The following is a 288,358-nucleotide window of genomic DNA, read 5'->3' on the forward strand; positions in this document are numbered from 1 at the left end:
GTTTTCTTTGTGATCCCGAACACCTCAAAGTTAGATTTGTCTGTCCATAACACTTTTATCCAATCTTCCTCTGTCCAGTGTCTGTGTTCTTTTGCCCATCTTAATCTTTTCTTTTTATTGCAAGTCTGAGACATGGCTTTTTCTTTGCAACTCTGCCTAGAAGGCCAGCATCCCGAAGTCGCCTCTTCACTGTTGACTTTGAGACTGGTGTTTTGTGGGTACTATTTAATGAAGATGCCAGTTGAGGGCTTGTGAGGTGTCTGTTTCTCAAACTAGACACTCTAATGTACTGTACTTGTCCTCTTGCTCAGTTGTGCACCGTGGCCTCCCACTCCTCTTTCTATTCTTGTTAGAGCCAGTTTGCACTGTTCAGTGAAGGGAGTGGTACACAGCGTTGTACGAGATGTTCTGTTTCTTGGCAATTTCTCGCACAGAATAGCCTTAATTTCTCAGAACAAGAAAAGACTGATGAGTTTCAGAAGAAGGTTCTTTGTTGCTGGCCAATTTGAGCCTGTAATCGAACCCACAAATGCTGATGCTCCAGATTGTCAACTAGTTTAAAGAAGGCCAGTTTTATTGCTTCTTTAATCAGGACAACAGTTTTCAACTGTGCTAACATAATTTCAAAAGGGTTTTATAATGATCAAATAGCCTTTTAAAATTATAAACTTGGATTAGCTAACACAATGTACCATTGGAACTCAGGAGTAATGGTTGCTGATAATGGGCCTCTGTACGCCTATGTAGATATTCCATAAAAAATCTGCCGTTTCCAGCTACAATAGTCATTTACAACATTAATAATGTCTACACTGTATTTCTGATCAATTTGATGTTATTTTAATGGACAAAAAATCTGCTTTTCTTTAAAAAACATGGACATTTCTAAGTGACCCCAAACTTTTGAACGGTAGTGTACATACTGTATATATATGCAGTCTATCCCCCCTCCCAGCCGCCCACTCCACCCATTGTTTTGCAGATAATGATCTGTACTAAACCCCAGAGAGAATCTGCACCTCGGGGTCTCCACTTATTTATAGACGCCTCTCTCACCTGGACCCCTCACTCTATCGCTCTCTCTCTCTGTATGTCTTTCTTTTTCTTTCAATCTCTCTTTCTCCATCTCGTTCTCTTCCTTTCTCTTCCTCCATCTCAAACCTCTCTCTCTCTCTCCCTCTCTCCCGCTTTCTCTCCTCCCTGCTTGTGGGGCCTGTGGTCTGGCCGTGGGGGCCTCCCCCACACCTCTCCTCCTGCCAACACTCCTGTGTGTGACTTATCTGTGGCCACAACCTGGTCTCAGAGCATTTCTTATGATTATCTACAGTATGTAAATCCGATATACTCCATTTAGTATGACATGTTACATTTCGTATGGTATGTATTAATTTGTGTATGTCCATCAACCATTGCTAACTGCACTATATGCTACGAATTCTAGCTAGGTGGCTAATGTTAGCTAGGCCATGGGTTAGGGTTAAGGTTAGGAGTTAAGTTAAAGGGTTAAGGTTAGGGTTAGGGTTAAGTTTAGGAGTTAAGTTAAAGGGTTAAGGTTAAGGTTAGGGTTAAGGTTAGGGGAAGGGTTAAGGTTATAGTTAGGGGAATGGTTAGCTAAAAGGGTTAGGGTTAGGGGAATGATTAGCTAAAATGGTTAGGGGAATGGTTAGCTAAAAGGGTTAGGGTTAGGGTTAGGGGAATGGTTAGCTATAAGGGTTAGGGTTAGGGGAATGGTTAGCTATAAGGGTTAGGGTTTGAGTTAGGGTTAGGGTTAGGGGAATGGTTAGCTATAAGGGTTAGGGTTAGGGGAATGGTTAGCTATAAGGGTTAGGGTTTGAGTTAGGGTTAGGGGAATGGTTAGCTATAAGGGTTAGGGTTAGGGGAATGGTTAGCTAAAAGGGTTAAGGGAATGGTTAGCTATAAGGGTTAGGGTTAGGGTTAGAGGAATGGTTAACTAACATGCAAAGGAGTTGAAAAGTTGCTAAAAAGTAATGAGTTGAAAAGTTGCTAAAATGCTAACGTTGCCTGTGATGAGATTAGAACTCACAAACTTTGAGTTGCTAGACTTTCACATTATACGGCCACCCTTCCACCCTACTTTTGTTTTTGCCTTGAGTAACCATCTGCCTCATGTAACCATTCCAAACGTAACATACACTGGGGAGAACAAGCATTTGACACACTGCCGATTTTGCAGGTTTTTCTACTTACAAAGCATGTAGAGGTCTGTAATTTTTTATCATAGGTACACTTCAACTGTGAGAGACGGAATCTAAAACAAAAATCCAGAAAATCACATTGTATGATTTTTAAGTAATTAATTTGCATTTTATTGCATGACATAAGTATTTGATACATCAGAAAAGCAGAATTTAATATTTGGTACAGAAACCTTTGTTTGCAATTACAGAGATCATACGTTTCCTGTAGTTCTTGACCAGGTTTGCAAACACTGTAGCAGGGATTTTGGCCCACTCCTCCATACAGACCTTCTCCAGATCCTTCAGGTTTTGGGACTGTCGCTGGGCAAAAGGGACTTTCAGCTCCCTCCAAAGATTTTCTATTGGGTTCAGGTCTGAGACTGGCTAGGCCACTCCAGGACCTTGAGATGCTTCTTACGGAGCCACTCATTAGTTGCCCTGGCTGTGTGTTTCGGGTCGTTGTCATGCTGGAAGACCCAGCCACGACCCATCTTCAATGTTCTTACTGAGGGAAGGAGGTTGTTGGCCAAGATCTCGCAATACATGGCCCCATCCATCCTCCCCTCAATACGGTGCAGTCATCCTGTCCCCTTTGCAAAAAAGCATCCCCAAAGAATGATGTTTCCACCTCCATGCTTCACAGTTGGGATGGTGTTCTTGGGGTTGTACTCATCCTTCTTCTACCCTCAAACACGGCGAGTGGAGTTTAGAACAAAAAGCTCAATTTTTGTCTCATCAGACCACATGACCTTCTCCCATTCCTCCTCTGGATCATCCAGATGGTCATTGGCAAACTTCAGACGGGCCTGGACATGTGCTGGCTTGAGCAGGGGGACCTTGCGTGCGCTGCAGGTTTTTAATCAATGATGGCGTAGTGTGTTACTAATGGTTTTCTTTGAGACTGTGGTCCCAGCTCTCTTCAGGTCATTGACCAGGTCCTTCCGTGCAGTTCTGGGCTTATCCCTCACCTTCCTCATGATCATTGATGCTCCACGTGGTGAGATCTTGCATGGAGCCCCAGACCGAGGGTGTTCGACCGCCATCTTGAACTTTTTCCATTTTCTAATAATTGCGCCAAAAGTTGTTGCCTTCTCACCAAGCTGCTTGCCTATTGCCTGTAGCCCATCCCAGCCTTGTGCAGGTCTACAATTTTATCCCTGATGTCCTTACACAGCTCTCTGGTCTTGGCCATTGTGGAGAGGTTGGAGTCTGTTTGATTGAGTGTGTGGACAGGTGTCTTTTATACAGGTAACGAGTTCAAACAGGTGCAATTAATACAGGTAATGAGTGGAGAACAGGAGAGCTTCTTAAAGAAAAACTAACTAGGTCTGTGAGTGCCGGAATTATTACTGGTTGGTAGGTGATCAAATACTTATGTCATGCAATAAAATGTAAATTAAATTCTTAGAAATCATACAATGTGATTTTCTGGATTTTTGTTTTAGATTCCGTCTCTCACAGTTGAAGTGTACCTATGATAAAAAATTACAGACCTCTACATGCTTTGTGAGTAGGAAAACCTGCAAAATCGGCAATGTATCAAATACTTGTTCTCCCCACTGTATCATACTAATTTAAGTGTCACGGATTACTTTTACAATGTTACGTCTAGTTTATGAGACCAGGCTGGTAGCCAAGGAGCCCGGCAGACACAGCACACACCACACAGAGCCCCAGCAGACAGTCCATCTTCATTCTGGCCAATTTCCTCAATCTCCACAGTGAGTGTCACTAATGCCATTTGTGGCAGAATCCCCCTTCCTCTTCCTCCTCATGTCATCCTATCTTTCTATTTCATCCCTTCATCTCGATCACCCTGTCAAGTGAGGATCTCACCCACAAATCGCTTACAAGGATGTCTCCCCAAGGCACGCCATGCAAACTCACGCAATCTAATGGCACACACACACACATACACGCGTGTGCACACATACAGGCGCACACACACACTCAAACCATGACAGACAAAGGCCACACGAGACAAACACAAGCTATTGACTGGTGACAATGGCAATAATTACCTACACTAATCCATTTAGTGCCTTTGTTGTTTGGCTCTATTGTGGAAAAGGATTGAGCTGAATCAAGCTGAGGTTTCAAACGTGCTTGATTCTTACCGGAGAAGAAACATGTGTTTGTGTCGGCATCTGAAACCTGATAATCTAGAGAGGGATTGATCAGATTACTTCCGGTGCCGACAGAGATGGCCGCCTCCTAGAAAACTATGCAGTATTTAGTTTTTTTACGTGTTGTTTCTTACATTTTTTACCCCAGGTAATCTTAGGTTTCATTACAAACAGTCGGGAGGAACTACTGAATATAAGAGCAACATCAACTCACCATCATTACGACCAGGAATATGACTCTCCGAAGCGGATCCTGTGTTTTGCCTTCCACCCAGGACAATGGATCGGATCCCAGCCGGCGACCCTAAACAACGACGCTGCAAAAGGGGCAAACGAAGCGGTCTTCTGGTCAGGCTCCGGAGACGGGCACATCGCGCACCACTCCCTAGCATACTACTCGCCAATGTCCAGTCTCTTGACAACAAGGTTGATGAAATCCAAGCAAGGATAGCATTCCAGAGAGACATCAGAGACTGTAACGTTCTTTGCTTCACGGAATCATGGATCACTCGAGAGACGCTAATGGAGTCGGTGCAGCCAGCTGGTTTCTTCACGCATTGCGCCGACAGAAACAAGCATCTTTCTGGTAAGAAGAGGGGCGGGGGGGTATGCCTTATGATTAACGAGACGTGGTGTGATCATAACAACATACAGGAACTCAAGTCCTTCTGTTCACCTGACTTAGAATTCCTCACAATCAAATGTCGACCGCATTATCTACCAAGGGAATTCTCTTCGATTATAATCACAGCCGTATATATTCCTCCCCAAGCAGACACATCGATGGCACTGAACAAACTTTATTTGACTCTATGTAAACTGAAACCACATATCCTGAGGCTGCATTCATTGTAGCTGGGGATTTTAACAAGGCTAATCTGAAAACAAGACTCCATATATTCTATCAGCATATCGATTGTGCTACCAAGGCTAGTAAAACCCTGGATCATTGTTATTCCAACTTCCGCGACGCATATAAGGCCCTCCCCTGCCCTCTTTTCGGAAAAGCTGACCACGACTCCATTTTGTTGCTTCCAGCCTACAGACAGAAACTAAAACAAGAAGCTCCCGCGCTCAGGTCTGTTCAACGCTGGTCCGACCAATCTGATTCCACGCTTCAAGACTGCTTCGATCACGTGGATTGGGATATGTTCCGCATTGCGTCCAACAACAACATCGACAAATGCGCTGATTCGGTGAGCGAGTTCATTAGAAAGTGCATCCGCGATGCTATACCCACAGCAACGATTAAAACATTCCCAAACCAGAAACCGTGGATTGATGGCAGCATTCGAGCGAAACTGAATGCGCAAACTACTGCTTTTAACCAGGGCAAGGTGACTGGAAACATGACCGAATACAAACAGTGTAGCTATTCCCTCAGCAAGGCAATCAAACAAGCTAAGTGTCAGTATAGAGACAAAGTAGAGTCGCAATTCAACGGCTCAGACACAAGAGGTAAGTGGCAGGGTCTACAGTCAATCACGGATTACAAAAAGAAAACCAGCCCCGTCGCGGACCAGGATGTCTTGCTCCCAGACAGACTAAATAACTTTTTTGCTCGCTTTGAGGACACTACAGTTCCACGGACACGGCCCGCTACCAAAACCTGCGGGCTCTCCTTCACTGCAGCCGACGTGAGTAAAACACTTAAACGTGTTAACCCTCCTAAGGCTGCAGGCCCAGACGGCATCCCCAGCCGCGTCCTCAGAGCATGCGCAGACCAGCTGGCTGGTGTGTTTACGGACATATTCAATCAATCCTTATCCCAGTCTGCTGTTCCCACATGCTTCAAGAGGGCCACCGTTGTTCCTGTTCCCAAGAAAGCTAAGGTAACTGAGCTAAACGACTACCGCCCCGTAGCACTCACTTCCGTCATCATGAAGTGCTTTGAGAGACTAGTCAAGGACCATATCACCTCCACCCTAACTGACACCCTATACCCACTCCAATTTGCTTACCGCCCCAATAGGTCCACAAATCAAATCAAATGTATTTATATAGCCCTTCGTACATCAGCTGATATCTCAAAGCGCTGAACAGAAACTCAGCCTAAAACCCCAAACAGCAAGCAATGCAGGTGTAGAAGCACGGTGGCTAGGAAAAACTCCCTCGAAAGGCCAAAACCTAGGAAGAAACCTAGAGAGGAACCAGGCTATGTGGGGTGGCCAGTCCTCTTCTGGCTGTGCCGGGTGGAGATTATAACAGAACATGGCAAAGATGTTCAAATGTTCATAAATGACAAGCATGGTCAAATAATAATAATCACAGGCAGAACAGTTGAAACTGGAGCAACAGCATGGCCAAGTGGACTGGGGACAGCAAGGAGTCATCATACCAGGTAGTCCTGAGGCATGGTCCTAGGGCTCAGGTCCTCCGAGACAGAGAAAGAAAGAAAGAGAGAAAGAAAGAGAGAATTAGAGAGAGCATACTTAAATTCACAGAGGACACCGGATAGGACAGGAGAAGTACTCCAGATATAACAAACTGACCCCAGCCCCCCGACACAAACTACTGCAGCATAAATACTGGAGGCTGAGACAGGAGGGGTCAGGAGACACTGTGGCCCCATCCGATGACAACCCCGGACAGGGCCAAACAGGAAGGATGTAACCCCACCCACTTTGCCAAAGCACAACCCCCACAACACTAGAGGGATATCTTCAACCACCAACTTACCATCCTGAGACAAGGCCGAGTATAGCCCAAAAAGATCTCCGCCATGGGACAACCCAAGGGGGGGGGGGCGCCAACCCAGACAGGAAGATCACATCAGTGACTCAACCCACTCAAGTGACGCACCCCTCACCATGGGATGGCATGAAAGAGCACCAGTAAGCCAGTGACTCAGCCCCTGTAATAGGGTTAGAGGCAGAGAATCCCAGTGGAAAGAGGGGAACCGGCCAGGCAGAGACAGCAAGGGAGGTTCGTTACTCCAGAGCCTTTCCGTTCACCTTCACACTCCTGGGCCAGACTACACTCAATCATATGACCCACTGAAGAGATGAGTCTTCAGTAAAGACTTAAAGGTTGAGACCGAGTTTGTGTCTCTCACATGGGTAGGCAGACCATTCCATAAAAATGGAGCTCTATAGGAGAAAGCCCTGCCTCCAGCTGTTTGCTTAGAAATTCTAGGGACAATTAGGAGGCCTGCGTCTTGTGACCTTAGCGTACGTGTAGGTATGTACGGCAGGACCAAATCAGAGAGATAGGTAGGAGCAAGCCCATGTAATGCTTTGTAGGTTAGCAGTAAAACCTTGAAATCAGCCCTTGCCTTGACAGGAAGCCAGTGTAGGGAGGCTAGCACTGGAGTAATATGATAAAATTTTGGGCTTCTAGTCAGGATTCTAGCAGCTGTATTTAGCACTAACTGAAGTTTATTTAATGCTTTATCCGGGTAGCCGGAAAGTAGAGCATTGCAGTAGTCTAACCTAGAAGTAACAAAAGCATGGATACATTTTTCTGCATCATTTTTGGACAAAAAGTTTATTGTCCGTGTAGACCAATTTGGGTTTCCAATCTCTCCAAAAGAATGTGGTGATCGATGGTATCAAAAGCAGCACTAAGGTCTAGGAGCACAAGGACAGATGCAGAGCCTCGGTCTGATGCCATTAAAAGGTAATTTACCACCTTCACAAGTGAAGTCTCAGTGCTATGATGGGGTCTAAAACCAGACAGAAGCATTTTGTATACATTGTTTGTCTTCAGGAAGGCAGTGAGTTCTAACAAGAGCCTTTTCTAACATTTTTGAGAGGAATGGAAGATTCGATACAGGCCGATAGTTTTTTATATTTTCTGGGTCAAGGTTTGGCTCTTTCAAGAGAGGCTTTATTAGTGCCACTTTTAGTGAGTTTGGTACACATCCGGTGGATAGAGAGCCGTTTATTATGTTCAACATAGGAGGGCCAAGCACAAGAAGCAGCTCTTTCAGTAGTTTAGTTGGAATAATGTCCAGTATGCAGCTTGAAGGTTTAGAGGCCATGATTATTTTCATCATTGTGTCAAGAGATATAGTACTAAAACAATTGAGTGTCTCTCTTGATACTAGGTCCTGGCAGAGTTGTGCAGACTCAGGACAACTGAGCTTTGAAGGAATACGCAGATTTAAAGAGGAGTCTGTCATTTGCTTTCTAATGATCATGATCTTTTCCTCAAAGAAGTTCATGAATTTATTACTGCTGAAGTGAAAGCCATCCTCTCTTGGGGAATGCTGCTTTTTAGGTAGCTTTGCTACAGTATCAAAAAGGAATTTCGGATTGTTCTTATTTTCCTCAATTAAGGAAAAATAGGATGATCGAGCAGCAATAAGGGCTCTTCGATACTGCACGGTATTGTCTTTCCAAGCTAGTCGGAAGACTTCCAGTTTGGTGTGGCGCCATATCCATTCCAATTTTCTGGAAGCTTGCTTCAGAGCTCGGGTATTTTCTGTATACCAGGGAGCTAGTTTCTTATGAGAAATGTTTTTAATTTTTAGGGGTGCAACTGCATCTAGGGTATTGTGCAAGGTTAAATTGAGTTCCTCAGTTAGGTGGTTAACTGATTTTTGTCCTCTGACATCCTTGGGTAGACAGAGGGAGTCTGGAAGGACATCAAGGAATCTTTGTGTTGTCTGTGAATTTATAGCACGACTTTTGATGTTCCTTGGTTGGGGTCTGAGCAGATTATTTGTTGCAATTGCAAACGTAATAAAATGGTGGTCTGATAGTCCAGGATTATGATGAAAAACATTAAGATCCACAACATGTATTCCATGGGACAAAACTAGGTCCAGAGTATGACTGTGACAGTGAGTAGGGCCAGAGACATGTTGAACAAAACCCACTGAGTCGATGATGGCTCCGAAAGCCTTTTGGAGTGGGTCTATGGATTTTTCCATGTGAATATTAAAGTCACCAAAGATTAGAATATTATCTTGGCTTTTCAGAGGGTAGTGACGTATGCACAACGCATCACCGGGGGCAAACTACCTGCCCTCTAGGACACCTACACCACCCGATGTCACAGGAAGGCCATAAAGATCATCAAGGACAACAACCACCCGAGCCACTGCCTGTTCACCCCGCTATCATCCAGAAGGCGAGGTCAGTACAGGTGCATCAAAGCTGGGACCGAGAGACTGAAAAACAGCTTCTATCTCAAGGCCATCAGACTGTTAAACAGCCACAACTAACATTGAGTGGCTGCTGCCAACATACTGACTCAACTCCACCCACTTTAATAATGGGAATTGATGGAAATTGATGTAAAAATGTATCACTAGCCACTTTAAACAATGCCACTTAATATAATGTTTACATACCCTACATTACTCATCTCATATGTATATGTATATACTGTACTGTATCATCTACTGCATCTTGCCATCTGTATGTAATACATGTATCACTAGCCACTTTAAACTATACCACTTTATGTTTATATACCCCACATTACTCATCGCATATGTACATGTATATACTGCACTCTATCCCATCTACTGGATCTTGCCTATGCCGTTCTGTACCATAACTCATTCTTATATCTTTATGTACATATTCTTTATCCCTTTACACGTGTGTGTATATAAGGTAGTAGTTGTGGAATTGTTAGGTTAGATTACTCGTTGGTTATTACTGCATTGTCGGAACTAGAAGCACAAGCATTTCACTACACTCGCATTAACATCTGCTAACCATGTGTATGTGACAAATAAAATTTGATTTGATTTGATATATCACTACAAAAGGTGCGGTAGATGGAGTGAGAGAGCGGTTGGCATGGGTAAAACCGCCACTGTGACCCTACGGAATCAACTTTACCCTTCAAATCAAATCATGTGCCTGTGTCACTGTGGAGTCAGTCCAACAATCTAAACCCAAACACAAGGACATCGGGACATGCTTTCAAAACCGTCCACTAGGGGCAACGGTGAGCATTGTTACCATCAAGTAGGCTTGCTATGGTGTTGTGAATGCGGATGGTGGATAGGCTTACGCCGCGAGCTCTGGCTCTGAGGGTTGTGTGTTCAGTCCCAGTGCTAGTCACTCGTTTGAAAGTATGGGTTTAAACCCTATTCCTTACCTTAACCATTCGGAATTAACGCTTCAACTTAACCCCCGAAATGTGATGTTTATCTCCCCCTTGGATAAATGTCAAATCCTGAAGTGAAACAGTGTAAAAAAAGCATGAGATCTTGTTGGGGTTTCATAGCACGACCCTCTCTCTGTTTCTGCATTAACGATTGGCTCTCGCCACCTTGCTGCCCTCGTGTACTCGGTGCACGTTATGGAAGCATGGTCAATAGAGTACCACCGGCTTTGTATCCATCCACAAATAACTATGCAAATACAAATCAATAGCAAAGCTACAGGAAGTCACTGGTTCACCAATTAAAGCCTACTGCGGAGCTGGATCACAGCTTAAAAGGTTGCGTTCGCTGCATTCAAATGGTGGCACGTCCCATGTGGAAAAGGAATACGTTTGCACAACTTCGGTTAATTATTTAATAACCAAGGAAATTGTCACTATGATTATAATCGGTAATAGCATGGTTATTAGATCTCTCTTCGATGCTTTCAACTCCATTGGCACTTGACATCCCTTGTTATGACACGGAGAGCATTAAAGGGATTCAGTAGACTAGGTGCGATACTACCGGTGGTTGGTTTACATGAGATGTGTTTCATCTTCTGTATGCAGACATTTAACTTGTCATTATAGTCTACACTATTGGTCAAAAGTTTTAGAACACCTACTCATTCAATGGCTTTTCTTTATTTTTATTTTTTTATACATTGTAGAATAATAGTGAAGACATCAAAACTATGAAATAACACATATGGAATCATGTAGTAACCAAAAACTAGATTTGAGATTTGAGATTCTTCAAAGAGCCATCCTTTGCCATGATGACAGCATTGGACACTCTTGGTATTCTCTCAACCAGCTTCATAAAGTAGTCACCTGGAATGTATTTCAATTAACAGGTGTGACTTCTTAAAGGTTAATTTGTGGAATTTATCCCACAGGAATGGAAGACCCAGAGTTACTTGTTCTGCAGAGAATAAGTAACCAACAACTATATTTTATATTTGAGATTCTTCAAATAACCACTCTTTGCCTTGATGACATCTTTGCACACTCTTGGTATTGTCTCAACCAGCTTCACCTGGAATGCTTTTCCAACAGTCTTGAAGGAGTTCCCACATATGCTGAGCACTGTATTTCCTCCACTCTGTGGTCTGACTCATCTCAAACCATCTCAATTTGGTTGAGGTGGGGGATAGTGGAGGCCTGGTCATCTGATGCAGCACTCCATCACTCTCCTTCTTGGTCAATTAGCCCTTACACAGCCTGGAGGTGTGTTGGGTCATTGTCCTGTTGAAACATAAATGATAGTCCCACTAAGCCCAAACCAGATGGGATGGCATATCGCTGCAGAACGATGTGGTAGCCATGCTGGTTAAGTGTGCCTTGAATTCTAAATAAATCACAGACGCTGTCACCAGTAAAGCACCCCCACATCATAACACCTCCTCCTCCATGCTTTACGGTGGGAAATACACATGCAGAGATCATCCGTTCACCTACACCACATCTCACAAAGACGCGTCGGTTGGAACCAAAAATCTCCAATTTGAACTCCAGACCAAAGGACAAATTTCCACCGGTCTAATGTCCATTGCTCGTGTTTCTTGGCCCAAGCAAGTCTCTTCTTCTTATTGGTGTCCTTTGGTAGTGGTTTCTTTGCAGCAAATCGACCATGAAGGCATGATTCACACAGTCTCCTCTGAGCAGTTGATGTTGAGATGTGTCTGTTACTTGAACACTGTGAAGCATTTATTTGGGCTGCAATGTCTAAGGCTGGTAACTCTAACGAACTTATCCTCTGCAGAACAGGTAACTCTGGGTCTTCCATTCCTGTGGGAGCCAGTTTCAGAAAATAAATTCCACAAATGTACTTTTAAGAAGTCCCACCTGCTAATTGAAAAGCATTCCAGGTGACTACTTTATGAAGCTGGTTGAGAGAATATCAAGAGTGTCCAAAGCTGTCATCATGGCAAAGGGTGGCTATTTGAAGAATCTCAAATATAAAATATCGTTTTTGGTTACTACATGATTCCATATGTGTTGTTTCATAGTTTTGATGTCTTCACTATTATTCTACAATGTAGAAATTAATACAAATAAAGAAAAACTTTTGACCGGTAGTGTACTATAAACATACAAACAGCAGTATACATTTGAAAATGTCTGGAACCCTGTGGTTTCAGGGATGTTTGGATGAAAAGCACATGCAACACACACACACACACACACACACACACACACACACAATCAAGTTGTTGCCGTAGCAACTGAATGAAAAATGGCCACCAATGCATTGATAGCTGAGTGCTGCCATACCAAGACTGATGAGAGATCTGTTATGACAGAAAGACTGCAATGACAAATCGTCCACTTAGGTCTGGCCACATCCATAAACCTGAAATGCCATCTTTTTTAATGGAACTGTAAAAAAGGATAAATTCGGCCATAAAATGTTCTCTATCCTAGAAATAATGGTACATTTTTTAAACTTAATGGGATATATACATTTTTTTTTTGCTTCTGTGAAAAATAATTTTAGGTTGAGCTCATAGACACATGATGTACTTTAACACCTAGCATCTGGAGCTGAGGATGTGTCACCTGCTGCTGCTACCTCCATCATCCGTTTCTCACCGTCGATTACGCGCAAACAACGAGGTGTTACTGTACCTGGGACATTACACACTGCCGAACCCATTCCCACTTCCAGTATCATCACCCTTCAGTGGGAATCAAATTAGAGCTTAGGTGGATAGAATACTGTTATGTGATGCATGTACTGTAATCTTTATTTACATGGTTCTTCATAACCTGCTTGCAGTCTACATACTCGTTAATGGTTCAATGGTTTCTATTCAATCCATAGAATGAAATAAAACACTATAATATCACATTAAATGTGTGTATCTCAATGGGACTGTCATTCTAAAGGTTCTTAAACACCTAGAAGAAAGTCAGCAACAGTCAGGGTTGGGAACGTTTTAAAGACAGGAATGATATGTAAGATACCAGGAGCCTGTGGTGCCAAAGATTGAAATGGCGTCTGATATGCTGAGTCCCGGTATGTGTCACACAGAGGTCTCAGTGACGGGACACCAGGAGAGACCTGGTCCTCCCTTCAGCATTAATCACAGTTAAGACCTGGGCAGGTGCTCTGGCTTGGGTTGCTCTGGGTCTGCTCTTAGCACCAGAGATGGAGAAAAAGAGAGGATGTGTGAGTGAATGAGAGGGAGAGTGAGATGGAGAGAGATATATAGAGAGAGAGAGAGAAGGGGAAGACAAACGTAGAGGAAAGAGGGGGAAGGGGAAGACAAACGAAGAGGAAAGAGGGGGAAGGGGAAGACAAACGTAGAGGGGAAGGGGAAGACAAACGTAGAGGAAAGAGGGGAAGGGGAAGACAAACGTAGAGGAAAGAGGGGAAGGGGTAGACAAACGTAGAGGAATGAGGGGAAGGGGCAGACAAACGTAGAGGAAAGAGGGGAAGGGGAAGACAAACGTAGAGGAAAGAGGGGGAAGGGGAAGACAAACGTAGAGGAAAGAGGGGAAGGGGAAGACAAACGTAGAGGAAAGATCGGGAAGGGAAGACAAACGTAGAGCAAAGATCGGGAAGGGGAAGACAAACGTAGAGGAAAGAGGGGGAAGGGGAAGACAAACGTAGAGGAAAGAGGGGGAAGGGGAAGACAAACGTAGAGGAAAGAGGGGAAGGGGAAGACAAACGTAGAGGAAAGAGTGGGAAGGGGAAGACAAACGTAGAGGAAAGAGGGGAAGGGGAAGACGAATGTAGAGGAAAGAGGGGGAAGGGGTAGACGAACGTAGAGGAAAGATCGGGAAGGGGAAGACAAACGTAGAGGAAAGAGGGGGAAGGGAAAGACAAACGTAGAGGAATGAGGGGGAAGGGGAAGACAAATGTAGAGGAATGAGGGGGAAGGGGAAGACAAACGTAGAGGAAAGAGGGGGAAGGGGAAGACAAACGTAGAGGAAAGAGGGGGAAGGGGAAGACAAACGTAGAGGAAAGAGGGGGAAGGGGAAGACAAACGTAGAGGAAAGAGGGGGAAGGGGAAGACAAACGTAGAGGAAAGAGGGGAAGGGGAAGACAAACGTAGAGGAAAGAGGGGGAAGGGGAAGACAAACGTAGAGGGAAGAGGAGGAAGGGGAAGTGTGTGTGTTTGTGTTTGAGAGAGAGAGAGAGTGAAAGTGTCAGATCAAGAGTGTATATACCTGTACGTCGAGAGAGAGAAATAAGGAGTTTGAAGTGTGTGTGGTGTGGCCCTGCTGGGCTGGCCCTTATGCTGCAGGTCATATTTAATGGCTTTAATGAACAGACCCACTGCTGACATGTCCCTGCTCTCGAGGAGAGATATATAATCATGTCTGCATAATAATTGTCCTACATCAGTGTTCCCTCATTGTAGTACTGTACAATGCACCCTCTCCCCTCCTTCCTCCCTCACATCCCTGGAGAAGGAGAGGAGGAACGAGAGCACAAAGCGAGCTGATCATCTCCCTGGGGAGCTCGCTGTGGAATAGAGTCATTATGGTGAAATGAGTTTCAGATGTCAAGGCCAAACGGGGCCATGCTTAAGTAAAGAATCTCCACTTTTCACTTTCAAAAGCCAGGCGCCTGGCGCCTACATTAGCATTGAAGACAAAACCACTGAGCTTACACACATACTGACAGGCAGATGCTTATACACACGCACACACTCTCAGGCTCTATTTCGCTCACACAAGTTTCAAGTTTCATGTTGTCACATGCAGTACAGGGAAACGCTTAACTTGGAAGCCCTAACCAACACTGAAGTATTCAATATCAAAATCTTATAACTAATAAAAAACAAACAATAACATGAGAAATAAGACAAAAGACAGGGGAAAAAAACACGAAAAGCAGAAGAATGTACAAGGTCAGTGCCAGTACTAAATGTACAATGTGCAGGCATACTGGAGTATTTGCAGCAGATACGTACATGCAGGCAGTGTATGTGTGTGGGTGTGTGTGTGTGTGTGTGTGAAAGCTTGTCAACAACAAAAAGTGACTGGTAGCAGGAATATATAAATATGTTTTGTAATATACTGAATGAATGAATGAATGGGTTGCCAATTGGGATTTAATTGACACATAAACAAACCTTACAATAATTCACTGTGGTAATTAAATGATAATTCTTCTTCCGGTGTTCTCTGTATTGGGCATCGCATAAAGAGTGAAAAAGTAGTATGGTAAAAATCTATACTTAATAGTAAATTAGGTTATACAAACAATAGTTACATCCCTAAAGCAGTAAAATAATACATACATACATACATACATACATACATACATACACACACACACACACACACACACACACACACACACACACACACACACACACACACATACATACGTCAGCAGTTGATGTTATTCTTCAATATCACAGACCCCAAAGCAAATCAAGGGGAGAAAAATGGAGGAGAACAAATCATAGTTGTTATGCTGGAAGGTAGATGGTCATTCTTCACTTGTCCTCAATGTCTTCTCTACTGAACAAAGAGACAGGATGTAGTTTGTAACCCAAACCTTGCCTGTGGTTGACCAATTAGAATTCCTTGCAGTAAAATAGAGCCAATGGCCAAATAACAAGTAACCCGTTTCAGGCTCGAAGTATAAAGACAATTCGAACCAATGAGAACTTGCCACATATAGCTATAAGTCCTGGACTGAAATTCCCATTACAGAAAAGCAACTATTTCCATTGATCATTAATTCCCTCTTGACCTTTAGTCCTCTGCATTGTGTATTTATCGTCAAATAATCGTACACATACACACATACATACAAAACATATACCGGGAAATACAGAAAAAAAGAAACACAAGTCACTTGAACCCAATCTGGCACAAAGAGAAGATTCATATGGGATATACACTGCTCAAAAATAACAAATCCTAGATCTGAATGAATGAAATATTCTTATTAAATACTTTTTTCTTTACATAGTTGAATGTGCTGACAACAAAATCACACAAAAATGATCAATGGAAATCAAATTTACCGACCCATGGAGGTCTGGATTTGGAGTCACACTCAAAATTAAAGTGGAAAGCCACACTACAGGCTGATCCAACTTTGATGTAATGTCCTTAAAACAAGTCAAAATGAGGCTCAGTAGTGTGTGTGGCCTCCATGTGCCTGTATGACCTCCCTACAACGCCTGGGCATGCTCCTGATGAGGTGGTGGATGGTCTCCTGAGGGATCTCCTCCAAGACCTGGACTAAAGCATCCGCCAACTCCTGGACAGTCTGTGGTGCAACGTGGCGTTGGTGGATGGAGCGAAACATGATATCCCAGATGTGTTCAATTGGATTCAGGTCTGGGGAATGGGTGGGCAAGTCCATAGCATCAATGCCTTCCTCTTGCAGGAACTGCTGACACACTCCTGCCACATGAGGTCTAGCATTGTCTTGCATTAGGAGGAACCCAGGGCCAACCGCACCAGCATATGGTCTCACAGGGGGTCTGAGGATCTCATCTCGGTACCTAATGGCAGTCAGGCTACCTCTGGCGAGCACATGGAGGGCTGTGCGGCCCCCCAAAGAAATGCCACCCCACACCATGACTGACCCACCGCCAAACCGGTCATGCTGGAGGATGTTGCAGGCAGCAGAACGTTCTCCAAGGCGTCTCCAGACTGTCACGTCTGTCACATGTGCTCAGTGTGAACCTGCTTTCATCTGTGGAGAGCACAGGGCGCCAGTGGTGAAATTGCCAATCTTGGTGTTCTCTGGCAAATGAAAAACTTCCTGCACGGTGTTGGGCTGTAAGCACAACCCCCACCTGTGGACATCGGGCCCTCATACCACCCTCATGGAGTCTGTTTCTGACTGTTTGAGCAGACACATGCACATCTGTGGCATGCTGGAGTTCATTTTGCAGGTCTCTGGCAGTGCTCCTCCTGCTCCTCCTTGCACAAAGGCAGAGGTAGAGGTTCTGCTGCTGGGTTGTTGCACTCCTACGGCCTCCTCCACGTCTCCTGATGTACTGGCCTGTCTCCTGGTAGCGCCTTCATGCTCTGGACACTACGCTGACAGACACAGCAAACCTTCTTGCCACAGCTCGCATTGATGTTCCATCCTGGATGAGCTGCACTACCTGAGCCACTTGTGTGGGTTGTAGACTCCGTCTCATGCTACCACTAGAGTGAAAGCACCGCCAGCATTCAAAAGTGACCAAAACATCAGCCAGGAAGCATAGGAACTGAGAAGTGGTCTGTGGTCTGTGGTCCCCACCTGCAGAACCACTCCTTTATTGGGGGTGTCTTGCTAATTGCCTATAATTTCCACCTGTTGTCTATTCCATTTGCACAACAGCATGTGACATGTATTGTCAATCATTGTTGCTTCCTAAGTGGACAGTTTGATTTCACAGAAGTGTGATTGACTTGGAGTTACATTGTGTTGTTTAAGTGTTCCCTTTATTTTTTTGAGCAGTGTATATATGTAAACAGGAGTAATAGTGACCAGTAGCAGGATAAATAGATACTAATGGTAATGGCAATCAATAACCAATGAACAGCAGTAATGGTAGTGACACATACACATATCATCAGTAATCACACACATACACACAGTATTCAAGCATCCACTCTGCTGCAGACGATCAGGCCCAAAATAGGAGCCCAGGTGTTTTCAGAGAACAGCTACGTGACTAAATTACCATAGGTTATATATACAGCTGCCACATTTATACACAAGATAAATGTAGCTGTCAGATAGAAGCATTTGGAATAATAAAATGCTCCCATGAGGACAATGGACCTGGTTTTAGCGTTCTCTTTCTTTTCATAAATTTGTACCTTCATGGCTGATAAACACGCCCCATTAAAGCGACTTAGGGTTATAAAAAAAGAAAACGAATCCTTGGTTCTCCTGTGATTTGAAAATCCCTTTTCTGCAAAAGAATCAAGCATGGGCCTTGGCGATGACAACTGATGAAACAGCTGATTGGCTGCTTTTTAGGCAATTGAGAAATAAATGGACCAGAGGAATAAAAAAAGGCTACATCTAGGTGACAGAGTCTGACAGAGTCACTATATTCTGGAAAACTGCTAACTCACTTAAACCAGGAAACTCCTGGACTTCCCTGCCGAAGCAAATTACATCGGAATCTGGGATCATCAGTGACCGAACTGAAATTTGAGATGTTTTGAAAGAAAAAATGGCCAACATGATCCTGACCGGTCTATTGTTTCAGCCCCTCGGCCTTCAGCTGATGTGGAAAACAGTAAGCCGGTTTTTCATTTTCAAAAAGTCACAGAAGATGAGGTCTTATCTGCACCATCTGCTATAGATTCTAAGAAATCATTAGACGCTGACAATCTGGATCCATATTTACTCAAGTGTGCGCCACCTATTATTTCTAGTGCAGTGACGCATATCTTTAATCAAACATCCGTCGAAGGAAAGATCCCTAAAGCTTGGAAAGCAGCTTTTGTTCTACCACTCCTCAAGGGAGGTGATGGTGGTGAATTGGATAATTATCGGCCCATCTCTAAGCTCTCCTGTTTGGCTAAAATTCTAGAGTCACTGGTGAATAGGCAACTACAATCTTCTTTAACTGTTAACAATACTCTTTCTCGTAATCAATCTGGCTTCAGACCTAAACACAGTGCTGTTACGGCCACTGTACTTATTGTAAATGATATTACTAATGCCCTAGATAATAGAAAGTACTGTGCTGCCTTGTTCATAGATTGGTCTAAAGCTTTTGACACTGTAGAACATGCAAAAATGTGTGGGTAAACTGTCGTCAATAGGACTGGGATTGGATGCCTGTCGTTGGTTTCATGACTATCTAAAGGATAGAAGCCAGGCTCTTAGAGTCGACGGAATCCAGTCGGAGCCATTGGAGTTGGTTAAAGGGGTCCCACAAGGTTCTATACTTGGTCCATTACTGTTCACTCTCTACATAAACAATGTCGGTGATGAGATCAAGTGTCAAATTAATTTATATGCTGATGACACTGTCATGTACTCTATCGCCTCAATGGCTGACCAAGCATTCTCACTATTGGAGACCGATTTTAAGACATTACAAGGGTCTTTTATACAGCTGAAGCTTGTTTTAAATGCAAAGAAAACACATTTTTAAGAGGCTAAAAAAGTTGGTTGAAAATACACTTGCACTTACGAGCTTAGATGGTTCTCGAATTAACCAGGTCTCTGCATATACATACATAGGGATATGGTTGGATGATGAACTGTCTTTTAAAATGCATATTGACGAACTTTGTAAACAGCTCAAAATCAAGCTAGGCTTCCTCTATAGAAACAGGACATGCTTGTCCTCTACAAATAGAAGACAAATTGTGCAAGCTACTTTTATGTCCGTTATAGATTATGGGGATATTATCTGCATGCATGCTAGGGCATCAGCACTTAAATCGCTGGATGCTACTTATCATTGCAAACTTAGGTTGATTCCGGGTGCTAGCTGCAGAACCCACCACTGTGTTTTATATCAAAATGTGTGTTGGACTTCGCTGTCCATTAGACGAGAACAACACGCTCTCGTGTTTGTCTATAAAGCACATCTGAATAAACTACCTTCTTATTTATCATCACTCATCAATATTAGAATTAGAATTCCTAAAACCAGGTCTCAAGCATGGATTACACTTGGGGCCCATGCGATTTCCACAGAGTTGGGTATGGCTGCCTTTTCCTGTTACGCTCCTTGCCTATGGAACGGAAAGGCTCTGGAGCAACGAACCGCCCTTGCTGTCTCTGCCTGGCCGGTTCCCCTCTCTCCACTCGGATTCTCTGTCTCTAACCCTATTACAGGGGCTGAGTCACTGGCTTACTGGTGCTCTTCCATGCCGTCCCTAGGAGGGGTGCGTCACTTGAATGGGTTGAGTCACTGACGTGATCTTCCTGTCTGGGTTGCCCCCCCCCCCCCTCTTCTAGTGGTGTGGGGGCTGTGCTTTGGCAAAGTGTGTGGGGTTATATCCTGCCTGTTTGGCCCTGTCTGGGGTTATCATCAGATGGGGCCACAGTGTCTCCTAACCCCTCCTGTCTCAGCCTCCAGTATTTATGCTGCAGTAGTTTATGTGTCGGGGGACTAGGGTCAGTCTGTTATATCTGGAGTACTTCTCCTGTCTTATCCGGTGTCCTGTGTGAATTTAAGTATGATCTCTCTAATTCTCTCTTTCTTTCTTTCTCTGTCTCGGAGCCCAAGGACCATGCCTCAGGACTACCTGGCATGATGACTCCTTGCTGTCTCCAGTCCACCTGGCCGTGCTGCTGCTCCAGTTTCAACTGTTCTGCCTGCGTCTATGGAACCCTGACCTGTTCACCGGACTTGCTACCTGTCCCAGACCTGCTGTTTTCAACTCTCTAGAGACAGCAGGAGCGGTAGAGATACTCTTAATGATCGGCTATGGAAAGCAAACTGACATTTACTCCTGAGGTGTTGACTTGTTGCACCCTCGAAAACTACTGTGATTGTTATTATTTGACCATGCTGGTCATTTATGAACATTTGAACATCTTGTCCATGTTCTGTTATAATCTCCACCCGACACAGCCAGAAGAGGACTGGCCATCCCTCATAGCCTGGTTCCTCTCTAGGTTTCTTCCTAGGTTTTGGCCTTTCAAGGGAGTTTTTCCTAGCCACTGTGCTTCTACACCTGCATTGCTTGCTGTTTGGGGTTTTAGGCTGGGTTTCTCTACAGCACTTTGAGATATCAGCTGATGTACGAAGGGCTATATAAATACATTTGATTTGATTTGATTTGGAATCGCCTGCAGACTAAACTTAAAACTTGAGACTCTTGTCCCCCTGTTGCCCATTTTAAACATATATTGGAGGATCTTTATTTTTGTATTGCTTGTAACTGTTTCGGGTAAATCAAGTTATTGTGCTCTTAGGGGAATAACCTGTTAGGGGAATAACCTCTGTGTAAATGTAACAATCTGCTGCTGTATTTGTGTATTTTCTGTGATCGTTTTGTTTGTCTTGTGTAGTTTCTTAATCATTGTACCTACACTGTATGTGTAAACATGTATACGCAGGGCCCAGCTGTAAAAGAGACCTTGGTCTCAGTCTGTGTTCCTTGTTGAAGTTAAGGTAGAATAATAACGGCATAGCAACCATTTCACTCCTTTCTGATCACTACCACGACCTATTACCGATCCGTGGTGAAGGTGTTCTTGTATTTTAAATGAGGAGATGAGGAGTTTAACTATACACCTTAAGATCTCATTTAAAAACTGCTCAGACTTACAATAAAACTCCACAACAGCAAAGCTCTCGCTATTACTCATTCAGACGTAACAGAGCAAATCGCCAACAATTTAAACTAGCTGCTCCATATGATCATTTGGAGTATCGTGCATATATTCAAACATGGGTCCTCGTGAAATTATTATCCATTGCAGGGACTAATGCATCGTTTTGGGACTAGATGGCTCATTTATTTCTACATAGTACAGTTTAGTCATTTCTCTCCTGACTTGGGCTCCAAACGTTCCCTCTCGATTCACTAACAGCAGCAGAAGAGCAAAGTACAGGTATCTGTGAGGATGAGGAGGGGAGAGAAATGGGAAGTGCTCAGGTAACACACTTACACAACCCAGTCAGAATTCTTTAGAAGGCATAGCACATTCCGCCCAACATAGTCAAACCACTCCATTAAGTGAGCATAAACCTCTATGCTGTTCACTGAATGATGCACAGTGTGTGCGTGACACAGCAACTGACTACAAGCACTTCAAATGATATGAAATATAAAAGAATACCTGTGGGCCTTGGTACAGCCAACTGAGGCTACATCATAGCCCGAGCAACACTCCATTGTTATATTCAAACGGCTTTGCTTCAATAGCCGTATATTCCCTATACTCAATTCCGCCTTCATTTTCCCTCCTTCCCTGCAGGTTTTTGTTCTTCTGGACTTGAATCATAGTGGAGATTTAGTTCCCTATGGATTTGAAAAGGCAGTGTTGTCCCTGGTGTGCTTCTCTTTTGAAGAGCATCCACAATGTAAGGGTCTTAAAGTGGCCAAGGATACGGGAGACTATCCATCATATCGGGAGAACATTCCTCTGAACCCACTGTGGGTCATTGCCAGTATGTGGAGTGTGTGCTTGTGTTGCTGCGTGGATTAACCAAATGCGGTTCAACCACATGCTCTCATTTCATAAAACATGGACTGACTACAAAACTGGAATTGGATTTTGAGAGAATCTGGCCAACTCGTGAAAGAGTAAGACTGATTACATTTGCTTGCTTAAAACCTTTTGGTAAAACTACTGCTCAAAATATACTACTGTAGATCTCTTGCTCTGTGATATAGAAATCTTGCACAGCACAGAATTGTCACTGGCTCCCGGATGAAATGTATGGTTTAAGTGCTATACATTGTGCCAGTCACCTGACGAGGTACCTCTCAGTTGTGACACATGCTTATACCTGTCACTTGTTATTGCTAGCTCAAGCACAGCTCACCTTGAGCCTATATTTGTCCCTACCGTGCGGTTCCACCAACACACACATTCATATGGAACCCAATATGCAGTGGCAGACAGCCGGCTACAGTAAATGCAAGGGGGAAGATATTTAAAGTGACACAAGGTAAAGCTTTATTTTGAAATACATTGGGACTTGACTAGCTACAAATTGTCAGAGAATAACGCTCTGGATGCATTGCCCTCCATGAAGACTCGGAACTTAACCAGAAATTGAAATACAGCAGAAAGCAAGGGAATGTTGTTTGGTAGTGACTGAGAATGGTGTAATGCTGTTTGAAGGCAGGCCTCGACTGGAGAACGATGGGACACAGGCAGCTTGAGGGCTGGTGATCTGTCTTCTTCACTGCCGGTTTATAAATACCTCAAATGCGACTGGAGGTGATCCTCTAGCCACTGCTGCCTAACCACCTACAGAGTGTGTAACCACAGACAGATAGGGAACAGACAAACACACACTATAAAACTTTGAGATACATTTTTTCAGGGCGAACATTTCAAAACACTGAAAATTGACTGATCAAGTCATTGAACACAAACGCCTGTCTTTGAGTCCTCTCCATGGAGATCACTCTAAAAGTCTCTCAGCCACATGCAAAACTGACGAAATATCGTCATTTTTCTCTTAATTAGGCAAGCCACACTGTGCACAGCTAGATAGATAGCTAAGCTAGCCAACTTCATACACTAGGTGCCAGTTAGCCGAAAGAGAAATCAACTTTGTATCCACAGCTTTCCAGAACAACTCTGACAGAGAGAAAGGCATAAAACACACACAAACTCGCTAGTTTAGTAAAAAATGCAGACAACAGACAAGCTTCTAATGAGTATTCAGCTATCTAGCCGGCTAATATATTAGCGCCCACTAGCCGAGAGTGAAGCTAATAGGTAGTTGGGCCTAACTTTCTCAAAGTAGCAAAATTGACATTTCTCAACCAAACATGTTAAACGCCAATGCTATTGGACGGACTAAACAGCTGTAAGCATTTTACCACACTTCTCAGTCAAACATGATATCAAATTCCAAGGATAGTGGTTGGGGAAAAGGACATAGCTTCAAGAAGTGTGCTTCAGGAGGTGTCTAATCTTAGCAAAGCCCTTCTCTTTATTAAGGGATTACAGTGTTGACTGTGCACGCATACATCTTAATGTGTGTCCCCTTCATATCAAACAACCAGGGTCCTCTGGCCAACCATCACAGGCACGTGCACATGCACACACACGCAGGCTAAATCAACATGTCTGTGGCTGGAGGGACAGCGTTTGCTGTGTGCCACTGAGGATAGGATATGGGGCTCAACATGGTGCACCTCTGCATGGAGATAAGCATAATCACTTCAGACATGTGGCAGGGTGGCCACTGAACAAACTCTGACCGAGGAGAAATACTGACCAGTGGAGTTTTACAGAAGTGGGATAAGTTGAGCGCTATGTCAATAGCTCTGTTGGTTATTTCAAACACAAATAGCTGTAAGAAGTTTGAGCTGAGTATAATTGTTAGCATGCCACTGATGTGTGTGTGGGTTGCTGTCCAAGGTCCTGATTCCATTTAGATTCAATTCAATTTCAAACATGAATAAATGTCCTGAGTTAAAGCTGAGTAGAGTTGTTGGACGATACCACTGATGTGTATGCACAGCTGTTCAAGGCCCGAATGTGTAGGTAGCTGTCCAAGGTCCTGATGCAATTATCCAACCTTTGTGGTGTACTGTATAAAGTATGTGCCTTTTTCTAATACATCTCTGGGGGCTGACTTCTGTATACAAAGAAAGCACTGTGGGGCACAGTATGTGTTAATGTATGATACATTCCATTGAATCTGGACCCTGTTCTATCCTGTAAACCACAATCCTGGATAATTCATCGACTTTAAGGTATTCTGGAAACTACACTAAAACGTAGATTTGACTTTTTTTTATCTGAAGGTTTCTGAATATTTACTTTCAGCGTGGCCCCAATGTGTCAAATGTGTAGCTAGCCTGACTGCTATGTCTGCGTATCAATGCCTGTTATACCAAGCAGTGAGGATTCTATGTTACAGTAGTTCCCTTCTCACAGTATTTGCTCTGACAGACATGCCAAATTGCTGTTTGATGTTTCATTCCTTAGATTTGTATTCCTATAATTAAATGCTACACCGGCCTATCCTCCCCTACCGTGTTAAAACCACCCCTAGGCATGTTGACAGACATGGCATTTCACTGATAACACTGCTGTAAACTAGAAATATTACCAAAGATCATTGAACTAACTTACATGTAAAGCACAGACATACAGTGGGGTCTGAAATTATTGACACCCTTGACAAAGATGGGCAATAACGACTGTATAAAATAAAACATTCAAATACTGAGCTATATTGACTGCTCAAAACCACAGAGAATAATGATGAGTGAGAAAGTCACAGAGGGTCAAATAACAGGTGAGGTTAGCATGTCTTGGACATATGATCTTTGACCCTCTGTAACTTTCTCACTCATCATTTTTCACAATTCATTCAGGATTATCCGTAATCATGGTAGCATCCACATTATTGTCGAAGTGTTTAGAAACATATTCTATTCTTATTTACAATAAAAGTGACTCCAAAATGATACAGTACATGACTTATCATTCAATTCCATTGGGCACAAAGTACTCTGAAACACAACTGAAATGGACTGCAAATGAATGAGCGTAACGTAATCATTGCATGCGAGGAATGTGGGACCAAATACTAAACTTTTGACTACTTTATTTATAAGAATCTTTAGGGGTGTCAATTAATTTTGACCCTTACCTTTAAAAAATATTTTTTCAACAAAATCTCTTTCTCTGAGCAATTGCATTATTATAAAAGGGTATCATTTCCCCATTATTTTGAGCATAAATGTAGCTCAGTACTTGAATTATTTATTTTATACAGTCATTACTGCTAATCTTCGAGGGTGTCAATAATTTCAAACCCCACTGCATGTCTCCGCACAGTAAATCAATCAAAAGACACCACCTTCACCTTTTGTTTTCGGGTGAGAGAGCTGATCTGTAATGTTTCATCAACAATAACCACCGTGTTGATTGATGTGCATGTCATGGAGATGTGTGTGTGTGTGTGGGGGGGGCATCCATATTCCCTCAAGAATCAGAGGGGTGCAAGGTAAAATCCTGCTTAAAGTGAGGACATTTGCTTAATTTCACACATTAATGCTGGTCTTGTCTCGGCTCAGCCCATTGACTGACTCATAACCCCACAGTGTTTTAAAAGAGGAGGCGTTTGGAAGAGAAGAAGAGAAGAAGTGCAAACCTCTCATGGGGCGGTTTAATTAGCACAATCATGGAGTTAAAGATTTACTGGAAATGAGTTCCGGAGCTCCGTATCCACCATGTATGAGAAGTAGCACTGCTGTAGGATCTAAAGAACTGAAGGACCCACTTCCACCCTGCCATGATCCCCTTTAATATGCATGGTTTATTCTGCTCAAGGCGGGGCCGGGATCCGGACTTTACCATTCGCCCCTGTCTCTCAGACGGAAGAACAAAACAACCTCAGGTTCTCCATTCCAGTCGTTCCGTTGGTATTTTCAGAAGCTGCTAGGCTGGGCCCTTTGCCCCTCGTCCTTTCTCTTATGAATAAAATATACAGCAACACGGGCAATAAAGCCTGGCCGACAACATATTAATAGCACATTTACATTCAGCTACGACTTGGCCCTCCCCTATTGTGCATTCGGCAATTCACGCTCTAAATGAACACTTCTGAAAAATAAGCGCCATTCGCCATAAAACGACCAGGGAATAAAATGATGGCGACCCCACAGCAACACCTAGCAATCAATATTTATGATGTGCCCTTTGGAAGCCGGCAGGTTTCCTGAACGGGAGAGAGTAACTGGGTGTAATATTTCACACTGAGTGGTAATTGGTGGAGCACTAGAGGTGTGTTATGGGAATTCTAAAAGGTCAAGGTTCAAACCAATAACTTCTCTCCCTATGTCCGAGTAAAGTATTTAGGACAGAAACAGCAACATAAACGCTCACTAGCCTGGATAGACTGTGGTAATCATAGAGCAACGTACTATGGCAATACAGTTTAAGTCGGAAGTTTACATACACCTTAGCCAAATACATTTAAACTCAGTTTTTCACAATTCCTGACATTTAATCCTCGTAAAAGATCCCTGTTTTAGGTCAGTTAGGATCACCACTTTATTTTAAGAATGTGAAATGTCAAAATAATAGTAAAGAGAATGATTTATTTCAGAATTTCTTTCTTTCATCACATTCCCAGTGAGTCAGAAGTTTACATACACTCAATTAGTATTTGATAGCATTGCCTTTAAATTGTTTCACTTGGGTCAAACGTCTCGGATAGCCTTCCACAAGCTTCCCACAATAAGTTGGGTGAATTTTGGCCCATTCCTCCTTCAGAGCTGAGTCAGGTTTGTAGGCCTCCTTGCTCGCACACGCTTTTTCAGTTCTGTCCACAAATTTTGAGGATTTGAGGATTGAGGTCAAGGCTTTGTGATGGCCAATCCAATACCTTGACTTTGTTGTCCTTGAGCCATTTTGCCACAACTTTGGAAGTATGCTTGGGGTCATGGTCCATTTGGAAGACCAAGCTTTAACTTCCTGACTGATGTCTTGAGATGTTACTTCAATATAACCACATAATTTTCCTACCTCATGATGCCATCTCTTTTGTGAAGTGCACCAGTCCCTTCTGCAGCAAAGCACCCGCACAACATGATGCTGCCATCCCCATGCTTCATGGTTGGGATGGTGTTCTTCAGCTTGCAAGCCTCCCCTTTTTTCCTCCAAACATAATGATGGTCATTATGGCCAAACAGTTCTATTTTGTTTCATCAGACCAGAGAACATTTCTCTAAAAAGTACGATCTTTGTCCCCGTGTGCAGTTGCAAACCGTAGTCTGGCTTTTTATGACGGTTTTGGAGCAGTGGCTTCTTCCTTGCTGAACGGCCTTTCAGGTTATGTCGATATAAGACTTGTTTTACCATATATAGATACTTTTATACCTGTTTCCTCCAGCATCTTCACAAGTTCCTTTGCTGTAGTTCTGGGATTGATTTGCACTTTTCGCACCAAAGTACATTAATCTCTAGGCGACAGAACACATCTCCTTCCTGAGCAGTATGACGGCTGTGTGGTCCCATGGTGTTTATACTTGCACACTATTGTTTGTACAGATGAACGTGGTGAAAGAGGCACTGAGGTTGAAGGTAAAGCCTTGAAATACATCCACAGGTACACCTCCAATTGACTAAAATGATGTCAATTAGCCTACCAGAAGCTTCTAAAGCCATGACATCCTCTTCTGGAATTTTCCAAGCTGTTCAAAGGCACAGTCAACTTAGAGTATGTACACTTCTGACCCACTGGAATTGTGATACATTGAATTATAAGTGAAATAATATGTCTGTTAACAATTGTTGGAAAAATGACTTGTGTCATGCAGAAAGTAGATGTCCTAACCAACTTGCCAAAACTGTAGTTTGTTAACAAGAAATGTGTGGAGTGGTTGAAAAACGTATTTTAATGACTCCAACCTAAGTGTATGTAAACTTCCGACTTCAACTGTACATTTCAAGGGAAGTGTATTGTACTGTACATTAGATCTATAAACAGCAAAATATATTGTTATTTATTCAGCCATAGAAATGATGGAGAATCTTCATGGGCATTGCAATCTAAATGAGAGGATTTGAGAGACCCAAAGGTTGTAGTATATACTGTATGTAGATAATACAAGGAGAAGATCTCTCTCAGTACGTCTTTTTTGGCAATGGTCAGTAAGTGATAGACTGTTCCAGAGTGGAATTCATTTTCTTTCTCAATAATAGGCCAACCTTCCATTTAACCTTGTATTGAACTGGCACAGCGGGAACCTGTACAGGTATCACTAGCGTATACACGCACTCGCAAGGTATTCATAAGCTAGTATCTACGGCGAGAATGACCCTCTAAGGAATTCAAAACGTCTGTCAGCTTTAGCTAAAAACCTAGCGTATCCCGTCAACGCGTTCCTGTGTTTGACAGGGACTCGGACTACAAGCCCAGCATATGATCCGTAATTACTCAAGGCAGATGTCATTGCTTTCGCTTAACAGATAACTGATCATGAGGACGAGTAGTGTGCTGAGTATTATGATTTGCACATACATATTCCAGCACCAAAAAAGTCATAAATATTTAAATTTTCTGCTCCGGCGCAAGCAAATAGATCAAATGGTAGAGCGATTCAACAGAACACGAGTTCGTCCACTCATATCATGAACACCCTACAAATAAAATGTACGCAATATTTAAGTCCCTGTATGCAGATTTGTCTTTATTTAAAATGACCACATAATTATTCATATATGAGAGTGAATAAATATGAATTAAGGTCTATCGAATACTTAGCATGTGGGCTAGTTGACGTAATGTGCATAGCTGACGTAAGACTGTACAGTACAGTAATGAATAGGAAGTATGAACCAGGAGCATCGTCCTAGACGTTGGGTTTAGTTTGGCTACTTTATAATGACCTAGAATATCAAATCTCATCGCCATTCATCATCATTTTCTTAACACTCGTGTCCAGAATAAAGGCACTACCCCCCCCCCCCAAACACAGACACTACCAGGGAATCATTGTTCATTAGAGGGAACACCACCATGCCACACCACCACCAGGTGTCTCCCACCTGGGACCAATTTTCCCAATCTGCCCAGTCAAGAACCGGTTTATTACCAGTAGCTGAGGGAACAATACTCTGGATCCAGCCACGACTCACTATGAAGCCTTCCCTCCTCTCCTGCTGCCACACCATACAGCTCTCTGCTTGCGTCCCGGAATGCTCAGAAGCCTCCCAAAAGCTGCCTAAAACCTTTTCTGTCATGTTTCCGAGGCCGAGAATAAGCCAAAACGCCTCAGTTTTAGTATCGCTTGGCGTGGCGTTGGAACTCAGCAGTGGCATTAGAAGGAGGAGGGAGGAAGCAGAGTGGAAAAAACTTTGAGATAAAGCACGTCCATTACACGTCAGCTAATGAGTCTCAGACTGAGACAGGCTGGTTTGACACTCATTACATTTCTATAGGAAGGAAGGGAATTCAAGGAATAACTTTTACTTGATGCCCAATGTTTTTTTTTGTTGTCGCTTTTAGGAAGTGCAAAAGCATGGTTGTTTACTGTTTTCCAAAATTTGACAAACATTCCCCAAAATAAATACAAAATATATATTTTTTTCCCTTTTCGCTGTCATTTCATACTAGAAAATACACCTGTCATTCCATATCAGAATATAAAACGGTATAAAGTATGTGGTAACAGCTATGGGCAACGGGAAAGGGCTAGCTAGGCTAAGTGAGAGGCTAATGTGACGTCGCCGTACTCATTCATTGGGTAAAAACATGCAGCAAACAATAGAGCAATGTGGAAATTGACACATCACTTCCCATTTCTGCCGGCATTTATTCCTATCCGGTGGAATATAGTCTATATGATATACAGTATGTCCATCAGATTGAAAGTAATGCTTTGCAGAAATCAGTTTTCAGGCAGCAAGCAGATGAGGATGCTCACAGCAGCATGTAGAATAAATCGAGTTTATAATGGCTTCCACTGAAAGCATGACAAAAGCGCACAAAAAAAGAGCGTCGACCCGAATCTCAAATGGAGACCAACGGAAGAAACCAATGACAGTACGCTTTTCAGCTTTTCTCTATCAAACATGGGCTGGGGAAAACATGAACAAATTAAGAAGGCTCTTCTATAAATAAAATATGTTCCCTTGAACTATTTGCTTTCAAAAATGAATATCAATTATGTGTGGGAATTAGGCATCACCAGAAGAATACAAACATCACATTTGAAATTGAAATACCAGATAAGACTCGTTCTCACAGAAAACCCAGGGAAGAAACAAGCTTTTCATTTTTGGAGGAAATCCCTGGTGTTTATAACTGTCAATACAGTTCCTATTCATGTTGTTGGTGTATTAATTATTGGCAAAGACACCCACATTTAGATTTTTATCCTCATGGCAAGTGGGTGTGTTGAATATTTAATATTTAAATGGGTTTTCTGATACAACGTGTTTCTCGACACGGGTATGCTGGCAACGTGCGTAGAGGTTACTGGGTCACGGACAGATGACTATCAATAAGAAATGGCATCGACAGCGTTGTCGTAGGAGGACTTTCTGGTCAAATGAAACAGCAGAGCATCTCTAAAGCCTTTCAACTTGAATCTCAAATTCCATGCAAGTGCTTTTCAAATGAGCAAGCGAGCAAAGTGTGTACATAACAAAATGTGTACGTGTGTGTGTGTGTGTGTGTGTGTCTTTGTGCATCCCTGTGTACGTCTGAATGTGTGATCCTTGTGTCTCTCTCTAGCCATAAATCCACTTCTCAAGCAGCAAACAAGAGGGAGATAAACACTATCCACAGTCCATATTGGCTGTTGTTGGTTTGGGTTGTTTTCGCCTCTGCCAAATGAATGCAATTGTGTTGAATAGTGAGAACGGCGAGAAACACATACAAATCGGATAGATTAGTATTCGCCTGTGGCGCCCTGCACACTTTGTCAGGCAGAGCTCCCTAATGGGGGATAAATGTCCCGGTTCTCTGACCTGCACATCGCTGACTAGTGCCTAGCCTACACATCACCCTGCAGGGAGACACTGCCATCTTTGGGCTATAATGGATGAGGTGAGGAGTATAGCTCATAGACAATTTACTATAGTTCACTTATATAGACGTATTAATACATTCTTTATAACAGGTATTTGAGAGATTATAACATCTGTCATAGGCTGTCATTATCATTATGAACAACATGCACTTCAGAATTAGAATGCTGAATGCGGATAGACCTCTTGGCCCAACACAGTTTGGGAAATAGAAAAATGCCAAAACATTATATTGCCACCCAGTCTGTTAATCTTCTGCTGCCATGGTTCAGCACACCAAAGAGAAACACAATATACCCCATTTTATAATTCTGAAAGCAACGAGAGCTTGGGAACCGTCAGTTCATTAGTGTTTATCTATTTAAAAAGAGACTAACCAGATGTGTGAGTGCTGGGTAGTGCTGGGTAGGGGTTCTACATGGGACGACAGAGCCCATTTCTTACACAGCAGACACATTTGGCTCTACACAGGGCTTCTAAACAAAGAGTCAGAGTCAGCCGCAGCGAGACAGAGTCAGCCGCAGTGAGACAGAGTCACCACAGCGAGACAGAGTCACCACAGCGAGACAGAGTCAGCCACAGTGAGACAGAGTCTGTCGCAGTGTGAAAGTTATTCTAATAAGGAACCTGGTAGGAAATCAAAGCCACACACTGCATTGTGCCACTGTGTCAAACAGCCAGGACTGACTGTCACTGCAACAAGATTCAATAGGTAGCTCTAAAGAAAGAAGGATTCCAAGTCAACACTCCCCCCCCCCCCCCCCACACACACACACACACAGAACACATAATTTTTCAGAATAAACATCCACTTCACCTTCAGTTTGATTGGTGAGAGAGTGAGTTTCATGGCATGGCAGAGTAACAAAGCAGATCCTATTGTGTTGAAAGCATTGTAGTGTAAGAGGAAAGACAGCGAGAGCTTCTGTTCTCCGGGGCCTCTGATCTGAGCGGCACGACTAAACAAATTAAACTTGGAAGCCGTCGGCCTCGCATGAAGAATAAGAAATCAGCATGTTGACAGGGAGTACAAAGGTGGGATCTAGTGCACTCCATTCTCTTTCATGTCACGTTGTAAAACACAGAGAGAAATATGATTCACTGTCTACGGTCTTCTTGGATCTTTCTTACTTGATTTCTGAGAAAGGCGAACATTGTCTATGGAAGCATTAGTATATGTGTAGGTACAATTCATTCAGCCGCGTGCAATGATTGTGTGGTGGTGTGTTGTGTGTGTGTGTGTGTGTGTGTGTGTGTTTTGCATGAGTGATTGTGAGTTTGCTTGTAGCATGGGTCTGTTTACATACAGTGTGTGCGTGTTTGTGTGCGAGTCCGCTTAAGCGCGTGTCTGCGTGTGTGTCAGTCTGTTCACTGACCCAGCGCTCATCCCCAACTGAACTACCCATAGCTCGATACATGTCAGCCCAGCGGCTTTGTGTGTGTGTGTGTGTGTGTGTGTTGTGTCCATCCTCTATGGGGGACTGGAGGAAGAATTCATTTGAGGAGACAGATGTGAGGAGACAGCAAGAGTGGTCACACACCCTGAGGCTCGACAGGGCAACAGGCCGACACACAGACTCTCTCAGGATGGGGAATCCTTGTACACGGAACGGCTGGCATGGATAAGACAGTCCGTCCAAATGAATCACTACTTCCACTCAAACTATAGTTATAGTACCTTCTTCCACTTGTTATATTTGCCAAGTATCACGTAGAAAGGAACCACAGCACATCCCTAGTGTTGGATGCCTGTGTCTTACCCGTCTCACCACAGTCCCCTTGAGATACAGTCTCATGCACACAGAACCCTGAACAGTGGAGCTCAGTGTGCAAAGCAAGTTAAACAGACACTATAATCCCTACGGTTACCACACACATCCTAAGAGCGAAACCAGAGGTCAGGGACCCTCGTACTTTAAAAGTGTTGCTCAATTTGTGACAGACTAATCATCCTGCAGCTGGTAGGCGGCCAGTCAGTTTCCCTCCTGAGAGGGTCCTAGGTAGTGGCACAGCTCTTATCTCCAGAGACTGGGCCACTAGAACATGCTAATCAAATCTCCAGGTCTGACTCTCTTCTCTTTCTCTCGTTCTCTCTCTCCTTTGCTTTAGTTCCCTCTCTCACTCTCTCTCTCACTCTCCCTTCTCTTTCGCCATCCTTTGGCTGAAGTAGTTTGGCCATTGCACACACTCACTGAATCTGTCATTTTACTGACTGTGCAGTCAAGCTTGATAGAATTTGGGGGCCTTCAAAAAATAAAAACAGCAGCCTTGATTGAACACAGCTCAAATACGTTTCTCTTCTTACAAACTTTTTTGTTTTTGGTAAAAGGATAAAGAACAAACAAAAAAGGAAAAAGGAAAACCTTGGGGGGTAATTTGCTCTTTTGGGTATTTCCGACAAGAGCAATGTATTTGCTGTGAAACAATCCAGGGCTGAGATTTTCAAAAAAACATCGCAACAGGAAGTAACACCTATCAGTGTTGAAGTAACACCTATCAGTCAATCGCACCATGCAGGCGACGACAATATTTTCTCTTCTCCTTCCCCATAGATGACCTCTCTCTCTCTCTCTCTCTCTCTCTTCCATCCATCCATCGCTCTCTTTCTCTCGCCATCCATCCCTTCCACTCCTTCTCATCTTCTCATGCTGGTCTGAGGATCAGTGTGAGACCTAGACAGGCCTATTTTTGGGGCTGCTATCAGGCTCACCCTGGGGCTTTACTCTGTCTGTCTGAGGAAAGTGAGCGATGGAGTCATCCTGAAGGAGAGGAGAGGACTGCTAGAACCTCACACGCACAGACAGGCAGCCAGCGCAGAGAACACACACACAAACACACAGGGAGAGACTAAACAACAACACATAAATGGGTCACAACAACATCTAATGGCCATCAGGAAGGACAGATCCAAGCATTAGTGACGTTCAACTATTGACACTGACACATAGGAAAGAAAATAGGATAGAACATATGATAGAAAATATAGGACACATAGGACAGAACATTGATTATCTCTCTTCTCTCTCTCTACTATAGTCTAGAGGGCAAACTGTTCACTCACTCTTTCTCCTTCTGTGTCTCTCTCTCTTTCATGCCGACCTGTCTCTCTTTCTTCCTCTTCTCAATCTTTCTCCCTCCCTCATCTCTCTCTCTCTCTCTCTCTCGCTGTCTGTTTCACCCTTCCTTTCATCCTCTATCCAGAAAGTCCCAGGACCTCAGAAACTGAGCAGATTTTACTCAGACTATTGAAAGGCAAGTAGGTTTCAAACCTCTCCCTCTCTCGCAGAGACACACACAGGCACGCATAATCGCACACTCTTATCTTGTGACTTCTGAAACCTTTTAGAATTCTACAAAGAGCGGCAGTAGAAGATCGCACCATTTAACACTGACTGACTGTTTTCTTTACAGCACAGTGTATCTTTTTAAACATTCTCCAACAGTCAACCGGGAGCGAAATTGAATTATATTATTTTTTAATTTGTTCAAACTCTTTTCAGTTGGCTGCAGCTAGCAACGGGAGTGAGCTGCAACAAACACTTTATCTCAATCTCTTCATTCAAAGACTCAATCATGGACACCCTTACTGACAGTTGTGGCTGCTTAGTGTGATGTATTGTCGCCTCTACCTTCTTGCCCTTTGTGCTGTTCTGTGTGCCCAATAATGTTTGTACCATGTTTTGTGCTGCTACCTTGTTGTGTTGCTACCATATTGTTGTTGTCATGTGTTGCTGCCTTGCTATGTTGTTCTCTTAGGTCTCTCTTTTTATGTAGCGTTGTGTTGTCTCTCTTGTCGTAATGTGTGTGTTTTGTCCTATATTTATATTTTATTTTTAATCCCAGCCCCTAGTCCCTGCAGGAGGCCTTTTGCCTGCTGGTAGGCCGTCATTGTAAATAAGAATTTGTTCTTAACTAAATTGCCTAGTTAAATGAAGGTTAAATAAACAAAACAAAAAAAGAAAACACCTGTTAAAGCATTTGATTGTTTTCAGATCATTGTCACATAGTCCAATTGTTTCATGTCTGTGCAAGGTGATAACTAATGATTATGTACACTGATTCAATGCTTGTAGATGAATCATATTACAACATGGTTACCAAGCCCCAAAACAGGCCATTCCCTTGACATTTCCTCACAAAATATGTTAATTAGGGTCCAGCCATTGAAACCAATTAATAGTCAGTGAGGAAATGTCCTTCTCTTCCAGCCACCAAATTCAATCAGAAGAGAGATAAAGTTCATTCTTCCTCGAATTACACATTACATATTACATATAAGTTAAAACTACCTTGATATGAATGCAAGCATCTCCATCCAACCTCAAATTGCACCCAAGGGGTTCCTCTTTTTCCCTCGTTTGTTTTCCAAATAGCATCCTATTCCGTATATAGTGCACTACTTTTGACCAGAGCCCTACGGTCCCTGGTCAAAAGTTGCTACTATATAGGGAATAGAGTGTGATTTGGGAAATACCCTTGTCTAAACCAATTAGAACAAAAAGCCAGCCTTTGAGATGGGGTCACGGTATTCTCCAGTTGTTCTGAGCAGAAAACAAGATGCCTCCCGATTGTGGTGTGAACGTTATTAAAAAGAGCATATTCTCTTTAATCGCTGGCTGCTCCTCTGGGCAAACCCATTTATATAACGAGACAGTGATCTGAATCTTAACGCTTTTGCAGTACATTTTACATAGAAGTAAGAGGAGGAGGGTGGCGGTAGTTCACACGTTTGAACACCGGTACAGAGACCCTGACTGTAGAGCAGGTCTCTCCAGCCCTGTTCCTGGAGATCTTACCGTCCTGTAGGTTCTCACTCCTGCCCTGTTCCTGGAGATCTACCGTCCTGTAGGTTCTCACTCCAGCCCTGTTGCTGGAGATCTACCGTCCTGTAGGTTCTCACTCCAGCCCTGTTCCTGGAGATCTACCGTCCTGTAGGTTCTCACTCCAGCCCTGTTCCTGGAGATCTACCGTCCTGTAGGTTCTCACTCCAGCCCTGTTGCTGGAGATCTACCGTCCTGTAGGTTCTCACTCCAGCCCTGTTCCTGGAGATCTACCGTCCTATAGGTTCTCACTCCAGCCCTGTTGCTGGAGATCTACCGTCCTGTAGGTTCTCACTGCAACTCTGTTCCTGGAAAGCTACCGTCCTGTAGGTTTTCACTCCAGCCCTAATCTAGTACACCTGATTCTAATAATTAGCTTGTGGATAAGCGAAATCAGATTAGTTACAACTGGGATTGAAAAGAACAGTGTTGGATCGCCAGGAAAATGATGCATGAAAAGATATATGAAACAAATATGCTCAACAAAGATCAATATGACATATACAGGTAACTGCCAAAATAAAGGAAAGTAGAATACCTAGTCAGTTGTACAACTAAAACGTGTCTTCCACATTTAACAAACCCCTCTGAATCAGAGAGGTGCAGGGGGCTGCCTTAATCGACATAATCGGTGGCCGGGGAGCAGTTGTTGGGGGCAGAGCGACAGATGTTTACCTTGTTGCCTCTGGGATTCGATCCAGCAATCTTTTAATTACTGGCTCAATGCTCCTACCTGCCAGGCTACCTGCCGCAAGGACACACAAACATACACTGCACTCTGTAGTTATTAGGACAGTGACACATTCTTTGTTGTTTTGGCTTTGTGCTCCAGCACTTTGGATTTGCAATTACACAATGACTATGAGGTTAAAGGACAGACTTTCAGCTTTAATTTGAGGGTATGTTAATCTATATCAGGTGAACCGTTTAGAGATTAAAGCACTTTTTGTACATAGTCCCCACCATGTTAGGGGACAAAACGTATTGGGACAAAAAATTCTATAATATTAACGTCCCAGTAATTACGGAGGGCACTGTAAAGTGTCTTAATAGGGTGTTGGGCCACCACGAGCCAGAACAGCTTCAGTGCACCTTGGCATAGATTCTAAAGTTGTCTGGACCTCTATTGGAGGGATGCGACAGCATTCTTCCATGGGAAATTCCATCATTTGGTGTTTTGTTGATGGTGGTGGGAAACTCTATCTCAGGTACCACTCCAGAATCTCAATTGGGTTGAGATCTGGTGACTGAGACGGACATGGTATATGATTTACATTGTTTTCCTGCTCATCAAACCATTCAGTGACCACTCACTCATGCCCTGTGGATGGGGGCATTGTCATCTTATGGGGGCATAGCCATGGTAGACAAAACAATGGCCTGCCCAACATGGTTATACATGACCCTAAGCATGATGGGATGTTAATTGCTTAATTGACACAGGAGCCACACCTGTGTGGAAGCACCGGCTTTCAATACACTTCGTATCCCTCATGTACTCTAGTTTGTCCATTATGTTGGCGGTTACCTGTATGTCTAATGGTTGGAGGGTCTGTGACATCACACAATCAATTCTCGTTCTCTGGGTCTGTGAGGAGCTGGTAGAGGTTGCACACACAAACACATACGGCTGCACACACACATACTTCCAATAAATCTTCTAGACTGACAAGTCATTGGTTCATTCTGATCGCACCAAATACCAACAGACAGGAAAACAAGGAAAGACAGCCCAATCATTAGCTCAAGATGGCCGCTGAAATCTATTTTTCATTGAAGGGAGCTGAACAGAAGGAAAGAAGCAACACTAACAAAAAAAACGAAACGTCTCCCCCAGCAGGATATGGCGGCATAATATAACATTTATTCTCCGCAGTGCTTTGAGAATCAAATTTGAGAGAAAAATGAGTGGAGCACTTGAGGACCCGCTGGCAGCCACATGCCTTCCAGATACATACAGGCTGTACACACACACACACACACACACACACACACACACACACACACACACACACACACACACACACACACACACACACGCACGCACACACACACACACACGCACTGGTTCTAAGCAGACTGCATGCTGCTTTAAGTAGCATTGTGATGCCTTTCTCCTGAAACAGGCACATTAAATCTCTAAACTAGAGAGGAGAGGGGGAAAGGGGAGGGAGAGAGAGAGGGGGGGTTGGAAGAGGAGACAGGGTGAGTGAGAGGGAGGAACAGATGAAGAGAGAGATAGAGAGAGAAAGAGACAAATAGAGGAAGAGACTGTATGTATAACACTGTATGTATAAGACTGTACATAGCCATAATATGACATTTGAAATGTCTCTATTCCTTTGAAACTTGTGAGTGGGATGTTTACTGTTCATTTTTGATTATTCAGTTCACGTTTGTTTATCTATTTCACTTGCTTTGGCAATGTAAACAAATGTTTCCCATGCCAATAAAGCCCCTTGAATAGAATTGAATTGAGCGAGAGTAGAGTTTAATTGACTTCTTTAGGATCCCCATTAGCTACTGCACATACATTAAGCTACTCTTCCTGGGGTCCACATAAAACGTACAAATACATGACACTTATGTAGGAAAGACACCAAGAGACAACAACAATACTATTTACACACTATTCATACAGTGTATACATATTCGTATATACAGTACGGTTAAATTAGACATTTAGAAAGAGGAGAGGTGCTGTGATACAATATGTTTTTTTATCTGTTTTTTCAAAGCTACAGAGAGGGGAGATGGAGAGAGAGAAAGAATGTGTGAGAGAGAGAGAGAGAGAGAGAGAGAGAGAGAGAATGAAGAGAGAGAGAGAGAGAGAGAGAGAGAGAGAGAGAGAGAGAGAGAGAGAGCAAGTGAGGAAGAGGGGGAATAGAATAGAGAGAGAAATAGGATATGAAGAGACAGATAGCAAGAGAGTAGAGAGGGGGAGATAGAGATGAAGGGAGAGAGCGCATGAGAGCGAGAGAGAAAGAGAGATTTCAACTGGTTTTCTCCATCCCCTTCTCTCTTTCATATCGGCATGTACTTCTCTTGACTTGACTCCCGTGCAACATACATCACAGTTGTCACATTTGAAGGGGCACTACCTTCGGTTGAAGAGCTACAGTATCCAGGCTGAGCCCTTCCCTTGATGAATGCAGAGTCAAAATTACAATTTTAAAGGTTATAGTGTCCATGGAGATAGATAACTTAAGCAGGCCATATGTTAGTTTGTCTTTCGGAGGCCTCACAATTCAAGTCCTGTTTTTGTGTAGCACATGGGGACGTGTGAACCGTACTCCTCAGCCTGGAGGGACGTGTGAAACTTACTCCTCAGCCTGGAGGGACGCTTGAAACGTACTCCTCAGCCTGAAGGGACGTGTGAAACGTACTCCTCAGCCTGGAGGGACGTGTGAAACGTACTCCTCAGCCTGGAGGGACGCGTGAAACGTACTCCTCAGCCTGGAGGGACGCGTGAAACGTACTCCTCAGCCTGGAGGGATGTGTGAAACGTACTCCTCAGCCTGAAGGGACGTGTGAAACGTACTCCTCAGCCTGGAGGGACGCGTGAAACGTACTCCTCAGCCTGGAGGGATGTGTGAAACGTACTCCTCAGCCTGGAGGGAAGTGTGAAACGTACTCCTCAGCCTGGAGGGATGTGTGAAACGTACTCCTCAGACTGAAGGGACGTGTGAAACGTACTCCTCAGCCTGGAGGGACGTGTGAAACGTACTCCTCAGCCTGGAGGGATGTGTGAAACGTACTCCTCAGCCTGAAGGGACGTGTGAAACGTACTCCTCAGACTGGAGGGACGTGTGAAACGTACTCCTCAGACTGAAGGGACGTGTGAAACGTACTCCTCAGCCTGGAGGGACGTGTGAAACGTACTCCTCAGACTGAAGGGACGTGTGAAATGTACTCCTCAGCCTGGAGGGACGTGTGAAACGTACTCCTCAGACTGAAGGGACGTGTGAAACGTACTCCTCAGCCTGGAGGGACGTGTGAAACGTACTCCTCAGACTGAAGGGACGTGTGAAACGTACTCCTCAGCCTGGACTGTCACCACTTGCGCTCCAAATTGTAAATTTTTCGGTGCCGTTGACTGGTAAAACACTTCTGGAGGGTGCAAGGCAGAGATCCTGGGTTTGAGCCTCGGTGTGAGCCGAATCAGGTGGAAGTGATACTTGATAAGCAAGCAAAGTGATATAATTTACCCCGCTTAAAAGGCTATTGAGCCCCACAGTGGAGGTGTCATAATACCCATAATACCTAGCGGTCAAACAGGGTAATGGTTCCAATCATAGTTCCACCATTCATTTTTCCCAAAGGGGATTTTTGAAACACTTAAAATCAGGGCTGTGTTTGGTGTAGGCTTACCCTGGTGTAACGTTTTGGTAACTGTGTAAATCTCTTCTAGGACAAGGTGGGGCAGCAGGTAGCCTAGTGGTTAGTGTTGGGCCAGTAACCGAAAGTTTTCTGGATCGATTCCCTGAGCTGACAAGGTAAAAATCTGTCATTCTGCCCCTGAACAAGGCAGTTAACCCACTGTTCCCCGGTAGGCTGTCATTGTAAATAAGAATTTGTTCTTAAACTGACTTGCCTAGTTAAATAAAGGTAACACAAAAGTGACTTTTATCAATATATTCAGCTCTGTCAATTCTGTTTCATAAAATGCTAATTAGCATCACAGTAGACATCATGCAAGACTACAAATCCCTGCAAGCTCATGCACGTAATTTCTAGCTGACACCTTTGCTAACAGGTATTGTGTCAATTTAACGCACAAGACCGTTCAAAGAATTCTCAATTTAAAGAAATGTAGCCAATTCATTCATCACTATATTTAGCTAACATTAGATAGTTCATCCAGAAATTCTTACCTTGCAGTCTCGTCCAGATCATCATGGCGTTTGTTGCAGCTAATTGCAGCATCATGGCGTTTCCTTTTGGGGGGATGAATACAGGCGAATTGATAAAAGTCACCTTATCCTAGAGAGATTTACAGAGTTATCAAACTGTCATGCCAGGGTAAGCCTACACAAAACACAACCCGCATTTTAAGTGTTTCTAAAAATCCCCTATGGGAAAACTGAACGTTGGAAAAAACGATTGGAACCATTTCCCTGTTTGACTACTAGGTTTTATGGGTATTATGAATCATACTGTGGTACTCTATGGATGAGTCAATATAAGAGGAGACATAGTTTAAGGTTCTGGGGATAATCCCATCAAGCTGTAGAACGAGATTAAGAGAAAATTATGAAAATGGACAGTAAAGACTTAAAACAAAATAATGTGTCTTTGAACGTTACATTCTAGGTGAGGAGCCGGCGTTGGCGTAAAGGCGGAGGAATCGCTGGAAGGAGTGTGAGTAATGAAAAGGCTGTGCAACGCCTCAAGCCTCACCTGGATCTGATTGCCTATTATTGCCTTTTCATTTTCCAACAGATCAATTCAGGCGATATCATAAACAAAGCTGGGGCTCCAACAGATGCAGCGACCGTCCAAATCTAACACAATTAGCCTTTGTCACAGAAGCCGTCGTCATGAAGCCTCGGAGAAAGAGAAGAGAAAATAACAAGAAAACAGTGGAGAAAAGTAACATCCACATTGTTCCATGCCTCTCCTATTAGAATTGGAGAACAGGGCCTCTCGAGTGGCGCAGCAGTCGAAAGCACTGCGTCGCATTGCTTGAGGCGTCACTAGAGACCCGGGTTCGATCCCAGGCTGTGTCACAACCGGCCGTGACCGGGAGTCCCGTAGGGCGGCGCACAATAGGCGCAGCTGGCTTCCGGGTTAAGCGGGTGGATGTTAAGGAGCGCGGTTTGGCGGGTTATGTTTCGGAGGACCTCATTACTCGACCTTCGCCTCTCCTGAGCCCGTTGGGAAGTTGCAGTGATGAGACAAAAATGTAATTGGATATCACAAAAAAAGAGGGCAAAATACACGCACAAAAAAATAACTGGAGATCAAACGCAGACGGAGAAACTTTTATTCTCATTCAGGGCCAGGCAGGGATGCCAGGAGGAGTGGCTAGTGGATGAAGGGCCTGTTCGGTTCGTAGTCAATGCCACCACTCCTGTACCCTGACCTAAGCCTGCTCTGTTAGATACTGAGCTCATGATTCAGTGTAGTCTGCCCCAGAGTCCCTGCGCCCATTCTGCTTTAAGAACACTATGAAAGAGATGCCCCAGGCTGGTGTGTGTGTGTGTGTTCTAACTTTATTCACTGTAGTTTTCATACTGCATTACAGTATTTATCTCTCATTCATCCTTCCCACTGTCTTTTCCCTCCCTTCTTCCTCTTTCCTCCTGCAGCGGTAACATGTGGATAACTAGACCGGAGGCATCACAGGTAGTTGAACAGATGAGCTTCTGAGAGTGAGACTGGTCCCAAAGGCTCTCTCTTGAGAATGGATTCCTCTTACACGCCTGCACACGCACACATACACATACACACACACACACACACACACACACACGCCTTCATTGGCTCTGACTCAACCCCACCCGCGGGGGATCATGCTATGCATTGTGGGATGAAAAGCAGTTTGCCACTGGGCCCAGACATCTTCTTTTATTGGCCTGCCAGCACATGTAATTGTATCATCACTATCAATTGTCCCTGCCGATCGTCCTCGCATGACGCCGTTTATTGTGGCGTGACAACTCCACTTCAGTGCATTACTGTAACTTCCTCTCTGATGGGAAATAGAAACGCTCCCGCATACGAAAGAATACATCCTTTCCTGGACTGTAGGCCTGGTTGGCGACACACCATAATGATATAGGACAGGGTTTCCCTTGCTAGGGCAAGAACCAAAATGTGCACCTGGGGGGAGGCACGGCCAAATTTGGGAAACACTGATATAGGACATACAATCAGGCAATGGCATATAAAACAACCCACACTGTAGCAGCTCTAAACTATCATTGCAGGTAGAATGATGCTGTTATTGTACATACAGTAGTCCATACTTTCTTTGGGTGGCAAAACATTTTGATTGTTAATGGTGTTATTGTAATTATGATAATCATATTTGCTCCGCTCCAGTCGAACGAGAAATAGAATCTACTCTACATTCTGACATTCTACGGTTCCCTTGAGGGTTTCGGTGTGTGCACGTGTGCTCACATGGGTGCATTCCTGCTCATGTACAGTACAGGGAGGAAATCAAAAAGGTTCAATCAATGGCCCACTAATGGAAACCATGGAAACCCCTGTGCCCTGGCACAGGAAGCGTCCAATCATTTAACAGGCCACATGACCTCACTCAATAGAGCTGAAAGGCGAGGCCCAATATACAAGTATTATGTACATTAATTAGCTCTATGTTCCAGCCATGCAGAGAAACCAGGCTTTCACAAATCAATGTGTCACTGTGCCCTATACTCCACAGGATCACACAAAGTCCGTCACTGTCCATTTCAACACTGCTTATTCATCTAGATATATTTACTGTTAACAGTGTGCTTGTGGGTTTTGGTTTGTACATGTAAATTTGGTGTCATTAAAACGCATTTGTCAACCACTCCACAAATTTCTTGTTTACAAACTATAGTTTTGGCAAGTTGGTTAGGACAACTACTTTGTGCATGACAAGTATTTTTTACAACAATTGTTTACAGACAGATTATTTCACTTGTAATTCACTGTATCACAATTCCAGTGGGTCAGAAGTTTACATACACTAAGTTGAATGTGCCTTTAATTTTTTAGGGGTAGGGGGCAGTATTTGGAAGTTTGGATGACTGAGGTGCCCAAGGTAAACTGCCTGTTACTCAAGCCCAGAAGCTAGGATATGCATATGCATAGTATAGGATAGAAAATTATGTCATGGCTTTAGAAGCTTCTGATAGGCTAATTGACATCATTTGAGTCCATTGGAGGTGTACCTGTGGATGTATTTCAAGGCCTACCTTCAAACTCAGTGCCTCTTTGCTTGACATCATGGGAAAATCAGAAGAAATCAGCCAAGACCTCAGAAGAAAAATTGTAGACCACAAGTCTGGTTCATCCTTGGGAGCAATTCCTGAAGGTACGCCTGAAGGTACCAAGTTCATCTGTACAAACAATAGTACGCAAGTATAAACACCATGGGACCATGCAGCCGTCATACCGCTCAGGAAGGAGACGTGTATTGTCTCCTAGAGATGAATGTACTTTGGTGCGAAAAGTGCAAATCAATCCCAGAACAACAGCAAAGGACCTTGTGAAGATGCTGGTGGAAACCGGAACAAAAGTATCTATATCCACAGTAAAATTAGTCCAATATCGACATAACTTGAAAGGCCGCTCAGCAACGAAGAAGCCACTGCTCCAAAACCGCCATAAAAAAGCCAGACTATGGTTTTCAACTGCACATGGGGACAAAGATTGTCGTTTTTGGAGAAATGTCCTCTGGTCTGACGAAACAAAAATAAAACTGTTTGGCCATAATGACCATTATATTTGGAGTCTTGCAAGCCGAAGAACACCATCCCAACCGTGAAGCACGGGGAGGGGGACAGCATCATGTTGTGGGGGTGCTTTGCTGCAGAAGGGACTGATTCACTTCACAAAATAGATGTCATCATGAGGATGTAAAAGCATGTGGATATATTGAAGCAACATCTCAAGACATCAGTCAGGAAGATAAAGCTTGGTCGCAAATGGGACTTCCAAATGGACAATGACCCCAAGCATACTTCCAAAGTTGTGTCAAAATGGCTTAAGGACAATAAAGTTGAGGTATTGGAGTGGCCATCACAAAGCCCTGATCTCAATCCTATAGAAAATGTGTAGGCAGAACTGAAGAAGGTTGTGCGAGCAAGGAGGCCTACATACCTGACTCAGTTATACCAGCTCTGTCAGGGGAAATGGGTCAAAATTCACCCAACTTATTGTGGGAAGCTTGTGGAAAGCTACCCAAAACGTTTGACCCAAGTTTAAATGTATTTGGCTAAGGTGTATGTAAACTGAGTTTAAATGTAAGGTGTACTTCCGACTTCAACTGTAGCAGGCTAGCAGCTTATCGTCGCAACATTTGGACTGGAGCGAGATTCAATTTAGTGATGCGGAGCAGGGGGAAGTTTTGATTTCAGAACATACTCTGGTGCCAGGGAGGGAGGGGGGGATAGGATGGAGAAATTGACTTTGTACATTCTCCCAACCAATTGTGAATTTTTTTTTTTTTTTTTTACTTAATGTGTACATAATATTGCTGCTACTGTCTCTTATGGCCGAAAATAATTTCTGGACATCAGAAAAGCGATTACTCACTGCGGACTGGAAGAAACTTTTTCCTTTAACGAGTCTGACGAGAAGGATATCCTGCTTTCACTGGAACAGGCACAGATCCACACCTTTTACGTGAAGAAAAGGAGCCGGAAAAAGGGACGCAGAACGGGGATCCTTCTGAGAAGCCGTAGGTGAGCGAGTAAACTCCCAATGCTTTCCAATTCTCCTTGCTAATGTGCAATCGCTAGAAAATAAAATTGATGACCTACTACAAAGATTATCCTACCAACGGGACATTAAAAACTGTAACATCTTATGTTTCACCGAGACGTGGCTGAATGAAGAAACGGACAATATAGCGGGATTTTCCATGCACCAGCAGAACAGAGACGCTACCTCTGGTAAGATGAGGGGTCGGGTGTGTGTCTTTTTGTCAATAACAGCTGGTGCTCGATGTCTAATATTAAAGAAGTCTCGAGGTATTGCTTGCCTGAGGTAGAGTACCTTAAAGTACCTTATGATATGTTGTCGACCACACTATCTATCAAGAGAGTTCTCATCTGTATTATTTGTTGCCGTCTATTTTCCACTACAAAACAGCACTGGCACTAAGACCGCTCTCAACCAACTCTATAAGGCCATAAGGAAAGAAGAAAATGCTCACCGAGAAGCGACGCTCCTAGTTGCCAGGTATTTTAATGCAGGCAAACTTAAATCAGTTTAACCAATTTTTTTCCAGCATGTTACATGTGTAATCAGGTGGAAAAAATCCTAGACCACCTTTTCTCCACACACAAAGATGCATACAAAGCTCTCCCCCACCCTCCATTTGCCAAACCTGCCCACAATTCTATCCTCCTGATTCCTGTAACAAGCAAAAACTAAAGCAGGAAGTACCAGTGACTCGCTCAATTCAAAAGTGGTCAGATGACGTGAATGCTACACTACAGGACTGTTTTGCTAGCACACACTAGAATATGTTCCTGGGATTCATCCAATGACATTGAGGAATACACCACCTCAGTCATTGGCGTCATCAATAAATGCACCGATGACGTCGTCCCCTCAGTGAATGTACGTAAATATCCCAACCAGAAGCCATGGATTACAGGCAACATCCGCATCAAGCTAAAGGCTAGAGCTGCCGCTTTCAAGCTGTGGGAGACTAATCCGAAAGCTTATAAGAAATCCCGCTATGCCCTCAGATGAACCATCAAACAAGCAAAGCATCAATACAGGACTAAGATTGAACCCTACTACACCAGCTCTGATGCTCGTGGGACGTGGCAGGGCTTGAAAACTATTACTGACTACAAAGGGAAACCCAGACGTGAGCTGCCCAGTGACACGATCCTACCAGACGAGCTAAATGCCTTTAATGCTCACTTCAAGGTGAGCAACACTGAAGCATGCACGAGAGCACCAGCTGTTCTGGATAACTGTGTGATAACACTCTCGGTAGCCGATGTGAACAAAACCTTTAAGCAGGTCAACATTCACAAAGCCGCTGGGCCAGAGGAATTACCAGGACGTGTACTCAAAGCATGCGCGGACCAGCTGTCAAGTGTCTTCACTTCAATTTCAACCTCTCCCAGACCAAGTCTGTAATACCTACATGTTTCAAGCAGACCATCATAGTCCCTGTGCCCAAGGAAGTGAAGGTAACCAGCCTAACCAACCAGCCTTCATCCGTAGCTATGAAGTGCTTTGAAAGGCTGGTCATGGATCTCATCAGCAGTATCCTCCCGGACACCCTAGACCCACTCCAATTCGCATACCGCCCCAACAGATCCACAGATGACGCAATCTCAATCGCACTCCACACCGCCCATTCTCACCTGGACAAAAGGAACACCTATGTGAGAATGCTGTTCATCGACTGCAGCTCAGCGTTCAACACCATAGAGCCCACGAAGTTCATCACTAAGCTAAGGACTCTGGGACTAAACACCTCCCTCTGCAACTGGATCCTGGACTTCCTGACGGACCGCCCCCAGGTGGTAAGAGTAGGCAACACTGATCCTTAACACTGGAGCCCCTCAGGGGTGTGTACTTAGTCCCCTCCTGCATTCCCTGTTCACCACGACTGCATGGCCAAACACAACGCCAACACCATCATTAAGTTTGATGACAACACAACAGCCTGATCACCGATAACGATGAGACGGCCTATAAGGTGGAGGTCAGAGAACTGGCAGTGTGGTGCCAGGACAACAACCTCTCCCTCAATGTGAGCAAGACAAAGGAGCTGATCGTGGACTACTGGAAAATGCGGGCCAAACAGGCCCCCATCAACAACGATGGGACTGTAGCGGAGCGGGTCGAGAGTTTCAACTTCCTTGGTGTCCACATCACCAACAAACTAACATGGTCCAAACAAATCAAGACAGTCGTGAAGCGGGCATGACAAAACATATTCCCCCTCAGAAGATTGAAAAGATTTGGCATGGGCCCCCAGATCCTCAAAAGGTAATACAGCTGCACCATCGAGAGCATCCTGACCGTTTGCATCACCGCCTGGTATGGCAACTGCTCAGCATCTAACAGTAAGGCGCTACAAAGGGTAATGCGAACGGCCCAGTACATCACTTTTGCCAAGCATCCTGCCATCCAGGACCTACATAATAGGCAGTGTCAGAGGAAAGCCCATAAAATTGTCAGACTCCAGTCATCCAAGTCATAGACTGTTTTCTCTGCTACGGCACGGCAAGCGGTACCGGAGCGTCAAGTCTAGGACCAAAAGGGTCCTCAACAGCTTCTACCCCCAAGCCATTAGACAGCTAAACAATTCAGAAAAATCGCAATTTACATTGACCTATGCATAGTCACTTCTCCCCCACCTACAGCTGCACCATCAAGAGCATCCTGACCGGTTGCATCACCGCCTGGTCTGGCAACTGCTCGGTGTCGGACCGTAAGGCGCTACAGTGAGTAATGCGTACAGCCCAGTACATCTCTACCCCCAAGCCATAAGACTGCTGAACAATCAAACGGCCAACGGACTATTTACATTGACACCCCCATTTGTTTTGTACACTGCTGCTACTCGCTGTTTATTATCTATGCATAGTCACTTCACTCCCACCTACATGTACAAATGACCTCTACTAACCTGTACCTCCGCACACTGACTCTGTACCAGTACCCCCTGTATATAGCCTCATTTCTTATTCTTATTGTGTTACTTTTTATTTTAGCCTACTTGGTAAATATTTTCTTCTTCTTGAACTGCACTGTTGAATATAATCTATTCATTATATGTCTATGCGCTATGCCATGTCCCAATCACCTCACACAAATGAAGCCGAAAAGTCATTTCCACCAAAGGCAGAAAAGTAAACAAACTTGAGTGCAACAACTAACCAGGGTTGTTCTTTATTTACCTCCCTGACTCCTCATAACAGGATGAGGAGGCCAGAGTGAGAGAGAGAGAAGAGGAGGAGGGAGGAAGAGAGAGGGATGCCCCAAAAATTTATCTGAGATGAAAATTAGTTTTCCATCAAAACACGCTAGCTGCCTCCAGTGTAAATATTTCAGGGCCCACAGTTGGTGGGAATCAGTGTGAAAAGCAGCTAGCAGCTGGTGCTTAGCAGGACCTTCCCTGCTGGTCTGGCCGGGCAGCCTCTAACACACACACACAATCACACACACCCCACTGGGTACACACTGGTTGAATTAACACTGTTTCCACACGAAACTAGAACAAAACAATACTATGACTTGGGGCATTTTCACAAAATGTAATCAATAGAAGGGTCCTTTGAAAGAAGGATTGTTGACATATTTGACATTTGTATAGTATAATTTATAAATAATTACTTGAAGTTGGAATACTTTTGACATTTTGGCCTCACCCAGGCCTTCTAGAAGACTCAATGTTTCATATATAGGTTTTACAAAGAAAAAACTGGTCTCATATAAAACTTTACCACTTGCTCTGTAATATGAATAGTATTTTGATTTCAATAACAAATTTCTTACAAAAATGTATGAATATTGAAAACGATTAATATTAATGATTATAATGATTTGGCAAGTGTTTTTATATATTATTAAACACAACAGAGTGGGATCTCTGCTGCTTTTAAGAGTTATGATCCAATTTGTAAGTATTACCAACATAGTGAATGTGAAAATGGATTCAAAATGGTCGCCCTCTGCTGGACATTTGCAGGATGTGCAATTAAAATAAGGGCTGGTTGCTATGCCTACTATGCCAATTTATCTGTATACGTTTAAAACTAGCAGACATCCCACTCTCAAACCTTATGACCAGTATGGTTACATATAAAAACGGAGTATTTTCAATATGCATGTTTATGTATTTTTTTATATTCATAGAAGTAAGACATTTTTATTTTACCCCCTTTTCTCCCCAATTCCGTGGTATTCAATTGTTAGTAATTACTATCTTGTCTCATCCTGCCAACTCCCATACGGCCTCGGGAGAGCCTCCGAAACACAACCCAACCAAGCCGCACTGCTTCTTTAATACAGCGTGCATCCAACCCGGAAGCCATCCGCACCAATGTGTCGGTGGAAACTCTGTGCATCTGGCGACCTGGTTAGGACGCACTGCGCTGGTGCGCGATGAGACAAGGACATCCCTACCAGCCAAACCCTCCCTAACCCGGGCGACGCTAGGCCAATTGTGCATCGCCCCACAGACCTCCCGGTCGCGACCGGCTGCGACAGAGCCTGGGCGCGAACCCAGAGTCTCTGGTGGCACAGTGCCCTAGACCACTGTGCCACCCGGGAGGCCCTGAATGTAAGACATTTTTAAATGATATCAAAATACCTCTCATATTACAGAGCAAACGGTGAAGCTTCATATGACACCAACTTTTGCTTTCGTTTTTGCTTTGGAGATAAAACCCTTTGAGGTCTTAACGGAGGCCATAATGTTACGATATTCCAACATCAATAAATCATTGCTCAACTATGCTTTAAGATAGAAATCTCAAATATATGTCCTTCCTTCCTCCAAAAGCACCCTTCTATGGACTACAGTAATTAAAAATCCCCCAAATCATGTTTTTTTTACATTTTTTATTCTAGTTCCATGAGGAATCACTCAAAGTTTGTTCAAAAGAAGTCCAACGAAATCCATTCAGTCTAGAAGGCCAATGGGTTATGCCAAGCCTGCCAGTCTGCCACCGTGGCTAATGTGCACCGCGTGATATTCTAATCAGCTCAGAAACCACCAAAATGTGGAGCTGTAATCGACCGAGACAAACTCTGAAATCACATGAAGTATCTCCTCTAAAGCATTGCCGTATGCTATCCAAGCAGAAAGACCCTGGGTTTAAATCTCCAATACATTGTACAATCACTCCACTACACCACACATTGAAATCCACACCACACACAGAGTGAACAATACAACCCCCATCAGCATGCAAACCCTGTGTTGGACAAACGAGGGGGAGCTGAGGCTTGGAAGTTCTTGGGGGGGGGATACCTTATTGATCAGCTAGTCTGGGTGCGTACCTGGAGCACTTGATTTAGCCTGATGAGAGCTTCATTAACACAGCATTACGGGTGATTCTGTTAAATTTGGTAAATTACCGGTAGGGTGGGTGGCTACCAGTAGTGTCCCATATAATACACTGTACCGGAGTGCTACAATGTTACTGTGGTGTTTTCAAATATTTTTACTGCCTTTAGACCCATCGAAACAGGATAGAAAGTTAATAGAGGAGAACTGTAGAGAGAAGAATGAGAAACAGTCGTCATGATTCCCACCACATACAATCTTACGACACAACCAGAAAGAAAATCCATAAGAATGCTTTGTGAAGGCCCCCCCTGAGCCTTGTGAAGGACAAAATAATCACTCATGGAAAAGCTCACCGAAGCCCTCAGAGCAGTCAAGTCATTTTCACACTAAAAATCAAACCATGTGTACCCAAGCAGTATGTCACTCCCACCAGAGCCTTTCAAATATCCTGGTCCACAGCAGCCATCCCTCCCTACTCAAACAACACATGCCTCTGCCACTGCTGGTGCATCTTCAATCAAAATGCAATATCAGAAGTGAGATGGAGTTGGGAAAAATGAGAAAGCGTTTCTCTTCTGCATCCTGCTTTTGACGACACACAGTTTGTTTGCGTTCATCCGGCCTTTGAAATATTGTTTTTCAAGCTTTCAGTCACTTCACTAAAGCATTTAGTCCCTACTATAACTCTAACTTCAGTCTAAACCATAAACTTGTATTCAATGTCTAAACCATCCTCCTGTAAATGATTGGTTAAGTTAATGAGTGTTTGACTTGTATCTCTCTAATGGTTGATTGTTAAGTTAATGAGTGTGTGACGTTTTGACTCTGTGCTCTAACTTTATATTTCTAATCCTGATTGGTTAGTATGGTGTTTTAAGCTAGTGACTCTGTGCTCTACACCTTATTATACAGTGTCTGATTGGTTAAGTTAATGAGTGTCTGACAGCTCCTCCTGTAAATGATTGGTTAAGTTAATGAGTGTGTGACGTTACAGCTAGTGACTCTGTGCTCTACACTTTATTATACAACGGGTGGATCTAATCCTGATTGGTTAAGTTAATGAGTGTGTGACGTTACAGCTAGTGACTCTGTGCTCTACACTTTATTATACAACGGGTGGGTCTAATCCTGATTGGTTAAGTTAATGAGTGTGTGACGTTACAGCTAGTGACTCTGTGCTCTACACCTTATTATACAACGGGTGGGTCTAATCCTGATTGGTTAAGTTAATGAGTGTGTGATGTTACAGCTAGTGACTCTGTGCTCTACACTTTATTAGTGTTTAGGTGGAGGTGCCGTATGCGTACCTTTGTAATCCCCGACCGGGCTTCATCGGGCTCATGTTTATTCATCTGCGCATCGCTGTAGCAAGGTCACTCAGGCAGAACTAAGGTGATCATCAGAGAAAGAGCGAGAGAAGAGAGAGATGTGTTTTGGCAGTGTTGAGCTCCAGATAAAGGGGTCCCTCTGGAGCGGCTCAGCAGCACAGGGGGTGGAGCTGGTGTCAAGAGGGCCAGAGAGGTGGGTCCTCTGTGGGTATTGGAGCAGGGTAAACAGGGCCTCTAGTCTGGTGACCTTGGACAATGAGTAAGTGATGAGGATGGGGAGTGAGACAAAAGTACAAGTTCAAGTGCCCGGTGGAGAGTGCGACACCTCTCACCATGCAGTAGTGATGAGCATTGCACATCCAGGGCTGTTAACCTCTGTACTATAATCTACCTCAAGCCACTTCTCTGTCTGTGTCGGTCCTTTGGTAACAAATAGCAGTGTCTGAATAATACAAGAGAGCGATGGCATGATCCCATCTGTAGTGAACTGAAGACGTAAACACTCCTCGGCCCACACCTTGCTATTGATCTTGCACAAAATGCTCAAATAATCAACCATGCAGGAAGGAAACTCAAAGGCATGCTAAGAAACTAGTCCCGACCAGTACAGACCGAGGTAGTTAACAGTGCCCTTCAACACGTGTCCTTTTCCCAAGACGACCATTCCTTTGGGCTGTTTTTACTGGTCATTTACCAATCAAAGTCCATTTAGCGTAGTCCTTGTGCTGTACGAAGCACTGCACGGGATTCCCATCGGATTCCCATGGTTGCCGATTCTGTATGATCTAATCAAAGACCTTAGTTCTCCAGGACTACGGTGTGGACTCTTTAGCAGGCGTGTTGGTATTGTGTACTCAATATCGACAAGTAATGCCTTTATAATTGCATTGGCCATTTCAGCGAAGCCCCTCTATGCACAAACAACTTTTATCTGGATGAGTAAGTCACAAACTGATAGTCCCCTCTCTCTCTCTCACACACACACACACACACACACGTCCTTAACAGCCGAACCCTTTGAAACTGCCAGGTAAATCCCTACATAGTGGAGACAATACTCTTCCACTGAGAACAACACACACTAAAAATGTAACTTCACTCATTCTGTAATGAAAAAAAAAGAGAGAGCACTTGAAGCTGTCAGGTAAATCCCCATAAGCCAGGAGCACAGCAAAGTTGATATAGAAAATAAGACGGATAAAAAGCAGATCAATTATTCAGAGGTTCTTTTGAAAATTCCCTCCTCTCTGAAACGCCGGATCTCAGTGCACCGTCGAATTGCTCCAGCTTTCTTATCCCAGGGAGATTTAGCACAGAGAGAAAAACACCAAGGGCTTCTCTCGAGTTGTGTGCTATTCAAAATGTGCCCGAGGCAAGGTTAAATTAAAACCTGCCTTCCCTCGCTAATTCATTTTTAGCACCCATGGAACACTTTTCAATGTCGCATGTTTAGCATCCAAATAACGAGGCTAAACTGTTCTGCAGAGTTAGACCACAGTTTGAATGATGTATTGTTCAAATGTATGGGTGTTATGTTAACATTTAAATATAATTTACAGTCTTGCCTTCGAGCTATTAGCTCAGTTAGAATGAAGCTATTTTCACTTATACACAGGATGTCTAGTTTTTGCATCCGCAAAAAAGGTTTTGTACATAATGATTAAACCCTTCCCCCGACCCTGCTGAGACAGTTTTTCAGTCCATGAATGAAACACAGCTTCCTTCCTGCTAGTGAAAGCTGAATGTGAGGATGATTGACAAGCCCATTGAGGGTTGGACTGACAACCCATTCTCCTGGGTTCCAGAACGGAGGCACGTTAATCGCTCCTCCGGTACCCCGATACGTGTTCTCTCTTCCGAGAAGTCTTCAGGATTAGAGGAAATTCATTTCTGACACGATTAAACACTGTCAAATTACCAGCCTCAGACACAATTACTGTATTACTGCGTCTATCTGATCCGGTGGAGGGTACTCCTCTTGGCGGTGATGTGACGTTATGAAGAGTGCCATCATCCCGGCCCACCCCACCCCACCTAGCAGACTAAAGAGGAGACATTCATTAGATGTGTTCGGTTTTAAAGGAATATTTCCCCCATGCGCCGCACATCGTCTTACCTGATCACGCACCAGTTCCTCATAAACAATTACATCATCATGAGCGCCCACAGTAGGTGACTATCGTTGAATTTGTGTGGGAATGACTTTGATGACACGAAGCTGATCCTGAATCATGTAACGTTAGAGTACACAGAAGATCACTATAACAACTGAGCAAACATGGCTGGACACATGTACTGTACAGTGCAACTATTATAGAAGGACCTATCGATGGATTGTTTTTAAACAGGTTAGAGCTGGGAATGATTTAAAGGTATGTTTTATTACACAGGGCAGTTTATTGAGCATGTAAATGTTTTACCGTAGGTGTAGATATGCATTACTCATTATTACATTATTACTTATTAGACTTCTACACTCACTAAAACACCATTTTTTGTGACATTTATAACAATAATTTGCTGTTCCAACATTCAAAGCTGTAAATGTGTATTAGCTACATTTTGTTAAAAACACAATATTTACAATAATAGTAATACACAAAGGTAGTATATTTGGCATACGTACAACAATCTCATCATTATATAATTTACAATTTCTCAAGTACTGATTCATGTGAACATTTGATGGAGAATTTTTTTTGCAACAAATTAAAAAGTAAATTAACCATAGAAAAGTGAAACATACCCAAGTTAATTGTGAAAACCGTTGTACTGAATTAAGTGATCAATATTTCGTGCAATTAAAAAAAAGAAGCTTTTTATTACAAAAACAGTGTTGTCTTCTCTTCATAAAACACTGACAGGAAACCACCTGACGTGAAGACTGCCTAGACATCGTAGGACTCGATACCAGTACACTCTGTCCACCATGTACTGTATGTCAAACACAGAGAGAACACCTCAAACTAACTCGGCTGTACTGTACAAGCGTGACTATACAATGAAAAGTTGAAAAGGTTTTCGAAAAAGATTCAAAAAAAATAATAGAACGGCAGCCCTCGTGTGTGTGTGTGTGTGTGTGTGTGTGTGTGTGTGTGTACGAGTTGCTGGCAATTCACTGAGCGGCAAATAGAGGACATCTTTTCTACAATACATACTGCACTTCAAATGCCCATTGTGGTCAGGGGTTAACATTTTAAGAGTTGGAGTCCTTGGTAATGTAACCACTGCTAACGTAGTCAATCTCATTTGTGCTAATATCATATAACCATTCGTTACTTGTAACAGTTGCCATTTTTATATCCCCCCCACAATGACTTTTCATCTTAATAACTGGATTTGTCTCAAAAGTCAGTTGTTTTCATTGTGGGCTAGTACAAGATCAGCTTGTCTAGTCAATGGAGTGTTTCCAGGTTCAGGATTCCTACTTTGCCATTACAGCATACATACAGTACATCGTCCTTTGGCACAATACTTGGTAAACCCCAAAGATCCACCACCACCACCACATACATACTACACTTCATGCAGGAGGGTTAGGGTGTGTCCACATCTCTGGTCCCCTCTGACAGTAATGGCCTCCAGTTTATTTACTTAGAACGACATACAATTTAGTGGCACATGTCAAATGCAAGAACTATGTGCATTGGCCAAAGGGGATTTCAAAGACGGAAGGAGCTCTTTATGTCTTAGAGTAGAGTTTGAAGAACCCTCACGAAGGGGGTGTATTTCTGAGTGACTTGTTACGACCACAAATTCTCCATTCCTACGAGAAAGGGATGTTCTATTACCGACCAAGAATAAAACCGGGGCACTGATTTTAGCTTTACAGTACTTTTCAAATGGTCATGACAATGAAACAAAATGGCCAAATAGGTCAATCTCTGCTTCCTGTTTCCGGTACCACGTGGATGTATGTGAACACACCCTCAGCTACTACCATAAACTGAAATGCATATGCATGAGGCCTCTAGCACCAGTCAGCCATATAGAAAAGTACAGTGTACTTCAAAAACGTGCAAGACTCATGGATAGAAGACTCTTTCCAATACTTAAGGCAAAACACTTCTTATATATAACCAATATATACATATTGGGACTATTACATCTATCAAAAATCTAAAAATCAATGCCTAAGTTTGTTGTGTTCATTTCTCTTCTGATAAACGTAGCAATTTACTGCGTGGAACCTACTGTACTGGAGCTAAAAGTGCGGAATGACAACGTCAGTCAATGCAAAGCCCTTTCGAAAAAAATATCTTCATAATGAGACAGACTCAAGAGTCGTGAGTCTGTCTTGGGCAGAGCCTGGGATTACCAAACTGAAGAGAAGACAGTGTTAAAAAGTGCAAAACGCGCCAGTGGTGTCACCCATCAACCCACTAGGGTTGTAGGTCCTCACCCAGCCTATAGCTGGGAGACCTTCCTGGGGAGAGGTCTGGGTCTGGGGACGTGGGGCACCCCGTCGGCCCTGCGAGGGTCCGATGCTGGGACCAGCTTCATGCTGCTAGTGCGTTGCTGGTGGGGCTTGGGTGGCAGGGCCGGGGGATCCACACTGGGAGGGATGGAGAGACTGTGGGGCAGGGGAACCGGCCGACGAGGGTTGGTGCGCTCGTACACGCTGTAGGGCGGCGGCGTCTTGTTCTCGCGGCGGATGAGCTCGTCCGAGCCCGAGGAGACCGAGTTGGGCATGGTGGGCCCCTGGTGGGCGGGGTGGTCTCCAGTGGTTGCCTCGTTGCCCGACGCCTCGGACACACTGCAGCGACTCATGGAGGAGATGCCGCTGCTATAGCTACCAGAGAGGACGGGCGAGTTGGACACCAGTCCAGCCGACTGGCACTCAGTGGGTGAGGGCGTGAAGGCTGGCAATGAACTCTATGGAGAGACAGAAACAGAGAGACCATCAGAGGACCAATCAGAAACGGAGAACCAACCACCATAGCTCAAACAGAGGGTACCAATCTCCTTAAGACTGCACACGTGTCCTTCACAGCCTAATGAGGTATAGCATAAAGGAACAATAAAGCCTATGAAGCGTAATCATAAAGACACCAGACAAAGTGACAGTGCCACACTGCTTTTCCCCCCTCATCATATGTCAGTGTGTACTGAGACGGAGAAACACAACATGCGGCAGTCCCATCGTGAGCAATCTAATACGTTGTCAAAATGTTTTCGGAGAAATGACATGGAAATACTGTTATATCTTGTTACACTTAATTGGATTCAGTGGAGAGGACAATTGATCTGTTATGTACGCTACAGTACGTCAGTGTGACGAGCATTTAGCTTCAGTCTTGTTGAGAGAAGTTGCGTGAATATAACTTCCCTCAGCGAGACTGAAGCTAAATGCTCGTTGATATGTTCACATTCCCCACATATCTCAAAGGCCTAGAGCGCTGAGCTGCCCCTCACAGTACAATCAAAGAAGACCCCACAGCAGACCGCCAACAGGCCCCATTATCTCACACACGCCCGCACGCACACACGGCGTTGTATTTGTGCTGCTGTTTGTGCCTCACTTACAAAAAACTGCCAGTGCAAAGAACCGTATTTGATTTTCTAACAAAAAACAAGACTTCATCAATGCAGGTTTGTAAAAGCCTGTTAAAATGTCACTCCTTCTAAACTGCCTAGACACATGCAGACTGGTGCTAGATAATAAATGGCTCATTAGCAGAGTTATCTGACAGGCGAGAGCCAATGTGGATGAGAACATGAGACGACTTAGAGGGGGAAGATAATTCAACTGTGGTTCAATACTGCCTGACAACCAACAGAGAAACCATACAGCACACAGACATTCAAAGTACTGCCTGACAACCAACAGGGAAACCATACAGCACACAGACATTCAAAGTACTGCCTGACAACCAACAGAGAAACCATACAGCACACAGACATTCAAAGTACTGTCAGAACACTCAACAGCATTAACAGAAGAACAGAAAGAGATGCACATTCACACACCATAGACACACACACACAGGCAGGCAGGTATTGTCAGGCACGCATGCATGCACACACACACACAGGCAGGTATTGTCAGGCACGCACGCACACACACACATTAGCGCTGACCCCATTTAGTCGTCTGGCCAATTGTTTGGACGATAGGATGTTGGTCGACCGAGTTTTCTTTAGTCAAGTAGCCACAATTTTTAACAAATATTTTCATGGTGCAAGATGATTCCCTATGTTGCGATGTGCATAACAGCAAAATGAACATATTGGAGTTGCGGTGGATGACGCAGTAGCAGAGACGAGGAGACAGCCCTTGCCTTAGCCTAACTGTATAAGAAGTGAGGAGAGAGGAAACCCCAACTTAATTAGGTCTATAGCCTAACTGTTAAATGTCTTTAGAAATCATCCATATATATATATTTTTTTTAAGTCCTCACTGTCAACTACCTTTAATTTGTGTAAGTATTTGTATGAACATAACACGATTCAACAACTGAGACATAAACTGAACAAGTTCCACAGACATGTGACTGACAGAAATGTAATAATGTGTCCCTGAACAAAGGGGGGGGGGGTCAATAGCAAAAGTAAAAGTCAGTATCTGGTGTGGCCACCAGCTGCATTAAGTACTGCAGTGCATCTCCTCCTCATGGACTGCACCAGATTTGCCAGTTCTTGCTGTGAGATGTTACCCCACTCTTCCACCAAGGCACCTGCAAGTTCCCAGACATTTCTGGGGGGAAATGACCCTAGCCCGCAACCTCTGATCCAACAGGTCCCAGACGTGTTCAATGGGATTGAGATCCGGGCTCTTCGCTGACCATGGAAGAACACTGACATTCCTGTCTTGTAGGAAATCACTCACAGAACGAACAGTATGGCTGGTGGCATTGTCATGCTGGAGGGTCATGTCAGGATGAGCCTGCAGGAAGGGTACAACATGAGGGAGGAGGATGTCTTCCCTGTAACGCACAACTTTGAGATTGCCCGCAATGACAACAAGCTCAGTCCGATGATGCTGTGACACACCGCCCCAGACCATGATGGACCCTCCACCTCCAAATCGATCCTGCTCCAGAGTACAGGCCTCGGTGTAATGCTCATTACTTCGATGATCAACGCAAATCCGACCATCACCCCTGGTGAGACAAAACCGAGACTCGTCAGTGAAGAGCACTTTTTGCCAGTCCTGTCTGGTTCAGGGACAGTAGGTTTGTGCCCATAGGCAACGTTGTTGCCGGTGATGTCTGGTGAGGACCTGCCTTTACAACAGGCCTACAAGCCCTCAGTCCAGACCCTCTCAGCCTATTGCAGACAGTCACTGATGGAGGGATGTGCGTTCCTGGTATAACTCGGGCAGTTGTTGTTGCCATGCTGTATCTGTCCCGCAAGTGTGATGTTTGGATGTACCGAACCTATGCAGGTGTTGTTACACGTGGTCTGCCACGGCGAGGACTTAGGCGTCTCACAGTACGGACATTGCAATTTATTGCCCTGGCCACATCTGCAGTCCTCATGTCTCCTTGCAGCATGCCTAAGGCATGTTCACGCAGATGAGGAGGCACTCTGGGCATTTTCTTTTGGTGTTTTTCAGTAGAAAGGCCTCTTTATTGTCCTAAGTTTTCATAACTGTGACCTTAATTGCCTACCGTCTGTAAGCTGTTAGTATCTGTGGAACGCTGCATGTTCATTAATTGTTTATGGTTCATTGAACAATAATGGGAAACAGCGTTTAAACCCTTTACAATGAAGATCTGTGAAGTTATTTGGATTTTTACTAATCATCTTTGAAAGACAGGGTCTTGAAAAAGAAATGTTTCTTTTTTTTGCTGAGTTTCTATCTACAGATATAAGACAGATCTCGCTTCTGTTGCCTGTTTGAGTGTTCGTTTAATAGCCTACTGATTCCGTGAGCACCAAGCGTCATGCAACGGCGAAATGTTGGATAAAGCAATTTCACAGATTCGCCTGTTTTTAATCTTTGCTATGGTGCAATAAAGGCCTGTAAAAAATATTTTAGAACAGACTGGTATTACTTGGAATGTATTATTTTGTGTTGTTTACACTGTTCCAAACAGGCAGAAAAAATATATTGTAATCTAACAGTACCTGTTTGTCAATAGGCTACCGTGTCTATCAATCAACCCTTCGTTCGTTCACATACTCACGCAATGCTTGCTCCTATACCCTCCCTTTTCTTGATCTCCCGTAGTATCCACAACTAAGTCAAATGTCTTCAACAGATCTGACTTCCTGTTTCCCTCCTGAGCAACCAGTAAACATTTGCACATTTGGAGTTTCTTTTTCACGTCTTCCGCATCCATTTTGCTGTCACGTATTGTGTTCGGAGTTTGTTATAACCAATTTATTGATGTGATTATGATAGGCTATATGTCAGACCCTGTTGGCCTCATGCATGAGATGCTAACATGTTTCACGTAAAAACAGGATGAAGGAATATGTCATGTTTAACCTCTTAAGGTATAGGGGGAAAGGGCCTCCCGGGTGGCGCAGTGGTAAAGGCAGCTGTACTGCAGCGCCAGCTGTGCCATCAGAGACTCTGGGTTCGCGCCCAGGCTCTGTCGTATCCGGCCGCGACCGGGAGGTCCGTGGGGCGACGCACAATTGGCCTAGCGTCGTCCGGGTTAGGGAGGATTTGGCCGGTAGGGATATCCTTGTCTCATCGCGCACCAGCGACTCCTGTGGCAGGCCGGGCGCAGTGCGCGCTAACCAAGGTTGCCAGGTGCACAGTGTTTCCTCTGACACATTGGTGCGGCTGGCTTCCGGGTTGGATGGTGCTGTGTTAAGAAGTAGTGCGGCTTAGTTGGGTATCGGAGGACGCATGACTTTCAACCTTCGTCTCTCCCGAGCCCGTACGGGAGTTGTAGCGATGAGACAAGATAGTAGCTACTAAAACAATTGGATACCACGAAATTGGGGAGAAAAAAAAGGTATAGGGGGCAGCATTTTCACTTTTGGATAAATAGCGTGCCCAATTTCAACTTCCTGCTACTCATGCCAGGAATTTAAGTTATGCATATTATTAGTAGATGTGGATAGAAAACACTCTGAAGTTTCTAAAACTGTTTGAATCATGTCTGAGTATTACAGAACTTATGTAGCAGGCAAAACCCAGAGGACTAACTGTTCAGAATTATTTTATTTTTTTGCCTCTGACTGTTCCCTGAGTTGTCATTGCCAAGTTCCTACCGCTTCCACTGGATGTCACCTGTCTATGGAATTTGGTTGAGGTTGTTCATTTGTGCAACGAAGAAGAAGCACATCCAGGAACAACGTTACACTATTGAGAGTTGCGCAAGCATGGTTTGTTTACTTCCTGTATTGAAAACAGATTGCCCCGTCTACAATTTGATTGATTATTAACGTTTAAAAATACCTAAAGTTGTATTACAAAAAGTAGTTTGAAATATTTAAGCAAAGTTTATAGGCAACTTTTGAAATATTTTGTAGTAATGTTGCGTTTTTTGGAAGCTGTTTTTTTCTGGATCAAACACGTCAAATAAATGGACATTTGGATATATATGGACGGAATTAATCTAACAAAAGGACCAATTCTGATATTTATGGGACATATTGGAGTGCCAACAAAAGAAGCTCGTCAAAGGTAATACATGTTTTATATTTTATTTCAGCGTTTTGTGTAGCGCCTGCAGGGTTGAAATATGCTACTCTCTTTGTTGACATTGTGCTATCATCAGATAATAGCTTCTTATGCTTTCGCCGAAAAGCTTTTTAAAATCTGACATGTTGGCTGGATTCACAACGAGTGTAGCTTTAATTGAGTATCTTACATGTGTGATTTAATAAAAGTTCGATTTTTATATCATTTTTTAAAAATTTGCCGCGCTGCATTTGACCTGTTTTTTCCCCCCAAGTGGGACGCAACCGTCCCCTATACCATAAATAGTTAAATAAATTAGGAAATTCAGTAACAGAACTTTTCAGTCAGAAACAAGAAAAAAACGAAATGGCTGACATGATGTTACAGCTTCAGCATGTACAGCGCAATAAACACTTGTTGTGCTGTGGAGCCTTTTCTCTGCAGTAGGGGGAGGAGAAAGAGACAACAGGAGCCAGTTACACAGGCACTCGCTGTCATTTTTTTAACACAATATGACCATGGGGGGCTCTTTCTTGAGTCATTTGTGTGTCTTAATTATTTAATCAAACATGGTGCTTGAAGCATCAGACAAGCTCGGTGCATTTCTAGTTAATGTTATTCAAACACATAGGGTGTGTCTATCTATATATGGAAAAATACGTTTAAACATTTTGACCAATCAATTGGTCAAAAGAAGATATACCAATATTTTATTTTTAGCTGGGGACAGCCCTAACAGACACTACATACACAAAAGTATGTGTACAGTGGATTCGTCTATTTCAGCCACACCTGTTGCTGACAGGTGTATAAAATGTAGCACACAGCCATGCAATCTCCATAGACAAACAATGGCAGTAGAATGGCCTTACTGAAGAGCTGAGTGACTTTCAACGTGGCACCGTCATAGGATGCCACCTTTCCAACAAGTTTTAAAAAATGTTGCTAGAGCTGCCCTGGTCAAATGAAAGTGCTGTTATTGTAAAGTGGAAACGTCTAGGAGCAACAATGGCTAAGTCTTGAAGTGAAAAAAGTGGCAAAAAAAACCGTCTGTCCTCGTTTGCAACACTCAATACCGAGTTCCAAACTGCCTCTGGAAGCAACATCAGCACAATAACTTTTCGTCAGGAGCTTCATGAAGTGGGTTTCCATGGCCGAGTAGCCGCACACAAGCCTAAGATCACCACGCGTAATCCCAAGCATCAGCTGGAGTGGTGTAAAGCTTCCCAGAAGAGTAGAGGCTGTTATAGCAGCAAAGGGGGGACCGACTCCATATTAAATGCCCATGATCTTGGAATGAGATGTCCGACACGCAGGGGTCCACATACTTTTGATCATGCAGTGTACATACAAAGTTCCCTGGGCCTCAACACCATATCTTCACCAGCAGCCAGCCCACAACCCATGAAGGATTCTAGCAAAGGTACAGGCCAGTTGTTCCATAAAATATTGAGAGAACTATAAATACATGTAGTTGTACCAGGTTCAGGAATATATAATGAAGAGGCTCTTCCTCTGGGTACATCAAGAGGGAGCTGGAGTTTTTTTTTATGGTGTTAAGAATGAACAAAAATTCAGGCGAGAGGACCAGACTTGAATGCAACACTTGTTGCCTTGAACACAGCTCCCTAGCAACTCAGCAAGCATCAGCTGCTACTCAGACTCCTCTCTGTTCTGCAGTGCATGTTGCGTGGTGTTGCTAGCCTTTTGAAGTCTTGCATTGCTCCTTCTCTACCTTCTATCTAATATCTTTTAGGTTCTTCCAAGGATCTCCTAGGAGTGATTGCCATCACCACAGCAGCCTGTCTACCACGGCCTGGCGATGATGTCTGCCTGAGACTCAAAGCCAAACCCTACAGAGTCCACACCTTGGATCCTTCATCTGCAACCCTGGACTTCATCCGGTCCATTCTTATTCCCCTCCTGAATCATCATTCTAACATCCATTCCATTTCCTCAATAAATATTGTAAACCCATGTTAATGCCTGGTATAAATATTTTCAGTTTACTATGGGCACGCACTTCCTCCAAAGGGGGCAGTATTCAGCCCCGTCTCCAAGAGGTTAAACTCGTTAAATTGTGTGTGTGTGTGTGTGTGAGTGTGAGTGGTTTAGTGGTGAGAAGATGCTGTTTAGCTGGGCTGGCTGCCCACTGTACTGCCAACCCGGATCAGTGTCATCTGTCACAGCCCAGTAACCACACACTCAAAGATGGACACATACGTGCAAAAATACATACACCACGTACCACATACAAGCACGCATGTACAGTGGGGAGAACAAGTACAGTGGGGCAAAAAAGTATTTAGTCAGCCACCAATTGTGCAAGTTCTCCCACTTAAAAATATGAGAGACCTGTAATTTTCATCATAGGTACACTTCAACTATGACAGACAAAATGGATTTTCACACACTCTATTGCTGGTATTTTGGCCCATTCCTCCATGCAGATCTCCTCTAGAGCAGTGATGTTTTGGGGCTGTTGCTGGGCAACACTGACTTTTAACTCCCTCCAAAGATTTTCTATGGGGTTGAGATCTGGAGACTGGCTAGGCCACTCCAGGACCTTGAAATGCTTCTTACGAATCCACTCCTTCATTGCCCGGGCAGTGTGTTTGGGATCATTGTCATGCTGAAAGACCCAGCCACGTTTCATATTCAATGCCCTTGCTGATGGAAGGAGGTTTTCACTCAAAATCTCACGATACATGGCCCCAGTCATTCTTCCTTTACACGGATCAGTCGTCCTGGTCCCTTTGCAGAAAAACAGCCCCAAAGCATGATGTTTCCACCTCCATGCTTCACAGTAGGTATGGTGTTATTTGGATGCAACTCAGCATTCTTTGTCCTCCAAACACGACGAGTTGAGTTTTTACCAAAAAGTTATATTTTGGTTTCATCTGACCATATGACATTCTCCCAATCTTCTTCTGGATCATCCAAATGCTCTCTAGCAAACTTCAGACGGGCCTGGACATGCACTGGCTTAAGCAGGGGGACACGTCTGGCACTGCAGGATTTGAGTCCCTGGTGGCGTAGTGTGTTACTGATGGTAGGCTTTGTTACTTTGGTCCCAGATCTCTGCAGGTCATTCACTAGGCCCCCCCCCCGTGTAGTTCTGGAATTTTTGCTCACCATTCTTGTGATCATTTTGACCCCACGGGGTGAGATCTTGCGTGGAGCCCCAGATCGAGGGAGATTATCAGTGGTCTTGTATGTCTTCCAATTCCTAATAATTGCTCCCACAGTTGATTTCTTCAAACCAAGCTGCTTACCTATTGCAGATTCAGTCTTCCCAGCCTGGTGCAAGTCTACAATTTTGTTTCTGGTGTCCTTTGAAAGCTCTTTGGTCTTGGCCATAGTGGAGTTTGGAGTGTGACTGTTTGAGGTTGTGGACAGGTGTCTTTTATACTGATAACAAGTTGAAACAGGTGCCAGTAATACAGGTAACGAGTGGAGGACAGAGGAGCCTCTTAAAGAAGAAGTTACAGGTCTGTGAGAGCCAGAAATCTTGCTTGTTTGTAGGTGACCAAATGCTTATTTTCCACCATAATTTGGAAATAAATTCATAAAAAATCCTACAATGTGATTTTCTGGATTTTTTTTCTCATTTTGTCTGTCATAGTTGAAGTGTACCTATGATGAAAATTACTCTCATCTTTTTAAGTGGGAGAAGTTGCACAATTGGGGGCTGACTAAATACTTTTTTGCCCCACTGTATTTGATACACTGCCGATTTTGCAGGTTTTCCTACTTACAAAGCATGTAGAGGTCTGTATTTTTTTTTATCATAGGTACACTTCAACTGTGAGAGACGGAATCTAAAACAAAAATCCAGAAAAATCACATTGTATGATTTTTAAGTAATTAATTAGCATTTTATTGCATGACATAAGTATTTGATCACCTACCAACCAGTAAGAATTCCAACTCTCACAGACCTGTTAGTTTTTCTTTAAGAAGCCCTCCTGTTCTCCACTCATTACCTGTATTCAGTGCACCTGTTTGAACTCGTTACCTGTATAAAAGACACCTGTCCACACACTCAATCAAACAGACTCCAACCTCTCCACAATGGCCAAGACCAGAGAGCTGTGTAAGGACATCAGGGATAAAACTGTAGACCTGCACAAGGCTGGGATGGGCTACAGGACAATAGGCAAGCTGCTTGGTGAGGCAACAACTGTTGGCGCAATTATTAGAAAATGGAAGAAGTTCAAGAGGACGGTCAATCACCCTTGGTCTGGGGCTCCATGCAAGATCTCACCTCGTGGGGCATCAATGATCATGAGGAAGGTCAGGGATCAGCCCAGAACAACATGGCAGGACGGGGTCAATGACCTGAAGAAAGCTGGGACCACAGTCTCAAAGAAAACCATTAGTAACACACTACGCCGTCATGGATTAAAATCCTGCAGCGCACGCAAGATCCCCCTGCTCAAGCCAGCGCATGTCCAGGCCCATCTGAAGTTTGCCAATGACCGTCTGGATGATCAAGAGGAGGAATGGGAGAAGGTAATGTGGTCTGATGAGAAAAAAATAGATCTTTTTGGTATAAACTCCACTCGCCGTGTTTGGAGGAAGAAGAAGGATGAGTACAACCCCAAGAAAACCATCCCAACCGTGAAGCATGGAGGTGGAAACATCATTCTTTGGGGATGCTTTTCTGCAAAGGGGACAGGACGACTGCACCGTATTGAGGGGAGGATGGATGGGGCCATGTATCGTGAGATCTTGGCCAACTACCTCCTACCCTCAGTAAGAGCATTGAAGATGGGTCGTGGCTGGGTCTTCCAGCATGACAACAACTCGAAACACACAGCCAGGGCAACTAAGGAGTGGCTCCGTAAGAAGCATCTCAAGGTCCTGGAGTGGCCTAGCCAGTCTCCAGACCTGAACCCAATAGAAAGTCTTTGGAGGGAGCTGAAAGTCCGTATTGCTCAGCGACAGCCCCGAAACCTGAAGGATCTGGAGAAGGTCTGTATGGAGGAGTGGGCCAAAATCCCTGCTGAAGTGTGTGCAAACCTGGTCAACAACTACAGGAAACGTATGATATATATAATTGCAAACAAAGGTTTCTGTACCAAATATTAAGTTCTGCTTTTCTGATGTATCAAATACTTATGTCATGCAATAAAATGCAAATTAATTACTTAAAAATCATACAATGTGATATTCTGGATTTTCTCACAGTTGAAGTGTACCTATGATAAAAAATGACAGACCTCTACATGCTTTGTAAGTAGGAAAACCTGCAAAATCGGCAGTGTATCAAATTCTCCCCACTGTATGTACGCAAACCCACACACATTCAGACAAGCATGCACGCAAACAGGATCAAATGAGTCATCTACTGCTGGAATGAAGGACTCTGGGTTCTGATCCCATGCTGTCCTCTTGACCCTATTTGTTGTGCACAGTCCACTCAGATTAGCATCAGACATACACCAGAGGGCACATACAGTTGAAGTCGGAAGTTTACATACACCTTAGCCAAATACAGTTAAACTCAGTTTTTCACAAATCCTGACATTTAATCCTAGTAAAAATTCCCTGTATAAGGTCAGTTAGGATCACCACTTTATTTTAAGATTGTGAAATGTCAGAATAATAGTAGAGAGAATGATTTATTTCATTATTTCTTTCATCACATTCCCAGTGGGTCAGAAGTTTACATACACTATTAGTATTTGGTAGCATTGCCTTTAAATTGTTTCACTTGGGTCAAACGTTTTGGGTAGCCTTCCACAAGCATCCCACAATAACTTGGGTGAATTTTGGCCCAATCCTCCTGACAGAGCTGGTGTAACTGAGTCAGGTTTGTAGGCCTCCTTGCTCGCACATGCTTTTTCAGTACTAATCACACATTTTCTATAGGATTGAGGTCAGGGCTTTGTGATGGCCACTCCAATACCTTGACTATGTTGTCCTTAAGCCATTTTGCCACAACTTTAGAAGAATGCTTGGAGTCATTGTCCATTTGGAAGTCCCATTTGCAACCAAGCTTTAACTTCCTGACTGATGTCTTGAGATGTTCCTTCAATAAATTCACGTACTTTTCCTCTTCATAATGCCATCTATTTGGTGAAGTGTACCAGTCCCTCCTGCAGCAAAGCACCCCCAAAACATGATGCTGCCAGCCATGTGCTTCACGGATGGGATTGTGTTCTTCAGCTTGCAAGCCTCCTCCATTCCTCCAAACATAACGATGGTCATTATGGCCAAACAGTTATATTTTTGTTTCGTCAGACCAGAGGACATTTCGCCAAAAAGTACAATCTTTGTCCCCATGTGCAGTTGCAAACCATAGTCTGGCTTTTTTATGGCGGTTTTGGAGCAGTGACTTCTTCCTTGCTGAGCGGCCTTTCAGGTTATGTCGATATAGGACTCGTTTTACTGTGGATATAGATACTTTTGTACCCGTTTCCTCCAGCATCTTCACAAGGCCTTTGCTGTTGTTCTGGGATTGATTTGCACTTTTCGCACCAAACTACAATCATCTCTAGGAGACAGAACGCGTCTCCTTCCTGAGCGGTATGACGGCTGCGTGGTCCCATGGTGTTTATACTTGCAAACTATTGTTTGTACAGATAAATGTGGTACCTTCAGGCATTTGGAAATTGCTCCCAAGGATGAACCAGACTTGTGGAGGTCTACAATTTTTAACCTGAGGTCTTGGCTGAATTCTTTTGATTTTCCCATGATGTCAAGAAAAGAGGCACTGAGTTTAAAGGTAGGCCTTGAAATACATCCACAGGTACACCTCCAATTGACTCAAATTATGTAAATTAGCCTATCAGAAGCTTCTAAAGCCAAGACATCCTTTTCTGGAATTTTCCAAGCTGTTTAAAGGCACAGTCAACTTAGTGTATGTCAACTTCTGACCCACTGGAATTGTGATACAATGAATTTTAAGGGAAATAATCTGTCTGTAAACAATTGTTGGAAAAATGACTTGCGTCATGCACAAAATAGATGTCCTAACCGACTTGCCAAAACTACAGTTTGTTAACAAGAAATGTACAGTGGGTGAAAAACAAGTTTTAATGACTCCAACCTAAGTGTATGTAAACTTCAACTGTAAATGCAACCACACACACACACAATACCAACCTTTTGTGGAGATCTGGACGTTGGGACCGGGGACTGCGACCTTATGGTCTTGGCTGAAGAGCCTGTTGACAGTCAACCAGAGAGAAACAGAGAAAAGAGGGCACGTTTAAATCCTGCCACCATTTTGGACCAGTCAACTTAAGGACACTGGAGTGAGTCCTCCACAGCTGAGGGCTTCGGCATCTATGAATCAAATAAATCGCACAACCGCGGGTCCTTAGTCAACACTAAGCTGTTTATACATCCAACAGCTGCTATGCTGCTCTTTGGAGGGCAAAACACTCAATTCAACGCCACAACAGGGGGATAAGTCTGCTCTAGTGAATCACAAAATAAATATATAGCTCAAAAAATATAATAACATAGAAGTGGGAGTTGTGTGCACTGCGTGTGTGTATGTTTGTGTGTGTGTGCACTGTGTGTATATGTTGGTGTATGTGTGCGCTGCATGTGTCTGTTTGCGTGTGTGTAGGCTTGCTGTTGTGGGATCGAATGAACCCCTGAATGAGAAGGCTCATCTATACAAGCTTATAGTATAGTTGAGTCTAACTGGTTACAGTTATTATATATAGTTACGATTATAGAGTAGCAGGCGGCATAGCAGAGGAAAAATATATCCTCTAGGCTGTTGTTGGTTTCCCCCTCAGATAAAAGACATTCATAAAGTAAAGGATTCACAGCTTTATGACGACCAATTTATTTGTACATAGGGATTCTGCTGGAATCAAAGACAATCATATAGATTGTTTCAGGATTTTTCTCCTGGACCAAAGCTGGTCAGATAGTCAATTATTAAACCTTCATTTAACTAGGCAATTCAGTTAAGAATTGTACTCATTTATTATTTACAATAACAAAGAAGGAATAAATCGCTTGGGTACTGGACTATTTGTGTACTCAACAGTGCTAGATGGTTGCCTTTGGCAGGATAATAACACGTTGGCTCGAGCAGAAACAGACAGGCAACCCAGGCTAGAATACAGACCAGTATTATACAGTATGTATACATCACGTGAAGGAAAAGTTATTTATAGAAGCAAACCAGGAGGAACAGAAGAGAGCAGCTGAGTTTATAGCAGAGAGTTGACAGCGTAACTACGGGTCCTGGTAGAGAGCAGGTGGAAGCACCAGGTGTCAAAAGATGGGGGAAAGTATTAGTGCCATTCCTCATTGGTCGAGTGTTCTGATTGGTTTACCTGGGTATGGTGGCCTAGGAGGGACAGGGGGACAGAGCAACTTTCCCACAGTGTCAGAGAACTGTGTGTTGTTGACCTCTTTTACACTGTCTAGACTCCAGCTACTGAAGGTGGGTCTCACTACGTTGGTGTACAAACATATAGACAGACATGCATCAATCACTGCTCATTGGGTTACAACACAACACATCAGAACACAGCAGATGATGTAGACCAGAATCTAGATCTATATTAGAAATGTAATCATAGTGGATAACAGGAAATGTAATAACAGAGGTAGGGATTAGTGTCTGTTGTTGTAACTGATGATTTATGACACAGTTACTACATTTCAAGCCTAAATATAAAGCATTGTCAGATGGCAAATTGACAGACTGCACCTTTTAAATTTGTTGGCGTGGCAAATAGCCTAGCGGTTAGAGAGTTGGGCCAGTAACCGAAAGGTTGCTAGTTAGAATCCCAGAAAAGGTGGAGAATTTTTTTTTTTGAGTCAATGTGTCCTTGAGCAAGGCACTTCATCCTAATTGCTCCATGATCCCCGTTGAATGGCAGACCTGGGGTGTGACCCCGCTCTCCGAGGGTGTCTCAGAGAGAGTGGGATATGCAAAAATGAATTTCCAATTAATACACACTAATTAATATATGTGTGAAATAGGACAAATACAAGCACCCACCAAATTATGAATTATTATTATTAACAATCACCCGCACCTCAATCTTCTTATGTACTGAATATCATGCAACTGACACATGTTGGTCTTAAACGCTTGCTGTTCTGTTAATGCAGTGAGAGAAATCCCACTGAAAATAACACTTCCCTGTTCTCTCCTGTTAATACGAAGGTGCTCTTCCTGTGCTTAGTTCATTCTTCCACAAACTGGTGTAAAAAAGTAGGTTTGCCTGGTTTGTGCATTTCCACTTGAGCTAAGTGAATACACCTTCAAGTGGCACACCACTGTGCTTGTGGTTTTGACATTGTTTTTTAAATTTTTTACATTTTCTATAAAATACTAATTTCATGAGTTAATTTTCCCTGAACCTCTAACCTTCAGTGAAGTTCACAGAAAGCAATCAAACAGCGGAGCTTTTTTAAATTACACAAGGGCCCTTCCAAACTAGATTTGAAATGCCGCCCCACTGGAATATGTAAAAATATAAAGCGCTTATATAACATACAAAATATACAAAATGGACATCTGTGGATAAAAAAAACTGAGACACATATGCATTTATACATATGCATAGCCTTCTGAAAAGGCATTTCCCATCAACCCTTGGGGAATAAACATGTTTTCACACATTCTGATATTAATAAATAAGAGGCATCAATTTAATGTGTCTGTATCCCAAATGGCACCCTAATGGCCCAGAGCCCCATGGCCCTTGGTCAAATGTAGTGCACTTTATAAGGAATAGGGTGCCATTTGGGATTCCTCACGTGTCTGTTGTTGCCTGTGAATGCTGATGGAGCTGGGAGGGAACAGACCTCGTGGGGAGAGGCTGTCATTGAAGCAGATGTCTACTCTCCAGACAAAGTCTGTCACACTCTCTCCGGTCAGTCTGTCAACTACACTCATGTCCGGACAGACTGATCTCAGAGCTATGATCTCTTTGACTGACTGGAGGATGAGAAGCGACTGTTTAGCAGCACGCTAGTGTCTTGGTACGGCACATAGGCAAGGATACTTTGGTGTTATAATGATTTTGGGCTGATATACACTCATGTACTGGAAAGAGAGATGGAGACAATGACTGAGATGACACACAAGACAATGAGACATGTTTTACCTTTGTCTGGTGCAGAAAGGTTAGGATCACTTCGGGGTAGTGTGGTGTCACCTATTTGATGAGGGGTCGCCCTCTAGAAAAATTAAAACAAGACAGCACAATACTGAAGCTGCAAAATCCATAAAGGAAAGTAAGATATCTTAACTTTGTGGAGTTCAGGTTTAGTCTTAACTTTGAGAAATCCATACTGTGAGTGACATTTCATGCTTGCTGAACAGCTCTTTGGGTTCAAACTGCAGAGATGTTAATAAAAGGTATTAGAACTATACTTTGTCTATTGATTTGTCCGTGTGTGTTCACCTGTGCAGGGTCCAGGGGATTGGGGTAGATGGCACTGACGGGTCTCTCCCTGGAAGAGAGGCAGGAGTTCTCTCTGGAATGCTTGTGTTTGTCCTGCAGCTGGGGAGAACCTGGAGGGAGAGGTGACGAGAGAGGAGAGATTTAGATGTAGATTTTATTGGCAACAGCTAGTCTTCCTGGGGTCCAACTCATAAAGAAAAATACTTTAACATGTACATTCATTTTAAAACATTATCAAAGACCTTACAGTCTTACATGGATACAAACATTACTTAAGCAATAAGGCACGAGGGGGTGTGGTATATTGGCCATATTCCACAAGTTACCGGCTAAATCTATGATGTTAAAATGTCTATTTTACTCTGTTCCATCTGACTGCGCAATCCACTGTCTCATCAGCCCAGCCAGGCAATTTATCAACCTGATCTCCACTATAAAAAGCATCTAGACATTATCTCACATTTCTTTTGGACTAACATTTAGTTTTCAATAGCGGAGATTTGTATAAAGCTTGCGGTCTGTCTCTCCGACATTTGCAACGGGACGAGAGAGAGAGACGCAGCGTTTCATGAATCATTTTTATGGATATATACAAAGAAATGTCAATTGAAAAATAGTCAAACGAAATTAAGTGCAGCTAGTTTGCAGTCTTTCCAGCTTTAGTTTGAAGTTATTGTGTTAGCTGTGTTGTTGGCTAGCTCCTCTGAACCGTGTCCTAACGAGAGAGCACATTTCCTATGCCAGGCGAAATCATGCCTCATTAGCTCATTGTTATGTATGTATCCAAATAAATGTCACTAGAAAACAGCTTAAACAAATGTAGCTACTGTTATTCTGTCTGGCTGCACTGTTTGACGTGACTAAGTTAGTCGTAGTTGACTAGCTAGCAAGCATGGGATAAGAACGTTGCCAGCCAGTATGGCAATGGAACATTTAGAATGAACGACTGGGTCGAGGCCATAGATACAGAACAAAAAGAGTGAACGACTGGGTCGCGTCTCTGGTAACCGAACCAATAGAACGAACGACCTGCCGGCTCGGGTAGCAACCTTAGATTTGTGTCGGGAATATTATCTTGTGGAAGGATGAAATTATATGAATAAATTCATCAAAATAAAGTAATAAAAATATGTCAATCATTATTTGAATATGTTGATAACCGCCAGAGAAGCCGGTGTTTGGAGGATATATTGGCACAGTTCCACTTGGTCTCGGACCTAACAACACCCCTGCCAATATCTCCTCCAAACACCGGCTTCTCAGCCATTATCACTTAAATAAACTGGTTACCAACGCAATTAGAGCAGTATAAATACCCATGGTTTACAGACTGATATACCACGGCTGTCAGCCAATCAGCATTCAGGGCTCGAACTACCCAGTTTATAATACATATTAGAGGATGACAAATAATCGTCTGAACTGATATATTGGGACGATGTTGGCCTTTTCTAGCCTATCTCTATCGGCTTTGCTGGTAGCAGCAGCTTTGCTATGTAGAGGGACTATGTCACCCGAAGTTAGCTCATTCTACAAAAGAAAGGTGCAGTATTGAGAAATGGGTGAATTGACAAAGTGACCAAAATCGAACTTCTGTTGCAAATATTAGTTTAATTAATTCACTAATAATAAAGGCTCGTGTCGACATGCCCGGAGAAGCATGCTATAAGCAAGCCAGCTAAGCAGATAGCTATGTGACCAGTTTGTGACGATTACAATAACCCTTTCGTCTGTGATGTTAGCTAGCTAGCTATATTAGCTACTATGCTAGTTAGCTGGCTAGATAAACATGGTGCTAAGATATCAGATTGGAGCTAATAGCAGAGAGGAAGAGGAAGAGAGAGGCTCAACTCGGCCGAAAATCTGTCCCCCTCCAGCAGGTGGCGTTTTAATCTTTGTTTTGCCCACCAAGCAAGGAAGTTTTTGTATTGAGGTCAATGAGTGTCGAATTTGGTCAACAAAAACATGTATGGCTTTTTTTCTACGTAAGGTTAATTTGATCTAATTGATGTTTCGTAATGCTTAAGTTTTTACGAGTGTACTGATACAAGTACGACACGTGACATTCTGGCAACTTTGAGAAAAAAAACACTTTATATCGGAGTTACCTTGAGATAACTATGCATATTCATGGCATGAGGCTAGTAGCATAGCATCTCACTCCATTGAATACAGGCGGTTGTGTAATCAACCCTCATCGAAGATTCTAAAAATGATTACAATTATGAGATGTATCCACCAATCCAAAGAAAGGATATGTGGGAGTTACAGCCCACCGTGCCGCTTTGTGGACAATTATTGTTAGGGCGGAAGACACGTACTGTATCTTGTCAGCATATCCATTATCTTTGCTAAGAGCCAATGTAGCTAGCTAGTGTTAGCTGGTTCTCATTTTTGAACACGCAGCATTTTCAGCAACGTGCCATCTGACTTGCGGTGTAACATTAGCTATTTACGGGTGTGCTAATCTGACCAGCAGCCATCGGATCCCTAAACTGACAGTTAATAGTAGGAAGTAGACGCTTGTCATAATAAGGAGAAGTAGTGAAGTGGGAAGTGTTTTAAAATGCCTAATGGGCAGACTTGAGACAGAACATGCATTGTCGTTTCCACTTTCTTCCTACCCTCACTCTCCTTGTTAGATATTATGCACATTTATAGCAAGTACACAGCTCCAAGTGATATGAGTGATGGAGAGAGACGCAAGGAGATGGGAGAAGGAGTGGAGTTACGGCCTCGCTCTATCCAATCGTAGCAGTACGATGAAGTGACATTATAAATATGCTTTAACTAGGTTACCTAGATCAGATAGGGGAGAGGCGTTGTGTTATTTGTTTTGTTGGGGAGAGAGTGCGAGAGACCGAGGGAAAGGAAGAGGGAGGGAGTGTGAGAATAGGTGTTAAACCAATGATGACACAAAAAACACAAGTTCAAAAGGTGGTCTTGTTAGACGAGCGAGACACACAAATAAACGAGCATAGAAGCTGGTAGTCAACAACTATCGACCAACCAACAGCTCCCCGTTTCACATCCTCCACCCTGGCTGTTTCCACCTCACTAACCTCAGCACATAAAATACCTGTCCTGCTGGGCTGGCTGTCACACTGTGGTGGCACCAGACACTCATTCCAGGGATAAACTGACTAACACACACACACACACACACACACACACACACACACAGTAATGATTACAGCCATTCACTGGCTGCCCATAGATCCTTTTCCATTACACATTATATGGAAATTAGCTTTAGAATGGGAATCATATGGGAATGAGATGAGCATCTTACAGGCAGTTCAGTTTGCTGTACTTCTCTAAACACTTTATGGTCCTGGCAGTGGCTTTATAGGGGTCCTTCTGGTTGCACAGGATGCCAAGAGGAGTGTATAGGCATCCAGAAATCTCTCCATATATTCTTATGCGTATGATCTGCATCAGGCAGAAACACATGAGAGTGTCTGAGCGATGGGGAGATGAGATGAGTCACAATCCTCTAAAGAACCTCCTAACCTGGCTGTGGTTAAAAGCCTCTCAGAGGACTTCGAGACATTCTCTATGGGTTCACAGGCGTAATCAACAATGCGCCCTCTCACGATGTCCTTTGTCTCTCCATTTCATCTTGCATTTCTCAATCAAACAATCCTTTTGTTTTCACCAATCTAACTACATCACATTTCTCTCCTTCTCACTCTTTCTTTCTGCCTGTCTACTTTCATCTCTTTTGTCGTTTGGTTGATTTTGGATAGGGACAAGTACAAACACATTGACACATTGAACAAACAATCGTCCCACGGATGTTTCCATCTTATGCTAATGTCCGAGAGCCGTCCCCTAGAATGTCTCTTATGGAAACAAAAGGAACGAAAAGCCATGCATATTCAAATAAAATCCCATTTAAATCACATATCAGTACATTATCACAATTATATGCAGTATTGTCATTGTGGTGGCAGAATTTGGGGTGAGCGGTTGTAACTTCTCAAGGGGATTTGTTCTGTGTTGGACTGTGATTGTTATGCCTTTTCATAGAGTCCTGATATGTCTGCACTCTGACACAAGGCCATTGTGTTCCCGGAACGGCTGCTTGCATTAAATAACTCTTGCGTACACTATATGATTGTATCATCACCTCCCACTTGTATAAGGGGCATGTAACATTTTACTCTTGGAGTTCATCCCCGTGAAATCAGAGATAGGATCTCCCCTGCAGCTGCTCGCCTCGAGATAGTTTCTATTATACAATTAAATAGTCTCTGCCTTCATCTTTGGATCAAATGTTAGACCACAAGTAGAAGCACCGCGCAAATGTCCTACGTGTTGACCAACGTGGAAGGCGGTACGAGGGCCTTAACGCGTCTGTTGAGAACACACGGCAGCTCATACATGGTTGCACTGTTGGAGCTGTAAGCAACCCAGCCTTTGGTGTTTCTTTTGAATGCATGAAATGTTCATGATCTTCTGACGAAGTGTTCCCTGCATGTGAGGAGGAGGACTGGCCAATAGACAGTTAGACAGTTTTATAGGGATATTTAGAGGGACCCTGGTTTCAACTGGAGGCCCCTCTGGTGGACGTTTCAAGCCGTTGCAGCTTCGGCATGCGTTTGGTCAGGGATTTAGGCGCAAAAACCATTGAGACACTTAAAACACAAGATTCCCATTTGCAAATTTGATGGAGAGTTCAACACTTTTCAAGACGTGACGATGGATGGTAGCGTATGTGCTTTCGGTCCAGGATTTTCAGTGCAAGGTTGTACAGAGACTCTAGGGGTCTCAGCACTGGCTGGCTGGCCTGGAACCAGGATGTTATACAGTAGAACACGTGAGAGAACACCACTGCATGTAAGAATAAGAAGACACGGTCGAGAGGCAGACACTTCTTATTCATGTGAAACAGTGGCGGTTTGCTTTGACGCTTCTACCGATCTTTTAGTGGGTCCAGGCTGATCGACAGATATTTCACCACGCCGACTTGTTCAATGGTCTCTCCTTTGATGCTGACAGAGAGTGACGCAATTGGTCTGAGAAATTGAAGGCGGGGAGTTTGGAGAACAGAACACTGTGATTAACTGTGTCAAAGGACTTTTTCATGTCATGGAAGACTGCTCCGACCACATTTCCCTTATCTAGTGATTCCTTGATGTTCTCGAGTGGTACAACGTTTTCGTTTCAGTGAAGTATTTTGGTCTGAATACAGATTGTTCCCAGTGCAAGTACTGATACTATTTCAGATATGATATGAGCTGTTTATCCTCTCACTCTCTGTCTCTCACTCTCTTTCTAGAGAGGATATTTTTCTCCCAATGTTTTTCTTTCACAGTCATATTTGTTTTCAGTTTTGGGGAAGAAAATTGCCTGTATGTCTGCAAAGTCCTCGCAGCGTAAAAGGAAATGCAGCTCTGTCTCGACCTCTCTTTGAGGGCAGAGTGTGCACAGCCTGTCCTCTCTGGGTAGCCAGATCTGCCTGTGATGGCCGGTCTCTATGGCCAGGCTGTGTTCATTGAGTCTGTACATAGAAAACTGAGAAAAACACTGCTCTATCAGTTACAGTGGTCACCATGCCACCGAGTGTCTGAGGCCAAAAAGCATTCAACCGTGTTTTGGGTTATTGTGGTGTCTTTCCAATAAGTGATATATTTTTATTTTTGTTCTTCATCGGGTTCAACCCCCCACCACCCCACCCCTCCCTCCCCTCTCTCTCTGCTCATCTTACCTCTGTTGCTGGACGGAGCAGAGCTGGTCACGTTGGGAGAGGCAGAATGATTGGAGCTGAGGCTCGAGGTAGATGGGCTGGGCTGCAGGGACAAACAACTACATCAGCAACATCACTGACAAGTTAAGAATTATAGACAGCCAGGATCGTGTGGGGGAGTGAAATTATCCAAATCTAGTTTAGATCGTTGCCTTTCTCAAGTGAGTTTTTGCAAACACCAACAAAAAAAGGAATTCACTGAAAAAGGGTGGTTGAGGGTAAATTCAATTGGAATTGAACCTGCATGTTGAAGACTTCGTCAGAGCTTTCCGACTGCCCTGTGATGTTGCTCACTTCATTGGAGGCCTGAGAGGACAGCGATGATGACGAGTAGCGGTTGACAGCCGGGTAGGTGAGGGGACTGATCAAACATGACAGACAGACACAGACAGACAGACAGACAGACAGACAGACAGACAGACAGACAGACAGACAGACAGACAGACAGACAGACAGACAGACAGACAGACAGACAGACAGACAGACAGACAGACAGACAGACAGACAGACAGACAGACAGACAGACAGACAGACCAGTTACTTTCAGAGTTTGGTTGAGCATTCATCTGACATAATACCATATGGTTCTGATAAAAAGGCCCATTATCTCTCCTTAAATCAAGTTGTAACTGCTAGTGCATTTTACATTTGCAAGATGTCGACTTAAGAGGACAGTAAAAACTCAGTGAGAGAAATGTCAGTGACAGATTGAGGCTGGGTGTGCGTGTGTGTGTGCGTGTGTGTGTCCCTCTGGGCAGTGTAGGTTTGTGCCCCTTTACGCTCAATGGAGGTAGGATGTCACAGGTAGAGAATGGCAGGATCACTGAGCACACACACACAATTTGTCCACTAGCCTGGCAACACACACACACACACACACACACACACACACACACACACACACACACACACACACACACACACCATATGGTGCCAAACCAGGGAGTGAGAAAGAGGAGAGAGGAGCGAGAGATAGAGAGAGAGTGAGCTAAAGAGTATAGGATGGTGCAGACAGAGAGGGAGAGGAAAGAAGAGAGTATGGGAGTGAAAAGAGGAAGAGCCAGAAGAAGAAAAGGGAGAAGGCGAAAGGAAGAGTGGAAAGAACAGAGAGAGAAAGAGACGAGGACAGTGTTTCTCACCTGCGTCTGGCCACCACGCGAGCGCCATCCGGGCTGATGATGTTGGGGACTGAGTTCCTGCATGAACTACGCGGGCTGCCATTGGTGAAGTGCACGGGGCTGGCGCGCACATACGCCGGAAACTCCTGGGGTGGGGATTAGAGAGAAGGGCAAACGGAGGGAGAAGGAGAAGAGGAAGGGGAGGAGAAAACATGTAATTCGCATATTGTTTATGCTAGCATGAGTTATGGTTGTGCTGATGCAGGTTTGATGAAGGTCAATTTGAGGATTTGACAGGTGGTGCTCCTGTTGTGTGTCCTTCACTAACCTGGATCCCCAGACTAGACTTCATCACATGAAACTGGTCCACCAGCTTCTTGTGTAGAGGTCGCATGTCCTGAGGGACAAACTTCTCGTGTACGGCCAGGCCGTACTCCAGGATGTGAGCCTAGAGGGGGGAGGCGGAGACGGTGCATTTCCTTTATTAACGTCGATCTCTTCCAGATCAAATATCATCACAAAACTGTAGCAGTTCTCCTATTAAAGTAGGCCTAGTGTTTTCCAACATTGGAAACTGACCTGCTCGAACATAAGTTCTCTTAGTCGTCCGATCTTCTCCCCGTCCTCAGGGTGATTCACGATGTAGTCCTTCACAAAGAATGCCTGCATGGACACAATTCATTGAATGTTTTCAATTTGTTTGATATCATCAGTTTACTTCATTGTGTCACCATGTTGTCGGTCTGTCGGTCGGACTGTCGGTCGGTCGGACTGTCGGTCGGTCGGACTGTCGGTCGGTCGGTCGGACTGTCGGTCGGACTGTCGGTCGGTCGGACTGTCTGTCGGTCGGACTGTCTGTCGGTCCGTCGGACTGTCTGTCGGTCGGTCGGACTGTCTGTCGGTCGGTCGGACTGTCTGTCGGACTGTCTGTCGGTCGGACTGTCTGTCGGTCGGACTGTCTGTCGGTCGGACTGTCGGTCGGTCGGACTGTCGGTCGGTCGGACTGTCGGTCGGTCGGACTGTCGGTCGGTCGGACTGTCGGCCGGTCGGACTGTGTCGGACTGTCTTTTTGTGGGCAAAAGACAAAAAGGAAGAAATAATATTCATAATGTAAACATGTTGCATAATTTTGATCATAAATTAAGTGCATATTCCCTCATGTTGATATTGCAACTCTTGAGATGAGTGAAGATTAGAGCCAAGGCTTTTTAATCTGCGTCACAACAAAATAAAAATAATAAATCAGAAAACGTACAACATCAACTCAAAATCTCTTTAAAAAGCAGGGTTTGGTCTCCATTACAAGGTCTTTGTGGGGGGCTATCTCCAAAGAGACAGAGTGAGATATGGGAGAGCGGGAGAGGGGAGGGGGGGGGGGGACTCAAAAGACTCAAAGGGGAGAGGAGCTCACTGCTTACTTCAAAGCCCCCCAAAACAGGCATGGTCTTATCTGTGTCTACCATCTGAGTGTGCGAGGCAACCTCTACCATAACGCTTGAGAACAATATAACAGCGCTAGCTAGGCTACAGTAACACGCTCATCTCCCGATTGTTATCCTCGACACAGAACACAGCTTCACGACCCCTGCTGTGACGCTGTCAACGCCAGGGTCGATTTGACCCGAAAGAACTGGTGTGAGAGATAGTCCAAATGCCACAGAAATATACATTCAAAAGGAAAGAAGGGACTTATTCCGTCTCAGTGAACCGGATGTATGAATAATACGGTCTGGAAACACTTAGCCAAGGGTGGAAAAATAATCAATATTTGCATCAAATGATACTTTTCTCTGGTGCTGGTTGGACTTGAGATTGGAGGAGAAACTCCAAGTGTCAAGTGACATTGTGAATCATTATAAAACCTCAATTAAAGATGAAACGGCGGCAATAAATAGATATTAAATCAGGCTGGATTCTCCTTCGGGGCTGGAACTATAACCATGAGCAATAAATCGAAATATGAATGCTGATATCGGCTTCATTTATGGCTGAACAAATTGGCATAAAAGTCAATTGCGTTATCCTAATAAAAGGAACTGATTTATGCTGTATTGTGTGCAATTTTCCTCAAGAGAACTCCACGTCAATACCATGGAGCATTAGGCAGACAAAATGCGCATGTATGACATTCTCATTGCCTTCGTGGACAGTATATAGATCACCATTATCTCTCTCTATCGCACACACTTGAAATGGCATTTATAAAATGTATGCATTGAATATCATTGAATATGTACATGAAACCTACTGGATCTAAAACAGTCACGTCATGTAGTCTATAGATTCTGCAGAATCGTATATCATCATATCCTTCATACAATGAGCCTATTGGATCAAAGCTCTGGCAGATAATGTACTTCAAGCAGCAACAGGTGGGCTTTGAGCAAACACAACCGTAGCTAACCTAGCTATTCTCTCCCGGGTCAAACTCATTTCCTACAACATCCTCATCTCTAGCATCATCTCATCATCTCCACCGCCAGTTTTAATAGAGGTGAGAGGTAGTGGCGGTCATGAGGAGAGCAGACCCCTGCTAACTTGGCCCTTGCTGCAAACTCAATACGGCTAGCTGTAGAGATAATGTGAAGTTGCTAAGCAACCGAGAGCCACTGTACAGTACACACAGTTCGCTGGCTGACGCCGGAGGTCTCCTTGAAAAGGAGTGATTATAACTCGGACGCTATAGCACTCCGTGATGGATTTGGAAAGGAAATAAAGGGTTCATTCAACACTTAATTTACAGTACAGAGATTCAGGACATTAACTACTGTATGTATTTTGAAGGAAATATTTCAATGTAAATGGGTGATTTATGCCCTTGAACGTGTCTGAAGGAACTCCTTATTCTATGTATCTGTCGCCGTCTCCGTCTCCGTGTGTCTGTCCGTCTCCGTGTGTCTGTCCGTCTCCGTGTGTCTGTCCGTCTCCGTGTGTCTCTGTCTGTCTGTCCGTCTCCGTGTGTCTCTGTCTGTCTGTCCGTCTCCGTGTGTCTGTCCGTCTCCGTGTGTCTGTCCGTCTCCGTGTGTCTGTCCGTCTCCGTGTGTCTGTCCGTCTCCGTGTGTCTCTGTCTGTCTGTCCGTCTCCGTGTGTCTCTGTCTGTCTGTCCGTCTCCGTGTGTCTCTGTCTGTCTGTCCGTCTCCGTGTGTCTCTGTCTGTCTGTCTCCGTGTGTCTCTGTCTGTCTGTCTCCGTGTGTCTGTCCGTCTCCGTGTGTCTCTGTCTGTCTGTCCGTCTCCGTGTGTCTCTGTCTGTCTGTCCGTCTCTGTCCGTCTCCGTGTGTCTCTGTCTGTCTGTCCGTCTCCGTGTGTCTCTGTCTGTCTGTCCGTCTCCGTGTGTCTCCGTGTGTCTGTCCGTCTCCGTGTGTCTCCGTGTGTCTGTCCGTCTCCGTGTGTCTCTGTCTGTCTGTCCGCCTCCGTGTGTCTGTCCGTCTCCGTGTGTCTGTCCGTCTCCGCGTGTCTGTCCGTCTCCGCGTGTCTGTCCGTCTCCGTGTGTCTCTGTCTGTCTCCGTGTCTGTCCGTCTCAGTGTGTCTCCGTGTGTCTGTCCGTCTCCGTGTGTCTCTGTCTGTCCGTCTCCGTGTGTCTGTCCGTCTCCGTGTCTGTCCGTCTCCGTGTGTCTCTGTCTGTCTGTCCGTCTCCGTGTGTCTCCGTCTGTCTGTCCGTCTCCGTGTGTCTCCGTGTGTCTGTCCGTCTCCATGTGTCTGCCGTCTCCGTGTGTCTCCGTGTGTCTGTCCGTCTCCGTGTGTCTGTCCGTCTCCGTGTGTCTCTGTCTGTCTGTCCGTCTCCGTGTGTCTCTGTCTGTCTGTCTGTCTCCGTGTCTGTCCGTCTCCGTGTGTCTCCGTGTGTCTGTCCGTCTCCGTGTGTCTCTGTCTGTCTGTCTCCGTGTGTCTGTCCGTCTCCGTGTGTCTCTGTCTGTCTGTCTCCGTGTGTCTGTCCGTCTCCGTGTGTCTCTGTCTGTCTGTCCGTCTCCGTGTGTCTGTCCGTCTCCGTGTGTCTGTCCGTCTCCGTGTGTCTCTGTCTGTCTGTCTCCGTGTGTCTCTGTCTGTCTGTCCGTCTCCGTGTGTCTGTCCGTCTCCGTGTGTCTCTGTCTGTCTGTCCGTCTCCGTGTGTCTGTCCGTCTCCGTGTGTCTCTGTCTGTCCGTCCGTCTCTGTCCATCTCCGTGTGTCTCTGTCTGTCTATCCGTCTCCGTGTGTCTGTCCGTCTCCGTGTGTCTGTCCGTCTCCGTGTGTCTCTGTCTGTCTCCGTGTCTGTCCGTCTCCGTGTGTCTCCGTGTGTCTGTCCGTCTCCGTGTGTCTCTGTCTGTCTGTCTCCGTGTGTCTGTCCGTCTCCGTGTGTCTCTGTCTGTCTGTCCGACTCCGTGTGTCTGTCTGTCTCCGTGTGTCTGTCCGTCTCCGTGTGTCTGTCCGTCTCCGTGTGTCTGTCCGTCTCCGTGTGTCTGTCCGTCTCCGTGTGTCTGTCCGTCTCCGTGTGTCTGTCCGTCTCCGTGTGTCTGTCCGTCTCCGTGTGTCTGTCCGTCTCCGTGTGTCTGTCCGTCTCCGTGTGTCTCTGTCTGTCTGTCCGTCTCCGTGTGTCTCTGTCTGTCTGTCCGTCTCCGTGTGTCTCTGTCCGTGTGTCTCTGTCTGTCTGTCCGTCTCCGTGTGTCTGTCCGTCTCCGTGTGTCTGTCCGTCTCCGTGTGTCTGTCCGTCTCCATGTGTCTCTGTCTGTCTGTCTCCGTGTGTCTGTCCGTCTCCGTGTGTCTCTGTCTGTCTGTCCGTCTCCGTGTGTCTGTCCGTCTCCGTGTGTCTGTCCGTCTCCGTGTGTCTCTGTCTGTCTGTCCATCTCCGTGTGTCTCTGTCTGTCTCCGTGTGTCTCTGTCTGTCTGTCTCCGTGTGTCTCTGTCTGTCTGTCCGTCTCCGTGTGTCTGTCCGTCTCCGTGTGTCTGTCCGTCTCCGTGTGTCTCCGTGTGTCTGTCCGTCTCCGTGTGTCTGTCCGTCTCCGTGTGTCTGTCCGTCTCCGTGTGTCTGTCCGTCTCCGTGTGTCTCTGTCTGTCTGTCCGTCTCCGTGTGTCTCTGTCTGTCTGTCCGTCTCCGTGTGTCTCTGTCCGTCTCCGTGTCTCTCTGTCTGTCTGTCCGTCTCCGTGTGTCTGTCCGTCTCCGTGTGTCTGTCCGTCTCCGTGTGTCTGTCCGTCTCCGTGTGTCTGTCCGTCTCCGTGTGTCTGTCCGTCTCTGTCTGTCTGTCCGTCTCCGTGTGTCTCTGTCTGACTGTCCGTCTCCGTGTGTCTCTGTCTGTCTGTCCGTCTCCGTGTGTCTCTGTCTGTCTGTCCGTCTCCGTGTGTCTGTCCGTATCCGTGTGTCTGTCCGTATCCGTGTGTCTGTCCGTCTCCGTGTGTCTCTGTCTGTCTGTCCGTCTCCGTGTGTCTGTCCGTCTCCGTGTGTCTGTCTGTCCGTCTCCGTGTGTCTGTCTGTCCGTCTCTGTGTGTCTGTCTGTCTGTCTGTCCGTCTCCCTGTGTCTGTCTGTCTGTCCGTCTCCCTGTCTGTCTCCGTGTGTCTGTCCGTCTCCGTGTGTCTGTCCGTCTCCGTGTGTCTGTCCGTCTCCGTGTGTCTCTGTCTGTCTGTCCGTCTCCGTGTGTCTCTGTCTGTCTGTCCGTCTCCGTGTGTCTCTGTCTGTCTGTCCGTCTCCGTGTGTCTCTGTCTGTCTGTCTCCGTGTGTCTCTGTCTGTCTGTCTCCGTGTGTCTCTGTCTGTCTGTCTCCGTGTGTCTGTCCGTCTCCGTGTGTCTGTCCGTCTCAGTGTGTCTGTCCGTCTCCGTGTGTCTCTGTCTGTCTGTCTCCGTGTGTCTGTCCGTCTCCGTGTGTCCGTCCGTCTCCGTGTGTCTCTGTCTGTCTCCGTGTGTCTGTCCGTCTCCGTGTGTCTCTGTCTGTCTGTCTCCGCGTGTCTGTCCGTCTCCGTGTGTCTGTCCGTCTCCGTGTGTCTCTGTCTGTCTGTCCGTCTCCGTGTGTCTGTCCGTCTCCGTGTGTCTCTGTCTGTCCGTCTCCGTGTGTCTGTCCGTCTCCGTGTGTCTCTGTCTGTCCGTCTCCGTGTGTCTGTCCGTCTCCGTGTGTCTCTGTCTGTCTGTCTCCGTGTGTCTGTCCGTCTCCGTGTGTCTCTGTCTGTCTGTCTCCGTGTGTCTGTCCGTCTCCGTGTGTCTGTCCGTCTCCGTGTGTCTCTGTCTGTCTGTCCGTCTCCGTGTGTCTGTCCGTCTCCGTGTGTCTCTGTCTGTCTGTCTGTCTGTCTCCGTGTGACTCTGTCTGTCTGTCTCCGTGTGTCTCTGTCTGTCTGTCTCCGTGTGTCTCTGTCTGTCTGTCTGTCTGTCTCCGTGTGACTCTGTCTGTCTGTCTCCGTGTGTCTCTGTCTGTCCGTCTCCGTGTGTCTGTCCGTCTCCGTGTGTCTCTGTCTGTCCGTCTCCGTGTGTCTGTCCGTCTCCGTGTGTCTCTGTCTGTCCGTCTCCGTGTGTCTGTCCGTCTCCGTGTGTCTCTGTCTGTCTGTCTCCGTGTGTCTGTCCGTCTCCGTGTGTCTCTGTCTGTCTGTCTCCGTGTGTCTGTCCGTCTCCGTGTGTCTGTCCGTCTCCGTGTGTCTCCGTCTGTCTGTCCGTCTCCGTGTGTCTGTCCGTCTCCGTGTGTCTCTGTCTGTCTGTCTGTCTGTCTCCGTGTGACTCTGTCTGTCTGTCTCCGTGTGTCTCTGTCTGTCTGTCTCCGTGTGTCTCTGTCTGTCTGTCCGTCTCCGTGTGTCTGTCCGTCTCCGTGTGTCTCTGTCTGTCTGTCCGTCTCCGTGTGTCTCTGTCTGTCTGTCTCCGTGTGTCTCTGTCTGTCTGTCTCCGTGTGTCTGTCCGTCTCCGTGTGTCTCTGTCTGTCTGTGTCCGTGTGTCTGTCCGTCTCCGTGTGTCTCCGTGTGTCTGTCCGTCTCCGTGTGTCTGTCTGTCTCCGTGTGTCTGTCCGTCTCCGTGTGTCTGTCCGTCTCCGGGTGTCTGTCCGTCTCCGTGTGTCTGTCCGTCTCCGTGTGTCTCTGTCTGTCTGTCCGTCTCCGTGTCTCTCTGTCTGTCTGTCCGTCTCTGTGTGTCTCTGTCTGTCTGTCCGTCTCCGTGTGTCTGTCCGTCTCCGTGTGTCTGTCCGTCTCCGTGTGTCTGTCCGTCTCCGTGTGTCTGTCCGTCTCCGTGTGTCTGTCCGTCTCTGTCTGACTGTCCGTCTCCGTGTGTCTCTGTCTGTCTGTCCGTCTCCGTGTGTCTCTGTCTGTCTGTCCGTCTCCGTGTGTCTGTCCGTCTCCGTGTGTCTGTCCGTCTCCGTGTGTCTCTGTCTGTCTGTCCGTCTCCGTGTGTCTGTCTGTCCGTCTCCCTGTGTCTGTCTGTCTGTCTGTCCGTCTCCGTGTGTCTGTCCGTCTCCGGGTGTCTGTCCGTCTCCGTGTGTCTGTCCGTCTCCGTGTGTCTCTGTCTGTCTGTCCGTCTCCGTGTCTCTCTGTCTGTCTGTCCGTCTCTGTGTGTCTCTGTCTGTCTGTCCGTCTCCGTGTGTCTGTCTGTCGTCTCCGTGTGTCTGTCCGTCTCCGTGTCTGTCCGTCTCTCTGTCCGTCTCCGTCTCTGTCTGTCTGTCCGTCTCCGTGTGTCTCTGTCTGTCTGTCTCTCCGTCCGTCTCTCCGTGTGTCTGTCCGTCTCCGTGTGTCTCTGTCTGTCTGTCCGTCCGTGTGTCTGTCTGTCCGTCTCCCTGTGTCTGTCTGTCTGTCTGTCCGTCTCCGTGTGTCTGTCTCCGTCTGTCTCTGTCTGTCCGTCTCCGTCCTGTCTGTCCGTCTCCGTGTGTCTCTGTCTGTCTGTGTCTCCGTGTGTCTCTGTCTGTGTGTCCGTCTCCGTCTGTCCGTCCGTCTCCGTGTGTCTGTCCGTCTCCGTGTGTCTCTGTCTGTCTGTCTCCGTCTGTCCGTCTCCGTGTGTCTCCGTGTCTGTCTCCGTGTGTCTCCGTGTGTGTCTGTCCGTCTGTCTCCCGTGTGTCTGTCCGTCTCCGTGTGTCTCTGTCTGTCTGTCTCCGTGTGTCTGTCCGTCTCCGTGTGTCTCTGTCTGTCTGTCTCCGTGTGTCTGTCCGTCTCCGTGTGTCTGTCCGTCTCCGTGTGTCTGTCCGTCTCCGTGTGTCTCTGTCTGTCTGTCCGTCTCCGTGTGTCTCTGTCTGTCTGTCTGTCTCCGTGTGACTCTGTCTGTCTGTCTCCGTGTGTCTCTGTCTGTCTGTCTCCGTGTGTCTGTCCGTCTCCGTGTGTCTCTGTCTGTCTGTCTCCGTGTGTCTGTCCGTCTCCGTGTGTCTCTGTCTGTCTGTCCGTCTCCGTGTGTCTGTCCGTCTCCGTGTGTCTCTGTCTGTCTGTCCGTCTCCGTGTGTCTCTGTCTGTCTGTCTCCGTGTGTCTGTCCGTCTCCGTGTGTCTCTGTCTGTCTGTGTCCGTGTGTCTGTCCGTCTCCGTGTGTCTCCGTGTGTCTGTCCGTCTCCGTGTGTCTGTCCGTCTCCGAGTGTCTGTCCGTCTCCGTATGTCTGTCCGTCTCCGTATGTCTGTCCGTCTCCGTGTGTCTGTCCGTCTCCGTGTGTCTGTCCGTCTCCGTGTGTCTGTCTGTCTGTCTGTCTCCATGTGTGTCTGTCCGTCTCCGTGTGTCTGTCTGTCTGTCTGTCCGTCTCCCTGTCTGTCTCCGTGTGTCTGTCCGTCCGTCTCAGTGTGTCTGTCCGTCCGTCTCCGTGTGTCTGTCCGTCCGTCTCCGTGTGTCTGTCCGTCCGTCCGTCTCCGTGTGTCTGTCCGTCCGTCTCCGTGTGTCTGTCCGTCTGTCCGTCTCCCTGTCTGTCTCCGTGTGTCTGTCCGTCCGTCTCTGTCCGTCTCCGTGTGTCTGTCTGTCTGTCTGTCTCCGTGTGTCTGTCTGTCCGTCCGTCTCCGTGTGTCTGTCCGTCCGTCCGTCTCCGTGTGTCTGTCCGTCTCCCTGTCTGTCTCCGTGTGTCTGTCCGTCAGTCTCTGTCCGTCTCCGTGTGTCTGTCTGTCTGTCCGTCTCCGTCCGTCCGTCCGTCCCTGCCTCCGTCCCTGCCTCCGTCCGTCCGTCCGTCCCTGTCTCCGTCCGTCCGTCTCCGTCGGTCTTTGTCTGTCTTCGTCTCTGTCTGTCTATCTCTCCCTGTCTTTTTGTCTGTCTGCATCTGTCTGTGTCTCTGTCAGTGCTCTCTTTAAACAAACACATAAGGCAGACTGCAGATCTAGCAAGCCCAGACAATGTCTCCACACAATACTGAGTGACCAATGTAAGCCAGGGACATCATTATTGCTCTCTGACCTCTTGGTAGCGTGCGAGCCCCCCGTTGACGGCGGCGTCGATGACCCCGTTGAGGCACATGGTAAGGGGGTTGATGTTCTGCATCTGCCTGCTCTGGCACTGGGCGATCAGCGTCCGTAACTGCAGGTTCTTGTTCTCAATCACCTCGATGGCATTCTCCAACGGGCTCACTTCCACCTAGAGGAGGAGAACACAGGGTGGTAAGGTATGAGTATATATACAGACATATGCTTACCTCTATGTAGAGATTCAACACACACACGCACAGAATGTGTATAAGTAGAGACAAGAAACACAAAACAAGGCAGGCTACATAAACACAATGCATTTTCTCTCTCTCTCACACACACACACACACACACACACACACACACAATCTCTCTAATACACAGCCTTCCATGCGCAGCTTGATCCTTCATAAATTCCAGAGTAACATTATAATTATGAATCTCATGAATATTATGAATAAGGTTCACCCTTCTCTTAAAGGGACATTTCACACTCATTGGGAACACTTATCTACCCATATATATGTTTTACTACAAATCATAGAAAAGCACAGTTTTCAAAGATGTTGATGTCGGGGTGGTGCTGGAGATGAAATGCCCCTTTGATAGAAGTCTACGCTCAGGGAGCTCGGTGGGGCTCTCCGCAAAGTTAGAACATACCAGGGTCAGCATTGAGCAGGGTGTCGTGAATGGGGTTAATATGAGGGGGTTATTGAAGGAGCGTAAGAGACTCACCAGTTCTCTCTTCTCTACCTCGAACCACCTGGAGATTCCTGGCAGGCTCTGGACCAGGGTTAGTGAGGTCCTCTCGACCCACAAGCTCTGAAAATACACACACACACACACACCCACCCACACATTAGCACACGCATGGACATGCGCAGGCAGGCACACACACACTTCATGTTAATGCTGGCAATATACTACTCGGAAAACATTCACCCACACATCTGAGCAGCACGAAACACAGCTTTTCTCTCCTCTTAATATATGACGTGTAGACACTGGCTCACAGAACGTCCGAGTACTACACATCCTCATGGAAACAGAGTCCTCATAGCAACAGTCTACGCCGATCTACAAATGACGCCGTGTCACCTCATTAAATGAACGAAAACACGACTCTTATATATTCCACTAAAACCTTTCCTTGAACCCACAATTCGTTTAGAAACCAAATGGCATTTTTCGGTCCATCCTTTTACAAGATCATCATCAACACGGAACTGATTCATGCTACTTCATATTCCTTCATATTAAATGTCAAATTTACCTGATCTGAACAGTGTTTCTCAGGCATTGAGTAGACTCAAAAGAGACAGCGGGGAAAGCTAAACCTCAGTACGATATGATATGATGATATCCAATTCATAAACCTGACGACATTAGGTTAACGAATGGAGATTGAGTGAGCGTGGGTGGGTGGGTGGAGTCTGGAGAGACGACATTCAGACTGAGCTCCATGGCTGCGGTTCAAACGCTTAAACGAAAGACACCCCCTATCCCCTCAGCCCTCAAATTAAGTGGACACTTCTGATGACGTATCATGACCTCGTGATGGAGGAAGGAATGATTTTTTAAATGGAACGCCCCTTGGCCGGAAATTCTTCACTCGTTGGTCCCACGACGATTGTGTTTTCAGCCACCGGTGGCTTGTGGGTGCTTTATATGCGCCTACAGTCAATTATGAGTGTGTCTACTTATATGAAATATATCATTATTAATATACGCCAACTGTATGATAGCTAGCAAATGAATTAGCTAAATAACGTTAGCCTGCCTAGCTGGAACTGAAGGAGGGACATTTTTTATTTCTACAATGTCCAAAAACATTTTTATCTTTTACTAGCAAAAATGTCTAATGTATTTGCATCCGTTTTTACTTACGCTTGTATGTTAACTTCTCCCTTGATGTTGTTCTTAAGTTTTGGCTTTTCTTAACCTCTTCAACCTATGGGGGCGCTAATGTCATTATTGGATAAAAAAACGTGCCCGTTTTAAGCACAATATTTTGTCACGAAAACATGCTTGACTATGCATATAATTGGCAGCTTTGGAAAGAAAACACTCTGACGTTTTCAAAACTGCAAAGATATTATCTGTGAGTGCCCCAGAACTGATGCTACAGGCGAAACCAAGATGAAACCTCAAACAGGAAATGAGCTGAATTTTTGAGGCTCTGTTTTACTATCGTCTCCTTATATGGCTGTGAATGTGCCGTGAACGAGCTTATGCTCTCTGCCATTCATCCAAGATGTCTGCAGCATTGTGACGTATTTGTAGGCATATCATTGGAAGATTGGCCATAAGAGACTACATTTGCCAGGTGTCCGCCCGGCAAATGTCTAAATTGGTGCGCAATTCTCAGTGGCAATCATTTTACCATGCCATTCAGAGGGAGAAGCACACTTCCAGGAACGATACATCATTGAAGAGATATGTAGAAAAACACCTTGAGGATTGATTCTAAACAACGTTTGCCATGTTTCAGTCGACATTATGGAGTTATTTTGGAAAAAGTTTGGCGTTTTTATAACTGAATTTTCGTTTTTTTTTGGTAGCCAAACATGACGCAGAAAACGGACCGATTTCTCCTGCACAAATAATCTTTCAGGAAAACTGAACATTTGCTATCTAACTGAGAGTATCCTCAATGAAAACATCCGAAGTTCTTCAAAGGTAAATGATTTATTGAATGTTTTTGCGAAAATGTTTCCTGGTGATGCTAACACTAAATGCTAATGCTAAATGCTAACGCTAAATGCTAAATGCTAGTTTGCTATGGTTGAGAAGCATATTTTTGAAAATCTGAGATGACAGTGTTGTTAACAAAAGGCTAAGCATGAGAGCTAGCATATTGATTTCATTTCATTTGCGATTTTCATGAATAGTTAACGTTGCGTTATGGTAATGGGCTTGAGGCTGTAGTCATGATCCCGGATCCGGGTTGGCTCGACGCAAGAAGTTAATCGAGTGAACGTAACTGTACATTCGCAAAGCCGACTGAAGACGAGGGCTGAGGGACTTACGTTGCAAACGTCCGTTGCTCGGGCTAATCATTTGGACCGCCCTCCAAGACGGCGACGGGGATTCCCCCAAGGGCACAAGGCGAGGGTAAGTGGATGAGGGGGTTGTCTTTTAAGTGATTGAACCGTAACCATAGTTTCAGCCTCTCCTAGCTCAGGAGTCGATTTAGTAGGACTGTGAATTAAACAACACCTGAACACACCAGTATACAGAGAGGAAGACCATGAGCCACCCACACAACCACTCAATAAACAAGAGAGCGGAGAGAGGGAGGACGAGATATTGTGAGGGAGGGAGGGAGGGAAAGTGAGTAAGGAGACAGATGTGTGGTAGACATCAAAGGACGACACTAACAAGTCCAGAAAGGTGAGATAAGATGACGAGATGAGCAAAACAAAAAGGCAAAGAGAGAGAGAGAAACAGAAAGGCACAGAGGGGAGTTCTCGTGTGCAAACACTGCGTGCCCCCCTCCCCCCCACCCCCACCTTGAACTCGTTCTCCTTGTCCTTGGTGCCCTTGTGAAACGGCCTGTCGTATCTGAACCTCCAGATGTGGTTGACCTTATAGAAGCTCTTGATGTTGTCAGGCACTCCGTCTCTCTGCAGCACGTCCTGGCTCTCTGGGATGGGGCTCACCGCGTAGATCTGTAGGTCTGGGCCGGCACGTCAAGGATGCATATAATAGCTTGGACAAAACACACATACACACATGAACGCAAGCACGTGCAACCCCCCCCCCCCTTCCCTGGTTCCACAGGTCTATCCATCCAATTCCTGTGTGAATACATCCTTTCCACTAATCACATCCTGTAGCCATTTATCTGAATGTCCACCCCACACTATATCACAACACATTCCCATTGGCAGCAGGACTGGCCTGTGTCAGTGTAGTGCAGGGAGAGCTCGTCAGCCCATAGATATAAATAGGGACGGGCATGGGTCCAGGAACCTCAATGATTAACGACACATGAGGATAACAAAGCTGTATGCTAATGCTGTTTGAGGGGCCTTGTCTGCTCTAATTGCACTTGGAGTAAAGTCACACACAGAACAGACGACAGACACGCACGCACTGAGAGAGAGAGAGAGAGAGAGAGAGAGAAAGAGAGAGAGAGAAAGAGAGAGAGAGAGACAGAGAGAGAGAGAGAGAGAAAGAGAGAGACAGAGAGAGAGAGAGAGAGAGAGAGAGAGAGAGAGAAAGAGAGACAGAGACAGAGAGAGAGAGAGAGAGAGAGCGGCTTCTTCCGAACAGCTGTCCCATCAATCACCAGCGGAGGATCATTAAGATGGCTGCCACGTCCTACAGACATCTTGTGCATTTTTATCAAGGGATCGATCCCGATCTTCACTAAGCACTCGTGTATGTATTTACAGCATGGGCCAGAGATCTGGCTCGGGACCAAGAGGGAGGGAGTCATACCTTTGGTGTGCTCCTCTCGAAGCTACATGCTGTAACGGAAGGCTGTGGCTAGGAAACACTCCAATTATGACTCGTATTCATATCCTTATTCAGAAGGAATTATCAGTCTGGTATAATATCTCATTCATATTATTTAGGCCTTCTAGACATGTGGGATGCAGTGCACCACTGTGTGTGTGTGTCTGTGTGTTTTTACTATCCTTGTGGGGACCATCCTCACAAGGATAGTAAAACAAGGAACATTTTGACAAGTGGGGATATTTTGCCAGTCCCCACATGGAAAAAGGATATTTTAGGCGCAAGAGTTAGGCATTAAGGTAATGGTTCAAGTCAGGTTAACCCATTACCCTCATGCCCGTATACGGGTTGAAAATGGCCGATTTGGGCACTGACATCAGAGCGCTTGTAAGGGTTTTGACTGACAACCGTTCTGATCTTGAGCGCCACGCGCGACGAGACGTTTGCCCCTACCCCCCCCCCCCCCCTGCTAATTGGGCAACTTTTGCTAATGTTTTGGTTGTCGGCGTGAGAGAAATGCTGTAAATAAAGAGGACACGTTGAGGATTCGAATAAACACCGCTTTAATGTCATACAAGGGAGCCTGTGAGTCCATGTCATAAAACCCATGAAGTATGACAGTCTCAACGTTCACTATGTTTGATGTACAGTACAAATATGGCATGGGTGTCGTTCTGAACAGAACGAGCCTTTGTTTCATTGTGAAGAAGAGTTGCCGCGGACCTTGCATCCGAAGGCACTGGTGACTCCATTCTACGCCACCAAAATGACGATCTGCTTCTCTAAATTGCCTTGTGAAAGCTAATCATGTTGGCAATAGAACAATGCTTTCAAATGACGCCCGGGGATGGATGGCGGGGATGCAGGGCTGCGTTCCAATCCAAACAACTACAAGTGGGCTTGCTCTGGTTCCTAAACGGCACAGCTAGGAGAAGAAAAAAACAACCTTATATTTGAAGACTCTTCTTTGAGTCATAAATGAGCGTTGACATGACTTAGGGACTGTGACCACTGGAGACACCAGTGTGACCACTTGGAGACACCAGAGTGACCACTTGGAGACACCAGAGTGACCACTTGGAGACACCAGAGTGACCACTTGGAGACACCAGAGTGACCACTTGGAGACACCAGAGTGACCACTTGGAGACACCAGAGTGACCACTTGGAGACACCAGAGTGACCACTTGGAGACACCAGTGTGACCACTTGGAGACACCAGTGTGACCACTTGGAGACACCAGTGTGACCACTTGGAGACACCAGTTTGACCAGTTTGACCACTTGGAGACACCAGTTTGACCACTTGGAGACACCAGTTTGACCTCTTGGAGACACCAGTTTGACCTCTTGGAGACACCAGTTTGACCTCTTGGAGACACCAGTTTGACCTCTTGGAGACACCAGTTTGACCTCTCACTCAAACCCTACCTCACATTTTCCACGAATATTCTTATCATGTTACTGAATGTATCGAGAGTATTTTCAGATTTCGTAGCAAGCGAGGCAAAATGTACAGTAAATGTGAAATGCACATAAAATCTACAGTGTAATGGTTTGGATTCAGTCTTGTCAGGTGAACTGTTGTGTCCTCACCTTTAGTCTAATCATTTTCCCATAATCCCCTGTTCGCGTTTCATTTCTACCATGGTTATACGCACGTTTTCCATATTCTTTCCGTAAGAAACGTATCAATTTAGCCCTATCCACATAGGCCAATTCCCACGAGTGTAAAAGGGTTAGGTTTAAGGTTAGGGAAAATAGGATATTGAATGGGAATCAATTGTTTGGTCCTCACAAGGATAGTAAAACAAACTAGTGTGTGTGTGTGTGTGTGCAGTGTATAATGCACTTAGTCAATAAAGGATACACTGAGCCTCGGCCTGGTAGATGGTCTGGTCAGGCTGGTTGACGTGCTGCATGGCGATGGCGTGGGGGAACTCATTCAGCATGCGCTGCTGGAAGGCCTCCAGCCTCTCGTAGTCATGGCCACGGCACACAAACTCCTTGTTCTGCAGACGAGGCAGACGCGCCATCGGAGGCAGAAGCGAGACAGCACAGGGGTGAGCCTGACATCTAGTGGACAGTTAGAGTATCTGCAACAGTCACAGTATCTAGGAGGACAAACCTAATTCTGGAACTTCCAAATAGGATTTGTGATTCATTTTGTAAATATAATAAACACAGGGCTAACAATGTATATGAGGTTGCTTTTGCGTTACGTTGGTTATGAACGCATAGTTCCAAGTCCTTTTGAGGAAACTAACAGATTGACAAAATACACCACTAGCAACTTGCTTAGGAGTGCAGATGGAATTTGGAGGGCAAACCCCTGTGTGAGCAGTTCTACGGCCTCTTAAAATGTCCTTTCTTTAACAAAACAACCCGTGGTAAAACAGAGCGGTACCCTTAGGAAGAAGGGGAACTTCTTGCCATAGAAGCCGACCCTGAAGAACTCTGGCTCCAGTCTCTGCTGGTCCATGATCTTATCGTACAGCGATGCCTCCATCATCTGTCAATGGGAAACGTCGGGTTACGGAACACTACTAGGTTATATCATCATCCCACTCAGAGACTAAACAGAGAACTGGTCAGGGATCAGTCAGCGTGGAGACACACTGAGGAGGTCTACAGTAACTCACCCTCATCTTGCTGAGGTTCCTGTAGTCGTAGTAAGACTCGTACTGGTCCGCCAGCTCTCTGCACAGAATGATCCCGTTCTCCCAACACTTGAGGAAACCAGAGCACATTATCACATTGACATCTCAATTGGGAACGCGCTTTTCACCTTTTCATCTCTCTCGCGTGAGCAGGATAAGGATTCAAGGAAAAGGGAGCCTCTTTAGAATATTGAGATGCTAGCAAAACATGTCAAATGGCCTGCAGGGGAGACTGGCAGGGGTATGAGTGTTGGCCACTGGGTGGCGGTAGTGTACTAACAATAACCGGGCCAACTGCCGTCACAATGGAGGTGCAGCACCCAGCCAACATGCTAATGAAATGAAAGCTGTCCTTTCCTGCAGCGTTTTAATCCCAAGGCAGCAGCAGCTAGCAGATGGCTTTGGTGAACTCACAGGGAAATCTTTCAAAGAATAATGGGGAAGGACATGTTGAATCATTCAGCAGAGGAATAATGTGTTGGGAGATGCTGAGCAGAGCATTCGAATAATATTGGCTTTTTCTTATGACACTATCCCAGGGTAATTGTTAATAAAGAGAGAGAGTAGGGGGGGAAGAGAGAACAATAGAGAGAATGAAAAAGAGAGCGAGAGACAGAAAGAACGAAGAAGAGATAAAGAATGACAAAGAGAGTGAAAGAAAGGGCTAGAGAGAGAGAGAGAGATCCCACCTTCCCCCTGTCAAAGTTCTGTACAATGGTAAGATGGAGGTATTCCTTCCTCTGCCACTCGCTCTGCATGGGGTAGTTGAGGAACTCTCTGAGGGGCCTTTCGGACCACTCCAACAGCTCGTCATACAACAGAAGAGTGTAGGAGGCCTCTGCACAACACACAACAACACCACATAGTCATGGTTATGCCAAACCCTTGAGACCCGGAACAGCCACACACTTAAAACACACACATACACGGCTCCATTTCCTGGTCATGTTTTACAGTGTACCTGTGTAATTCTGTGCTTTCAGGTGCAGTTCGTACAGCTTGTGGATGTAGCGGATGTACATCTCCTCCTTGTTCAACTCAGTTTTGTAGAAATTCTAGAGACAGGCAACCATGGGGAGACGGCGAGAGACAGAGAGAGAGCAAAGTGCACTAATGTTTATCAGCCGCTGAGCAGCAATGAACTCAGTGCTATCTGCCCACATAAACTGGTGCTTTCAGGCTCTAGTGCTTCGGTCCGTTATATAAGATAAACCTGCAGGACTGAAAGACACCACGCAACAAAATAATAAATCCCCCAGGTTGGCATGGTTACAAAGACAACACAGAACATGTTGTGTTGTATGTGGGGGGCTGTGAACTCGTTGAGCCCTGGTCTAAAAAGCACGATCATCGTAGGAACTTTATCGCCACTGCGAAAGGAACAGAAACACAGCCCCGGTCCTGCTCTCTTAACACAATAGTTCAACGGGACAAAAGGCTAGAAACTAATCAAATGGGATTTCTATGGTGACAGGAGAGCAGCGACTGAATCTGTTCAAGGGCCACCGGGCGGAGAGAGACTGTCACTGACCAGCAGACTGACGGTGCAGCCAATCTTCTTCCCATCCACTTCCCCCAGCTTCACGCAGTCCCTGTAGTCCAGCAGCCTCTCCATCAGACGCGTGACGGTGGCGATGAGAGAGACGCCACTCTCCCTCCACGTCTCCCTCTCAATCTTCTTCAACAGACTGGAATAGCGAGAGAGAAAGGGAGCGCGAGAGAGAGGAGAGCGAGAGGAGAGAGAGAAATAGACACAGAAGACAGAAGCGAGCGAGAAAGAGAGGAGAGAGAGAAATAGACACAGAAGAAAGAAGCGAGCGAGAGAGAGAGGAGAGAGAAGAGGAGCGAGAGAAATAGACACAGAAGAAAGAAGCGAGCGAGAGAGGAGCGAGAAGAGGAGCGAGAGAAATAGACACAGAAGAAAGAAGCGAGCGAGAGAGGAGCGAGAGAGAGAAGAGGAGAGAGAGAAATAGACACAGAAAGAAGAAAGAAGCGAGCGAGAGAGAGAGGAGAGAGAGAGAGAGAAGAGGAGAGAGAGAAATAGACACAGAAGAAAGAAGCGAGCGAGAGAGAGGAGAGAGAAACAAAGAAGGAGGGAAAGCAGAGAAAAAGACAGAAAGAGAGGAGAGAAATAAAAAGTCTTCAACCTGCTTGTCCATCATGTTGTCCCGTCCCCCAGCAGTAAAGGACACCCCTAACAGAAGGACAACACACGGTGTGTAGAGTATTGGAGTGTCTTACCTAGGGTACGGACCAAACAGAGGGATTCTACTCCGGGAACGCAATGGCAAAACAAATGAATAGATTAATAATATCCGCACACACTCACACAAGTTAGTTCAGGGTTAGTGATGTCAGTCAGGGAGATAAGGAGTGAAACAAAAAGACGATATACAGCTATAAAGTGTCTGTTAGGGAAAACTTGACCAATCCACGGAAATAAGCTGTATCCAGACCGCACATGTCAAAGAACAATGTGGTGGCACTAAGCGTTACATTCATAAACGGCCCAATTGATGTCTGACAAAAAGTGGGACTAGGACGTATGGGCTTGCAATGCGATAAGAGAATTAAACGAACATCGTACAGACCAACATAAAACAAACACTCACACACACACACACTACAGCACAAAGCGTGCAAGGTGAAGGGACCAACCTGAGTACACGGACAAGGAGATCTCAGAGAGGAGGCGTGAAGGACTATGGATATGAGAGGAGGTGCTTGTCTGGAGAACTCCAGAACCCGTCCCTTTTCCCACCCCACATACATCCCTCCATCCCGTCACGAGTCCTCTTACCTCACTCAATACAACACACAGACAAACTGATCCGGGCACTGACGTTTGCAGTACGGCGTGACCACATGCGCCTTCCCTCGGACTCACATGCTGTTGAAGAGCTCTCTGTACGTCTCGTCCCCTTTGCCTTCTGACATCAGACCGTCCAGTTTGTCGATCAGCTTGGCCTCCACCTGACGAGAGAACGGATTGATTATGTAATCAATCTAGATCAATACACGGATGCCACCGTCGGGTACAGCCGATAACGGTCTGGTGGAACTGCAATATCCATAAAGTGCCACCAGGGGGTGCTAGTGCTGGCCCCAGCCAGTCCAGTACCAGAGTAATACTTATTTTCCACCATAATTTGCAAATAAATTCATTAAAAATCCTACAATGTGATTATCTGGATTTTGTTTCCTCATTTTGTCTGTCATAGTTAAAGTGTACCAATGATGAAAATTACAGGCCTCTCATCTTTTTAAGTGGGAGAACTTGCACAATTGGTGGCTGACTAAATACTTTTTTGCCCCACTGTATATGAACTGCATAAATACAGACGGCTCTGGCCATTACCTGTTTGAAGTTTCCACTCCTCCTCTGCTCCCAGTCCATCATGTCATGGAAGATAGGGATCATGACATTCCTCAGGTCAGGCTGGGGAACCAGGGTCACCTCCAGGAACGGACCTATCATCGCCGGGATGAAGTTCAACTTGTGCTCACCTGGAGAGAGAGCGGGAAGGAGAGATTGAGAGAGCAGGAGAGAGAGAGGGAGAGATGGAGAGAGCAGGAGAGAGAGAGGGAGGGAGAGATAGAGAGAGAGGCAGGGAGATATGGAGAGAGCAGGAGAGAGAGTGAGTGAGAGATGGATAGAGTGTGAGGGAGGGAGAGAGAGTGAGTGAGGGAGATGGAGAGAGCAGGAGAGGGAGAGGGAGAGAGATCAACTTCGTTCCTCTGAGAGACGAGCAAGAATCCAAAGAAGTGACACAGAAAGAGAACGAGACTGTGGCTGCATCGTACCTAAGTTCTGCCACATGCTGAAGATCTCACAACCCATCATCACCCTCATGTCCCCATACCTGTACAACGAGACAACACACAGGCGCCAGGTCAGAACAGCGCCGAAGCCAGCATGTGAAAAGTGGAGAAAGTTAGTGCATGTAGAATGTTTTGGAGACTTACTTCTCCAGTACCCTCTTCTTCTTGGACGGAGAGAAGGACTCCAGTTGAAGACAGGGCTGGTTGATGAAGATGACGGACAGATAGAAGTACGAGTCCCACACCTACGGAAGACGCATTAAAAACACTTTATAGCATGTCGATGCTTTCTTCACGTTGTTTTGTTTTTGTTAAACAAAGAAAGACAAAAGTGGATGTTTGCAGCTATTACCTTGTAGTCAAACTTGTCATTGAGGAAGTTCTTCCTCAGAGCATCAGAGAGGTACAGGACTGTTGTTATGATTACACTGAGACGGGGGGGGGGGGGGGGGGTGGACAACAAGATTATGTCGATAAACCAAACTATAAGCAGGTGTCAGCTAATAATGAGTAACTATGGAGGGACATCATTTTGAATCAGATATGTGGGATAAGTGGTTTACTTGTTGGTGACCAACCGCATGACAGTCCAATCTTTCAGGAACATCTCTGGTCGAATCAGAATGCGGAACACGGTGAAAATCTGCAAGAGAAAGTCCTGAAAACCAGAAAAAGGAGCACACTACATTTACTTGGTTTAACAGCAATTGCCATTCAGCACATCACCAAACTATGAATGGAAAGTAATGTATTCAGAGCGGGAGTGCATTCATGATATCCATAGTGTTCATGGTATTCCTTCCTATTACTGTGAACTTAGTGACCCCATTTCCTCCTTTCCGCATTCCTATATCTCCATCGCACCTCTTCTTCAACCCCTGGCATGACCGTTCCTCATTACGCACACACACTCCTGCTACTGACTATGACACACAAGCGGAGTCAACAGTCAGATTCTGCTGAGTGGTGTGTGTGAGTGTGTAGCCTTACCCTCAGGTCATCTTTGCTGGTGAAGGCCTGCAGGAGCTGCTGGTAATGTTTATCACTCATCTGTCTGAGGAGAGCCAGCAGGCACGCCACAAACTCACCCTGTAGACAGAGAGAGAGACAGAGAGACGAAGAGACACTGATCATTTGGTACAAATCCGAACTACAACATCCAATTGATCCTCTCAAAATTGGCAAATATCACAATTTGTTCAAATTGAAAAAATAACTAGTACTGACAGAAACATATGTGTTCCTTTGTGTTCCATGCGGACCCAGGGAAATGTGCTCATCTGTGGGGACACAAATGCGCGCACAGGAACACTACCTGATCTAACGAACACACGAAGAGGACAGCTTTATTACAGGCCATAGTGTCTCTAACCGTCTTAATCTCCCCCATAGAAACAACAGTGACAGCACCGTCAACAAAAACGGAAGGGATCTGTGGCAGCTCTGTAGAAGCCTGGGTCTGTACTTTGTCAACGGTAGGTTACGGGGGACTCTTTGGGGAGATTCACCTACTGCTCACCTCTTGGTCACAGTACAGTAGACTATATGATCACAGACATTGACCCTTTCTCTCTCAGCTCCTTCACTGTCAAGCCACTAACACCTCTGTCTGATCACAGCCAAATTACATTGTTCCTCAAAAGAACAGACATGGAAACAACCACACATTCACAGCCCAGTAAGCTGTACAACATCAGAAATTCATACAGATGGGCCCAAAACAGCACAGAAGAATACCAGAAAGCAACCAGAAACCAAAATATCCAAACACTCTTAGATAACTTTCTGGATACCACATTCACTCACTGTAAAGAAGGAATCAATCTAGCAGTACAAAACATCAACTATATATTCAGGCAAACGGCAAAAGAAGCACAATTGAAATTGATAAAACACAAAACAAAAAAGACCACAGATGACAACTGGTTTGATGCAGATTGTAAAATGATAAGGAATAAACTTAGAACACGATCCAACCAAAAGCACAGAGAACCAAATAATGGTGAATTACGCCTTCATTACTGTGAGACTTTAAAACTCTATAAACATACACTCAGAACCAAAAAATCACAGTACAACAGCAAGCAGCTGACACTAATTGAGGAGTCCATTAACACACACAACTTCTGGCAAAATTGGAAAAAACTAAAATCTAAACAAGAGGAATTAGCGATACAAAATGGTGACATATGGACAACCCATTTTAAAACACTCTACAACACCGCTCAAATTGACACAAACGCAGAACGCCACATTCATGAGAAGTTGACTGGATTAGAAAAAGCTATAAAGGACAATCAAAATCCACTGGACTCCCCGATTACTGACCAGGAGCTCTATAAGAAACTTCAAGCTCTCAAATTTAAAAAGGCATGCGGACCTGATGGCATCCTAAATTATATGCTCAAACTTACTAGTGCAAAATTTCAATTGGCTATGTTAAAACTGTTTAATTTGATCCTGAGTGTAGGTTATTTGCCTGACATCTGGAATCAAGGACTCATAACCCCAATCTTTAAGAATGGAGACAAATTTGACCCTAACAATTACAGAGGCATTTGTGTGAACAGTAACATGGGGATGGTTTTCTGTAATATTATAAATGTAAGAGTTCTAATCTTCCTTAGTAAGCACAATTTCTTGAGTAAAAGCCAAATTGGATTCATACCAAAACATCGCACAACTGATCATATTTACACCCTACACACCCTGATAGATAAACATGTCCACCAAAATAATACCAAAATATATGCTTGCTTTATCGACTTCCAAAAAGCATTTGATTCCATTTGACATACAGGACTGTTCTACAAAGTTATTGAAAGTGGTGTAGGGGGTAAAACATATTACATAATTAAATCAATGTATACTGGCAATACGTGCAGCATTAAAATTGGTAAGAAAATAACAGAATTCTTTAACCAGGGGCGGGGTCTTCACCAGGGTTGCAATCTGAGCCCTGCAATCTTCAATATTTACAAGTCAAAATGAGGCTCAGTAGTGTGTGTGGCCTCCACGTGCCTGTATGACTTCCCTACAACGCCTGGGCATGCTCCTGATGAGGAGGCGGATGGTCTCCTGAGGGATCTCCTCCCAGACCTGGACTAAAGCATCCGCCAACTCCTGGACAGTCTGTGGTGCAACGTGGCGTTGGTGGATGGCGCGAGACATGATGTCCCAGATGTGCTCAATTGGATTCAGGTCTGGGGAACGGGCGGGCCAGTCCATAGCATCAATGCCTTCCTCTTGCAGGAACTGCTGACACACTCCAGCCACATGAGGTCTAGCATTGTCTTGCATTAGGAGGAACCCAGGGCCAACCGCACCGGCATATGGTCTCATAAGGGGTCTGAGGATCTCATCTCGGTACCTAATGGCAGTCAGGCTACCTCTGGTGAGCACATGGAGGGCTGTGCGGCCCCCCAAAGAAATGCCAACCCACACCATGACTGACCCACTGCCAAACCGGTCATGCTGGAGGATGTTGCAGGTAGTAGAATGTTCTCCACGGCGTCTCCAGACTCTGTCACATCTGTCACATGTGCTCAGTGTGAACCTGCTCTCATCTGTGAAGAGCACAGGGCGCCAGTGGCGAATTTGCCAATTTGCCAACACCCACCTGTGGACGTCGGGCCCTGGCTCCCTGTAGAGGAAAGGCTGTGCAACCACTGCACAACAGCAGAACCTGAGACGGAGCTACATTTCCTGACAAAATGTCAAAAAAATAAAACAATTAGAGAGAGAGTGTCATTTTCCCAAATTTGAAACCCTTATTCAAGGTTTCAAAGACCTCTCTGATGAGAGTAGGCTACCTGTCCTGTTGGGGGAGGACGCAGAGAGCTGTGGGTTGGCAGCGCACCACATTGCTGCCTGCCATAAGATGAGGGACAGTGTCTGACAGACCAATCAACCTGCACATGTCCTCTACTGTATACTTATTGTTCTATGGATGGTTATTTTGACACTTGGTTATTGTTGTTACGGTTGTCCTGTTGACAATTTGATTCTAATTTTTATTTATTCTTTATATTGTAAATATCCAAAATAAGCTTTGGCAATATGTACATTGTTACGTCATGCCAATAAACGAATTAGACAGACAGATACAACAAACACACCCCACAGAGCCCCAGGACAACAGCACAATTAGACCCAACCAAATCATGAGAAAACAAAAAGATAATTACTTGACACATTAGAAAGAATTAACAAAAAAACAGAGAAAACTAGAATGCTATTTGGCCTTAAACAGAGAGTACACAGTGGCAGAATACCTGACCACTGTGATTCACCTAAACTTAAGGAATGCTTTGACTGTGTACAGACTCAGTGAGCATAGCCTTGCTATTGAGAAAGGCCGCCGTAGGCAGACATGGCTCTCAAAAGACAAGCTATGTGCTCACTGCCCACAAAATGAGGTGGAAACTGAGCTGCACACTTCCTAACCTCCTGCCCTATGTATGACCATATTAGAGACACATATTTCCCTCAGATTACACAGATCCACAAAGAAGTTGAAAACAAATCCAATTTTGATAAATTCCCATCTACTGGGTGAAATACCACAGTGTGCCATCACAGCAGCAAGATTTGTGACCTGTTGCCACAAGAAAAGGGCAACCAGTGAAGAACAAACACCATTGTAAATTACAACCCATATTTATGCTTATTTATTTCCCTTGTGTACTTTAACCATTTGTACATTGTTACAACACTGTATATATATTTATATATATATATATAAATAATATGACATTTGTAATGTCTTTATTGTTTTTGAAAGTTCTGTATGTGTAATGTTTACTGTTAATATTTATTGTTTATTTCACTTTTGTATATTATCTACCTCACTTGCTTTGGCAATGTTAACACATGTTTCCCATGCCAATAAAGCCCCTTGAATTGAAATTAATTGAATTGAATTGAGAGAGAGAGAGAGAGAGAGAGAGAGAGAGAGAAACAGCTTTTAACATCTGGGACACTGGCCACGTATACTATATAACAATGAGAGAGATGGAAGACCATGTACCTTGATGGAATACCTGTAAATACTACAGTCAGAACAGGCTGGGAGAGAAATAAAGTGGTTATTTTCTACTTTTTTAGGTGGTTTGACATTTGGAAAAATGTCAAATGGAAATGTAAGAGAATGGTTCTCTCTGAACTCGGCTGTGGTTAAGAGCAGGACAGAGGTACAGCTCTCTTTGACCACAAATTCAGTTTCAATCATTGACCCTAAAAGCTCACACTATATTTCGAATGACTAGCAGTTACACACACACACACACACCGTGATATCCTGGAACTGCAGTCTCATATTGGTCCCAGCTGCTTGTGGTCTGTTTGTGATCTCAAGGATGGTCCTCATCAGGACAACCAGCAGACTATCCACTATCAGATCCACCTCCTCAGAAACCACCTCCTCCTAGGGACACACACAAGTTCACATTAACTTTCACACAGGTACATAATCATGATCATCATTACCCATACAGACAGTATGAAAACATACGGAACACAAAAAGATAGACCACTAGCCAATACTTAAACAAATTGGACACACATTAGTGTGTGTGTTTGTGTGTCAGACTGGCTGCTCCTGCTGTCACTTCATCTTAGCCATGTTCACAGCCGTCTGTGTGTGTGTGTGTGTGTGTGTGTGTGTGTGTGTGTGTGTGTGTGTGTGTGTGTGTGTGACTAGCTGCTTCTCAGCCAAACAGGCCAGCACCATGTCAAGGTCAGGACGAGACTTAACACAGGGACAAACTGCCACATCCACACTTTCACGTTTCATTGATGGATCTGGATTGGATTGTTTATTTGTTCTGGCACCTAGCTATCTGTTTACTTTGTTACTTGATTTACTGGACTCTATTATCATTTAAGGAATACCTAGGATAGGATAAAGTAATCCTTCTCCCCCCCCCCCTTAAAAGACCTAGATGCACTATTGTAAAGTGGCTGTTCCACTGGATGTCATAAGGTGAAAGCACCAATTTGTAAGTCGCTCTGGATAAGAGCGTCTGCTAAATGACTTAAATGTAAATGTAAATGTAAATCAGTCTGGCAGGTTTTGCTAGTTTGTTTTAATACGCCACGCAAACAAACAAAGCTGTGTTCAGATCACAATACACATTGTTGTTATCAAATATCCAAGGGAACAATACCATTTTTGAGCCATTAACAGTGAGCTAGGTAATCTCGATTAACCCAGAACCTCAAATCTTGCACAATTTGTAGTCTGTCCATGATTAACCGCGAGGTGGCAGCCTAAAAGACTACACTACCCATGGTGCTCTGCTGTGGCTGTACTCACGGTGGCGGTAGAGTCGTACTTCCTGACGAGAGAGAGCATGCTGGTGAGGATACGGGCACACATCACCAGGTCTCTCTGCTCCTGCATGTGGGCCTGCAACAGACGCAACACCACCGGGAGCAGGATACACCTCGACTCTGGAATACACACACTTGAACATGAAAACACACACACACACACAAAAATACTAGCATGTATGTTCTGCTCAAACACCTGTTTTTCTATTTTTATCCCTCTCTTGGGTGTGATTTTAACCCCTAGCCTTGCCTCTGAGCAAGCAGCTAATAAAATGTTACCACAGCTATTTGTGTGAGTATATAATTATAATTAACTACAATTAACTGGCAAGTGCGCCTGTGTAGGTATGTAATTACTAGCAATTGTGCATAATCATGTGTGTGCGATATGTGTGGTTGTGTGTGTGCGTACATAACCCCCAAATGTTTGCTTCTGAGTGTTGTGTAAATTAAATATTGTGTGTGCGTGCGTACATAACCCCCAAACGTTTGCTTCTGAGTGTTGTGTAAATTAAATATTGTGTGTGCGTTCGTGCGTTCCTACCTGTGTTGGTGTACAGCTGGCTCTCCACGGTCTTGGCGATGCAATGTAGCTTGACGGCTTCCAGGGGGCACTCAGCGCGAGCGGTGGCAGGCAGGCTGCCCAGCGTCTCCCTGACGAAGCCTGCCACCTCCCTCACCGTGAAGATCTTCAGCAGCTCCCCGTACACCGCAGGGAACGTCCTCAGGAACACCGCCTTGGAATAAACAGACAGTGTATAAATATACAGTATCACCCCCCTTTGACATTTTTGGAAATAAATAGATGCCTACAACTTTGAAGATGCACAATATTTTTTATTGTGAAACAAACAAGAAATAAGACAAAAAAACTGAACTTGAGCGTGCATAATATATTTTGCAGCAATTACAGCTGCTAGTCTCTTGGGGTATGTCTCTATAAGCTTGGCACATCTAGCTACTGGGATTTTTGCCCATTCTTCAAGGCAAAACTGCTCCAGCTCCTTCAAGTTGGATGGGTTCCGCTGGTGTACAGCAATCTTTAAGTCATACCACAGATTCTCAATTGGATTGAGGTCTGGGCTTTGACGAGGCCATTCCAAGACATTTAAATGTTTCCCCTTAAACCATTCAAGTGCTGCTTTGGTAGTATGCTTAGGGTCATTGTCCTGCTGGAAGGTGAACCTCCGTCCCAGTCTCAAATCTCTGGAAGACTGAAACAGGTTTCCTGCAAGAATTTCCCTGTATTTAGCGCCAACCATCATTCCTTCAATTCTGACCAGTTTCCCAGTCCCTGACGATGAAAAACATCCCCACAGCATGATGCTGCCACCACCATGCTTCCATGGTGTTCCATGGTGATGAGATGTGTTGGATTTGCACCATAGCATTTTTCTTGATGGCCAAAAAGCTCAATTTAGTCTCATCTAACCAGAGTACCTCCTTCCATATGTCTTGGGAGTTTCCCACATGCCTTTTGGCGAACAGCAATGGATTTTTTTCTGGCCACTATTCCGTAAAGCCCAGCTCTGTGGAGTGTTCGGCTTAAGGACAGATACTCAAATCTCCGCTGTGGAGCTTTGCAGCTCCTTCAGGGTTATGGTGCTCTGTGGGATGTCCCTGACCTGTTTGGAGAGCTCCTTGATCTTCATGGTGTTGCTTGCTTGGTGGTGCCCATTGCTTAGTGGTGTTGCAGACTCTGGGGTCTTTCAGAACAGGTGTATATATACTGAGATCATGTGACATTTAAATAAAGTCCACCTGTGTGCAATCTAATTAATTGTGTGACTTCTGAAGGTGATTGGTTGCAACAGATCTTAGTTAGGGGCTTCATATCAAAGGGGGTGAATACTTTTCTGTAAAATAAATAAATTAATATCAATTCACCAATTTGGACTATTTTGTGTATGTCCATTACATGAAATCCAAATAAAAATCCATTTAAATTACAGGTTGTAATGCAACAAAATAGGAAAAACGCCAAGGAGGATGAATACTTTTGCAAGGCACAGTAGCTATCTAGCAGTATGTAGTACAGGTTTCTACCGAAAGTGACTCACGGTTAACACATAGGCTACTTTATAGTCAGTTTGTGCCTTATTAGAAAATGTTACTCAAACCATATACCGTTTAGGTGTAGAACGCACTTATCTAGAGGAGGCTTATACCTAAAGTGATCAACAGTTACATTAACAAATAGGCTACTGTATATTCAGTAAATGTGGCCCATGAGAAATCAAACCAAATCATAACCAATGCTTCAACCGATACAGTCTAGGACCCCCAACACACACTGCAGGACGTCTATTCTATGCCTGTACAGAAACACAATTCCACTACAGTATAATATATCTTGATGTCCCTCATCTCGAACCTACAGTGCCTTCAGAAAGCATTCCTACCCCTGGACTTAATCCACATTGTGTTGTGTTATAACCCACCAGATGGCATATGAGCGTGTCATAAGCCATGGCAAAATGTGTAGAATTGCTGGAAATGAGCTTTAACGGTCGACGTTGAGCACGAAAAACAGTCCAACTCCTCCTCTTTCTCATTTTTCAAACAGAAACACGGTGTGCCTTTGGTGGTTCTTCGATGTGTCGTTCTGGTCCTGAGCGCTGCACTCGACATAGCTAGTTTGTTAGCTAAGCTAGACACTTTAGCTAGCCAGTAACTCCTCCAGCATGTGTTGACGTCATTTCACAGGTTTTCTTTTTGTAACGGAAGCTGTAGAGAAATGGCACTTCTGTGTCCAAATAAGTTACTCATAATTTGTTTTTAAGAATTAAAATTACCTGGTATAATGGTGCATTGAGCAGTTACACAGTTTAAAGCCATTCTTTTTTGCGTTTTTGCCCAAAGTCTACCTTTATAAGTAACTGCCCAGTGTTTCCAGGTTGCTATGAAATATGACCTACAATTAATTACAATATGAGTAAAATAGTTTTCCTTCTCGAAGATGGTAGTTAAGTATGTTTAAAAAAGCAGCTATTCTATGTTGGAATGGTGTGGGCGTATACCAGTCATTAAAAATATTAACATGGATTAGGAGTGGCTTGACCTGCATTCTCTTATAGCCGTTGTTCTGTTCGGTTGTGGATCAAGATGACAATAGATCAGCAATCAGCCATTTGTTTAACTAGATTGTGCTAAGAGGTGCACACTGTTACTATGCATGGTTACTGTTACTGTTCTGTGTCTAGTTCAAATGATTTCATGGCGGTACTGGAAGGGAGGACAGGTGGAGCAGCATGATGACACCAGGGCATAATAACAACCCACACAAGGTGAAAATAACAGCGCAGTGTGTGGTAAGGATCTCCAGCAGAGAGTGAGAGCCAGAGTGAATGGTCACTCACGCAACAGGGTGAACAGACAGACTGACGGGCCAGGTCATTATCAGTTGGGTTCATTAGGGTGGGCTGCTGTGGGAGTTTACACAGCTAAGTGTGCAGTAAACACACACAACCACACACACACACACACACCCACCCACCAGTGGCTTATATCTTAGTGTGCAACCTTGAATTAGACCCACACATTATCTGTGGAGGGCCCAAGGGAGAGACGGGCTGGAGGCCAACAGAGAGCCACTGGAGAGAGACGATTACTAGAGAGAGCAGGGACACACACATAATGTATTGCTGTAGATTAGGATCTCGAGGATTTGGGGGAAGGAGGACAAGCGGGTCTCTGGTGTATAATAAGCACACACACACACACCCTCATACTACCGTGTGTGTCTGTACAAACAAAGACATCAGCTGAAGACAGAGACACACAGACACACATGCTACACTGTGTGTAATTCAGATTATTTGTGGGTGTGTTTAGCAGCTTTGTTTTAGTCTTCCCGGAGAGCAGTTCAGCCTGGTTTTGTGCTGTGTAGCCCCCCAAGACAAAGTATGAAATATGAATTACAAAGTATCTCCAGGGTTTATAATCTGCGTGAAATTCAATTAAAAACATTTTCTTACAAATCAAACTGAATTAAGTGGGAATGCTTATTGCTTGAAACATAACACGCACACACACGCACAGAGAAGCCTGCCTCCTGCTGTTATTGCCCATGGCATATAAAGCAAGACAGACCAGGATGCAATGTTGATAACCTCTGTGCTCTCTATCAATCACGTGGGGCATGTTTCATGTCTGCACTGCGTCAAGCCACTGTGTCAATGTCACGTGCGTGCACACACACACACACACACACACACAGTCAGAAAAACACACACACCGACACACCTGTGTCTGCGTGATGGGGCTGGTGATCTTGTTCTCCTGGGACAGGAAGAAGCGGATGGACATGAACAGCTCATGGACGCAGCAACGGAACTCCTCCTCGCTCTGACCCCCGGTGGCGAGGGCGAAGAGACGCCGGGACTGGATGATGTACTTAAAGATATACTCAGTGGCCTGGGGGAGGGGGGCATAAAGTAACACACAGTTACTCACTGATAACATCACTCATACACCATAATGCTAGACAACACTGGTCTTAAAACATAATAGGAAAACATATTAGTGTCGTTGATGTGGGTCCCTGCAATTAAGTGTGCTACTAGGCCATTAAAAGTAACTTGTAATGGAAATGTTGAACACCCAAGGTGTAGCATTTCCACTTTTTGAAACTGCATGCAGCAACAATATGAGAGAGAGGTGGCGAAAAGAGACTAATGAATGATACGGAGATATCCTCAACACATGCTGAAGAGGATGTGTGTGTGTGTGTGTGTGTGTGTGTGTGTGTGTGTGTGTGTGTGTGTGTGTGTGGGGCACACACTCACATTGAGGACCTGCTGAATGTGATCCTGGTGCTCAGCGTCTATGATGCGATCCACGTACCACTTCAGTACTTTGATCAGGTCCCTGCGAAAGACACACGTCTAGCATCAACTACTGACCTCGACCTTTCCCCGCGATCACAATGCATTTCCACCAACAACCCCAAGCACCCACCTGCATATCGCAGAGGCGCAACACACAAAGGACGCCTTGGTGTAGCATGAGTAAACGCTTGACAGTGCATGTAAAATCTCTGCGTATGATACACCCACATTGTTAAAAATGTATGGCGATGGTGTTCATAAACAACGTCTAGGGCTGAACAACTTTAGATTGTGTTCTGTTCATGCAACAAAAGAATCAGAACACAAGGGTTGGTTTAGAAAACGTCTGTGTGTGGCAGTGCAATGGTGCGATAACAATATTGCAGATTCACACTGTGTAGTGTATTAACACTAGCGGCCAGGTTTGAGAGCACACACTTACAGATAATTGAACAACATCATAAGAGACAGTAGGAGTACAAGGGAAAATGGTGGAGAGAGCACAGTCATTTGCACAGAATGAACATCTGTGTGGGAGATGTTTCGCCTGCTTTTCTGTGATTGGAACGTGATCGCACTTTGATTGGTTTTCCCTTGGGCACATAGCGTACTGAAGAGACAGCCACCATGTTGTTGCACATAACCAGCTATTAAAGTGCACAATGTTATTTCTAGTACTGAATTGGTACAATACATGGTCAAAAGTATGTGGACACCCGTTCATTCCAAAATCATGAGCATTAATATGGAGTTGGTCCCCCTTTTGCCGCGCAAACAGCCTCCACTCTTCTGGGAAGGCTTTCCACTAGATGTCAGAACATTGCTGCGAAGGCTTGCTTCCATTCAGCCACAAGAGCATTAGTGAGGTCGGGCATTGATGTTGGGCGATTAGACCTGGCTCGCAGTCAGCGTTCCAATTCATCCCAAAGGTGTTCGATGGGGTTGAGGTCAAGGCTCTATGTAGGCCAGTCAAGTTTTCTACAACGATATCTACATGGACCTCGTTTTGTGCACGAGGGCATTGTCATGCTGAAACAGGAAAGGGCCTTCACCAAACTATTGCCACAAAGTTGGAAGCGTAGAATTATCTAGAATGTCATTGTGTGTTGTAGCATTAAGATTTCCCTTCACTAGAACTAAGGGGCCTAGCCCAAACCATGTAAAACAGCTCCAGACCATTATTCCTCATCCACCAAACTTTACAGTTGGCACAATGCAGTCGGACAGTTGGCGTTCTCCTGGCATCCGCCAAACCCAGATTCGTCTGTCAGACTGCGAGATAGTGAAGTGTGATTCATCACTTCAGAGAACACGTTTCCACTGCTCCAGAATCCAATGGCAGTGAGTTTACACCATTCCAGCCGACGCTTGGCATTGTGGATGGTGACCTTAGGCTTGTGTGGCTGCTTGTCCATGGAAACCCATTTCATGAAGCTCCCAACGAACAGTTGCAACTGAGGACAGACGATTTTTTACGCGCTACGGGCTTCAGCACTCACATTCTGTGAGCTTGTGTGGCCTACCACTTCACAGCTGAGCCATTGTTGCTCCTAAACGTTTCCACTTCACAATAACAGCACTTACATTTCACCGGGCAGCTATAGCAGGGCAGAAATTTGACGAACTGACTTGTTGGAAAGGTGGCATCCTATGACGGTGCCACATTGAAAGTCACTGAGTTCTTCGGTAAGGCCATTCTACTGCCAATGTTTGTCTATGGAGATTGCATGGCTGTGTGCTCGATTTTATACACCTGTCAGCAACGGGTGTGGCTCAAACAGCCATATACACTAATTTGAAGGGGTGTCCACATACCTTTGCATATACACTACCGTTCACAATTTTTGTCAATTAAAATAACATCAAATTGATCAGCAATACAGTGTAGACATGATTAATTTTGTAAATGACTATTGTAGCTATAAAACGGCAGATTTTTTATGGAATATCTACATAGGTGTACAGAGGCCCATTATCAGCACTCCTGTGTTCCATTGGCACGTTGTTAGCTAATCCAAGTTTATCACTGTAAAATACTAATTGATCATTAGGAAACCCTTTTGCAATTATGTTAGCACAGCTGAAAACTGTTGTACTGATTAAAGAAGCAATAAAACTGACCTTATTTAGACTAGTTGAGTATCTGGGGCATCAGCATTTGTGGGTTCGATTATAGGCTCAAAATGGCCAGAAACAAAGACCTTTCTTCTGAAACTCGTCAGTCTATTCTTGTTCTGAGAAATTAATGCGCGAAATTGCCAAGAAACTGAAGATCTCGCACAACGCTGTGTACTACTCCCGTCACAGAACAGCGCAAACTGGCCCTAACCAGAATAGAAAGAGGAGTGGGAGGGCCCGGTGCACAACTGAGCAAGAGGACAAGTACATTAGAGTGTCTAGTTTGAGAAACAGACGCCTCACAAGTCCTCAGCTTCATTAAATAGTACCCGCAAAAACCGAGTCTCAACATCAACAGTGAAGCGCGACACTGGGATGCTGGAAAAAGCCATATCTCAGACTGGCCAATAAAAATAAAACATTAAGATGGACAAAAGAACACAGACACGGGACAGAGGAAGATTGGAAAAAAGTGTTATGGACAGACAAATCTAAGTTTGAGGTGTTCGGATCACAAAGAAGAACAGTCGTGTGATGCAGAAAAACTGAAAAGATGCTGGAGGAGTGCTTGATGCCATCTGTCAAGCATGGTGGAGGCAATGTGATGGTCTGGGGTGCTTTGGTGGTGGTTAAGTGGGAGATTCGTACAGAGTAAAAGGGATCTTGAAGGCAATCACTCAATTTTGCAACGCCATGCCAGACCCTCTGGACAGCACTTAATTGGAGCCAGTTTCCTCCTACAACAGGACAATGACCCAAAGCACAGCTCCAAACTATGCAAGAACTATTTAGGAAAGAAGCAGTCAGCTGGTATTCTGTCTATGATGGACTGGCCAGCACAGTCACCAGATCTCAACCCTATTGAGCTGTTGTGGGAGCAGCTTGACCGTATGGTACATAAGAAGTGCCCATCAAGCCAATCCAACTTGTGGGAGGTGCTTCAGGAAGCATGGGGGAAATCTCTTCAGATTACCTCAACAAATTGACAACTAGATGCCAAAGGTCTGCAAGGCTGTAATTGCTGCAAATGGAGGATTCTTTGACAAAAGCAACGCTTGAAGGACACAATTATTATTTCAATTCTAAATCGTTATTTATAACCTTGTCAACATCTTGACTATATTTCCTATTCATTTTGCAAATCATTTCATGTATGTTTTCATGGAAAACAAGGACATTTCTAAGTGACCCAAAACTTTTGAACGGTAGTGTATAGTGTACATACAGTATTATATCCTACTGAAGTCACTGAACAACTCAACTAAACCACCGTAGACGATGAGTCTAGAGGCAGGCAACACACTCTATATATGAAGGTGAGTTTATTGAGTTTATTTTAGGTGAGGGAGAGGTGAGCGCTTTAGCTGTGAGCCTGACAGGAGAGGGGTGTTAGTGAGAAATGAGCAGCGTGAGCGCTTAGCAGGCAGTGTGGGCAGAACAGTGTGAGTGTATCACAATGTGAGTTTGAGGCGACGGCACAGCGTCTGAGGAACAGTGAGCGTATGTGGCAGGAAGTGTGTGCTTGCAGGCCCAAATCAACGTGAGACATTGAGGACACGTGATCCTAATTATAGTTTTCAAAACAGGTGGCGCCGCAGGTGACTCGTTCACACCACTGAAGCACCTTTTGCCGCCCCCATCATTATCACCAGGTAGTATACCGTAGGTCTTACCATAGGACAACCGTAAAACAACCATAATACACCCTAGGAGGAGAAAGAGAGAAACACACCTGTAAGACAAGGCTCCAGCAAAATGACTCTCGATGTAGGTGTCCATGACGGGCTTGAAATGATGGAACTTGCTGTCCTGTAGCAGGTTAATGATGTGGACCTGCAAGAGGAAGGGAAATAACTCAGTCACATGCTTGCCACAAAATGCAACACTCTTTATTTAGCCAACAACGAACGCCATTGTAAATAAGAATTTGTTCTTCACTGACTTGCCTAGTTAAATAAAGGTTACATTCCAAAAAAAAAGATATATTTATTCAACCTAACCTCCTATGTGACACAAACTGGCCTAGTTGTCCAGATTCATCATGCAGTCACAAAGGCAGTTTGATTGGCTCACTTTCACCCATGATGAACAAGAGCAGAGATGAGTGAGTGAGTGAGTGGACCAAGTCAATTGCAAGCAGATCAATCCCTCAGCTCTATATTAGAGTGATGCAGCATGGCTGGGATTGATCAGCGAAGGCTGTGAAGCGTTATAATATTAAGCACATCCATTGGCTCAAGCTTCCAGTGTGTGTGTCTGTGTTCACCATGCATCATTGCGCTTTTTCTCTCTGACCACAGTAAGCCACTATTGGACACAGGCCTTCTTCTCTAATGAGGCTTGGTCTACTTCCCGACTCATGCGCACGCACACACACAATTAGTTCTGCAGTCATGACATCCCAATCCTGGCTCCAACCAGCATTCAACCAGCAGTGTGTCGAATCAACTAACGATTTAGCTGTCAGGGAGGGAGAACACAATATGCTAGGAAATAGAAGACCCCAGAAGCAGTAGCCACTTACCAGGCAGTCAAACACCTTCAGCCCATACCTCTGAGAACTCTCGTCCAAGATCCCAAAGAGTGTATCAAGTGTGTCCTGTAAAAACTGGTGAGGGAGAGATAGAGCGATAGACATACATGAGTGAATATCTATGAGATCATGTGGTGACAATCATATGATACATCTATGAAACACATCTAGAACACATTTCTGTTTTGAAGATGGGCAGACTTTTTCAAGCAAATCACAAAAAGGCCAATCTAAACAGGACATTGTTTGAGTGACGTGATCCTGAACCAATCAGGGTGAAGATGGGAGGCCCCGGGGAGGGGCGGTACCTTGACTATCTCAGAGCCATCGATCTCTTTCAGCTTTAACAGGCTGTCATTGATCCTCTCTGGGTGGGCTCTCCACTTCAGCAGGTCTAACATGTCACCTACAGAGACACATGAAGAGAAACAACGACCGTTACATCATGAACAACCTCGGTTAGTGAGAGACTGTTGACTCTTGGTTCCTAGACACAGACAGAGAAACAACTTTGCATCACTATTTGGGAAATCTAGAACATTTCTGTCAAAGCAATATGAGGGCGTATGGTTTAAGTGCTATAATTGAATTACTGAAGCTCCTTCTAGGTAAAAATAACAATGCAATTCTATTCTATTTAAAAGATATAATAAGACAACACATTTACATTCAAACAATCCACAAAAATCAAAATAATGACGCCATCTCATAATGTAGCGAGCTTTAAAAAGACATAAAGCAATTCTCCCAGTGTTAAAATCCCCAGACGATATGAATAAAATATCCGGGTTGAAGAATAAAGGACTCAGTCTCCACCTGCACTTCTGAAGGTGTCTGCAACATGCTGTCAGTCTAGATGTGAGGAAGTACCTGTATTTCCCCAGACAATAAACTAGACATATTCCTTGCACAATGTCTCGACTCACTTTGTACAGCTCACATTTCAGAATATTTACACGGAGTGGTAGACCGTTTGAGAATTCAACAATTCTACAGTAATATTCAAGGCAAGACAATGACTCCGGACGAGTCAGAAACAGACCCGATTACACTTCACACTAGTAAGTGATCTGTCGCTGGATAATAGATCCATAGAAAGTTGGAGCAGGCCTACAGTGGTGTGGGAAAGGTGTGGGTCTACTGGTTCGGGTGTAGGGTCTACCGTGCAGATGCATGCTCTAGTACTTTTGACTTCTTACCATTCTGTGTGAGTTTAGTGGAGCAGAGGAAGGAGGTGATCCAAAAACATTCCTTGGTGCCTTTCACAGCCTGGTTGTTGCCGGGCAGATTGGCTTTGGAGAAGGGCAGCTTGAGGTAGCAGCTCGAGTCCTGGAGGTTAGCATTCTCCTCACACTGAAAGGAGCAGAGATGCAGCAGTGGGTTAGAGCCACTACAGGAGACTGGAGAAAAAGGCTAATGTACTACGGTATTTGGTTCATTACTTAAACTGCATTCTCAAACATTAAGGTGTTTCTTCCACTACAATATGCTGCTTCCATACACCCCGGAAAGTGCTCATGGTGGAATTTAATATATTATTATTATTATTATTATCACCATCATTCAAACTACCGTATATTTCTTTCAATTAAACATTGCAAAGGGCTGGGGACACTATAAAGTGAGCACGGTGCATTTTCCATTTCTCCAACTTGAAATGATTTTAGCCATGCTTTCTAATGTATCGGCAGAGACTGGAGAGTACTTTGAAGCTCGTGTTTAAGTGTGTTCTGACTAACAGTTCAGGCAGGCTACTCCCACGCTGACGCCTACACGTGGTTAGTGCTGAATCCCTCTTCCTCATTTTGGCGATGAGGAACTAGGCCGCGTAAATTTTTTTGCCCTGACTTCCATCTGACGGTAAGTGGATTTTCTACGCCAATGGAAAACGCCAATGGAAAACAAGACAAGACGACCCCCCTCAACTCCCCTAAAATCCTACGGAGAACCGGCTGTCTCAGGTAAATAGCACATGTGAGATCCACAAAAGGGGAGACGCATGTACGCACTTCAAAGCGCACGGCTCCAAAAGCAGCTGTATTTGTTATGAATTATAGCACTTCACGCATCTGAAGCCAGGCCAAGATGTTTTTTTAAATCTCTCGGTTTCTCCTGCGTTAGGGGAAATGACCTGTCAGCAGTCGGAGTCTTCTTAATGAGGTGGTGAGCTGGACGAGGACAGAGCAGCGGGGTCAACCTGCAGAGAGCCAAGCCCAGAACCACAGGGAGGGAGTGGCTGCATAACAGTTCTTCCCACTGTCTCAACTCCTCTGTTCTCTCCCTGTAGGACTGTCCAACTAAGATGGGACTAGACAACCTATAACCTGTCGGTCTCTCTACAGTACCTTGGATTATATTGTCTCTCTTTCAGGACAAAACCTTCTTTAACCCTGCCTGTGTGTCTTTCTCAGTCTCAGAATAGTCCAGACTATCCACAACCCGTGCATGCTCTCTTACTCTGCCTTAGGTGCTAACGAGCCCTGCCCGTCTCGCAGAACAGTTCCTTGCTAGCCTGCAGCGAACGATTGGGTGCTCTGTAACCTCTGTCTCTGCAGCTTATGCTCCCTAGCCCAGTCTATCTCAACCTGCAATTACTCAGAGCTACACCCAAAACAGGCCCCGTAGTGCAGAGCTATGTTTAATTGGCAATGCCTGAGGGTTGGTTTAGCTGCTGTTTGCTTTGGACAGGGCATGTGTTAAGTGGAGAGCTTACTGGGGTAGCAATAAAAACCAGCTGGGATGGCAAGCGCCTGTTTATGACAGAGTATAAGCTGGAAAAGTCTCAACGGGAAATAGCCGTGTGAGCATGTGATGTGTGTGTGTGTGTGTATTTGTGCAAGTTTGAGTGAGTGCTCACAGAAAATACCCCACCCACCCAGCGCACACACACACACACTCCAGCCATGTCTCACGGTTAGTGGACATCACATACACAGATATTACTCGTCATCCTGCTAGCCTGCTCATTGCTGAAGCATGTGACCCACCTAAGCAAATCAAATCAAATTTATTTATATAGCCCTTCGTACATCAGCTGATATCTCAAAGTGCTGTACAGAAACCCAGCCTAAAACCCCAAACAGCAAGCAATGCAGGTGTAGAAGCCTTCACTGTGGAGCCATGCAGCCACAATCAATAATAATACCGGGACTGAATTATTATAGCGTTTTCCCCCCTCAAGGTCTCAAAGAGACGTGCGTTAAACGGCATGGATCGGCTCATCCGCCACTAACGTGGAGCGCCTACCTAAGTGACGACTACCACGGTGGACGGGTGAGAAATGACTGCGTGTGTGCGTGCGCACAGTAGGACTCCGGTACCTTGTGAATGATGAGCTCGTGGGTGCCGTCCGGCAGTGTCCGTCCGTCCTCCTGCATCAGATGAACGAAGGAGTAGCCAAACAGCTTCTTCTCTCCTTTGTCTTTGGCTGTGGAACACCGCACACATTCCAACGTCACTATCCCGGGAAAACACACTACTCTCGGCTACCCTACGATCAGACAGCTATACTATAGAGCACTAGACGGCGCCGTTAAGCATCACAGGTGGCTGGTGGCACCTTAATTGGGGAAGACGGCGCTACAGCAATGGCTGGAATGGAGTTCATTCCATTTACTCCACTCCAGCCATTATTATGAGCCATCCTCCCCTCACCAGACTCCCGTGTTATGCATCCGTTCAACCCGAAAGCTCTAATCTCTATTTTAAGAGCCTTGGGGGAAGTGAGGGAAAATGGCACCTTTAAGGTAGCAGGTTGAAAAACAACACCTATGAGTCATAGTTGTGTAGAGGCTGCAGTATGCCCATAAGGGCAGCCTTGTGTCAGAGCAGGAAGTGGACATCACATGAGAGGTGTTCCTCAGTGTCGTGGGAGAGGGAGACATACCGAGACTCGCTCAACTACAGGCCTGGAAGAAGAATATGAGGAGATTCTGAGACACAGGCCATTTTTACACTGACGAATGTTGAAGGAGATTCTTGAGCCGTATTGGGGGGAAAAAAATCCAGAATAGACTAATTACTGTCATGTAAAGCTGTGAAATGCTCACGTCTAGCTAGCTAGCAATAACTGCTTTTGTCTTGAAGCTAAAATGTAATGAGTGTACGGACAATCATTTCATTTATTGTTGTCTACACATGCTTGTGAATTGTTGCATTATTCAAGTGTGTAATATTGTTAAGATGAAGACATATTTCTTGCATACCCTTACAAAAAAAGATTGCAGTCAGAGTGCAGTATAACTGCAGTCCTTCTGCAATTACTGTGTCCAAAATACCACAGTCGGCTGAAGGTACTGCACTTTTACTGGGGTTTCAAAACTGCAACGTTGCTTTGTAAGGGTAGTTTAATAGTTTGTTGTTAACATGCTTACTGGCTAGCGGCTACACTATAGGCTAACGTGACTGGGAGATTTACGGTCAATTTTAAGCTGCAGTGCAAGAATGTCTGTTGCCAAGCCCCCAAACTCTCTCTCTGCAACAACAACGCCCAAAAGGCTGGCAAAAGGCATATAGCTGAGTCACACTGTACTGTACCGTTGCACCCTCGCTGCATACCTCATGAGCTTACGATAACATGACCGTCCGTTGCTAATGTCAATTGAAAAGTTAACGTACATATTATGTCAATTGAAATCACACCGTGGTGCCTCCGCTGCAACTCTTGAATCTAAATAAGCCCACAGATCTCTGTAAATGTCTCCCCTGACCTCTGACCCCACTGTGACCTCTGACCTTGCGGCTTCTGCCCCACACATTGTCGCCAATTTAGCGACTTGGTCACTATATTTTTGCGGGTTTTCAGACAGGCAGAGAAGCACAAGGGGGGGTGCGGTGGTAGTGGGGGTGAAAACACTACATCAGATACCGCGGCAAGAAATTGGTGCTGTGACATCGTCGTGGCAACGGCAAAACGTCATCTAGCAAATAGCGGCTCGCACTGAAAAATAGTTGTCAACACTGGCCCCAGAGTCTCAACAGATAGCCGTTACCATAGAAACAAAGTAGAAGCTCAAACTGCAATCACTGGAGCCACCACCAAATGTAAGATATTGGTGTTAGATGTGTGTGAGACACGGTAGGTGGTGGTGGTGTAGGTAAAGTTGTTGTGTGTTGTAATGTTCTTGACTTGTGCTTCAGTTGTGTATGTCATCTGTTCTCTGGGCAGGTTAGCCTCGACAGTGGGCTAGAATAGTACCTGACAAACAGTAAACACTCCACACCCATAATATCACTGGCTGTGCTTCAGGATCATCGCAAGCTAAAGTTCCTTTAGAGAGATAGAGTCGGCATTAATAACCCAATATCAACTGAACCGGCCTCCAAATTCTACAGGGCCACAGAGCACATCAACATTTAGTGTGAGAGAGTCTGTTATCCCCAAATCACACATAAGAGGAGTCATGACTGACTTGATATTAGTCTCATAATACAAAAACATGTACACTACCATTCAAAAGTGTGGGGTCACTTAGAAAATGTCCTTGTTAATATTGTAAATGACTGTTGTAGCTGGAATCAGCAGACTCTGTATGGAATATCTACATAGGCATACAGAGGCCCATTATCAGCAACCATCACTCCTGTGTTCCAATGGCACTTTTTGTTAGCTAATCCAAGTTTAGCATTTTAAAAGGCTAATTGATCATTAGAAAACCCTTTTGCAATTATGTTAGCACAGCTGAAAACTGTTGATCTGATTAAAGAAGCAATAAATCTGGCCTTATTTAGACTAGTTGAGTATCTGGAGCAACAACATTTGTGGGTTCGATTACAGGCTCAAAATGGCCAGAAACAAAGACTTTCTTCTGAAAATCGCCAGTCTATTCTTGTTCTGAAAAATGAAGACTATTCCATGCGAGAAACTTCCAAGAAACTGAAGATCGTGTACAACGCGGTGTACTATTCCCTTCACAGAACAGCACAAACTGGTACTAACCAGAATAGAAAGAGGAGTGGGAGGCCCCGGTGCACAACTGAGCAAGAGTGTCTAGTTTGAGAAACAGACGCCTCACAAGTCAAACTGTCAGCTTCAATAAATAGTACCCGCAAAACGCCAGTCTCATCGTCAACAGTGAAGAGACGACTCCGGGATGCTGGCCTTCTAGGCAGAGTTGCAAAGAAAAAGCCATATCTCAGACTGGCTAATAATAAGAAAAGACTAAGATGGACAAAATAACACAGACTCTGGACAGAGGAATCTAAGTTTGAGGTGTTCGGATCACAAAGAAAAACAATATAGTGAGACGCAGAAAAAATGAAAAGATGCTGGAGGAGTGCTTGACGCCATCTGTCAAGCATGGTGGAGGGAATGCGATGGTCTGGGGGTGCTTTGGTGGTGGTAAAGTGGGAGATTTGTACAGGGTAAAAGGGATCTTGAAGAAGGAAGGCTATCACTCCATTTTGCAACGCCATGCCATACATACCCTGTGGACGGCGCTTCATTGGAGCCAGTTTCCTCCTACAACAGGACAATGACCCAAAGCAGAACTCCAAACGATGCAATAACTATTTAGGGATGAAGCAGTCAGCTGGTATTCTGTCTATGATGGAGTGGCCAGCACAGTCACAGGATCTCAACCCTATTGAGCTGTTGTGTGAGCAGCTTGACCTTATGGTAAGAAGTGCCCATCAAGCCAATCCAACTTGTGGGAGATGCTTCAGGAAGCATGGGGGGAAATCTCTTCAGATTACCTCAACAAATTGACAACTAGAATGCCAAAGGCTGCAAGACTGTAATTGCTGCAAATGGAGGATTCTTTGACAAAAGCAAAGTTTGAAGGACACAATTATTATTTAAATTAAAAATCATTATTTATAACCTTGTCAATGTCTTGACTATATTTCCTATTCATTTTGTAACTCATTTCATGTATGTTTTCATGGGAAACAAGGACATTTCTAAGTGACCCCAAACTTTTGAACGGTAGTGTATATAGTAATATTGGAGTACACACACACACACACACACACACACACAGGGAGAGACAGACAAACAACCAGAAAAACGTACACACACAAGCATCCTTCTTCCCCCACACAAACAATACACTATCCCAGAGTAGTGGTGGAGTAGTGTCTTACTGGAGCAGTGTCTGAACTCAAAGCGGACATGAGAGCCCCTGAACATGTCCACAGGGATGGGTAGTTTGATCTGCTCAGCCCAGCGGGGACTGTTGTTGTGATAGAGCACAAAGGAGTGGTATACATCCCCACCAGGCTCCCCTGAACCAGCCGCTACATAACTCTGGAGGAGAGAGAGAACAGGAGAGAGGTAGAGAGGTAGGGCGGTAGAGAAAGAGGGGGAGGATAAAGAGAGGGGAGAGAAAGGAGGGAGGGAGAAGAGAGAGGATAGACGGGGAGAGAGGGGAGAGGAAAGAGAGGAGGGGTAGATAAGAGAGGGGAGAGGGGTGTTAATAGGTAGGTGGAGATGAAAGAAATGGCGAGAGGAGGGAGATTGCAGGACACACACACTGTTTACTGGACCTGTGACGCACAGCACTCTCTGTCTCTCACTCTGTACGGAGTGAGTGACAGGGTTGCATGCAGAGGAGAGCTCTACTGGCAGCAGAATCAAATCTATTTTCTGTGTATGGCAGCAGCATCCTGTCTGATCAGGAAACCACAGTGTTTTTACAGAGAAAACGAGTAACCTACCAATGGACCAACACTCATCCTCATCAACACTCAACCAGACGTACCCATATTGTCCTTCGACATTAGACAACCTTAGCCTCGTTCAGCCTGACTGATACAGTACAGCTATGAGAATTGAAAGCCCAATCATGGCTGTCATATGAAAAACTAAATTTGCTCAAAGTAATGAATGGAGTAATTAAGGAATGTGTCATCTTACCTTCATGACCTGGCCTTCGATGTCCAACACATAGACCGTGATCTCCACGTTCCTAGCAACGCTCTTCCCTCCTTTCTCAAACTCTCCTTTCTCCAGCGTCATGTACAGGTCATTCCTCATCTCTCCTGCAGGAGAGTGAACAGAGTGGTTCAAATAACAAGAAAGAAAGCCCGCCGCACACTCTGTGTGTGGGTAAACCTAAGCCACGTTTCGGCCTGCGGTGCCGTGTTCTCTTTAGTGGTCGAAGTAACAGACGCCCTCATCTAGTGTTTGATTGATTCTATTTTCAATGTAGAAACATATTAGTCATTTGCTTCATTCTACAGCTAGAGGACTCCTGATATTTCCAGGAGTGCGAGGTATATATTTTTTGGTCTGTCCGTTGTGTTCTAGTACGGCCTTTTTGCTAGCGAGGGCCATCGACTTTAAGTGCTGCCTGTCTACCCAGTGGCCTACTTGGTGTGCGAACTGCTGACTGCCATTAAATCTCAGGTGATTGTTGACACATCAACCAGGATCGAGGGGTCAATCAATTTGTGACTTGTTTTTGTAACCAGTGACAGTATTGGAGGGGGAGTGGTTTCATCTCTCCTAGACCATCAGCAATTAGTACAGGGAGGTGTAAGCGGCGGTCGTGTCATTGGCGGTTATGTCACAAAAACTAAGACCGTCGCCGAAACAAAGTTGTTCGAGGAAGGCTCCACACCACTCTCTCACCTCTCCCGATAGGCTTTACAGACTCTTCCCACCCCTTGGCTGCAACCGTTCTAATGTAGTGTATAGTGCGCAAACATCCCATGTGGAATTCTGTGTTCTCTGGCACACGTTTGGAACAGCGGCCAAGAACGCAGAGTTCATCTCAGCCTATGCTGCCCTTCAGTCCCTTGACGTTTTGGTCCCTGACGGAGACATGGAGCACCCCAGAGAACACTGCTAATCCCGATGCTCTTCCTTCATCGGACTATGTTTTCTCTCATAGTCCGAGAGCATCTGGTCATTGCGGTGGTGGAACAGGGCTACTCATTTCCCCTAAGCGGAGAGTTTCTCTTTTCTCCCTCTCTCACCTGTCCATCTCCCGATTTGAATTCCATGCTGTCACTGTCACTTGTCCACTCAAGCATCCATCGCCCACCAGGTGCCCTTGGAGAATTGCTCAATGAGCTTCACATCTTGATAAACTCCTTTCCTGACAATGGCTCACCGGCTCTTCGTACTTGGCAACTTCAACCTCCCAAAGTCTTTCGATTCATTACTTTCCAACTCTCTCTTTACCTCCTCGCCTCTTTTCACCTCACCCTTTCCCAGTGCCCTCCAACTCACCAGGCAGGCAATATTCTTGACTTCTTTGCTAGAGGCTGTTCGCCTACTAATCTCACTGCAATCCCTATCCAGGTCACTACTTTGCTTCCTTTCTGTCTCCTTTCCTCCAACCCTAACCGCTCAGCCCCTACCCAGATGCTCATGCACTGTCACAATATTCACTCTCTCACCTCTTCTATCCTATCACCCTTCTCCCTCCTGTCTCCTGATTTTGCATCTTCAACCCTACTCTCCTCCCTTTCCACATCCTATGACTCGCACTGTCCCTTTTCCTCCCGGCCAGGTCGGCACTCCCCTCTCTCTCCTTGGCTGAGTGACTCATTGCGAGCGTGCAGAACAGGGATGAGGGCAGCTGAGCAAAAATAGCGCAAAACAAAACTTCCAGAGGACCTATCATCCTTTCATTCCCTCATCTCTACCTTCTCTTCCTATGTAAGTGGCTGAAGCCACTTTTAATTTCAAGCGTCTGCCTCTAACCCTAGGAAACTCTTTTCTACCTTCTCCTCCCTCCTTAATCCTCCATCCCCTCCCTCTCTGCAGAGTACTTTGTCAACCACTTTGGAAAAAAAGGTTGACTACATCCACTACTCATTCACTCAGCCTATTGAGTCCACTGGTCTCAATCACATAGAACTACCCCTATGCCTTGAACGCTTTCTCCCCTCTCTCTCCAGATGATATCATTTGACTAGTAAGGTCTGGCCGCCCGACAACCAGCCCGCTCGACCCCATCCCCTCCTCCAGACAATCTCTGGAGACCTTCTCCCATTCCTCACTTCCCTCATCAACTCATCCCTGACCACTGGCTGTGTCCCCTCTGATTTCAAAATGGCCCGAGTTGCTCCCCTCATCTGACGTCGAAAACTATAGACCTGTATCCCTTTTTTATTTGATTTCCAAAACACTTGAGCAAGTCTGATCAACTTTCTTGTTATTACTCTCAAAACAATCTTCTTGATCCCAACCGGGTCACCTAACTCAGACTGATCTTCTCTGTGTCACGGAGGCTCTCCTCACTGCCAAAGCTGACTCTCTCTCCTCTGTTCTCATTCTCCTAAATCTATCTGCTGCCTTCGACACTGAACCATCAGATCCTCCTCTCCACCCTCTCAGGGCTGGGCGTCTCGGGCTATACACACTCTTGGATTGCATCCTACCCGGCAACGTGGAGAGGATGTGTGTCTGCATTCCATACTCTCACTACTGGTGTCCCCCAGGGCTCGGTTCTAAGCCCTCTTCTCTCTATACACCAAGACACTTGGCTCAGCAAGAAGGGAAGGCCTGCCCACTGAAAGACCTCGCCATCCCAGTTGACATTGCTGCCCTTCCATAGTGCAAAGAACCTTTGTGTGAAACTGGACAACACCCTGTCATTCTCTGCAAACATCAAAGCAGTGACTTGCCCCTGCAGGTTCATGCTCTGCAACATCTGTAGAGTACGACCCTACCTCACACAGGAAGCGGTGCAGGTCCTAATCCAGGCACTTATCCTTTCCCGTCTGGACTACTGCAACTCATTATTGGCTTGGCTCCCCGCTTGTGCCATCAAACCCCTAAAACCTATCCAGAATGCTGCAGCCCACCTGGTTTTCAAGCTTCCCAAGTTCTCTCATGTCACCCCGCTCCTCCTCAGTTGAAGCTTGCATCCACTACAAGACCATGGGACTTACCTACGGAACAGCAAGAGAAACTGCCTCTCCCTACCTTCATGCTATGCTGTAACCCTACACCCCAACCCGAGCACTCCGTTCTGCCACCTCAGGTCCCCCTGAAGCTAGGACAGCAGGGTCCCTGTCCATCTTCCAGAAAATATCTGAAATCATACCTCTTCAAACAGTATCTCAAATAATCCTCCTCGTCACCGCGACCCCCCAAAAAAAAAAAAACATAACCTTAATCAGCACTTGCACTTATTGAGGAAAAATGTACTTCCTGTGCCTGTCCCACCTAGCTATCTTAAGATTAATGCACTAACTAAGTCGCTGTGGATAAGAGCGTCTGCTAAATGACAAATGTAAAAATGTCAAATGTGAAAGAAGTTCCCTGTCATGTGTGTTAGTATAAATACATGTAAAGCCAACCTGCAATTTTTCTTGCTGTTCAGTGGTCATTTACATTTGACGTAATACACATACATGTTCGAGTTAAATGTCAGTACAGAGTTAAATAAGTTAAGGAGAAAAGTCTGTTCATATCTATCAGCAAAGAGGAGACCAATGCATTGACACATCACACTGTCAGCAAGGATAGGGTGACCTCCTCACCCCATTGACAGACATGGAAGTGACAGGGACTGACACAGGGTTGGCACAAGGCACAGATCTGTTTTCAGGGCAGACGGGTCTGAGGGCTCGGAATCTGAACATTCCACAAAAACAACTTCCCAAAGGCAGTCATCAGGCGTACAGCTGAGTCACACTAGACTGTACAGTGGCACCCTCCCTGCATACCTCATAAGCTTACAATAACATGTCAAATATGAAAAATAAATCTGTGTTTTTCCAAAGGCTTGGTTTTCACTTGCGCCTGCACTTTCAGACATTTCTGTTGCACTTACAGGTGTGTGTGGGGCTTAGGAAGTAGAGTGGACGTATAGTCACAGTAAGACATTACGGCTAAGCAACTGACCATTGAAGATGGCAGGTGCTTCCTGCAGTATGGCTCCAGACGGGTGACATCGGTGCCATGTGGCTACACACACACACACACACACACACACACACACACACAGTCACACTAGTGATAACACGTTCATGTGCTATTCCATCCCCTCACCAGACTCTCTTAATTCCATCCTCACTTACATTCTGATCTGCTGGGAAGTGTTTGTATTTTGTTGCTGTACATCGGTAACTGAAGTATCCGAGCCAGTGAGAAGTGTTAGAGCTGTACTGAGATAGGTGTACACACACACACACACACACGAGTAGCTGCCTCATATGAAAACAGTCTCCTGAGGAGGTCTGTCTGTAACTTCACCGCCTAGAGAATAATTACAGGAAAGGACACATGTATACACTCAAGGCAGCCTTTGGACTGGAGCAGAAATTAGAAGGGCAGTCTTGGGCAGGAAATAGTCGAGTGGTGGCGGTACATGTTTTAAAAATAGTTATTTTTTGGAGAAGTAGCACAACGTAGCAAGGCAACATCTGCACGAGAGAACACGGGTCCGTATCCGCTTCAGAGAATGGTTAGCCACAGAATAGAAACGAGAGGAAGTCATCTTCTTTTAGCCCATGTGTGTGTGTGTGTGTGTGTGTGTGTGTGTGTGTGTGTGTGTGTGTGTGTGTGTGTGTAAATAGCTCTCCCCATCTCTATCTAATGGTGTTCAGGGTCCAACTCAACTGGCTAATAGGCATCACCATGGTAACCCAGAGAGATTGACTCACACACACACACACACACACACACAGCCAGGAGGCTGACAGAGAGAGCAGCGCAGCCTGACTATAATCCTCTGCCTACAGGAGCATACACAGACTAAAATCATTAGCCCAGGGGCACAGTGAAAGTGGGAGAAGACTCTCTGACAAAGAGATATATAAATGTTGAGTTACTGTAGAAGGCAGAACACTAGGGGACACAGCGAACGGTTCCTCTTTTTGTGTTTCTCTATGAAATGAATGTACACATCGATTTTTTTCTTAATTCAAACAATGGCATTGTGTTTATTTCGCAAGTGCATTTTACTGTACACTTTACTATGTACTGTCATTCAGGGCCAATATACAGTCACTGGACAGTTTATTAGGTCATCTAGTATCGGGTTGAACCCCCCTTTTTCCTCCAGAACAAACCACACTTTGCCTGGCGTTCAATTGTTGCTCAATTGTTACCAAGGGACCTAACGTGTGCCAGGAAAAGTTGTCCGAGATGCCGTTCTGCACACCACTGTTGTACTGCGCCGTTATTTGTCTGTTTGCAGGCTACCTGTTAGCTTGCACGATACCATTCTCCTTCGACCTCTCTCATCAACGCGCTGTTTTGGCTATCAGGACTGCTACTGACTGGATGGTTGTGTTTGTAGCACCATTCTCGGTAAACCCTAGACACTGTCGTGCGTGAAAAGCCCAGGAGGCAGGCGGATTCTGAGATACTGGAACCCGGCACGCCTGCTACCGACGATCATACCTCGCTCAAAGTAGCGTAGGTCACTTGTTTTGCCCGGTCTAACGTCAATAGAGCAGGTCTTCTTAATATAGCAGGCCACGTGACTCCATTTTCCGTGAACGCGGTGGTTTACCTGGCCACGAGTGTAGATTTACCTGCAAAACCAGTGCAGTACAGACGTGGTTCTGTTTTGACCAAAGAAGAGGCTGGCTACGTGGGCGGTTTCGTACCTGGCATGATGATGTCAGAGAAGCCCAGTTTCTTGGTGATGGACACTCCTCTGGTGAACAACACCATGTACTCTCTCCTCAGCTGTTCAATGTCCCCGTGCAGCAACTGGAGAGATACAGCCAGGCCTGGGAACAGAAGAAGCCCATGCAAAATGTTTAGAATTAAAGTTATGAGTCTTGAAAACTGGACATGTAGTAAGATATGACTCACGTGCGCACGCACACGCACCGTGAGTCAGACTACGGTATGCTTTAAGAAGAAATGATAAGAGAAAGCATTGCTGTCGTCTGCATCTAATATATTGGATTGCATGTAAATAATTGAAAATGTCAGACTGTGGCCTTGGAATAAATCCCCTGCATCTATTTTCAGTATTTGTCATGTTCATAACGTTCCATATCTCCTTGACGCCGTGCTAGATATTGCTCCGGTTTTCAGGGAAGTGAAAGAGGCTTTTGGACAACCAGGCCATTGATCCTGTCATTCTGGGTTTCAGGTCACTATGTTCTCGAAATTAGAAACTGTGACATATTTGTCCGGACTGCTAAAATAAGAATCTACAGTACTGTGTGGCCCAAGATGGCAAGGGTTTCATTCCCCCAAACTACAACATCCACACACACAGACGCACGCACACACACTCCTCAAACAGACTCGTCTGTCACAGCTCAAACCACAGGAAAACAGAGACAGCGGACTTGTAACAACACTGAAATCCTTCCACAGTAACGTTATGGTTTTACATGGCATAGTTCAGGCTTGATCAATAACAAAAGAGACACCCATTAGGTTTGGGGGGGGGGGGGGATTCCACAGTGCTTGGGGCATTGCCCTCCTTTTCATGTGGATGAAGCCTAATGGCACAGCACAGCCTCACAGCCACTCCAGGGCCACAATTAGGCAACCCCTGTTTCATTACCATTCTATACAGTAACACACAGAGTACTCAGTGCTGCCAGCCTGCCTGTCATCGCTTTGACAATCTCTCCCCTCCTCACTGGCTTTTCATCAACTTAACAGAAGGAGCACAGGGAGCAACAGGATGGAACATTTCTCCTGTTCAGCGGCCTTGTGTTGTTCCTGTCCTGTGGAGCATTGTTCTGTCACTTTTGCTGACTCCGTAGCCTCTCTCTCTCCCTCTCTCTATTCCTGCTTATTCTCTCTCTCCATATTCTCTCTCCCTCGCACTCCATGATTATTCAAACCAATATACATTTCCCACATTCCTCTGCTCCAGATTTTATCATATTTTTAAATTTGTCTCTCCCTTGTTAATTGGCAAGCAGCTAGCTAAAATCTCTCTGGCTGAGAGTCAGGTCCATGGCTGGTTTTGGTTAGTAGTTTGACGCTTTTACACAGCAAGCCCCGCTGCGCAGCACAGCGCAGCACTGCACACCACCACTCCATTTTAATTGTTCCCCTGACAACCAGACCAATGAATTTAAGGCCTTTAATTACGCAAGGTATTCCACCGTCTCCTGCATCAATTATCTATAAGCGCAGCGAGAGAGAGAGAGAAGATGAGCGGAGTCACCTGGCTGCAAGGCCGAGTGGCTCAACTGATTGTCTTATAGTGCAGTGGTATAGTAGCCTGCTGCAGCACAGCAGGACGTGTAAGGGGCTGGAGGTGATATTGAAATGAAGCGGATACACACTATACAGTAGGAATGGTGGATGGCTTTAAGTACACAGAATTAGAGTGGGGGAAAAATCCAAGTGAAATGTAAATGGCGTTTGTTCTGTAGAAGTCAACATTTCTATCTCATCGAAATGCCTAATCTGCTTTTATGCACAGCATGCTGTTACTAGAAACTATTTTCAGACGCCGGATTTCCATGGAACTACTTCATATGCACTGTAATTATGTCAAAGTTTTATGCAGAGTCATAATTAATGAATGTGCCCGCTCTCCCCAATGAAGCGAACTGGTTTGACATTATTCATCATCAACTACTGTATCAATCCATATTGCATTCATCATTCAGATTCATTTTTCAGCGGCTGTGAAACAGAAACGGGAAGCCTGATCCACCGCTCCGTGTGATCGATGGTACAATCTGGAAGGTATCCGATGGAAAGCGCCGGGGCCACCGATAAACAACTTAACAGGCCAGAGTCAGAAATCATGTGCAATTGAATATAATTCCACTACAGAGGTGGGCAGGGTCAGCGTGTTGAATGGTGTGGTGTGGTACGTATCTGCACAGACGAGCAGTGTATGGAACACGCTGACCCTGATCACCACACCTAGCAGGTGGCTTCAACATCAGGTCAACCTCGAAAAGACCATATGCAAAGGTCCCATGTTTGTAGCTCAAACTCTCTCATTCAATTTAACAGAGATGTAGCTGTGGGGCAGATGAAGTAAACGAACAGTGTCCACCGAGTGTATAAAACATTAAGAACACCTTCCTAATATCGAGTTATTGACACAAGGAAGAGAAAACCGGAGACTACAACCAACGTGTGTCAAGTTTGAAAGTTTCCCCCAAAAACGTTGGTGTCAACTGTTCGGACGAGGAATAACAGCTAGATTAAATCCAACGAAAGCCGCTGCGTGAAGATGCACACAAACACGAGCTGACAATAACGGACTATTTCTCACCGCTGCTATCTACACTTATACTCATTATAATGCCGTCGTTGCTTTTGTGCTGAGTTTCACTATTTATCCAGGCCACTCGGCGCTAATAATACGGCTTAGGCTACTTTTTCATAATTTGACCTCGTCTCTTTTGGACATGTGTGTTGGTGGTTGGGTTATTGTTATTTTGTCCATATAAGAAAAAGCTACTACCCCGATCCAATGCATACGCTTTCTGTTTCATCGCTGTAACAATGGCACCCCACAAATAAAAATGTATTGAACACTTTCACCTGGATTCGCCTGGACAGTGTGTCATGGAAAGAGCAGCACTCAGTGCAGAAACAGCATGTGAGGTGGGGGCGGCAGGTAGCCTAAGCAGTTAAGAGCCGTTGGGCCAGTAACCAAAAGGTTGCTGGGTCGAATCCCGAGCCGGCAAGATGGGGAAATCTGTCGTCCCCCCTTGAGCAAGGCGGCCCCCAACAACAACAACTGTTCCCCGGGCGTCCATGACGTGGACGATGATTAAGGCAGCCCATCCCCCTGCACCTCTGATTCAGGGGGGTTAAATAAGGAAGGCACATTTCGGTTGAATGCATTCAGTTGTGCAATGGACGAGGTATCCCCTTTTCCCTTCCCCTTTGGTGATGTATTGAAGCATACAGTATCATAAGCTGCTATATACACCACTACCAACTGCCTGGTTACCACTTCTTCTATATTCAGCAGAGCAGAACACTGAAGTGTTATTGGACCATATCATCCTGCATGGAAACTGCCACAAATACCCTCAAGTTCTAAACCTCCTAAACTCTTCTGCAACCTCTTGAAACAGCGACACTTAAATCTTAAAAGCATCCTTTTAGTTAACATCTAATATGCATGTCTTATCTGATAAACAGCAACATAACAGGCTACTCCATACTACTACAATATGCAAGTCATCTTATAGAAGTTATCCATTCAACTCCATTGAGTCAGAGAGAGTGCAGTAAAATGGTTGATGAACGTTTATCTCTGTGAGGATAATGTTATCTCACTTAGCGTCAATCCCCCGTTCAATTTTGTCCGGGAATTTATTCACATTTCTGGCTTATCAATTGAACTGAGCAAATGACATCTTAATTGATTCCAAAGCCAATCTTTCATCTGGGATTTTAGCTGGCGCCGGGCTGGATATTGCGATTGCTAGCCATTAGGGCTGACCCCAATTAGTCGACTGGTCGATTGTTTGGTGGATAGGCTGTTGGTAGACCAAATTTCTTTAGTCGGGCAGTAGCAAAATATCATGGTGCACAAGACACCTGTCTGATTGGCGCCTGCGAGTGGACTAATCGATTGTGGAGGCCGTTTGGATGACACAGTCCGTCAGTCTAAGACATGGTACTGAAATCCTATATGGTATTAACATGTAAGAACAATGGTGCAACACAAATAGACATGTCAGTAAGTGTGCTTTTTCCCACGTTGGGTAGTGGTCGCTGTCCGGGGTTCTGAAACACATCAGAGCGCTGATGAATTGGCGCATTTCAATAGACCATGTTGCTATGTGCATAATAGTACAGTTAACCAGAATGTTGGTGTTGAGAACAATGTGGAGGAGGCAGCAGAGGAGTTAGAAAAGTGAGGATAGAGTAAACCCCAACTTAATTAGGACTGTAATCATTAGCCTAACTTAAGATGTGCCTGGCTTTATAAATCATCCATACACATCTACAGAAATAAGACATATACTGTTGCCTGTTGCCTGTTTGAGTGTTTGTTTCATAGTCTACTGATTGATTCCGTGAGCACCAAGCCCAGCGCAACCACCTGTCGCGTAAACAATTTCACAAATCCGTCTGTTTTAAATGTTTTGCTATAAAGGCTTTACATATTTATTCATTAGAACAGACTCGCTGGTATTTTCTATCATTTACTTAGTGTTGTTTACACGGTTCCAAATTGTCTGAAAGATTATATTTATAATAACCCTCCTTTTTCCTTGATTTCCTTCATATTGTTATTATTACTATTATAATTATTAAGATCATCATTAATAATAATAAGTCATATGTCATTATCATTGGTAGGCGTAGCACAGCAGCCTGGTACAACCACCATTGAGCTGTCGACCTAAGAGAGCATTCTGTTTAGTCTTAACACCGTAACTTACTTAGGTCTGGATTTCAACAGTTATACAGGCTCCTGTATCAACCAGTCATTGATCCGTTCATGTCATCACACAGCATACGAGTCATTCGTGATTTGAAATGCTATCAAGCATTTTAGCGCTACAATAAAATAAAGCGACCATTGAATAATTAGCGCAAAACAATAAATAGGCCAAAGTGTTATATTTCAGAAATTGCATTCACGAATAAATGCGACAGGTTTTAGCCTTTGCTGTAATAAAAGCTTTACAATATATATATATTTTTTTTAAACATTACAACAGACTCTCTGGTACACTTCTACTTTATTTAGTGTTGTTTACATTGTTCCAAACGGTCAAAAAGATATATTGTAATCTAACAGCAGCAGTTTGGCACAAACATTCCTTAGCTTCTTTATCTACAGTATTTTCCACAACTAGTCACGTTTATTCCAAAACATTCCCTCGTTTTCGTGTTTATTTGTCACGTCCACTGCATTCATTTTGCCGTCACGTGTCACATGGTTCAGAGTTTGTTATAACCAACTTATTGATGTGATTATGATATGCTGTAGGTCGGGACCTGTTGGTCACGTGCATGCGATGCATATATGTGTCATGTCAATTATGCAAGGGTTGAGGGAAAAGGGAATGTTTTTGAGGAATGAGGGATTTCGGTAACAGCCATTTCTGACCAAAAAGTTATGTTGCAGCTTCAGCAACACGGACAGCGAGATGCACACTGTTGATGTTCTGTGGCGGTCGCTGCAGCAGAGGAGAGAGACAAGGGGTTGTAGTCACTCGCTGTCTATTTTTTTTTAACACAGTGCAGCACGTCTGAGCAGGGCAGGGCACGGCACAATCAAATCGTTTGCGGCCAGACTCCCTCTAGTCATTTGTGCGTCTTAATTATTTAATCAAGCATTTTGCGTAAAGCATCAGACAAGTTCAATGCATATAGTCGAATAAAACACACCATGTTGTCTATATCTGGAAAAAATGCCCGTTTAAAAAATGTCCGAACAGATGACTCTTGGTCGACTAACTGTCGTTTATTAACTCTCAGATGCAGATGTCATGTAAATTCGCCGTGGATAGCTCAGTACGCTAAATGACTTTGTGTCAGTCATGGCAATTACTGTGTTGCTGCTGCTCCCTCCACTACTAGATTATTCAAACTCCCCTGAGTTTTGACTGCACCTCGCGCAATTACCACTGGTCTTTCGAGGCGCTGAGGCAGAAATAAGAGCAGACTTGCAGATCTGTCTCTGAGATCAACTCTGTTTATGGCGATTCAAATCCTATAATCCTTCCCGGTGGTTTCTATGTGGAGAGGATACAGGCCAGTTAGCTACTGATCTTATGGTTGTAAACATGCTATATAAGAATAGGGCACGGTAGTTATTGAACTTAGCCGTTGTCGATGCACACGCACGTACCCATGCATGCACAGACAATACACACACACACACACACAATATCATTTAGGCCTATTTGAGAAAAAGATTCGTACATATGTTACAGGCTCCTTCATCGACTTTCTTGCCATCCGATTGACCATTTCCTCTCACAGCCAAAACCTAACGTTCTCCTCATATCCGTCAACCTGTTGCTAGGGAGAGCTGCAGACGGTCAGTTTCATATGGAGGGGACTGCTATTTATATCAGTTCGATGCATATTGAGCTGTGCAGGCTTCCCGCGGAGCAGCGAGGTACAAGCCCGGCTACAGGGGAACTCTACAGCAGAGAGCTAATCGGCTTGCCATTAAACTCCCATCCATCGCATCTCATGCATTTTCAGTTTGCAGAAATGTAGAGGTATAATGTTTTCGCTAGAGGTGAGAAATACAAAAGGGAGGTTGTTCCTTACCTGTGTTGGAACCCGATAGGTTGTATCTGGAGTTGACCTTCCTGATGATGTTCTCGTGGATTTGATACCACTCGCTTTCCGTGGTACATCTGGAACACAAAGGCCAAGCATGCATGATTTGGGTCAACAAGATTAGCCCAAAAACATTCTTGAACTTTCTAATATAAATCCAATGAAACACAAGGGTAGAGAAGGGTCACTTCTCTGGGCTAAATAGTATCAGCATATTGTCCACCCATTTCAGCCAATACTGTATGTAGGTCAAACCGTTACTGTGTCCATAATGGCTATTTCAATCCCCTCGGCATGCATCTAGAGTGCTTTAATAGTACGTGTGTGTGTGTGTGTGTGTGTGTGTGTAAGTAAACTGGTCAACGGTATCTGCATACTCTGTGCATTTTGCACTAGCTCAGCCAGTATTGCCTCTATCATTATTTCATTGTCTGTCAGAGGGTACAGAAGTTCATTGTGAATAATGGCGTCTGTGTAAAATGCACTTTCGATTTGATGGAAGGTGACTCACGCGTAAACCTTCAGTAGGTGGTCGTCTTTAGAGTCTGCCGTGAGGAGGTCTGCGATACTGACCACAGCACAGCCGAAGGGCCGTCTGTACTGGATACTACACAGGTTCTTCTTCTCCCCAGCGCCCATCCGCCCTGCAACCAACACAACGACAACACAGTCAATGTCTGTACATCAACGCTCTGTAGTTACTATATTAGAGAGTGTTACCACTATACTATAATTACTGCAATACTATAATATTATGTTATTACTGCGTTAGAGCTGTGTTCATTTATTTTTTATGTATGGACTATAAATGTAGTGTGTGACTAACTAAGGGGGGGGGGACACACACACTGGAATCTTACCAATTCTCATTATGTGAACAACAATGTAGACGTCTTTTCTGAGATCACTGCTCCCCAAATCCTGAAGAGAGAAAAAAAAACATACATTTTTAATCAAAGGGTCATGGTAGAATCCTCAACACAATAACAGACAGAGCGGCATGTGCCATACTTCTACTACTTCTAGAACCTTCTAGAGTGCATAGAAGACACAGTGAAGTTCAGTGCTCACCACAAAGAGGGTGCATTGTCTCTCGGTCTTCTCTAGCGACTTGGGCACTCCGTTCTTATTCAGTCTGACAAAGAACCGTTCACTGGAGGAGAAAAGAGGAGAGAAGAGGAAAGAGGAGGGGAAGAGAGGTTATACACTGTCACGCCATGAGTAAAATACATGTTGGGGATGACCGTAAACATGACAGAGGAGGGAAGATGGCTAAAACAACAAGCTAGCTACTAGATCTGGTCTCCCACACGAGAGTAGTGTACAAGCAGATGTAGTGCACTAGTAGTGTACCACAGTACAAGCAGATGTAGTGCACTAGTAGTGTACTAGAGTACAAGCAGATGTAGTGCACTAGTAGTGTACCACAGTACAAGCAGATGTAGAGTACTAGTAGTGTACTAGAGTACAAGCAGATGTAGTGCACTAGTAGTGTACCACAGTACAAGCAGATGTAGAGTACTAGTAGTGTACTAGAGTACTAGTAGTGTACTAGAGTACTAGTAGTGTACTAGAGTACAAGCAGATGTAGTGCACTAGTAGTGTACCACAGTACAAGCAGATGTAGAGTACTAGTAGTGTACTAGAGTACAAGCAGATGTAGAGTACTAGTAGTGTACTAGAGTACAAGCAGATGTAGAGTACTAGTAGTGTACTAGAGTACAAGCAGATGCAGAGTACTAGTAGTGTACTAGAGTACACGCAGATGTAGAGTACTAGTAATGTACTAGAGTAGAAGCAGATGTAGTGCACTAGTAGTGTACCACAATACAAGCAGATGTAGTGCACTAGTAGTGTACTAGAGTACAAGCAGATGTAGTGCACTAGTCTACAAGAGCACAAGAAGAGGTAACCCAGAGGTAAGCTCCTCCATATTCACAGAGAGTATGAGCCCTTGGGCAAAATAAGAGGAGGAGAGGAAGAAGGAGAAGAAAAAGAAAAAAAAAGAAGGAGAAGAAGGAAAAAAAAGATGAAGAATTAATGCCATAGCGCCATGACGAGATTGTACCCAACATATCTGGCAACACAGACAAAATATGCTTCAATTCTATATCGGACAACGCAAGACAATTATGCTTCCTTTCTATGAAACTAGATTAAATATTCATAGAATTTAGCAAATTCTTCAGGAGAGATACTAACCCAGTTCTTGAACTGTCAACCAACGGAAAGGAAAGTGAGTAGGTGTAGATTAGAATGAACAAAGAAAAGTGTCTTGCAATAACATTGGGGATACACTGCGATGTTGGATGTTATTGTAATTTTGTAGTATGGCAAGGAGATGAAGAGGGAATTCATAAAAACTTTATAGATCATGGAAGAAAAGCAGTGAAATGGCAAACATCGCAATATACACCTACATATGAAGACCACACCGGTTACAAAGTTACAGAAAGCTAAACCACACACAAACCGAAACTGGATACATTGTAAACGCAGGTCCAACATAGAAAAACTTGTTTTTGCAGCAATATTTTGGGGGGGAAATAACCTAACGTGGTGAGTGATGAACATGAATCTCATGACGCAAGTGGCGCCATGCTGTCAAATACACCCACATGAAATGTCTAGTTTGACCAGCTGTTTTCAGCAAATGAAATGTTGTTTATTTGGCTGTCATATCGCCAGGTTTGCTAGCAACAAACTATTTAGCTAGCTTCTAGCCTAGTGTTTGATGTGCAATGTGGTGTCCTGACGAGAAGGCACTTTGCCAGACAAAATTGGGCATCATCGCCTCATTGTTATGGAAGTAACCAAATTAATGTCAATAGAAAACAGCTTAAACAAACACAAATGCAGCTAAATTTGCTGTTATTCTGGCTGCAGAGGTCGTGACTGTGTTAGCCGCAACAAGTTGGCTAGCTTGCAAGCAAGGGATTGCTTGTAGCAGTCTCTATGGGGGTGCCACAGGGTTCAATTCTCGGGCAGACTCTCTTCTCTGTATACATCAATGTTGTCGCTCTTGCTGCTGGTGATTCTCTGATCCACCTCTACGCAGACAACACCATTCTGTATACTTCTGACCCTTCTTTGAACACTGTGCTAACTAACATCCAGACGAGCTTCAATGCCATACAACTCTCCTTCCGTGGCCTCCAACTGCTCTTAAATGCAAGAAAAACTCTCAAACCGATCACTGCCCGCACCTGTCCAGCGTCACTACTCTGGACGGTTCTGACTTAGAATATGTGGACAACAACAAATACCTAGGTGTCTGGTTAGACCGTAAACTCTCCTTCCAGACTCACATAAAACATCTCCAATCCAAAATTAAATCTAGAATCGGCTTCCTATTTCGCAACAAAGCATCCTCCACTCATGCTGCCAAACATACCCTCGTAAAACTGACTATCCTACCGATCCTAAACTTCGGTGATGTCATTTACAAAATAGCCCCTTATACTACCCAACACTGCGACCTGTACGCTCTCGATGGCTGGCCCTCGCTTCATATTCGTCACCAAACCCACTGGCTCCAGGTCATCTATAAGTCTTTGCTAGGTCAAGTCCCGCCTTATCTCAGTTCACTGGTTACCATAGCAGCACCCACCCGCAGCACGCTCTCCAGCAGGTATATTTCACTGGTCACCCCCAAAGCCAAATCCTCCTTTGGCCGCCTTTCCTTCCAGTTCTCTGCTGCCAATGTCTGGAACGAAATGCAAAAATCACTGAAGCTGGAGACTCATATCTCCCTCACTAACTTCAAGCACCAGCTGTCAGAGCAGCTCACAGATCACTGCACCTGTACATAGCCCATCTGTAAATAGCCCATCCAACTACCTCACCCCCATACTGTATTTATTTATTTATGCTCCTTTGTATCCCAGTATCTCTACTTGCACATTCATCTTCTGCACACCTATCACTCCAGTGTTTAATTGCGATATCGTAATTACCTCACCACCATGGCCTATTGATTGCCATACCTCCCTTATCTTACCTCATTTGCACACACTGTATATACTAGAGGTCGACCGATTAATCGGAATGGCTGATTAATTAGGGCCGATTTCAAGTTTTCATAACAATCGGAAATCGGTATTTTTGGACACCGATTTAAAAAATGTTTTACACCTTTATTTAATCTTTATTAACTAGTCAAGTCTTTATAACTAGTCAAGTCAGTTAAGAGCACATTCTTATTTTCAATGACTGCCTAGGAACGGTGGGTTAACGACAGACTTTTACCTTGTCAGCTCGGGGGATTCAATCTTGCAACCTTACAGTTAACTAATCCAACGCTCTAACCACCTGATTACATTGCACTCCACGAGGAGCCTGCCTGTTAAGCGAATGCAGTAAGCCAAGGTAAGTTGCTAGCTAGCATTAAACTTATCTTATAAAAAACAATCAATCAATCATAATCACTAGTTAATTACACATGGTTGATGATATTACTAGAGTGTCTGGCATTGCATATAATCGATGGGGTGCATATCGTTGCTCCAATGTGTACCTAAACATTAATACCTTTCTTAAAATCAATACACAGAAGTATATATTTTTAAGACCTGCATATTTCGCTAAAAGAAATCCAGGTTAGCAGGCAATATTAACCAGGGGAAATTGTGTCACTTCTCTTGCGTTCATTGCATGCAGAGTCAGTGTATATGCAACAGTTTGGGCCGCCTAATTTGCCAGAATTTTACGTAATTATGACATAACATTGAAGGTTGTGCAATGTAACAGGAATATTTAGACTTATGGATGCCACCCATTAGATAAAATACGGACCGGTTCCGTATTTCACTGAAAGAATAAACGTCTTGTTTACGAAGATGATAGTTTCCAGATTCGGCCATATTAATGACTGTGTGTTATCATGTTATAACTAAGTCTATGATTTGATAGAGCAGTCTGACTGAGCGATGGTAGGCAGCAGCAGGCTCATAAGCATTCATTCAAACAGCACTTTCGTGCGTTTGCCAGCAGATGTGTATGACTTCAAGCCTATCATCTCCCGAGATTAGGCTGGTGTAACCGATGTGAAATGGCTGGCTAGTTAGCGGGGTGCGCACTAATAGCGTTTCAAACGTCACTCGCTCTGAGACTTGGAGTGGTTGTTCCCCGCGGCTTTTGTGGAGCGATGGGTAATGCTGCTTCGAGGGTGGCTGTTGTCGTTGTGTTCCTGGTTCGAGTCCAGGTAGGGGCGAGGAGAGGGACGGAAGCTATACTGTTACACTGGCAATACTAAAGTGCCTATAAGAACATCCAATAGTCAAAGGTTAATGAAATACAAATGGTATAGAGAGAAATAGTCCTATAATTCCTATAATAACTACAACCTAAAACTTCTTAAATGGGAATATTGAAGACTCATGTTAAAAGGGACCATTGAAAGGGACCACCAGCTTTCATATGTTCTCATGTTCTGAGCAAGGAACTTAAACCTTAGCTTTCTTACATGGCACATATTGCACTTTTACTTTCTTCTCCAACACTTTGTTTTTGCATTATTTAAACCAAATTGAACATGTTTCATTATTTATTTGAGGCTAAATTGATTTCAGTGATGTATTATATCAAGTTAACCTCTTCAGTCGACCCTCTACTTTTTTGAACATTTTGTTAAAAATCGCGCAACATTTCAGCGCCCTGCTACTCATGCCAGGAATATAGTACGTTCATATGGTTAGAATGTGTGTATAGGAAACCCTCGGACGTTTTTAAAACTGGTTAAATCACGACTGTGGCTATTACATAACGTGCGTTACATCGGAAAGCGCAGGAAAACCTGATCACAGAAAATGGAAATAAATATCCTTGCGCCACTACCGCAATTGTTAACAGTGAGCCGAATTAGATAAGACCGAGCATTCAACTCCCACAGCATCCCCATGTTGTCGAGTATCTTGTGAATTTAATTAATTTGATTCTTGGTTGAACCGAAAGAGGGGCACGACGTACCTCCGGTCTCCGCCCAGATCATTCCGGAAGAGCTCTCTCCTGAAATTTTTTCCAAGACGACAGCTAATGATATGTACATCGCCTACGGATGATTTTTATCGCTTATTAACGTTTACTAATACCTAAAGTAGCATTACAAACGTATTTCGAAGTGTTTTGTGAAAGTTTATCGTCTACTTTTTGAATTTTAAAAAATGACGTTACGTTGTGAAATCGCTGTTTTTTTCGTTTATCACACAGTCTACATATAACGATATCTTGGCTTTATATGGCCCGATTTAATCGAAATAAAGACCCAATAGTGTTTATGGGACATCTAGGAGTGCCAACAAAGAAGATGGTGAAAGGTAATGACTGTTTTCTATTTTATTGTGCGGTTTGTGTAACGCCGAAATGCTAATTATTTTGTTTACGTCCCCTGCTGTGCTTTTCTGTTGTAGTGTATTGGTGCATGCTATCAGATAATAGCTTCTCATGCTGTCGCCGAAAAGCATTTTAAAAATCTGACTTGTTGCCTGGATTCACAACGAGTGTAGCTTTAATTTGATACCCTGCATGTGTATTTTAATGAACTTTTGAGTTTTAACTAATACTATTAGCATTTAGCGTAGCGCATTTGCATTTCCAGAGCTCTAGTTGGGACGCAAGCGTCCCAGGTAGAGGTAAGAGGTTAAAATAAGTGTTCATTCAGTATTGTTGTAATTGTCATTATTACAAATAAATAAATAAAAACGCCCGATTAATTGGTATCGGCTTTTTTTGGTCCTCCAATAATCGGTATCGGCGTTGAAAAATCACAAATCGGTCGAACCTCTAGTATATAGACTTTTTTCTACTGTATTATTGACTATGATTTGTTTATTCCATGTGTAACTCTGTGTTGTTGTTTGTGTCGAACTGCTTTGCTTTATCTTGGCCAGGTCGCAGTTGTAAATGAGAACTTGTTCTCAAGTGGCCTACCTGGCTAAATAAAGGTGAAATATATATATATATATTTTTTAAATAAGAAAGTTGTCAGCGAGCATGGCTCGCGTCCTTAAATATAGAACTAATGTTCGTGTCCTTAAATATAGAACTAATGGAACTTGTGACTGGGTTGCATCTCTTTTTTTTTTCAAGGAGTAAACGTCTGTTTTAATATAGTTCTCTCTGGTAACTGTGGTATAAACGGGATAAATCCCTCCGTCTCGTACATTACCCTCCGCCTTGTCCCGCTGAGTCGTCCAGTATTTCCAAGGTAATGTACAGAACGTCAGCGTTCATAATAAACTTCTGACTTGTGTTGCTGTCTAGAAACATAAATTATAGATGCTGTTAAAAATATTAGAAATAATTGTTGTTTACAGTAACCGCTAGTATTTTACTATGCATCATCGTCTGGCTGCAGAACAGTTGACCACAAGCCACATTATTTGAATATGTAAATAGCATGCTTATTATAAATACTGAGTATATACAAACTCAGAAAAATCTACAGAATGTGCATTTAACCGACTGCAGCATAACACAACTAAACTCAGATGCTCCCATGCTGAAAGGATAGGGAGGAGAGTGACTGTCAGACAGAGGACACACCACACCATCCCCTGCCGTGTTTGTCCCATCCTGCTGCCAACGGCCAGCTAATCCCGTTAGGTGACTTTCACAGCCCTCAGATAAGCAGAGAGAGAGAGTCTTGTAATGCTGGGACAGCAAGCCAACTCCAACTTCGCTGCTACAGCTATAGCATTACATGGACCGTTAGCTAGCTAGCCTGTTAATTCAGCAAGCCAACAAGGCGATGGACAGATTCCTATGCATTAAGCATGGGAGTCACACACACGCACACTCCAATCTCTAATTAACACTACATTTTTGAAACCTCATCCTCCAATTACCAGCCGCCCCAGTGCATACAGGTCCCTGAGCCCCCCGACACACACACACAGCTGCAAGGCTGCTGATCCGGTTGCTTCAGACCACTAGCAGGCCCCTAGTGGGACCATATCACTGCCTATCAGCAGGTTCATTTAAATATCATGAATGGCTTCCCTCTCCCTCCATCCCTCTCCCTCTCATCACATAGTCCATCTGCGGTGCTCAGGGCATTTGTAATTTCCTCCCCTGGTATCGATGATTGCGTTAGGAAAGAGATTCAGACACGAGCGTGGGCCAGAATGACCTGGCTGGTGCAGTGTTGATGACTGGCTAAGTTAACCATAGTATACAGGCAGTCTCCAGGGGAAGAGGAGATGGGGTATCGCTCCACAATGGACTGTCTGAATCAGTCTGAGGGACTATCGTATAGCCACACAATATGGCCTACACAAACACTCACAGACAAACAGAGTGTGTGTCTCATAGAGGAGTGTGTCTCATAGAGGAGTGTGTCTCACAGAGGATGTCTCACAGAGGAGTGTGTCTCACAGAGGAGTGTGTCTCACAGAGGAGTGTGTCTCACAGAGGAGTGTGTCACACAGAGGAGTGTGTCTCACAGAGGAGTGTGTCTCACAGAGGAGTGTGTCACACAGAGGAGTGTGTCTCACAGAGGAGTGTGTCTCACAGAGGAGTGTGTCTCACAGAGAGGTGTGTCTCACAGAGGAGTTTGTCACACAGAGGAGTGTGTCTCACAGAGGAGTGTGTCTCACAGAGGAGTGTGTGTAACAGAGGAGTGTGTCTCACAGAGGAGTGTGTCACACAGAGGAGTGTGTCTCACAGAGGAGTGTGTCACACAGAGGAGTGTGTCTCACAGAGGAGTGTGTCATATAGAGGAGTGTGTCATATAGAGGAGTGTGTCTCACAGAGGAGTGTGTCTCACAGAGGAGTGTGTGTCACAGAGGAGTGTGTCTCACAGGAGTGTGTCTCACAGAGGAGTGTGTCTCACAGAGGAGTGTGTCACACAGAGGAGTGTGTCTCACAGAGGAGTGTGTCATATAGAGGTGTGTGTCATATAGAGGAGTGTGTCTCACAGAGGAGTGTGTGTAACAGAGGAGTGTGTCTCACAGAGGAGTGTGTGTCACAGAGGAGTGTGTGTCACAGAGGAGTGTGTCACAGAGGAGTGTGTGTCACAGAGGAGTGTGTCACAGAGGAGTGTGTGTCACAGAGGAGTGTGTGTCACAGAGGAGTGTGTGTCACAGAGGAGTGTGTGTCACAGAGGAGTGTGTCTCACAGAGGAGTGTGTCTCATAGAGGAGTGTCTCATAGAGGAGTGTGTCACACAGAGGAGTGTGTCACACAGAGGAGTGTGTCATATAGAGGAGTGTGTCATATAGAGGAGTGTGTCTCACAGAGGAGTGTGTGTCACAGAGGAGTGTGTCTCACAGAGGAGTGTGTCATATAGAGGAGTGTGTCTCACAGAGGAGTGTGTCTCACAGAGGAGTGTGTCTCACAGAGGAGTGTGTCTCACAGAGGAGTGTGTCTCATAGAGGAGTGTGTGTCACAGAGGAGTGTGTCTCATAGAGGAGTGTGTGTCACAGAGGAGTGTGTGTCACAGAGGAGTGTGTCTCACAGAGGAGTGTGTCTCACAGAGGAGTGTGTCTCACAGAGGAGTGTGTCTCATAGAGAAGTGTGTCTCATAGAGGAGTGTGTCACACAGAGGAGTGTGTCACACAGAGGAGTGTGTCTCACAGAGGAGTGTGTGTCACAGAGGAGTGTGTCTCACAGAGGAGTGTGTCATATAGAGGAGTGTGTCATATAGAGGAGTGTGTCTCACAGAGGAGTGTGTGTCACAGAGGAGTGTGTCTCACAGAGGAGTGTGTCTCACAGAGGAGTGTGTGTCACAGAGGAGTGTGTGTGATAGAAGAGTGTGTGTCACAGAGGAGTGTGTCTCATAGAGGAGTGTGTGTCACAGAGGAGTGTGTCTCACAGAGGAGTGTGTCTCACAGAGGAGTGTGTCTCACAGAGGAGTGTGTCACATAGAGGGGAGTGTCACATAGAGGGGAGTGTCTCAGAGGAGTGTGTCACACAGAGGAGTGTGTCTCACAGAGGAGTGTGTCTCATAGAGGAGTGTGTCTCACAGAGGAGTGTCTCACAGAGGAGTGTGTCATATAGAGGAGTGTGTCTCACAGAGGAGTGTGTGTCACAGAGGAGTGTGTCTCAGAGAGGAGTGTGTCTCAGAGAGGAGTGTGTCTCATAGAGGAGTGTGTCTCATAGAGGAGTGTGTCTCATAGAGGAGTGTGTCTCAGAGGAGTGTGTCTCAGAGGCGTGTGTCTCATAGAGGAGTGTGTCTCATAGGAGTGTGTCACAGAGGAGTGTGTCTCAGAGAGGAGTGTGTCTCAGAGAGGAGTGTGTCTCATAGAGGAGTGTGTCTCATAGAGGAGTGTGTCTCATAGAGGAGTGTGTCTCATAGAGGAGTGTGTCTCATAGAGGAGTGTGTCTCAGAGGCATGTGTCTCATAGAGGAGTGTGTCTCATAGGAGTGTGTCTCAGAGGAGTGTGTCTCAGAGGAGTGTGTCTCAGAGGAGTGTGTCCCATAGAGGAGTGTGTCACATAGAGGAGTGTTTCTCAGAGGCGTGTGTCACATAGAGGAGTGTGTGTCACAGACCCAAACACATTAAAAAAGTATCACCAATTCCAAGCGTACCAATCAACATCCAAGCCATCAGTGAATGTGTCCCCACTACACCATCTGTGACAGCTCTCATTAGACTGCTGTTGTTCTACTGCCTGCTCTAACAATAGATGTTCGTGTAGACAGCAGCTAGTGCCCCATCTCCACTCATCCATCCATCCCTAGTCTTGTTAAATCTGACCGGAGCGCGGAAAAGGAGATGGTACACATTAGTTTCTATGACAGCAGAGAGACAGGGGCTTGAGTGAATGTTGGTAGACCTGCGAAGTAGAGAAAGAGAGTGCAGTGTCTGGATGGCTTGTCAGTGTCATCCACTCTTCAGAGGGGTTGTGTGTGTGTGTGTGTGTGTGTGTGTGTGTGTGTGTGTGTGTCTGTATCCATGCTAGGGTCATTAGATATAACACACATGCCATGTCTGACTCTGAATAAGTGCTTCTGCTGAGCTGGTGGCACTGGCATGGCTTCTCTTTCCTCTAACTGTGGTTGAGAAAGAGCAGGTCGGACCCCCATCTGGCTCCAGTCAAACCCCGGACCAACAACACCATCAGGACTAATTAAACTGGCTGTCAGCCAGGTAGAGAAAACAGCCTGGGAAAACTGACAAAAAGTCCACATCCCAAATGGCACCCTACTACTTTTGACCAGAGCCCTACGTCAAAAGTAGCGTGTGCCATTTGGGATGCAGGCAGATTCCCCTTCAAGACAACATAGGTGGAAGGAAGATAAACTCAGCGGACACTCAGAGGTCCCAGACAACGGAGGAACACTTGGCAGACAGCGGAACAGCCCTCCCCAGCCAGAGAAAGAGAGAGAGGGGGAGAAAGTCATTAGTTAAGACGAGATAAGATAAAATGCTGCTTGCAAAGAGAAACTCATTCATTTAATGTGACAAGTTGGCAGGGATGAGTTCTCTCATGTCTCTGGGCTAGAAGATGCACAATTCTGTCAAGTCTATATCAAGGTGAGAGTCATATAAATGATATCGTCAGAATCGTTTGAAAGACTATGTTTTGTGGGTGGGGGGGTATTATCTCTATATTTGTCAAGGAACTGTGCAACAGCTATGAAATAGTTCTAAGCACGCTTCTTAAAATGCATTTCAAATGGCATAGCATTACAATGAAGGACCGATTATCTGGCACAGGTACTTAGTGGCAAGCTTTTTAAAAGAAAGTGAGAGAGAGAGAGAGCTGGTTGGAGCGAAAATTATATACTCTGCGACCAAATTGCTCGCTGGGAAAGTGAAAAAAGAAATGGCCTTCATTATCATGGACTTCAGAGCCGTGAGTTACAGAGTCAAGAGAACAAACTTAAATAGGCACCTTTTTTTAAAGTGACTCCCATTGGCACTCTGTGCAGGTAGCTATTTTATTCACAACGTGCTCTGCTCTTATTCTCCTGTGCACACTCTCGACGTTCAGGCACACCAACAAAAAAAACACGCCATCAACACAAGACTGGAGCAGGGAAGGTAAAAATAGATGTTCTCTCATGTGATATTAGTCACAGCAACACACAAATGGGGAGAAGTGTAGTGACTAACTAACTATAGGTTGAAAAGCTTCCGGGGGGGGATAAAAACACGACACAGCAACATCCGTTGACAATTATCTGGACAACCGACTCTGCAACGAATTCTAGGACTTCAGTCTACCGATGCCGACGAATAACTGTGTTACTAGTAATAGTTGACTAGATACACTTGGCTTCTCGTCCCTGTTGTACATGCTGAAACATTCATCCCATCACTGTCGGCCTAGTTCCTGTCATGTTAGCCAACAGGGTACAGACGTCAGACACTGTCGTACAGAAAGAGGGCGCTTGAGCCTCTATTCTCACATTTCCTTTTCTGTTTTGAACAATTGATTCATTTGCGAGTTGAAATGGAATTCCGGCACTTTGACTCCCAACACTCAACTCTTAAAAGAGGAAACAGTGACGTTAATTCACACCAACATTCTCACCAACGCTATGAGTGTGTGTGTGGTGTTCCTTCCCACATAACCACCCGTGTGCCTCCCTCATAACTACTACCGCCAGCCATGGCCGACCCCAAACCAACCCAGTGACGTGGCTTCGAGACAGACGTGTGTTTACAGCCAGATGAAAGGAACATGGCCTTACCCACCTCAACTATGCCACCAGTTAACGGCTCATTGTGACGCAGCGTTACAGTCCAGGAGGATTAGCTACAAGTGTGTTAGCCTCAATGGAGGTCAAGGGGGAAACAACGGATAAACTGGTTGCTACTGTAGATGCCAGAACTGGTTCAAAATGTAATCCCATTGTTGGTTGTAAAGAAACCCAACACAAGGTGAACAGTCAATCCTGTTCACTTCAAAGCCACACCATGAGGCCCTACTTACCCACCTACTTAAATACACTGCTCAAAAAAATAAAGGGAACACTAAAATAACACATCCTAGATCTGAATGAATGAAATATTCTTATTAAATACTTTTTTCTTTACATAGTTGAATGTGCTGACAACAGAAATCACGCCAAAATTATCAATGGAAATCAAATTTATCAACCCATGGAGGTCTGGATTTAGAGTCACACTCAAAATTACTACAGGCTTATCCAACTTTGATGTAATGTCCTTAAAACAAGTCAAAATGAGGCTCAGTAGTGTGTGTGGCCTCCATGTGCCTGTATGACCTCCCTACAACGCCTGAGCATGCTCCTGATGAGGTGGCAGATGGTCTCCTGAGGGATCTCCTCCCAGACCTGGACTAAAGCATCCGCCAACTACTGGACAGTCTGTAGTGCAACGTGGCGTTGGTGGATGGAGCGAGACATGATGTCCCAGATGTGCTCAATTGGATTCAGGTCTGGGGAACGGGCGGGCCAGTCCATAGCATCAATGCCTTCCTCTTGCAGGAACTGCTGACACACTCCAGCCACATGAGGTCTAGCATTGTCTTGCATTAGGAGGAACCCAGGGCCAACCACACCAGTATATGGTCTCACAAGGGGTCTGAGGATCTCATCTCGGTACCTAATGGCAGTCAGGCTGAGGCTACCTCTGGCGAGCACATGGAGGGCTGTGCGGCCCCCCAAAGAAATGCCACCCCACACCATGACTGACCCATCGCCAAACCGTTCATGCTGGAGGATGTTGAAGGCAGCAGAACGTTCTCCACGGCGTCTCCAGACTGCCACGTCTGTCACATGTGCTCAGTGTGAACCTGCTTTCATCTGTGAAGAGCACAGGGCGCCAGTGGCGAATTTGCCAATATTGGTGTTCTCTGGCAAATGCCAAACTTCCTGCATGGTGTTGGGCTGTAAGCACAACCCCCGCCTGTGGACGTTGGGCCCTCATACCACCCTCATGGAGTCTGTTTCTGACCGTTTGAGCAGACACATGTACATATGTGGCCTGCTGGAGGTCATTTTGCAGGGCTCTGGCAGTGCTCCTCCTGCTCCTCCTTGCACAAAGGCGGAGGTAGCGGTCCTGCTGCTGGGTTGTTGCCCTCCTACGGCCTCCTCCACGTCTCCTGATGTACTGGCCTGTCTCCTGGTAGCGCCTCCATGCTCTGGACACTACGCTGACAGACACAGCAAACCTTCTTGCCACAGTTCGCATTGATGTGCCATCCTGGATGAGCTGCACTACCTGAGCCACTTGTGTGGGTTGTAGACTCCATCTCATGCTACCACTAGAATGAAAGCACATTCAAAAGTGTCCTTTATTGGGGGGGGTCTTGCTAATTGCCTATCATTTCCACCTGTTGTCTATTCCATTTGCACAACAGCATGTGAAATGTATTGTCAATCAGTGTTGCTTCCTAAGTGGACAGTTTGATTTCACAGAAGTGTGATTGACTTGGAGTTACATTGTGTTGTTTAAGTGTTCCCTTTATTTTTTTGAGCAGTGTATATAATGCAATACAATAAAGCAACACAAATGTGTTCATCCCGTTCAATTTGATTTGGGGCAGTCGCCAGTGGATGTAAGGCACACTATAATTTACACTTTGAGCACACACTTGGAAAAGTCAGCAACATATCGATAGGAGCATATCGCTGGGAATGCATGCCCAATACAGTGTTTCATTCGGAGTAGTATACCCGTGTATAAACATACAGTCACAGCGGTTGCACCGTTTACCTGAGTGGCCTGTTCTCCCTGCCGTCGTAGATGTGGAAGAACACCTCCAGCTCCTCTCCCAGGTTGGAGCTCATCAGGCTCTTCATGTGGACGAAGAGGTGGTGCGTGCTGGCCGGCACCGGAGTCTCCTTCTTACGGTGACGGTGCTCCATCTGTGGTGTGGGCAAACAGGATCAGAGATCATCTGGACGGTGCAAAAACACCAGTCTAGTCTAGTGGCGCATTATCGTCAAAGGGTCAGAAATGTCAAAACCCAAGATGGACATCAGCCGGCGCAAACACGGGTCTAGTGGTGGTTTATCGTCTGAACTAGGGGAGTCATGAAGACCGTAAGCTAACGCTCTGTGATGTGTGCACACAGGATTAGACATGTCAAAACCCTGGATGGTCATCGGCTGGTGCAAACACACCGGTGATTTATTACCCGAAGGTGATTTACTATTGTATGTAACAGCCTTAACATTGGCTGTTACATGAGTGCAGAGATTATCCCATGAACACAATTTAAATCACTTGCCCTTTTTCAATGAACTGATTTATTCAGCTTTGACATTCATGAAATATTGAACGATCTAATTTGACTTGAATTAAACGCTTCAAAAGGGGACCTAGCTCTGTGAAAATAAAAGGAAGCATTGGCTTTTAAGCTGTTCTGTCTACTCTGGCGTTTGCCTTTCATTTCAGGAGAGGAAAGCGCTTTATATCTGGTTGAGTAGAGCAGGTAAAGGGGGAGAGGGGATTCAGACGCACTACAGGTGAAATGTTTGGGGTCACTTAGAAATGTCCTTGTTTTTGAAAGAAAAGCTCATTTTATTATCCATTAAAATAACATCAAATTGATCAGAAATACTGTGTAGACATTGTTAATGTTGTAAATGACTACTGAAGCTGTAAACGGCAGATTTTTTTATGGAATATCTACATAGGTGTACAGAGGCCCATTATCGGCACTCATGTGTTCCATTGGCAAGTTTATAATTTAAAAGACTAATTGATCATTAGAAAACCCTTTTGCAATTATGTTAGCACAGCTGAAAACTGTTGTACTGATTAAATAAGCAATAAAACTGTCCGTCTTTAGACTAGTTGAGTATTTGGCGCATCAGAATTTATGGATTTGATTACAGGCTCAAAATGGCCAGAAACAAAGACCTTTCTTCTGAAACTCGTCAGTCTATTCTTGTTCTGAGAAATGAAGACTATTCCATGCGAGAAATGTCCAAGAAACTGAAGATCTCATACAATGCTGTGTACTCCTCTCTTCACAGAACAGCGCAAACTGGCTCTAACCATAATAGAAAGAGGAGCGGGAGGCCCCGGTGTACATCTGAGCAAGAGGACAAGTACATTAGAGTGTCTGGTTTGAGAAACAAACACTTCAAAAGTCCTCAACTGGCAGCTTCATTAAATAGTACCCGCAAAACACCAGTCTCAACATCAACAGTGAAGAGCGACACTGGGATGCTGGCCTTCTAGGCAGAGTTGCAAAGAAAAAGCCATATCTCAGACTGGCCAATAAAAAGAAAACATTAAGATGGACAAAAGAACACAGACACTGGACAGAGGAATGTTGTGTGTTATGGGCAGACAAATCTAAGTTTGAGGTGTTCGGATCACAAAGAAGAACATTCTTGAGACGCAGAAAAAATGAAAAGATGCTGGAGGAGTGCTTGATGCCATCTGTCAAGCATGGTGGAGGCAATGTGATGGTCTGGGGGTGCTTTGGTGATGGTAAAGTGGGAGATTTGCACAGGGTAAAAGGGATCTTGAAGAAGGAAGGCTACCACTCCATTTTACAACGCCATGCCATACATACCCTAAGGCCGGCGCTTAATTGGAGCCAATTTCCTCCTACAACAGGACAATGACCCAAAGCACAGCTCCAAACTATATAAGAACTATTTAGGGATGAAGCAGTCAGCTGGTATTCTGTCTATAATGGAGTGGCCAGCACAGTCACCGGATCTCAACCCTATTGAGCTGTTGTGTGAGCAGCTTGACCTTATGGTAAGAAGTGCCCATCAAGCCAATCCAACTTGTGGGAGGTGCTTCAGGAAGCATGGGATGAAATCTCTTCAGAGTACCTCAACAAATTGACAACTTGAGTGCCAAAGGTCTGCAAGGCTATAATTACTGAAAATGGAGGATTCTTTGACGAAAGCAAAGTTTGAAGGACACAACTATTATTTCAATTAAAAATCATTATTTATAACCTTGTCAATGTCTTGACTATATTTCCTATTCATTTTGTAACTCATTTCATGTATGTTTTCATGGAAAACAAGGACATTTCTAAGTGACCCCAAACTATTGAATGGTAGTGTATGTCAAATATATTCTGCATTTTCACCCTTTTATTCCAACACCCATTAAAGGGGCAATCAGCAGTTGCAGCATCCATTTTTTGACATATACATGAATGATATGTACCCATTGATTCTCGAAGAATATAAGGTATAAATGCCTCATGAGTTAGTTCAACTGTCACACCCCCATCAGAACACTTGTTTAACTCCAATGTTTGTAAAGAAAACCTGTAAAGCCTCACCACATGGTTAAAACTATAATTTTGATATCACGGATGGCCAGTACCTCCATCCATAAGATCATTTCTCCTGACCCATCCCTCAACTTTTTATCAAAACAGTGGCGGGCTAAAAATGATTTTTTAATGGTTTCAACTGCTGATTGGCCCTTTAAGTGAAGCTGTGGAAAAACTATGGATATTATTTTCCCAGAAATGTGTTAAGCATTCCATTTAATTCCAGAGGTTGCACGTTCACAGCACGCTTCCCTAATAGTCGCCCAAATCTAATTTGTTTCAGTTAATAATAATAATAATAATAATCTTTGTAGAAAACAAACAAACTGATGATCGGTCCAACACACACACGCATGAGGAAATGAATAAACACACACACACAAATGCCATTTACACCTTTCTAGGAAGAATGTCACAACACAGAGTGCTTCGAAGGAATTATATTTATTTCATTTGCACACACACACACACACACACACACACACACACACACACACACACACACACAGGGATAGAATGAACAGTAGCACAATGTACCCAAAGCATCAAGTCTTATGCCCTCTTAAGCACGGTATAATAATGTATTAACTCAACCAGATCTACAGTACATCTCTACATTATTATCTGACACAGCAGTGTCTGGGGGTTGTACTTTAAAGGCGCCCGCATGCTTGCCAGTCAAAACAGTTTGGAAGAGACTGTGCATATACTACGACAACATTTTGTGACCTTTTGGTTTGATTTGGACTTTGGTAAGGGTTGTTCGGGCACACAAAATGTTTTCTTGAGGCAAGCTGAACTTGGTAGCTGAAGTCTACGCCTCTTCGTCGGTGATTGGTCAACAGTAGGGATTCTTCAGCAAAGTCTTTGTTGTCATTCAACGAGAGATAACTTGTTTTCTTGATTTTTTTCCATTTATTTAGAAATACTGCACCAAACATCTTAGTTAGATGTAGAATTGCACAACAAAGATCTCCTCGGCAAAAAATGTAAAAAAAGAAAGACAGATTTCTTGACTTACATTCCGACTATTTTGAGGAAGTGTATACTAGCGACGGCATCTCAAATTGGACATGCAGCACAATTCCCACTTTTCAAGCAAATGTCTGTTAAGGTAGTATGCGAGCACACTCGTTCGGTTCGCCGACTTCGTCCCCCCGGCCAGCCGAACTGAAGCATGTGGACTTCTTAATAAAGAGTATTCACAGCTCAATGCACAAGTCTGCATAAACTGAGGACAGGAAAAGACTCTGAGCTTCTCATCTTCCTTAGTCACTGTCTGTGTTGTTGCCCAGTACAAGGACAAAAGAAGAACCGGTGGCTAACAACTTAACATCGAGCCACAGGTCCCAATCCAAGGCTTCCTTACACTCCCGCATGCACCCACTCACTCATTCATTCCACCAGATGGCTGCTATGGTCCCTGCCAAAGGGAGAGGACTAATAGAGGTGGAGAAGAGGGGGAAAGAGGGATGAAGGAGGAGAGGAGAGGGCACCAGCAGGCATTGAGACATTATGTTTTATGCGGCTCGCGTAAACAGGGTTAAATCGGCCAGTTTAGTTTCATCTGGAATGAATAGGCTTGTGTGACAACCGATAGAGAAGAAAGCTGCTCGTGAAATGCTGTCTCAACTATACAGTACGTTAAGCAACCGAGGGGAGACAATGTCTTATGTGACTGTTTCTGCCTCACTTAATACAGGAGGGGAAGTAGTATAGTGGAGTATTGTAAGTTAACAAACTGTTCCAATATTGTTCACATAATATATTTAATAATTATGCCATTGAGCAGATGCTTTTATCCAAAGCGACTTAAAGTCATGAATGCTTACAGTTTTTACGCGTGGGTGGTTTTTGGAATCGAACTCACTATCCAGCTGCTACAGAGGACCAGGTTCACCATGTAACATTTTCCAGTAAGTAGCGTGAAAAACAGAAACAAGTATTGTAACAGTCTAAAAGTCCCTGGGCTTTAGAGAGAGAGTTAAATACAGCCTACTGAGATTCTTAAGAGATCACATAATCAAGGCTGCAGTATATAAGGATCCTTCCATTATGCCTTTATCACATGAAATGTGTGGCAAAGGACCATTTGAAAAGAAAATATCTGCTTCGGGTCGGCACAATAGTGTGAAACGGGTTACTCTCCACATGTCATTTCCATGTATGCTAGTGCTAATTGGGAGACAGTATGTTGACCTAGATAAACCTGAACTATCCATCACCACTGTTCAAGTACAACTGACAGTGTAGTGAGCCCTACTGTTCCTCCTCTGCTCTGGGCTCTCTGACCTGGGCTCTCTGACCTACAGCTCAGTGGTCCTAAACACACATCTGAATTACCAGAAGAGAGGTTGGCACAATACAGTAGAATAAATGGTGCTTTTTAAAATCACCAAGACTGGGTCCCAATAAAGTAATAATACATATGAATATACCATTTAGCAGACGCTTTTATCCAAAGTGTCTTACAGTCACGTGGGCATACATTTCACACACGGGTGGTCCTGGGAATCCAACCAAGCGCCATGCTCCGCGGAGTATTCTTGAATAAATCATTTAGCCGAACACTCATGCTCTGACAAAATCCTTTGTGCTTTTGTTGGCCAAGTACACCCTGGTATCTTTCTCTAATCCTCACTGTAAAAACAGGAACGGCACTGTTGTTCATCTGAAGTGCTTTTTCTGAGTGGTATGATCCAAAATTACACTTTGGTTCGTTCACCATATTCTACTCAATTTATGTCTGAAATCAAATAACGAATTTGACAGATGACTATCAGTTTTTGAACTGGATGAAAGCTAAATTGCTTTCAACACCTTTGCATTGCATAGCTGTGGGAGCAATGTAGCGGCAGCAGCCTATCAGAAGAGCTGGAGGAATGGCCTATTGGAGGGTGTGACTTTGTTTGTTCTTTTGGCCACCCGTGAGCGTGAATGTCATTCCAGGTAACATGTTCTTCTTTTATGGTTATATGTTCACTGCCAGCAATGAATCTTAAAGAAATTGGAGGATATTTGAAGGAAATCTGATCAAAGTATGAAAAATTACAATTGCTTCTACATTGATAAAGTTTGAACTTAACGTTACTGGTCTCCTCCCGTTGATTCATTATTATAAGGGGACGAGGCGGAATCTTAAGTATTATTTTATACACCAACCGTAACATGATATTCTCTTGCCAAAGAAGGCATGTTTGCAGAGGGGCGTGGTCTACATTTGCTAGATAGCTACTCTACTGGTGCCAAATGTTTACTGTAAGGTGTCAGAAAATATAATTAAAAGTTTACCCTATTTATCTATGGCAAATATACTTACATGTTTCCCTTTCATTTTTGTCTGTTGTTAGCTAGTTAGTGGCTAACTAGGTCTTCAGTCAGCATGGAAGAAGGGGGGATTCAAAACTCTGACGCAGTTGTCATGTCAACACATCCATCAGTGCTGCTGTGAAACGCATCACAAAAGACATGCCAAAACGGGAGAGGTAAAAATATATACAGTTGAAGTCGGGAAGTTTACATACACTTAGGTTGGAGTCATTAAAACGTGTTTTTCAACCACTCCACAAATTTCTTGTTAACAAAACTATAGTTTAGGCAAGTTGGTTAAGCCATCTACTTTGTGCATGACACAAGTAATTTTTCCAACAATTGTTTACAGACAGATTATTTCACTTATAATTCACTGTATCACAATTCCAGTGGGTCAGAAGTTTACATACACTATGTTGACTGTGACTTTAAACAGCTTGGGGAAAAAATGAAAAGGATGTCATGGCTTTAGAAGCTTCTGATAGACATCATTTGAGTCAATTTGAGATGTACTTGTGGATGTATTTCAAGACCTACCTTCAAACTCACTGCCTCTTTGCTTGACATCATGGGAAAATCAAAAGAAATCAGCAAAGACCTCAGAAAAAAATTGTAGACCTCCACAAGTCTGGTTCATCTCTGGGAGCAATTTCCAAATGCCTGAAGGTACCATGTTCATCTGTACAATCAATAGTACGCAAGTATAAACACCATGGGACCACGCAGCCGTCATACAGCTCAGGAAGGAGACGCGTTCTGTCACCTAGAGATGAACGTACTTTGGTGCGAAAAGTGGAGAACAATCCCAGAACAACAGCAAAAGACCTTGTGAAGATGCTGGAGGAAACAGGTACAAAAGTATCTATATCCACAGTAAAACGAGTCCTCAGCAAGGAAGAAGCCACTGCTCCATGGGGACAAAGATCATACTTTTTAGAGAAATGTCCTCTGGTCTGATGAAACAAAAATAGAACTGTTTGACCATCGTTATGTTTGGAGGAAAAAGGGGGAAGCTTGCAAGCCGAAGAACACCGCAATTATGTGGATATATTGAAGCAACATCTCAAGACATCAGTCGTGAAGTTAAAGCTTGGTTGTAAATGGGCCTTCCAAACAGACAATGACCCCAAACACACTTCCAAAGTTGTGGCAAAATGGCTTAAAGACAACAAAGTCAAGGTATTGGATTGGCCTTCACAAAGCCCTGACCTTAATCATATAGAACATTTGTGGGCAGAACTGAAAAAGTGTGTGCGGGCAAGGAGGTCTACAAACCTGACTCAGTTACACCAGCTCTGTCAGGAGGAATGTCCAAAATTCACCCAACTTATTATTGTGGGAAGCTTATGGAAGGCTACCCAAAACGTTTGACCCAAGTTAAACAATTTAAAGGCAATGCTACCAAATACGAATTGAGTGTATGTAAACTTCTGACCCACTGGGAATGTGATGAAAGAAATAAAATCTGTAATAAATCATTCTCTCTAATATTATTCTGACATTTCACATTCTTAAAATAAAGTGGTGATCCTAACTGCCCTAAGACAAAGGCATCTACTTGGATTACTTGCATTACTTGGATTAAATGTCAGGAATTGTGAAAAACTGAGTTTAACTGTATTTGGCTAAGGTGTATTCAAAAGTCTGACTTCAGCGGTATATCCTTGATGCAATTTCAATGTTGTTTGAATTGCTTTGTGCATCACCAATGTAGCGTGAGGTGATTTTATACTGCAACACTGCATCCAAGTTGCTCGACGTTTCAAAAGAGCTGTCACTCAAGGTGAGCTCATGAATATAAGCTCCTCCTGGTAGTTAGCCATGAGAGGAAAAAGTACTTTTCAGAATGACTGTACAGGATTTTTAAATAATATCTGCATCAGTAATGTGATATTAAAGAGCTGGTCACAACATTGTAACCAGTTAATGTGAAAGTCGTATGTAAAGAAAGTGTGAGAGAGAGTAAAGAAAGAGTTATTATTTCATGTTATGGAGCCAACTTCATATTTTGATTAAAAGGAAATGTATTTAATTGCTTGTAAGCCAATTAAAGAAATGTGGATAGGTAAAAATCGAAAATGTACTTGTTACAAAATGGGTTGTGTGTATATATATATTAGTTTGAATGTGTTATTTATTAGGTTTAACAAAAGGATAAAAGTAAGTTCAATGTTCAAAGAAATAGGTTGCAACTTGAAATAAGTTTGTTAAAAATCTAATATAAAACAGTTGGCATTGAATCATATTTGGTTAAAACAAATGTTTTTGAATGTTTTAAACCTAACCCATTTAGTTGTAAACAGTGATATTTTTAGGTTGATCCAAATGGCCATGTTAGACAGTGCACACCTATAGTAACTGTCGGGCTCGGTCGATGGACTCAAAGACACCACCTCATCTGCTTGTACATACAAGTTTAATCCTCCAAAGCACTCCATCCGCAACTAGGGCTGTGGCGGTCATGTAATTATGTCAGCCGGTTGTTGTCATGCAAATGACTGCCGGTCTCACGGCAATTGACCGTTAATGAACACAAAACACGTTGAGCATCTTCCAGGCCTCCACACACACAAGCTGCTGATGCGCGCGCCTTTGGAACAGCTAAAGTAAAAAAGTATAATAAATCAAATTAATATACACCATCACAATACAGCCATGATTTATTTTTGGCAGGTCTAAAGAAACTTTATGATACACAGAAAATTATTTCAGAAGAACAGAATATGAGTTGGCCTACTGCATGTTATCTGACTAATGTGCCATGCCATACGCTGTAGGCTTGTTCGTGGCATTACTTTATAATTGAACTCAGCTGAATAACAGAGAAAGGATATTTTTTCCCATTCTGGCGCTAGAGCGCGCATACGAAGTAGCTATGTTGAGCGTAAAAGTGATCATTTGAAACAGGTCCTATACACTAGATTTAGAGGTACTTGACAACTTTAACTGCGAATGATAAAAACCTTAGAATGCCTAAGAAATACAAAGATATATGGGCTGCATGATACGACGTTAAGCTATTGACGATTTGAGAAAGTGCAACAAAAAAAAAAGGATTGTGCTCCGTTCCTTGCCTCAGGCTGCACACGCTGTTCTGTCATCAAGTGATCATTATTTCACCCATCAGACTATTCTCAATTTAATCTAGTCTTTACTAATATGTCAAATTTGCTTAGATTTAGAATGGCCCAATATGAAAATGGGCAGGAACAGACATAAGAGGAAAAAGACATCAAACGTATGCACTCGAATAGCGAATGGAGGCCACTTCCCCGCTGGTTGGTCCCATGTCAGGTAGGCTACTCCGGTTATTTCACTGCATAGCAGGTTATATTCCGTGCAAACTCTGTATGCCATGGCCTCTCCAACCATGTTCCTGCAGCAACCCAGTGCTTAATTTGGGAAATCAAGTGAAATCTGTTTGGGAACATAGATAGTAACATGTTTTCCCAACAAAACATACACACAATGATCAAAAGTATGTTCATCAAACATCTCATTCCAAAATTATGGACATTAATATGGAGTCGGCGTTCCAATTCATCCAAAAGGTATTCGATGGGGTTGAGGTCAGGGCTCTGTGCAGGCTAGTCAAGTTCTTCCACACCAATCTCATTTCTGTATGGACCTCGCTTTGTGCACTGTCATGCTGAAACAGGAAAGGGTCTTCCCTAACCTGTTGCCACAAAGTTGGAAGAACAGAATCGTCTAGAATGTCATTGTATGCTGTAGCGTTGAGATTTCCCTTCACTGGAAGTAAGGAGCCCAGCCCAAACCATGAAAAGGAGTCCCAGACCATAATTCCTCCTCCACCAAACTTTACAGTTGGCAGGTAGCATTCTCCTGGCATCTATCAAAACCAGATTAGTCTGTTGGACTGCCATATAGTGAAGCATGATTGATCACACCAGAGAACGTGTTTCCAGAGAACGTGTTGCAACAGAGGACACACGTTTTTTTATGCGCTACTTGCTTCAGCACTCAGCGGTACCGTTCTGTAAGCTTGTGTGGCCTACCACATTGCGGCTGAGCCGTTGTTGCTCCTAGACTTTTCATCTTCACAATAACAGCACTTACAGTTGACTGAGGCAGCTCTAGCAATGCATACATTTTGCGAACTGACTTGTTGGAAAGGTGGCATCATATGACGTTGAACGTCTCTGAGCTCTTCGGTAAGGCCAGTCTACTGCTTATATTTGTCTATGAATATTGCACGGCTGTGTGCTCAATTTTATAGACCTGTCAGCAACTGGTGTGGCTGAAATAACCAAATCCACTAATTTGAAGGCGTGTCCACATACTTTTCTATTTCATTCAAATGTTGACAGCCCCAGTCTCTGCGCACTGAAGGGGAGAGAGGGAAGGAGATGGAAACACACCGTGGTAAGATATTCAGTAGCTAAAAGGTAGTGTGTCAGCCTATTAATGATGGAATATAAAAAATGCCCTATTACTAGGCTATTCAAAATCAAATACAAATTCATTATAATTTAGGCTAACTCTGAATTTGTTTAATTTGGGCTAGACCAATTACGTACCAAAGATATTGTAAATCAGTTTTTTTTGTCATGTTTTTCTGCCTTCTGTAATATGCAGGTAGGCTATATATTGTATAACAGAACAGTCATCATTTTAATTCAGTGGTCTTTCAGGCTTGGGCTCATATAGGCCTATCAGTATGCATCATTCTCTAATATGCGGCTGTTTTAAACAAATCACCACCTTGAAAAGCGCTGTCCATTTCGTTGTGTTTGTCTTTAAAACAACACCCACAATGACCATGTTTCCCACTCAGGTTCAACGTGCTGTTGAACTTCTTTCTTCAAATTGAGGTGAGTTTTAAAAGCGCATACGGTTTTGATGTGTTTTTCAAACCCATTTGCATTGATGTCAGAGTGGTTAGAGGGACAATAGAGCCCTGGGTAACAGGCCATTAGCGACCTGATGATCATTAGCGAGTCGGGTACTAACCAACACATGTCCAGGGTGCATAACAGGAGATCGCCATGACTCAATGGTCACACAGAATTGGACCCGCAGTCATGACTCACGACTGCCGGTGTCACAGTAACGCAGTCACCGCAACAGCCCTATCTACAACCCAATAAAGCCACACAATGAAGAAGGGCACAAAGAAAGATATGCCTTTGTCACCAAACAAATTCAAACGGGTCCTCTGCTGCCGTTGTCATGATGATGGCGATGTTATTATTGTTTTGCATCCATGACGACAACTGTAATGTGTTTTGTTCTTCCCCTGTTGTATCTTCTGTCTCAGTTACTAAGGAATGACTACATTTCCACCTGCATTAGGCTTTTACTTCACTCATCCCCCACTCCCCTCTTTCTCATCCCCTGTACATTATTTGTTTAGCGAAAAAAAAAGGACTAAGTGCCTCACATCAGGATTGGAGCATCAGGCAGAGGATGTGGTCGCTATGGTTTCGGGGTGGGGGGTGGGGGGGGAGGAAAGCGCTGCCTGGGGAGGAGAGTGAGGAAGGGAAAGACGAAGGGAGACTCTAATCTACCTTTTTTCTGCCTTAAGAGTAAAATACGTGTCTGAATTACACGCAGCAGTCGCTAGGGCTAGCTATGCGGCTAATGCTAGAGAAAGGTACAGTGGACAGTGGATTTGTTTTTTTTACCTTTATTTTACTAGGCAAGTCAGTTAAGAACAAATTATTATTTTCAATGACGGCCTAGGAACAGTGGGTTAACTGGATTGATGAGGATAGTGAGTGGGGAATACACAGTAACAAGAGAACAGTGGGTTAACTGGATTGATGAGGATAGTGAGTGGGGAATACACAGTAACAAGAGAACAGTGGGTTAAACTGGATTGATGAGGATAGTGAGTGGGGAATACACAGTAACAAGAGAACAGTGGGTTAACTGGATTGATGAGGATAGTGAGTGGGGAATACACAGTAACAAGAGAACAGTGGGTTAAACTGGATTGATGAGGATAGTGAGTGGGTAATACACAGTAACAAGATAACAGTGTTCAGGCAATTGTTCCTGGTTTTGGGAATAGAACTCACCAGTTTGAAGAGTTCTGTGACGCTGATCTCGTCTGGGTCCACCATGCAGAACTCCCTGCGGGGTACCAGGTCCAAACTCAGCTGTCTGGAACACACACACACACACAACAGGACTGTCAGTGCATCAAACCATTCAGACAGGACACACTTGACAGAACTGGAAGACTGCTATGTCTCACAGGGACATAGAGGCATAGAGGGGTACCCATAAACACACACTCTAATCTCCCAGGGATAGATAAGTCTTTCAGAGCATGGGATGGTATAAGACAAGGAGAGGTAGGGTCACAGAACTCTTCAAACTGGTGTTTGCAGGGGGAGTGGTCTGTCATCTGTCCACAACCAACAGCAAGGGACTGACAGGTGTCGTTTCATCAGCCCGGGAGATAGAGACGCAGTGGAAAGTGTTTGTGTGTCTGATACGAAATGAAAAGTGTGTGTGTCTGTATGAACGTGAGGTGTGTCTGTATGAACGTGAGGTGTGTCTGTATGAAAAGTGTGTGTCGTGAGGTGTGTCTGTATGAACGTGAGGTGTGTCTGATACGAAATGAAAAGTGTGTGTCTGTATGAACGTGAGGTGTGTCTGTATGAACGTGAGGTGTGTCTGATACGAAATGAAAAGTGTGTGTCTGTATGAACGTGAGGTGTGTCTGTATGAACGTGAGGTGTGTCTGTATGAACGTGTGGTGTGTCTGTATGAACGTGTGGTGTGTCTGTATGAACGTGTGGTGTGTCTGTATGAACGTGAGGTGTGTCTGTTTGAACGTGTGGTGTGTCTGTATGAACGTGTGGTGTGTCTGTATGAACGTGTGGTGTGTCTGTATGAACGTGTGGTGTGTCTGTATGAACGTGTGGTGTGTCTGTATGAACGTGTGGTGTGTCTGTATGAACGTGTGGTGTGTCTGTATGAACGTGTGGTGTGTCTGTATGAACGTGTGGTGTGTCTGTATGAACGTGTGGTGTGTCTGTATGAACGTGTGGTGTGTCTGTATGAACGTGTGGTGTGTCTGTTTGAAGGGGAACGGAACTGATTGAGCACAGCATGTGCCTGGGGAGGGAGTGTGACATTCAAAGACAGAGGGGGGTCTGGGGAGGGAGGGGACAGACTGGGGAGGGAGTGTGACATTCAAAGACAGAGGGACTGGGGGACTGGGGAGGGAGTGTGACATTCAAAGACAGAGGGACTGGGGGACTGGGGAGGGAGTGTGACATTCAAAGACAGAGGGACTGGGGAGGGACTGGGGAGGGAGTGTGACATTCAAAGACAGAGGGACTGGGGAGGGAGGGAGTGACATTCAAAGACAGAGGGAGGGACTGGGGAGGGAGTGTGACATTCAAAGACAGAGGGACTGGGGGACTGGGGAGGGAGTGTGACATTCAAAGACTGGGGGACTGGGGAGGGAGTGTGACATTCAAAGACAGAGGGACTGGGGGACTGGGGAGGGAGTGTGACATTCAAAGACAGAGGGACTGGGGGACTGGGGAGGGAGTGTGACATTCAAAGACAGAGGGACTGGGGGACTGGGGAGGGAGGAATGTGTGACATTCAAAGACAGAGGGACTGGGGGACTGGGGAGGAGTGTGACATTCAAAGACAGAGGGACAAAGACAGGTGACATTCAAAGACAGAACCTGGGGGACTGGGGAGGGAAGATGTCATTCAAAGACAGAGGGACTGGGGGACTGGAACAGATCCCCATCATTCTTCTTTCCAGTCCAGACCTGGCAGTGATGTGCTGTTTGACGTCTTTCATGCGGTCGTTGGTGAGGTGACCAACCAGAACCTGTCTCCTCAGGTCCAAGATCTCATTCATCACGTGCCACAACCGATGGAACAGATCCCCATCATTCTTCTACACAGAGACAGAGAGACAGAGAGAGAGACAGAAAGAGCACAAGAGACAGACAGCGAGAGAGAGAGAGACAGAAAGAGCACAAGAGACAGACAGAGCACAAGAGACAGAAAGAGCACAAGAGACAGAAAGGGCACAAGAGACAGACAGCGAGAGAGCGCGAGTGACAGAGAGAGCACGAGACAGAGAGAGCACGAGACAGAGAGAGCACGAGACAGAGAGAGCACGAGACAGAGAGAGCACGAGACAGAGAGAGCACGAGACAGAGAGATGAGACAGAGAGCACGAGAGACAGAGAGAGACAGAGAGAGCACGAGACAGAGAGAGCACGAGACAGAGAGAGCACAAGAGACAGACCGCGAGAGCACGAGAGATGGAGAAAGCACGAGAGACAGAGAGAGCACGAGAGACAGAGCACGAGAGCACGAGACAGAGAGAGCACGAGAGACAGACCGAGAGAGCACGAGACAGAGAGAGCACGAGACAGAGAGAGCACGAGACAGAGAGAGCACGAGACAGAGAGAGCACGAGACAGAGAGAGCACGAGACAGAGAGAGCACGAGACAGAGAGAGCACAAGAGACAGACCGCGAGAGCACGAGAGATGGAGAAAGCACGAGAGACAGAGAGAGCACGAGAGACAGAGCACGCGAGCGAGCGACAGAGCGAGGGAGCGACAGAGCGACAGAGAGAGCAAGAGAGACAGAGCACGCGAGCGAGCGACAGAGCGAGGGAGCGACAGAGCGACAGAGAGAGCAGGAGAGAGAGAAAGCAAGAGAGCAAGAGACATTTCAGAGTAAAACAATTGGGACCAGACAGTCAGCCTGCTATAACAAGTAATGCATCACAAATTCAGATTTTATGTCTAACAAGCACAGATCATTTATTAGACACAAACACAAACAATGTTACTCATTAATATGCAGGAAAAAAGCTTCCACTGTTTTCTGCAGGAAAAACACCTGAGGCATAATGTATTGCCCACTAGTTGAAAGGCATTCCCTGTCTGCAACGGTTCTCAGGTCTATTCTCCTCTCTGCAGGATGTGTGGGGCACACATGAGAACACGCACGTACATGTGTGTATGTGTAAATTCATGCATGTCTGTGCGAATTCCTGCATGCATTCCTACATGCGTGTGTTGAACAGTCTTTACCACGTAGAGACGTTTCCACATGGCTCCCCAGTCTCTCAGGGTGGATGTCATCTCAGTGATAACAGAGTCCTCTGTGGGGATGACAGTCTCAAACTGCCTGTGGGTCAGAGAGAGAGGAGAGAGGGACATCACATTACTACGGTATATCTACCGAGCACATGGGTTCAAAGATACACTCACGCGACAGATAACAACGCAGTGTCACTATGAGAGGCTGGTCCAAGAGGCACTCGGCCTCCGTTCTGCTACGGTGACGTTGATCTAAATGTTTATCTAACGTTTCCTCGCCGCAGAAATAACATAAACCTACCTCACCTCCCAGACTGGCTGATCTAATAAGGCTGTTTGCCTTCTCAGAGACAGACACGGGGAGACACACACGGAAACGGACAGACACACACAATACACTCATTACTCACCCTTTGTTCTTGATATGGGCGTTCTTCAAGTGAATGTAAGTGCATGGGAAAATACCCTGGGGGGAGAGAATAAACAAAATAATGAATGGTGAATGTCACTTTAACTGTATCATTAAAACGGCACTACCACTAACACATTCTGTTAGCGAGCGTAAATGATGCAGATAATCAATACAAATTAATAATGTGTGTGTGTGTGTGTGTGTGTGTGCGTGTAAGTGCGTGTCAACGTGACATTATTAAACTATGAGCCTCTCCCTACTGACCTGCTCACTGCACAGCCCTCAGATCGAAGCAGAGAGATGATATTTCTGAATCTGAAAATAGCAGCTGCGCTGACAGCCTCAATAACACACAAGAGTCTCACCCACCTTGGCATTTGGATTCTTATGGACGAACCCCCTGTACCAGCCTGAGGAGACAAAAAATAAAATCAAAAGACATTTTCATCGTGTCACTGTGACTCTCAGACCCGCTACCTTTCTTTCTTTCTATCACTACTTTTGACCAGAGCACTATGAGTTACAGGGCTGCCGTTTGGGACACAGAACCGGGTTACTGAAGTGTCGACACTTCAGCGCCGGGCCGCACCAGTCGTCGAGCTGCCGAGCTGGAAAACTGAAGGAGAAAATAAAACAAAACGGCCAGCTGGAACACTATCACGGGAGGCAGGATTTTGTCGCTGCACTGTTTACTGCAAGCCTACCAGGCCCGGTGTTACATGGCACTGAGCACCCAGTATTTGTTCTGGCCACCGGCCAAGCTGGTGAGCCAGGGGGGGGGGGGGGGGGGGTCAGTAGTACCACGGGCTGTAAGTAGCACCAGGAAGTGTAAGTAGCACCAGTAACCTAAGGTCATAATGTGCTACTCGTGTTAAAGAGGTGAGAATGAGCCTCACTGCTGCCACTGTCTCGTGGTCTTGCCTACTGATGGACCTCCACGAGGCTCTTTACGAACTCTTTCTAGGTTTCGCTTGGCCAGAGCGTGTCAGAGGAGACATATGTCACCTATCACCCTACAGTAGTAAGTTGGTGACATAGTATCAGCACTGGCAGAAACTATTTTTTTTAAAGTAACTTGTCTCCTCTCTAGGACAGAATAGATAGACCTTGTCAACACCCTTGTCTTGGGGTTGTGGGGACCGGAACATATTGTATTTTGTCCCGTCCTCCAAAACCAAACACATACGCTACATGACCAAAAAGTATGTGGACACCTGCTCCTCCAACATCTCATTCCAAAATCATGGCCATTCATATGGCGTTTGTCGTCCCCCCCCCCGATAACAGCCTAAACTCTTCTGGGAAGGCTTTCCTCTAGACGTCAGAACATTGCTGCGAGGACTTGCTTCCATTCAGCCACAAGAGCATTAGTGAGGTCGGGCATTGATGTTGGGCGATTAGGCCTGGCTCGCAGTCGGCGTTCCAATTCATCCCAAAGGTGTTCGATGGGATTGAGGTCAGGGCTCTGTACAGGCCAGTCAAGATCTTCCACACCGATGTCGACAAACCATTTCTGTATGGGCCTCGCTTTGTGCACGGGGTCATTGTCAGGCTGAAACTGGAAAGGGCCTTCCCCAAACTGTTGCCACAAAGTTGGAAGCACAGAATCGTCTAGAATGTCACTGTGTGCTGTAATGTTAAGATTTCCCTTCATTGGAACTAAGAGACCTTGCCCGAACCGTGAAAAACAGCCCCAGACCATTATTCCTCCTCCACCAAACTTTACAGCTGGCACTATGCATTGGGGCAGGTCGCGTTATCCTAGCATCCGTCAAACGCAGATTCATTTGTCGGCCTGCCAGGTGGCGAAGCGTGATTCATCACTCCAGAGAATGCGTGTCCAATGGCGGCGAGCTTCATACCACTCCAGCCGATGCTTGGCATTGCGCATGGTGATCTTAGGCTTGTGTGCGGGCTGCTAGGCCATGGAAGCCCATTTCATGAAGCTCCTGGCGAACAGTCCTTGTGCTGTCGTTGCTTCCAGAGGCAGTTTGGAACAATGGCAGTGAGTGTTGCAACCGAGGACAGACCATTTTTACACGCTACAGCACTCAGCGGTCCCATTCTGTGAGCTTGTGTGGCCTACCACTTCACAGCTGAGTCGCTGTTGCTCCTATTGAGTTCCAAACTGCCTCTGGAAGCAACATCAGCACAAGAGCTGTTCGTCAGGAAATACGTTTCCACTTCACAATAAAAAGCACTTACTGTTTACTGGGGCAGCTCTAGCAGGGCAGACATTTGATGAACTGAGCTGTTGGAAAGGTGGCATCCTATGACAGTGCCACATTTAAAGTCACTGAGCTCTTCAGTAAGGCAATTCTACTGCCATTGTTTGTCTATGGAGATTACATGGCTGTGTGCTTGATTTTATACAACTGTCAGCAACGGGTGTGACTGAAATAGTCTAAACCACTCATTTGAAGGGGTGTCCACATACTTTTGCATTTATAGTGTCTATTAGATGTCAGATCATTTCCTTTGGGGAGTTTGTAATGAATCATCAGCCACCTCAGACGGACCTGTCATCTGTCTGTCTGTGTGTCCTTGAGCAACAACAGGAAGTGAGATCGTGATGCCCTGAGAAGGGAGGAAGGTTGCGTCAATGCTGTGTAAGTTAGCTGGGTGGAAACAGGAAAGTGTGACGGGGCACCTGCTCTGTCTGAAACTATGTCAAAAATGAACCCGTGAGTGTGAGCGACTCGGCCTTGAGGCTCACACACTCCTTCGCAATACACAGCCAAGCAGGGACACACACACACACACACACACACACACACACACACACACACACACACACACACACACACACACATTGGCAAGCAGAGCTCAGTGTGGGCGGGAAGCAGGAACCGAAGTCTTCTCCCTCTCGCGGCACAGGAAACAGTAGCAAACTGAGAGCCTCCACAAACGTTTATCTCATCAAATAGAAAAAAAAAGTCTTAACATTTCATGTGCAACACAATACTCCGGGAGGGACAGACTGGGGAAGGAAACGTGGCCCAACTTCAAAAAGGTTGACTACAGCCCCAGTAGCAGCCCATCTGTGAGTCACAGTGGCTGTCTGTGAAGCTCGAAGGGGGATTTGTGGTTTATGTGGGTGTGAAATGAGTAGAGGTTATCAGTTACCTTCACATTTCTCCAGGAGCTGCACCGTGTCCCCAATCTCCAATGGCAAGCCATGCTGGACCGTCCCTCTGAAACTGGCCAGCACTGAAACACAATAGAAGATATACTTTAATACCGGTGTGTATTTTTATGTGTGTATCTAGGTAACACACACCAACTCGACACACACACACACACACACAGTCCAAAAAAAAAGTCTTAAATCACTCTTTTCATGTCACTAGAATTGAATCCGAGCTCAACTGTCTTGACTGAGGTTGTGCTGTGATTTGTTTCCAGTGTTCCCTGGGCAGACAGAAACAGGGAAGAGAATGGCCTGCTGGCTGCTGGTAGATTGAGTAAGCCTCTGGGTGTCATGCTGAACTACAGGGAAAATAATGTCATTCTGGGTCTTTCTGCTAGGAGGCCTCTTGTAGAGGAGGGAGGCAAAACCTGCGGAGGCTTAAGAGTAGGACTCTCTTTGATGAGCAGCACGGTCAGTTAGAGAGAGAGAGAGAGAGAGAGAGAGAGAGCGAGAGAGAGCCTAAAGAACAGGGGCAGGGTGAGGAGGAGAGAGAAAGAGGAGGGAAGGAGAGAGAAAGAACAAGCACGCAAGAGAGAAAAATAAAGAGTAACAATCTCAGTCGATCAACACAGAGCACTTTTCTCGAACAGCGTCTAATAGCTGGGTTAGCAGTGAGGAGTGTCGACAGACGCCATTCTCTGTGGTTCTGAGAAACAGACATGATAACAGCACTCAAAGAATTTTCCAAGCTGCCACACTCTGGGGGAAATGCATCTAATAAGGATAGTACCTACGACATGGAAATGAAGAAGACTGGAGTCAGGCAAGGGTTTTGGAGAGGGGTTTTCATTTCATGGGGCACAGGGCAACCTTGTTTACCTGACCCGGCTGCAAAGTCAGTGAAACTTTAATTGGGAGGTTCCACTACATGAAATATAACATCCAACACACTTTACTTGCACTGTGCTAACGCTTGAACCACAAGTAGAGTTTTCCAGCTGCAGTGCACTAAATGATGCAGTTTGAAGTAGAGTTTTTAATCGTTTCTTGGTAATCCATTCCCCAGCTGTTGTCTGTCTGCTATCTGGCATGGCTCTTTTCCAAAGATGTTGGCACCTGAAAGGTGTTCACTCAGCGGGGAAACTATTTTTTATTTTCTCTCCGGGGGAGAGGAGGAAGTGCCGCCTTAAAAAGGCAGGACAACACACACACACACACACACACACACACACACACACAGGAAAGAAAGAAGGGGACATGATGTGATACAGACTGGATTCAAACCAGGGACTGTAGTGACGCCTCTTGCACCGAGACACACAGTGCCTTAGACCGCTGCGCCACTCGGGCGTCCATAAAAAAAAAAGTCTCACACACAAATATAGCAAAACCACAGATATGATATGTGTACATGAACACAGGCACGCACATAGCCTCATAGTGGTGAACCTGTCACACAGGGTCAGGGCCCATGTTTCCAGTCGGCTTGGTCTGAGGCAGGAGTTCAGTCACCACAAGCTGTGCTCTGCTCTGCTGTGACACACATCTACTCGTGGGCAAATGGCTGTTCCTATTTCTGACGAGGCAGCCTCGTTCATGCTGAACTAACTTAGACATTACGTAAAAACTGAAGGAAAAACACACACACACACACACACACACACACACACACACACACACAGGAATTCAGGAACTGGGATAAAAGTCTAACTTAAATAAAAGTGCTGGACTGAACAGTGACTGAGAACCATGAACTTATATGACAATATCTCCTTCAGACTTGAGATGAAAAGACATATGTCCAAACGGGAACTGACTACTGTAGGCTCTACTCCTGAGCCAAAGTGGAGACTTAGTCGCACTAACCTCCAGTAATCTACCCATGGGCTGCGTGCGGCTGCGACTCTCACCTTGCCCTAATCCTAAGGCAGTCCCCCCCAAAGCCAGAGAGAAGACTGGCTGTGTACTTTGAGCTCAGTGTTCTGTCCAGGGTGGATGGGGAAAGGCAGGCAGATCGGTACAAAGAGCGTTTGTTTGAATTAGGCTTACATGTGCTTTAGGCTGCCATTTGGAGTCGAGGCCTGTCAAGTGACCCTACAGTTGGTTTGTCGGTCTCCCTCTAAGCTCCTTATAGGAACATGATGCAGACCACTGGTTCAGACAGGCTTTGGTGTAGTTTGTTGTGTTGTGTTCAAAGGCACTGGGTTTCACAGGCTGTACTGAATTGATCGAGGAATACCAGGTTTACAGCTAGCTAGGTATTACACAGACCTTGGTGTCACGTGTTCAAACCACGCAAGATGTAAAAGGTAAGTAGCTACCGATTGGGTGTGGCAGGCATAACGTTTGAAAGTATACTTTAAAAGAAGATTAAACAGTTGTCTTGCATGAACCAGACAGAATATTCAGAGGAGACAACGAAACAGACATAGCAGGTTCTTAATGCAGAGAGTCTCTGCCAAAAGAACTAGAAAAACAACCTGCAGTTGACGCCAACCAATGAGCAACTTGAGTTCAAAAGGCTCCGTAAAAGTGGTTTTAACAGCCCGTCCTCACCCCCTTTCTCTCCGATTTGTGTTCCAACAACGAATCACACTCGTAATCCACTCCTCCGTCATCAATTATTCAACACATCATTAATATGCTAATTCGCCACCACAGACACTGGTGGTCCATTGACCCTGCTGCCAGAAATGAGCAAGTGTGCATTTTCCATTATTCAGATGTGTAGTTGTTGGATTCCTACTCCAATCCACACATACTGGAATGGAATGTAATCAGGTTAATAAATAATGGCGAGAACGAGACCGCACTTGATTTGCAGGAAGTTGCAAAAACAATCAATCAGCAGTAAGTGATATTCAAAATGGAAGGTGACATCCCTCGCTTTTCCCCTGCTCTTATCCGTCCCTCCTCTCGTTCCCTCCCTTCCTTTTCCTATTCCTTCACTATGTGCAAGGCTGTGAGTTGACGATGGTTAAAGTCCTGCTTTATTTATACTCTGGCGTCTGCAGGATTTACATCTCAAGCCACAGCCATCTGCTTGGGTTTGACTTCACAACCATGAAACGGTTGGGTTTCATAACGGGAACTCTTGACAGCAGAGTTAGACTATCCAAATACCCGACAGAATCAGTGATTTATTCAAATTGAACATATAGGAATCGGCTGACATTAGCTACAGCCTGGATTCGAACCGGATGCCTCTTTTGCATGGAGATGCAGTGCCTTAACACACACATGGACGCAGAGGTCTAACCATTTAACTGTACTAGAATACTTACAAAGGCAGCACAAAAAGAAATCGGGAAAGGTTTTTTTGCAAGGAAAATATCAGATATAGGTCAAAAGTGTCATATCGGTGCATCACTATTCTCTGGCAAAGGGCTGGTAGTTGGTACAGGTATGCCATTGTGGCTTCGACACGGGTAGAGAAACAGCAGAAAACAAAGACAGCATCTGTCTAAGACCGTCTTAATATTGCTTTGCTGTGCCATTTTCTGGACTCGACCGTGGCCAAAAAACTCTCTATTCTAGCTATGCGAATAAACATGACAGAGTAACCCAGAATTAACCACGTTGTTTGAATGGGTCCCAACCCATTATGTCCCAGTTCTAGGGAAACATTACAGATGGACATTCTGCGGAGAACAGGACAACTGGAAATGGAAAAGGTGAAATGAAAGCCGTTCCTCGTGAGCGATTTCACCAGCCTAGCTTTTGTTGGCCTGTCTTTAAATACCCACTCATAACATATTTTTCCACTGTGTTACTGACACAAGGCAATGACTCAGCCCCCCGTGGTTAAGTACACATATGCCTATACTCTTCAGGCCCTCCAAACACACTTAGCATCGTTGGCGCAGAGGAACGTATATGTGTGTGTATACGCACACCACAGTCCAGTGAGACATGGGGCACGAAGCTTTGGGCCAAGCCTGGTCATCTGACAGAGCGCTGTAACACTGAGACACGGATTAAAGACGTGCCGATGCGCTTCAGCGCTCTGCTCTCTCTCACAAAATGTGATTTCCTGGGGATGAGCTTCGACCATGGAAGAGGCGGCTATGCATTTTAAAGCAGGAGGAATCAACAGGAGCTGACCGCGTAGGGCAGCAGACGTCAGTCTCACAGCATAGAGTATATGCACACACCTGCACCTGCCTCACAGCATCTAGACGATACGGCCGTGAAGCGAGAAGACCCAGATTGCGCCACGCCGCGTCAGCTCAGCTAGATATTATAATATATATACATAAGCTCTCTCTCTCGATGAGAGAGAGGGAAAGACAGGCCAACAAAAGCTAGGCTGGTGAAATCGCTCACGAGGAACGGCTTTCATTTCACCTTTTCCATTTCCAGTTGTCCTTTCGAGGCCTTTGTAGGTCGAGATAACGGCGAGAAGCAGGCTATGGGGAAACAAGCGCTCGCTGGCAACAATAGCCTTCCTCGAATCATAACACCTCAAAATGAGCTTTCATAAAAGATAAGTGTATAGCTTCTCTGAGGTGGCAAGGGCACGCACAGAATATAAATCAATTAAAACCAAAGTAATTACTACACATAACATCATACCGGGATCCATAACGTTCGATGAACACAAATGTAAGCCGCGAAATAGGCTTACTCCTACAAATGTCAATGCAAGTAAATCATGCAAGACCTCACAAGGAGTAAGATAGAAATTCTGCTTGTTTGGTGCTTTGTTCGCTCTGGTCTGAATGTATTCATAAAAGGCAAGATTATGAGTTTTGAAGGAGAGCAGTGTGCTGTTACAGAGGCGCTAATTGTGTGTGTGTTTGTGTGCATGTGCATGCTAATGTGTGTGTCCGCCACCTTTCAGCAGCATCCTGTGAGACGCTTCAGTGCCCCTTCTCTTTCTGCTCATTACAAAGGGAAGTCTGAGAGAGACTGGGTGTTCTGCTGTGGCTGCTTTAACATGCAGGTCTCTCCTAGCGCGTGAATGGCACTAACTAAAGCCTCTCGTAAAGAAGGAGCTCCCCTGGTTCTGAGAAACGTGTCTAGGCCTGAACGACGTCGCATAAAAATCGCACTGTCAGCCTAAAACACGAACAGGGTGTTCACCGCGTATGGTACAAGGAAGTTGACACACCACACGCAGACATGCTCTCAATCTCTGCAATAAACCACATACTCTGCTGATTTACAATCAGGCTATCTAGTGATTTATTCAGATCATCAATGAAAATAGAGTAAAAATGTCAAACGAAACGGATTGTTTAAAAACGTATTGCGGATCAGTGAGACGCTATTGTCTTCCGGTGAAATTGCAGAGCCGAAATTCATATGACAGACATAGTCATATTTAACATTCATGAAAATACAAGTGTCATACATCAGTTAAAAACTGAACTTCTTGTTAATCCAGCCACGGTGTCAGATTTCAAAAAGGCTTTACGGCGAAAGCACACCATGCAATTATCTGAGGACAGCGCCCAGCACACAAAAGCATTAAAAACATTTTCCAACCAGGCAGATGTGCCACGAAAGTCAGAAATAGTGATAAAATAAATCACTTACTTTTCAAGATCTTCTTCTGTTGGCACTCCAAAAGGTCCCAGCTACATCACAAATGGCTGTTTTGTTCGATAAAGTCCTTCTTTATATCCCCAAAAACTCAGTTTAGCTGGCACGCTTCATTCAATAATTCACCGGTTTCCCTCCTTCAAAATGCATACAAAATGAATCCCAAACGTTACCAATAAACTTCCCCAAACAACATTTATAATCAAACCTCAGGTACCCTAATACGTAAATAAACTATACAATGTAAGACGGAGAATCGTTATTGGCATTACCGGAGATAAACAACAAAGTATGCTCATTCACCAGAATGCGTAACAAACACTACAGCCAAAATGGGAGCCACTTAGAAAAACTACAAATTCTAGCTCATTTTTCCAAAAAAAAGCCTGAAACCCTTTCTAAAGACTGTTGACGTCTAGTGGAAGCCATAGGAACTGCAATCTGGGAGGTAATTTCCTTCATATTAAAAATGACAGCCATAGGAATCATTGGTGGGCTGAATTGTTTTTCTTCTGGATGGTTTGTCCTCGGGTTTTCGCCTGCCATATCAGGTCCGTTATATTCACAGACATTATTTTAACAGTTTGAGAAACTTTAAAGTGTTTTCTATCCAAATGTAACAAATATATGCATATCCTAGCTTCTGGGCCTGAGTAACAGGCAGTTTACTTTGGGAACGCTTGTCATCCAGATGTCAAAATGCTGCCCCCTAGCCCAAATAGGTTTTAACATCTGCATATTGTCATGACAAACATATACAGTAATGGTCGTGTCCACTAGGTGACAGCCTGCCTAATGACTAGGCCAGGCAGAGGAAATCATATATGACTCAGATTAAAAGGGGAATATAGGTCAGAGCAAGTCCAATGCAAAGCTATCCCACTTCACCTCAGTCTCAGGCCTAATCTGCCTGCCTACTGCCTCTATCTGTGGGCTGGCTGGGTTGTGTACGTGTTTGTGTGTGAGGACAAGCTGAGGGGAATGTCTGTGTTCTCTCTCTCTCTCTCCATCTCATTCACTTTTGACACTGAAAAGGGATGTTGCGATATTGTAGGTTTACGCAATATTGCATGTCAACGGCACCGCAAACTGAGAACACAGAGATCCCTACGCCTCCTCACGCCAGCTGAGAGGAGAGGACAGGACGAGAGGAGAGCGAGAGGAGAGAAAGAATACAGAGCGACAGATGAAGAGGAGAGACAAAAGGGATGGGTGAGGATAATGAGATGAGAGAGAGAGAGAGAGGGACGGCAGAGAGAGAGAGGAAAAACAGGCCTGTATTCACAGGTAAAGTGTCTTTGTGTGGGGGGAGGGTAGAGGCAGTGTAGAGGTCATATTTGATTTATTTAACCTTTTTAACTCGGCAAGTCAGTTAAGATTTTTTTTTTATAAATCGTATTTACAGTGACGTCCTAGGAACAATGGGTTAACTGTCTTGTTCAGTGGCAGAACGACATATTTTTACCTTGTCAGCTCGGGGATTCGATATAGCAACCTTTGGATTACTGACCCAACACTCTAACCACTAGGTTACCTGCCGCCCCGATATGAAGCGTGCTGCATCAGCTTTTATTGTCTGTCTCCACACACAAACACATACACACACAGCCCCCCCTGTGAGGTCTTTGTGAGGCCTCTATATTCATCTGTCTTTGTTCATCACATCCCTCCATCTGGGAAGAGGGAAGGAGTGAGGGGCCACCTACTCCTCCCACACTTCAATCTCTCTGCATCAAATTACATCCATTACTTGCTCTTCCCACTGCACGTGTATAAACACACACACACGCATGCGAACCCACACAGGATATCAAATGAAGAAGCTTTTGAGTGTACATACCTAGCAGTCAGAGAGGAAAACAAAACACACGTGTGTTCACGCAACCCACACACACACACACACACACACACACACACACACACACACGCGTACAGCAGACAAGTGAGCAAGGGGCCACTGACTAGGCATGTGACAAACTGCCCCCACTCTCCCCCGCTCTCTTTCCCTAAGCCCCATTGTCTGAGTGACAGAGTAACAGAGATGACAGCTGTCTTGTTTAGCTGTCACCACAACTGCTTCCAGGAAGGGGGACGTCTCGGGCTCAACTTCAGCCTCAGCCAAGAAATCACGACCCGGAGAAAATAAATATCCTGCATACTTGTAATAACACCCCCCCCCCTCCCCCCAAAAAAGATCCTGCTTGTGAGTAATCTTTGTGGAGCGCTACCTTTTGGGGATGATGAAAGTCTTCGTAAGAGAGTGTGAGGTTGACCTTGGAAGTAAAATGTTCCCTTTGCGACTTTAAGCCTTTTTCGTCTTTGCTATGTTTTGCTTCATGTTTGAGGGAAGTCAGGATGTGGTCAAGCAGCCTAGGGCTGACCCTATTTAGTCGACTGGTTTGTTTGGTCAATGTCGATAGGCTCTTGGTTGACAGTTGTTTTTTTGTAGAGCAGTTGCAAATGCATTTTTTCATGGCACACGAGACACACTAATTCATTGCAGAGGCTGCGGGGATGGCACAGTCCATCACTAAGACATATGTGCTCCTGAAATTATATATGGTTACATTATGCAAGAACAATGGTGCAACATTTTATAACAAATGTGTTTTCCCGAATTGTAAGGTTTCTTAATATTAACATATAAATGCCAAACATCCCTTATCATTTAACTGTGTATTCACGTGAAAATGCACATGAACTACCCTCCCCTCATGTGCATTTTACCAGCAGGCTTAGGGTCTCATGTGTCTTCTCAAGTACCCACCCGTGGATAGGCCAAGTAACCACAGGGGGTCCTAGTACCCCTGGTTGGGAATCACTGGTGTAGCCTGTTACCGGCAACTTCAGGAGCATAAGGGCAGAAACTGGACTCCACCTGGACTCCATCACCTCCTTGATTATCTTCCCTATATCTGGCAGTCCCCTTGGTTCTTTCCTCAGGTGTTATTGACTCGGATTTCATGTCCGTGCGTTGTTTGTGTTTCGTGTTCATGGTTTCTTTTATTTATTAAAAACACTCACTCCCTAGACTTGCAGTGCACTCGTTACAGTGCGTCTGGGTCATTAGGTTAAGGAGATCCATTACCTAGTCCCGTGAGGGCCATTAGACATGCACTCTGGAGCCATTAATCAACCCTTTAGGCCCCTTTAGACATGCACCAGCAATAGGAGCGTATGTCTGTATTATTTTTTTGCATAATTACTATGGGTATGCCACAAAATTGAATCTATGCCCTAATATATGTGCCAATAAGAGGGAAAAGTTAAAGATGGGCCTAAACTAGTTAGAAGCTAGATAGTGGCTGAATGCCAAAGGGTATGAATCATTAACATAAAGAGGAGTAACTATGCATGTCATGTAAGGATGAAAACTGTATAAAAGGAGTGTGCCGAGGATGGGAAGACAGTTGATCCATGGACCAGCTCGGCTTGTTACGTTGTAATAAAGTCTACTTTGAATTCGCAAGTTCCGGTATCTGAGAAATATTATTGGGACGATATTTCTACGACAGTACTTGTTAGCATTGCTAACCTTCGGATTACAAAGTATCAGTGGGGTTTGAAAACAGCACCCCTTGTGTTAAGTGCCAGTATTACAGAATATCCCAGGTATGGCACAAGGTCAGTATGAAGGTATGACTATCTGGATACCGACCAAGCCTACTTAAAGCATCAGTCAAGCTCAGAGCATATGGTTGATTTTATTAAAACACATAAGTTTTGTCTTTTTATGGAGAAATACACTTTTTTTTCCAACCAATCGATTGGTCAAAAGACCAGACGGCTCTCGGTCGACCGAGATTTCTTTCAGTCGGGGACAGCCCTAAAGCAGACAGAGAGTAGGCTACTAGGTAGTCCATGGATCTTAGAGCAGACATACAAACAGCACCCAGCTCAAGCCCATCTGTGCACTCAGACACCAGCGGGGTTACGACTAACAAGGGAGTGTAGAGGGGAGAGGGAGAAGACGATGAAGAGAGAGGGAAAGGAGGAGAGATAAGTGCCTGTCAGACCTCATGCATATCATTCTACACTCTCTCCCCCATTCTCTGTTTCTGTCTGGTGTCAATCTAATATAGAAGTGATTCACTAGCACTCTGTTCTCCTCCCAACACAAAAGCCCTGGACTGAACCAGGGGGAAGGAAATTGGGGGCTAAACACACGAGAGGACCGATGTTAATGGTCAGGATGTGATATATGCTGTGAGGAGTGTGTGTGTGTGTGTGAATATTGTGTGGAGACTGCGTAGTCTGGGGAGAATAGCATGGTTTTTCAATGACTATTTAACAGTAAGGCTGTACACGTTCACTATTTCTGTCCTTAGGGAAGATGAAACTCCACTTCTGAAGAGCTGCATCTTTTCTCCCACTTGAGTTTAGTGTCTACGCCACAGCCATCTCATTCCCTACGATACAGACAATATCTGTGTGCAGGCTATGTTCTCAACTGAAGTACTATTGTATCACTTGGTTAATATGGATTATCATAAACACTCCACTTGATCAAATACGATGCTCGACAGCTGCTGTGCCCATCACTTCAGCTCAAAATATGAAAAGATTTCTACCCCAACTTGCCCCACACAGGGTGGTGTTCGGGGATTGACGAACATGTTTCAATCCGCACTGAGCCATGGAGACCATATGGTTTTCTGTTGTGAATCTGCTGGATTGCTGCATGACAGTACCCACTGAAATATTGTCAGGCAGTTACATTGTTCATTACATACAAACAGATGCACACAATTAGCCATTTTGTGTGTGTGTGTGTGTGTGTGTGTGTGTGTCACAACACTAGCTGGCAGTATCACAGCAAGTCAAAGCTGGCTGGCGCCCTCCCCACTGGGCACCCAGGACCGCATCACTGCCTCATCTGATTAGCACCCTCGGCCCTATGGTTCATGGAGGGAGGGAGACAGGACGAGGGAGAGGGCAGAACGAGGGAGGAAGAGACAGAGGAGCAAGAGGAGCGGAAGAGAGGGAGATAGAGGGGGAAGAAGAACAGAGGGATGAATAAATGGAGGGAGGGAGAGAGAGAGAGAGAGATGAAGGGATAAAGAGAGGCAGAGCAGATCAGAGCACAGAGCGAGGGAGGCAAAGGGGATGGATTGAATTCTCAGGACAAAATGGAGCTGGGGCCCGGAGGTTTGGATTCCCTTTAAAACTATAGCCATTTGCATCTCATTATCACACCAATAAAAAGAGTGTTCAATAAAGATCCGACTAACTTGTCACTTTGAATGGCTGTGGTAAGGGGGCAAGGATATATAGGCCCTACCGCACCTGAGCTAGCCCCAGTGAACATGTATTCTGTATAGGAAGCAGCGAGGGAAGTGGTATTGACACACACACACACGATTAAAGCTCATCAGCTCTAAGACCGGAGGGCTAAGGAAAGGGATGAATCAGGCATTTCTCTCTGAGCATCAACATCACCATTATCAGCCGACAGACGATGTCTATTGGTTTAATCATTATCGGTTGCTTATTTAGACAATTCGGGCCTCAATAAAAGTGAACGAGTGCAAAAGAAGCATCACAGGGCAGTGAGTGTACGAGTATTGAGCATTATGAGAGCAGTGAGTGTATGAAATGCTTCGTCTCTGGTCACTGCAGAGCTACAGAAGGAAGAAGGCACAGTGGGAGCACCAGACACACGCCCGGTCTTCAGATGTGTGTTAGGGTTCAGCGCGCGCACACACACACACACACACACACACACACACACACACACACACACACACACACACACACACACACACACACACACACACACACACACACACACACACACACACACTGCTGACGGTGCTCGGCTGAGAGCAAAGCCAGGGCAGAGGAAGTCCCTACAAAGGAGATACTAGCCAGAGTATACAAGCACGCACCACACACACACTCAAGAACCAGATGGCATGTGCTACACGAACAAGCCAGTGGAGCATACCTTATTATCAACTCATCTAGCCAGCCTCTGACTACAATATCCCAATCTGTGATTTAGATTCAGCACAAGAAGCAAGTGAAGCAACCATGCCAAGCTCACAATATGAGAACAGACCCAGAAACCACCATGCTAACCATATAAAGACACTGTCATCCAGGGTCATGAGATATTTCATCCATGCAAATCAAGCCTGGGGCCAGACACAGGCAAGCAGAAGAACCCGCGGTGGAGACTGGAGAGAGAGAGATACAGTATTGAAGGAATCAGTCGTAGCTGAATGACTAGGTCGATGGCTCGATGTTTGGCAGAAAGAGAGGAGTGGGAGAAACAGAGGTGAAAGAGGGTAGGGTTGACTGAGAGGAAAGAGAGAAGGGGGGAGAAAGAGAGGATGAATGGCAGGGTAGAAAGAGAGGAGGTTGAGAAAGAAAGGGGGAGAAAGAGAGGAGGAGAAAGAGAGGATGTTGGAAGGGTAGAAAGAGAGGAGGTTGAGAAAGAGGAGGGGTAGAAAGAGAGGCGGCTGAGAAAGAGAGGATGTTGGAATGGTAGAAAGAGAGGAGGTTGAGAAAGAGAGGCGGTTGAGAAAGAGGTGGTTGAGAAAGAGAGGCGGTTGAGAAAAAGAGCGGTGTGGGAGAAAGAGCGGTGTGGGAGAAAGAGCGGTGTGGGAGAAAGAGAGGAGGTTGAGAAAGAGAGGTGTGGGAGAAAGAGAGGAGGTTGAGAAAGAGAGGCGGTTGGAATGGTAGAAAGAGAGGCGGTTGAGAAAGAGAGGCGTTGTGGGAGAAAGAGAGGTGTGGGAGAAAGAGAGGTGTGGGAGAAAGAAAGGAGGTTGAGAAAGAGAGGAGGTTGAGAAAGAGAGGAGGTTGAGAAAGAGAGGAGGTTGAGAAAGAGAGGAGGTTCAGAAAGAGAGGAGGGGAATAAAGAGAGGATGTTGGAAGGGTAGAAAGGGAGGAGGTTGAGAAAGAGAGGAGGTTGAGAAAGAGAGGAGGTTGAGAAAGAGAGGAGGTTGAGAAAGAGAGGAGGTTGAGAAAGAGACTAGGTTGAGAAAGAGACTAGGTTGAGAAAGAGACGAGGTTGAGAAAGAAACGAGGTTGAGAAAGAGAGGCGGTTGAGAAAGAGAGGCGGTTGAGAAAGAGAGGCGGTGTGGGAGAAAGAGAGGCGGTGTGGGAGAAAGAGCGGTGTGGGAGAAAGAGAGGAGGTTGAGAAAGAGCGGTGTGGGAGAAAGAGAGGAGGTTGAGAAAGAGCGGTGTGGGAGAAAGAGAGGATGTTGAGAAAGAGCGGTGTGGGAGAAAGAGAGGATGTTGAGAAAGAGCGGTGTGGGAGAAAGAGGCGGTTGAGAAAGAGAGGCGGTTGAGAAAGAGAGGATGTTGGAAGGATAGAAAGAGAGGAGGTTGAGAAAAAGAGGCGGTTGAGAAAGAGAGGCGGTTGAGAAAGAGCGGTGTGGGAGAAAGAGAGGCGGTTGAGAAAGAGAGGCGGTTGGAAGGATAGAAAGAGAGGCGGTTGAGAAAGAGCGGTGTGGGAGAAAGAGAGGAGGTTGAGAAAGAGCGGTGTGGGAGAAAGAAAGGAGGTTGAGAAAGAGCGGTGTGGGAGAAAGAGAGGCGGTTGAGAAAGAGAGGCGGTTGGAAGGATAGAAAGAGAGGCGGTTGAGAAAGAGAGGCGGTTGAGAAAGAGCGGTGTGGGAGAAAGAGAGGCGGTTGAGAAAGAGAGGAGGTTGAGAAAAGAGGCGGTTGAGAAAGAGAGGCGGTTGAGAAAGAGAGGCGGTTGAGAAAGAGAGGCGGTTGAGAAAGAGTGGTGTGGGAGAAAGAGAGGCGGTTGAGAAAGAGTGGCGGTTGAGAAAGAGAGGCGGTTGAGAAAGAGAGGCGGTTGAGAAAGAGAGGCGGTTGAGAAAGAGAGGCGGTTGAGAAAGAGAGGTGGTTGAGAAAGAGCGGTGTGGGAGAAAGAGAGGAGGTTGAGAAAGAGCGGTGTGGGAGAAAGAGAGGAGGTTGAGAAAGAGCGGTTGAGAAAGAGAGGCGGTTGAGAAAGAAAGGCGGTGTGGGAGAAAGAGAGGCGGTGTGGGAGAAAGAGCGGTGTGGGAGAAAGAGCGGTGTGGGAGAAAGAGAGGTGTGGGAGAAAGAGCGGAGGTTGAGAAAGAGCGGTGTGGGAGAAAGAGAGGAGGTTGAGAAAGAGCGGTGTGGGAGAAAGAAAGGAGGTTGAGAAAGAGCGGTGTGGGAGAAAGAAAGGAGGTTGAGAAAGAGAGGAGGTTGAGAAAGAGAGGAGGTTGAGAAAGAGACGAGGTTGAGAAAGAGACGAGGTTGAGAAAGAGACGAGGTTGAGAAAGAGACGAGGTTGAGAAAGAGACGAGGTTGAGAAAGAGACGAGGTTGAGAAAGAGACGAGGTTGAGAAAGAGAGGAGGTTGAGAAAGAGAGGAGGTTGAGAAAGAGAGGAGGTTGAGAAAGAGAAGAGGTTGAGAAAGAGAGGATGTTGGAAGGGTAGAAAGAGAGGAGGTTGAGAAAGAGAGGAGGGGAAGAAAGAGAGGATGTTGGAAGGGTAGAAAGGGAGGAGGTTGAGAAAGAGAGGAGGTTGAGAAAGAGAGGAGGTTGAGAAAGAGCGGTGGTTGAGAAAGAGCGGTGGTTGAGAAAGAGAGGATGTTGGAAGGGTAGAAAGAGAGGAGGTTGAGAAAGAGAGGAGGGGATGAAAGAGAGGATGTTGGAAGGGTAGAAAGAGAGGTTGAGAAAGAGAGGATGTTGGAAGGGTAGAAAGAGAGGTTGAGAAAGAGAGGGGGAGAAAGAGAGGAGCTTGAGAAAGAGGGGGAGAAAGACAGGACGTTGAAAGGGTAGAAAGAGAGGAGGTTGAGAAAGAGAGGAGGTTGAGAAAGAGAGGATGTTGGAAGGGTAGAAAGAGAGGTTGAGAAAGAGAGGATGTTGGAAGGGTAGAAAGAGAGGTTGAGAAAGAGACGAGGTTGAGAAAGAGACGAGGTTGAGAAAGAGAGGCGGTTGAGAAAGAGGCGGTTGAGAAAGAGGCGGTTGAGAAAGAGAGGCGGTGTGGGAGAAAGAGCGGTGTGGGAGAAAGAGAGGAGGTTGAGAAAGAGCTGTGTGGGAGAAAGAGAGGAGGTTGAGAAAGAGAGGCGGTTGAGAAAGAGAGGATGTTGGAAGGATAGAAAGAGAGGAGGTTGAGAAAAAGAGGCGGTTGAGAAAGAGAGGCGGTTGAGAAAGAGAGGCGGTTGAGAAAGAGAGGCGGTTGAGAAAGAGAGGCGGTTGGAAGGATAGAAAGAGAGGCGGTTGAGAAAGAGAGGTGTGGGAGAAAGAGAGGCGGTTCAGAAAGAGTGGTGTGGGAGAAAGAGAGGCGGTTGAGAAAGAGTGGCGGTTGAGAAAGAGAGGCGGTTGAGAAAGAGAGGCGGTTGAGAAAGAGAGGCGGGAGGCGGTTGAGAAAGAGAGGCGGTTGAGAAAGAGAGGCGGTTGAGAAAGAGAGGCGGTTGAGAAAGAGAGGAGGTTGAGAAAGAGAGGCGGTGGGGAGAAAGAGAGGCGGTGTGGGAGAAAGAGAGGCGGTGTGGGAGAAAGAGAGGCGGTGTGGGAGAAAGAGAGGCGGTGTGGGAGAAAGAGCGGTGTGGGAGAAAGAGAGGTGTGGGAGAAAGAGAGGTGTGGGAGAAAGAGAGGAGGTTGAGAAAGAGCGGTGTGGGAGAAAGAAAGGAGGTTGAGAAAGAGAGGAGGTTGAGAAAGAGAGGCGGTTGAGAAAGAGAGGCGGTTGAGAAAGAGAGGCGGTTTGGGAGAAAGAGAGGCGGTGTGGGAGAAAGAGCGGTGTGGGAGAAAGAGAGGTGTGGGAGAAAGAGAGGTGTGGGAGAAAGAGAGGAGGTTGAGAAAGAGCGGTGTGGGAGAAAGAAAGGAGGTTGAGAAAGAGAGGCGGTTGAGAAAGAGAGGCGGTTGAGAAAGAGAGGCGGTTGAGAAAGAGAGGCGGTTGAGAAAGAGAGGCGGTGTGGGAGAAAGAGAGGCGGTGTGGGAGAAAGAGCGGTGTGGGAGAAAGAGAGGTGTGGGAGAAAGAGAGGTGTGGGAGAAAGAGAGGTGTGGGAGAAAGAGAGGAGGTTGAGAAAGAGCGGTATGGGAGAAAGAAAGGAGGTTGAGAAAGAGAGGAGGTTGAGAAAGAGAGGAGGTTGAGAAAGAGACGAGGTTGAGAAAGAGAGGAGGTTGAGAAAGAGAGGAGGTTGAGAAAGAGAGGATGTTGGAAGGGTAGAAAGAGAGGAGGTTGAGAAAGAGAGGAGGGGAAGAAAGAGAGGAGGTTGAGAAAGAGAGGAGGTTGAGAAAGAGAGGTGGTTGAGAAAGAGAGGATGTTGGAAGGGTAGAAAGAGAGGTTGAGAAAGAGACGAGGTTGAGAAAGAGACGAGGTTGAGAAAGAGAGGCGGTTGAGAAAGAGAGGCGGTTGAGAAAGAGAGGCGGTGTGGGAGAAAGAGAGGCGGTGTGGGAGAAAGAGAGGCGGTGTGGGAGAAAGAGAGGAGGTTGAGAAAGAGAGGCGGTGTGGGAGAAAGAGAGGAGGTTGAGAAAGAGCGGTGTGGGAGAAAGAGAGGAGGTTGAGAAAGAGCGGTGTGGGAGAAAGAGAGGAGGTTGAGAAAGAGAGGAGGTTGAGAAAGAGAGGAGGGGAAGAAAGAGAGGATGTTGGAAGGGTAGAAAGGGAGGAGGTTGAGAAAGAGAGGAGGTTGAGAAAGAGCGGATGTTGGAAGGGTAGAAAGAGAGGTTGAGAAAGAGAGGATGTTGGAAGGGTAGAAAGAGAGGTTGAGAAAGAGACGAGGGGGAGAAAGAGCGGTGTGGGAGAAAGAGAGGAGGTTGAGAAAGAGAGGAGGTTGAGAAAGAGAGGATGTTGGAAGGGTAGAAAGAGAGGAGGTTGAGAAAGAGAGGGGGAGAAAGAGAGGAGCTTGAGAAAGAGAGGGGGAGAAAGAGAGGAGCTTGAGAAAGAGGGGGAGAAAGACAGGACGTTGAAAGGGTAGAAAGAGAGGAGGTTGAGAAAGAGGGGGAGAAAGAGAGGAGGTTGAGAAAGAGAGGACATTGAAAGGGTAGAAAGAGAGGAGGTAAAGAAAGAGAGGGCAAGAAAGAGAGGATGTTGGAAGGGTAGAAAGAGAGGTTGAGAAAGAGGGGGAGAAAGAGAGGACGTTGAAAGAGTAGAGGTTGAGAAAGAGGAGGGGGAGAAAGAGAGGATGTTGGAAGGGTAGAAAGAGGTTGAGAAAGAGGGGAGGGGGAGAAAGAGAGGAGGTTGAGAAAGAGGAGGGGGAGAAAGAGAGGATGTTGGAAGGGTAGAAAAAGAGGAGGTTGAGAAAGAGGGGGAGAAAGAGAGGACATTGAAAGAGTAGAAAGAAGCCTTTATGTGGCAGACATAAGAAAGGGGCAGGTGAAGACATTAGTAATGTGAGAGGGGTGGTCAGGCGTGTCGGTACAACAGACTGGTTCGCTTGCAGTGGTCTGGATGAGCTGGATGGGGTAGGGTAGGAATACGAGGACAGAGACTTGGAGGGAGGCTCTGAGCGGCTGGTATAGTGGAAGGACTCTGCACTGCTACACAGCACAGGATCACTCACATAACCACTGATACAGGGTCAGATATAAGTTTCATCCCCCTAATGGTTAAAGGGCAATTCCACTACTTTTCAACATATGCATTATCCACGGCACTAAACCAGTGTCTACATATGTGAAATCCGCACGTTTCTATGATCCGTGGTTAAAAAGATACAAATAAAATCCCTCAATAAATAATTCTCTGTGACATCAAAACCTGCAACAAATTCCTGTCCCAACGGAGGGTATTTTCTTGCTTCTCGCGACACCGCGAATCTCATGGTGTTTGAAAATGACTGTTTTTGATGCGGTCATCAGGCAGAACTTTTATATTTTGTTTTACAAAACGTAGAAATGCACTGTTTTCACACACACAGAGTAAACCAAAAAAAAAACAATCAAATCAAATTTTATTTGTCACATACACATGGTTAGCAGATGTTAATGCGAGTGTAGCGAAATGCTTGTGCTTCTAGTTCCGACAATGCAGTGATAACCAACAAGTAATCTAACTAACAATTCCAAAACTACTGTCTTATACACAGTGTAAGGGGATAAGGAATATGTACATAAGGATATATGAATGAGTGATGGTACAGAGCAGCATACAGTAGATGGTATCGAGTACAGTATATACATATGAGATGAGTATGTAGACAAAGTAAACAAAGTGGCATAGTTAAAGTGGCTAGTGACATAAGGATGCAGTCGATGATCTAGTGTACAGTATATACGTATGCATATGAGATGAATAATGTAGGGTAAGTAACATTATATAAGGTAGCATTGTTTAAAGTGGCTAGTGATATATTTACATCATTTCCCATCAATTCACATTATTAAAGTGGCTGGAGTTGGGTCAGTGTCAATGACAGTGTGTTGGCAGCAGCCACTCAATGTTAGTGGTGGCTGTTTAACAGTCTGATGGCCTTGAGATAGAAGCTGTTTTTCAGTCTCTCGGTCCCAGCTTTGATGCACCTGTACTGACCTCGCCTTCTGGATGATAGCGGGGTGAACAGGCAGTGGTTCGGGTGGTTGATGTCCTTGATGATCTTTATGGCCTTCCTGTAACATCGGGTGGTGTAGGTGTCCTGGAGGGCAGGTAGTTTGCCCCGGTGATGCGTTGTGCAGACCTCACTACCCTCTGGAGAGCCTTACGGTTGAGGGCGGAGCAGTTGCCGTACCAGGCGGTGATACAGCCCGCCAGGATGCTCTCGATTGTGCATCTGTAGAAGTTTGTGAGTGCTTTTGGTGACAAGCCGAATTTCTTCAGCCTCCTGAGGTTGAAGAGGCGCTGCTGCGCCTTCTTCACGACGCTGTCTTTGTGAGTGGACCAATTCAGTTTGTCTGTGATGTGTATGCCGAGGAACTTAAAACTTGCTACCCTCTCCACTACTGATCCATCGATGTGGATAGGGGGGTGTTCCCTCTGCTGTTTCCTGAAGTCCACAATCATCTCCTTAGTTTTGTTGACGTTGAGTGTGAGGTTATTTTCCTGACACCACACTCCGAGGGCCCTCACCTCCTCCCTGTAGGCCGTCTCGTCGTTGTTGGTAATCAAGCCTACCACTGTTGTGTCGTCCACAAACTTGATGATTGAGTTGGAGGCGTGCGTGGCCACGCAGTCGTGGGTGAACAGGGAGTACAGGAGAGGGCTCAGAACGCACCCTTGTGGGGCCCCGTGTTGAGGATCAGCGGGGAGGAGATGTTGTTGCCTACCCTCACCACCTGGGGGCGGCCCGTCAGGAAGTCCAGTACCCAGTTGCACAGGGCGGGGTCGAGACCCAGGGTCTCGAGCTTGATGACGAGCTTGGAGGGTACTATGGTGTTGAATGCCGAGCTGTAGTCGATGAACAGCATTCTCACATAGGTATTCCTCTTGTCCAGGTGGGTTAGGGCAGTGTGCAGTGTGGTTGAGATTGCATCGTCTGTGGACCTATTTGGGCGGTAAGCAAATTGGAGTGGGTCTAGGGTGTCAGGTAGGGTGGAGGTGATATGGTCCTTGACTAGTCTCTCAAAGCACTTCATGATGACGGAAGTGAGTGCTACGGGCGGTAGTCGTTTAGCTCAGTTACCTTAGCTTTCTTGGGAACAGGAACAATGGTGGCCCTCTTGAAGCATGTGGGAACAGCAGACTGGTATAGGGATTGATTTAATATGTCCGTAAACACACCGGCCAGCTGGTCTGCGCATGCTCTGAGGGCGCGGCTGGGGATGCCGTCTGGGCCTGCAGCCTTGCGAGGGTTAACACGTTTAAATGTCTTACTCACCTCGGCTGCAGTGAAGGAGAGACCGCATGTTTTCGTTGCAGGCCGTGTCAGTGGCACTGTATTGTCCTCAAAGCGGGCAAAAAAGTTATTTAGTCTGCCTGGGAGCAAGACATCCTGGTCCGTGACTGGGCTGGGTTTCTTCTTGTAGTCCGTGATTGACTGTAGACCCTGCCACATGCCTCTTGTGTCTGAGCCATTGAATTGAGATTCCACTTTGTCTCTGTACTGACGCTTAGCTTGTTTAATAGCCTTGCGGAGGGAATAGCTGCATTGTTTATATTCGGACATGTTACCAGACACCTTGCCCTGATTAAAAGCAGTGGTTCGCCCTTTCAGTTTCACGCGAATGCTGCCATCAATCCACGGTTTCTGGTTTGGGAATGTTTTTATCGTTGCTATGGGAACGACATCTTCGACGAACGTTAAGGACACCTGCTCTTTCCATGACATAAACTGGCCAGGTGAATCCAGGTGAAAGCTATGATCCTTTATTGATGCCACTTGTTAAATCCACTTCAAAATCAGTGTAGATGAAGGGGAAGAGACGGGTTAAAGAAGGATGTTTAAGCCTTGAGACAAGTCGGACATGGATTCTGTATGTGTGCCATTCAGAGGGTGAATGGACAAGACTAAATATTTAAGCACCTTTCAAACGGGGTATGGTAGTAGGTGCCAGGCACACCGGTTTGTGTCAAAACTGTAACGCTGCTGGGTTTTTCATGTTCAACAGTGTCCCGTGTGTATCCAGAATGCTCCACCACCCCAAGGACATTGAGCCAACTTAACACAACCGTTGGAAGCATTGGAGTCAACATGGGCCATCATACCTGTGGACCGCTTGACACCTTGTAGAGTCCATGCCCTGACGAATTGAGGCTGTTCTGAGGGCAAAAGGGTGGGGTGCAACTCAATATTAGGAAGGTGTCCTTAATGTTCTGTGCACTCAGTGTATGTTGACACTGGTTTTGCGCTGGAGATATTGAAACGTGTTGGAGTTGTCCTTTAATATGATTGGGTAAATGGTTAGGGCTAACTTCTACCTAGAGCGTGTATCTCTTGCACTCACTCCTACTGTGGGGGGCGATGAGAATTGTCTTTGTTCAGCCAAAGGTAATGTTACATTTATTTAACTAGGCAAGTCAGTTAAGAACAAATTCTTAATTTTCAATGACGGCCTAGGAACAGTGGGTTAACTGCCTGTTCAGGGGCAGAACGACAGATTTGTACCTTGTCAGCTCGTGGATTTGAACATGCAACCTTTCGGTTACTAGTCCAACGATCTAACTACTAGGCTACCCCGTCGCCCCCAAAAAACACAAATAAAAAAAACACAAATTAACAAATATCTGTAAATAAATGTATTTTGTGGCAGTAAAATAAGGATTTGAACAGTGAGGTGGGGGATGAATTATCTGCCCATGCTTGTTAAACTCACTGACAGAACCCTTGGGGGGGATTGGCACATAGACAAAAGAAAACCTGGCTTTTCTCTGCAATTTCCTATTATCAGTAGCGTTTCATTATTATTCAAGTTACCTCTAAATATGTGTCCAGTATATAAATGAAGAAAAATGTCAGATTGGGAGAGGATTTTCAAATTGACACAACTTAATGCATCAGACTCAGAGTAAATATGTGCAATTTCACTATTGCGTCACAGTTCGTTAACTGTTTTAAAAAAACGTTTCTTTACCTTTTCATGTTGTTTTTGATGTGTCCATTTTGCTTAAAATGTATGTTACTGTTGATTTATGTACAAAGGGAAGGTCACAATTCTGTCCGTACACTGGTTTACATGGATATGCTTCTTAATTAAAAACCTATTTGAAAACAAGCCATTACACGTCGTTATCATCATGGCATTTCATTATCATTATTCAGGTTATCATTTATACATTTTAAATCTACAAATTAAGAAATGCCAGGTTGGAGAAGATCTATCCCATTTTGGTATTGACACAAAATTAGTGCATGACGGAGTCAAAAATAAATATATATGCCTCCCTTGACCTTGTCTGTTGGCTTTTCTGAATTTTTATTTATTTATTGGGGATCCTATTTTGACGCACAAATCCATTCACATTAAGTCCGATGTTTTCTCTCAAAACGCCCGAAAATATTCGCACAAACCCTGTGGTAATTCTATGGCAGTGGCATATGTTCTTCTACAAGAAATCGCCGTAATGAGAGAAATAATGTAGCCTGAACTAGTGAAAACAGGATTCCATCATGGCAGGACCGTTTGGTTCTTGTCCAGACAGGCTAAATGAGGAATCTGAATGGGTATATAGGCCAATAGAGAGAATCGGCGAACTCTCACACCCCCGTAAAAAAAGGACCCGTCAATCAAAGCCCCCAGCGAATGTCAGACACAAGAGCAAATATTTATCCTTTCCTTAAAACTTTTTTTTATTTTTTTTTAAACCTAGGCTTTCCGAAAGCAGGCAATAAGATAGTGAATTGACGAGGGAAGTATAAAGGGAAGAGAGGTATGAAATTGACAAGGGTCAAAATAGAAACTAATACACGCAACATGTCCCTATTTATCTGCGACGATTCGTGTATAAATCAAGAAAAGATTCAGTCTTATACCACGCCAGGTTTTGAGAGGTTTGGCGCATCGTCCATTTGACACAACCTTAGTGCGTTTATAGGCCTCAGAGGCAGAACGACCTTGTCGACTGCTGCTGAATAATTAATGAATGGTCAGACACATCCAACCTTATTTTTTATTTTTTTAAAGAAGAGCGATTTATTTATTTACTGGAAAAACGGAAAAAACACTGGAAAAACGGGCATTGTATAAAAGAAAGTCCCACATCGAGTGCCGTAGGCTAACGCATCCATAACCCCCGTGCATCTAGCGGTTTAGCTGCTGGAGTATCAACCTACAGTTGGAAAGAGGAGGAGATGTCAACAGTTTACTAGACGGACTAAGTTAGCAAAACAATTGCTTCTAATAATGAGTAAATACTCCCGCTATTAGGTAGAGTTCATCTGCATGAAAGTAAAACGTATAAAAAGATTGTGTAGGCCTATTTCAATGACATCAAAACACATCATTTGAAAAAAGGCATTTTGAAAATACGTTTCTCTCAGTCAACAGAGTATTAGTCTGTACACCTAAATCTGCACTGTATTTGGGTCAAGCAGGATTGAGCGTGTGGTGTGTACAGTTCCACAGCAGCCTATGACATTACATCACCCAAAATGCTGTTCAGTTCACCCATCGGTGGTTTGGTGACGGAGGAAAAGAACACGTTCCAAATGACACCCCATTCCCTATACAGTGCCCTAATTTTGACCAGAAAAGTAGTGCACTGTAAAGGAAATGGGGTGCAATTTGGGGACGCAAGCAAAATGAAGGCCAGGCAGCCTGCATTGTAAACAGAATCAGAGACGTTCCAGTACACCCAGCTTTCATAATCTGATACCTCTGGTTATAGGGGTGCCAACACTGTTTGTTTTAGCATTAAGCCATTCATCCCGTCAGAAAGGAGCGCGAGCCATGGCCCTTGAGCACAGTGGCACTAACACAACACAATTTTGCAATGGTTGCATCCCAAATGACACCCTATTCCCTACATAGTCCACTGCATTTAGTAGGGCACCATGAAGGTAATAGGGCACTATTTAGGACACATTCCAGAACCACAGGCACTGGTATAGCTAATCATCAATTTACATCAGAGCAGTGGGAGAAGTGAAGGATAACAATGTTTTAATGGACTGAGAGAATGCTGTTGTCTTACATTAAGAAAAAAAAATATATATATATATATATACACACACACATATATATATATATATATATATATATATATATGTGTGTGTGTGTGTGTGTGTGTGTGTGTGTGTGTGCGGTGTCTTCAGAACTAGTCCACTGCAGAGTCTAAACAAAATAATAACAGTGAAAAACAGAAGTGAAAATTAGTTGTGTCATCCAAACCAACAAAAAAAAAAGCACATTCCCTCCCCCCTCCCTGACTGCCAGAAGAGGTTTCATTTTTTTTCCTCCGTGGAAAATGTGTTCCTCCTCGATAGCGCAGGGACGAGGTTGTGGAGAGGCTCTTTAAGCCTTAGGTATGAGTCAGCCATCCATCTGCTTGGATTTAGACTAATCAATAACTTCCACCCTGGCTTCCATTCGGCCCACTGACACTCTGAGATGTGGTGTGGACATGAGCCTGGACCTGCGGCAGAGCAGTCATGGGGATGGGATAGAGGCACATGGACATACACAAGTACAGGTTCTCAGGTTACAATGGACTATTGTTGAATAAAATAATATTCAATGAAGTATGAGAGAGAAACAGTGAAAGGGCTAAAGTAAACTACAGTATGGTTAAGCTTGATTCCCAACAGTATGGCCCTCTGTGCTGGGAGCTCGTTCACGTGGTCTAGCAATCCTCTGAGGCTAAGGGCTTCAGCTGTCTGAGTTATTTTGCTGTGCGGCGCTGCCGGTGCATGCCGTTGGTGGATCGCGCCGGATTATTCAAGGGGCCGAGGAACTGTGCGAGAGAGCCACGACGGAACCGCGAAGACCGCCATTGGCTCAGTGTGAGAGTTCCAGAGTTCCTTCAGGAACGGAGCTCTGTTTGTCAAAGCCAGCCACAGAGACAGGAAGCATAGCCAGCAGCCACAGAGGGGTGGGGAGGGGAGAGGACAGGAGAAGAAGAAGAACACAGCACAGCCAAGAGAATGCATTCTCCAGCTACCTCACAACATAGTCGTGATTAACTGCTACTCAGCTGTCATAGGAGTTCATCTCTCAAGGCTCTGCTTCGGCTTGCGGAGTAACAGCTAGTTCACACATTCGCTGCCATTACCAGCCAGAGCCTATCACGCTTGCAACTAATACCGGGCTTCTCAATTAGTTCCATAATGACTCAAGTTTATAGCTAGTCCGGTCAAAATTATTCTATTTTTCTGGCCGTTTAAATTGGGAGGGAAAACCGTTTTGCCCGAGTGGTCAGGCATCACTTGGTCAGCTGGATGACTTAAGACGCAGCGGCGATTGCTGCTCCTGCCGTGAGTCAACGTGGCCAAGCTCTGCTAATTTATTCATGCCGACCGAGGTCCACACAGCCAGGCAAAATCAATAGAGGAAAGTAAAGTGAGGTTGAAAAATAAATTATAATGAAATTCAGTGCCCCAGTTTCCACCCTGAATTGGGTCAGTGGCAGCCATTTACACCCTCAAACTGCCTGTAATTAAACAAAACTAGTTAAAAGCCTCGTAGAAGACTGAGGATGTGGAGGTGTTGGGGGAAATGGAATGGGAGGGAAAGGGGAGGTTGGTTGGTGTGATTAATTTCCTCTTTGTTTTACTCTCCCTCACAGTCCCTCAGTACGAGGTGTATAAGAGTGTATAACAAAAAAGAAAATTAGCCTAATTTGTGCATGTGAGTCATTCCATCTTTACAGCTCCCTGGGGGCCAAGGTTGGGTTGGTATGAAACCTCTAATGAGCTGCTCAAAGCCAAACCGGCACAATCCTCATGCCAACGCAGTGCCTGGCTAATTTGTCAGTCGATCCCTTGATAGGAGGTATACGGGACTAAGCTGCAAAATGTATTCACATAGGACAAGGCCTTATTGATGATCAATTGACAGAAGTGGTTGACTTACTTTCTGTATCTCAACACACTCAAATATGTGCAACAACACAACCCAACACAAGCCCCTCATCCACAGATCCAGCTGGGGATGAAACCCAACACTGGGCTACAGATGGCTCAGACAGTGTACCCCTCCCCTCTCTGTAATCCTCGCAGTCCTGCAGGTAGGATCCAGCCTGGCAGGGTGACAGGCCTCGGTGTGGCCTATTGTCAGAGCTGTGTTATGCTGACTGGGCTGGGGATGGGGAATCCATTCAGGGGAAGGTTCTGCCCTTCTCTGCTGCTGTCCTGTTGATAGGATAGTCCTAATTCCTTGGCGGCACTGGTGGTGTGAGTGGAGGGAGGCAGTAGCCTTCACACCGCATTAGGGCCAACATCAAAGAGGATTATGACACGAATCCAGATGAAAACCAACCAGGAGAGATTTAAACACCACCGATGGGGGCTGATGATGAGGATGTCTGGAGTGGGGGAGGGACATTCCTTAGGTAAATTGATGAATTACTAAATGAATGGCCTGGATTCAGATTCCTATCAATCCAATCATCAGGTTATTATCCTGGCCTTTGACTTCAGTATTAACCAGAAAGATTCATACTGTATTTTCTGGAGAAAATTAAATAGGGGGGGGGGGGGGGAAATGACACTGTTACGATGTAAATACCAGGTAATACCGTGGTAATAGAAAGCCAGTATGAGGGTTTGCCCTCGGCTAGAATGAGACGATGCCGAAGAGAGAATATATGTGCAGAGTTCAAAAGGTACTCGCCCTGAGGGCACCAGAGTGGCGCAGCGGTCTAAGGCAATGCATGTCAGTGCTAGAGGTGTCACTACACTAGAAATATATCTATAGATATATATATTAAACATGAAAAAGGAATAACCCAATGAGGCCGAGATGCAAAAATAATATAATTAATTTAATCCATGCTCAAAAGAATACAAAAAAGTTAAAGTGCATGTTGAGATGTAAAATAAATAAAACATTTTAAAACATGTAAATACGAGGTCGTTGGGCCTCCCGAGTGGTGCAGTCTAAGGCACTGCATCGCAGTGCTAGCTGTGCCACTAGAGATTCTGGGTTCGAGTCCAGGCTCTGTCGCAGCCGGCCGCGACCGGGAGACCCATGGGGCAGCGCACAATTGGCCCAGTGTCGTCGGGGTTAGGGAAAGGTTTGGCCGGCAGGGATGTCCTTGTCTCATCGTGCACTAGCAACTCCTGTGGCGTGCAGGGCGCAGTGCACGCTGACACAGTTGCCAGGTGTAACGGTGTTTCCTCCGACACATTGGTGCGGCTGGCTTCCGGGTTAAGTGGGCATTGTGTCAAGAAGCAGTATAGCTTGGCTGGGTTGTGTTTCGGAGGACGCACTGCTCTCGACCTTCACCTCTCCAGAGTCCGTACGGGAGTTGCAGCAATGAGACAAGACTGTGAATGCCAAATTGGATACCACGAAATTGGGGAGAAAAAAGGGGGGGGGGGGTAAATAATACAATACTAGGTCCTTAGGGGGTTGTAAGATAATGCAAAAATAAAGTCATGTGTATATATATATTCAATTAAATAATTGCATTGGACAAGAATGACAAATGATCTACCATTTATCCATCAATACTTTGCTGTTACTATAGAGTCAGCAAGACTCATGGTAATTATGCACCAACACAATGGGCTGAAAAAAGATTCATATTTCAAAGATGATCTAGGTCCTTAAACCATGTAAAAGGTTATTATAAGCACAAGAACATCGAATGGTGGCTTCAACTTGGTTTTCCATACAAAGTGTTCCTTTACAAAGGGAGCCTGGTTTTTGGTCGCTTTCTCATTGTAAAACATGATACAGTAACCCCTCAACATCTCAAATGGCTACACTGACTATCTACCACATGGACAGACTTCAGTGTGTTTGTGTCAGGAGCATGTTGTGTATTTAGTCAGACAATGCCCTCATTATTCTGACATATTTTAGAATGTAAAAATAAATGTGAATGTCAATCCATAATGTGATTGGGTAAGGAGAAAGGAGTTCCTTTTCATATAAAATGTAAGTTCTTGAAAATTACAATTAAGTGCTTGAAAAAGTCCTCGAAAGTCCTTTAATTTGACTTGCCAATGTCTGTGTGAACCCTGTATAGGAGACTTGCTCAGCCCATAAATTAAATACAAAATCATTTGCTATTGAAATTACACATGTATTATTCACATTCCTGTCAGATCTTGGTCCGGGACAGCATTTATTTTGGGCCAGAAGCTTTGAGTTGGCACTGGCCCGGTGTGCCACTGGCAAATTTACCTGAATGTCGATCCCTGTGTGTGCGGTATACGTAGGGCATTATACAGTGCATTGGGAAAGTATTCAGATCCTTTGACTTTCTCCACATTTTGTTACATTGCAGCCTTATTCTGAAACGTATTAAAGAAGATTTTCTGCAATTATAGACATTTTGATATAGGGACAGAGCGAATATTTTCCAGATTTCAAGCTAGCGTCCTGCAATTTTACACGTCATGGGGCGGAGATCATTTTTTATTTTAAAAAAAAGGTAATTTCCTGCAATTATACACATTTTGCAATGGCTTATTCCTTGTTCTTATGCAGTCTGAGTCACTCAAACATTATAACAAAATCAATGGGTGTTCCATGCCATGCCATTTTTCGAATTTCAAATTCTCTCCGACTGCCTTAGTTTTTATTTTGGGGATTGTTAGTTCTCCAAAGAGGATCTTATTAAAAAATATATTATCTTTTCTGAATACATTGTCTGCTTTTAGTCGTTTAAGTTTAAACTGAAAACGTTTTACCATCCAGAGAATGATTGCCATTGTCACTGGGTGGTAGAGGTTTTACCTAAAATAACTTGTTTTAATTTATTGAGTTCACTATACCTCCGACTGTTACCCGCTCCACTTAGTCTCCTACTTCACCTGTCTTTTGGAGCTTTTTTCCTGTCTGAATGGTTTATCCAGCTAAACAGACAGCCTTTAAATTTAAGGCGGAAACCAGAATTCTGTTAGGCTTTTCCTACATAATAATAACCTGGTTCTCTCTCAAGTTGTTTGTCTGGGGGCGATGTGTCTTTCCTTCCTCCTCCCTCCTCCTTCTCATCATTGATTGAATGGGGGCTTATTTTTTTTGCATGTCAGCATCAACACCAAAGGTTGGCACTGCAAAGCATTCTGGGATGCCCCTTTTGATTCCCGGTCTTTTTACTGGCTCTGAGGATTCCTTCAATTGATTCATTAGGAAGCTTTTGTGTCTGTCATTTAACAGTCTGTGTGTTACACATCCACATCCTATTAATTACAAAACAAGGGTGGATTATTTGCTGTGTTAAAAAAACATTTTTTTATAAAGAGTAAGAAGTAAGTTATTCAGCAGTGGCTGACCTAGACAGACATTATCCCTGTCTGGCCTCAGTGATTTGATTAATTAGGAAATACTGTACTGAGTTGCCTTTGGTCTGGCATTTCAAGTTCATACAGTATGTGGAGCGAGGGTGTCCTCTACTTCACATCTCGGTATCGTGCATATCTGATGAAGAATGTAACATGACACTTTCTCCCTCAAGGTAGCTACACCAATAAGAAGCTGCCACAGTCCGGCCTGTTATGATATTGCCGAATTGCATATCTCTCAGACATGTTACATTCCAGTTCAAACAAACGTCAGACTGGGGTCGATCCTAGTGCTGGTGTCTCTTACTCTCTCTCCCCCGACCGATGGGTCACTGAAACCAACTGCAGTAGGACGTCTGCTAGTGAAGTGGCCCGCTTTGCTCACAAGCCCTTAACCCCACGAGCCCTTTCCTCTCTCGCTTTCCTTTTCGTCTCCACCTGGGTCCCTTTATTTTACTCCTTCACTTCCCCTCAGGGGTGAACATTTAGTCATAAGCGTCTGCAGCGAAGTGCATTTCAGCAAAAAGTCTGTGTAATGTATACCCTTTGTGTGGGCGAGTGGGCTGGGAAGGACTGCGGCAGTCCCGCTGTGAGAGCCTTTGTGTGGGACGTTAATGCACACTTTTTCATGTCATGACAGATGGAGACCCGGGGCTATAGTCAATGCAGCAGGAGGGGGAAGAGATACTGTATGCACAACACTGGAGAAACACTTAGTCTCTATACAGCCGACTTTCTGTGGGTTTCAGTGGAACCCATTTGGTCGCAACAAATATTCAACAAATTTGGTAATAATTGATAATGACCTGGCGTCTGGCCCATAATGGGCCTGCATTCCATACAGAACCAGGCATACCCATTGATTTGGATAGATTTAGTGTAAAAGCAGATTTCAAAGTGCCAAGTGTTATTTTCTGCGGAATACTCGAGGGCAGAATTTGAAGGGGGAAAAAATGATAGTTGATACCATGACAACAACAAAAAAGAATGTGGGAAGAAAGACTACTTCACCATTTTTTTTCAGGTTTTCGCTTTCAAATATCACACCCTTTGCATATCACACCTATTTCAGTGGCAGGGACTGGGAGATTAGTCAGGATCGAGAGAAAGTACAGAGATCCTTAATTATAACCTGCTCCAGAGCGCTCAGGACCTCAGAATGGGACCTTCCAACAAGAAAACAACCCTAAGCACAGAGCCAAGACAACGAGCCAAGACAACGCAGGAGTGGCTTCGGGACAAGTTTCTGAATGTCCTTGAATGGCCCAGCCAGAGCTTGTACTTGAACCCGCGCGAACATCTCTGGAGAGACCTGAAAATAGCTGTGCAGCGACGCTCCCCATCCAACCTGACAGAGTGGCGAAGAATGGAAGAAACACCCCAAATACAGGTGTGCCAAGCTTGTAGCGTCATACGCAAGAAGAATTGAGGCTGTAATTGCTGCCAAAGGTAAAGGGTCTGAATACTTATGTAAATATGATATTTCCGTTTCTACTTTTCTTTGTCATTATGGGGTAGATTTAAAACCTGACTAGGACAGGAGTTCCGCTAGCGAAACGTAGCGAAAAAATTGCCGAAATTGAATTATAAATATTTAACTTTAATTCAATCAAAAGTAGAATACACAAAATGAAAGCTAAACCTCTTGTTAATCTAGCCACCATGTCAGATTTCAAAACGTTTTTACTGCGAAAGCAAACCATGCGATTATCGATCAGCAGACAAAACATGACGTACAGTTACAGCCAAGCAGATTAGTCACCAAAGTCAGAAATAGCAATAAAATTCATCAATTACCTTTGAAGATCTTCTTTTGGCAACACTAAAGATCACGACGAAACAAATTGTTGTTTTGTTCGATATAATCCATTTTTATAGCCTAACACGAAACATTTTGTAAACGGCTTGTGTCGTAAATTCAGTGTTCTTCAACTTTGGACGTAACATTCGATGTAATTACTCTTAACGGATATTTATCGAGCCATGTTTGGTTTCATTGCAATCCTTTTCATTGCAATCCAGACTTCATGGTTCTTTTCCCAGGACATATTGACCGAAAGGAACTGATTTGAACACACCAAACTATGACCTCATTGCACACCAAAGATATACATTTACATTTAAGTCATTTAGCCAGTTCAAATTGGTGCATTCACCTTATGACATCCAGTGGAACAGTTGATCTAAATCTTTTAAGGGGGGTGAGAGGGATTACTTTATCCTATCCTAGGTATTCCTTAAAGAGGTGGGGTTTCAGGTGTCTCCGGAAGGTGGTGATTGACTCCGCTGAGGTCTTGACTATTATTCTTTTCTTGTCGACCTCGATATGACCAGTTCTTCGTTGATTGACTGTATTCCGGACCAATGCCCACTGATCGTCTTGAAATCTAGCTTGGTAGATAGCCAATGAGCCGAGGTAAACGGCAACATGTAATGGTTCTATCCAGGAAGACTGGCCTTTGTGGGAAACTCGAGCGTAAACACAGCCATTCGCCATTGAAAATTCTACTGGAAGCAGCCATGCTGGTTACGGGCAGCATTTCTATTTTGAGAGCATTTTCAGAGAAGAATCATTGCGAGTAAATCTTTAAAATCAAATACAAAGAAAAAAATATACAGATCTACACGGTATTATTGAAGAAATTGATAGAGATAGTGACAGTGAATTACTCCAAGATGATTCAGACAGTGAGAATACTTTTGATTCTCAATCTGAGGAGATGTTCCTGTATGGAGAAGATTCTGTGTTGGATTGGTGAGTAACTTTGTTTGAAATTAATAATATCAAATATTATTCATTTTAGTTGTTTTGGAGATATTTACATTTTATTTGTGGGTGCATGTCTGTGTGTCTGTATATATTAGATATTTTTTACATGTATTTTATCTAAACATGGAATGGATCAGCTCCTCACCATACTGATTGGGTTCCCTACTCTATTATATAATCTGTGTCTGTGTCTTTATTTCACAGTCCCAGTGATTCTGATTGGGAGCCCATACTGCAAAGGTGCAAATCCCCACTGAAGCTGGTTCATCCAGCCAGACCCCTGCTGTCTCCGGCACCACACCTACCCCCGCCCGGCCATCAAGAGGTGTGAAGTTGGTGACAAAGAAGCGGAGGAAGGGAAGTGTGGAACCTGCTGGCAGAGCGGAGGAGGGTTGTTGGCACTCTGTGCTGGAGGTGGACATGGCCCCACCACCTCCAATATTCAGACCAAAAAGGCCTGAAACCTCAGCTGGACATGACCTCCAAGTACAGCCCCATGCAACTATTTCAGTTGTTTTTCACCTCGGCAGTTGTTGATTCCACTAATAAGTCCTGAGCTCAGAAGCAGGCAGGCAAGAAAGAGACATGGAAGCCCATTTCCTTGTCAGATCTTTTTTGTTACCTTTCCATGGTCACTTACATGGGTCTTGTAAAGCTGAAAACCCTGAAGGACTACTGGAAAACTGCACCCCTCTATCAACTGCCTTTCCCCACCACGGTCATGTCATGCAAAAAGTTTCTGACAATCTCACGGGCGCTTCATATCAGTGACCCAAAAGTTGACGAGGACAACGAGACGAAGCGAGGCACGGCAAGGTTTGATAAGCTCTGCAAAATTAAACCTCTCTATCACAACATCGTTGAGGCCTGCAAGACCTATTTTCAGCCCGCCCAGAACCTTTCCATAGATGAGAGGATGGTAGCCTAAGGCCAGAGTTGGCCTAAAACAATACATGCGTAACAAACCAACTAAATGGGGTTACAAACGGTTTGTTTGGGCTGATTCTGCGCATGCATACACGTGCAATTTTTTTGTCTATGAGGGGAAGAGCAGTTGTGTGACCGGTAAGAGACTTCCATTATGGAGTTATTAGATTTTCAGCTGCTAGGGAAGGGCTACAAACTGTTTGTGGACAACATCTACACAAGCCCTAACTTGTTCATAGACCTGAGTAAGCTGGAGGTGTGGGCCTGTGGCACCATTCGTACCAACAGAGTGGGATTTCCGAAAACCAGGGTGAACGACATGCCTAAGCGGGCTGAGCGGGGTACCATGAGATAGATCCGAGAAGATGGCCTGCTCCTTGTGAAGTGGATGGATACCAGAGAGGTGGTGATGTGCACAACAATCCACAAGTCCTTCAGTGGTGATCACGTCATCAGGCGTGTGAAGAAAGCTACTGGGGCATGGACCACAAAAAATGTCCCCATTCCAGCTGCTGTGAAGGACTACAACAAGAGCATGGGAGGTGTGGGCCTTTCAGATGCGCTGATAGGCTACTATAATGTTCTCCACAAGACCATGGAATGGTACAAGACATTGTTTTATAATTTCATCGACATTGCTGTGGTGAATGCCTTCATACTCCAGAAGGAAATGGCTAAGAGCTGTGGACAGCCCCCCATCTCACAGCTAGCCTTCAGGGAGCTGCTCATCCGGGAGCTTGCTAGCTACAGCAAGTCCACTGTAGCACCTTCTGTCCCCTCTACCTCTGTCCCTTCTGCTCCAACCAGTGGTGTTCACATGCCAAGATTCATCATTGCAGGCAGGAATGTGCCTCAGGGCAAAAAGTGCTCAGTAGGGAGGCTTCGTTGTGCTCTTTGCCACAAGAAATCCCCTGTCACCTGCACCACCTGTTCGGTGACCCTCTACTTCACACCAGAAAGAGACTGCTATGGGCTATGGCATCAGCAGCACAATATTGTATAGAGGACTGAGGGTCTTCAGATTATTGTACATTAAAAGTGTAAATAGTTATCATTGTTATTTTACATTTTTGAAAAATTCAAATATTTATTTTTCTTCAATTTTTCTAATATTTTTTTTGAGGTATGTTAGAATCATTTTGTATATAGTTATTTGCATCAATGTATCACTGTACCAATTTGGCCACTTGGGTACATTTGGGGAAGTTGTGAGGGACACCTGGGTGACTTCATGCTCAATGGCATGTACTGCACTCATTCCTGAAGGTATCAGTCTGAAACTTTGGTCAAATACTGTTTCCCACTTATGTTCTTATTTGAAATGATCCCCAGCATCATTTCTGAATGTTTGGCTGTTCTTGTTTATTTCAAAGATGCAACAACATTAAAAAGAAACTGTTACTGTTACTCAGGCCCAGAAGCTAGAATATGCATATAATTGGTAGTATTGGATGGAAAACTCTGAAGTTTCTAAAACTGTTAAAATAATGTCTGAGTATAACAGAACTGATATGGCAGGCGAAAACTCTAGGAGAATCCATCCGGAATGTGTTTTCTTTGTTTATTTGAGGTCACCACCGATTCAAAACACCTGTCTATGGGATATTCAAAGGAAATCCTCCCAAATAGCAGTTCCTGTGGTTTCCACTAGATGTCGTCTTTTCAGGCTTGTTTTTTGAAAAATGAGATAAACTTCAAGTTCTTTCAAGGTGGTTCTCATTTGGACTGTAGTTTTGTGGCCTGTGTGGATGAGGGCGCGCACTTTGTTATTTATCTCCGGTATTGAACATACTATTCTCCGTCTTAAATTGTATTGTTTATTTACATATTAGGGTACCTGAGGATTGATTATAAACGCTGTTTGACTTGTTTGGACGAAGGTTATTGGTAACTTTTGGGATTGCTTTGTATGCATGTTGAACGACTGGAACGGGTGGATTACTGAATCAAACGCGCCAACTAAACTGTTTGTGGTTTTTTTTAGATATAAAGAAGGACTTTATTGAAGTAAACAACCATTTGTTGTGTAGCTGGGACCCTTGGGATTGCAAACAGAGGATGAAGATCTTCAAAAGGTAAGTGATTTATTTTATCACTATTTCTGACTTTTGTGACGCCTCTGCTGGTTTGGAAAATGTTTTTAATGATTTTGTATGCGGGGCGCTGTCCTCAGATAATCGCATGGTAATGCTTTCGCCGTAAAGCCTTTTTGAAATCTGACAAAGCGGCTGGATTAAGTTAACATTTTAAATGATGTATGACACTTGTATTTTCATGAATGTTTAATATTACGATTTTTGTATTTCGAATTTCGCACTCTGCAATTTCACCCGATGTTGTCGAGATGGGGGCGCTTAGCGTCCCACCTAGCCTTAAGAAGTTCTAAAACGGCGACATTTTCTCTTTAAAACTGTACCATTCAGCACGGCTGAAAAAAATCAACTGGTTATTACAACTGGTTCAGATACAGAGCTATTCTTTGCTGTGTAAGATTTCTGATGAAGCTATTTATTCAGGAAATCGTCAATAGGCTTGCATTTCTAGTGTTCAATCATACTGAAAACAGTTCAACTGTTATTCTATTCTGGTCCTTTCAAACCGAACTGGGAACAACCCATGTCGATTGTTTAGGGTACCGTGTGTAGCATACTCCCTTTAAGGAAAACTAAGCCTTTTCAACCAGCGCACCATGTCAAAATTAATTGCAATTGGTCTAAATCCCCACTCAGCTTTTCACTGTGTGAAAAACAGCCATGGACCAACAGTGAATTACAATAAATCCCCTTTGAATGTCAAACTAACATTAAGTTAAACTGGCTTGTCTGTGCAAGACAGGATATAAATTACCTGAGGGTGTGTGTGTGTGTTTGTGTGTGTGTGTGTGTGTGTTTGTGTGCGTTGAGCCAGACCCTGAACCAGGCAGGCCAAGGAAACAGAGATCACACACACTGACAAGTAAGATGATGGCTTACAGAGGCCAAGGTCAAACCATCATCTGCCCAGCCGCAGCGAGCTGATTCATGTAGTGTGTATGATGTGTGCGTGTGCGTTCAAGCATGCGTTCCTCCGTGTGGAGGTTGCGTGCGTCCCTATGGTGTGTGAGCGTGTGTGCGTGCAAGTGACGTGAATGGAAAACTAACACCGTATAGTGTGTGTACTGTGAATTGATCTAACAGATGGAAATGTAACACCTCACTAACAGCACAGGTAGTATCAAGTCAAACACTGGCAGACAAATATATTTATTCATACTGTACGTGTGACAGTATGAGAGAGGGAAGAGTTTTAATCAGCAGGGTAAAATAAGAATCGGTGATGCTAAGAGAGAGAGAGAGAGAGAGAGAGAGACACACATCATTATCACTCACATGAAAGACAGCGATGAGAGCTGGGCAAGCAGAATAGCCTACAGTAAAATCATACCACGATGATGGATCATACTGCCTGCTTTTCCGAGCCAGAACAGCATTCAAACATCACCCTTCAACAACACGGATAAAACAGGAGCCAAGGACACGGAGAGCCAGGAAAACATGAAAGCCATCTGGCCTGATACATTGTACTTTCCCAACACAACACAACCCTAGAAAGAGAGTGTTTGTGGGTCGCAAATGGTAACCAAGGGGACCCATAGGGTTCTGGTCAGAAGTAGTGCACTACATAGGGAATAGGGTGTCATTTAATTGGGACACAGACAGAGACAGCTTTGACACCTAAATGAATTGTGGCCAGTCACCAGCTCAGTGGTAGCGTTCTGTACTCAACGTAAGCCTTTGTGTGTCTTGTGATAGGAGCAGCAACCAGCTCCATGCCCAGTTATGATCATCCATATTCATTTGGGGAGCCGAATGGGGAGACGGGGACATAGGTAAATACATAGAGATAGTGGGAGAGGTAGACGCCACACAGAGAGCCAGTGAGTTTTCACTACTCCTATCATCCTCATTCGCTCCGTCTGTTTCTCTGCCCTAGAGAGAGACCACTGCCACCAGAACAACACCACTGAAGTGTCTGGGGAGGAGGAGGAATGGACAAACAGAGGGAGAGAAAGAGACAAATGGGAGGAAGACAGATGGAAAGACGGATACAGAGAGCGGTGGGTAAAGAGAGAAAATAACAAAGAGTGAGAACCACCAGACAGCCAGATCAACAGACGGAGAGAGAAAGAGAAGAAAGAGAGACAGACAGGAATGAGGGAGGGAATGAAAGAGAGAATTATCAAGATAAGAGATGGGGGAGAGTGTAACTTCCAATCTCTGCAAACAGCTCACTCCCTGCCGAGAGAGAGAGGGGAAGAGAGAGAGAGAGCAAGAGAGAGAGAGAGAGCGGGAAAGAGAAAGGAGGAGAGGCAACAGTGGTAGAAGCTACAGAGCCTTAGTGAGGGCGCCTCAGAACTCCTGTATCGGTCTCCTCCTGACACTGACATGAATTCTGTCTGCCAAGAGGAGAGAGCCTTCCTGATGACTCTAACACAACCGGGACAGTCACTGCACAGAAAGGCCTGGTTCAACCTTAGCACAACCAAACCACAACAACCCATTTTATTAGGGATTCATAATGTATTAACAGCAAACCACTAACACATCTAACACAAGCATCACTGCACAGAAAGGCCTGGTTCAACCACAACTATTTATTATAAAGCCGTAGTAATGCATGAACAGCATACAGCTTGCTGTTCCTTTTAATAACTGAGGACAAGAGGTTGTCAGACGGCGAAGCCAAGTTGCTTATTAAAGAAACGCCATGGTGGTTATGGTGAAATAGATGGGTGCCTGGGGGTCACTGGTGTGCTGTGTAGGTCACAGAGTTTCAATGGCTGCTGCGTCCCAAAATGGTACCATATTCCTTTTATAGGGCACATGGGGCTCTAGTCAATAGTAGTGCACTTTAAAGGGAATCGGGTGCAATTTGAGATATATATACACAGCAAGACTTCGATTAAACAGCCAGCCACTCAACACCTCTGGAAATGCCATTTTTTAGGGAATCGTTCTTTTTTTGCCCCTTTAAAAAACGAGCATGTGCACAAAAGCTCAAGGCATCAATAGTTCCTTTCACACGTCAATCTATGAATATAGCATTCGTTTCTGAAAGCGCGGGTGACAGCCTGTCATTTCTTCCACCCCCCCACCTCCACTGTCACAGTGTTGATGAGCACGAACTGGGAGTTCCTAACAGAACACATCCCATTGACCTCTTACTGGGTTCACGGCTTGGTGTCAGGGAAACCACGGTGACCATACGGTACATAGACCCCTGGAATAGAAAGGACACTTCATTACAATGTACACAACCGTTCAAACGTTGGGGTCACTTAGAATCTCCTTGCTTTTGAAAGGAACGCACATTTTTGGTCAATTAAAATAACATCGAATTGAACAAAAATACAGTGTAGACATTGTTAATGTTGTAAATGACTATTGTAGCTGGAAATGGAAGATTTTTTAATGGAATTTCTACATAGGCCCATTATCAACAACCATCACTACTGTGTTCCAATGGCACATTGTTAGCTAATCCAAGTTTATCACTTTAAAAAGACTAATTGATCATTAGAAAAACCTTTTGCAATTATGTTAGTACAGATGAAAACTGTTGTTCTGATTAAATAAGCAATAAAACTGGCCTTCTTTAGACTAGTTGAGTATCTGGAGCATCAGCATTTGTGGGTTCAATTACAGGCTGAAAATGGCCAGAAACAAAGACCTTTCTTCTGTAACTCGTCAGTCTTGTTCTGAGAAAAGAAGGCTATTCCATGCGAGAAATTGCCAAGAAACTGAACATCTTGTCCAACACTGTGTACTATTCCCTTCACAGAACAGCACAAACTGGCTGTAACCAGAATAGAAAGAGGAGAGGGAGGCCCCGGTGCACAACTGAGCAAGAGGACAAGTACATTAAAGTGTCTAATTTGAGAAACAGACGCCCCACGTTATCAACTGGTAGCTTCATTAAATAGTACCCGCAAAAGACCAGTCTCAACGTCAACAGTGAAGAGGCAACTCCGGGATGCTGGCCTTCTAGGCAGAGTTGCAAAGAAAAATCCATATCTCAGACTGGCCAATAAAAATAAAAGATTAAGATGGGCAAAATAACACAGACAGGGGTAGATTGGTATGAAGTGTTATGGACATATTCATTTAAGTTTGAGGTGTTCGGATCACAGAGGAATATTCGTGATACGCAGAAAAAAATGAAAAGATGCTGGGAGGACTGCCTGACGCCATCAGTCAAAGATGGTGGAGGCAATGTGATGGCCTGGGGGGGTGCTTTGGTGGTGGTAAAGTGGGAGATTTGTACAGAGTAAAAGGGTTCTTGAAGAAGGAAGGCTATCACTCCATTTTACAACACCATCCTGTGGAGCCAGTTTCCTCCTACAACAGGACAATGTTGTTTAGGGAAGAAGCAGTCAGCTGGTATTCTGTCTATAATAAAGTGGCCAGCACAGTCACCGGATCTCAAACCTATTGAGCTGTTGTGGGAGCAGCTTGACTGCATTTAAGTGTTACCGTCCCCAGTTTCTGTGTTGTTGTGGGTTTGCATGTGTGTGTATTTCAGGAAATTGCTTCTTGGATTCTTAAGCAGCTGATTGGTTCTGCCCCGTCGCTGATTGGAGCTCTGACCCCTCCCTCTCGTCAGGGGATACAGCTGTCTCTTCAATTACCAACTCCTTCTCCAGCTTGATAAAAGCCTGTGTTCCTTTGTCAGGGAAGAGAGCTTCTTTTTACATCCTCTGTTGATTTTTGTGGCGGTCAGTAAAGGTTTTGTGGATATTACTTTGTAGCCGCTCCTTCAGAGGTATGTGTATGCCAGTAGGACTTACTGTTTTTGATTATTGACATTTTTCACTTAAAGTATTGGTAATTATTCTGTTTCATTTGTTCCCGGGGGGGGGCACCTTGGGAGTGTTTAGGCAAGAGGCCTGCGGGAATACATAACCCGTAGTATAGAATCTGTCTATGCACACTAGGTAAGACCTGGGCGGACCACCCCTGTATTTTAGTTAGAGCGCCAGGTGGTGCTGAAGGCTAGGTAAGACCTGGGCGGACCACCCCTGTATTTTAGTTAGAGCGCCAGGTGGTGCTGAAGGCTAGGTAAGACCTGGGCGGACCACCCCTGTATTTTAGTTAGAGCGCCAGGTGGTGCTGAAGGCTAGGTAAGACCTGGGCGGACCATCCCCTGTATTTTTGTTAGAGCGCCAGGCGGTGCTGAAGGTTAGGTAAGTAGTGGTAAGGTAGGAGAGGGGACAAATTTGGACTTTCTTGCTTTGGTTCCATCCACCCCCTTTTCCCCACCTTACCGTGTGTAGGAATAATAAATTCCCTGTAAAACGGTATTTTTCTCTGCCTGTCGTCCTTCCCCCACACCTACGATCACATACTTTTTCACTACACAGGGAGTTGAGCTGTAGCAGGTTTTGCTTTCCCTCCTCCAAGAGGCGTACGCAACAGTACATAAGAAGTGCCCATCAAGCCAATCCAACTTGTGGGAGGTGCTTCAGGAAGCATGGGGGGAAATCTCTTCAGATTACCTCAACAAATTGACAACTAGATGCCAAAGGTCTGCAAGGCTGTAATTGCTGCAAATGGAGGATTCTTTGACAAAAGCAAAGTTTGAAGGACAATTATTATTGCAAATAAAAGTCATTATATATAACCTTGTCAACAACTTGACTATATTTTCTATTCATTTTGCAACTTATTTCATGTATGCATCCATGGAAAACAAGGACATTTCTAAGTGACCCCAAACCTCTGAACGGTAGTGCGACTAAAGTAGGCGTTTATATCAGTATGCTTTAAATACAGAGTCCATTTCAATAAGTAGGCCCTATAGGCCTGAAAGGAATACATTGAATCACTCCGAGGGGAAGCGGTTTCTACAGAACAATGATTAGGCTAATATCATCCCATTTTTAAAACATTGGCTTTGAAATATATCTATTTCACTGTACTGTCCTTTCAATCTGTTTTACAGTAGTGTAATCTTAATGTGCATTCATTTTTATTTATTTATTTAACCTTTATTTTACTAGGCAAGTCAGTTTAAGAACAAATTCTTATTTTCAATGACGGCCTAGGAACAGTGGGTTTAACTGCCTGTTCAGGGGCAGAACGACAGATTTGAACCTTGTCAGCTCGGGGATTCGAATTTGCAACCTTTCGGTTACTAGTCCAACGCTCTAACCACTAGGCTACCCTGCCACCCCAGGGTAGGCTGCCCCAGGGTAGTCTGGTACCTCCAGACTGCCCTGCCTTCAGCTGACTGTGCTGTGGTGAAAAGCAGGCTGGGATTTATCCTGGAGGGTTTCGTGTGAGCTGCAATCCGGTCCACTCATTGGCTGGCTGCAACCGCCTAGCCTCAGCTGCATCCTTCCACAAAAACATATGCCGCCAATTAGACCACGGTGGTGTCATCGAATCCAACGGGACACACACATTACATTGTATTCATATCAAAAGGCTGCCTCGCCATGGGAGGGGGGGGGTATGTGAAAAGGTAAACATGCTGATTTAGTAGGAAACAAGAAACATTTTCCAGGGGGATTTCTGTGTGTCTTTACATAATAAATGGGATATATATATATTTTATTATATTTTCAGTTGAAAGTAAATAGAGCTACAGTAATGGGATAACACAAACAGGCTACATGCAGTATTTTTCAATCCAGTCTAGTATTCACCAGCCATGTTAAATTGAAAGGTGTTGTGCATGATTGCCATTGTAAATAAACACTAAAAATCGCTGTTGGAGCGGAGGCATAACAAAACACTTAGTTGGCCCTGTCTCCCTATAACACCAGATAGGCTAAAATGTCAAAGGTTTTGCTCCCTCTTTCCCTCCCCCCCTCTCCCCGATCCCACCGTCTAATTCACCAGGGAGCTCCAATATTGACTGGAGCAACTCCCTCCAGCGATCTCCATCCCTAAACGGTTGCCTGTGTCGGCCCGACCGCGGCAAGTAGATGAAGCCAGCAGAGGGGAGTGGATGAAGAAGAAATGACAAACTGTGGTGGCATTGTGTTGCCACGCCTCCCTGTGCCCCGGGACTATGTTCTTTAAGGAGGCAAGGGGGTTGTAATATAATGAAGGAATGGGACCACAGGCCACCGTTCCCACTGCCAAACAACCTGCTAATCCCACAGGGGTAGGGGGTGTTGGGTGCGGTGGCCACGTCCAACAATAAGCCCTCCTGACACATGCCGCCAGGCAGGGCCCTCCACCCACCCCTCGGCCCAGTGACACCCCCCCCCCCCCCCAGGGGGAGCAGGCGACAGCAGCCAGGGGAGAAGGACAGCCCCAGGCCTGACATAGACCCCCACTACATAGCCTCGAACTCCTCCACTCTACTGTGTGCATTGCTCAAGGGCCAGGGCCATTCAAGGGCAGCACTTTCCTACACACTGCCCAAGCACTCCATTCTGTTTTTCTACCATTCGCTTGAAGGTATTATTTACGCGTTTCCATAGGCTGCTGTGGGTAAACATTGAGATTTCAAAAAGTTAATACTAGGTTGTGGTCATATGCTAAATACAAAGTATTTAGTTCGAATGCTCACTGGAAAATCATATTCAATACACACACACAAAGATCTAACTTAGCTCATTAAATTATGATGAGCAATGACATGCTTGATTGGCTGCAATATCAGTCTTAACAAGGAGAGAAAGGTCCCTTCTCTTCCTGTTAATCATCATTTAAGACTATTTGCAGCAAATACAATCTCCCAAAACAGAGGCAATGCTCTCTCTCCAAGGTTGTGGCGCTACATTGTTAGCTGTTGTGAGTTTAATTGATGGAGGATAATCCACTGAGAATTCCAGTAGTCCAGTGTCATGACTTTGGCCTGGGGGTAGGTTTATGATTGTCATAAATACCTCTTCCCTCCTTTTTCCTCTCTCTACCCTACTGATGTTACTTTTGCAAAACCCTTGGTTAACATAGAGATTCTGGGAACATCAGAAGGTGGGGGGAAATGAACTATATTCTGGTAATGCGACCAATTGAACATATGCGGTGGTACTTAATGAATATGATGTCAGTTCGGTTGTCATCTGAGACATTCTCATCAATGATAAGATGGGAACTCTACAGTGGAAAGTCTACACATCAGAGTTATCGGATTCACATGGAATTGCTGTTCAATTTAAATGTTTGAATATTAAATTATTCGTGATGGGATGAAATGTGATTTTAGCTTCTAAAATGTGAGATTTGGGTTTTCATAAGATAGGGCTCTGCTCAATCAGTGGCCCGCCCCTGTGAAGGGACATGGGCTATAAAACTTTTCAAACACGCCCTCCTCTCCCCTCCTATATAAAGCCTTGACAACAATATAACCTCCTGTTGTGAGGACGATGGTCCGATGTCAGAATGGTTCAGATAATAACTACAGAACAAAGCCAACATCAGCGTGAGCTTTGGTTGCAAATGGTATGAACTTTGAACTCTTATTCACTACAGAAGTGATACCTCCTAGCCGTTGAGTTAGCAACAGCCGCTGCAAACGAGGGTTAGGAAGGAACGGACCGAGTATCCCGTCTACCACACAACGACGTTACTACAATGTATTCAATTTACCAGCAGAGACATTCTTCAAAGGCCAAAGGACTCGTTTGGACAACACGGCCTTCCATCTATCACCCACCTACCGAAGTGCAGCTCAGAGTAAATATTTATTGCATTTTCCTTTTCCAAATGGCCGGTAATTTAGAATGCATAAGATACTGTATTTACGATAGCACAGCATCGCCCTTTGTTCCTCAGTCTTCCCGCTCTTTCACTCAAACCCAGACCCTTTTCTTTTGTGTAACAAGCTGTCATATCTGTTCCGCCCGCTAGGGACGTTTTCCTTTATGATGTAATTTGTAATCAAGTTATGATTTAATTATGTGTATGTGCAATTGTGTGTGATTAGTTAGGTATTTAGTAAATAAATAATTAAACCCAATTTTGTATTGCTGATTCAACTTGTTAGCCAGGGTTCGTGCAGATAACCAAGAATTTACAACTTTCAGATGAGACTGAATTAAGATGACGATTAATATTGACTGCTATTGATGTAAAATATTACTAGGTCTTTAAGAGTTTATTCGGAATATAACAGCTCTATAAATATTCTTCCGTGGTGCCCCGACTCTCTAGTTGATTACATTTACATGATTAGCTCAATCAGGTAATATTAATGACGGAGAAATTATTTTATAGAATAGCATGTCATATCACTTAATCTGGCATAGCCAAAGACACGACACCAGTGTTCAAAAGGAACCACGTGCAGTGGATATTCCAAAGGTGGGAATTCTGGTGAAAATATTCCCAGATAGTCTCATTGGTGTTCCTGCACATTCAGTTCTACTATTCCATTAGTCTACCATCCTTTCTCAATGTACACATTTCTATTCAAATTCCTACCTCATGTTTAACTGAAATACATTCCAAAACCTCTTTGATATGAAAATCTCTCCTCTTGGCAGAATACGATTGTACAGTAAAGCGCATCAATCTTGGTTACAAACCTGTAATCACTCAAATGGTGCACTAATGGGAGTCTTAATGCTGTACTGCCTTCATATACTGGACTCCATTCATATTTCATCAATGGTAGATGGATAGAAGGCTGTCCTCCTCCTTGGCTCTCTTCCCAAGCATGAGGCAAATCAACATCAAAGGCCAAATACCTCCCAATTAGGAGCTGTAATTCTAATTTCGCTCCGTGGCGAAAGATCAAATGGTTCGCACCAAGGATCCAAGAATCTCAACCCGTTTTGGGAAGCCAGCCCTGGTTTAAAGGGGGGTAAAATGTTCACTGAAAGTACCTCAAGGAAATCACATTTACAGTGCATACTATATGAATCATATTCAAATACTGTAGGCTATTATATCAATAGTACTGGTACGTCAAAGACATAATGGACAGCCATACATCTTGAGACTAAAGACCCTGGGGTGAAACGGCAAAAAAAAAAAACTGGGTTTTGATGACAGATGCTTCACTGAAACGTGAATCATCTCAAATAACACTGTGTTGATGACTTCGATGTCACCGAGTGATCACGATCAATGGTGATCACAAAGAGTAATTAGCTGTTCGACGTCATATAGCTATAGAATATCAATATGCTCCACATGCTTGATTCCAGATGATCCGAACATGTGTGTACATCCTATTCCCCCCCCCCCCATTAAAAAACATTTGATTTGAACCAAAACGACGGTGACTTAGACTTTAAAGATGCTAATAAAAAAAAGCCTACATGTATGTTTACCTCAACTCATCTGTTCCAGTTAAAAGGTCACAACTCGGCAAAAGGAATTTATAAACAAGGGACGGAGTCTTGATGAGGAAAACACATGGTCTCCAGATTCCCCCACTCAACCTATTTAGCAGTCCAAAAGCATCCAAACAAACAACCAAATACAATACTATCTAGGGGTATATCTTCATCCAATCAAACATCATTCTGCATCATTAAAATACATCCAAATGTCATTGGATGGAATTGTTTTCGCAATGTGTGTCCCATAACCTCTTAACCCGAGTTACAAAACATTGACAAATCACAACAGTGTTGTGTTGTTACTTCGTCCACTTAAAAATAACCGTGGGCTTTACGGGCCAGTGTTGCGCAACAAGGAAACAAGTCTTTCTTCCCCAGAATCACCACTGTCACAGGGAGGAAGTTCCCTACTGCCCAACCACAGGCGCTAAATCTGAGCTAATTAAAAGAGTCTTATTGCTCTTATTGAAAATAGGATCAAGACGGCGTAATCCACTTAAAACCTCACTTGCAATTTTTTAAAGACAATGACGGCATTTAAGCACTGAGAATACATCGAAATGTTATACAAACCCTCCTCCCACCTACCTCCACAGACTGGACTTGGAAAGGAGGTTCGAAATTGTGAACTGCAGCAATGTATCAAACTGGAAGCTTTGGGTTCTAACTTGTGACAGGGAGGGAAGAAAAACATGCACATACCAGGAGAAAAAGAGCAGGGCCAGTTAGTGACCAAAAACTAATTGTAAAACAGATACAGGGCAGAGGCCAGTTTCTGGTTCAGTGAATGACTGTGTTCCAATGATTTCAGGTCAAGACAAGGTAGACCTTCGGCACCTAGAGGTGTGACTGATAGGCCTACATAACACAATATGGCAATATTTCTGCAATGTTGAGATTTCAAGCAGTGACTGTTGGGGGCTGGATAAAGCATCCCAAACACTCACCCCTTCAACCAACAAATAGGCTTCGCTACCCTAATTTGGTCCACTGGGGAACGCATCTCAATAGGATAATTTCACAGAATGTGGGCGCAGAGTAAATACACCCCCCCACATCGATTAGAAAATTAGAGCACTATTATTTAAACCCATAGCCTATCTTTCACTCGCATTGTGTTTGCTTCACTTTTATCCCTGGTTACGACACCCATGCCGCTCGGGAACAATACACACTAGGACAGCTTCACTCGCTGTTTTCACTGAGAGAGACGAGATAAAAAGGTTGAAGGTTCAGTGGAATTCCCGAATACCAAAAACAATGTTACAGAACGCCAAAAAAAATAATATATTATCTTGACACTTTATTTTCCTTTCAATTGAGGAGTAAAACATAATACACACATATAAAGCGCTAAATCAAAAATGTTTTGCACAGAGTATTGTGTTTTGTTTGCATCCATGCATTTATCAGACACAATGTAACAACCAACAGAGCATTGAACGCGCAGAGTGCAAAGAGATACACTGATACGAGGGGCTCTATAGCCTCAAGCCACGCGTTAATTTTTATAGCTGTAAAACCATAATGTATTCATAGCCTATAGCCTACAAAATCCATGGAAAGCGCAAATACTCGTGAAATGCGTGGAAGTGGTGGTGCCTATGAAATAAGCACGCGTTAGTAACGGTTAGTAGGCTAGTGATCGTTGTTGTTTTTGATATTGTGTAACAAAATCAAACAGCAGCATATTCCCTATTAGTTTGAAACTAATTTTAATTTTGTGAGTAAACGAGAGCACCGCAGTTTTAAAACATAGAACCAAAAAAAAAAAAACTTACCGACGCCGTATTTCTCGTGTTCTGTAGGTATCCACATATTTACGGTTGGTACATTGAAGTCATTTGTGAGAACAGCAGCTCAATTGAGATATTTCGTGCTGTATAACGCATTCTATGCTATTGAATTCCTTTCCTCCGCTCTGAAGTCATTGTTCAGATTGCAGGAGAGAGTGGCTACTGTATCTTCATAGTGAGACCGAGAAGGAGCTTTGCATTGTGGGGCATGTAGTAAAAACGAATGACGTAAACAAACCGAGAGAAAAAAAAGGACTCAGAGTCCCAAAAAGCAATACTGAGTACATGGATGAAATAGAGGACCATGGTATGAGTCATAATACCCATAAAACCTAGCAGTCAAACAGGGAAATGGTTCCCATTGTTTTTTCCACCATTCATTTTTCCCATATGGGATTTTTAGGATGTGTAAGTAAATTCCCTCTGGCTATCTACTCCGATTTCAGAGCACTCTGTCTGTGTGCCAGAGTGCAGAATAACTGATGAATTTACAAACGCTCAACACCCGTTGAATATGGCCGGTGTCAGTAAACGTCAGCAAAAAAGCTTCATTAAATTGTTGCTAACAGCATAGTTACAGTCACCAACTGTTAGTCACCAATGGATAACATGAAAACAGCCTAACCTGCTCTGATAGGGCGAGTAAAATGGTCAGAGTGAGGTGTTCTCTCATTTAAATCTGGAAGTAGCTAGCAAGCTAGCCAACTTTAGCCAGTTAGCTTGGGTACTTGACTGCCGTTGTGAGGTCAGAACGCTTTGAATATATACGAATGACAATCTGACAACGCTCTGAATTTACGAACACCCAGAGCACACTAATGTTAGCTAAAGTATTCATTATTTAATTGGCTAAATATCTTTAAATTGACACTTCTGTGGAATGTCTTGTGCAAGTATTAAATTGACACAGTAGTTGTTATCAAAGGTGTTAGCTAGAGATGACATGCAGGGATTTGTAATTTTGCATGATGTCTACTGTGATACTAAATAGCATGATCAAATCTGAGAGTAGATAGAGCCAAATATATTGATAAAAGTCACCTTGTCCGAGAGAGAATTGAATGGTTATCAAAACGTCACACCAGGGTTTATAAAACCCCTTTGGGAAAAATTAATGGTGGAACTATGATTGGAACCATTACCCTGTTTGACCGCTAGGTTTTATGGGTATTATGACACCTCCAGTGTGGTTCTCTATGACTGACTGACAGACAGACAGACAGACAGTGTGAGAGTGTGAGATAGATAAATACTTTTTACACATAGCCAATAAAGCCCATATGAAATTGTACGCCTTGTCAAAGTGTTGCCTACCATGTCTCACAGTCATTGGAGATGGTAGGTGATATCCAATGGTTGCAGGTGTGGGGAGTAATCATTGACAACTACATTCATGTTCAAAACCAGTTTTATTTTCTTTTTCAGAAAATACACTTTGACTCAGTGTCACTTTGCACTTCACTTGTAGAAAAATTAATTGGCTCAAACTTAACGTCATATGGGTCTCTTCCCGCTCACCTTCTCATCCCAACAACCGAAACCAACTGATTGAAATACCCTCTGTGTCTAGAAGCCCGCTATAGTGGATTTAAAAAAATGTATATTACTAACAAGAGTGGCGCAGCACTCTAAGGCACTGCATCTCAGTGCTCCAGGCATCACTACAGACCCTGGTTTGATTCCAGGCTGTAGCACAACTGGCCGTGATTGGGAGTCCCATAGGGCGGCGTACAATTGGCCCAACGTTGACCGGGTTAGGTTTGGCCGGGGTAGGCCGTCATTGTAAATAAGAATTTGTTCTTAACTGACTTGCCTAGTTTAATAAATAAATGAACAAGAACAGAATAAACATATTTTGGCCAAGGGATCTGTGGAATATTTTTAGAGGATGTAATACAACACAATGTAGCATTATGAATCTACAATTTAGGCCCTTTATCAGATGAACTTGTGGATACCATTTTTATATCTCTGAGTGCAGCTAAACCTGGGCAACACAGGGATCATGGCAAAAAATTTAGAATTGCAGGAAATGTGCTTTAAAATGTTATTTCCCAGGGCCCAAGACTTGGTTCGTACTGACATGCACTGCCATAGTCATACCAGAACTCCTTGCATGCTATATATATTTTTTTTATCCCACTCGAGTTGTGTTCTGATTATGAGGGGGTCCCTGAGGAATTTGCTGTCACAAAAGGGGTCCCAAAAGTTTGAGAACCCCTGGTCTAAGGTTATTCTAACCATACAATGACATATAGATGAAAACTAAATACATAAGTCAATTATAGGATCTCTATGGGTCTAACAATACAGACAGTGATATTGCTAAGGGATCCCAAGTGTTGTGGCACCGTGGCGTTTCAGATTCAGAGGTTACTCATTGACTACAGATGGTGCTCGTGTTGGCTGACATAACCCATATTTCACATGCCAGGTATGGAAGGGAAGGCTGTAGCAGGGCATGGAGTTGAATCCTCAGACAGGACTTCTGCTGCTAGGGTGAACACAGAAATAATGCATGAGTGTGTTGAGGACTGCAAGGCAGGCACTTCATTATTCAGCCAAGAGTTCGAGGCACCGTTGGGTTTGTAGCCTGGACTACTCTGTCATACAGTCAATCTGTATGATTTTATAGCTCTCTGCTCCTAATTGCACCCAGTTAATCCTCCTTCCCTCCAACTCTGTTTCAGTTCGGGTTCAGAGACAGTGCCACCCCTTTCAAAAAGCCTCTAATAGTAATTCCAGCTTTGAGCTGTGTCGTTTGCTTATCTTTGCCACTGAAACCATAGATGTTATTTATTAAACAACTGCCCAGAAGCTTCCTCACTCGTACTCTGTTCTACTGTGAAGCTGTGGGTTGGTTGGTTACCCCTTATGGACCTGGCTTCTCACACCTTCACCCCACTGCTGTAAATACAATTGTGTTTAGCACACACATGGGTGGTTGTGCTAGCTGGCTGGGTTTAGACTACAGTTTATACAGTGTCTCCGGCCATGTTCCAAGTCGTTCACCCTACCCTACGGTGCATGGAGAGATGGTCTCATGGAATACTCCATCTGAGATGAATTAATCATAAGAGGAGACTAGAGGCAAGTTTTTTTTTAAATTGTAGATCTATTCCATCCTCTCTCCCTGTGGAGAAAAGAGATCTGAGCGTGCAGTGCCCTATCACACCTCTCGAGTCAACCAGGGAGAAGTAATACCATGAATAAAAATAAGTGAAGACATTAAGAAGTTGTTGACTATTTATTTATCACAGGTGATTTATAATGGATCAATAATGCCTTTGGTATTTTTCAGCATATGCGTATATAATGCATCTCTGGTTTTTATCAAAGCATCAAGTCTCACAAGGACATCGTGTGTCCTCTACCACTGTGAGTAATCCCATGTGACAGAGTAAGCCCATGCTCTTTGAAGAGGAGAGATGGAGAGACCACAGGGGGATAAAGGAGAGAGATGGATAGAACACCACCACAGGGATAGTAATGGTGAGGAAAAACATGGATCCACTGAGAAGCGAGGATGGACAGAGAGAGTAAAAAGGACAAAGAAGAACACCAACAGAGAGAAAGGTCGGTCAGGTTACGATGTTTTCCACTGATCACGCGGTTGTGTGGATTATAACCGAGATGACACTGCAGGCTCACAGTGTCCTAGTCCCAGCTTGGTGCCATATGGTCCTTGGAAAGACACAGTTACTGTACATAGTTTGAATACTTCACATAGGGTGAGGAGAGAGAGAGAGAGAGAGAGAGAGAGAGAGAGAGAGAGAGAGAGACACAGAGAGAGAGAGAGAGAGAGACACAGAGAGACAGAGAGAGAGAGACACAGACACAGAGAGAGAGAGAGAGAGAGAGAGAGAGAGGATGTCTGAGGCTGAACCACACTAGACAGACCCAGTAACCCAGATAGAACCCTGAAATATCACTCAGCGCTTCGTTTCCGCCAATCACCCACCATCGCTTTTCATCGACAATTCATAAAACAACAGGAGCCATTTGCTCTGTCTAGGAGGTGAGAAGAAGAATGAGCAGGAGAGGAAAGGAAAGAGATAAATGTGTTTCTACTATTCTAGAGATATTCTCTATTCTACTCTATTTTTCACACTACTTCTATTCATTATTTCCACAGAGACCGTACCATTTGTACTCTACCGTGAGTTTGTGGAGACAGGCTATGGCCAGTGATACATATTTAATGGCACCAAACCTTTCAAGTATCCTTCTCTCCCCAGGAGTGTCCTTCTCATGTCCTTCCCTTTCTCCTCGAGAATTCCTTCAGGCATCATAACAGTCACCTTGCTTGTTAATTCAGCAAAATTAAGCTGCTCGGTGTTCATTGACTTTGTCGTTGCAGGCTTGTTGAGTTAAGTGACAGCACATCCGGTAATCACAAGAGACTAATACTGTATCTGTATTACAGCAGTTCTGCCTGTCATTTTATTCACATCATGCTGTGTTGGTCTGCCAAGGATATCATACTGTATGCCCTACTGTAACAGACTAACAGTTGGCAATTTCCTTTTTCCGACCACAGGATAGAAATGTCTAAATATATCTCATGAAAAGAGCCCATTTATGATTTATGTTGTGCATGTCGAGATCTTGGGACTATAAGGTTCTATCTGCAAAAAGAGGATTGTGAGATAATTGGCTTGGTTTGAATGGTGTCAGCAATTTATATCTTGTATTCTTTTTAATATATACTGTAACAACGTGAAGTGAGTACTATATAGTACTCTATAGGTAGAGAACATTGAACAGAACAAGGCTATGTCAATAACACCTTTTAGACAAAAATGCAGATAGAACCATATAGTCCCACGCTCTCAATGTATGTATCTGACCTCTCGAAGCAACATGACAACAGCTCCACAGTAAGATGGTTAAATAGAGGCTATGCCTATTCTTTTGCTGAAGGATATTTATGAAGGACTTTCATCTGAGAATTATAGCCTTAGGTTTGGCCTTAATTGTACTGAGAAGGCTGGCTGTATTACTGTACCTAGACAGCACATTACATTACAGTATTGTCACATATAGCCTATAAGGATTAGCCAGTCTGCTCTTGTAGAATTAATGCCTGCTTAAACCATAATCCTCCAGAAAATACCCATTAATACAGTGCCTTCCGAACGTATTTAAACCCCTTGACTTTTTCCACGTTTTGTTGTGTTACAGCCTGAATTTTAAATGAATTAAATTTAGATATTTTTTCACTGGCCTACACACAATACTCCACAATGTCAAAGTGGAATTATGTTTTATATTTACAAATGAAAAACTGAAATGTCTTGATTCAATAAGTATTCAAGTCCTTTGTTATGGCAAGGCAAAACAAGTTTAGAAGTACAAATGTGCTCAACAAGTTACATAATATGTTGCATGGACTCACTCTGTATGAAATAACATATATTTGAATGACTACCTCATCTCTGTACAATTATCATCAACATACAATTATCTGTAAGGTACCTCAGTCAAGCAGTAGAGATTGGAGATAATAGAGATTCAACCACAAACTCCAGGGAGGTTTACGAATGCCTCGCAAAGAAGGGCACCTATTGGTAAAAAAAAGCAGACATTGAATATTTCTTTGAGCATTTTGAAGTTATTAATGACACATTTTATGGTGTATCAATACACCCAGTCACTACAAAGATACAAGCATCCTTCCTAACTCAGTTGCAGGAGAGGAAGGAAACCGCTCAGGGATTTCACCATGAGGCCAACAGTGATTTTAAAACAGTTACAGAGTTTAATGGCTGTGACAGGAGAAAACTGAGGATGGATCAACATCATTGTAGTTACATCACAATACTAACATAATTGGCAGAGTGAAAAGAAGGAAGCTGGTACAGAACACAATATTCCAAAGCACTAAAGTAATACTGCAAAAAATGTGAATGTATCCTGAATACAAAGAGTTATGTTTGAGGCAAATCTAATACAAGACATTACCACTCTCAATATTTATCAGGAATTAAGGTAAGATGCAGACCGTGTCGAAGTAACAATGTTTATTACAGCAACAGGGACAAAGGAACAGGACGACAGGCAGGCTCAGGGTCAGGTCAGGCAGAGATCGGTAATACAGAGGTGGTGCAAAGGTACAGGACAGCAGGCAGGCCCACGGTCAGGCAGAGTGGTCAGGCGGGTGGGTACAAGGTCAGGACAGGCAAGGGTGAAAAACCAGGAAGACGAGAAAAGAGAGACCAGGGAAAAGCATGGGCTGACACAAAAACACTGGTTGGCTTGACAAACAAGACGAGCTGGCAACAGACAAACAGAGAACACAGGTGTAAGTAACACAGGGGGTAATAGGGAGATGGGCGAAACCTGGAGGTGGGTGGAGACAATCACAAAGACAGGTGAAACAGATCAGGGTGTGACATTATTTGCAAGCATAGTGGTAGATGCATCATGTTAAGGGTATGCTTGTAAACGTTAAGGACTGGGGAGTTTTTCAGGATAAAAACTAAATGGAAATGGAGCTGTACACTCACAGCTGTAATCGCCGCCAAAGGTTCTCCTACATAGTATTGATACTTTTCACTTTGTCATTATGGGGTATTGTGTAGATGGGTGACAAAGAAATTCCAGGCTGTAACACAACAAGACGTGCAATCAGTCAAGGAGTATGAATACTTTCTGAAGGCACTGTATGTCTTCATATGGGTGCACACATCACAATGCTATCCAGACCTAGCCTGCATCTGAAATGGCACCCTATTCCCTTTAATGGTGCCCTACTTTTAACCTGAACCCTATTGGAATAGGGTGCCATGTCAGATGCAGCGCTACTGTAGTCCCCCCTTCATTTACCAACTGGATCATAGAAGCCAACGCATATCTGAGATTAGGCCACACCACAGCTTGTAATTGAATCAGGTAGTGTAAAAACATATGTGAGAGTGAGATAAGCTTACAGCCAGTCAACATTTCTGCCCATCGCATTCATACGCACGCAATCAGAGATATTGACAACGGGAGAGTGTGCCTCTACAGATCTGAGCAGATGTAGGAGAGATGTCAGCCTCAAGTATTTTTTCTCCCCTCAGATGCGGCCTACACTTCTCCTGTAGGTAAAAATGCAGCTTCCGCATCTCCCGCCTTGAGATGGTAAACGTTAACACGGAATGCACCAAGGATGTCTCCCTTTTCTTTCCTTGGCTTGATATTTACAAAGAAAGAAGATTCAAAAGGAAACACGATTAGGTTTCTGGTGGTGCTGGTGGAATTGAATTTTGTCACACGAATTCCCGGCATCCTGTCTGAATCAAACGACTGAAAATGCAGGTGTTTCTTGTCTTATCTCGTTCACACGTTTCTCTGATTCCCTGGAACCGTTTACCATCAAAACCCTGTAGTTGTGAGGGAGCAGAGGAGAGGAGAGGATTCACATCCAATTATTTCCCCCTGTGTGCTAACGTGTTTCCAGCTACCGCTTCTTTCACCAGAGCTAGGCTTTAGGGCTGAGCTGAGGCGTGTTACACTGTGTGTGTGTGTGTGTGTGTGTGTGTGTGTGTGTGTGTGTGTGTGCGCACGCGTGTTGGTGCGTCTGTGCCTGTGTATGCTTGTAATCCTGTCTGCAGCGACAAATTCTCCTTTCACTGCCACGAAGCTTCCCTGGGCAGCCTATAACACAGAGATTAGCACTGGAATGTGTCCACTGTCCCTCTCTACTCACTCCCACTGCGTCTCGTTACCCACACACAAGTGGGTAGAGTCTCTGAGCCTACGTGATGTTCATAGTCCATGTGTGAGCGCTGAACAGTCTGACTAAATGGCTTCCGAGAATCTACAGGAGTAGCCTACACAGGCCTGTCTACCTTTTTGTAGTTTGGAAAACAAATTAACATTTAGGTTCGCACACAAAGCAGATCACATGAAAATGCATGTTAAAATTTTTCTCTGAGAATAGATTATTAGTTGTCTGGTATACCAGATTGACAGTATCAGTGTGAGTTCCTAGCTCGGCGGGCTGTGCCTATGACTGTGTGGCTGTGACTAAGAGCTGCTGTCATATCGAGCCTCCATATCTCCCCTGCTGTCATAGGCTCAGTGGGAGAAATATCAATGCACATCCGAAATAGTACCCTATTCCCTATGTAGTGCACTACTTTTCACCAGTGTCCTACGGGCCCTGTTCACTACATAGGGAATAGGGTGCAATTTTGGATTGTTCCCATGTAGGTGCAGAGCCACCTGGAGCACCATGCCCACCTGCAGTCTCCAGTCCCCTTTCACTCAATCAATCACTCACTCACTCACTCACTCACTCACTCACTCACTCACTCACACACACACACACACACACACACACACACACACACACACACACACACACACACACACACACACACACGCACGCACGCACGCACACACACACACACACTTTCTGAGCCAGTAATTGTCATAAAAACAATTACTACTGGTTCTGTCTGTTCTGTCTGTTGAAAGTATTCCCAGGCCCAGTCAACCTGACCCCTCCACACCCATCCAGCCCCGGCCTGTCCCTATTGTTACCACACACACACACACACACACACATACACATACATACAGACGCTGAAAGACTGACACGCATGCACACATTCACGCAGATACACACACACACACACACACACACACACACACACACACACACACACACACACACACACACACACACACACAGACACACACACACAGACACACACCCAGAAACAAACACACACACCAGTGAGACTCCTGTAATTGCTCTCCGCAGACAGTGAACTTAGTCAAATCTGTGCGTCTGAGGCTGGGCTGGTGATGTACAGCACACTCATAATGTTATTTAGTCATTTTGGGGGATGGTGATATGTATCTCACTGACTGGTGGTTAGTGGGTGTTGGTGTGAAAAACAGTCAGGACTACTGACTATAGCTCTGCCCACAAGACCTACACAAAAAAATAAGGCGGGGTTGAAAACAACCCAATTTGGGTAATTATTGGGCAGAACACAACTTGGGTTATTTTGACACAGCCAGTTGAGTCACAAGCAAGCCATTCATTTATTTAAGTTGGTTTGTTGATGCTGGGTTATTGAACGATGATCCACTGGGTCAGAGCAGAGGACTGGAGGGGTGGCTTATAGTAGGGGTGTGACTTTCAGATAGTTATTTTTGGCCACACGTGAGAGTAAATGCAATTCTGCTTAATCTGTTCTGTTGTATTGTCGGTTGTTACGGTTGAGCACTGACACTTTGGTAACTTTAACAAGGCTTACAAAAGAGTATGAGTTCCTTAAATGCCTTTGCATATCCCAACGTTTCTGATAGTTACTACTTTGTTATAATATTTTGATAATAGCATTATAAATGCTTCTACACCGTGCTTCTACACCTGCTTTGCTTGCTGTTTGGGGTTTTAGCCTGGGTTTCTGTACAGCACTTTGAGATATCAGCTGATGTAAGAAGGGCTATATTAATACATTTGATTTGATTTGATAAATGTTGTATTAAGGAAAATATACATTACATTTGCAGTGTACAAACTTAACATGATGAACATGGAGGACATTTACTCTCACGGGTGGCTAAATATAACTATCTTGAAAGCCCCCAACAGGCCACACTTTTTGGATTACCAAAACATGTGTTCATTTAACCATCAGTTGGGCCTTTATTGACTTTCATGATAACAAAAAAAAAAAATCAAGGTTCAAATTTGAACGTGAAGTATACGCACAAGTGAAGTGAAATGCCTTTCTCGCAAGCTCTGAACCTAACAATGCCGTAAGCAATAACAATGTAATACCAAACATAACACAACGTAGAACAAAAACACACAAGATATAGAAATAAGAAGAACACAAGAAATGAAGTAAGCATACTATATACAGGACCAGTCAGTTCCAGTATCATATTTACAATGTGCAGGGATACTGACCGTGATACGGGGTAGATAGGTATAGGAGTAAGGTGACGAGTCATCAGGATATAATAAACAGAGTAGCAACAGCATATATGATGATTGTATGTGAGTGGGGGTGTGTGTGTAGAGTCAGTATAAATGTATGCGCATATTATGTGTGTGTGAGCAAATGATGGAGTGAGTGTTTGTGTGTGTGTTGGAGTGTCAGTGTGCATGAGAGTGTATGGCCCTGTGAGTGTGCATAGAGACAGTGCCAAAATAAAAATAAATCCACTTAAAATGTCCCTTCAATATTTTTCCACATTACATATTTTAATATACAATGACAACATTTTACAACAATGTGGTAACTATCCCAACATGGGGATATGCATAGGCACATGAGGAACTCAACTTGTGTAAGCCTAATTAAACTACCAAAGTGTCAGTGCTCACTCTTAACGTGTGTTGACAAGACAATAGAACAGGAATTACACTTACTCTCTCGGTGGCCAAAAATAACTATCTGAAAGTCACGCCCCCCTACTAAGCCAAACCTCCTGTCTTGTGATCTGACCCGGTGGATCATAGCTCATAAACCCAATTACAGTAAGTGACCCAACTGGCTGGGTCATAAATAACCCAACGTGGGTTCTGTACACTATTTACCCGGCACTAAGTTATTTTTAACCCAGCATTTTCCAGACACATACATAGTGGTGATTACACTGGGAGCTGGTACCACAGGGCATACAAACACATCATTTCTGTCTCTCTGATATAAGCCTTGACGCACAGATGCATGGTATAATTAGTGTGTGTGTGTGTGTGTGTGTGTGTGTGTGTGTGTGTGTGTGTGTGTGTGTGTGTGTGTGTGTGTGTGTGTGTGTGTGTGTGTGTGTGTGTGTGTGTGATTCGAGTGTGTATATGTGGCCTAATGCCCTACAGTAAATACATGCTACTCACACCTTTCATTGTAGCATGTAACACCTAGCGTATCATAGCACACACATGCACTGTCCTTGCCCTGATGACTTGAAATGAGACGCATCACAGTCACACAGACGTGATCAGATTGAAATACACCGGTAGTAAAAAGCAGTACACTGGTCAGAGAAACAACACATGTTGCAATGTGATCTAAGTGTACAACCGAGGCAAATAACACATTCTGCATTGTCTATCAATATCTGAATATATTGTCGAACAATATACAGTGCGTTCAGAAGGTATTCATACCCCTTGACTTATTTCACATTTTCTTGTGTTTCAGGCTGAATTCGAAATTGAAGAAATATTTTTGTTTTCTCGCCCTTCCACACAGATACCCCATAATGACAAAGTGAGAACAAAATACCTTATTTTCATAAGTATACACACGCCTGAGTCAATATTTTATAGAAGTACCTTTGGCAGTGATTACAGCTGTGAGTCTTTAAGAGTCTTTAAGTCTCTAAGAGCTTTCCACACCTGGATTGTGCAACATTTGCCCATTATTGTATTCAAAATGTTCAAGCTCTGTCAAATTGGTTGTTGATCATTGCTAGACAACCATTTTCAGGTCTTGCCATAGATTTTCATTTAGAAGTTAAAACTGTAACTCACCCACTCAAGAACATTCACTGTCTTCTTCGTAAGCAAATCTAGTGTGGATTTGCCCTTATGTTTAAGGTTATTGTCTAGCTGAAAGGTGACTTCATCTCCCAGTGTCTGGTGGAAAACAGACTGAACCAGGTTTTCCTCTAGGATTTTGCCTGTGCTGAGCTCCATTCTGTTTCTTTAAAAAAAAATCTGTCAATCAGGTCAGTATTGTGGAGTGACTACAATGTTGTTGATCCTTCCTCAGTTTTTTCCTATCACAGCCATTAAACTCTTTAACTGTTTGAAAGTTACCATTGACCTCATGGTGAAATCCTTGAACAGTTTTCTTCATCTCCAGGAGGACACCTATATATATTTAGTGAGTGGGTGTATTGACACACCATTGAAAGTATAATTAATTACTTCGCCATGGTCAAAGGGATATTCAATGTCTGCTTCTTCTTGTTTTACCCATCTACCAATAGGTGTCCTTCTTTGTGAGGCATTGGAAAACCTCCTTATTCTTCGTGGTTGAATCTGTGTTTGAAATTCACTGCTCGACTGAGGGACCTTGCAGATAATTGCATGTGTGGTACAGAGATGAGGTAGTAATTGGAAAATCATGTTAAACACTATTATTGCACACAGAGTGAGTCCCATGCAACTTATTATGTGACTTGTTGACAGTGGTGGAAAAAGTACCCAATTGTCATACTTGAGTACTACAAGATGGCGCTGGAGAAAACGACTGATGTTTTACGTGTTCCTATCCAATTGTGTTTTTTATGTTTGTGTCACGACTTCCGCCGAAGTCAGTTCCTCTCCTTGTTCGGGCGGAGCTCGGTGTCGCCGGTCTTCTAGCCATCATCGATGCACTTTTCATTTTCCTTTTGTTTTATCTTGTCTTCCCACACACCTGGTCTCAATTCCCTCATTACATGTTGTGTATTTAACCCTCTGTTCCCCCCATGTCTTTGTGTGGAATTGTTTATTGTAAGTGCATGTGCACGTTTTCTCTGGTGCGCGACAGATTTTGTACCTATTTGTTTGTTGTTCTGGTTTCTGGTGGTTTTATGATTAAAACTGCTCAGTTGATTACCCAGTTTTGCTCTCCTGCGCCTGACTTCCCTGCCGCCAGTTACGCACTCCCTTACAGTTTGTTTCTTTGCGTTGTTTGTAACTTCTTTTTTTACTTATTTTGTTTGCTGCTACCGTCTTTTATGACCGAAAATCAGAACTGTGATTACTCATCATGGACTGGCAGAAGTGACTGACATACTGCTTTGCCGGGAACAGGCCCAGATCACTATCATTCGTGTGAAGAGGAGGTGGAGAAAAAGGGTCCAGAGGGAATCCGGAGGTTTCTGAAGGCAGCTCTTCAGAGAGGATTCGAAGCCACCCGAGCCTATGAGGGATGAGTTGGATACCCCTGAGCTTTTGCAATTGGGAAGAGCTAGGTTATCAGTCAGGGAACGCTCACGAAGGATGAATAATAACTGTTGTCTGTACTGGGGAGGGGCATGACATTTTATAGCTACCTGCCCTATTAGGAAACCCTTGTCTCTAGTGAGTACCAGTACCATGGTGAGTCAGACTGGGAGTTCCCTAATTCCCATCACGGGCACACCCCTTTTTGCTCTTGTGCTGTGGGGAGACCAATCTAATTCTCTCCGAGTGCTCATTGACTCTGGGGCTGATGAAAATCTTATGGATGCCAGGATAGCTTCGTAGTTTGGTATTCCCACTCAGCCTCTCTCTGTGCCCATGGATGCTAGGGCACTGGACGGCCACTCTATAGGGGAAATCACCCATAGAACTTATCCTGTTCAATCACGGGTTTCTGGTAACCACAGTGAGACAATACAGTTCCTCTTCATTGCATCTCCCCATGTTCCGGTTGTTTTGAAATTTTCCTGGCTTTTCCTGGAGCCCATTTTGCCATTCCCACTGCCTTCATGCAGCACAGCCTTCCTCATGTCGTCTTCCTCAGGATGTTAGCAAGACTGTGGATGTCTCTGCTATCCCCACAGAATACCATGACCTCCTGGAAGTGTTCAGTAAGGCATATGCTACTTCCTTTCGCCAGCACCGTCCTTATGATTGTGCCATTGATCTTCTCCCAGGCACTACACCACCTCGGGGTCGAGTGTATTCTCTGTCTGGACCAGAGACCAAAGCTATGGAGGAGTACATAGAGGAGTCTCTGGCCACTGGGGCCATCCGTCTGTCTGCATCTCCTGCCGGCGTAGGGTTTTTCTTTGTGGAGAAGAAGGACAAGACGCTGCGTCTGTGCATTGACTACCGGGGACTTAATGACATTACTGTCAAGATTCGTTACCCCCTACCTCTCCTCTCCTCGGCGTTTGAACCTCTCCAGGGGACCACCATATTTTACAAGTTGGACCTTCGAAATGCCTACCACCTGGTTCGGATACGCAAGGGGGATGAGTGGAAGACAGCCTTCAAAAACAGCCAGTGGACATTATGAGTAACAGGTCAAGCCATCTGGACACACCCCACTGTTTTCCAGGCTTTGGTCAATGATGTGTTTTGGGACATGCTAAACCGGTTTGTGTTCGTGTACCTTGACGATATCCTGTTTTTTGCCCGATCTGCACAATAACATGTTCTTCATGTCAGACAGGTCCTTCAGCGCCTCCTGGAGAACAAACTGTTCGTGAAAGCTGAGAAGTGTGAGTTCCACCGTTCTACAATCACCTTTCTGGGATATGTCATTGCTGAGGGCAATGTTCAGATGGATCTTGGAAAGGTGAAATCAGTGTTGAATTGGGCTCAACTAAAGTCCAGGGTGCAGTTGCCACGGTTTCTTGGGTTTGCAAACTTCCATTGCCGTTTCATTTGGGACTACAGCACCCTGGTGACACCCCTCTCGGCACTCACCTCTCCCAAGGTACCGTTCAAATAGTCTCCAGCTGCCTACAAAGCCTTTGTGGACCTGAAGCATCGGTTCACAACCGTACCCATCCTCATCTATCCGGCCCTCTCGCGTCAATTTGTGGTGGAAGTGGATGCTTTGGATGTTGGAATGGGGGCCATCTTGTCACAGCGATCTGCTCAGGACCAGAAGCTTCATCCCTGTGCCTTCCTGTCCCATCGTCTCAATCCTGCTGAAAGGAATGTTGGCAACCGAGAACTCCTGGTGGTGAGGATGGCATTGGAAAAGTGGAGGCACTGGCTGGAAGGAGCAGAACAGCCATTCCTGGTCTGGACCGACCATAAAAACCTGGAATATCTCCGTACCGCAAAGTACCTTAACTCCAGGCAGGCCCGGTGGGCCCTCCTGTTCACCAGATTCAACTTCACCATCTCCTACTGCCCAGGGTCTAAGAATGTGAAGCCTGATGCCCTCTTCCGCATATACAGTCCCTCTGCCACACTCTCGACCTCTGAAACCATTCTCCCTACCTCATGCCTTGCTGCCACTGTGGATTGAGGTATTGAGAACCTGGTCCGCGAGGCACAACGCTCCCAGCCTGGGCCTGAAGGGGGCCCGGCTAACTGTTTGTCCCTAATCCAGTCCTGTCCCGCGTTCTAGAATGGGCTCATTCCTCCAGGCTGACCTGTCATCCAGGGTCCCATCAGGGTCCCTTCCTCCGACAATGCTTCTGGTGGCCCACAATGGTTCCTGAAGTCTCTGCCTTCGTCGCCACATGCACAGTGTGTGCTCAGAACAAGACTCCACGGCAAGCTCCTTCTGGCCTCCTTCAGTCACTACCGGTCTCTCATCGTCCCTGGTCTCATATATCTCTGGACTTTGTCACTGGGCTCCCTCCGTCTGATGGCAACTGCCATTTTGACGGTAGTCGATCGGTTCTCCAAGGCTGCCCATTTCATCCCTCTCCCCAAACTACCTTCTGCCAAGTAGACGGCCCACCTTATGGTGCAGCAAGTCTTCTGGATTCATGGACTCCCAGTAGACGTGGTCTCCGATCGGGGTCATCAGTTCTCGTCTCAGTTCTGGAAGGCATTCTGCACCCTTATTGGGTTGTCAGCCAGCCTGTCATCCGGACTCCATCCCCAAACTAACGATCAGTCGGAGCGAGCCAACCAAGACCTGGAGACAACCTTAAGGTGCCTGGTCTCAACCAACCCCACTATCTGGAGCCGTCAACTGGTCTGGGTGGAGTATGCCCGGATCACTCTTCCCAGTTCTGCCACGGGACTCTCCCCTTTCGAGTGCTCCATGGGGGATCAGCCTCCACCCAGATATTTGTCCGCTTCAGTCGACGTACCTGGAGAAGATCCAGGGCGGCTATTCTCAAGACCAACTCCAGGTATCGTCAACAAGCGGACCGTCACCGGACTCCAGCTCCCCGCTAGCGCATTCGGCAGTGGGTTTGGCTTTCCACTCGGAATCTGCCCCTTCGGATAGAGTCCCGCAAACTGTCTCCCCGGTTCATTGGTCCTTTTCCCATCTCCAGAGTTCTGAGTTCCACTGCTGTCCATTTTGTGTTACCCCGTACCCTCCATATTCACCCTACCTTGCATGTGTCTAGGATTAAACCTGTGTCTCACTGTCCTTTGTCTTCTGTCTCCAGGCCCATCCATCCCCCCAGGTTATTGTTGGCCAGCCAGCGTATACATGAGACACTTCCTGAAGGTTTGACCACAGGGCAGGGGTTTCTAGTACCTGGTTGACTGGGAGGGTTATAGCCCGGAGGAGAGGTGCTGGGTTCCTGCTAAAGACATCTCGGACCCGGCCCTCATCGTCGATTTCCACCGCCGATACCCCGGTCAGGCGCCCAGGTAGGATGCCAGGTTGCGTCCCTAGGGAGGGATACTGTCACGCCCTGATCTGTTTCACCTGTTCCTGTGTTTGTCTCCACCCCCTCACTTATTTTCCCCAGTGTATTTATTCCTGTGTTTCCCGTCTCTCTGTGCCAGTGTGTATGTTTAGTCAAGCCAACCAGCATGTTTTTCCCGTACTCCTTTTGCTATTCTCCTTTTTCTAGTCCTCCCCGTTTTGACCCTTGCCTGTTTCTGGACTGCACCTGCCTGCCTGACCATTCTGCCTGCCTTGACTACGAGCCTGTGTGCCACTCTGTACCTCCTAGACTCTGTTCTGGTTTTGACCTTTTTGCCTGTGCACGACCATTCTCTTGCCTACCCCTTTTGGATTATTAAACATTGTAAAACTCCAACCATCTGCCTCCTGTGTCTGCATCTGGGTCTCGCCTTGTGCCTTGATATAGTGCCTTCAAAGCTCATCAATAAGCAAAGGACCCTGGGACTAAACACCTCCCCCTGCAACTGGATCCTGGACTTCCCGACGGGCTGCTCCCAGGTAGTGAAGGTAGATAACAACACATCCGCCACGCTGATCCTCAGCACAGAGACCCCTCAGGGGTATGTGCTCAGTCCCTTCCTGTAATCCCTGTTCACTCATGACTGCACGGCCAGGCACATCTCCAACACCACCATTAAGTTTGCAGATGACACAACAATGGTAGGCCTAATCACCAACAACAATGAGACAGCCTATAGGGAGGAGGTCAGAGACCTTGCCGTGTGGTGCCAGGACAACAACCTCTCCCTCAACGTGATCAAGACAAAGAAGATGAGTGTGGACTACAGGAAAAATAGGACCGAGCATGCCCCCATTCTCATCTATGGGCTGTAGTGGAGCAGGTTGAGAGCTTCATGTTCATTGATGTCCACATCACCAACAAACTAACATGGCCTAAACACACCAAGACAGTCGTGAAGAGGGCACGACAAAACCTATTCCCCCTCAGGAGACTGAAAAGATTTGGCATGGGTCCTCAGATCCTCAAAAGGTTCTACAGCTGCAACATTAAGAGCATTCTGACTGGTTGCATCACTGCCTGGTATGGCAACTGCTCGGCCTCCATCTGCAAGGCACTACAGAGGGTAGTGCGTACAGCCCAGTACATTACTGGGGCAAAGCTTCCTGCAATCCAGGCACTAAAAATTGTCAAAGACTCCAGCCACCCTAGTCATAGACTAGGCAAGCAGTACCGGAGCATAAAGTCTAGGTACAAGAGGCTTCTGAACAGCTTCTACCCCCAAGCCATAAGACTCCTGAACATCTAATCAAAGGCTACCCAGACTATTTGCATTGCCCCCCCTCTTTTACAACACTGCTACTCCCTGTTGTTATCATCTATGTATAGTCACTCTATCTACATGTACATATTACCTCAATTACCTCAACTAACCGGTTCCTCCTCACATTGACTCTGTACCGTACCCACCTGTATATAGTCTTGCTATTGTTATTTTACTGCTGCTCTTTAATTACTTGCTACCTACAACAACATCCGGTGAAATTGCAGTGCACGAAATTCTGAATACAAAAATCTTAATATTAAACATTCATGAAAACACAAGTGTCATACATCATTTAAACGCTGAACTTCTTGTTAATCCAACCATGTTGTCAGATTTCAAAAAGGCTTTACGTCAAAAGCATACCATGCGATTATCTGACGACAGCGCCCCACATCAAATTTTTTTTCAACCAGCACAGGTGTCACAAAATCACAAATAGCAATTAAATAAATCACTTACCATTGAAGATCTTTCTATGCAATCCCAAGGGTCCCAGATCCACAATGAATGGTCATTTTGTTCGATAAAGTCCTTGTTTATATCCCAAAAAGTCAGTTTAGTTGGTGCCAATGATCTCAGTAATCCACTCGTTCAACATGCATACAAACTAATCCAAAAAGTTAGCGGTAAAGTTTGTCCAAACATGTTTCTAATTAATTCTCAGGTACTGTAATATCTAAATTAACAACAATATTTCAGACGGAGAATAGTATGTTCAATAGGGATGATAAATAACGAAGAGCGCGCACCTCATTCACACGCCAACAAGACTACGTTTCTAATGGGAGACACCTTGTAGTTTTTCCAACTACTTGCTAATTTTTCAAAAAACAAGCCTGAAACCCTTTCTAAAGACGGTTGACATCTAGTGGAAGCCATAGGAACTGCAATCCGGGTCCTATCTATTTGTATTTCCCATAGGCTAGCACTGAAATGGCCTGTGACCTAAAACAAACCCAATCTGGATGGATCTTCCTCGGGTTTTCACCTGCCATATCAGTTCTATACTCACAGACATTATTTTATCAGTTTTAGAAACTGAGTGTTTCCCATCCAATGCTATCAATTCTATGCATATCCTAGCTTCTGGGCCTGAGTAACAGGCAGTTTACTTTGGGCATGTCAGTCATCCGAAAAGAAGTTAAGGGCTCGGAAGTAAGCATTTCACCTGTTGTATTTGGCACATGTGACTAATAACAATTTATTTTATTTGAGTAAAAGTAAAGATGCCTTAATAGAAGTCATCCAGTAAAATACTACTTGAGTAAAAGTCTAAAAGTATGTGGTTTTAAATATACTTAAGTATCAAAAGTAAAAGTATAAATAATTTCAAATTCCTTATATTAAGCAAACCGGATGGCACCATATTCTTGTTTTTTATTTATTCACGGATAGCCAGGGGCACACTCCATAATTTACAAATGAAGAATGTGTTTTTAGTGAGTCCGACAGATCAGAGGCAGTAGAGAAGACTATGGATTTTCTCTTGATAAGTGTGAATTGGACCATTTTCTTGTCGACATAACATTTTCTTTATGAATGTAGTGAAGTAAAGATAAAAGTTGTCAGGAATATAAAAACTTAAGTCAAATACTAGTTAAGTACTTTACACCACTGCTTGTTTAGCACATTTTTACACCTGAACCTATTTAGGAAAACGGTTTGAATACTTATTGAATACTTATTTGAATACTTACTGACTCTATACATATTGGGTATCGTGTGTAGGCAAGTGACAAAAATTTAAATCCAGGCTGTAACACACCAAAATGTGAAAGAAATCAAGGGGTGTGAATACTTTCTGAAGGCACTGTACATCATTCCGATAATATAGCTAGGAGATGAAATGTATGCAAAACAAATGAATATGAATGCCTTGCATTGCAGTGACATTCAAGTAAACAACCTCCATTCTCTATATGTCATGTCCCATCAATATTTACAGGATGATGCAATGTCCTGTATGAGACTGAGTGAAATTAATATTAGTGTGTTGTGGTGTCTATGTTTACACAGTGCTTTGCTGTATGTTATCAGAGGAAGCAGCTCATAGGTGTAGTGTGTTTAAGCTGTAACAGCAAGAGATGACTGAAGAGGGGGAGAAACACGTCAGATTTATAAAATCACCACGGGGGATGAGATACCGTGTATTTATGTGACTGCAATATCAAAGCAAAACCCCTCACACACCATAGAATGTACCATAGACACAGTACACACAGTGCATACAAAAGGTATACAGTACACACTGAACATACAGTGCCTCGAGAAAGTATTCAGACCCCTTGACTTGTTCCACATTTTGTTACGTTAGACTTATTTCAAAATGTATTAAAGTAACATTTCCTCATCAATCAACACACAGTACCGCCATAATGACAAAGCGAAAACAGGTTTAGATATTTAAAAAACAAACAGAAATACCTTATTTACATAAGTATTAAGACCCTTTGCTATGACTGTAAATTGAGCTCAGGTGCATCCTGTTTCCATATATCATTCTTGAGAGGTTTCTACAACTTGACTGGAGTCCACTTGTGGTAAATTCAATTGATTGGACATGATTTGGAAAGGCACACACCTGTCTACAGTTGACAGTGCATGTCAGAGCAAAAAACAAGCCATGAGGTCGAAGAAATTGTCCGTAGCGCTCCGAGACAGATATGTGTCGAGGGACAAATCTGGGGAAGGGTACCAAAACATTTCTGCAGCATTGACATTCCCCAAGAAGACAGTGGCCTCCATCATTCTTAAATTAAAAATGTTTGCAAACACCAAGACTCTTCCTAGAGCTGGCCAACATGAGCAATCGTGGGAGAAAGGTCTTGGTTAGGGAGGTGAGCGAGCCCCAGTGTTCCTCTGTGGAAATGGAAGAACTTTCCAGAAGGACAACAATCTCTACAGCACTCCATCAATCAGACCTTAATGTTAGATCGGCCAGACGGAAGCCATTCTTCACTCTACGGTGAAGCATGGTGGTGGCATAAGGCTGTAACGTAACAAAATGTGGAAAAAGTCAAGGGGTCGGAATACTTTCCGAATGCACTGTACACACACACACACACACATATATAGGAAATGATGCAGAAAATTGAATTGATCAAAGCCACAATCTATCTGCAATATTGAAGCTGATTTACCATTTAAAAAATACAAAAGAAATGTGTCACATTCATCATAACGATGAGACCAAGGCGCAGCATGAGATGAATACATTCTACTTTTATTAAAACGAAGAACACTTAAACAAACTAACAAAATATGCGAGGCTATAAACACGAGTGCTGACATGCAACTACACATAGACAATAACCAAAATGGAAAAATGGCAACCTAAATAGGATCCCCAATCAGAGACAACGATAAACAGCTGCCTCTGAATGGGAACCAATTCAGGCCACCATAGACCTTCATTAACCTAGACAAACCAAAACCCCATAGATGTACAAAAAACCCTAGACAAGACAAAACACACATATACCACCCTCATCACACCCTGTCCTAACCAAAATAATAAAGAAAACAAAGATAACTAAAGTCAGGGAGTGACAATAGGTCGACAACAGTACACACATACAGAACATACAGTCAATAGGCATGCTGTACATTACAAATGCAATGAACGACACATACAACAATACATAAATGATGTATGTAGCTTTCTGCCTTTGTAACATGAATTGTGGTGAATGTTGAAGTCGGGGCTCATTACACCCAGGGCAATACAGTGTGAAACATATTCAGCCTGCTGTGTCTGTTGTCTAAAGCAGCTGAAGGCCAGGGAAGCGCAGATCAAAGCTGGAGTAGAGATGGAATCATGGGTAGTGGTGGCAGCGCAGTGTGTAGACTGACACAGTGAGAGAGGCACAGGACTGCAGCCTGATAACCTGCAGACTAGGAACACTGGCCTGGGAATACTGGCTATCCCACAATGCCCCTGTATGCTACACACATACACACGCACATGCACACTCCCACACAAACATATAGGGAGATAAACACACACGCAAATGTACGCCTGCACACACTGTACTTCCTCAGTGGTAGGGAGGCGAGCAGGCCAGAGGTGGATGAACGCAGTGCCCTTGTTTGGGTGTAGGGCCTGATCAGAGCCTGGAGGTACTGAGGTGCCGTTCCCCTCACAGCTCCGTAGGCAAGCACCATGGTCTTGTAGCGGATGCGAGCTTCAACTGGAAGCCAGTGGAGAGAGCGGAGGAGCGGGGTGACGTGAGAGAACTTGGGAAGGTTGAACACCAGACGGGCTGCGGCGTTCTGGATGAGTTGTAGGGGTTTAATGGCACAGGCAGGGAGCCCAGACAACAGCGAGTTGCAGTAATCCAGACGGGAGATGACAAGTGCCTGGATTAGGACCTGCGCCGCTTCCTGTCTGAGGCAGGGTCGTACTCTGCGGATGTTGTAGAGCATGAACCTACAGGAACGGGCCACCGCCTTGATGTTAGTTGAGAACGACAGGGTGTTGTCCAGGATCACGCCAAGGTTCTTAGCGCTCTGGGAGGAGGACACAGTGGAGTTGTCAACCGTGATGGCGAGATCATGGAACGGGCAGTCCTTCCCGGGAGGAAGAGCAGCTCCGTCTTGCCGAGGTTCAGCTTGAGGTGGTGATCCGTCATCCACACTGATATGTCTGCCAGACATGCAGAGATGCGATTCGCCACCTGGTCATCAGAAGGGGGAAAGGAGAAGATTAATTGTGTGTCGTCTGCATAGCAATGATAGGAGAGACCATGTGAGGTTATGACAGAGCCAAGTGACTTGGTGTATAGCGAGAATAGGAGAGGGCCTAGAACAGAGCCCTGGGGGACACCAGTGGTGAGAGCACGTGGTGAGGAGACGGATTCTCGCCACGCCACCTGGTAGGAGCGACCTGTCAGGTAGGACGCAATCCAAGCGTGGGCCGCGCCGAAGATGCCCAACTCGGAGAGGGTGGAGAGGAGGATCTGATGGTTCACAGTATCGAAGGCAGCCGATAGGTCTAGAAGGATGAGAGCAGAGGAGAGAGAGTTAGCTTTAGCAGTGCGGAGCACCTCCGTGATATAGAGAAGAGCAGTCTCAGTTGAATGACTAGTCTTGAAACCTGACTGATTTGGATCAAGAAGGTCATTCTGAGAGAGATAGCGGGAGAGCTGGCCAAGGACGGCACGTTCAAGGGTTTTGGAGAGAAAAGAAAGAAGGGATACTGGTCTGTAGTTGTTGACATCGGAGGGATCGAGTGTAGGTTTTTTCAGAAGGGGTGCAACTCTCGCTCTCTTGAAGACGGAAGGGACGTAGCCAGCGGTCAGGGATGAGTTGATGAGCGAGGTGAGGTAAGGGAGAAGGTCTCCGGAAATGGTCTGGAGAAGAGAGGACGGGATAGGGTCAAGCGGGCAGGTTGTTGGGCGGCCGGCCGTCACAAGACGCGAGATTTCATCTAGAGAGAGAGGGGAGAAAGAGGTCAGAGCACAGGGTAGGGCAGTGTGAGCAGAACCAGCGGTGTCGTTTGACTTAGCAAACGAGGATCGGATGTCGTCGACCTTCTTTTCAAAATGGTTGACGAAGTCATCTGCAGAGAGGGAGGGGGGGGGGGAGGATTCAGGAGGGAGGAGAAGGTGGCAAAGAGCTTCCTAGGGTTAGAGGCAGATGCTTGGAATTTAGAGTGGTAGAAAGTGGCTTTAGCAGCAGCGACAGAAGAGGAAAATGTAGAGAGGAGGGAGTGAAAGGATGCCAGGTCCGCAGGGAGGCGAGTTTTCCTCCATTTCCGCTCGGCTGCCCGGAGCCCTGTTCTGTGAGCTCGCAATGAGTCGTCGAGCCACGGAGCGGGAGGGGAGGACCGAGCCGGCCTGGAGGATAGGGGACATAGAGAGTCAAAGGATGCAGAAAGGGAGGAGAGGAGGGTTGAGGAGGCAGAATCAGGAGATAGGTTGGAGAAGGTTTGAGCAGAGGGAAGAGATGATAGGATGGAAGAGGAGAGAGTAGCGGGGAGAGAGAGCGAAGGTTGGGACGGCGCGATACCATCCGAGTAGGGGCAGTGTGGGAAGTGTTGGATGAGAGCGAGAGGGAAAAGGATACAAGGTAGTGGTCGGAGACTTGGAGGGGAGTTGCAATGAGGTTAGTGGAAGAACAGCATCTAGTAAAGATGAGGTCGAGCGTATTTCCTGCCTTGTGAGTAGGGGGGGAAGGTGAGAGGGTGAGGTCAAAAGAGGAGAGGAGTGGAAAGAAGGAGGCAGAGAGGAATGAGTCAAAGGTAGACGTGGGGAGGTTAGAGTCGCCCAGAACTGTGAGAGGTGAGCCGTCCTCAGGAAAGGAGCTTATCAAGGCATCAAGCTCATTGATGAACTCTCCGAGGAACCTGGAGGGTGATAAATGATAAGGATGTTAAGCTTGAAAGGGCTGGTAACTGTGACAGCATGGAATTCAAAGGAGGCGATAGACAGATGGGTAAGGGGAGAAAGAGAGAATGACCACTTGGGAGAGATGAGGATCCCGGTGCCACCACCCCACTGACCAGAAGCTCTCGGGGTGTGCGAGAACACGTGGGCGGACGAAGAGAGAGCAGTAGGAGTAGCAGTGTTATCTGTGGTGATCCATGTTTCCGTCAGTGCCAAGAAGTCGAGGGACTGGAGGGAGGCATAGGCTGAGATGAACTCTGCCTTGTTGGCCGCAGATCGGCAGTTCCAGAGGCTACCGTAGACCTGGAACTCCACGTGGGTCGTGCGCGCTGGGACCACCAGATTAGGGTGGCCGCGGCCACGCGGTGTGGAGCGTTTGTATGGTCTGTGCAGAGAGGAGAGAACAGGGATAGACAGACACATAGTTGACAGGCTACAGAAGAGGCTACGCTAATGCAAAGGAGATTGGAATGACAAGTGAACTACACGTCTCGAATTTTCAGAAAGTTGAGCTTACGTAGCAAGAATCTTATTGACTAAAATGATTAAAAATGATACAGTACTGCTGAAGTAGGCTAGCTGGCAGTGGCTGCGTTGTTGACTTTGTAGGCTAGCTGGCAGTGGCTGCGTTGTTGATTCGGGGGCTAGCTGGCTAGCTAGCAGTGTTGATTACGTTACGTTGCGTTAAAAGAACGACAATAGCTGGCTAGGTAACCTAGAAAATCGCTCTAGACTACACAATTATCTACACAGTTATCTTTGATACAGAGACGGCTATGTAGCTAGCTATGTAGACGGTGGGCGTTAGCTAGCTGGCTAGCTGCTGGGCAGATAGCAGTGTAGACTACATTAGGACGACGAAATACGATAATTACGCAATTATCTTTGATACAAAGACGGCTATGTAGCTAGCTAAGAAGAAATTGCTAAGATTAGACAAATCAAACCGTTGTACTATAATGAAATGTAATGAAATGTAATGAAAAGTTATACTACCTGCAGACCGAAGTGCAGACCGAAGTGCGGATGCGACTGCTCGCTCCAACCCGGAAGTACTGACACACACACACACACACACACACACACACAAAGCACATCCCATGCCATCCCTACCACATCAAAAACCCTCCTCAAATGTCAGACCTCCACATCAAACAGACTAGGCTACATTACCAAATGTCTAGCCTGTCAGATGACTAGACGTGATATATACATTCCCTCTTCACTTGACAGTCTCATCTTGTCCACATAAACTTTTGTACAGTCCTACAAGGTCTTGTGATCTTTTTAGTGCATGATTTAGCTACAGTTTTGGTACTTAGGCACAGCTTTTACAGATATTATTGATTGAAGTGGACGGCTGCTTCAGTGAAGGAGATATCACCATGCGTGTTTTATCACCGAAGGTATTCGGGCTGTCAGTGGCTGCTTTCATAACCAACAAAACCCCCCACATACTGTACACACACACACACACACACACACACACACACACACACACACACACACACACACACACACACACACACACACACACACAGACACACACACACACACACACACACACACACACACACACACACACACACACACACACACACACACCTCCTTCAGTGATGGTTAGAAAATAGATTGAGCTCAACAAGCCCTGGCGGAGAATCGTTGTAGGCGAGTGAGCTCGGCTTAATTTGTTTCCCTCTCACTGCGTTGCATAGTGTTTATATAAAAATGTTGCTCCATCTGCTCCTTGGAGTGGAAAATTGTGTCCCTTCTTTGACATAAACAGAGATGGTATAGTTTTATCGCACAGATGAGTCTGGGAAAATTTCCACACATACAGTGTCTTCAGAAAAATAATCACTCCCCTTGACATTTTTCACATTTTGTCGTGTTACAGCCTGAATTTAAAATGGATTAAATTGAGATTTTGTGTCACTACCTTAAACACAATACTCGATAATGACAAAGTGGAATTATGTTTTTCGTAAGTTTTACAAATGAATGATAAATTATAAGCTGACATTTCTTGAGTTAATAAGACAACCCCTTTGTTATGGCAATATTTGTTGTTTCTTAACAAGCCATATAATAAGTTGCATAGACTCACTCTGTGCAACAATAGTGTTTAAATTATTTTTGAATGACTACCTCATCTCTGTACCCAACATATATAACTATTTGTAAGGTGTCATAGTTCCACCTGTCACCAGAGGGCGGCAGAGACCACCCTAGAGACATTAACAACACTCGGTGTGTCCTAGGTGTGTCCTATTTAGTCGTTATGATTTCCCTGTTAAAAGAGGTGTGTTTTCTGTTGCCCTTTGTAGAAGCTTGAATTGTTTACCATGTGCGTTTGTTTCCTGAGTGAGTTAACGAGACGTAGTGTTTGTTGGTTTTCAAGTGTACTGTGATCCTGCGGCTACCGTTTCTCAGTAAAGAATTATGTTTATCCTTAATCACTGATTCCTCATCTGGTCCTCACTGTCAGCTGTGTTAAATTTCAGCAAACTTAACGTGTAAAATATCCACAGACATGTGACTAACAGAAATGGAATAATGTGTCCCTGAACAAAGGTGGGTCAAAAGTAACAGTCAGTATTGGGTGTGGCCACCAGCGCATTAAGTACTGCAGTGCATCTCCTCCTCATGGACTGCACCAAATTTGCCAGTTCTTGCTGTGAGATGTTACCCCACTCCTCCACCAGACATTTCTGGGGGGAATGGTCCTATCCCTCACTCTCCGATCCAAGAGATCCCAGACATGCTCAATGGGATTGAGATCCGGGCTCTTCGCTGGCCATGGCAGAACACTGACATTCCTGTCTTGCAGGAAATCACACACAGAACGAGCATTATGGCTGGTGGCATTGTCATGCTGGAGGGTCATGTCAGGATGAGCCTGCAGGAAGGGTACCACATGAGGGAGAAGGATGTCTTCCCTGTAACGCACAGCATTGAGATTGCCTGCAATGAACAACCTCAGTCCGATGATGCTGTGACACACCGCCACAGACCATGATGGACCCTCCACCTCCAAATCGATACCGCTCCAGAGTACAGGCCTTAGTGTAATGCTCATTCCTTTGACGATAAACGCGAATCCAGCCATCACCCCTGGTGAGACAAAACCGTGACTCGTCAGTGAAAAGCACTTTTTGCCAGTCCTGTCTGGTCCAGCGACGGTGGGTTTGTGCCCATAGGTGACGTTGTTGCCGGTGATGTCAGGTGAGGACCTGCCTTACAACAGGCCTACAAGCCCTCAGTCCAGCCTCTCTCAGCTTATTGAGGACAGTCTGAGCACTGTTGGAGGGATTGTGCATTCCTGTTGTAACTCGGGCAGTTGTTGTTGCCATCCTGTACCTGTCCCGCAGGTGTGATGTTCGGATGTACCGATCCTGTGCAGGTGTTGTTACACATGGTCTGCCACTGTGAGGATGATCAGCTGTCCGTCCTGTCTCCCTGTAGTGCTGTCTTAGGCATCTCACAGTATGGACATTGCAATTTATTGCCCTGGCCACATCAGCAGTCCTCATGCCTCCTTGCAGCATGCCTAATGCACGTTCACCCAGATGAGCAGGGACCCTGGGCATCTTTCTTTTGGTGTTTTTCAGTGTCCTAAGTTTTCATAACTGCGACCTTAATTGCCTACCGTCTGTAAGCTGTTAGTGTCTTAACGAACGTTCCACAGGTGCATGTTCATTCATTGTTTATGGTTAATTGAACAAGCATGGGAAACAGTGTTTAAACTCTTTACAATGAAGATCTGTGAAGATATTTGGATTTTTTATGAATCATCTTTGAAAGACAGGGTCCTGAAAAGGGGACATTTCTTTTTTTGCTGTGTGTATACGTATGTATGACACTGTTATAGATCCGTCTCCCCTTACAGACCTTTTTGGACCACTGCTCATAGGTACCCGCCTGTCAAGAATTCAGTCGTACACTGTTACTTAAACAACTCTTTTAGCTGGACTAATACTCCAGAAATGCAAGATGGCAGTTCCCCCATCTTATAAATACTTGGTGGGAGATGTGTTGTGCTCTCTGAAATGACATTTTTTGTTTGTTATTCACGTGGGAACTCCAAACTGTTCTACGATGCTTGTGCTCGGATGTCCTTCTTATTAAAACCAAAATAAGTCTGTATTTGACACCCCTGTGACTCACGGGTTGGAGGAGCATTTTTGGGGGACATTGAGGTTGCTGTGCCTATCGATTCTTATGGAATGTGACTGGCGGATGCTTTATTCCTTTTGTCCTGTCAGAGACTAACAATGAGCTTGATTTTCCCTGTTTTTCCTTATTTTGTTCACTCTTGCAACTTTCATTTTTGCTCCAGTGGACGGTCAGTCTGTGGCCATGACTGCCTGTGAGTAGTTGTATTTCTCCACCCCTGTCCCTCGTCTGTTTACAGGAACAATGGCGAGGGGACCACGCTGTCCCTGTATTAACTACAGATTGCCCTTTAACCTTTGTACCCTTCAGCCCAGTGTGTTTACCTTGTCTAAAGTACGGTATCTTTACAGCTATTCTTTATTTGACTTTTTTCTAGTTGAGTATATTGTTTATTGTGGTGTTTTGTGTGTAAAACTGAATAAACAGAGTTTCCAAAAATAAAATAACATAAATGGCTGTCTAGCAATGATCAACAACCAATTTGACAGAGCTTGAAGAATTTAAAAAAAAGGTTGTACAATCCAGGTGTGAAAAGCTCTTAGACTTGCCCAGAAAGACTCAAAAGTGATTCTAACGTGTAATGACTCAGGGGGTGGAATACTTATAGTTGAAGTCAGAAGTTTACATACACTTAGGTTGGAGTCATTAAAACTAGTTTTTCAACCACTCCACACATTTCTTGTTAACAAACTACAGTTTTGGCAAGTCGGTTAGGCCATTTACCTTGTGCATGACACAAGTCATTTTTCCAACAAATGTTTACAGACAGATTATTTCACTTATAATTCACTGTATCACAATAACAGTGTGTCATAAATTTACATACACTAAGTTGACTGTGCCTTTAAACAGCTTGGAAAATTCCAGAAAATTATGTCATGGCTTTAGAAGCTTCAGATAGGCTAATTGACATAATTTGAGTCAATTGGAGGTGTACCTGTGGATGTATTTCAAGGCCTACCTTCAAACTCAGTGCCTCTTTGCTTGACATTATGGGAAAATCAAAAGAAAAAAAATGTAGACCTCCACAAGTCTGGTTCATCCTTCGAAGGAATTTCCAAACACCTGTACAAACAATAGTACGCAAGTATAAACACCATGGGACCACGCAGCCGTCATGACTCTCTGAGGTCATTAAAGAGCCCATGGCACTTATCGTAAGTGTAGGGGTGTTAACCCTGGTGTCCTGGCTAAATTCCCAATCTGGCCCTCAAACCATCACAGTCACCTAATAATCCCCAGTTTACAATTGGCTCATTCATCCCCCTCCTCTCCCCTGTAACTATTCCCCAGGTCGTTGCTGTAAATGAGAACGTGTTCTCAGTCAACTTACCTGGTAAAATAACTAAAAAATAAAATACCGCCCAGGAAGAAGATGCGTTCTGTCTCCTAGAGATGAACGTACTTTGGTGCGAAAAATGCAAATCAATCCCAGAACAACAGCAAGGGACCTTGTGAATGATGCTAGAGGAAACAGGTACAAACTATCTATATCCACAGTAAAACGAGTCCTATATCGACATAACCTGAAAGGCCGCTCAGAAAGGAAGAAGCCACTGCTCCAAAACCTCCATAAAAAAGCCAGACTACGGTTTACAACTGTGCATGGGGACAAAGATCGTACTTTTTTGAGAAATGTCCTCTGGTCTGATGAAACAAAAATAGAACTGTTTGGCCATAATGACCATCGTTATGTTTGGAGGAAAAAGGGGGAGGCTTGCAAGCTGAAGAACACCATCCCAACCATGAAGCACGGGGGTATCAGCATCATGTTGTGGGGGTGATTTGTTGCAGGACGGACTGGTGCACTTCACAAAATAATTGACATCATGAGAAAAGGAAATTATGTGGATATATTGAAGCAACATCTCAAGACATTAACGCTTGGTCGCAAATGGGTCTTCCAAATGGACATTGACACCAAGTATACTTCCAAAGATGTGGCAAAATGGCTTAAGGACAACATAGTCAAGGTATTGGAGTGGCCATCACAAAGCCCTGACCTCAATCCCATAGAAAATTTGTGGACAGAACTGAAAAAGCGTGTGTGAGCAAGGAGGAAGGGGCCAGAATTCACCCAACTTATTGTGGGAAGCTTGTGGATGGCTACCTGAAATGTTTGACCCAAGTTATACAATTTAAAGGCAATGCTACCAAATACTAATTGAGTGTATGTAAACGTCTGACCCACTGGGAATGTGATGAAAGAAATAAAAGCTGAACTAAATCATTCTCTCTACTATTATTCTGACATTTCACATTCTTAAAATAAAGTGGAGATCTAACTGACCTAAGACAGGGATTTTTTTACTAGGATTAAACGTCAGGAATTGTGAAAAACTGAGTTTAAATGTATTTGGCGAAGGTGTATGTGAATCTAATCAATATACTGTATATTAGTGTATTATTTGTACAACATTTTATGTTAGTCATTTTTTGTCAACGATCTACACAAAACATATATCTCAACCCTACTTTGTAACACAACAAAGTGGAAAAAGTCAAAGGGTGTGAACACTTTCTGAAACCACGGTACACCTCTCTCTCTCTCTCTCTCTCTCTCTCTCTCTCTCTCTCTCTCTCTCTCTCTCTCTCTCTCTCTCTCTCTCTCTCTCTCTCTCTCTCTCACATAGGATACAACCCTCTACCATAGACCAGACCATATAGAGGGCCTGTTATAGTGATACAGCTCAACTTATCTTTTTCCCTCAAACTGTCATTCCAGTGCCATAACCTTTTATGAGCCCTTTGGGCTTAATGTCTTACATCACAGCTCTATTTTTACCCTGGCACTGCCTTCCCCATCACTGTGCTGTGCAGTAATTCCACTGTTCCCACTAAGAACATGTCATGCAGAAGATTTAATAGTGTTTTGAATACGTTTATATTCCAGATTATGTATGCATTAAGGTAGATAAGGCAGTTGGCAGTACCTCGAGGGCTTTTCTATGTTATACATTTTATTTATAGAAGTTATAACCATTTCAAGGTCAGTCAGCAGATATTGGCACTGCTTTACAATTTCTCATCTGACATCACCCCACGTTGCCTCTACAATGTTGTTTGTTATGGTTGTTATGAGGTCCTTAATGTGAACTTCAAAACCTATCTCCCTCACAGCCTCCGGTCGTTCAATGCCTGGCCAGTATAATGTTGTTTGCAAGGTTGTGTCGTGTCATATCTCTAGTCTCCAGTCTTTTCTATACTTTTTCAAATCTAGTTGTTGGTCACATCATGGATTAGTAAAGTGCATCGTGGGAGTTTTACCTCTGAGAGGTGTAGGAAGGTGAAGGGCTTAAAATCATAAAGAAATCTGGAATCCTAAAAAGAAAGTGTGAACACACAATTATAGATGAAGTGGTGGTGGGGGTTGACATGTTTGGATGACAGAAGAAACTGGTGGATTCCCAGTTTTACCATAAAAACATTCGTAAACCTTATTCATCAGTTTAGTCATTCAGCAGACACTGTTATCCAGAGTGACTTACAGGAGCAATAAAGGTTAATAAGTGCCTTGCTCAAGGGCACATCGACAGATTTTTCATGGCTCAGGGATTCAAACTAGCTACTTTTTGGTTGCTGGCCCAAAGCTCTTAACCATTAGGCTACCTGCCGCCACCACAGCCAAATTATCACCCTGCAATAGCAATAATTATCAATAATGTTTCCAATTGGTGTTTCATTTAATAGTAAAAGCCTAGTCTCTGGAATCCTTACTCCTCTCCTCTACTGTCGCTACATTATTGATGTGTGATAAACATTGAGAGGGGTCATAGAGGGGTCATTGGGCTGCCGTTTTTTGCATTTGTTTTAAATAAGTCTGGTAGTCAAACAGAGTGTGAACACACACACACACTCACTCACTCACTCACTCACTCACTCACTCACTCACTCACTCACTCACTCACTCACTCACTCACTCACTCACTCACTCACTCACTCACTCACTCACTCACTCACTCACTCACTCACTCACACTCACAGACACACACAGCTGCAGTAGCAGGAAGAGGGACTCCCTGTAACGTTGTGTTAGTGTCAGGAGCAGCAGACTACAGAATCAATGAGAACGGGAAGACAAAAAGCATCCAGGGAAGCCCTGCGGACACTGTCCCAGCCCTCCCGTGTGGGTCACAGGTGGCTGGTTGCACCTTAATTGGGGAAGACAGGCTCATAGTAATGGAATATAATGGTATCAAACATGGGTTCCATGCGGTTAATACCATTCCGTTCACTCCATTCCAGCCAATATTATGAGCCGTCCTCCCTTCAGCAGCCTCCTGTGATGTGTGGGTGTCCTCCAGACCAAACCATCCAGGTAGGAAGCAGACAAAGCCCTCTCAGACTGGAAGTGTTATCCCTCAACAGAACAACAACAGGTCACCTTATAACAAGCTACATACAGATGCTCAACCAACAACAGGTTACCTCATAACAAGTACAATACAGGTGCTCAGCCAACAACAGGTTACCTCATAACAAGTACCATACAGGTGCTCAGCCAACAACACGTTACCTCATAACAAGTATCATACAGGTGCTCAGCCAACAACACGTTACCTCATAACAAGTATCATACAGATGCTCAGCCAACAACAGGTTACCTCATAACAAGTACCATACAGATGCTCAACCAACAACAAGTTACCTCATAACAAGTATCATACAGATGCTCAACCAACAACAAGTTAACTCATAACAAGTACCATACAGATGCTCAGCCAACAACAGGTTACCTCATAACAAGTACCATACAGATGCTCAGCCAACAACACAAGTTACCTCATAACAAGTACCATACAGGTGCTCAGCCAACAACACAAGTTACCTCATAACAAGTACCCTACAGATGCTCAGCCAACAACAGGTTAACTCATAACAAGTACCATACAGATGCTCAGCCAACAACAGGTTAACTCATAACAAGTACCATACAGATGCTCAGCCAACAACAGGTTACCTCATAACAAGTACCATACAGATGCTCAGCCAACAACACAAGTTACCTCATAACAAGTACCATACAGGTGCTCAGCCAACAACACAAGTTACCTCATAACAAGTACCATACAGATGCTCAGCCAACAACACAAGTTACCTCATAACAAGTACCATACAGGTGCTCAGCCAACAACACAAGTTACCTCATAACAAGTATCATACAGATGCTCAACCAACAACACAAGTTACCTCATAACAAGTACCATACAGGTGCTCAGCCAACAACACAAGTTACCTCATAACAAGTACCATACAGATGCTCAACCAACAACACAAGTTACCTCATAACAAGTACCATACAGATGCTCAACCAACAACACAAGTTACCTCATAACAAGTACCATACAGATGCTCAACCAACAACACAAGTTACCTCATAACAAGTACCATACAGATGCTCAGCCAACAACAAGTTACCTCATAACAAGTACCATACAGATGCTCAGCCAACAACACAAGTTACCTCATAACAAGTACCATACAGATGCTCAGCCAACAACAAGTTACCTCATAACAAGTACCATACAGATGCTCAGCCAACAACACAAGTTACCTCATAACAAGTACCATACAGGTGCTCAGCCAACAACACAAGTTACCTCATAACAAGTACCATACAGGTGCTCAGCCAACAACACAAGTTACCTCATAACAAGTACCATACAGGTGCTCAGCCAACAACACAAGTTACCTCATAACAAGTACCATACAGATGCTCAGCCAACAACAAGTTACCTCATAACAAGTATCATACAGATGCTCAGCCAACAACAAGTTACCTCATAACAAGTACCATACAGATGCTCAGCCAACAACAAGTTACCTCATAACAAGTACCATACAGATGCTCAGCCAACAACACAAGTTACCTCATAACAAGTACCATACAGGTGCTCAACCAACAACACAAGTTACCTCATAACAAGTACCATACAGATGCTCAGCCAACAACAAGTTACCTCATAACAAGTATCATACAGATGCTCAGCCAACAACAAGTTACCTCATAACAAGTACCATACAGATGCTCAGCCAACAACACAAGTTACCTCATAACAAGTACCATACAGGTGCTCAACCAACAACACAAGTTACCTCATAACAAGTACCATACAGGTGCTCAACCAACAACACAAGTTACCTCATAACAAGTACCATACAGATGCTCAGCCAACAACACAAGTTACCTCATAACAAGTACCATACAGATGCTCAGCCAACAACACAAGTTACCTCATAACAAGTACCATACAGATGCTCAACCAACAACACAAGTTACCTCATAACAAGTACCATACAGATGCTCAACCAACAACACAAGTTACCTCATAACAAGTACCATACAGATGCTCAGCCAACAACACAAGTTACCTCATAACAAGTACCATACAGATGCTCAACCAACAACACAAGTTACCTCATAACAAGTACCATACAGGTGCTCAGCCAACAACACAAGTTACCTCATAACAAGTACCATACAGGTGCTCAGCCAACAACACAAGTTACCTCATAACAAGTACCATACAGGTGCTCAGCCAACAACACAAGTTACCTCATAACAAGTACCATACAGGTGCTCAGCCAACAACACAAGTTACCTCATAACAAGTACCATACAGGTGCTCAGCCAACAACACAAGTTACCTCATAACAAGTACCATACAGGTGCTCAGCCAACAACACAAGTTACCTCATAACAAGTACCATACAGATGCTCAGCCAACAACACAAGTTACCTCATAACAAGTACCATACAGATGCTCAGCCAACAACACAAGTTACCTCATAACAAGTACCATACAGGTGCTCAGCCAACAACACAAGTTACCTCATAACAAGTACCATACAGGTGCTCAGCCAACAACACAAGTTACCTCATAACAAGTACCATACAGATGCTCAGCCAACAACACGTTACCTCATAACAAGTACCATACAGGTGCTCAGCCAACAACACGTTACCTCATAACAAGTACCATACAGATGCTCAGCCAACAACACGTTACCTCATAACAAGTACCATACAGATGCTCAGCCAACAACACGTTACCTCATAACAAGTACCATACAGATGCTCAGCCAACAACACAAGTTACCTCATAACAAGTACCATACAGATGCTCAGCCAACAACACAAGTTACCTCATAACAAGTACCATACAGATGCTCAGCCAACAACACGTTACCTCATAACAAGTACCATACAGATGCTCAACCAACAACACAAGTTACCTCATAACAAGTACCATACAGGTGCTCAGCCAACAACACGTTACCTCATAACAAGTACCATACAGATGCTCAGCCAACAACACAAGTTACCTCATAACAAGTACCATACAGGTGCCCAGCCAACAACACGTTACCTCATAACAAGTACCATACAGGTGCTCAGCCAACAACACACGTTACCTCATAACAAGTACCATACAGGTGCTCAGCCAACAACACACGTTACCTCATAACAAGTACCATACAGGTGCTCAGCCAACAACACAAGTTACCTCATAACAAGTACCATACAGGTGCTCAGCCAACAACACACGTTACCTCATAACAAGTACCATACAGGTGCTCAGCCAACAACACAAGTTACCTCATAACAAGTACCATACAGGTGCTCAGCCAACAACACACGTTACCTCATAACAAGTACCATACAGGTGCTCAGCCAACAACAAGTTACCTCATAACAAGTACCATACAGGTGCTCAGCCAACAACACAAGTTACCTCATAACAAGTACCATACAGGTGCTCAACCAACAACAAGTTACCTCATAACAAGTACCATACAGGTGCTCAGCCAACAACACAAGTTTTTGTTGTACGTGTTACTGTATGTGCTGCAGTCTTAACATGTCTGCTGAGGCTGGTTCTAACTTATTCAGGTCATGACACAAAACAATCATTCTGGAACCGCCCAGAATGTATCTATTATTCTGTAAACCAGAACCAATCCCACCATGACAAAACAAAACATTGGAGTAAGTAAATGCATACTGATAGTAGGGTTGAGAGAGAAATTATATTGTCAATCTTCAACAAGCTAAATGCTGAAAGTATTTCTGTTGTGTCCTGCTCTGTGTTCTAAGCCATCTGCTCCTGCCTTGAATAATGGACATGAATTGGACATTATAATCCACATGAATTGGACATTATAATCCACATGAATTGGACATTATAATCCACATGAATTGGGCATTATAATCCACATGAATTGAGCGTTCTAAGGCACCACATCTCGGTGCAAGATGTGTCACTACAGTCCCTGGTTTGAATCCAGGCTGTATCTCATCCGTCCGTGATTGATAGTTTCACAGGGCAGAGCACAATTGGCCCAGTGTTGTCCATGTTTGGCCAGGGTCGGCCGTCATTGTAAATAAGAATGTGTTGTTAGCTGATTTGCCTGGTTAAATGTAAATGTATAAAACAGGAGGAAGGAAACATCGGTGACTGCAGCCGATATGAGGGGCATGCAGGTAGGACACACACACCAAAATACACAATCTCTCTCTCTCAAACACACACACACACACACACACACACACACACACACACACACACACACACACACACACACACACACATCAGCCTTCTAAAACCAGACTAGAGCTGACCCAGAACATTTGGTGACGACCTGCGGTGTCTGCCAGCTGCTACAGTACAGTATGTGGATCACGCCACCCTGCTGTGTCTGCACCAGAAGGAGTAGGTAGTAGAAGAACTCAGGGGAGAGGCCCAGCTCCCTGGTTCTACCCTACCGGTGCTCTTGATCTGCCCATCTCTCCCCAAGCCGGGGCCCATCTCTCTCTCTGGGTCAGGAAACCAGGCAGACTGAGGGAGAAAGAAAGGGGAAGTCCTCTCGTCCGATCCACCAGGTCCTGTTTTTTAACCTCACCTTTCCTACTTTCCTTTCTTGATGTAGATCTTTTTTTGACAGAGATCTGTGGGGAAGCAGCTCCAGTAGAGGACAGGGAGAGAGCACACAGTGGAATTAATTCACACTCTGTTTGACTACCAGACTTATTTAAATACTGCCCACAGCTATTTCTCTCTCTTTCTTTCTATTGCTCTCTCTCTCTCTCTCTCTCTCTCTCTCTCTCTCTCTCTCTCTCTCTCACCATATCTCATTCCCTAGCTCTGCTGCTTCTCCTTCTCTCATTCCCTCTCTCCTCCTCTTCCCGCTCTGTCTCCCTTCCCCCATTCCCCAGAGCGAGGGGTGAGTTTGGGGTATATGATGCAGCACAGATGTGTTTGTCTTTGTTTGTGTCCTCTGGTGATGCAGAGAGCGAATAGTGAAGAGGAGAGGCGGAGAGTTCCTCTCTGCATCTCTATGGAGAAACACACTCCACTCCTTCAGGTTTCATCATAGGCTAGTGAATGAATGAATTCACTTCTATTGATTAACTGTACAAATACCCTGATACCCAGCAGATCATCCACCTCGGAAGGGCACCTTTATCAGGAGCATGTTGTCTTCCCTGAACGTCCCTCATCACTGCCGGCTAGTGTCTACATATCTGTGGCTCAATCCACTAGCGATGGGTCGTTCGCGATACAGGTGAATGTTGGGAGCCGGCTCGCATATCAGAAGAGCCGAATCTATTCATAAAAATAGAAAACAATTAAGAGATGAATAATCAAAAGATTTAATTGAATAGAATGAACTCATTCAAAGAATGAGAGAGAAAAAAAAATATAGGCCTAAATGCTCAAGTGCACACACATTCGTTCTGACTCCCTGCTCAGACTAACCTGTTGTTCCTGTCAATCAGACACGCAGTGTCAACCAATGAACCAAAGATGCTCACTCACAGTCACACACTTAGCAGCCAAGGAGAGAGAGGAAGGACAGCTGTGAAAACAACAGCTGGAAAATGAGTCGGAAGAACAGTAGCATCTGGATGCATTTTAATAATGTAGACAACGTTAGAGCACAGTGTAGAATTTGCCCCAGAAAAACTCATATAAAGCCGGTTCTTGAGAAACTTGTGGGCCTGCTAGTGATAGTGGTGGAGCCAGCACCTCCACACGTGGAGATGTATCCACTCAGTCAAGTAGACCTACTCCACGACCCACAGCAACGCAGTCTTCTATGGACCAGTTTATGCCAATGTCTATGTCTGTAGCAAAACAAGGCCAAATTGATATTGCATTGGCTAAAATGATTGCCACCAATTTCCAGCCATTTTCGTGGTTTTAGAAATTGTAGCAATTGTCTAAATCCAATGTACACAATTCCAAGCAGGAAAACCCTTTCAAAATCACTTATTCCACAACTGTATGAGAGCACACAGGCCTTGGCAGAGCAAGTGGCCAGAGAATGGCAAGTAGATGGAAAACTGGTCTGTTGTGTTAGCTACAATGCAAAGCCATGAACATTGTCTCGCCCACACAATCAACCTGATTGTAAGAGATGCTCTGAAGGTGATGAAGCCCACTGTGGACAAAGTGGAAGCAGCTGTGGAATACTTCCACAGGAGCACAGTAGGTGCTGAAAACCTAAAGTCTACACAACGCCAGATGGGGATGCCTGAGCTGAGGCCTAAACAAGACTGCACTACGAGGTGGAATTCAACATTTATATGTTGAAGCAGTTTCTTGAGACAAATGATGCCATCATCTCTACCCTGGCCATTGTCAAATGCACCTGTTGATGCTCTGACCCAAGAGGAATGGGAGGTGGTGGAGGAGGTGTGAAGAGTCCTGGAACCCTTTGAGCAGGTCACTGTGGAGATCAGTGAAGAGAAGTACAGTAAGCAGTTATTACTACATCATTATTTAAACATCATTATTTAATCCAGTATTATATATGTATATGAGCAGTAGATGAGAATGTAGTATCAGTAGACAAAACATGAACATGAACTAATAAGTTACTGTTCTCTCTTTTCAGCTATGTGACAGCCTCAAAAATGATACTCCTGTGTAAGGGTCTGCAGCGAATCACAGCCAGCTGCCAGAGAGAAGCAAATGTAACCATAGGACATGTGACAGTGTTGATGGACACCCTATGTCCATCAATGGACAGAAAGTTCCACAGAATGGAATATAACCACGTGCTATCAGAAACCGCTGCACTTGACCCCAGGTTTAAGAAGTTAGCCTTCAGTGATGCCAGAGCGATTGATGAGGCTCTTCAAATAATAACCTCAGCAGCAGGGAGGGACAGCCCCAGCAGTCAGCTGGCTCAGGAACCAGGGCAACAGGAAGAAGAGGGTTCAGATGGAGCAGAAGCACCAGCAGTAGTGCCACAAACGTCTGCGGTTTGGATGCTGTTTGACGAGAGAACAACTGGGGATGCAGCACGAAGGAATCCCTCAGCAAATGTCATAATGGAGGTCCGATCCTATTTGGAGGAGCCCCTCCTGGTGGAAGATCAAGGCCTCTGTCTACCCACGGCTTACTAAAGTCATGACAGGGAGACTCTGCATAGTGGCCACATCTGTTCCCTCTGAGAGGATCTTCTCGAAAACAGGACAAATAATTACTGAGAGAAGAAACCGCATCAGCCCCTCGAAAGTGAGGCAGTTTGCATTTCTGAATGAAAATCTCTCATAAAAGCAAAATCTGGTCAGCATTGCTGTGTGCTGTTGGTTATAACATGGCAATAAAGAAGAGAGAGAAAAGAGGGAACAGTTGAATGTTTTAAGTGGGATGCTGCAGTTCTGCACATTGTTATTTATTTTTCTTTGATATGGTGCAATATTCTATTATGTTGTTCAGATTGTATTCGTTTTGAATTGTTACATTTATATGCACTTTGTTTATATACATTAAAAAGTTATATTTTAAATGCACATGTGTAATATAATTATTTTTCGTAACAAACCAATGCATTTTTAAATACATTGTGGTTAAGGTAGAGTATGATTTCATTTAATAATTTAATTCGGATTGTTTTAACACCAATCATAGTCAAACTATCGCAAACTGTTTGACTTGAAAAAATAGTAAACATAATTTTTTTAAAGAGCCGTTTGGGAGCCAAAAGAGCTGACTCTTTTTGGTGAGCTGAGCCGATCGAGCCGGCTCACTGAAAAGAGCCGGAATGCCCATCACTACAATCCACCCCCTCCTCCATCAAGTGTGGGAATAATATATTTTGTAGTGCTGTATACAGTATGTAGCCTGTGGATAGAGGGGTGTTGGGGGGCTTAGTGAATGAGGAGTGAATCACCCAGAGAGCAGAGGAGAGAACACAGATGGTGAGGAGAAGCAGGGCAGCGGACAGCAGCTGGGATTGAAACACAAGCCTGGTTCCCTGGGTGCCATCTCTGCTCTGCGGAGGAGGAGCCAGGAGGGCTTCTCCCTCTCTCTCTCTGTTGCTCCCAACTTCTGTCTCTCTCCCCAGCTTCCTAGTTCGCCCTCTGCTCTTCTACTCCCCCATCTCTCTCCCTCTCCTGTAATCCCAAACATAGCTGCTACTCCATATAGCAGGATTGGCCAACTGACGGCCTGCTGGCCGAATTTGGCCCGTGGGTGATTTTATTGGCGCGACCCCCATGTTTTTTTGTTGTTGCAAGAAATGAATAAATACATAAAAAAGTACACGGGGGCATTGTCCTGCTGAAACAGGAAAGTCTCCAAACTGTTGCCACAAAGTTGGAAGCACAGAATCATCTAGAATGACATTGTATGCAGTAGAGTTAAGATTTCCCTTCACTGGAACTAAGGGGCCTAGCCCGAACCATGAACAACAGCCCCAGACCATTATTCCTCTTCCACCAAACTTTACAGTTGGCACTATGCATTGGGGCAGGTAGCGTTATCCTGGCATCCGCCAAACCCAGATTCGGACTGCCAGATGGTGAAGTGATTTATCATACCAGAGAACGCGTTTCCACTGCTCCAGAGTCTAATAGCGTCGAGCTTGACACAACTCCAGCCAACACGTGTTATTGCGCATGGTGATCTTAGGCTTGTGTGCAGCTGCTCAGCCATGGAAACCCATTTCATGAAGCTCCTGGCGAACAGTTCTTGTGCTGACGTTGCTTCCAGAGGTAGTTTGGAACTCGGTAGTGAGTGTTGCAACCGTGGACAGACGATTTTCAGTACTCGCCGATCCCGTTCTGTGAGCTTGTGTTGCCTACCACTTCGCAGCTGAGCCGTTGTTGCTCCTAGACATTTCCAATTCAAAATAACAACACCTAAAGTTGACTGGGGCAGCTCTATCAGGGTAGAAATTTGACGAACTGACTTGTTGGAAAGATGACATCCTATGATGGTGTCACGTTGAAAGTAACTGAGCTCTTCAGTAAGGCCAGTCTACTGCCAATGTTTGTCTATGGAGATTGCATGGCTGTGTGCTCAATTTTTTTTTTACACCTGTCAGTAACGGGTGTGGCTGAAATGGCTGAATCCACTAATTTTAAGGGGTGTCCACATACTTTTGTATATATAGTGTAATCTGTTTCAAAGTATTCCCACGTATAACAGAGAGATATCCCACATATAACAGAGAGAGATATATGTGATTGTCTACAAATGTAAGCAAGGTATGAAATTATGTTTTAGTCAAATATTATATCTGTTTGCTGTCTGCAAACTACTTCGGCCCTCTGACCATCCACTCAAGAAAGAAATGGGCCAGCGCCTGAATCTAGTTGATGATCCCTGCCAAAGAGTTTAGGGGCTTACGGGATGCTGGGAGACTGGTGTTTGTCCCAGGCTGTTTGTAAGCTCTCTGAAGGGACCAGAGCCATTCTCCATGAGTAATGATGGTATCAGATCACACACCTCACAGATGGTGCTGATGATGAACAGAAAAATAATCAGTCAAATCATGTAAACACACATAGTGTTCATGATTAAAAAAAATGTTTTTACCTTTATTTAACTAGGTTAAGCCCGTTAAGAACACATTCTTATTTAAAATGATGGCCTACCCCAGGCCAAACGACGTTGGGCCAATCGTGCACTGCCCTATGGGACTCCCAAACACAGCCGGTTGTGATCAAACCAGGGTCCGTAGTGACGCCTCTTGGACTGAGATGCAGTGCCTTAGATCGCTGTGCCACTCGGGAGACAATGCAGAGTGATGCCTCGAAGCGTCAAGGGATTGTAGCTTAGGATAGAGACAGACCACCCTTTAACTTCTCAATAGAAACATTATTCAGGGTGTCAATGATAAGCAATGTCGTTGAGTGATAATAGCTATTGTAGTCAATAGTGATAAAGACATGAGCTGATCACGTTCCCAATAATAGAGTGCCTCAAAACTATGAATTATGAAAGAGGAACTAGTATGGTTTCCTTCCCTCTTACGCAGATCATTGTGGTAATATTAAACCTCATCAGAACCAGTGTTTCTATATGGCTAAAGGGGTTGCTAGGCAACCAGGCAACCAACAGTCTGTAACCTTTTGTGCCCAGAAAACAACATCAGACTACAGGTGTCTGGATAGAGTCTCTTAAATCACCTGGCACCACCTAATTCCTTCTCTTTTACCAGTCTCCCTCCAGTGAGAAAAGTTGACCGTGGTTATTTAACCATGTGTGCGACACAAATGGGAAGTCGTGATATGAAGAACAGAAACATGTCACAGCATGGAGTTTTCTAGGTTCCTGAGTGGCACGGCCAAAGTCCCCAACTGCAAGTTCTTCTCTTCCAGAAAAGGCAGAGGGAACATGACAGAGAAGTGATATCATCCGGGCCAACGATAACTTCTGACCACTATGAGTCGGAACTGAAACTTTGAAGCACAAATAAAAAAGTTTGCTAGGAACTTTTCTCCTCTGATGACCTATGCTTTCCAAGACTGCCAGAAAAGGGAGTCTACCAAAGATTTCCGGTCCTGTCTACTGACATCTGCTGCTACCACCACCGGATACATTAACTAACATCGATATCAGATTGGACCTGATACTGAAGCGGTTTATCCTGGCTTTAGGGAGAGGGAGCCTTGGGAATATGAAAACGACGGACCTGGGGAAACGACGGACCTGCTATCAGAGAGAAATCACATCTGAGGGAGGGAAGGATAGAGAGGTGGAGGGAGGGAGGGATAGAGAGATGATGGAGGTCTGTGGAGTACAGAGAGAAGGGTGGATGGGGGAGGGAGGGAGGGATAGAGAGATGATGGAGGTCTGTGGAGTACAGAGAGAAGGGTGGATGGATGGGGGGAGGGAGGGAGGGATAGAGAGGTGGAGGGAGGAAGTGATAGAGAGATGATGGAGGTCTGTGGAGTACAGAGAGAAGGGTGGATGGGGGGAGGGAGGGATAGAGAGATGATGGAGGTCTGTGGAGTACAGAGAGAGGGGTGGATGGGGGGGGGAGGGAGGGATAGAGAGGTGGAGGGAGGAAGTGATAGAGAGATGATGGAGGTCTGTGGAGTACAGAGAGAAGGGTGGATGGGGGGAGGGAGGGATAGAGAGATGATGGAGGTCTGTGGAGTACAGAGAGAGGGATGGATGGGGGGGAGGGAGGGAGGGATAGAGAGATGATGGAGGTCTGTGGAGTACACAGAGATGGGTGGATGGGGGGAGGGAGGGAGGGATAGAGAGGTGGAGGGAGGAAGTGATATAGAGATGATGGATGTCTGTGGAGTACAGAGAGAGGGGTGGATGGGGGAGGGAGGGAGGGATAGAGAGATAAATGAGGTCTGTGGAGTACAGAGAGAGGGGTGGATGGGGGCAGGGAGGGAGGGATAGAGAGGTGGAGGGAGGATGTGATAGAGAGATGATGGAGGTCTGTGGAGTACAGAGAGAGGGGTGGATGGGGGAGGGAGGGAGGGATAGAGAGGTGGAGGGAGGAAGTGATAGAGAGATGATGGAGGTCTGTGGAGTACAGAGAGAGGGGTGGATGGGGGAGGGAGGGAGGGATAGAGAGGTGGAGGGAGGAAGTGATAGAGAGATGATGGATGTCTGTGGAGTACAGACAGAGGGGTGGATGGGGGGAGGGAGGGAGGGATAGAGAGATGATGGATGTCTGTGGAGTACAGAGAGAGGGGTGGATGGGGGAGGGAGGGAGGGATAGAGAGATGATGGAGGTCTGTGGAGTACAGAAAGAGGGGTGGATGGGGGAGGGAGGGATAGAGAGATGATGGAGGTCTGTGGAGTACAGAGAGAGGGGTGGATGGGGGGAGGGGGGAGGGATAGAGAGGTGGAGGGAGGAAGTGATAGAGAGATGATGGAGGTCTGTGGAGTACAGAGAGAGGGTGGATGGGGGAGGGAGGGATAGAGAGATGATGGAGGTCTGTGGAGTACAGAGAGAGGGGTGGATGGGGGGAGGGAGGGAGGGATAGAGAGGTGGAGGGAGGAAGTGATAGAGAGATGATGGAGGTCTGTGGAGTACAGAGAGAAGGGTGGATGGGGGGGATGGGGGAGGGAGGATAGAGAGATGATGGAGGTCTGTGGAGTACAGAGAGAGGGATGGATTGGGGGAGGGAGGGAGGGATAGAGAGATGATGGAGGTCTGTGGAGTACAGAGAGATGGGTGGATGGGGGGAGGGAGGGAGGGATAGAGGGTGGAGGGAGGAAGTGATATAGAGATGATGGATGTCTGTGGAGTACAGAGAGAGGGGTGGATGGGGGAGCGAGGGAGGGATAGAGAGATAAATGAGGTCTGTGGAGTACAGAGAGGGGTGGATGGGGGGAGGGAGGGAGGGATAGAGAGGTGGAGGGAGGATGTGATAGAGAGATGATGGAGGTCTGTGGAGTACAGAGAGAGGGGTGGATGGGGGAGGGAGGGAGGGATAGAGAGGTGGAGGAAGTGATAGAGAGATGATGATGGAGGTCTGTGGAATACAGAGAGAGGGGTGGATGGGCGGGAGGGAGGGAGGGATAGAGAGGTGGAGGGAGGAAGTGATAGAGATGATGGAGGTCTGTGGAATACAGAGAGAGGGGTGGATGGGGGAGGGAGGGAGGGATAGAGAGGTGGAGGCAGGAAGTGATAGAGAGATGATGGAGGTCTGTGGAGTACAGAGAGAGGGGTGGATGGGGGAGGGAGGGAGGGATAGAGAGGTGGAGGGAGGAAGTGATAGAGAGATGATGGAGGTCTGTGGAGTACAGAGAGAGGGGTGGATGGGGGGGAGGGAGGGAGGGATAGAGAGGTGGAGGGAGGAAGTGATAGAGAGATGATGGAGGTCTGTGGAGTACAGAGAGAAGGGTGGATGGGGGGAGGGAGGGAGGGATAGAGAGATGATGGAGGTCTGTGGAGTACAGAGAGAGGGGTGGATGGGGGAGGGAGGGAGGGATAGAGAGATGATGGAGGTCTGTGGAGTACAGAGAGAGGGTGGATGGGGGGGGAGGGAGGGATAGAGAGGTGGAGGGAGGAAGTAATAGAGAGATGATGGAGGTCTGTGGAGTACAGAGAGAGGGTGGATGGGGGGGGAGGGAGGAGGGATAGAGAGGTGGAGGAAGTGATAGAGAGATGATGGAGGTCTGTGGAATACAGAGAGAGGGGTGGATGGGGGGGGAGGGAGGGAGGGATAGAGAGGTGGAGGGAGGAAGTGATAGAGAGATGATGGATGTCTGTGGAGTACAGAGAGAGGGGGTGGATGGGGGGAGGGAGGGAGGGATAGAGAGGTGGAGGGAGGAAGTGATAGAGAGATGATGGAGGTCTGTGGAGTACAGAGAGAAGGGTGGATGGGGGAGGGAGGGAGGGATAGAGAGATGATGGAGGTCTGTGGAGTACAGAGAGAGGGGTGGATGGGGGAGGGAGGGAGGGATAGAGAGGTGGAGGGAGGATGATAGAGATGAAGGAGGTCTGTGGAGTACAGAGAGAGGGGTGGATGGGGGAGGGAGGGAGGGATAGAGAGATGATGGATGTCTGTGGAGTACAGAGAGAGGGGTGGATGGGGGAGGGAGGGAGGGATAGAGAGATGATGGAGGTCTGTGGAGTACAGAGAGAGGGGGTGGATGGGGGAGGGAGGGAGGGATAGAGAGGTGGAGGGAGGAAGTGATAGAGAGATGATGGAGGTCTGTGGAGTACAGAGAGAAGGGTGGATGGGGGAGGGAGGGAGGGATAGAGAGATGATGGAGGTCTGTGGAGTACAGAGAGAGGGGTGGATGGGGGGAGGGAGGGAGGGATAGAGAGATGATGGAGGTCTGTGGAGTACAGAGAGAGCGGTGGATGGGGGAGGGAGGGAGGGATAGAGAGATAAATGAGGTCTGTGGAGTACAGAGAGAGGGGTGGATGGGGGAGGGAGGGAGGGATAGAGAGGTGGAGGGAGGAAGTGATAGAGAGATGATGGAGGTCTGTGGAGTACAGAGAGAGGGGTGGATGGGGGGAGGGAGGGAGGGAGAGGTGAGGTGGAGGGAGGAAGTGATAGAGAGATGATGGAGGTCTGTGGAGTACAGAGAGAAGGGTGGATGGGGGGAGGGAGGGAGGGATAGAGAGATGATGGAGGTCTGTGGAGTACAGAGAGAGGGGTGGATGGGGGAGGGAGGGAGGGATAGAGAGGTGGAGGGAGGATGATGATATAGAGATGAAGGAGGTCTGTGGAGTACAGAGAGAGGGGTGGATGGGGGGGGGAGGGAGGGATAGAGAGATGATGGATGTCTGTGGAGTACAGAGAGAGGGGTGGATGGGGGGAGGGAGGGAGGGATAGAGAGATGATGGATGTCTGTGGAGTACAGAGAGAGGGGGGAGGGAGGGAGGGATGGATGGGGGGGAGGGAGGGAGGGATAGAGAGATGATGGAGGTCTGTGGAGTACAGAGAGAGGGGTGGATGGGGGAGGGAGGGAGGGATAGAGAGATGATGGAGGTCTGTGGAGTACAGAGAGAAGGGTGGATGGGGGAGAGGGAGGGAGGGATAGAGAGGTGGAGGGAGGAAGTGATAGAGAGATGATGGAGGTCTGTGGAGTACAAAGAGAGGGGTGGATGGGGGGAGGGGGAGGGAGGAGAGGGTGGAGGGAGGAAGTGATAGAGAGATGATGGAGGTCTGTGGAGTACAGAGAGAAGGGTGGATGGAGGGAGGGAGGGAGGGATAGAGAGATGATGGAGGTCTGTGGAGTACAGAGAGAGCGGTGGATGGGGGAGGGAGGGAGGGATAGAGAGATAAATGAGGTCTGTGGAGTACAGAGAGAGGGGTGGATGGGGGGAGGGAGGGAGGGATAGAGAGGTGGAGGGAGGATGTGATAGAGAGATGATGGAGGTATGTGGTGTACAGAGAGAGGGGTGGATGGGGGGAGGGAGGGAGGGATAGAGAGGTGGAGGGAGGAAGTGATAGAGAGATGATGGAGGTCTGTGGAGTACAGAGAGAGGGGGATGGATGGGGGAGGGAGGGAGGGATAGAGAGGTGGAGGGAGGAAGTGATAGAGAGATGATGGATGTCTGTGGAGTACAGAGAGTGGGGTGGATGGGGGAGGGAGGGAGGGATAGAGAGATGATGGAGGTCTGTGGAGTACAGAGAGAGGGGTGGATGGGGGAGGGAGGGAGGGATAGAGAGGTGGAGAGGAAGAGGAAGTGATAGAGAGATGATGGATGTCTGTGGAGTACAGAGAGAAGGGTGGATGGGGGAGGGAGGGAGGGATAGAGAGATGATGGATGTCTGTGGAGTACAGAGAGAGGGGTGGATGGGGGAGGGAGGGAGGGATAGAGAGATGATGGAGGTCTGTGGAGTACAGAGAGAGGGGTGGATGGGGGAGGGAGGGAGGGATAGAGAGATGATGGAGGTCTGTGGAGTACAGAGAGAGGGGATGGGGGGACGGGGGAGGGAGGGAGGGATAGAGAGGTGGAGGGAGGAAGTGATAGAGATGATGGAGGTATGTGGAGTACAGAGAGAGGGGTGGATGGGGGAGGGAGGGAGGGATAGAGAGGTGATGGAGGTCTGTGGAGTACAGAGAGAGGGGTGGATGGGGGAGGGAGGGAGGGATAGAGAGATGATGGAGGTCTGTGGAGTACAGAGAGAGGGTGGATGGGGGGAGGGAGGGAGGGATAGAGAGGTGGAGGGAGGAAGTGATAGAGAGATGATGGAGGTCTGTGGAGTACAGAGAGAGGGGTGGATGGGGGGGAGGGAGGGAGGGATAGAGAGCTGGAGGAAGTGGATAGAGAGATGATGGAGGTCTGTGGAATACAGAGAGAGGGGTGGATGGGGGAGGGAGGGAGGGATAGAGAGGTGGAGGGAGGAAGTGATATAGAGATGATGGAGGTCTGTGGAGTACAGAGAGAGGGGTGGATGGGGGAGGGAGGGATAGGAGATGATGGAGGTCTGTGGAGTACAGAGAGAGGGGTGGATGGGGGAGGGAGGGAGGGATAGAGAGATGATGGAGGTCTGTGGAGTACAGAGAGAAGGGTGGATGGGGGAGGGAGGGAGGGATAGAGAGTGGAGGGAGGAAGTGATAGAGAGATGATGGAGGTCTGTGGAGTACAGAGAGAGAGGGGTGGATGGGGGGAGGGAGGGATAGAGAGGTGGAGGGAGGAAGTGATAGAGAGATGATGGAGGTCTGTGGAGTACAGAGAGAAGGGTGGATGGGGGAGGGAGGGAGGGATAGAGAGATGATGGAGGTCTGTGGAGTACAGAGAGAGGGGTGGATGGGGGGGAGGGAGGGAGGGATAGAGAGATGATGGAGGTCTGTGGAGTACAGAGAGAGCGGTGGATGGGGGGAGGGAGGGAGGGATAGAGAGATAAATGAGGTCTGTGGAGTACAGAGAGAGGTGGATGGGGGGAGGGAGGGAGGGATAGAGAGGTGGAGGGAGGAAGTGATAGAGAGATGATGGAGGTCTGTGGAGTACAGAGAGAGGGGATGGATGGGGGAGAGGAGGTGGATGGGAGGGATAGAGAGGTGGAGGGAGGAAGTGATAGAGAGATGATGGAGGTCTGTGGAGTACAGAGAGAAGGGTGGATGGGGGAGGGAGGGAGGGATAGAGAGATGATGGAGGTCTGTGGAGTGCAGAGAGAGGGTGGATGGGGGAGGGAGGGAGGGATAGAGAGGTGGAGGGAGGATGTGATATAGAGATGAAGGAGGTCTGTGGAGTACAGAGAGAGGGGTGGATGGGGGAGGGAGGGAGGGATAGAGAGGTGGAGGGAGGAAGTGATAGAGAGATGATGGAGGTCTGTGGAGTACAGAGAGGGGGATGGATGGGGGAGGGAGGGAGGGAGGGATAGAGAGGTGGAGGGGAGGAAGTGATAGAGAGATGATGGAGGTCTGTGGAGTACAGAGAGAAGGGTGGATGGGGGGAGGGAGGGAGGGATAGAGAGATGATGGAGGTCTGTGGAGTACAGAGAGAGCGGTGGATGGGGGAGGGGAGGGAGGGATAGAGAGATAAATGAGGTCTGTGGAGTACAGAGAGAGGGGTGGATGGGGGAGGGGGAGGGAGGGATAGAGAGGTGGAGGGAGGATGTGATAGAGAGATGATGGAGGTCTGTGGAGTACAGAGAGAGGGGTGGATGGGGGAGGGAGGGAGGGATAGAGAGGTGGAGGGAGGAAGTGATATAGAGATGATGGAGGTCTGTGGAGTACAGAGAGAGGGGTGGATGGGGGAGGGAGGGAGGGATAGAAAGGTGGAGGGAGGAAGTGATAGAGAGATGATGGAGGTCTGTGGAGTACAGAGAGAAGGGTGGATGGGGGAGGGAGGGAGGGATAGAGAGATGATGGAGGTCTGTGGAGTACAGAGAGAGGGGTGGATGGGGAGAGGGAGGGAGGGATAGAGAGGTGGAGGGAGGATGTGATATAGAGATGAAGGAGGTCTGTGGAGTACAGAGAGAGGGGTGGATGGGGGGAGGGAGGGAGGGATAGAGAGATGATGGATGTCTGTGGAGTACAGAGAGAGGGGTGGATGGGGGAGGGAGGGAGGGATAGAGAGATGATGGAGGTCTGTGGAGTACAGAGAGAGGGGTGGATGGGGGAGGGAGGGAGGGATAGAGAGATGATGGATGTCTGTGGAGTACAGAGAGAGGGGTGGATGGGGGAGGGAGGGAGGGATAGAGAGATGATGGAGGTCTGTGGAGTACAGAGAGAGGGGTGGATGGGGGAGGGAGGGAGGGATAGAGAGATGATGGAGGTCTGTGGAGTACAGAGAGAAGGGTGGATGGGGGAGGGAGGGAGGGATAGAGAGGTGGAGGGAGGAAGTGATAGAGAGATGATGGAGGTCTGTGGAGTACAGAGAGAGGGGTGGATGGGGGAGGGAGGGAGGGATAGAGAGGTGGAGGGAGGAAGTGATAGAGAGATGATGGAGGTCTGTGGAGTACAGAGAGAGGGGTGGATGGGGGGAGGGAGGGAGGGATAGAGAGGTGGAGGGAGGAAGTGATAGAGAGATGATGGAGGTCTGTGGAGTACAGAGAGAGGGGTGGATGGGGGGAGGGAGGGAGGGATAGATAGGTGGAGGGAGGAAGTGATAGAGAGATGATGGAGGTCTGTGGAGTACAGAGAGAAGGGTGGATGGGGGGGGGAGGGAGGGATAGAGAGATGATGGAGGTCTGTGGAGTACAGAGAGAGGGGTGGATGGGGGAGGGAGGGAGGGAGGGATAGAGAGGTGGAGGGAGGAAGTGATAGAGAGATGATGGAGGTCTGTGGAGTACAGAGAGGGGGTGGATGGGGGAGGGAGGGATAGAGAGATGATGGAGGTCTGTGGAGTACAGAGAGATGGGTGGATGGGGGAGGGAGGGAGGGATAGAGAGGTGGAGGGAGGAAGTGATATAGAGATGATGGATGTCTGTGGAGTACAGAGAGAGGGGTGGATGGGGGAGGGAGGGAGGGATAGAGAGATGATGGAGGTCTGTGGAGTACAGAGAGAGGGGTGGATGGGGGAGGGAGGGAGGGATAGAGAGGTGGAGGGAGGATGTGATAGAGAGATGATGGAGGTCTGTGGAGTACAGAGAGAGGGGTGGATGGGGGAGGGAGGGAGGGATAGAGAGGTGGAGGGAGGAAGTGATAGAGAGATGATGGAGGTCTGTGGAGTACAGAGAGAGGGGTGGATGGGGGAGGGAGGGAGGGATAGAGAGATGATGGAGGTCTGTGGAGTACAGAGAGAGGGTGGATGGGGGAGGGAGGGAGGGATAGAGAGATGATGGAGGTCTGTGGAGTACAGAGAGAAGGGTGGATGGGGGAGGGAGGGAGGGATAGAGAGGTGGAGGGAGGAAGTGATAGAGAGATGATGGAGGTCTGTGGAGTACAGAGAGAGGGGTGGATGGGGGGAGGGAGGGAGGGATAGAGAGGTGGAGGGAGGAAGTGATAGAGAGATGATGGAGGTCTGTGGAGTACAGAGAGAGGGGGTGGATGGGGGAGGGAGGGAGGGATAGAGAGATGATGGAGGTCTGTGGAGTACAGAGAGAGGGGTGGATGGGGGGAGGGAGGGAGGGATAGAGAGATGATGGATGTCTGTGGAGTACAGAGAGAGGGGTGGATGGGGGGAGGGAGGGAGGGATAGAGAGATGATGGAGGTCTGTGGAGTACAGAGAGAGGGGTGGATGGGGGGAGGGAGGGAGGGATAGAGAGATGATGGAGGTCTGTGGAGTACAGAGAGAGGGTGGATGGGGGAGGGAGGGAGGGAGGAGATGGAGAGAGGAGAGTGGAGGGAGGAAGTGATAGAGAGATGATGGAGGTCTGTGGAGTACAGAGAGAGGGTGGATGGGGGAGGGAGGGAGGGATAGAGAGGTGGAGGGAGGAAGTGATAGAGAGATGATGGAGGTCTGTGGAGTACAGAGAGAGGGTGGATGGGGGAGGAGGGAGGGATAGAGGGTGGAGGGAGGAAGTGATAGAGAGATGATGGAGGTCTGTGGAGTACAGAGAGAGGGGGAGGATGGGGGAGGGAGGGAGGGATAGATAGGTGGAGGGGGGAGGAAGTGATAGAGAGATGATGGAGGTCTGTGGAGTACAGAGAGAGGGTGGATGGGGGAGGGAGGGAGGGATAGAGAGATGATGGAGGTCTGTGGAGTACAGAGAGAGGGGTGGATGGGGGGAGGGAGGAGGGATAGAGAGGTGGAGGGAGGAAGTGATAGAGAGATGATGGAGGTCTGTGGAGTACAGAGAGAGGGGTGGATGGGGGGAGGGAGGGAGGATAGAGAGATGATGGAGGTCTGTGGAGTACACAGAGATGGGTGGATGGGGGGGAGGGAGGGAGGGATAGAGAGGTGGAGGGAGGAAGTGATATAGAGATGATGGATGTCTGTGGAGTACAGAGAGAGGGGTGGATGGGGGAGGGAGGGATAGAGAGATGATGGAGGTCTGTGGAGTACAGAGAGAGGGGTGGATGGGGGAGGGAGGGAGGGATAGAGAGGTGGAGGGAGGATGTGATAGAGAGATGATGGAGGTCTGTGGAGTACAGAGAGAGGGGTGGATGGGGGAGGGAGGGAGGGATAGAGAGGTGGAGGGAGGAAGTGATAGAGAGATGATGGAGGTCTGTGGAGTACAGAGAGAGGGGTGGATGGGGGGAGGGAGGGAGGGAGGGATAGAGAGATGATGGAGGTCTGTGGAGTACAGAGAGAGGGGTGGATGGGGGGGGGAGGGAGGGATAGAGAGATGATGGAGGTCTGTGGAGTACAGAGAGAAGGGTGGATGGGGGAGGGAGGGAGGGAGGATAGAGAGGTGGAGGGAGGAAGTGATAGAGAGATGATGGAGGTCTGTGGAGTACAGAGAGAGGGGATGGATGGGGGAGGGAGGGAGGGATAGAGAGGTGGAGGGAGGAAGTGATAGAGAGATGATGGAGGTCTGTGGAGTACAGAGAGAGGGTGGATGGGGGGAGGGAGGGAGGGATAGAGAGATGATGAGGTCTGTGGAGTACAGAGAGAGGGGTGGATGGGGGAGGGAGGGATAGAGAGATGATGGAGGTCTGTGGAGTACAGAGAGAAGGGTGGATGGGGGAGGGAGGGAGGGATAGAGAGGTGGAGGGAGGAAGTGATAGAGAGATGATGGAGGTCTGTGGAGTACAGAGAGGGGGTGGATGGGGGGAGGGAGGGAGGGATAGAGAGGTGGAGGGAGGAAGTGATAGAGAGATGATGGAGGTCTGTGGAGTACAGAGAGAGGGGTGGATGGGGGAGGGAGGGAGGGATAGAGAGATGATGGATGTCTGTGGAGTACAGAGAGAGGGGTGGATGGGGAGGGAGGGAGGGATAGAGAGATGATGGAGGTCTGTGGAGTACAGAGAGAGGGGTGGATGGGGGAGGGAGGGAGGGATAGAGAGATGATGGAGGTCTGTGGAGTACAGAGAGAAGGGTGGATGGGGGAGGGAGGGAGGGATAGAGAGGTGGAGGGAGGAAGTGATAGAGAGATGATGGAGGTCTGTGGAGTACAGAGAGAGGGGTGGATGGAGGGAGGGAGGGAGGGATAGAGAGGTGGAGGGAGGAAGTGATAGAGAGATGATGGAGGTCTGTGGAGTACAGAGACAGGGGTGGATGGGGGAGGGAGGGAGGGATAGAGAGATGATGGAGGTATGTGGAGTACAGAGAGAGGGGTGGATGGGGGGAGGAGGGAGGGATAGAGAGGTGGAGGGAGGAAGTGATAGAGAGATGATGGAGGTCTGTGGAGTACAGAGAGATGGGTGGATGGGGGAGGGAGGGAGGGATAGAGAGGTGGAGGGAGGAAGTGATATAGATGATGGAGGTCTGTGGAGTACAGAGAGAGGGGTGGATGGGGGGAGGGAGGGAGGGATAGAGAGATGATGGAGGTCTGTGGAGTACAGAGAGAGGGGTGGATGGGGGAGGGAGGGAGGGATAGAGAGGTGGAGGGAGGAAGTGATAGAGAGATGATGGAGGTCTGTGGAGTACAGAGAGAGGGGTGGATGGGGAGGGAGGGAGGGATAGAGAGATGATGGAGGTCTGTGGAGTACACAGAGATGGGTGGATGGGGGAGGGAGGGAGGGATAGAGAGGTGGAGGGAGGAAGTGATATAGAGATGATGGATGTCTGTGGAGTACAGAGAGAGGGGTGGATGGGGGGAGGGAGGGAGGGATAGAGAGATGATGGAGGTCTGTGGAGTACAGAGAGAGGGGTGGATGGGGGAGGGAGGGAGGGATAGAGAGGTGGAGGGAGGATGTGATAGAGAGATGATGGAGGTATGTGGAGTACAGAGAGAGGGTGGATGGGGGGAGGGAGGGAGGGATAGAGAGGTGGAGGGAGGAAGTGATAGAGAGATGATGGAGGTCTGTGGAGTACAGAGAGAGGGGTGGATGGGGGAGGGAGGGAGGGATAGAGAGGTGGAGGGAGGAAGTGATAGAGAGATGATGGATGTCTGTGGAGTACAGAGAGAGGGGTGGATGGGGGGGGAGGGAGGGAGGGATAGAGAGATGATGGTGGTCTGTGGAGTACAGAGAGAGGGGTGGATGGGGGAGGGAGGGAGGGATAGAGAGGTGGAGGGAGGAAGTGATAGAGAGATGATGGAGGTCTGTGGAGTACAGAGAGAGGGTGGATGGGGGAGGGAGGGAGGGATAGAGAGGTGGAGGGAGGATGTGATAGAGAGATGATGGAGGTCTGTGGAGTACAGAGAGAGGGGTGGATGGGGGAGGGAGGGAGGGATAGAGAGGTGGAGGGAGGAAGTGATAGAGAGATGATGGAGGTCTGTGGAGTACAGAGAGAGGGGTGGATGGGGGAGGGAGGGAGGGATAGAGAGGTGGAGGGAGGATGTGATAGAGAGATGATGGAGGTCTGTGGAGTACAGAGAGAGGGTGGATGGGGGAGGGAGGGAGGGATAGAGAGGTGGAGGGAGGAAGTGATAGAGAGATGATGGATGTCTGTGGAGTACAGAGAGAGGGGTGGATGGGGGGAGGGAGGGAGGGATAGAGAGATGATGGTGGTCTGTGGAGTACAGAGAGAGGGGTGGATGGGGGAGGGGAGGGAGGGATAGAGAGGTGGAGGGAGGAAGTGATAGAGAGATGATGGAAGTCTGTGGAGTACAGAGAGAGGGGTGGATGGGGGAGGGAGGGAGGGATAGAGAGGTGGAGGGAGGAAGAAATATAGAGATGATGGAGGTCTGTGGAGTACAGAGAGAGGGTGGATGGGGGAGGGAGGGAGGGATAGAGAGATGATGGAGGTCTGTGGAGTACACAGAGATGGGGGGATGGGGGAGGGAGGGAGGGATAGAGAGGTGGAGGGAGGAAGTGATATAGAGATGATGGATGTCTGTGGAGTACAGAGAGAGGGGTGGATGGGGGAGGGAGGGAGGGATAGAGAGGTGGAGGGAGGAAGTGATAGAGAGATGATGGATGTCTGTGGAGTACAGAGAGAGGTGGATGGGGGAGGGAGGGAGGGATAGAGAGATGATGGTGGTCTGTGGAGTACAGAGAGAGGGGTGGATGGGGGAGGGAGGGAGGGATAGAGAGGTGGAGGGAGGAAGTGATAGAGAGATGATGGAGGTCTGTGGAGTACAGAGAGAGGGGTGGATGGGGGGAGGGAGGGAGGGATAGAGAGGTGGAGGGAGGAAGTGATAGAGAGATGATGGAGGTCTGTGGAGTACAGAGAGAGGGGTGGATGGGGGAGGGAGGGAGGGATAGAGAGGTGGAGGGAGGATGTGATAGAGAGATGATGGAGGTCTGTGGAGTACAGAGAGAGGGGTGGATGGGGGAGGGAGGGAGGGATAGAGAGGTGGAGGGAGGAAGTGATAGAGAGATGATGGATGTCTGTGGAGTACAGAGAGAGGGGTGGATGGGGGAGGGAGGGAGGGATAGAGAGATGATGGTGGTCTGTGGAGTACAGAGAGAGGGGTGGATGGGGGAGGGAGGGAGGGATAGAGAGGTGGAGGGAGGAAGTGATAGAGAGATGATGGAGGTCTGTGGAGTACAGAGAGAGGGGTGGATGGGGGGAGGGAGGGAGGGATAGAGAGGTGGAGCGGAGGAAGTGATATAGAGATGATGGAGGTCTGTGCTTTTAGAGAAATCTACAGCCGTTCATCTCGGTCTCTCCCTCTAGAGCTCTGCTTCAACTGACCGATGAATCTACAACCATCTACATTCACATACATCCATTTGATAGATACTAAATAGCCTCTGTTGTACTAAATACGGACATACAAAGCTTACCAGACATGTATGAGGGTGTCCAGTACAGCCGCTTCATGTGTACATCCCTAAAGGGATACTTGGGGATTTTGGAAATGAGGCCCTTCATCTACTTCCCAAGAGTCAGATATATGTGTGTATGTCTCTGTGTCCAGTATGAAGGAAGTTAGAGGTAGTTTTGTGAGCCAACTACCGTTAGCACATTGACTCGAAGTCTATGGGTCCCTGCTAGCACGCTAAAAAAAGTAGCCTTTTAACGGGAAACTATTTCCTAACCCGAGAGTAAAAAAAAGACAATGTTCCTATTTTCTCCGTGCATTGTGTTAACTGTGATGGAGTCTGAATGGCCTCGTGTTTTCACTGTGTGCTGTTCTTATCAGACATCTATTATGCTGCGATTACAGCAGTGATTTCATTACTGTGAAACTGGATTAGGAAGTGGAACAATACCCCCACTGTCTCCATTAGAAATGTATTATTTAAAGATGTGTCGGCCAGGCTTTAAAAAAAAAACGCATACAGAGTGCCCTGGCTCTATAGCTCACTACAGGTGCATGAGACATGAACCCTATGGAGAGGATTGGAGACAGAGGGCCCTTATAGATTTATGTCACATCTCAGAAGCACACACACCACACACCTGCCTGCACGCACACCTATCCACTGTTCATTTGCAGTTGTATTGTTGCTGTTGCCGGTGTCTTCTGTCTGTGCTGTTCGTTTTGTTTTACGTTGTTCATTTTGAATCCCGGCCCCCGTCTCCAAAGAGGCATTTTTGTCTCTCGCCAGGCCGTCATTGTAAATAAGAATTTGTTCTTTGTTCACGTTTCATCTTTTTTTAAATGACATATAGATTTTCTTTTTTAAGTCTCTCCTGGTTTGACAAGATATACCGGAGATTTGGTGAGAGATTGCAGTCCTGTCAGGGTTGAGAATGATGTGTGACCGTGTGTATGAACAACCGTCTCTGGTATAACCCAACTGTTTGCCCAAATGATTACATGACTGTGGCATACCCACAGAGAACTGCAATTTTAAGCAAGAGGCATGATAGTATTTTTTTTCCGGGTGTAGATTTCTCATGTATAAAAATTGGGTTGGAAACACACTTGATCCCTGCTTCTCATGCCTCCAGTCTGGTTAAGATGTAGCCTGGGCATGGTGGGTGAGATTTGTGCATGTTTCTCAACCCTGAGGGGAACTAATAAAAACGTGTGGATCAATAACCCCCCGTATGAGCTTAGGAAGGATTCTGAGAGGAAGGGAGAGGCAGAGAAAAGGGGAATCAGGGGTCGGTTGAGATAGAATAGAGAGTGATGAGAGAGAAGGGCTAGAGAGGGAACCCTGTGCAGTTTCAGTCAGACATCAGCAGTCACGCAACCCGTTCGGAGCAAAAATCATAAGATCCATCCTGGCCATGTTATCAAGGCCCTGGGGCAAGACGTCTACTTCAGATTGGATTTAACAGAGAGCGGCCCGTTCACAGAGACAGTTTTTATGGGCACTGATGCTATAATATACTGTAATGTCTGCTTTCTGCTTTAGCTATTGGCAAATAATTGGCTTGAGTGTCGAATTGCTATTGCTGTTGTCCCTGACTTGAACTAGTGTTACTGACAAATCCTGACTCAGTATCAATGTCTGTAAGGATGGGTCTGGTGTAGAAATACGTTTGTCTATAATTGGAATCAAAAGTATAGGACTCTTTATTTACTAAGATAGTTAAACGGCCAGGGTACAAAATACCTTCATCTCAGAACTAGAGGTTTAGTTTGTGGGATATTTCCCAGCCAGTATTGCTTGCTGCACAGGGCACTTAGCAGGCATACACTCTCTCATGTTTGAAGTTTGGCTGCCTTCTAAATGAACCTATTGATAGTAGCAAGTCTGAACTCTTTTAAAACACACTTGGGCCAACGCTTTCCGTTTTAGCCCCCTGTGAAAAGAAGATGTAGGCAATTCCAATAATGGGAAGGAGGAGGTTTGAGGAAGTGAAATTCATTGAGCCTGTCCACAGTTCAGCCCTCCATTGATTCCATGCCCAGGAAATAGTTGTCTGTGGAAAGAAACCTGGAAAATGGGCGTATATATTCAACCAATCTGTTACTCTGCCAGACACAGAGCACATTTCTGTTTTTCATCAACCACATGTAGGACAGGCTCTAAAGTATCTCAACAAATACCCTTCAGGAAGTCAAAGAGGGCTGCTAATAGGAGATAATTGCTTGAACTGTCAAATAAATGTTTTAAAAAAAATCTCAATCAGATCACCTGAATTGAATGAAAAATGACCTGTACATAAAAACATTGATCTACTTGAGCTCTAGGTCTAATTCCTCACTGAGTTCATAGGTCATAACGCCATACGTAGTGAGTCCTGGCCCAGGTCCATCTCTAGTGGAGATAGATAGTGGATCTTAGTGTCAGAGGAACAGCGTAACAGCAGGTTAGGAAAATGGCAGCTGCCTCAGGAGCCCACTGATGCCCATCAGTAAGGAGGAATGCACAGCAGAAAACAGGTGAGAGAGAGTAGTGCCATTACCCTACACCCATCTGACACCTAACGAGCTGCTAAATGTACTTTTAATATACTAAATGACATGGCCAGACGACAATGACTTTGCACTATTACCACTGTAGCGCAAGGTAGTCCATATGGAGCTCTAGGGCTGGATTTCAACCAATTACAGATAGTCGGTTTCAGAAGAGTGTCAGATTGGGGAAGTGCAGGAATATCACTGTATACAATGGATAAAACTCCGGGCTCCGATCTCATTCATTTGAAATTGTAGGACTAGTATGCCATAGCGTTTGATACTTTGTACAGTACATCAATGGGTCAAATAATGGAAAACAGATTCCTTTCCCAGTGTTCAATATGACGATGTCTTGACAGAATCATTCAGTGCATAGCTAATGGAAGAGCTACAGTGCTTTCAGAAGGTATTTGCATCCCTTGACCCTTTTCCCACATTTTGTTGTGTTACAGCCTGGATTTAAAACGGATTCAATTCAGATTTTGTGTCACTGGCCTACACACCATGCCACATCATGTCAAAGTAGAATTATGTTTTTAAACATTTTTACAAATGAATGAAAAATGAGACCTTGAAATGTCTTGAGTCACTAAGTATTCAACCCCTTTGTTATGAAAAGGAGTAAACGTTTGCTTATGAAGTCGCATAATACGCTGCGTGGACTCACTCTGTGTGCAATACTAGTGTTTAACATTATGTTTGAAAGACTACCTCATCTCTGTACCACACACATACAATTTTCTGCAAGGTCCCTCAGTCGAGCAGTGAATTTCATACACAGATTCAACCACAAAGACCAGGGAGATTTTCCAATGCCTGAACAACAAAAAAGGGCACCTATTGGTAGATGGGCAAAATTGTAAAAAGCAGACATTAAATATCCCTTTGTCGATGGTGAAGTTATTCATTATACTTTCGATGGTGTATCAATACACCCAGTCACTGCAAAGACACAGGCATCCTTCCTAACTCAGTTGCCAGAGAGGAAGGAAACCGTTCAGGGATTTCACCATGAGGCCAATGGTGACTTTAAACCAGTCAGAGAGTCTAATGGCTGTGATAGGAGAAAACTGAGGATGGATCAACAACATTGTAGTTACTCCACAATACTAACCTAAATGACAGATTGAAAAGAAGGAAGCATGTATAGAATACAAATATTCCAAAACATACATCCTGTTTGCAATAAGGCACTGCAAAAAGTTAAACTGTAACAAATGTGGCAAAGAAATTAACTTTATATCCTGAATTCAAAGCATTATGTTTGGGGCAAATCCAACACAACACATTACTGAAAACAATTCTTCATATTTTCAAGCATGGTGGTGGCTGCATCATGTTATGGGTATGCTTGTCATCGGCAAGGACTAGCAAGTGTTTTGGGGGATAAAAATACATGGAATAGAGCTAAGCAGAAGCAAAATCCTAGAGGAAAACCTGGTTCAGTCTGCTTTCCAACAGACACCGGGAAACAGATTCACCTTGTCATGATGTTGTATTGTGTGTAGATGGGTCAGGAAAGAATCAGTTTAATCCATTTTGAATTCAGGCTGTAACACAACAAAATGTGAAATAAGTCAAGGGGTATAAATACTTTCTGAAGGCACTTTGTGGCCCCGGGTGAGTCTGATGGAGTTTAAAGTGAGGAGATGAAAGGGTGGAGCAGAGTTGGGTGCCTAGGTCTCTCTCCCTCTTCCCTCCCTCTCTTTCTTTTGATCAATTAAAATCCCTGTTAGGCATCTGCAGGGATGAGTAGGCCTGTGAATACCAACGCATGAGAGGAGGTACCTCCTTTAATCTCTCTCACTCCCTTTCGCCCTCTTTTGTTCTCTCTCTGTCCTCTCTTTCTCTCTCCCTTCCGCCTCCCTCTCTCTCGCTCTCGCCACTCGGCAGCACACACGAAAAGGTTAATGAATCGAGAGTGAAGTCTCTCTGCCTGTCGACAATGTATTGAAGAGCCATGGAGTGTGGATAGGTCATTGTAAAGGCAATGTAAGGAATGGGTTGTTAGTCTACTCTGCTGTTACGAAATGCCATTACTAATCAATCATCTCATCCATTTTGTCTTCCCATTTAAATCATGGCGTTACGGTGAACACACTGAATGAACCATGACTTAAAAATGCTTTCATGGTGTGTCTCCTGCCTGCCGTATGTAGTGAAGCAAGAGTGAAGCAGATGATTTACAGGCCATATCATCCCTTCTGTTTACCGTAAAGTCGGAGCTTTTGCATACGTGTAATACACAAAAGGTACAACAGAACGGAGCGATCCAGAACAAAAACAAGTGTGACAGCAACTGATTAGATGCTTTGAAACATCCAACTCTTCCTAGACTCGTCTAACATCCAACTCTTCTAAGACACGACCCAACCCAACCCCCCCAACCCCACCCCACATCCCAGTATATCGCTCCAGGCCCTGTGATATGAATTATTAAATACAGTAGTGTTTGCACATTTAATGAATATTCAGACCTTTCTACTCTTTCGCTGTCCGTCCCACCCACTGTCACCATCTGTATTCATGTGGCATGGAGGTGGGAGGTTGGTGAGGCTGGCATCCGTTGACAGGAGGACGTGACTGGCACACTGATACCTTGACTGGTACACTGAGACCACTGTTCTGTCCTGGCCCTCCACACTACCTTACCAGCAGGTGATCACACACAGGGGCTGTCCAGGTAAGAGAAGACAGACATCGGGGACTGGGCAGAGGGGGATGTAGGAATTGAGAGCAAGAGAGTGCAACTTCGATCTGGCTAAAGCTGTTGGAACAAAGAAATACATTTTTTTATTAAATTAAAATGATAATCAATCATTCTACAGTAAAATAGTGAAAACATCCCTGAAACAGACTTCACAAGTTCATAATTGTACACACCTGTCAAGAAAATGAATTCAATGACCCCCCTGATTTGTGGCATTCTATTTTGGTCATTTAGCAGATGCTCTCATCCAGAGCGATTAGAGGTAAGCGGCTTGCTCATTGATTAATCAGCTTGGGGAATCAAACCATCAACCTTTCACTTACTGGCCCACCTCTCTGGACCACTATGCTACCTGACCTGGTTCATGTATTTAATGCTCTGGACCACTATGCTACCTGACCTGGTTCATGTATTTAATGCTCTGGACCACTATGCTACCTGACCTGGTTCATGTATTTAATGCTCTGGACCACTATGCTACCTGACCTGGTTCATGTATTTAATGCTCTGGACCACTATGCTACCTGACCTGGTTCATGTATTTAATGCTCTGGACCACTATGCTACCTGACCTGGTTCATGTATTTAATGCTCTTCGGCTTGCTTTGCGTGCCCAAACTCCATTAAATGTCTCTAAAGCGCAGCACACAGCACAATTTTCAACACAGTTTACTGCTTCAATAAATTATGAATCAAATTCAGATCCCTGGGAATTTCAATTGCAGGTACCTCTCGGAGTGTGTTTTGAATATTGGATCAAGGCTCCCCCTAGTGTTAAAAGCAATTAAGAATGTAAGAATTAAACAGTAGATTAGATCAAATCAAATCAAATGCTAATTGTCACAAATCCGCCGAATACAACAGGTGTAGGCTTTACTGTGAAATGCTCCCTTACAAGCCCTTAACCAACAATGCAGGGTTAAAAAGTAAGAAAAGATTAGCAAATAAAATACAAAAGGAAATAGTAACACAGTAAAATAACAATAACGAGTGGCTATATACAAGGAGAACCGAGTCAATGTGTGAACGTGACTAGGGAATCAGGATGTAGATCATAAACACGAGTAGCAGCAGCGTGTGTGAAGAGTGTGAAAGGGTGTCTATGTGTGTGTGTTTTGTGTGCATGAACGTATGCGTGTGTGTTTGTATGCGTGTGTGTGTGTGTGTGTGTGTGTGTGTGTGTGTGTGTGTTGGAGTGTCATTGTAGTAAGTGTGAGTGTGTGGGTAGAACCCAGTGAGTGTGCATAGAGCCAGTGCAAGAATGTCAGTCCAAATAAAACAACAAAGTGGCACCTTTGACAGAGAACACACACACACACACGCACGCACGCACGTACATACGCACGCACGCGCACACACACACTCACACACAAACGTCAATGTAAGGCTCAGAGCCTTATTTCAACTAGAGTAATTCAGCTATTTGTCTGCTATTACTGAAGCGTCATCCTCACCTTTTCTCTTCCTTGTCTCCAGGGGCTGTTTGCACCTGTAAACTCCCATTTCCTGGGTGTCATCAATCACAGTACAACTCTGTATGGAGGTCAGGTATGGCACACAAGGGACCTACCTCACCTCCATCACACTACAACCCTTGGAGGGACAGTAATAACCAAATCACTCAAGACCTACTCATAGCCTCTCCATCCTTTGAGTGTTAGGAAGAATCTATCATTCATTCAAATAACTTATACATGTCACACGTAGACTCGACATCCCCATAGATAGAATATGCATTACTGTAAGTGGGATGGACACGATATCTATAGTTATCATGCCATCTAACGGTACATTTGAGTATGACTGCTGGTAACATGTATGTACTCCCATTCCACTCCAATCCAGTAGGTGGCAGGATTGCACAAACCCAATAAACCTTTGCTGTCATCTAGTGGACATATTGCTCTATTGCCCTCTGCTATGTCAGGACTATAGTGGTCCATGTTTTCTGTGTTCTAGTGTACTGTAAAATAGATGGCTCTCCTATTCTTAGCACTTTGCCCAGTCATATTCAAGGTTAGAACTACCGTCCTAGGGCTTTTCATGCTTCTAGTCTTGATTTGCATTTTTGATAACATACCTACATCATTTCACTTTTTAACGTCTCTAGTATCTATAGATGTTGTCCAATCAATTTGGTAACCCCTCCCTCTTCAATTCAGGCTTGTTTGGGAAAAAGCTGTTCAAAAGAGGACATTGTATTACCATATCTTTGTACTCCCTGACGAAAGGCCATGCAGCCCGAAACTTTGTTTCCATTGAACATGCCACACAAATAAAGGCATTTTCATGAACTATATGACGTGTGGTCCCCCTTTCTTTTTGAAAACCTTAGAAACAGCTCAAATGAACAAAACTATGACACAGCAGCAAGATGTTTCAGTGAAAACTTTAATCTTCTAAAATGATACGATTATTCAGATGTTACAATTGTACAACCCGGCATGCTTTCTATGCCTCTCAATTGTCAATTAATTTCCCAAAACAATTTGCAGGACATTTAACAGTGAACAACAGTGAATGTTGGATTCAAAACTTTTATAAGTCCCTGTTGGAAGATATCTGTGGGAGAAGAGTGTTTTTGGTTTGAGGTCAGATTATTTCAGAAAGTTCTTGTAATACCTGGGGGGGAGGGGGGATGGGGATTGAGAGAAATCAGTGTAAACTCAAAAGAAGCTAAAGAAATCTAGAAGTAGTAGTACCCAGTATGACCAGTATCTATTGTCCTCCATGTCTGTACGGGCCTTATCAATGCCCTGTAGTACTGGGTATTACTGGGTTATAAGAGGGTAAAGGTCAGACCTAGGTCCGATACGTTAAATACTTGAGGTGCACTTCATTTAGCTTGACTAGCATGCAGGTTGGGTGGAGTTTGCACTTTTGCTACTATTCTATTGGTTCCATTGTACCAGACAAGCAAAGCACACCTCCAGTATTTGACATAGACACCGGTCTGAATCATTATAATTACAGGTTATCTAACAGGCACACTGCGGAGACTGACTGACTACTGATAAAGTCTCTGAGTAGACTGAATATACATCATTCCCACTACGTTCTCCATCTATTCTACTCTCTAAGGGTATTCCCTAGGGTTAGGGGCAGGCAGCCTTGATATTCAACCACGCCAGTGTTCAAATTCATCTCCACAGACACTATGAAGGTTGGGAGGCTTAAAGAGACTCTCCTCACAGGCCCTCGTCACTGTGACCTCACCGTGACGTCACGTCAATGACCAATCAAAACACAGGAAATGTTGTCAGAGGCAGCACTATACGACTTTTAGAGAATACAAAATAAACAACAACATTCAAGTAATCCCATGGTCTGAAAAATACAAAACCAAATGTAGAACCATTACACATTTCAAACCTTACCCATATTACTTAGGTATAAAACAATTCAAATCTTAATAATTATAATAACATAATAATAATAATAATGCCAGTTTGTGATACCATTATTATGGAGTAGCAACTTCCAAGGAGGTAAGACAAATGCCATGCACAACAATTGTTGAATAATAAAGAACACAAAATCATTTCCAATCTATTCATAAGTAACGGATGTTTGTCTCATAGAGATAGACAGAGGACTCATCTTTGTATCTGTGCCATAATGGCATACGTGACTGCACGGACATCTCCATGTTAGAGTAATCCATTTTCTTCTCAATTTGTATTGAGCTTGCATTGGTGATTTACCACCACCTGCAGTTCTAGAATCCTGAACAAAAGCTTGTGTGTCACTTATGGATTGTGGCCACTAGATGGCGGTAATATATCTTAAAGCCATTTTACAAACCATAGGCAACCCAATTTTGAAGAAGTAGAGGACAATGTTCAGATCATTGGCTGATCGCTCCCAGCCCATAGGAATCCTCACCCAGTTGACTAAAATTGAATGGTTGGAAACGTAAAGGCAATTTCCCTGCTAAAACGGGTTATATACATTTTGATTCCTCTATCTATCTCTATGGTTTATCTCTCTCAGCACGACCAGGCAGGGTAGTGGGGGATGGAGGGAGGCAGAACAACTTCAAAACATTTCAATTTCCCGGGTCATGTTGGACCACTGATAAACGCTGGATAAATAAAACAAGGTGAAGTGCTGTAATACATCTGTCTTGGTTTTCAGAACGGCCATCTGAACACGGCTGTTTTTACAATACCTACCAGTAGTTTTAGTGTTTTAACCATATCAAGTCAACCAAACCAAACCCACCCCACCCACCCCACTTCACATTGACAGAAACACAACCACACACACACAACCACACACACACACACACACACCGGCACGGTAAGAAATTGCACATTCAACACTCCTTGGTGCCATAAGGGACCGTTAAAACATTAATGTAATGTAAACACGAATAGAGAAACGCACAAACGTCATTCATTCATATTGCATTGAATATGGCTCAGGTTTGTTTTGAATTAGTCTCTCTCAAGCACACCACACACACACACACACACACACACACACACACACACACACACACACCACAGACACACACACACACACAGACACACACACACAGACACACACACACAGACACACACACACAGACACACACACACACACACACACACACACACACACACACACACACACACACACACACAGACACAGACACAGACACAGACACACACACACACACACACACACACACACACACACACACACACACACACACACACACACACACACACACACAGACACACACACAGTCTGTAGGTGTGTACATGCTGCTCTGGTAGAGCTCTAGGTTGGGTGTGTAATGGGTCCCCGGGGCTGCATGGAGAATCAGTCCCGTCTTTCTTTTCGTTGTTTGCCTAAGGTGTCTGTCATCTCAGGTCCGACACTGGCCTCCAGGGGGCTTAGAATTGGGATGGCTACAAGCCTAGCAGTGTTGTTGGGATAGCAGTAGTGGTATCCTAGTGTAGCAGTGGTAGTAGTATGGAGGGCGCTGGGTGCTGTCCCTGCCTCACAGTGCTGTGTGTCTTTGGCACACGTCTGAATGATACACAAAGGCCTTCTGGGAAAATACGTATATTGAGTATGCGGTTTAACCGTGGTTGAACCGCGTTGGTACAGTATGTAAGGCTGCAGGGACGCACTGAGAGAGGGTCTTTGTGTCGGTGAACCCTCATCTCTGATCCCTGACCCCGAACCCCCTGAATCCTAATCTAGCCCAGACCCTGGCATTCAGTGAACAACAGGCAACTCCATACCCCAACACTCCCATACGTTTACAATCAATCAATAAATTAATGAATAAATAATACCAATAATAAATAATGATTTCGATGAAACATTTTCCTGTGCAGGACAGGACAGAGTCATGCTGATGAGAGAGTCTAAAGCGCGTCAGGCCGCTCCTGACTGTCCATCTGTCTGTCCATCCCTCAGTCAATCTATGGAGGTGGGCTAACCTCTCTCCTCCATCTCTCATCCTCTTCTCCCTGTCTTCCCCTCACTCTGCGTGTAGTCTATTTCCTCTCTCTCTCCGTCTCTCTGTCTCTCTCTCTCTCTCTCTCTCTCTCTCTCTCTCTCTCTCATACAGCAGTCTCCAGATCTTCATGGGAGACAGTGGTAGGGAGCTGTTTGCTGGTCAGGTAGGAGGCCAGCTCTTGGTCCCCCGCGTTACGAGCTTGCTCCACTGGTGTCTTGCCCTGTGAACACACACACAGCCACACACGTGTGTGGATACTTCTACTCCATTATACAAACTCTCTCTTATGTGAGAGCTTGCCTTTGTGTGTGCAATTGTGTGTCTGTGTGTGTTTGTGCGGTGCGGTACAAGTGTGTGTGTGCCTGTGTGTACTGTGTGTGTACTGTGTGTGTCCTGTCTGTGTGTGTACTGTGTGTGTGCGTGTGTGTGTGTGTGTGTGTGTGGTTCTAACCTTGAAGTTGGTCTTGATGAGGGAAGCTCCGGAGTCCATGAGAAGATGACACACAGCGTGATGCTTCTGAGAGGCCGCTTTGTGCAAGGCAGTGTCTCCTCTGAAAACACACACACACACACGAGCACACACTTCACGCAAGCTGCAGGCTGCCTGATCAGTTTGAGGTATAGAAAAGTGACTTCAGGCACAGAAACAAGACATTCTTCAACGTTCGACCCTCAGACAGACAACAAAGCCGTAAGCCAGTGGGCGACTTACGTTTCTCTGTTGGTTAAATCCAGGAGCACCTTTGACCCTAAAAGAAAACAAACAAACAGAGCCAACATTTTAGCGAACATCAGAGGTTTGCAAACAAGCTCATTTGAAGGATGCAATAAGAAGCAACACACACACACACACACACACACACACAGAGACACACACAGACACACACTCACCGTGCTCCAGTATGAAGTGGACCACTTCAGTGTGTCCGTGCTGAGAGGCCAGGTGTAGTGCACTACAACCAGTAGAATCCCTCACCAGGAGGCTGGTCCCGCGAAAGAAGCTGCCCGACAACTGAGAGAGAGACAGGTAGAACACCGTTAGGAGAGACACGTACGTATCGACTTCAGTAGTGCATATATTACGTCAGGAATGGCTTTGAGCTGGTTCTAGTAAGACAGTCAGATGTTTGCAAGGGAGAAGGTCGAGGTATCTAACCGTAGTCAGGTCCCCAGAGGAGGCAGCCATCAGCATTGCTGAAGAACACACACACACACACACACACCACTATCAGTTAGACAATGTTATAGGGTTACACGTGCGTTGACAGGAATCGTTCCCACTGTAAGGCAGGGTTTTTATAGATGAAAAACATGGGTTTACAAATGTTCTTCTTTCAAAAGACGCAAAACATCTCACCTTGTTCCTCAGACGTCAGAGGGCTCCTGCACCAGAGAGACAAATAGATGAAAGGACTGCGACTCTCAACACGAAATAATGTTAGAGGTGTGTGTGTGTGTGTGTGTGTGTGTGTGTGTGTGTGTGTGTGCGCGTGAACGTGAGCGTTTGCGGGTCTATGTGTGTATGCATGTGTTTACACATCTGTGTGTGTGAGTGGGTGTGTCTCTCTCTCTCGCTCCCTCTTTCTCTGTCTCTCACCCAGAGTTGGGCTCCACCACCAGGTCAGGCATGCCTGTGGCCGGTCCCCCCGCTACTCCACCGTGGTCCAGGATAAACACCTCTTCCTGGCAGATTTCTGTCACATAGTGCAGGTGCTCCTGGGCCTTGTCTATGCGGTAGAAACGGTCTGCAGACGTAGCTGGGGAAAGGAGACTTGGTTTAGAGAGATGGTGTGAAAGGAGAGAACAGCTCACTGTCACACAGTCGATGTCTTAGAGTCACACAGTTAAACCGTGTTAAACAAGCCTTCTGCAGAGACTTCAGAGGCCCACTTTACACGAGGAACAACGGATGGAGATATGCATATGTCAACTCAGCAACAAAAGGAAACGTGCGCTGACTATAATCTGCGTTTATTTTCAGCAAACTTAACATGTGTAAGAATTTATATGAACATAACAAGATTCAACAACTGAGACATAAACTGAACAAGTTCCACAGATATGTGACCAACAGAAATGGAATAATGTGTCCCTGAACAAAGGGGGGGTCAAAATCAAAAGTAACAGTCAGTATCTGGTGTTGCCACCAGCTGCATTAAGTACTACAGTGCATCAACCATAAGTTTGTGGTTGAAGATATCCCTCTAGTGGTGTGAGGGCTGTGCTTTGGCAAAGTGGGTGGGGTTATATCCTTCCTGTTTGGCCCTGTCCGGGGGTGTTCTCGGATGGGGCCACAGTGTCTCCTGACCCCTCCTGTCTCAGCCTCCAGTATTTATGCTGCAGTAGTTTATGTGTCGGGGGGCTAGGGTCAGTTTGTTATATCTGGAGTACTTCTCCTGTCCTTTTCGGTGTCCTGTGTAAATTTAAGTGTGCTCTCTCTAATTCTACCTTTCTCTCTTTCTTTCTCTCTCTCGGAGGATCTGAGCCCTAGGACCATGCCTCAGGACTACTTGACATGATGACTCCTTGCTGTCCCAAGTCCACCTGGCCGTGCTGCTGCTCCAGTTTCAACTGTTCTGCCTTATTATTATTGGACCATGCTGGTCATTTATGAACATTTGAACATCTTGGCCATGTTCTGTTATAATCTCCACCCGGCACAGCCAGAAGAGGACTGGCCACCCCACATAGCCTGGTTCCTCTCTAGGTTTCTTCCTAGGTTTTGGCCTTTTAGGGAGTTTTTCCTAGCCACCGTGCTTCTACACCTGCATTGCTTGCTGTTTGGGGTTTTAGGCTGGGTTTCTGTACAGCACTTTGAGATATCAGCTGATGTACGAAGGGCTATATAAATACATTTGATTTGATTTGATCTCCTCCTCATGGACTGCACCAGATTTGCCAGTTCTTGCTGTGAGATGTTACCCCACTCTTCCACCAAGGCACCTGCAAGTTCCCAGACAATGGCCCTAGCCCTCACCCTCCGATCCAACAGGTCCTAGACTCTAGGCTCTTAGCTGACCATGGCAGAACACTGACATTCCTGTCTTGCAGGAAATCACGCACAGAATGAGCAGTACAGCATTGTCATGCTGGAGGGTTATGTCAGGATGAGCCTGCAGGAAGGGTACCACATGAGGGAGGAGGATGTCTTCCCTGTAACGCACAGCGTTGAGATTGCCTGCAATGACAACAAGCTCAGTCCGATGATGCTGTGACACACCGCCCCAGACCATGACGGACCCTCCACCTCCAAATCGATCCCGTTCCAGAGTACAGGCCTCGGTGTAACGCTCATTCCTTCGTCGATAAACACAAATCCGACCATCACCCCTGCTTAGGCAAAACCGCGACTCGTGAGAGAAGAGTATTTTTTGCCAGTCCTGTCTGGTCCAGCGACGATGGGGTTTGTGCCCATAGGCGACGTTTTTGCCGGTGATGTCTGGTGAGGACCTCCTTACAACAAGCCTACAAGCCCTCAGTCCAGCCTCTCTCAGCCTGTTGCGGACAGTCTGAGCACTGATGGAGGGATTGTGTGTTCCTGGTGTAAATCGGGCAGTTGTTGTAGCAATCCTGTACCTGTCTCGCACGTGTGATGTTCGGCCGTACCGATCCTGTGCAGGTGTCATTACACGTGGTCTGCCACTGCGAGGACAATCTGCTGTCCGTCCTGTCTCCCTGTAGAGCTGTCTTAGGCGTCGCACAGTACGGACATTGCAATGTATTGCCCTGGCCACATCTGCAGTCCTCATGTCTCCTTGCAGCATGCCTAAGGCACGTTCACACAGATGAGCAGGGACCCTGGGCATCTTTCTTTTGGTGTTTTTCAGAATCAGTAGAAAGGCCTCTTTAGTGTCCTAAGTTTTCATAACTATGACCTTAGTTGCCTACCGTCTGTAAGCTGTTAGTGTCTTAACGACCGTTCCACAGGTGCATGTTCCTTAATTGTTTATGGTTCATTGAACAAGCATGGGAAACAGTGTTTAAACCCTTTACAATGAAGATCTGTGAAGTTATTTGGATTTTTACTAATTATCTTTGAAAGACAGGGTCCTGAAAAAGGGACGTTTCGTTTTTGCTGAGTTTACAAGTAGGCTAAAGCTCTGGCATATTTACAGAAATGCTGAATTTGTGTTTTGACCCTAGGTGAGTGATGTCACTAAGTGATGTCACTCACACTCCAGGAAGCTCCAGTTGGGGGACAGTCTGTGGGCGGAGCCAGGTCGCGGTAGACCTCGACACTCATCCTACAGAAAGAGGAGGGAAGGGATGGCCAGTTCAGTAACAACTCACCGATAGCATAGTCAGACATAATAGACTGAAAGAAAGACAGACAGGAACCTGGTAATGCACTCGGTGGCCAGCAGATGGAGCCTGATGAAGATCCTGTTAGAAATAGGAAACCCCAGCAGTGTTTCAGAAAATAGAACAATCACCATAGCCAAATCATATTGGCGTGAGTGTGTGTGCACATGTGTGTGTGCAAGTGTGTCACGTGTCTGTGTGTGTTCTCACCTCCTGTAGCCTGTCTATGTAGAGTCTGCAGGTCTCCAGGTCACAGTCCCCTCTCACCACCACAATCCCCACCGCGATCGCTGCAACACACACACACACACACACGCGCACGCACACACGCACACACACGCACGCACACACACACACACACACACACACACGCACGCACGCACGCACGCACGCACACACACACACACACACGCACACGCACACTAACACTTTAATAATGTTTACATATTTATGCTTTACTCATCTCATGTCTATACTGTATTCTATTCTACTGTATCTTATGTATCTATGCCGCTCTGACATCCATATATTTATATATTCTTAATTCCATTCCTTTAGTTAGATTTGTGTGTATTGTTGTGAAATTGTTCGATTTTACTTTACTTACTTATTACTGCACTGTTGGAGCTAGAAACACAAGTATTTCGCTATACCCGCAATAACATCTGATTTGAATTGATGGACCCTTCAACAAAGACACACACACACACACACACTCACAGATGTCTCGGAGTCGCTCCCTGTCGAACTGTAGTCTGTCGTAGTCCTGCAGACTGATCCGGTTGACTCTGAGGCGCAGGCGCTCGGGGACAGCATGGGGGCTGGAGGAACACACACACGTTGAAACGTCTCAATCAACGTATGGCTTCATTCCATTTTTTTCTGTTCAGTACCGGAAACAAATAGGATGTGTGTATTTTCTCCCATTGATTGCGATCTAGCAGTGCCAGGACAGACTACACTGTGCTACATGTACTGTAGCCACAACCTTACAGAGCACCGAGCAGGACAGGGTGGACTCCCACAGAGACAGACACTAGGAGACAGCACACCGGCAGGTTCGACGGGCTCCGCATGCAGGGGCAACCATATACTTTACGACGTTTAGACCCACTTACTCTACACGGTACTCGACACAGGCACGGACAAAAAAAACTTGACTCTCTCTTTTTCTCACTCCGTTCCTGTCCATCTTTCTCTCTCTCAGGCACTCTCTGAATCGCGCCGGGTTAGAGTACTTACACAGAGAAGGAGTCAGGGGGAGCAGAAAGGCGACGCGGGTCTGCTGAACACACTTTCTGAATGCTGCAGTCGTAACAGACAGGGCGGGGGGAAAACACAGGCCCAGAGGGGAGGTAAATATCAAGGAAAGAGAGGAGGAGGAGTCGACATGAGGGTGAGGAGAGAGGGAAGAAAGAAAACATCAAAAAGACAGTCGAGGATGAAGACATGGAGGAAGCCCATGACAGATTAGAGTATTGTTGCAGAACACTAAGGCAAAAACCAGGCACAGCTTTAGTTACTGTAGCTGAGTATAACCACACGGAGTAAAGAGCAACACACACACACACACAACGGCAGCTAGATACACACACAGGCATTAGGTGCTGTTGGGACGATCTGCTTAACAGGTGGTAGTAAGTGGAACAGATGGTTAGAGGAGAAACTAACTGTGTGAAGGGAATATAATGAGAAAAAGCCCTGAACAATATCAAGAAACTGAACTGTGGGTGTGTGTGTGTGTGTGTACAGCAGCGGTGGGTTTACACCTTGAGAGATTTTACACTAAGGCAGCGCCTAGTTTGACCCTGTTATCCTTGGTGTGCTCTTCTTTCCAACAGAATGCAGCCACAGCATCAAAACTAGCACTGGTTATCTTTCTCGTAATCGGTGTAAATGTACACTTGGACCCATTGACAGTGTCCATTCTCCGAGGTGACTCGCTCACTAGGGCGGGACTCGGAGGTCTTTACCCTTCTGTACACCGCTGGTCTAGTTCCACAGGAAGAAGGATAGAGGATGTGTGTGTGATTCACAGAGTCAGCTCTGGGGTTCGAAACCAGCGACCGCTCGGTTACTGGTCTCAACCACTAGACTACCTGCCACACTCCAGCCATTCTCTTTGGAGAGTGTGTGTGTGTGTGTGTGCTATATTGGCCTGTATCTTTGGAGTGTGTGTGTGTGTGTGTGTGTGTGTGTGTGTGTGTGTGTGTGTGTGTGTGTGTGTGTGTGTGACTCACTCATTGAGCAGGGGTACAGAGGTGCGTCTCTTGCTCTTCTGTACCATGTTGGCCTGGTTGCGTAGGGAGATGCGGAGGGTTGATGGGGCCAAGCGACACGGCTCTCCATCCACCTACACAAGCGTACCCACACACACACACACACACATACACACACACACACACACACATCTCTGTAGTATGGAGCTGTGTTGTATCCCTGTACAGTGCAGGTCTGTGTTATACTCTCACGTGACAGTTTATTAGGTACACCCATCTAGTACCTGGTTGGATCCCCCTTTGCCTCCAGAACAGCCTGAATCCTTTGGGGCATTCTACAACGTGTCGGAAATGTTCCACAGGGATGTTGGTCCATGCTGATGCGATGGCATCACGCGGCTGCTGCAGATTGAACAGCAGTACATTCATGCTGTGAACAGCTCATTCCATCTCATCCCATAGATTCTCTATAGGGTTGAGGTCTGGGGACTGACCAGGCCACTCAAGAAAACTGAACTCTCTGTCATGTTCCAGGCTCT

General features: G+C 45.2%; 2 protein-coding genes and 1 long non-coding RNA gene across 7 annotated transcripts in view; all 3 read right to left on the reverse strand.

Moving 5' to 3' along the window:
• Positions 1 to 54,794: 54,794 nt before the first annotated feature.
• LOC115106945 (dedicator of cytokinesis protein 4-like) lies at positions 54,795 to 214,764 on the reverse strand. 3 transcript variants are annotated; one of them, XM_065008176.1, is made up of 52 exons: positions 214,581 to 214,764; positions 168,529 to 168,612; positions 165,772 to 165,812; positions 165,401 to 165,456; positions 164,982 to 165,078; positions 163,696 to 163,826; positions 161,974 to 162,058; positions 150,079 to 150,230; positions 136,522 to 136,603; positions 136,311 to 136,371; positions 135,962 to 136,094; positions 135,439 to 135,527; positions 128,850 to 128,975; positions 123,190 to 123,314; positions 122,418 to 122,580; positions 118,655 to 118,761; positions 116,534 to 116,687; positions 115,643 to 115,740; positions 115,326 to 115,409; positions 114,534 to 114,634; positions 110,642 to 110,723; positions 110,100 to 110,270; positions 106,399 to 106,591; positions 105,838 to 105,974; positions 104,812 to 104,946; positions 100,512 to 100,610; positions 100,085 to 100,179; positions 99,874 to 99,949; positions 99,666 to 99,766; positions 99,504 to 99,562; positions 99,058 to 99,206; positions 98,587 to 98,672; positions 97,941 to 97,967; positions 97,231 to 97,387; positions 96,661 to 96,754; positions 96,389 to 96,537; positions 95,682 to 95,768; positions 95,447 to 95,551; positions 94,910 to 95,051; positions 92,088 to 92,254; positions 89,311 to 89,397; positions 88,568 to 88,744; positions 79,865 to 79,948; positions 79,614 to 79,733; positions 79,307 to 79,431; positions 78,408 to 78,528; positions 78,129 to 78,210; positions 72,416 to 72,525; positions 72,116 to 72,188; positions 70,328 to 70,447; positions 69,132 to 69,193; positions 54,795 to 57,307 (listed from the first exon to the last, which is right to left on the reverse strand). In XM_065008176.1, the coding sequence occupies exons 1-52, from the start codon at positions 214,615 to 214,617 to the stop codon at positions 56,840 to 56,842; spliced, it is 5,946 nt and encodes a 1,981-aa protein (XP_064864248.1). In that variant the 5' UTR covers positions 214,618 to 214,764; the 3' UTR covers positions 54,795 to 56,839. The 3 variants fall into 3 exon arrangements, with proteins under 3 accessions (XP_064864248.1, XP_029486062.2, XP_029486061.2); XM_029630202.2 differs by lacking the exons at positions 97,941 to 97,967; positions 163,696 to 163,826; positions 164,982 to 165,078; ... (2 more) ...; positions 168,529 to 168,612; positions 214,581 to 214,764 and having other exon boundaries at positions 161,974 to 162,072; XM_029630201.2 differs by lacking the exons at positions 70,328 to 70,447; positions 163,696 to 163,826; positions 164,982 to 165,078; ... (2 more) ...; positions 168,529 to 168,612; positions 214,581 to 214,764 and having other exon boundaries at positions 161,974 to 162,072.
• LOC115106947 (uncharacterized) lies at positions 93,586 to 94,900 on the reverse strand. Its single transcript, XR_003860131.2, has 2 exons — positions 94,636 to 94,900; positions 93,586 to 93,964 (listed from the first exon to the last, which is right to left on the reverse strand). It is a non-coding gene; the product is annotated as an uncharacterized LOC115106947 (long non-coding RNA).
• Positions 214,765 to 278,213: 63,449 nt separating the features above from the next.
• The window catches only part of dgki (diacylglycerol kinase, iota), a 75,432-nt gene continuing 65,287 nt past the window's right edge, over positions 278,214 to 288,358 (reverse strand). For 2 of the 3 annotated variants that reach the window (XM_065008178.1, XM_065008177.1), the window contains exons 21-33: positions 287,841 to 287,953; positions 286,843 to 286,905; positions 286,321 to 286,421; positions 285,811 to 285,890; positions 285,637 to 285,681; positions 285,473 to 285,542; positions 282,896 to 283,055; positions 282,656 to 282,681; positions 282,455 to 282,492; positions 282,190 to 282,310; positions 282,011 to 282,047; positions 281,750 to 281,849; positions 278,214 to 281,518 (exon numbers count right to left, since the gene is read on the reverse strand). In XM_065008178.1, the coding sequence (XP_064864250.1) occupies positions 281,402 to 281,518; positions 281,750 to 281,849; positions 282,011 to 282,047; positions 282,190 to 282,310; positions 282,455 to 282,492; positions 282,656 to 282,681; positions 282,896 to 283,055; positions 285,473 to 285,542; positions 285,637 to 285,681; positions 285,811 to 285,890; positions 286,321 to 286,421; positions 286,843 to 286,905; positions 287,841 to 287,953 (1,071 nt within the window). In that variant the 3' untranslated portion in view covers positions 278,214 to 281,401. The remainder of the gene's footprint in view (positions 281,519 to 281,749; positions 281,850 to 282,010; positions 282,048 to 282,189; positions 282,311 to 282,454; positions 282,493 to 282,655; positions 282,682 to 282,895; positions 283,056 to 285,472; positions 285,543 to 285,636; positions 285,682 to 285,810; positions 285,891 to 286,320; positions 286,422 to 286,842; positions 286,906 to 287,840; positions 287,954 to 288,358) is intronic. The other variant, XM_065008179.1, reaches the window with a different exon arrangement.

Source organism: Oncorhynchus nerka, linkage group LG23 (genome assembly GCF_034236695.1).
Source record: "Oncorhynchus nerka isolate Pitt River linkage group LG23, Oner_Uvic_2.0, whole genome shotgun sequence".
In the NCBI taxonomy this organism is placed as follows: domain Eukaryota; kingdom Metazoa; phylum Chordata; class Actinopteri; order Salmoniformes; family Salmonidae; genus Oncorhynchus; species Oncorhynchus nerka.

Coding starts and splice junctions, on each gene's coding strand:
- LOC115106945 (XM_065008176.1), bottom strand. CDS start 214,617: ATGTGGATACCTACAGAACACGAGAAATACGGCGTCG. Junction 105,975..106,398: donor CCAGCTGTACACCAACACAG/GTAGGAACGCAC, acceptor TGTGTATTCCAG/AGTCGAGGTGTATCCTGCTC. Junction 97,968..98,586: donor AGAGAGCTCTTCAACAGCAT/GTGAGTCCGAGG, acceptor TTCCCGGAGTAG/AATCCCTCTGTTTGGTCCGT.